At 39.8% G+C, this 227838-nt stretch overlaps 4 protein-coding genes across 11 annotated transcripts; 2 read left to right on the forward strand and 2 right to left on the reverse strand.

The window, feature by feature from the left end:
• Positions 1 to 1105: 1105 nt before the first annotated feature.
• On the reverse strand, positions 1106 to 103915 carry MAP3K5 (mitogen-activated protein kinase kinase kinase 5; the record flags this gene model as incomplete). The annotated part of the gene is made up of 30 exons (XM_080341344.1): positions 1106 to 1225; positions 2044 to 2120; positions 3013 to 3125; positions 4011 to 4123; positions 6635 to 6875; positions 9290 to 9395; positions 13029 to 13214; positions 16199 to 16367; positions 16457 to 16634; positions 17737 to 17757; positions 18533 to 18710; positions 19199 to 19356; positions 20310 to 20415; positions 21053 to 21189; positions 21984 to 22111; positions 26402 to 26535; positions 28337 to 28418; positions 29135 to 29230; positions 33348 to 33397; positions 37679 to 37786; positions 40742 to 40892; positions 43374 to 43533; positions 49647 to 49759; positions 54521 to 54691; positions 58217 to 58323; positions 59299 to 59467; positions 59736 to 59929; positions 69440 to 69463; positions 72249 to 72388; positions 103510 to 103915. 30 exons carry the CDS (start codon positions 103913 to 103915, stop codon positions 1165 to 1167), a joined length of 4077 nt encoding a protein of 1358 aa, XP_080197470.1. The 3' UTR covers positions 1106 to 1164.
• Positions 103916 to 110712: 6797 nt separating this feature from the next.
• PEX7 (peroxisomal biogenesis factor 7) lies at positions 110713 to 156995 on the forward strand. 8 transcript variants are annotated; one of them, XR_013921978.1, is made up of 11 exons: positions 110713 to 110869; positions 112225 to 112282; positions 113771 to 113921; positions 117292 to 117369; positions 117677 to 117785; positions 127512 to 127618; positions 128014 to 128127; positions 130289 to 130344; positions 141100 to 141199; positions 145191 to 146222; positions 154703 to 156995. XR_013921978.1 is itself a non-coding variant. In XM_080341987.1 (10 exons), exons 1-10 carry the CDS (start codon positions 110737 to 110739, stop codon positions 154769 to 154771), a joined length of 975 nt encoding a protein of 324 aa, XP_080198113.1. In that variant the 5' UTR covers positions 110713 to 110736; the 3' UTR covers positions 154772 to 156995. The 8 variants fall into 8 exon arrangements, 4 of the variants coding, with proteins under 4 accessions (XP_080198113.1, XP_080198114.1, XP_080198115.1 ...); XR_013921979.1 differs by having other exon boundaries at positions 145191 to 145427; positions 154703 to 154790; XR_013921980.1 differs by lacking the exon at positions 145191 to 146222 and adding an exon at positions 130042 to 130151 and having other exon boundaries at positions 154703 to 154739.
• A 5076-nt stretch (positions 156996 to 162071) lies between these two features.
• SLC35D3 (solute carrier family 35 member D3) lies at positions 162072 to 164498 on the forward strand (the record flags this gene model as incomplete). Its single annotated transcript, XM_080342771.1, has 2 exons — positions 162072 to 162507; positions 163669 to 164498. The coding sequence occupies 2 exons, from the start codon at positions 162072 to 162074 to the stop codon at positions 164496 to 164498; spliced, it is 1266 nt and encodes a 421-aa protein (XP_080198897.1).
• A 34317-nt stretch (positions 164499 to 198815) lies between these two features.
• IL20RA (interleukin 20 receptor subunit alpha) lies at positions 198816 to 221270 on the reverse strand (the record flags this gene model as incomplete). Its single annotated transcript, XM_080341947.1, has 7 exons — positions 198816 to 199754; positions 201873 to 202012; positions 202536 to 202680; positions 203642 to 203817; positions 204508 to 204686; positions 206557 to 206686; positions 221171 to 221270. The coding sequence occupies 7 exons, from the start codon at positions 221268 to 221270 to the stop codon at positions 198816 to 198818; spliced, it is 1809 nt and encodes a 602-aa protein (XP_080198073.1).
• Between the last annotated feature and the right edge of the window lie 6568 nt (positions 221271 to 227838).

Genomic DNA, 227838 nt, shown 5'->3' on the forward strand with positions numbered 1-227838 from the left:
AAGCTGTTCACGGATTACCACAGTTTATGAAGAAAGAAGCAGCTTCTTGTTCAGGCAAGTCTTACTCACAATGGAATTTTTTACAGCTACCCCATAAGAATCTGATGATACCCAGTGCTAGAATGCTGGAGTGGCAGTGAGAGTAGAATATCCACCATCCTTTTTCATTATATGTGAGAAAAGACATATTGCATAAACAAAAGCAGAAGAAAACAACAGTTCAGTGTGTGGAGGCAGGACACTCATTCCTCAAGTTGAGCACCCAGAGAAGAATTTTGTTTAGCCCTGGATTGTCAGTTCAGGAATTAGACTGAACAGGAACACCCAGAAAATATTCAATGCTATTACCAAACTCAAATCATAGTAACATATATCAGAAAGGTTCCCTTGATACTCAGGATTATTTTTTTTCTTTTTTTTTTATTCCAATATTTTCCAGTTGTACACCTTTATTATTTTACAAGTCCAAAAAATACAGGAAAAAGTAAGTCTCAGGTTCTTTTTATTTTCAACTGTGTATTTCAGAGATAGCTTTAGAACAAGCTAACATTACTGTGGTTCAGGTGTATGCAACTGGTACAGTTCAGTAGTACATAAACAACTCTAAAACAAATGCACCATAGAACTTAAATTACCAAAAAATAAACAATATTAAACTATGTAGGGTAGTAGGTAAAAGCAATTACCTTTAGGTCTTGCACACTAAAAGAAAAATATCTAATTATGATTGAAATTATGAAGGTCTACTACAGATTATTGAGTTACATTACAAAGAAAAAGAAGCTTCAGAAGTTGTTGTCACATTTTGGTTTTGTTCCAGTGATACACAGTCACATGAAATCTTACATCAGTTTTTTATGGAATTAACATCTGGTTATTTTAACTACAATATTTTATGAGTTTAATGGGTTCTGGTGATGTCGGGGTTTTTTTATATTTTTGAAAAACTTGCATATAAAAATATTTAAGAGTAAAATAATGTTGCAGGTTGTTTACAGATTCCTTATGGATTACAGGAGTAAAAGCAGTCAGGAAGCTGCAGTGTTTTTAACATCGGTAAACAAATACTGGATTAAAGTGCAACAGTCCTTTTGACAGCACACCTGCTCTGCACTGAAAGGAAATCTTTTTCCCTCTGCAGAGAAGTGAAGAAAAATTTCAGCGTCAGGTGTGTTTCTCTCTAAAGTCAGTGATGGCCTTCCAGAGCGTGCAGAGCATTCCTCCTCTGTAAAGAAAAAAATCAGAAAGATGCTCAGGTACAAAGATAGTCTCTAGCCTAAAAGCATTGCAATTTAGCTGTCTTCTGATTTTATTGCTCTGGTTTTGACCAATGAAATTCAGTGGGAAGGCTGATCAAAGGTGAAATTCAACATGCAATACTCAAATAGAGAACAGAGTCCTTTTCTGATTACGGTACAGGGCAATCTTTCCACTTCTCGGATGCCTGCTTTCTGGAATTCAGACCTCTGGTCCAAAGGACCTGCATAACCCACAGCAGACTTCCAACATTATGAAAAATGCCAATTACGGAAAAAAAAAAATCTTACCACCTATCATACTTTTTTAGGTATTTAAACTGACTAGACACACAGAGAGTGTTTGATAACTTCTACTGTTTTTACTTAAGCTTAGTTCAGCTGTGACCCACACACATAACATGATTAGGTGAAATCTAGTGTTAGTTGCAGTCTATGAGTAGTATTTCTGAAGTTCGATAATGACAACAGCAAAATTTTCTGTATCCTATCTCTACGTTTTTAAATAAAAGCAAGGCTCTAATGGAATATCCAGTGTCTCCAACTGTAAAGTAAAAGTTCTACTTTAACATTTTCTCTTTGCTTTCCTTGAATAGAAAAGCTTATTTTTAAATTTAAACAGTATGAGCTGTTTATCAGGAATGCATCCATATACAAAAACATACCAGACAGTGTTACTTATTTTAAATTAATACAGCACAACCCAATAAACAGAGACTTAGTTATTTGCTCTTGTAATAAAACACACTCCTGGTTCAGCACTGTTAATTTAGCTGTGAAGCGTTACCTCAGCCTCAAACATTTCAGATCATCTCGTGTAACATAGCAGAGAACATCCATTAACGTATAGTCTTCAGCCAAGAACTACAAAAAGAAGTTTAAATGAACATTTTGTTAGAAATATAATCTTACTTTCCAAGTTTTATGTACCATCTGCTCTTAAAAATAGAAGTTTAAGTTTAGAATAAACCTAAAATTGGGCCAAAATGTGGTAGGTGTAACAAATTAATCCACATTATTTCTTGAAATACATTGAAACTACTTATTTTTTATATTGTATATTCCACGTTGGCATACAAGGCACAACTTGAAAGGCGTAATGCTTTTACAGCTACTCAAAACTTCTGTCAACTGGCATTTCTATTGTTATCGCTGATACCTCACAGTTACAGACTTTAACGAACACAAATTAGAGCATAATTAATGCCACATTTCACCCACAGGGAAATTAAAAACAAGTGATGAGATACCTTTTAAAAAATGGTATCTACATTTGATGTACTTGACCTTTGATCTGATCTGTAGGAGTGATAAGTACATGCAGGTTTTCCCAAGTCAGCTGAAATCCTGAGATGCACAACACCTCTAAGATTATATAATTTGCTGCAGAGCAGACCCATCTACTGCAGGAGATCTCACTTCAACACAGTTAGCCACGGGTGAATATGTACCCTGTATCCAGGCCATGATCAGCAGGAACTGCTGCAATGTGTAATGATACTGAAAAATTATAAACCAAAGCAATGCTGTCTCTTTACCAGGACATCTTGTTCCCTTATTCCTCAGCAGATATAGGAATTATCAGTAAGACTGCATTTTTATTAATGGCTTCATATTCATGGCTTTTTCCTATACTCTGAAAACAAATTAGTCTCTGAAAATGTGCTGAAGTAATTTAAAAGGTTTGGTAACTTCTTGCATTGAGTCACAAAGCAGCACTGCAGCTGCGTCACAGTGTGAACAGAATCTTTGCTACCTTGTTTATTGTGGCCTCATCAGCTCCTTGAACACTCAGCCAGTTTATGAGATCAGGGTCTCCAGTCCCTGTACCAGTGGAATGACGATGACAGACAGACAATCCAGGAATATCTAGAACAAGAATTTTGAGAAAAGGTTTTGTGTTCCCAAAGCAACCTCTTGTCATTTTAGACTGCTGGAGCACTTTCTTCAGTGAGCTTTCCCTTTAAGCTTAGCACACCAGTGTCCCCATAAATAGAGATAAATGAGAATCCCAAAGCGCAGACTTAATTACAGTTTACAGACAGTTAATACGCCAATTACACTAGTAGGTTAGGAATACAGTAGTGTGAACATTGATATAGATACACTTTCTGTCTTCTTTGGAAAATGACTTTAGTACGATGCACATCAATGTGAGATGTAACTGCTTCTACACTGACGTTGTTGCACCAATTTAACTAAACTGTTCAGAGTAACTCATACAACTGGCATGCAGGCAATGCCTTAGACCAAGGATCAGCTGCTTTGGAAAGCAACGCTTCTTTGAAGCACATTACATAGAAACAAACTGCATTAGCATTTCCACCTTCTTCAGGGCAGATGCATATCAAACTCAGTTTCCCTTGGTAAACTTGAAGTTGTATTTACATCTCACTGATTAGATCCTCTTGAACTTTCACTGTAACAATTGGAAGAGTCTGTAATTCAAAGAACACATACCTAAACATACTAGATTATCCTCTTTAGAAATAATATTTATTCTGTAGGATATAAGCCTCATACTCTTCCATATAAACACAAGCCAAAATATTTAAATCATACCATTCCTCGTACTGTGATTAACAAATTCAGAAATTTGTTTCCACAACATACATTCTTACTTCAAGGCAAACCCTAACAGGAACAGCTTAGTAAAGTATCTTCACTGAGACTGGCTGAATAAAAAGAAGTTTAGCTGCCACTGTCTTAATCTGTAGCCAGCGTGAAACTTTTTTGAAAACTCTTCTCGCTTACCTATTGGCTGTGACCTAAGCCGTAGGCTTCTGATTTCTTGATCTTTTTCTTCTATAGCTTGATGTAAGAGGACTTGAAATTCTCTCTCCTTTTGAACCAACTCCTCCAATAACCTGTGAAGTATCAGGAAGGAAGCACACATTTCTTTAAGTCATTTCAAATTTACAGGAAAGCAATGATCTTGCTACACTTAAGCTGGAAACCTTGACAGAGGCAAGGACAGAGCTCTTCAGCTTCAATAGGAAAATCCTCTCACTATTGATTTATTATGACCAATATCAAGACAAACATTCACTGGTTCCTAAAGCTATAGCTCTGAAAAAACAAGCCCCAAACATGCCAGCCTCCATATACACATCCACCCACTAAACAGGTGGTATGGTACAAAATTTCAGTGAAATTTCTACAGCCAGCATTCTGTTTTAAACAAAACTGTAACTAAGAAGAGTAAGTATTGAAGTGTTTCATAAACCAAGGGCTAGACTTTATGACACAATCCTTTTTAAGGAAAAATGCCAGTTCATAGCTCCCCAGTAGACATTTTCAAAGGTATGACAAGGGTGAAGCTGTAATGAAAATGTGGTGAAAACTTACGGTTGCATTTCTTAAATAGGGAAAATATGTTCTCATCCACACAAGGGCTGCCCCTTCCTCACATACTAGGCACACTTTGTGCTTATCCTTCTGTGTTATATAAAGAGTTAGAAAAGAGGAGGCAAAATAACTTGTGTCTTCTCCTAAGCAATTATTTTTGAGAATGTCAAGCAGAAACAAATTGGAACCCATATTTGACCTTCATTCATAACACAAACCCAGACAGAAACCCAGAGAGATTCAGTGTCAGCACCTTTCAAACTGATCAAAGGAAAACAATCAGAATACAATGGGAAATCAGTATGTGAAACCGCTGCAATTTGTTATTTCAAAAAAGAGCTTCAGTAAAGATGAGGACTCATGAACAATATGCATTCAGGAACTTGGTCAGAGAAACTGGACACAGAGAACATACGCCTAAACCTATTACTGACTTAGAAAGATCAGCCTTTAAAGAATTGCAGCACCTTCATCCCTTCCTTGAAGCCTTTGTCAGCCTAAGAACCATCCATGTGCTAACTGTTCCTTTGTAGTATGATTGTTCCCACAGCTTCATCTCTCTGCAGATCCACATTCTGTCCAGACAGGTGTGCTGTCACCTTTCAGTTCATTTATTCCTCCTCTATCCATTCTGGTTGAAAAAGGCCTTCAGGCCAACAACAACAAAATCAACTATTTTCTCTTGATAACTTCTTGCTGCTTAAGCCAATAAAGCTTTAATTAATACTTTAACAACCACCCATATTATTTACCTCAATTTTTTTGCATGAATGACAGGATGTAATTATTTGGCAAAAGGCTTCTCATTTGAGAAATTTACAAAAAGCAAAGTGCTAGAAAAGAGTATTTCTACAAGTTTATAATTTCTGATGCTACTCCCCATCATAAATTCGGGAAATAAAGTGAAACAATCTAAATTATTTAGGTATTTAAGTATATCAATAAGGTCATTAACACATTTCTCAGTGGTCATGACAAGCAAAAAAAAATTGTAATATAAGAACTCAAAAATACTGATACTTTATTAAGAACAGTACAGTCTAACCATGGCAAAATTCTCAGACACATTTAAAAGTAAAGTGCAATATAACAATTTAAATCGGAATAATAACTACAACGAATGTTCTAGCAGCATAAGATCTGCCTTATTGAAGAAATACTGTCTTTCTATCAAGGTCATATTCAAAATATACTGAGGTCAGTAGGAAATCCAGTGTCAAATCAGATGCAGTCAAAGCTAAAGTACCTACTTTAATCAGACTATCTGGTATACTTTAATGAAAACAAAATTTTGCAGAAAATTATTTGGATAAAATAATGGAAACAAATTCATCTTTGACATTTCTTAAACAAAAAAACAAAACAAAAAAAAAAACAAAAAAACAAACAAACCAAAAGAATTGCTTCTCAGGTTTAAAGTAGAATATGTATATTTATGAAAAAATCCAATATCCAAATTTCTGGCTTATTTCTTCTTTTAAAGAAAACATCAATTTTCCCCCATCTTTCTCTGATGAAAAAAAATTTATTTACTAAAAAGCTATTGCTTGCTGGTAAGCACAGAACCTGCTGCAGTGAATTCTGTGCACAAAACAAGTCTGAGGCAGTTTCCCTGTGGAGTTCACGTGCGGCTGTTGACTAGCTTGAGTTCATTCCCCAAGAATAACTATAGAAAAGAACAGCAAGTTCTGCCTCAATGGAAACAAAACATAACACCATTCATCAGCCACACACAGCATATGAAGGAGAGAAAAACCAGAAGCTTGGCAGCAAGCTCATTTTTTTCCAGACCTTCCTTGAAAGGGCACCTGAAATCAAGGCTGACCTTAACTTGCATCACTCTTGTTCTGAAATGAATAAAACTAATGTAAGTGGTCAATCACAGCTGAACAATGACCATAATTTAAATTAATAACTTGCAGTACTATGGCATTTTTATACTGTCTCTAGTATTCTAGCACATATATATTAAAAGCAAACCAATACATACTGTCACAAGTAGGCTAGTGTCTCCTGGTGTCCAGACTTACCTGTTTGTCTCTAATTTTAGCCTGCCCAGCTGGACGCTCAGTGACCTGTGAGCAGCCTGGGAATCATGGGACACTGTAGAGCTGAGTGTGCTTACACCTGAGGTAGCTACTGCATCCTCCATGACAATGCAAGGCTGTTGGATAGTTTGAGTCTGGGGCTGTTCATCTTGATCTTCAACCTCTATGTCATCTTGATCTGCAGTATCACTTTCAGATGCAAGACTAAAATGTGGCCTCAATTCTATTAGTAACATTAAAATATAAGCAAAAGAAAAAAAAACCCCAAATGTTAAAGGTGTTGAACAATAATACAAAAGTGACCTAAGTGACTATTTACAGATCATCCTACAACACTGGTTAAACCAGACCCAAAATTTCTGTTGCAAGAGAACAGACGATATCTCCTAGGGGTTTAAGACCACTCAGACCATAACAGCATCTTAGTTTATTGTTGGTTATTATTCAGCCTAACAAATGTTCAAAAGCTCTGTAAAACAAAAACCTGAATAGGATACTAGATTTGGCTCGCATTTCACCTCAAATTGTGCTGAAGTACTATGTGCAACATATGTAATTTCCTTATGCTTTATTCCATTCTCAGTGGTTTGTAATTTCTAACATGTCTGACCTGAAACGTTTTATTAAACAAAAAAACATTATTTCTCTTATATTCAGCTATTTGTGTTGTTGCTACTCCGGTACATTTGGCATTCTCTCATTATAAGAATATCATGTTTATCTAAAAATTGTATTCAAAGATACAGAGAGGAAACAACAAACAGACCCCTTTCCTGACAATTAAAAGTAGCACATTTCCCTTCTACTTAGCAGAGAGAACACAGTTTATTTTGTAATGAAGTACATTCACAGAACAGCACACACAAAGTTGTATGTGTACTCTGGTTTCTGTTATTCCAGGTTCAAACTACCTACCAGAGCTTAGCAGGTATGCAAGACATGTACACAAGATCTTACACTCCTACACAACCTATTATTGCAGAAACATCTGTTTGTTAATTCTAACTATTTAATATAAATCTTCTTTCCTTCCTTCAGTTGTGGCTTCTTACTGCTGAGCATTCCCCCTCTAGCGTCTTTACCAAAACATGCTCTCTTTATTTTCTGAATCACACTTGGTTTTGTAAACTTTTGTCGTTTCTGCTGAAGAACAAGTACTTTTCTCTTCTTTAGAAAAAGGACATTCATTCCTCAACCCATTTTGTCTCCATTTCAATTCTATGTGCCTTCTTCAAGACTGAACATACTAGGATCAGCAGAGCTGTGTTTCCTCAAAGGGAGATTTATTATAATAGCAGTTACTCAAATATTGCCAAGCAAATGTCTGAATTTGCTTTGAACTTCTGCATCACACTAATAAGAACAGAAGTCCATTTTGTCACTGTTCACCACCAGGCAGTATAACCATACAACATATAACCATACATACATATGCTTCTTACCACACCTAAAACATCCAGTAACTTACAGAAGTGTTAAGGTCAGAGATAAATCTTCACATCATTTTTAAAAAAGAGAGGAAAAAAATAAGAAAAAAGCCAGACACTGGCAAGGGGATGCAATCAGAAGTAGGACAAGACAACTAGAGAAGAGGCAGATGATCAGTGCCCCAAAGCTACCAGGGCACAGAGGCTTCCGTTTAAGTTTAATCATGTACAATTAATGCTGATACTGAGCTGTATGGGGAAGAACAGCCCATTAGGGAAGAATTCTACACCTCTCCTGTTATATAGCAATAAAGTACATGCCTGCTAAAGGTGTCTGGCATTCTAATCAAAAGGCAGATTTTCCTCACAACTCAAAGTAAAACAAACACCCTATTTATGCCTTGCTGGTTGTGCTAGGGATATGGAAAATATCAAGGAAAACAGAAAGAGCTGTAACATCTGTTGGAATTTTCAAATCCCCTTGTTGATAGTTTAAGACTTATCCTGCTGCAGAAAACAGCAACATAAGTATTCTGACTTCAGACTTAATGCATTAAATCATGTATTTCAAAACTCCATCACTAATTCCAATGCAGGGAACAGTCAAATCACAAGGTAATAAGTTAAGAAGCAGCAGAAAAACTAACTCTGGAAATAGAGGAATAACAGAATGGGCTACAGATTCTTCCACACAGACTCCTCCTCTCAGCTAAGCCATGCATTCAACTTACACAACATTGACAATACAATATTTGAACTGCATTTTAAAAAAAAATATTATCTTCTTCCCCTCCTTCAGACAGCTTCTGACCAGGAGCCAAGAGACTTTTCAGTGCCCCAAATGCACATCATTAATCTGCACTTTGTCAAACACCTTCAAAAAAATCAAGCACATGCTGGCAAGCGGTCTGTCCTTTGGATTTCAAGAGGCAGCACTGTACACCTCAAAAAAAATTAGGCCCCAGAGCACTGTAGCCTACTACAGCTTACTGCGCTGCAGAATGGTTTAGAAGACACACCTTGGAAAAGTGCTTTCCAAAATAACTTGGACGATACACTGATCAGTTTTTGAGTTGCAAAACTGACAGTGAACAGGAAAAAGGCCACTACTGGTTTCAAAATCTTAAGTGATGCATCATAATTACAGCTCTAAAGCATGTTTAAAGGGAATAGCTAATAAACATTTGCCAAGTATTAAGAAGTGACTCACCTGGGACCAGAATAGTAATAGCAGTCTGCACAGCTTTTCGGATTATGCTGTCCAATGCAAACATCCAATGTGGCTTGATGTTATGATTTCGGAGAACTTTATTGACCTAGCAACAAGTAATTCAGTTCAGATATTATATCCCCCCAACTTAAAACTATAATATGTCAGCATTATATAAAGTGTTTAAACTTACAGATGCTGTATCAAATCAGGCAATTAAAACTACTTCATGTTGTCATTAAAAGAAGAAAAATAGAAATATCGCAAACTGCCACCATTTTATTACAAGTCATGTGGTATTTTGTATTTTTTATCAAGTACTAGTGCCTATGTTAAGTGATTACTGATAACTGCAATACTGAAGTTTATTTAACCTTCATGGGTGTGGAGAAAAACTTAAAAGGAATGCAGGCAAGACAAATACCAAGGACCATATTATGAAAGGGTTGTAACTTAAGCTAATTATTCTTGTTATTTTTTGGCATCATTTTCAGTGCTTGCTCTGAGCAGTACTTATCTATTTTGAAGTACAATTGTAGGAAATATCAAATAACTAGTGTAATGCTACCCCTTGATTCAGAAAATAATTAATGTTAGTTTAAATAGTCAGGGGACTTCAGTTACATGCTGTGTTGTTCTCTTTTTTTCTGCTTTTTACTTTGTACAATAAGATAGTTTTCTATACTGGGTTGCTCCCCATTCCCTGCAGTCCTGCTTTCAAACCACTTCTATTTTTTACTCCCAGGTGCCTCTATGGATTCTCCATGTCACTTGCAAGAATGTTTCTACTTTGGGAAAAAAGTTTTCCAATTCTCAAATGACAGAGAAGACTAAACACTGAGCTACAGTAAGCGGCAACAGCACAAAACAGACTTGGCGCTGTTTCCCAGGCACAGCAGCAATCCAAAGCAACAGACTCCATAGGAGTAGAACTTCAGAAGTTGCAGGAAGATAAAAATGTAACTATTTAGAAAATTATGAAGTTACTCAAAATCTTACAAAGAAAAAACGTAGCAACTACACTACTGCTTACTAAAAAAAAAATGTGGCAAGAAGATAACTTAGGTCTTCCAAAAAAACAGATTAGCTTAACTCTTTCATATGTTTATAACTTCTCTGTAAAAAAAGACTGAAGTTACACAAATAATGCGTTCAGAAGATGTGCAAGAGTTATGATAATATGATTAATAACATTTCTTAACTGCCCCAAAGCAACAGTATTCAGTAATGCAGTAATTAATGTAGGCACCTGTAGTGGGTTTGGCTGGGATGGAGTTAATTTTCTTCCCAGCAGCTCACACAGTGCCATTTTTCAGACTGGTGACTAAAACAGCCTTGATAACACACCCGTGTTGTTTTAGCTATTGCTGAGCAGAGCTTACACAGCCTCATCGTCTTCTCTGTTTCTTACCCTGCCCCACCAGTGAGTAGGCTGGGGGTGAACTAAAGGCTGGAAGGGGACACGGCGAGGACAGCTGACCTGAACCGACTGAAGTTCTGCAATAAAAGTAGGTGGGTAGTTTTACCAAAGGAGCTGTTGCTCAGGGACTGGCTGGGCGTTAGTCTACTGGTGGTGGCTGACTGCTTTTGCATCACTTGTGCATTTTTTGGTTTTATTTTTTGTTTTTGTTTGTTGTGGGGTTTTGTGTTAGCTTGTTTGGTTGGTTTTCCCTTCACTTATTAAACAGTCTTTATCTGGACCCACAAGTTTCCTCACTATTTTTGCCTTTCCAGTTCTCCCCCCATCCTTTTGGGAGGGAACGAACAAGCGACTGGGTAAGGGCTTTCTCATACCTGCCAGCCAGGGCAAACCCAACACGGTACCCGTGTCTCCTCAGTTCTGTTGCCAATGGCCACGAGATGGCACTTGGACACCAGGCTTGGACTTGGGGAGCTACCAGCAGCCCCAGGAGCCTGCCTTGGGCCTGGCAGCTGGCAACAGCTGCCCAAAGTCCCCCAAGACTTGCCCATAGCCCTCCCGGGCAGCACAGCTCCCCTTTGCAAGCACCTCACACCTTCCCGTACTGACTCCTATTACCAAAACATTGACATGCATTTAGCTAAGTTCAGCCTATTTAAGTCCTAAAGAAGCACGATGTAACTTTGTCAAAACACAACAATCCACTGTGATGAGATTTAGCTATTTGGATTACAGCACAAAGCTACTTTTTCTTGGTTGCTCCGATGAGAATATTGTGATTATTAAACCTTGTTACTTGAGATTACCTTAAGTCCTGAGAACAAGGCAACTACTTTTCCTCATTCTGAGCAATATTCCAGTCTCTGCAGAATCTGAGGTTTTGATACTGATCTGGATTTCAGTTTTCTATTACAGAAATCTAATGTATGTCAACAATAAAAATTAACAGTGGGCACATACAAAGCAAAGTTTTTCTTTGAACTTTCTATGTGTTATCTTAGTTAAATAATAGATAGTAATGGAAGATAAATTTATCAGTTAAAACTCAGAAACTTGTAATGATGAAGTTAACAGAAGAGGATAAAAAAAATTATAGAAAAGAACACAACTTAGGCAATTACCACTGAACAACTGATGCCCAACAACAGCTCTATCAGAAAAATCAACCCAAATGATTATACTTCCCCCACCTCAATTTTTTTCTTGTCCTTGAATTTTTTTTTTCTTTCAGGTGTCAAAACAGTAGTAATATGAGGCTAAACAGAATGGAGAGCTGAAATGTACTCAAAGAGAAGACTCAAAGAAAATTTCATTTGTGGAAGCCTCTCTTTTACAGATTCATTTCAGACAGTTTTTTTTGTAAACAGCATCTCATTCTTGTCAGTGTAGTCGACAAAAACAGTTTACATGCTATGCAATCCTTCTGACAGCTCTTGTACTTGTCAGAGTGCCTCAGGCTTAAATGTTAATAGAATCACCCACCTCAAATGCCTACCTGGATTGCCATTTCATTTTTACTACTTCAGTCTGGACAAGTGATGCCCAACACAGCTTCACCCTCCCGTGCTGGTTATTCGTCTTCAGAAAATGTATTTGGTTCTCTTCTTAATGTATTTTTAATGTATTTAAATGTTACTTCACAAGCAAATAGGCTTAATGCTTTCAGTAAACTAGCTACTTAAAGGGTATAATGTGTGTGTTTGGTTGCTCACTGTAGGAAATAATACATTTTGCATTAATTATTAACAGAAAAGTAACCTGTTTTTCTTCCTTCTTATCCTGCTTATTACAAATTGAAATGAAAATGTCTAGTTTTTGTAGAAATCTGCTGCTAACCACAAATACTAGAATAAGAACTCAATACAATACTGTAAGGTAGACTACTACTGGCTGCATAGAGTGGTTTAATGCATTAGTTTACAAGGGAGGCCAAATTCAAGAGATCCACATTTATGTAGGATAAGCCGGACATTCAGTGTTGGTCTTATTTACCAGAAAACTCTCCAAAACAAGGGTTTAAAAGGGCTTTTAAAAAGGCTTTACTGCTTTAGTATTATGACATAATGTTTACACAACCATGCTGAACCTTCTAGATCTTTAATCAGCAAAATCTCAACAGTTGTGTTCAGGGTCTGTGTCCTGCCAAAGGATCACTTGGCAACCCAACCAAGTCATGGCTGCGGGCTGGGTTTTGTTTTAATAGCCCTCAAATATTATTGTTTCAGTAACTCTGGATGGAAGTTAACAAAGTTGCTTCTGGCTTCAAGCTTTTGTTTTTTGGAAGTTTTGTGCACAAAGTTCTTAGTAAAAATGACTTACAGCATCTTGAAAACCAAACAGCACGAGCTGCACTTGACTGATACCATGGCTGTCAAAGTCGAGCTCCAGTTTCAATTTTGAAAGAGTGTTTGCGATGATTTTGCGATCAGTGGACCGTACAAACTCTCTGAGGCTGGAAACCAGCGTTGTGATATGTTCCCATTTTAGCTTGGGTTCTTCAGCTCCCTGGTGGAAGAGAGAGGAAAATCAAGTTTTGATAGCCACTTTTTGAAATATACACCCAGAGGGACTCTAGTCCATAACATCAGCTGGCAAAATGGATTTTCAGAAACTCTTCTGCTGCTGTTAAGGGAAAGGTGTGCAGCTGCAGGCCAGGTAATGGTGGTAGCATAACCACAGCAGCACAGCTCCCTGCTAACGCAGATGACTTGACCAGAAAGTAGCCGACTTGGGTTTATATCAGTTACTGAAGTATGCATGCACACTATAGTCTGTGTGTCTCATTTTACAGGAGTGAAAGGAAATTAATAAATATAAACATGCACCAAATATTACACCCTACTTCTAGTTGCAAATGTGTACTTTGCAATGCCTCTGATTTCAGAGTGCCTCTGAGAGACAACATGCACAGTCCAACAGTAGCATTTAAAAGAAGAGATTAGTCAAAGTTACACAAAAGGCTCAGCAAGACATCGGTTCTTTCCCACATAATTTTCCTTGATATGGAACTTTTAGACTTAGCTATTCTTAAAGCAGGTCTACTTGTCTCTCATCTTCCTATTACAATACCGAAGTACTTATTTTTAAAATTGTTGGTGTTTTTGAATGAACTACCAAAGTAACAAAATACTCAAAAGCATTCATCAGAATAACCAGTGTAAGTAACTAGGAAGCAGAGGGCTGTATTTACTCTCTAAATTTAAGCCAACTGAATACAAATTTTAACTCCAAATCTTGAAAAATTAATCTAGAGATAGAAAACCATAATATTTCATGTTGAACAACTAGTATGTGCTTATTCTGAAGGAAGTAATTATTTGTATAGACTAAAGATATCTAACATTGATCTCTGTAACAGGAGGACATATGGTGTTTGGTTCTGCTGTATTTGCCCGTTCCATGCCATGATTATTACAGCTGGCCAGACATCAAGAACTTTTTCCAAAATGCTGAGGTTTTAACTACAGTTGATTAATTCTTATCAGGATGAAGCAAAACCAATTCGATTATATAAGAGAGAAAGAAACTAAAAAAAGAAAAGCAGCTCTAGAGCAGTCAAATAGCCCATAGACTAAAGAATCCATTTCTGACATAAAGGATCCCAGCCTCTGATCCTGATCTGCTTTGATTTGGAGAATTCACCTGATCATTTGCTAAACTGAAGTGGATGCCACATTCTGTCCTGCAGTAGCTGATCTCTTTTTTTTTTGTGTAAATTTAAAAGCCATTAGGGCAGATAGGTGGACACACATCACACTGTAGCCATAGACTAGAACATCCAAGTCTAACAAGGTGCGCTGGGGACAAGGAAACCAGTATGGCTCTCTAATATAGAGCAGTGAGCTATTCTGGGAGGGTCATTCTCCTCCCCTAGCTGCCACACTCAATGACCTAGTAGAAATCATTCTTACAAAAAAGCTTTTGTGAAGGGAAAAGTACTATCAAAGTCTAAATCCTGATGAGGCCTAACAAGCAAATCAGGCTTCCATCTATTGGTAACTTCTTGCATTTAAGCAAGACATATGAAACCAACTCAACTTCCCCTTAGCTGCAGTTACCACCACTTTCTTGTGATTTGAGTAGGCTTCCTACTCTTTGACCAGGGTCCCTCTCAAGGGAAAAAGTGGTGTTTGGGAGTCAGAGTTCTGCATCCTCTGGAAGGGCAGATGCTTTGAACTCTTCAGCTCTACAATTCTGTGTCCCTGCTCCCACCTTGGGCTGTTCCAGCCACAGCTGAGGAAGGCAGGAAACACCAAGCATCCTCTCTGGATCTTGTCATTGAGTTTCAGCCTCTTGGAATCACTGATAATTCCTTTCATCCACATGCTAACAACTGCATCTGTTATAGCAACACTCTAGCACCACACAGATCACAGGCATCTCTTTTTGCCTTCTATTTTAACACTTTCTGTAGTTACCAGGACTATAGTCACCAGGACAACTGTGGGTTCACCCCACAATGCCACCAGGAGTTAAAAGCTCTTTTTATTGGTATGGCAGCAATTTCCAATTCCATTAACTGTCGTACATGCAGAAGAATCATATTGGTTTGCTTCATTTTCTAAACAGTACTATCTTTAGAAGATGAGTTGTCACATTTTATACAAATATGTTTTAGAGCAGCAATACTTAACCTTGAGAATGAAGTGAGTCAATTAACTACTAACACATTACAAACAATAACAAAAAAATCATGTCATCCAATTACGGTGTTGCAACATTTAGCAGTGTGGTCATGACCTGTCATTCTGAACCAACACATCACCATGAATCACCCCACGAAGGAGTGGCAAAAGGTCATTCTGCAATCATTTTGTTGTTTGCTGTAGCTCCCGCTCTTACTCCATCTTCCCTCCCCTCCATTTGTGCTCCCAACTGCTCTAAGGAATACCTGCAACTTATTTTCTCACTAGCCTCTCCCTTTTCCCTGTTATGCTGTTGACTAGAAGGCAATGGTTTAACAGTCAGCCCCATTTTTTCTACACAATAACCTAACATAAGGCCAGAGCAGGCCAAAAGACCTAAACCTCCCTCTGTTAAACCAGTTAGACAGAAGATGGAACTCTACTAAAAGGGGGGGGGCAAGGTAATTACCTCCTGGTGATGATCTGTTTTACATGAGTTGAACCAACAGCCTCAGTCCCATTTAAAAAAAACAAAAACAAACAAACAAACACACACAGGCAAAATATAATACCATGAAACCATTTTTTTTTCTGTTGTCTGGCCAACACTAACACGGCAGGCATACATATAATATTTACAAACAACACAAAAGGCATATGTAATGCAGCATAAACAAGTGTAAAGCCTATTTTTCATAGCCCACATAAAACAATAAACTGAAAGCTCACATAATGTATGCTCTCTAGTTTAATTGAACTTTCTTTTTTAATTGCTTTACTACGTGTAATTTCAAAAGTTCCAGGTAATTGCAGATAAGTCTTCAAATTCCATAATATTTTTGCTGCCTTTTGAAATTACTTTACCTGAGCCAAAGCTTCCATCAAGTTCCTCACCACCTGCTCTTGGTCCTCAGTTAGTATCCTGTGAAGGGTGGCTCTCCTTTCGCTATCCTTCTTCAGCATGAAAAACCCAGAATCTTTCTCTTCTGGTGAAGGAGGTGCACTGTGATCCTCAAAATTTTCATCTGGGATGCTGAATGAAAGATACTCAGTGAAAAGAAACTCTATGAAAACCACCCCAATGCACATATTCCTAATCTACCGTGCCAGATAGCTCTTTACCTCAGAAAAAGGGACCGAATTCCCTTCCCATCTTTTTCTCCACAGGATTTGGCTCTTGTTTTGAAAGAAAATGGATCAATTTTTAATTCTGTATCAGGTGAGACTGAACCGTATTCACTGCTGCTACTTGTATCTTCCACCAGAACAGGGACAGGCAACGATATACTCCGAAGATACTCTATTCATATAGGAATATTCAGAAATTAGAACTTAATGGTGCCATCACAGTTCTGAAGTGAAAAGGTTATTCTTTTCAGAGGAAACAGAAAGACTCCAAATCTTCTCCTACGCCATAACAAAATATTAAAAACAAAATTGACAAAAAACTTCCTCAAGCTTATTCTCCTGGAACAGTGTTATCTTTCAGTTATGTTTTTATTCAAAAGCTTCTCAAGACAGGCAAACGTTGGGATCTTTTCAAATTAATTTAGAAAACTTCACCACTGGAGTGAATGTGAATCTCAGACCACCAGTAAACACTTTCAGAAGTAGCAAAATATTTCTACAGGGTAAGTCATCCAAGCACCTTCCAAAATCTTAATTTTATGTCTATAAAATATATATATTTTATACAATACATAGAAATATACATACTATAACACACATAGGATACATTTTTAATCAGATTATTTTGTATAAGTTTAATTAGTTCATAGTCTTTGACCAAATATAAACACATGCACATTAAGTCAGAACTTTCATTTTTAAATCCAGAGCACACACTAATGTTGCAAGAAACTATTCCTACCTATTTCACATGTGCACATTTCAAAATGTACTTTGATAGCAACTTGCCATGAAGTTAACTATGTGTTTGCTTGTTTCCACCCCCCAGTTAATTTCCTGAAAGAGATGACTATCTCATAGCCAGGCCTGAAAAGGGGTCTCAAATGCATTATACTTTTTTCAGGTATAGAATTTAACCTAATAAAATTCTGTGTTATCTGCCTCCACAAACCTTGGATCTCTTTCTACTACAAACCAGCCATTTGGTTTCTTGTTTGGATTTCCACTAAAAGGCCCTGTAGCAACACGGCAGCTTTTCAGGCCTGTATTACCCACCTGCCCAGACAAGTCAGTCATAGCCCAGTAGGATTACAAACAGTATTTTAGATTTGCACAATGAATTAGAAGTTCCTAACAGAGAAAGGTCACTTATTTTTTTCATAATTGTGACCACTCCTCTTTGCACTATTTTAGTGTGACAAATTACACCAGAGTAAGTGATAACCATAGTATCTACACAGTTACATTTTCATAGAGAAAATGTTAAAACTCACCATTTGTGTTAGCTGAAAGAACTGTGGGAGAAAAACAAAGAAAAAAAGAAAGTTGAATGTGCAGAAATAAACTGAGAAAATAAGCACAGACTACAGGATCACTCTCTTCCCATTATTATGGACTACCTGGACTCTCTCGTCTACAACGTCTAAAAGTGTAATTTATTACGATTTAAAGTTAACTTGAATCTGGCGGGTGGAAATCAAGTTAAAAGCGCTCATCCAATGTCATCTTCGTTACCTAGTATTTTTCTTTTAGGTATCATGCTAAAAATATACAAAAGATATTTTCATATGTATATATGCACAGACACAGACAATGTCATTTGTACTCTCTAAACTTTATTAATTTGTGTAATTTACGACACTACAGGAAATGAGTACATGAAACAAAAATAATGCAGTGCATGCACATTTATGATGGGACAAAATTATTTTCCTCTTGTAGAAAATTCCCCTGAGGCTCAATAGCATGTTCTATCCTTTCACACAATGTACTCTCTGCAAACATTCTTCGAATGAAAACATACGCAATTGAAAAACAAACACAAAAGCCACACAAAACCATAAATAGACTTTTAGAAACCTTATTGGAAATATTTATATAAATCACCACTGTGACAACATAACTGAGTTCTGCAGTGCTTCTGCAGCAAGTTGCTAGAACAGAAGGTTACAACTGAATAGTCATCGGGCATGGGGATCTGCTGTGTTCATTTTAAAGGTTAAGTCTCCAGTTTCAGGAAACAGTACTATCAGGAGAAAAAAAATCAAGATTGAATTTAGCAATGCTTACCTGACAGTTTTGATGGAGACTTTCTTTTTTTGCTTGAAACCTTCAAGAATTCATCTATAAGTAGCTCGTGAGCAAAAGCTCGTTTATCAGGATCTGGTTCGAAGCAACGCAGTATGAAAGCCTTGGCTTCTGCAGACATGGATTCAGGAATCTCCGGGTGTATTTTAAACATTCCCACCTGTGGCAAATAAAGAGAGAAATGATGGCATACATTGCTCTTTTCCCAAACATTAAATAGCATCCAAAAAGTGTTTATACAGTAAAAGTGGTATATTGCTCTCTAGTTTTGATATTATCTTTTTGTAACTAATTTATTAATTAAAAGAAAAAACTATTATAAACTGAATAAATAATTACATTTAAAAACAAAAAAATGCAAGTAGAGGCTCCTGCAAAGCAGAAAACTGCTTCTTTTCTCAGTTTTTTTTTTTTGTTTTGTTTTCATCACCCAGGCTGCTGAATAGCTGCTGTTGCTCCATTACTCTCTTCAAAACTCCATAGCACTCCCACTCAGTGAATCAGCTCATTCTTCTTAGCATCTTCACTAACAAAGCATTTCCTTTATTTTCTTTTCCTGCAATCTCTAATTCCAGTTTCTCCAAAACAGTCATATGATTTCCTGTGTTAACAAATACTGGTCTGAGCTGCACAAGGAAGATGCCTGACCTTAAACATAGCTGCTTGTGGTTCGCCCAGTTCGTAAAACGGGGGCTTCCCTGTAGCCATCTCAATGATTGTGCATCCCAAGGACCAGATGTCTGCAGCCTTCCCATAGCCACGTGGCCCTTTGTCTATGATTTCTGGTGCCATATACTGAAGGGTACCTGTTTAAAACATACTCATTTTTACTTAGGTGCAGTAATGAAAGAAACAGACAGCTAAAGGACAAGAGGAACAAAAAATCACTGAGGAGTGAGCAATATCGGGGGAGTTAAAAATAATACTCTATTATTTAAAAATTTCCATATCCATCCTACATAAAACTCAAAATACTATTCAAAATATTACTTGTGCTAAAAGCATCTGATATGATCTATTGATTCAATGATATCACTTTTCAAAGTCAATGACAGTAAGATGCTTCACAAGGAGCTTTGGATCAGACACAATTTTCACTTACTGTATTATAGATTCAGACTAAAATAAGGAAGATCACTCTGAATTGCATCCAGAGAGAAACAGGATGTGAAGCCCAGAACCTGACCAAAATCTGCAGGTAATATGAACATTTTTTCTCAAGTAAGGGAATCAACTTGACACATCATTATACATTCTGTTCCATTCAGAGCAGAAATGGAAGAGCAGAGGATGGATTTAAATAATAGTCATTTTTCATTTTGTATAATTATTTAATGCAGTGCAACTATATGACTTAACATCCAAACCAAATTACCAAGCAGAATGAGGATCAAGTTAATGACAGGCTCAGTAGATCAGCAATTCTGGAGCTGGAAGCTAGGATGTCCAAGCCAGTCAGGAAAGAAAAACATTAGTGTTCTATCAGCAAGATGAAAAAAACATGCACACAGAAGAGACAGAATCAAATACAACACAGGCAAGAAACAGCTCTTCTGTTGTAAAGGACTTTCACATCTCAAGTAGAACTTCTAAAACAGCATTTTCTTCCAACAGTTTATAGCTTAAGATTGGATATACAAAGAGTTATTCTTGCAGAAACATTTTATATCACTTTGAAGTCAATGAAAGTTCAGCAGCTGTGGATTCTGACCCTACAAGCACAGTTTTAATGAGGGAAGAGCCTCCTTTGGGCACATACCAGTGAAAGTTTCAGTACATGGGTTGATTCCTGCAAGTCTCTTTGAAGTTCCAAAGTCTGAAATCTTTAACACTCCACTGTACGTGTTGATAAGCACGTTATCACCCTGAGGAACAGAACATTCAGAGCAATTATTTTTCACTGCTGACTCTTCATCTAAGACTTTTTTGAATAGCCTGTTTCTGCAATGCACTTGTTAGTAACAATTACTTCCTAAGGCTCTTAAGAGGGGAGATGAAAGAGGAATCAATAGTGTTCCTGCCTCACGTAATCCCATAATCAGAAACTTTATCTCAAAGTGAACTTCCCCTACTACAGAAATTCAGTTGACAAATACTAAGAGAGGGAAAACTTTTCTTTTTTTTTTTTTTTTTTTTTTTAAAGGAAGCCTTTTCATCTGCAATCTCTTTGGAAAAGAACCTGTTAATATATCATCCACAATCATCTCCACTTCTAATATGCTTTATGAAAGTTTGACCACGTAATTGAAAACAGAAATAAAAATATCCGTTTTATCACATCTTAAGTAGCTACACATCAGTTCTTCTAAAAAAAAAACAAAGTATTTTGTTGGTGCAAGTTCAAATCCACAACAGTTCACTTACTAATCCACACTTCAGAACAGCAGAGAGGGTATGTGACAATGAAGAATTTTCAGAAAAAAAGCTTTTAAATTACAGGACAAATAAATGGTTATGCAGTTACATAACACTATCAGACTTAAAGTCCCTGTAAATTCTTACCTTTATGTCTCGATGCACTATTTGATTATCATGGAGGTATTTTAATCCTTCAAGAATCTGCTTGGTGTAAAAGCCAATTGTCTGCTCATTGTTTTTTAATGGTCCCCATTTTGATCGTAGAAGAGCAGAAAGGCTGCCTATAATTTTGGAAAGCAAAAATGTGAGAGTAAAAGTCTAATTAAATTCTGCCTTCTCCCCCAAAGGAAAAAAAAAGAAGTAATAAACATCAATCCCAAACCAAGTGTTGGCACCTCTACTCTAACCAAAGGCCCCTCCAGGAGAATGCTTACTTGCATCATAACTGGCCTGAATAATTAAAAAGAGTCTCAGTATCTCCACTGGCCTCAGCTGCAGCAGAGCAGCATGTGTTTCCTCAAGCAGGCACATCAGAACCCACTGAAACAATGTGCTCACGTCTCTCCTCTGTCTGGAGAGTAGTTGCCCCAGAGGAATGTTGTAAAAGAATGAAGAGGGGTGGATGCGCACATGCATGTCTTTGTACATACACCAAATCCACTGTTTCTTGAGAAGTGGGATTTTTGTTGTGTCTGGTTGCTGCAAGTTCTTTGGTCTCAAACAGAAGCAATAATCATCACTCTCCATTCCCTATGTCAGATACCCAGGGAAGGCTCAGCCATCTGAGACTCACTACAGCCTTTCCAGTAGGATATAACCACAGGTCATCTCATCTGTAGCTAAAAGGAGCCCACCTGCCACAGCAATGATCTGTAGCACATCCTATCTAAATACTGAATTAGAGGACTCAAAGCACTTTGAAGACACACTTTTCCCCATTAATTTAGGAAAGAGATATTAAAGAATATTACATTTGCATGAAATATATCTGGTTGCAGTACAAGTTTTTATACTTTTAAAATATTAAAAAACCCAAAACCAACCAACCAGCACACCAGTCTCCCCTACAACTTACCTCCTGGCACCTGTTCCATGAATATCTTAATGAAGCCATTCTCACTAAGAGAGCCTAAATACTGGACAATGTTCTTATGTTTGAGATGCTTATGCAAAGCTATTTCTTCATGCAGAGGCTGGGAGTACCTGGAAAGAAAAGCAGCAGTGTATTCAACATTGACCTTCAGGAAGGAAGTCTTGTGTTTACTGCAGTAGTTGAAGTTCTACTTTAGGTCCCATGAAACACATTTACACTGAAAATGACTGTGTTAGATGCATTTAGCAACAGCGGTTGTGACCACCACATACCAAAAAAAAAAAATCATATATACATAGACATAACATATATAAAATACATATAATATTGTGTATTCATACACATAAAATGTTGTAACTGTACATAGATGGACTGAGTAAAACAAAGGTTGTGAAAGTAACTCCTCTCCAGCCTAACTCAAAGAAAATAAACAGCTGGGCAAGCAGTTGGCTTCAGACTAGTGCCAAAGTGAACTAGTAAATCAGAAAGTTACTCTGGAATTAAAATCAATAATGAAAACAAATCACCGTATAGATTTTAATTAAAGTAGGAGTCTTATTTGAAAGCAAGAGTGGATATCTATCAGAGTAAGAACCCAGGAATCATTTCACAGGGAGATATTCAGAAGAACTGATCAAAACAATTTCAAATGTAATTTAGTCCAATGTAAAGTATTTTTTCAGAGACAAACTTTTCAGCTGCCCTTTTGCCAAGAAGGTTTCTGGAGTCCAGATCCTTCTGTGTCGTGGAACACTACCAGAGCTCAGCAGCTGACAAGCTCTCTGAGCCAGCCTGAACACTGCTCTTCTAACAAGGGGTGAGCTAGGAGCAGGTCAGCTCCCAGGTTTGCATATTGTCTGGCAAAACGTAGACAATGTGCCAAGAATCTGGTGGAGTTTTCACTAAAACACTAACATCTGCAGTCAGACTTTCAGGGTAGCTGACACAGATGAAGGACACAGACCTTCTTCTATCCATCCAGATGTGAGAAGGAGCTGCAGAGTCTTGAGCAAGCAGAAACCATTCAGATGCTTATACTGAGAGAGAACTGAACGTAACTGCAAACTCAACCTTGCAGCTACTTGCCACCAAAAGGAATAGTTTTACTGACACCTTCACCAGGTTACTCTCAGCACAGACTTCACACCAACACTGCTACATCCTCATCCTCTAATGAACTAGCAGAAAACTTATTTTATTTATTGGGGTTTGCGGAGATAGCTTCCTGCTGCCTTGGATCCAGGAGTTTGCTGTCCCTGGACCCAGTGAGGTGCCAGTGCCAGGAATACAATCAAAGCACAAATGCAATGGAAGTTTTTAGGGAAACACTGCCTGCAAGCTCCCCTCTCTTTTGGGGTAGGTAGTTACCAGCTCACCCTATCAACAGCATCAAGTTAGAAGTGGAGGCTGAACTCTAAAGAAAAAAGAGATAAAAGGTGGCCATCTGAAAGTCCCTCTGGAAAACAACTGTTGCAGAAAACAAGGAAAGCAAAGTATTTGGTTAATGAAAATTGTGAATATGCAGCTCCAAGTCTTTACTAAAAACTTATTTGAGTTTTGGCTTGCCTCTCCACACATAACTTCAAAGATTCTGACTACACTGTTAGTCATTCAGAAATGAAAATCAGATATTATATTCCTGAGTTCTACTAATGGGATATTCATTCAGAGCAGCAACAGCAAGGCCATTATAATTCTTCCCTCTGCACAGTTAATTGCATCTTGAGCAACTAAAATAATTTAGCAAATAAAGCCGTAAGAATATTCTCCAGTGGGATGAAGCATTTGTAATTTTAGAACTTAGTCATTAGAAGATTTTAAATGGTATAAAGAAGAAAACCTCTAAATCCTAGAAAGCTAAATCTTATTACCTACCTAATATGATTTTACTTTAACTTGAAAGTTGATATGGCCACTGGTACGATTTTGTAGTACTGGAAATGCATTTGAGGGCAACAGTACTGCAGGCATGTTTCCTTTTCTTTCACAATGTCTCCATAATCTAACATTTCCTGACAATTAAGTAAATCATTCAGTGTTTTATATTTAACTTACAGTGGTATAAAAAAACCTCACTGTTTTTGTACAGAAATCATTGCATTTCTAGCCATGTTCTGACTCAGAACTAAGTTAATTCTTACAAATCCAAAATATGGTAATTTCTACTTTGGAAGTGGTAAGAATTAACTTCAGAGATTAACCCTTTTCTTTCTATAGATTTCTTTCAAAGTACTAAAAGATCAGGTTACAAATAATCAGAAATAAAATAATAAATTTTAATACTTGAAATTTGTCCTGGAAGCCTGTAAATATTTTTGAAAGTCTACATGAAAGACTAAGAGCTTCTTAATGATCTCTTTTCCAGTATGCTTTACACATTGAACCTGAAACCTTTTCTATTGAAAATTCTTTTAAAATGTTTATTGGAGAAGAAAAATCTGTGGTTTGTTCCCCTTCTCCTTTTAAAGTATTTAATGCTCTATTCAGGCTATCTTTCTATTAACCACAGTTGCTACAAACAAACTTCTTAGCGTATACAAAACTTGCAACTCTGCTTTTGAGCCAACAGGTTGTTTTACATAATTTCTCAGAAAGTAAGGACTCATTATAACACATCTTGAAGTTAAATTTACAGTAACAATCTAGAGGATGGCAAGGATTCCCTTTTCCATTATCTATGTTCTAGTATCTTTAAAATATGAGTATGGAAAAATTATTAGACCACACATGTATCCATACTGAACAGCCAATATACATATTAATTCAAAAAGATTTAGTAGGATTCATTTTTAAACATCAATGTAAAGAACACCTAAGTGAGGACAGAATAACCAAAGGAAGGTCCACAAGAGAGACCCATGAAAAAGAAACTGAGCTAAGACACAGGGAAATTACACAAAGAAAACTTTAAAACAGTTATCGCACAGTGTCCTGTCAACATCTAGGCTCCACTACAATTTAAATAACAGTATTTGATGCGGGATAGGTTGTAGAGATCAATGGTCCTTTTCCACAAACAGCAGTTTTACCCCAGAGACATCCATTCTAGATATAAGTGAGCGGAATAAAGGCCATTGTGGTGGGTTAGAACAGCCGCTTGTATCTGGTTTGAATACTACCACTCTCTTTAAGACGCCTGCTTTGCAGGGATGGGTAAAAGCAGATTCCTTCCTGATATTAGCTGTAGATTGAACACTGCACAAACAAGGATACAGCTATTTCCTCCTGTGGAGGAAATGCAGTATGCCAAAATATGAAAAATCCTGCTGAAGGACAAGCTATCCCTTAGATCATAGTAGCAAACAAAAAAAGCCAAATCGGCAAAAGTAGACAAGAAACTTGGAAATACGGATTCCATTCCTGATTGAAATGATGGGCAAAAATTCACCAGTTGGTACACTCAGTATTTTACCTACATGCATTTAGTATGCAATTCCTCCTACTACCCAAGAGGTGTTCTGTCTTCATCAGATCTTCCTTCTTAAAAATTATTTGTTTAACCAAGGGATTTATCTTTCTGTTACCAACCACGGTAATGACTATTTCCTGCTTTTTAAAATTTTCCTGAACATGAGCCTGAGTTACAGTCTTTGATAATATTTCACAGTCTGTCTGAGAGGTACTTTAAAGATCCAGGCCCTCAAGTTACTTGTTAAGAAGCAGCTTGTACAGCACTTGACTACAAAAATCAAAGGCTAATGTAGAATTTAAGAATAACTTGACAGTTTAATACAGTCAGTTTCATTTGAAAAAAACTTTATACTTGCTGTCACTTTTATCACAGTATCTGTGGAAAGCTAGGTATTCAAAATAGGATATACTGCAAGCTTTCAGATATACAAGTACAAAGGACATCAAGTATCTGCTCTTCACAAGGCAGCCTTTATAAGTGAGTGAGAGCAATATATATAAAGAGACTCTGGTTTAAAAAAAATGGTGATAAAAATATAATTCCAGGTGATATATTCTAATGTTAAAGGGCTTCATAATAAATGATGCACAAACAGGAAAGGAAAATGCCTCTATCAGCAGTTCATGGTTTTAAAGGACACCACAGATCATGAATTTTCAACAAGGACTTGCCTAAGCAGACAGGGCTGGTCACTAGGTGTTTGAGTGAGATTTTTGTAATTCAGCAATATTTATTTCACAAAGAAAAAATATTATTAAGTACTAGTACCAAAACCAGTAAACATCTGAAGTCTCAGTTGTGATTACAATTTATACTGCAACTTGGAAACATCTAATCATAACAACAGGAAACATTACTATATATCACAGACAGGTAATGTATGGGCAGCTTTGCAGAAGAGATACTCCCTGATCAGCACACTGGTTGATCACATTACTGATGAAATTATGTAATGCACAAAATCTGGAATCAGCCATAGTTACTATACCTGCTGTCTCTCTCTGGAATTTCTTTAATAGCGATTCTGACTTGATTGCTCAGATCTCGTCCTGCATATACAATACCGTAAGTTCCTTTCCCCAGAACAACTCGCTCGCCGTTTTCATCATATTCATAATCATACTGCAAAGCAAACAACAACATGAAATGAAACAGAGGGATAAGATTTATTCCATCTGATACTGTGCTCAGTATCCATCGCAGGTAAGCACATAAAGCTACGCTGTTCCATGCAGTTATTATACAATCGTCTGTCTTCCTCGAGAGCATCTGCTACTTGCTGGCAGCTGCTGTAGAGACCAAAGAAGATGACAGAGGGCACTCTGCACCCAGTGGAGAACTCCGGCTCCCACACAGACAGCACGCAAGGCAGGATGCACTTAATTTGCTCCAGATGCTCTCCTGACCTGATCACATCTTCCAAAAACAGCACAACCTCAATTTGGTCAGTACCAGGTCAGCCAGCAGAGCGTGACACCAGAGGTTAGTCAGGATTGCAGTGTATTAAGTGTAGTTTCGGGTGAATTTGAATTTCAAAGAGTTTAAAGCCAGTCAGGGAATGGTCATTAGATAGATTATCTGATCTGTCCTCTTGTGTAACACAGACATGTAATTTCACATGCTCACTCCCACACTAAGCCCAGTAGCTTATGCCTAGATAAAGTATTTTTCTTTTCTTCCAAATAAAGACTGCTATCTTTTTAATAGAAGAGAGAATCCACTACTTTTTTTAGTATTTTGTTTCAACAATTAGTTACCCTCATGGTAAAGTCATGCCTCTTAATTCAAATTTCTGTGGTGTCACTGTATTTCATTATGTTTTTCTTCAACAGACTAAAGAGATCATTAGCACATAGTAATTTTCCATGTAAAAATACTTACTCACTGTAACCAAGCTACCCACTGCTTTTCTTTTTGCTAAAATAAACAAATTAGACACCCTGAGGTTCCCATTATGGGCTATTTTTCTATCCCACAAGTTACTCTAGTGGTTTCTCTTTGTCTCATCTCTAATTTCAGATGTATTATAAAATGCTAACATCGAAACTGGGACAGAGGACTGTCTGTATTCATTATCCTGCCTGACTCTCTCAGGTAGTTCTGGGTGTCTCTGGAGCTTTGGGACACCAGATTTTCATGCGAGTACACAGGTTTTGATATTCTATGCTGTTCCCTGCCACCTGAAAGAAAGCCTGAACACCTCAAGTACTGCATCGCTCCCAATGGCCCTGTACTCACTTCTCAACTATGTGTACACTCAGACAGAAACCCAAGTAAGAACAGCAGGTACTGGCATGCACTGGAAAGCTATAAACAGGCTAAGAGGGGTGGCAGCAGCAGGAGGGCATCCTAAGCTTCAGCGTGAGTTAGTGATAGAAGGGTATACACAGACACCCAGCAGCAACAACATCATCCAATGTGAGTTTGCTGTTCATTGCCATGCTCGCCTACAGATGGTAACCACCAAGGACAAGCCTTCCCCTGCCACAGTCACATCCTAACTTCTTATGCAGACGACTTGCCAACAACATCAGCATACATGATTCCAGTGATGCATGAAACAGACAACATATAGTCTTTAAAATCTGAAGAGATGCTAATGCTGCCAGGCTGTGATTACACTCTGAAGTAACTGTTACAAGAGTTGCTCTGTAATGACTTGAGAATTCTAAAGTACCTTCTCAAGTGAGTATGCTAACCGAAATTAGAGATACAGCTATGCTGCTATAAAAACTACATGAGGACCATTAAAAATAATCATTAATTTATAAACAGTAGACAATAAAATTTTGTAAACAATAACTTGTTTAACTTCTTCCAAAGAAGGGATGAGTAATTTACTCCCTTCAGTGAAATCCTATGCTAGAAGCCCCAAATTCTTGGTATGCTGGGGAAGAACAAAAAGATAAAGAAGTAAAAATACCTCTAGAGAGTCTCCATCACATTCCCCTTCCTCTGTAGTCTTCCCTATTTCTTCAGTGATACTGTTCACCATGTCAAAAAACCTGTTAAAAGGGGGCAGGGGGAAAGACAAAAACACACTTGAGATTGTAAGGACAAAGGGAATGCTTCTCACTAAAGTAATGAATGAACAAAGCTGCAGCCTTTTTAGCACAAAAAGACATGAAGTTTCCTCCAGGAGTGCCTTCTGGATCAATTCAAGACCACAGCCCTCAAGCTTATGGAGCAGAGATACAGCTTAGAGAAGCTGAGCCACCCCTAATTTTGTGCAACAAACCCTTGCTAAGTTTCCTCTAGGGCTACTGGTACAACCTTACATATGTAAACATGATGTTAATGTAAAGGAAATGAAGTATGCCTTATCATAATCATAAATAAGATTCTAGTTACAGTGAAAGAAAAATCTTAACCAGGTCTTGTTGTTACCCCAAATGTTCCCATTTAAAATTTAGGATGCTTTGTCAGATTCGGGGCAACAAACATTTGTAGTAAGAGAAAAATAATCCCAGAGTGTGTAAAACCAACAATGTCATAATATTTGTTTCTCATGTTTATCTGAGCCTGCACTTTGACTCTTCAAACCTCATAGATGTCCAGGGTGTGGCAGAACTAAGCCTTCACATGAAAGATGGTGATCACAGAGGGTGCTCCAATCAGCTTCCACCACAGTTCTGAAACAGTCAATCCCTGCTGTGTATGCAGACACCGTCTACCCCATAACAAGTCTTATTTTTTGTCTGAAATAACAACAGTGACACACCTTCTGCAATGAAGTTCTGTGCAGAAATAGATTTGAAAGTCATCCGAGTTGTGCAGCACATAGAGGAAACAGCACCGTTCTTCAAACTTCGAAATGCTGAAAGAACAGCCAAGCGGAACATGTTATTGGAAAGATGCATTTGGACTTTTATCGGCTGTCAGACCATACAGATCAGCCCATTTAATAAGGGAAAGCACCAGATTAAACCTAAGTAAACATAGTTTTTCCTTACTGTAAAATTACTCTCTTGTATCCTCCAAAGTTCACATTCTGCTGTTTCCTATCATCTGGCTTGCCCACTAGTCCACACATTGTCCAAGAAAGAATAAAAGCAAAGAAGTTAATCAGATTATTTTCATCGACTTGAGTATTTTTTGTCTCCAGTGCATTTAGGTAAGGCCCTTAATTTCTACTCCTGCAGCCAATATGAAACATCCTTTCAGGATGACATCAGAAAGCCAGACTTTGAACTCAAATCATGAGTTCTTCCCGTTTTAGAAATCAACTGCAGCTCAACCCTAAACACGAAAATTTCTGATTTGCTCCTCGTGAACTGGTACATTGATAGTATGTTGGAAAAACATTTTCAAGCTAAGACAGCATCAAAATATGGGGCAAATGATTTTACCAGTCCTGGCCAACTGTGCCTTTCTTCAGTTTTGGTTTTATCTGCTATAACAGAACAAAAATAATGAAGAAATACATATGCCATTTTCTTATGGATGCACAGATGTCTCCACAGAAGAGGTGCAAACTCTGGTACAGTTGTCATTACGGCGCTCCTTACAGAAAATATTAAACATTATTTGAAATAGCTCTTTCTGCAACTTGGTCATATGTTGAGTGCCAGGTGTCAAGCTGGCAAATGCTTGTAATTTTCAACCTTTAATAGGTTGTCTGATTCTTTCTTCCTTTTATGATTCCTCTACTGTAGAGTCCTGTAACTTTTGATAAACAAATGGCTCTTTAGACAAGCTAGGGGCTGCCTTTCATAAAGCTACTTATGAGAAGAGCAAGCTTCATTATAAGAGTATTTGTCTTTCGGTGTGGTGACTGATTTATTTTTATGTTAGGAAAAATGTGTAAGTGCTAAGTAATGTACGGATCTGGGAAGACAGTCACTGTCTCCAATTTATAAACTAACTTTTAATTCAAATGTTTTCAAGCATAAAGGTAAACTCTCCAGATACGGAGTAACTGATATTAACAGAATTACTCATGTATTTCAAGTTTAATGTGAGTTTAAACATTTCACTGATTAAACTGTCAGTTTAAACCTGATGTGCACAGAAGTCACTATCGCAGCAGTAAATTAAAGGGTAAGAATGTGGAGCGTACACAGAGGGCAGGCAAATTCATAAACATTTAAGACTCTTAAGTGAGTATTTATATTGCTTATACATTGCTTTCCTGCCTGGGGGAAAAAAATAAAATGTTAAAGTGAAAAAAGATTAAAAAAATACCAGGTCATAAAGAGACACAAGATAATTTGCTCAGGAAATGCCTCGTTCTTACAGTTCCTAAGTGCACATAGTACCCACCAACTTCTACAACAGCAGAATTGGGGCTGAATTTGCAGAAGTCAGAAGACAAATAGGGAAGCACGATGCAGCGTGGCCTTGTGCCCAGCTCCCATGTGTCCAGAACTCCCCTTAGTCCAGGAGAAATACTACAAATGCTGTAACTGCTGCTTTCTAACACTTCCAGATGAAGCAGCAGATAAAACAGTTGAGCACTGGCAGCAACGACAGAAAAGCAGCTTTGTGGAACTTCTGTCTGTTTTCTAGAAGTGCAGCAGTACAGACACCTCTCACTGTCATAATTAAGCAGTCTGACGAGATTCCAAGCTCCAAGAACTTGGAATGGAAGATGAACATCCTTGTTGTCAATTCTTAAGCTACCAAGAAAACTGGATGCAGATCTGAATCCAACTTTTTCGCCGTTCCTAACACCACATTCATCAGCATGACCTCTGAGGCACTCTCCCGCAGAAACAACACAAGGAGCAGTTATTTCACAATGCAGGGCTTGTCCCAAACACTGAGAAAAAGTCAATTGGTAGTTTAGCAACTTCAGTCTGCTACTTTATTTTTAAATTGGAAAAAAATAAGATATTCTCTTCTTGCTCATATGATATCAGCTCTGCAGAGCACTAAGGACTTTTCTGGATAACCTAAGATGCAAAGCACCTTTGGGTAGCAGCCATGTTCCAAAAGCTCTGCTGAAGCCCTTCAAGATTAACCCTACTTTTTGAGCTGATTCAATATTAAACATTTCTGTTTAAGAGGTCAAGAAGGTATATGACAAAACCAGAGTTATTTACATGGGCACACAAACCACTAATCAATGAGTTCATTAAGCTAAACCAAATTACCATGACTCCCTGCACACAGAGTGAGACTTAACACTGCACTGCTCAGAGAACTCCATCTACTTGCCAAGTCCCTTTGCGGTTCTTGAGAGTCAAACTCTTACTCATGAAATAAGACACCGATTACACTGGCTGATATGCAGCATACAGAAGTAGTGACCCCTCAGCCACCTCCTTGAAGTATTTACCAAAAACATTTGCCATTTCCTCAGACCTGCTGCCTCCCTATGTGATGCAGTAAATATTTATGGAGTCCGCTACCGAAAAAGCCTCCAAGAGGTACAAAGACTTGCCTTGTACATTAATAAGTGAGAGGGGAAGGAAGAGAAAAAAGGACAATAAATAAATACTTCTTCCTTTTTTAGAAGCACATAAAAACATACTGTAACCAAAACCCAAACCAGACTGAACTAAGCATATCATTCCAATTTTTGCCTAAAATAAGCTGGATCCCACAGGACTGAACTGCTATGCCTATGGATAGTTTGTTTTTTTAAGTTACTTTTTGGAAAGAAAAAGAATCATCCATCTGTGCAAAAATGTACTGCAGACATAGCAACAGCTTTGTGTATGGAACAGTTATTATTAGAACAGGGCAATGACTACCAAAAAAACGCAAGATTTCTGGCCTTTTTTTTTTTTTCCTCTAAATTACACTAAAAGTAAACACCAAAGTGGAAAGTTGCAGGATGCCAAAGCACAGATAAATCCTAGGGAAAAAGAACAAACCAAGATGAAGAACTGATACGAAGGGGTCATAGCAGTGGTAGAACACTATTTCCTTACTATCAGAAGACACAAATGGCAAGGGTGTACCCTGTCAAAAAGGCTGCATGCTATGCTCAACCTGGGCTAGCAAAGCAGACCCACTAGCTCAAATTCAGTTGTTCTCTACTGACAATATTCACACAACCCTCGCCCCCAGTGAAGAATTCTCCCTAGAAGAAGTCTCCTTTATAGACAAAAAACATTTTGCTGAAATCAAACAAGTAGATGGCAAAGTCCCATCCCAAAGGGGAAAGCATGCTAAAGAAAGATGGCCTTCAACATATAACATCTTCTCTTCTAATTGAGTCAAGCCAGTCTTGCACATGACCTATGATCCTATGATTTATTAATTCATTTGTATCTACTCCACCATGAATAATCTTTGGGAGGTTTGGGATTTTTGTATGGTTTTTGTTTTGGTAGTGTTTTGTTGTTGTTGTGGGTTCTGTGGCTGTTCTCCCCCCCTTGCTTCTTCTTCTATTGACTCTCTTTTCTGTTCCCTCAATCTTCAACCCTTCACTTCGTGGTCTATCCACCACCTTGCATTGACAGACTCCTCTCCTTATAGGCCTTCTCTAAAACAGTTTTGCTGCTGTACACATGAACAGACAGAAGCAAAATTAAAGCCAAACATACACACTCATGTCAAAACCCTACAACAGGTAAGCAATTAGGATACTGCAAGACAGCCCAATCCTTCCATTTCCTCATATCCTGCTGCTCTGCATCCACATATTACTGTCTGGCTGTGACAGAATTCAGGTAAAATGGCACAAAACTTTGGCAGTTATTTTAATTCAATCTCAATGAGCATAAAGTGACTACCAACATTTTGAAAATATTGGTTCTTTAAATTAATGAGCTATGTTTGCAAGCTTTTACATAACGTAAGTGATCTCTTCTGAATCAGGAAGAAGCCTCCTGGGGCTTCACGTAGAGCAGGGCACCCGTGAAAGTACCTGCAATACTATGCTCCAATTCTGTGCCTTTTACTCTACCAAGGTCCGACAGTATCAGCTTAATACCATACTTATTCAATTACTCTTCTCATTTCATAAAATGAAAAAGACCTACCTTACTCCCCTAATAGAAGCAGCACTGAAGTTCCATTCATGGATACCTTTCTGTAACACACAGAAGAAAATAAATAAATAAAACATTGCTTTTTATGAACAAAGCACCAGTAGGCATATCTTCTAGTCTGAAACTGAAGACATGAAAGGAGAAAAACTTGAATTATAAACAGCCTATCACCTTTTAACAGGTTTGGGGTTTTTTAATGGTGCTGTGGGTTGTTCGTTTGTGTTTTGGTGGGTTTTTTTGCTTGTTGGTTTGTTTTTTACCCCAAAGCAACAGAAGCTCTAGATTGAAGTTTTCCTTTGTTTGTTTCTTCACTGCTTACTCTGCAAACATGATACACTATTTAGAAAGCATGCAAAACAGCAGATTAGAAGGGCTGCCAGTAGAGCCTGGTCTGGGTGCTAAACCTGGGGGTCACACATGACCCACTGGAAAGTGGCGGGGGGGAGAAAATTCCACCTCTGAAAATAACACGAGGCTGCTCTGCACACTTAGTGCCCTGGTGTGTGGGAAGACCAGGCAGAGAGAGCTCTGAGCAGGAAGCCTGACTCTGGAGAGCAAAGCAGGAAATTCTTGGAAAGTAAGAGGAATTGCCCAGGGAAGAAGCAAATCTGAAGGTCAAGTGTCCAAAGAGACAGCAAGGAGATTATTACCCTCAGAATCCAGATGACAGCAGTTAAGAAAGTACTGAAACCCCCAAGAGCCGCTGAAAAGAAGGAAAGAAGCTGCTCTATGAAAACACAAAGAGCCAGGCCTCACTTATTTTCAGATCTTTAAAATTTACATCTGTCACATCAGCAGAACTGAGTTCTGTCTGTAGACAGTCATATTACTCTATGTTTATATTCTATCATAAAAAAACTTCACTGTAGGAAACAGAAGTATTTTGTATCTTCTCACGAAAACATTCTTCTTACAGGAGAAGGTGGAACTATGCCACCCCAAAGTCCTGGCAACCTTGAGATCCCACCACAATGAGCAACATATTTGAAGAAACTCTGCTTTCTAGAGCTGAATTTTATTTGGCATTTTAGTGACCTGTGCAAGTAAAAGGCACATTTCTTGCTGAGATGTAATATTATAGCATAAGGGCATAGTGTCAAATACAACCATAATCAAATGTACTCCAAAAGAAGACATGAAAATGTGTAGCTTATAAAACACTTAATGAATAGTGAAATACACATGAGTCGGAACGGATGCACTGCCAAGATAGTTGCACAATATGCAGCAAATAACAGAGGAAATTATTCTCCCAGCTAAAACAGCTTGCTTTAAGGCTTCTTACATCAATTTTCTCCTCCTCTGTAATTCTCTCCTTCCTGTTCAAATCACAGTAAAGACTGTGATGCTAATATAAAATGCCTAACACAACACACCAAAATTACAAGTAAACATCTCTCTTGAAGCACAAGCTTCACACCATTATATTTGCAAAGAACAAAGCAGTAACTCCAGTATCTCTTCAATGCTAAATGGGGGAAAGGGTTTCTTCACTAGGGAACATGGATAGGAGAACAGCCTGACATTAAGACAACGTGGGATTGCATCTTAGAGGTACCAACTAATGGTAGTGTGAAGTGTATGTGAAACTAGAGTTGCCTGGCTCTCTTGCATGAAGAAATATCCCCAACTCAATCCCTCTGCTAATAAGGAAGGTGTATCTGCACTGTCTTTTACTCCTCCGTCCATATACAAATTCTGACACCTCCCAATTTTCCATGCTTGAAAACTTTCTTCAGAGCTTAGCTATTGGTACTTGTCCAATTCCCACTATTGGGAATGATATAAAATCTAAATAAGTTAAAATATATGTCCTGACAGGCAGAAATACTCAAGCAGCATAACAAGAAGCCCAAGTATTCTGGGTTTTACCTGTCACCTATGTGGAACTAATCTCTCACAGATTCATACATCTTTTATGTACCACATGATGTTCTCTGACAACAAAATAATATAACAGTTATGTCCCTCACAATCTTGCCAAATTTTGAATACACTGGAGTAAACATATCAGGCATGCTATCCAAATTCAGCATCTGTTCTTTGGTTAGGCAAAAAAAAAAAAAAACACCAACCACCCAAAAGAAAACTCAAAACGGGTTCAGAAGCCAACATGAAACAGAGACAGGCTGTTCTATTTCAAACTTGCAAACAACACTATTGCATTCCTGTAATCCCATGCAGAAAGGGCTGCAAAAAATAGGGAACTGCAAGCCAAAAGTAACATGCATTCTACAAAACATAATGCTATCTGATTTTTATAGGCATTTGTTTATGTTAAACTTGGTATGAAGGCATAAATATTAAGGTGTACTGCTAAAAAAGCCACAGAAAAGGAAGAGGCCAATTTTTTTGTCCTGGTATTGACTGCCATTTGCCTATTTATTACAAATCCGCTTGTTGCAGGTTCCAACTGAGTTCCACTGAGGACTTCAAATGGAAATTCATATTATTTGTGCATGAAACAAAGTTCATACACCTCATAACTCACAATTCTTATTCTTAGAGCACTGACTGAATTTTGGAAAACAAGTAGAATCATTAATTTATGAGCCAAAATGAACTGTAATCTGAAGTGTGAGCTGGTAAACCTCCGACAGACCTACGGTTGGTAGACCGAAACTAGATAGTTGAAGCAGTTTCCAAACCCAGCTGTTTAACCTGTCCTTGTAGTCAGGATACATCATCTTTGCTTGTTAATCAGCGCCTAAAATGCCTGTTTTTAGACTAGTAAGGATCAAACCAAGACTCTTCATTTCCCTCATAAAATCTCTTACCAAAGGCAAATATAGACAGTATTTAATACTGACTAGTGTTCAGACAGAGCCTGATCACTTTATGTGAATGATTATATTGCAAGAATGTCTGTGACAGAGGTGACCAGGACTCAACAGTCCAGAAAATTCCTTCTAGTCCTATGTTCCTTCTTATATTATACGTAAGCCACTTAACAGACTGGAAAGTATCATTCAGGGGGTAAACTACATACACACACAAAAATGCCTACCAAAAAAAAAAAAGCACAAATAAGTAGTTTCTAAACAGAATAAGTTCTGAATATAGAAATACTTTCAGAACAGATATTTTACAATAGCAAGGTTTACTTTGTAGTACTGACAAATCATTATTTACTTTGTGACAAATTTTGGTTTTGTTCAAGAATTGCATAAATTTATTTTTTATATTATTCTCTGATGCTGAGCCTACTTGGAAAAACATCAGTCAGAATAAACCACAAATAAACAGAAATTCATTGGTCTAGGCAAACATTTCAGCTTGTGCTCTAAATATGCTATTTCAGCCACTGACCATTTACATTTTCTCATGAACGCACAAGAAAAATCCTAACTGGTATGGCCGCACTTATTCTGCATGCAATAATGTTGCTCCAGACTGCAAGTATGAAGGTTGAGGGGTGGATTACCTGAAAATTAGGGTCTTCACTGTCCTATATTGCAGGCAAACAAAATAGTGTCAGGGAGGAACGAATAGTGCTAGTTCTTACAAATCACACCATGTCCAGTGTTGTGCCTCCAGGTGACTCAGCCTCCATTAACTCTTCATATACTTCCCCCACGTTTCCGTGCTCCCATCCTTCTCTGAGGTTCTGCGATGTCCTCCCTGTCCTCTTACTAACAATTTGCTTCCCAAACATCCCAGAATGCAATAGACATTCCAGGTTTTCCACTCCCCTTGCATCTCTAGATTTTCTAAGCTCCTTTCCAAAGAAGTCTGGCTTTCTCACACCTTGACATATGGACCTCCCAGCTTTTCCAATCTCTAGACCTCCTGAGCATCTACCTATTCTTCTCCCAAATGCTGCTTTGACTTTTCATTGATTCTGCTCTTATTTTAAGACACCAACCTCTACTTAATATTAAAGGAGTATTTACCACAGCTGACAAGCAATACTGCAAGTACAGGAAGAAGATAATTCTGTTTGTATAAGTAACTTCATGCCACATTATTTGTATGATGACAGTATGTGGTAAATTACTTTAAAAGTCTTAAGCAACAGACTTCTTGTATGTTGTACACTGTTTTAAAACAACCTGAAAGAAGATGCAAGTTACTTTCAAAAAATGGAGACAAAAGATCCATTGAACAACAGTACAAACTTAACATAGCATTCTTAATTTTTTTCTATTAAAAAAAAGAAAGCATGGCAACATATGTCCACAGCATCTTCCTGTGCATTACTAAAACACTTCTCCTTTGCAGAATCTATCATTAGATGCAAGTGTCTACATGTTACATGCCTTCTGTACCATGCATACTTTTAAATTGTGAAAAAAGTTACTACAGACAACATCATGGCATACCTTGTCATCAGGCAGCACATGCCAGATAGATACAGTCTTCTCCTCAGCTTCGCTATTGATGGAGAGATACGAGGGCTGATAGATTTTTGTTGGTTCTAATATTAAAACCTTGTAGAGAAAAAACAAGAGTTAGCACAAAATATGTAGAACTTTAAAAAGTATTAAATGTGTTAAACTATTTCTGTAGTTATACTATAGCAGAAAAAAAAAGTGTAAACAGAATGCAAGGTAAAATTGTAGGTACTGGGCTAGTTTAGCATAGCTCACAGAAACTTAAGATTAAAAAAAGAAAGCAAATTTTCATTTAGCTTTTTATGTAAGGCTATTATGTCACTCAATTTTCCAAATTATTTCTCTGACAACTATCAGATTTTGAAATATTTCTGTCACAATTCATTCTCTTGCAATGCCAATCAAGAACATCCATCTCCCATGTGGACACGATTCATGGTATAACTTTATCATCTTTTGGTAGAAGTGCATTTGGGTAAATCAGAAAAACACATCAACCTAGAGCTAGACTGAACTGCTTTTGATTTAGACCACTGTGAACTGTAGCCACCAGATCAAATTATTTGCTCAAAAGGAACAAGCACACCACTGCAAGAGGCTGACAGCTAAAGATTCTTGAAAATTTCCTGGAATAAGTGAAACAAAACAAAGCAACACCATGTAAAAGGGATAAGATGCAACGCAGCAAGATTTAGTCTAACATAAGCACTTAGCAAATGAAGCCAGCCACCCAGACACTTTAAAAATGTTCTGCCAGAACAACTTCCAGATTTTAAAGCTTCCAGAAATGCTTTAAAGAAGAAATGTTCTGCAGAAAAAAGTCAAAGTTTGGCTATTTGAAAAAATGTTGTTTGTAATCATACTTATTTATTTTACATTTTCAGTGGTTAAGATCTGATATCTAAAACACCCAATCTATATTGTCTGTGTTGAAGATATTCTCATTCTTCAGAATGTCAAGTATTGTTATTGATTCAAGAAAAAGCTACTCTCTTCCACTGCAGAATGGATAGGAAGATTTCTGACCCTCAGAGATTAGCTGATGTTTATAAAATGGGACTAAGTTATAGATGGTAAACAAGCTGATAATCTTTTTTTCTGTACTTCCTTGTCCTAATAAAAATTCCAATCATACACCATCTCCAAAATATCCATGATACAGAATTTCACATTTGAAAATTTTTGGAGTTCAAAGAATTGCTGTAGGAAATTATGACTGACTGGGGCAACTTGGTGTATATGTATTTTAAAAAATATTACATAAAAACCTAAGCAGACAGTCTTGGAAAGAGTCACAGGCATAGAGTCAAATCTAAGCCACGTCACCTCCTACAGAGTCAATGAACACACAGATAGCCTGGAAAAAGTGCAAAGCCAAGTTCTGAAAAGTAGCTAGCTGTTTAACCCTGTAGATTATGACCAGCGGGATTTCAAATGTGTTAAATGGCATTTCCAGACACTTAGAATGTCTAAAATCTGGTTCAGACCACTTTACAAATTGGGGTCTTCAGCCTATGGCAAGTTACTCATACACTGTGTCATTTCTTCCTCTAATGCCAAAAAGAGGATGATGACACTGATGCTACCACACAAGAGAGCAACTGACAGCCAAGCAAGTGCTGATGGACAGTGAAGTCCTTAAGTTGAAGCTCCAAGAACAATTTAAAACCAGGAAATCTGCAAGAAACTTCTTTTAGGATAAATTATTTGCAAGAATCTGAAAGAAGGGAGGATAAGCAAAGTTACTGTGTTTCATTTTGTAGACTTGTTCCAGGGTGTGATTTTCCTAAGGAATATGCACAAATAGAATTTTTGTAGTATGTGAGATCATGTATGTCTCTATGCAACAACATAGTAGTTTCGTATACAACACAGTCAAACTTTCAGCTCTTGTTATCACAATGATCAGTTCCAATTAGTCTCATAAATAAAAATCCAAACCATTTGACTTGGACAATTTTATAACTTAGAGCCCATTTAAAGTATCTTATTGCACCATTTCATCAAGAAAAACAAAAAAAAAACAAAACAAACAAACAAAACCCAAAACAACAAAACCAACCCACTAAAAAGAATATGGCATTGTCTTTTACAAAAAAAAAAAAAAAAAAAACAGAGTAGAGCATTCAAAAGATTTTTTTGCTTCTCTGCAAAACTTTACATCTATGCTCCTTGGAGAAGGGGAACCAGACACCCTAGAGAGGCTCATGTTGCTTTTACTTTACTGCCTCAAGCTGTTGCTGTTCAACATTAGAATCTTCCTTATGGATTATTAACCCATCTACACATGGAAACCAAAAGAACTGTACCAAAGAACCAGTATGCACTTCATGGATCTGGGAGGCAATGACAACTTCTATTTAAGTAAAAAAAAAAACCCAAAATTTTCTGTACATGTGTGTATATACACATATATATATATGTATATAGCTAATATGTACAGGGAACAAAGATCATTTTACAGTATACTTTTAGGACATTGTACAACACCAGAATATCTCATGAAAAAAACAGCACAGTATTTGTGGAAGAAATCAGAAAAGTATGTACATACTTATAGTGCAATATTGTTGAAATACATTGTCTAGTAGCTGGAACAACAGATTTCTGACTGCTTAGGCTAATTTTTGACCTCTAACAGAGTGCAGGCTTGATTGGCAGTAGAATATGCAAAGCCTGCTGAGCTAGCAAGAGACTAAATTCAACATCTTTTCTTCAAAACACAATGTAGTTAATATACAGTGCCACCTGGAATACACTGCAAATGTTTGCTTTACAAGGATACCTATCAGCAGCAAACACTAAATAGCAAAGTTCTGTCTTGAATTTTTTCATCATTACTTTCACATGGAACACACTGTGCAATCCCATTGTAGCCACATGCAATCATTTAAAACCAATCTAATATGCAGGCCCAATAAACTCCTCTCTGGACAAGCAGTTTATTGTCCAGCAACCTAAAAACAAACAATGTTTCATGTTTGTTTCCTTGATGCCACCATTTATCAAACAAAACAAAACAAAACACCACCATAAAAACCAATCACTTACTGGGAATCGAACTACAGACACATCTGTCTTTGTGGCTTCAACAAGGAAGTCCATCCAGAAGTCCACAAGTTCCTGTTTGGCCGTGTGTTCTGGAGTCAGCTTCTTAAAATGCTGATATATCAAAATAGTCTCTACAATAGACTTCAGGTACCTGTGATCATCCAAGCACACAAAGAGAATAAATTTAATATACTTTGTAAATAATGCCTCTATCTTTAATCACAATGGAAGCATTCACCATTGCAACACCACAGCAGCAGGTAAAATTTTGGTTCTCTAGGATTGCTTTTAATAATAGCAATTCCCCATTTAGAACTGCTATATTAGTAATCTGAAATACAAATGAGTTCTGGGACACTCCTTCCTGCATATACTCCTGCTTCCATATACTGTCTCCTATCCTAAATCATGAAAGCTTCATGAAGTGGCTAAATCCTCTACCTCTGGACCAAGCTGAGCCTACATCAACCTTGTGTCAGTAGTGACCAACCTCAAAAACCTCGGTGAAAAGTCTACTAGTTTAACTTTCTACACTGTTCTGCCTTCTGCATTGTATCTGCATTGGCAATTGTTTAACAAAGATTTCTAAAACACGACAGTTTTGCAATTGATTACCCTACAAATATGATAACAGCTACGCTAAGCAGTCTGTTGGCATTGCCAGGGAAAGGACAGTGATGCTGAATGTCTCCCCTAAATGCAGCTCATCCCTCTCTCCGCTGTTCTTTCTGGTGCTGATTTATGGAGCTCCTCATAACAGTGCTTTCTGTTGGCATTTTAAAAAAAAAAAGTCGTAAAGATAATCTTACACAAACTTCATGAAAACCACAGCAATGAGATCTATAGCACATTCTTACAGAGGATTTATTACAGCTATCACTTTATTGTGCTATTAGGCTATTCATGGAAAGTTTGTTTCCAGGCTTATGACAAGAAGGTATAATGTAAACTCAGAGCCTTTTGGGAACAGTTCCATAGCTGTGCATTTTCCAAACATCCTTCTTAGGCCATGGGGATATCTGGCTTATCTACCCCCTTTGGCATCAAGTGGGCTCTGCTGAACAGCAGGTAACAGACTAGGAAGAACTTGCTCACTGGAGAAATCCTTCCCAAAGCACCAATGAGTGTGCTCTATTTTCAAAGTCCACAGACTTAAACCCCAGTGCACCAGTACATAAAATCCTGAGAACAAGGCATTCATAAACTCCTGAAAACTGTATAAGCAGACTTCCAGAGAGTGCTATCCAGCTTCTCAGTAAAACATGCATATAGTAAAAATGGAAAACCTTGTAGATAAATACCCTGTAAACAGCATTTATAAAATATTTGGTAAGAAAACTGAAGTTCTTAATTTTGACAGTTTCCTATCTTATGTCAATATAGAAATCGAGCATTTCCATATATTAGCACATATACATACATTCTCCTCTGATCAGCTTTTTGAGACGCTTTCTAGCCTTTATAAAAGGACAAAAATGCATAGACTGTGACATATGCACTCTTTCAGTTGGCAGAGTGACAACTTTTTCAGTCAGAAAGAAATCTTGGTTCTCCCCAGCTAACAGCATCCCAGCCCTTGACAAGTAGGTTACTTGCTGGCTACATCCAAAGCAGAACAGGTGCTGGGAGGCCACTGTCAGTCTCCTGGCCTTTGCATAGTAGGTGTTGAGCCTACAGGGCTGCCTTTAACCCTATACTTACAACCTTTCTGGTAACTGGACTTCAATGTACATTCTTCTCAATCATAATGAAATTCAACTTGAACATGAATGGGCCGAGTAGTGCAAGTTCCTAAAACAGCTGGTATGTGCATTAACTACCATAGCATTCCAAATTACATCCATGCCTCTCTAGCCAAGCTGTGTGTATTCCCAAAAAACTTTCAGATCCACATAGAATCACCTTGGTTGGTAAAGACCTTTAAGATCATAGAGTCCAATCATTAACCTAACACTGCCAAGACCACCTTTAAACCATGTCCCTAAGAACTTCATCTATGCATCTTTTAAGCACCACCAGGGATGGTGACTCCACCACTTCCCTGGGCAGCCTGTTCCAATGCCTGACAACCCTTTTCGCGAATATTTTTTTCCTATTAAAATAGCCAATCTAAACCTCCCCTGGTGCAATTGAGGCCATTTCCTCTTGTCCGATCACTTGCTACTTGGGAGAAGAGACCAACACCCCCCATGCTACAACCTCCTTTCAGAGTGATAAGGTCTCCCTCAGCCTCCTTTTCTCCAGGCTAATGCCACTACCACTTCTCTTCAGCAATGTAACCACTAAAGCACAGTGCCCACAAACAACCCCTCCTTTCCACCCTGCCCTCAGAAGAGCCTGGAGCTAATGGTGAATCTGCCCTGCTCAGATATCAAATTGAAGACCCACATCAAATGACTTCCCAAATAAGGGCAAAAGGGGAAAAGAATTCCTTGTCTGGGTAAAAGTTCAGTGAAACAATACAGACAGCAAAATCTGTTAAAAAAAACCACACAAACAACTAAACAACAAACAAACCAACTCACAAAACCAATCAATCTCCTTTCAGCTAAATACAATCCTGAAAGTGAAAGCTGGAGGGGTCCAATGTTTTAATACACAGTAATATATGTGATCTCATTTATCACCTTACCATGCCGGTGCCTTTAGCTTAAACAGCTTTTCTGAAGCCTGGATCACTCTTATGTGGTCATTAGCCAACATACTGGCCCCCAAGAAAGATCCCACTTCCCAATAGCTCTGCAGTTTCTCCAAGCTCCCCTTTTTACCAAGCAGGCTGCTGATCTTTACTCCTGTAGTAAAAAGAATAACAGGTCACAGGAATGTATCAATGCAGTTTTAAAATAACAATTTCCCTGACTTGAAATCTATTTATTGCTTAAATTACTGTAGCCTCTCCATTTCAATGAAGTAAGACCGAAATCATACTTACCAGTTAATGTGATATGCCTTCCAAACACCCTAAACAGTAGCAGATTTATTTTCCCCTCCCCCTCTTCCTAAAGGCTTTCTCAAGAAAGGAACTTTCAGACATCACTGTCAGGACAAGGCCACAGTCATATTACCTATGTTCTTGCATGGACCTCATCTGTAAAGGTAAATTGGGGCCTTAGGCTACACAAAATAGCTGTAAAAACTTAACAGATGCTGAATGAGGCACCTATTATGTTTTTTTCTGCTTTGTTTTTTTGACTTACAAGCCCCAAGCCCCAAACTTACCTTTATAGACAAGGTCCCATGCAGAAGGAACAGATGATCCACTGGGCTTCTTCCAGCAGTGATGTTCTTTTAATTGCCGCAAGTCCTACCCCAATGAAAGACATCTATTAATATTCATAAGTCCCTCAGCAACTCAAGATTATGGAGAGCCTCAGGCTTTATTTTGACTTGCTAAGTTTTTCGAGAACTACAAGTTTCCCTGTGGCCTTCAGGACGATTTTTAGCTATGAATATGTAGCAGCTAACATGAACTAACATGAGATAGGCTACACTATCCCCCTCAAATAAGACAATCTGCAGCTTACAAGACAAGTCTCTCCACCACCAGAGCCTTTTATTCACTTTTCCCTATACTACTCCACTATGACAGTTCCCCTCCCACATCATCTTCTTTTGTCTTTGATGCTAGGGCTGAGTATTCACAAGAATTTCAATGCAACTGTTGAACTTCATTTCTTCCTTAACTTTCCTTATGCATCTAGCAGACTACACATCATGCTGAAAGCAGCAATAAGTCTCATTAAAATGGATGTCTTTACATTAGCTACGTTTCAGTCTATAGAATTCATCTTGTTTTCTCATGTTGTTCACATTATGTTATCAACAGGCAATTGTTTTTAAAATGATAAATTGTATTCAAGTGGTCTATAGCCACATCTATATTGCATACTTCGTGTTCTCTTGCTAACAAGAAATTGTCAGGCTTGAATAACATACAGAACAAAATAACACTTAAATCATATAAAAATATTATTTGTTCAGTTCTTGTGAAAGAAGTTTGTTCAGTTATTCCTGAAGATAAAAAGAATGCAATAGATTTTATAAAATCTCAGATCTACCTGAGACATGATGTAATGTACATCACTTCCATAATTCCACAACATAGTGTAGTGACGATCTCTATGTATTAGGTTGGTGCAAAAGTAATAGCAGGTTTTGCATTTTTGAAATTTGCTGTTTGATACATCATTTTAATGCACTTTTTTTTTTTTGCTACTGACTTATTTCTTGCTGTTTATATTTATTTTAGACTATGGAAATTACGTCAGACAAAAAGCCAATATAAGCAATTTTCTTGTTCAAGTTCAAAATGGGTCGTAAAGCAGCAGAGACAACTCGCAACATCAACTACACATTTGGCCCAGGAACTGCTAATGAATGTAAAATGCAGTGGTGGTTCCAGAAGTTTTGCAAAGGAGACAAGAGCCTTGAAGGTCAGTAATGTAGTGGCCAGCCATCCAAAGTTGACAATGACCAAGGGAGAGCAATCAGCAAAGCCGATCCTCTTAAAACTACACCAGAAGTTGCCAAAGAACTCCATGTTGACCATTCTATGCTCATTTGGCATTTGAAGCAAACTGGAAAGGTGAAAAAGCTCGATAGATGGGGGCCTCATGAGCTGACCGGAAACCAAAACAATTGGCTTTTTGAAGTGCCGTCTTTTCTTCTATGCAACAACAACAAACCATTTCTTGATCAGATTGTGACGTGCAACAAAAGGTGGATTTTATACAACAACCAGTGATGACCAGCTCAGCAGCTGGCCTGAGAACCACCTCCAAAGCAAATCCCAGAGCCAAACTTGCAGGAAACAAAGGTCACGGTCACTATTTGATGATCTGCTGCCAGTCTGATCCACTACAGCTTTCTGAATCCTGGTGAAACCATGACACCTGAGAAGTATGCTCAGCAAATCAATGAGATGCACCAAAAACTGCAACACCTGCAGCCAGCATCCATTAACAGAAAGAGCCTAATTCTTCTCCATGACAATGCCTGAATGCATGTTGCACAACCCCCACTTCAAAAGTGGAACAAATTGGGCTGTGAAGTTTTGACGCATCCGTCATGTTCACCTGACCTCTCACCAACCAACCACCACTTCAAGTATCTTGACAACTTTTTGCAGGGAAAACACTTCCAGAACCAGCAGGATGCAGAAAATGCTTTCCAAGAGTTTGTCGAATCCCAACGCAGGGATTTTTATGCTACAAGAATAACCAAACTTATCTCTCATCGGCAAAACTATGTTGATTGTAATGGTTCCTATTTTGATTAATAAAGATGTGTTTGAGTCTAGTTATAATGATTCAAAATTCACAGTAGGAAACTGCAATTACTTTTGCACCAACCTAAAATTTCAGCTCTGCAGGGCTTTAAGCAAGGGTGCTAGATACAAGTACCTTGCCAAGAGACCACTTGAGGATGTACACCTACACTTGTCCATGTAGGATAGGAAGAGGAAATTTATGTCAAATGTGTTCAACTTCAGTTGGGTTCTAGAAACCAAAACCTACACACTATCCATGTAACACAATAAACAAAAAATTAATCTCCCCTGAGGCCCTACAGTAACAATAACAGCCTCTCACCAATTTTTTTTTTCTAAGAAAGTTGAGGTACCCAGTGCTAAAACTCATCCTAGTTTGACCTTCCTCTACAAAGCTCATCTAGAACTTACTTATCCCTGAAAGGCAAGTTGGAAAAATGCACTTGTAGTGTGGAGACATTAGCCACAGGTTCTAAAGACTGTAACTCTAATTTAGAGAGGTGGATATTTTTGTTTTATTTTGTTTTCCAGTGGGTTTTGGTCTTTTTCAGGGGGTGAGGGAAGAAAAAAACCTTTCTGTGCAAACATGCAAAGTGAATATCTTCATGAATTTCACTCTGAGTATGTGGTGTCCTCAAATAATTTCTCTTGTCTAGTTTATTTTAATTTCACCATCTTTAAAAGTTTTTTGAGAATATAAGAAAATCCAGCTAAACACAAGACATTCTCTCTCTCCATGATAAATTTGGCATTCACAGGGAGAAAAAGAAAGGAGCAGGTGAATTCCAGTATATTTTATCAAAAATATTTTGCCTTAAAAATAAATAAGCCAAAATAGAGGAACCACTAATGCCAGAAAAGCCACCGTTTTTATAATGCAAAGAATATACCCACAGCTTGTGACAAAAATAAGCCAAAATACAGCAAGTAGATATTACCAGTTAAATATTGCCATGAAGGCTTCATAAATGAACTGTTTTCCTTGCTCAAATATTGATAAAACAATTCAATATTATAGGATGGTTTGGATGTCAAAATTGCACAGCCTGCAGAGATCACTACTGTCAATGCAAAGCACTGCATTTTTGGTTTGGTCTCAAAGTTCTCCATTTTTTGTAGAGTTAAGAAAGCAGTACTATTCAGAAAAATAGAAGGATTTTCATCAATGCTTCATATGAGCATTTAGTTGTGAACTATTGTCTGACAAGCCCAGGTAGCAAATTTTGCAAGGCAAATTTTCTGATCTGATGCAGGTTGGTGAAAATTCTCTTGGATACTGAACTTATTATTAGTTTTACTTGAGTTATTACATTTTTGCCAATTTAATGAGATATGCATCTTCTAATTCCAGTCTCACTGACCCTCTGAAGTGCTGTTACGGACCATATCCTTCCTTAGCCTTTCCCAACCTACCAATATTATTTCCATATAACCTGGACTGAACTTGACCAGCTGGCTCTGGTCTCTCTCTTCATCTCCCACCAGAAGCCAGACTTCCTCTAATTTCTATGTGCTACAGATAATGCTGAAAGCACTGCCAGGCAAATCTAACTACTGCTAACAAATGGTCTCATATACACAGATCTAAACAGGAGGTGACATCAAAAGAATGACACATATGTAAGAGATTCTTGGGACAGAAGAAAAATCAAAACATTTTCCCACACAATCTCTGTGGTTTTACTTAGTTTCATTTAAAACATTAACATTAGCACAAGACAATGTTAAGCTGTCCTCAGAATCTAGCACAACCCAAGCCAGCCGAGAAACCTCATCATATCTGCAGTGACCACAGTATTGTCAACAAGAAACCAAGGACCAATGACACACAGAGTCCATATTATTTATCCATTTGAAAACTTCTTTCAAAGTACCTAAGTCAATCTGAGGCAATATTTTGATAACAAAATAAGGAAGATAAACACTAACATATAACAGGAGGGGCTGCTATATCAAAGGTTTTCAGCAGACATCAGGTAAACGTTTACATAAGAGGGAGGCACACCAACAGCTCACAAAAGAAACTTTCCACCAAATAGCTGCTGGATATTTCTCCACTAAATTATTCATCAGCCATGGATGGAACCTTAAATAATAAGGCACCTTAATTTCTTCAACTTTCTCCATACCAGCAATAGGGAAAACCAACACTAGACTGACTCAAGAGAAGATGATACCAGACACCTGATCCCTACAAATAACACCCAGATTTCAGCGGTACAATTAATTTGTCCAAATCTAGTTGGCTGTAGCTGGTGTGCAATTTAGGAGTTTCTTTAAAGCACAAGGATTCAAATTAAACCCCACAATAAACACAGCCCAGGTTTGCTAAACTTAAATTTAAAATTAGGCCAGCTAAGTAGAAAGCAAGACATTTTTACCTCCTACAATGGCACAAGAATTTCAATTTCAATGTAGGAGAGGAAGGTCTTCTATACAACCCAAAAAGCAAAAATCTCACCCACTCACAGAAGGGCAAATACAGTAGTTGGGACAACTCTAAGCAGCCTATCGCATTCAAATGAACACCTTCATTCACACCAGACAACTTCAATCCCATTTTCTTTATCCATGTGAAAGTAACCATCTCACTCTGAGCTTCACACTCAAAAAACTTCTCTATCTAGAAAATTGCTTGCAGACATACAGCGCACACCTGACTTCTAAACTAGAGCAGTGGCTGGTTACAGATACATGCTGTGGAGTGAAGAACACGGTTTCTTTCTCATTTGACAACCTCCTCAGGAGACAGAAGGATAAAAACACTGTACAATGAGTCAAGAAATATATGAATTAATGGAGAAGAATGCCAACTACAAAGGGTATGTTAGTACATATTACAAAATTCAGTCCTTTCTCCCATACATTCCCTGAAAGTATTAGTGACTAATTTTGGCTTAACACTCTCCTCAAATCCAGCAAAATCACAAACAAAATGGACCCCTTAGTTCTTCCTTCTTAAAAAGACAGTTTTTACAGGGAGGGTGGTGAGATATTGGACCAGGTTGCCCAGAGAAGTTGTGAATGCCTCATAATTGGAAGTGTTCAAGTCCAGGCTGAGCAACCTGATATAGTTGAAGATGTCCCTGCTCACAGCAGTGGGGTTGGCCTAGACAATCTTCAAAGGCCCCTTCCAACCCAAACCATTCTGTGATTCAATGATTCTATGAATATAAAATTCAAAAAATGACAAAGACAGCAGCTGAAACATTCTTCTCTCAGCCCATCCCAAGCTCAAGTCAAGCACATTTTCCCCACTGGTAGGATGGAATTTCTGTCCATATTTTCTACAGTTCTACAAGGGGGTTGGTTTATTTGTTTTAAGGAATGCTAGCTGGAACTGGATTCCACCTTCAGGTGTTCCTGTTTTATACAAATGATGCCATTGCAAAGAAGGGCTGTTGGCTTTCACTAAGCTCTGGTAACCAAGTTAAGACATTGAAACTGGAACCAGGTCTTCATGACAGCACTCACCTGCAATCAGGTGGGATCAGTGGTGGGAAGGAAAATCATTAAATATTCACATGCTTGCTATCAAAGCACTCATATGCAACCATCAGATTTTACTGTGATAGTGGGTGGTGTCACACTTTCACTAGAATGTGATTTCCCTGTGAATTTGCAAGCTATAATTACCAACTTTCCGCAGCTCAAAAGAAGTATCGAAGCAATGTCCAGCTGCCAGGAGGAGTACCGCATAATTAATTCCTGACTGTAAAGTTGGCTCCGACTCAAACGCCTTCTTGAACCTAGAAGAAACAAGTGTACGAGTTTACTTTCTAAATAATGCGATCTAATAGGAACATAATTAAACTTTTAGGTACTTCAAGTGCTTATCTTCTGTTTACACAGCAAGAATCCATGGAAGTAAAAATATTTTACTGTTTTCCACACATGCTTTGCCGTTATTTTTAGAGGTCCGTTGCTTATACATCCTCCTCCCATTTCCTTTCCCCCCACACAACAAGCACAGACCCTACTTATCCATTCCAGCAAAGTTATAGTATCTTACTAGATCAAAAAAAAAAAAACAAACAAAACACCACCACCACAAAGCTTGTAAGAGACCTGTTTTACAGTTATAGCTATTAATAAGCTCACTAATGTACTCTTAAATACATTAATTTTCACTGACTTGAAACCTTAGATTCACTTGTGGATCTGCTACAGTGACATACAAGCATTTCAAAATGCATAAGCAGAAAAGCAAGTGATACAAGAACATACTACAATTTCAGTTACTTAACATTTTATTCCCTACTGGCTGTCTCATTGACATCGTCTTATAAGTCTATAGACACAAAAAAGGACTATATAAGATTTTATTCTCCTCAAGATGAACTAAGCAAGCAAGAGGAATAGCCATGGTATTCACCTAGCCTAAATCTTATCTTAGCAGAAGCTGAGGAGCTTCACACAAACAGAGCACACACTATCCTGATGCTTGCAATGCAAGTTGTGGTGACAACAGCAACAGCAGATCTACAGCACTTTAAACTTATTCTACAGAATAAGAACATATTTGGTTGCACACATGTATACACACATACAGACACGTCTCTGGAAGACACAAACAAGACTGTATGAGTTAAGGAGCACAAGAGATTCAGTCAACATAACTCAGGTACAGTAAAAGCAACCGAGTTGTAAAGTACTTTCAAAAGAATGGGAAAAATACAAACAAAGGGATTATCTTAAAGTTCAGCAGGTTGTGAGATTAATACATAAGAAGGGAAAGAAAAATCATCTATGCAAAAACTAAGAATTTGGATTCCAGACCACGCTTTGATGTGTAAGTGAAGCTAAGGCCTTTTAGTTCTAGCAGGCCAAAAATATGGCTGTTTTAAAAATTTTTTAATTTTCTTAATTGTTTTCCCTGCTCTAATTATTCAGGACTTTGTATCCTTTAACATAAGCTCTACTTTCTAAATCTGCAAGACAGGCTCCTCTTCAGTCTGCTACCTACATACTTTTTCTATAGTCCAGTTGCCCACCTCATTAGACTAGAGTCTAGTTCTCTAAACCAACCAAACAAAAAACCCAACCAAACAAAAAACCCAACCAAACAAAAAACCCAACCAAACAAAAAACCCAACCAAACAAAAAACCCAACCAAACAAAAAACCCAACCAAACAAAAAACATGATGAACAAAGTAGTCTCATTTTCTCATTTAGAAGAAAACAAACTACTCACAATAAAAAAAATCAAAACCCCATAAAATCCTACCAATCAAACAGGACAACATCCTCATTGATTCTAAGCATATATAGCTAGAAGAGACCTTAGCTGGTGTAATCTGTCTGGAGACATCATGATGCTGGGAGCTGTATTATCTTTTCTTTTTTCCTCTAGAAAAATTCATGGTGTAACCCTCATGCAGTATCAGGAAAAGGAGAGAGAAAAGATTGATAGAGGAAGAAAAAAACCCCATGAAGATAAGCATGTTTGTTCCAATACAAGAGACTCTGTATTTTCACTTTTTTTATTTTGTCCAAAAATGCCTAGTTTCTGGCATAACTATCAAAATTTCTCTAGTCCTTGGACAGATACATAGAAAACTTCAAATTTAAAGACTAAAATAAGTGTCTCTCATGTGAATCAACAGGCAGGCACATTTGTGCTGTAAACAATGTTAATCATACAGGCAAAGGAGGTGGAGATGGGCATAAGTTTGCAAAACAGTTACTGCTTGCAGAAGTAATTGGGGAAACAGCCTCTAAAAAGCCTTTCTTAAATATGTTATCACAGAGGCACCACCAGCACTGCTGATGTGCCCAGTTTTGGCCAGCAATGAGCCCATTTGACCTGGCTGGAACCAGCCATATCCAACATAGGGCAGCTCCTGGTCTCTCTCCACAGATGCCACCCCTCCAGTCCCTTGCCACCAAGACCTCGCCACTTACTCCCAGCAGACCAGAAGGCACATCCTGGGAATTCCTGTTGCTGGTTTCTGCCTTTTCATTCCAACTTGCTTCCAAATCCCCCACTCCACAGCCAAACTCATCTTTCTGCTGATCTTTATGTGCCACTCACACCAAGAAATACTAGCATCTTGGACCTCCGTGGTCCTATTTACCGCTCCTGAATAATTACAATTAAAAGTGTAATTTTATATCTGGTGTGATCCTGCTCTGACATTCTTAAACCTTATATCTCCATAATTCATATAGCAAAGATTTACAGGCAAAAAATCCCCTGTAATAATTAATTCTGAATAAATTAAATTGCTTGGCTTCCCAAGCAACTCACAAGTCACTTGACTGAACCGATTTGAATTCAACTAGTACAATTGCTGTACATTGTCATGCCTCAAATAGCACTGGAGGAACCTACACAATATTACGGAAAGGCACGAAAGTTTAAAAGTCTGCCTATAAAGCAGAGGCTGGCTTAGCTGACGCAGCTATAAATGCCATCAAGAAATTGAACGCTGACATTTGAGAAAAATGTTGCAGTGCAGACACTGAATTAGTGAGGTAGCAGTGAAAATATTTGAATAAAGGCTTGATGGCTTGAGTAAGTCTGATTTACACTGCCAGTATGCAACAAGAAAGTGACAGTTAATAATTAATCTTTCATTTCTTATCTCATATTTATATGAAATGATGCCTTTTATTCTGCTTTTCAATTGTCAGGAAAGAATACTGACTGCCTATTTCCTTCCCCCAACACCCTTTTTGCGGGAGAAGTAGAGGGAATAGATCGAAGTACCTGCACATACCTTCGCCCATGGTGGTCTGCTCCTTCCCAAGAGCCTTTCCCTGAGTTATGAGTCAACTCTTCAGCCACGTCAACCCTGCTGTATGACTAACACTAGAATTCAAATCAATATCCAGCATCAAGCACAAAAGAAAAGCAACCCTCCCACGCGGTACAGCATCCAGCTGAACTCCAGCTTGAGTTGAGAGAGATGACCCTGTTCTACAGCAGCAGGAGCATGAAGCATCCTGTACAGAGTCTCACTTGCCAGAGACTTCAGGGATGATTTTGGGGTGGCTGGTCAGCATCCCACCCCGCTGCATGAGCTGTCAGCTGCTGTCCCCTCCCAAGCTGGTCTGTCTGACTGCAATCACTTCCCATCATTCAAAGGTATGAATATCCAGATTGCTACAATGAATCTCGTGTGTTAAACATATCCTAGAAGTAACCACCACAGTTACACATATCATTCTTAGTTCAACTCACTTTGAAAATCTCAAAGTTTATCTGTTCATAAGGCACTATGAATAAGTAAAAAGCAACAGCAAAAGTAATTTCTATTTATTCTATTTAACCTGTGATAATGCCTAGTATTTGTACACAAGATAACAGTTTAACGGTTTTCTTTTTATATAAGTTCATGAGTTTTTTTAAAACAGCATCTGGAAAGTTTGTTATGGGTCTTGCCTTAGAGGAAACAAAATTTTTCTTTAATCCAAAATGATGAAGGCAGAACCATGACAATATGCTACATTCCTCTTATTTCAATATATTTTTAAAAAATCCACTAAGCATTGCAAAACTGTAAAGCATGACCAGCAATTATAAACTGCACTTAAATTCTGAGGCCATAAATGGTAAGTGACCAAATCTTTTACGAAAGAGTTCTAATCTTAAGTTTACTGAAAACAAGTGATAAATGAAGAAGAGAGAAGAAAGCTTTCTATTCTAGGCAATTACTTCAACAGGCAGCTGATGAGCACAAGACCAGAACTAGGATCTGATGTGCAGGATACATAAACAGAGATTGTCTGTACCCTCATCTGAATCATAATGGAGAAAAGCAGCTCAGCCTGACAGAAGTCTAGGATGGTGTCCAGTGCCTCCAATTCAAGTACATTGCTTTTGGAAATTAAAAGCCAGAAGGATAAGAGACAAAAACTATTTTTTTTTAACCTATTCCACATAAGAGAGTTTTAGTGCATTTCAAAAGCAATAGAATTATAGAGGCAAGTATCATGTTTTAAGATAAGAATTTGCCTAGACTATTGTGTGCTTCTTCAACTATCAACAGTATTGTAGTCCACTGTAATACGCACATATTTTATGGTGATGGCGTGATAAAACTTTTGCCATCGTAAGTTTGGAACACTTACATTGCTTGTGAGCATGGAAACCAAAAAAAAAAGATAGAATGGTACATCCTAAACATCAGTGCAAAGTTAAATCTCAGCATCTTTAAGTCCAGCTAGCTAATATCTACCAGATTAGAGATATCCCAGTTGATTCACACTGATTATTGTCTGGCCTAGATTCCTAAGAATCATATTGTAAGGTATAATATAGAGGAGGAAAATACACTGCTGAGAGCTACTTAAACTTCCAAATCTGAGGCACTTCAAGAACTTTGCAGATCCAGATTTGTGAACAACATAAATCTCTCACTCTTAACATATACGTGAAAATTAGAGGATTCAGTGGATCCCTTAGGAAAGCCAAATATTTGGAACAAAAACCAGTTGAAATATCTTCTTTGAGTATTTTCCCAAAGCTAACAAAAAAGACAGGGGTCAGGAAAACAGTACTCACCAGAATGTCCCTTTGTCTCTGCTTTCTGTATCTATGAACCCAGATTCCAAAAACATGTCCTTGTAAATTCGACCCACCAGGCAGTACATATCTGAAGCTACTTGGTCTTCCTGTTCTACCAGAGGAATCATAATTTCTAGAGCTTTCTGTCTGTCTCCAGGCAGATTTCGCCTATTAAAAAAATAAAAATTCTGGTTAAAAAAAGTTAACAAGAAATACTTTTTTCATTACCATGTTTGGATATATATGATTGACTTCATCCATGTAAAATGTACACAGTGGACTACATTATACATAGACTTTCCCCCAACTTTCTTCTTTTTTTCCCCCCCCCCTCTCTCTTCTTTTCTTAATATCATGGGACACCTTTATGAAAGCCCCCAAACATGTTTTTTTTTTTCTTCTCTCTCTCTCATGAAGCCTCAGCCAGAGCAAAGCACTGACAACAGCAACAGGAGCCTCAAGAATAATTTTTAGAAAGATCATATATTACTTTCTGACACAATGAAAAGATATGAACCTAGGTTTCATATGTAATATTTCTTTCATAGTAATTCATTCATTAAAGGAAATAAAGACTCCATTTCGTGTTTGTGAGGGGTTTTTTTTATATGTACACACATTTTGAATGTGAAGCAAAAGGAAACAAAAAGCACAAACCAGACTGAATTCCCACGATAGGGAAGATTAAGATGTGAAGCCAATAAGGTAGTATTAACTGAAGTACTTCAGACAAATAAACCACATAACTGCAAGCATTAGACACTTCCTGGTGACTCACACTTTGGATATATACATCATTCAGTATCAAGAGATTAGGATTTTTTACTTATTTGTGTACTGAACAAGCAAATGACTCCTTTTTCAGAAAAAAAATCTACTCTTCAGTGGTTTGGGGAAAGTAATATATCCTTTTGGAGAAATTGCTTGTAATATTTGAGTGGCTACAACTTGAGCTGGGGGGAATGCATAAAAGTGGAGGTTTTATCTGTCTTGCAAGCTTTGCATCGAAGAAGCTTGCAAGAGAAGGCTACCTCAGAAAGAAAAACAACACATCAAAAGCCACAGCCACCTTAAAACAGATACTACTTGATCAGAGGTCTAGTAGTGGAGTTTTTTTCTTCCCTCTACAAGAACATATCAAAGTTTTGCTGCATCTGCACAGGCAGTATCAATGTTAAACCTTTGAGATCAGAGCCTGTGCACTCTAAGAGATACCTGAGCTTGTGAGCTCTGAGATGATGTATGCAGCTCCAGAAGAAAGTGATGTGGAAGAAAAGGTTTCCATCAAGCAGAATTAGTAACAGAGGAAGAACGAGCACTTGCATCAAACCAAAAAATAATTAAGAAAACAGAGCAAAGGTAGTTGTTTGAGCAGACAGTATAAACTGCTTTCCTGAGGAAAAAAAAAAGGCTCTGCAAGTCTGGGCCAACCTCTATTGATGTCTCAGCCTAACGAGAAAGATAAACAAAACCAAGTGCCCTCTCTTGCCAACCTTCAGACTAATCAAATTCTAACAAATTAGGAAAAATCAACTCAGCCTACAGAGCTGCAGTAGGCTCCTCCAGAACTTCTACAGTAGCATAGCAAGGCTGGGGTACTTTTTTAAGATGGACAAGTGCTCCCAGTCACAGGGAGAGAAATCAAGTGCTCCTGGTGGATCAATTAACAGAGTCCTTCAGATCTGTGCTATTTTGGCTCCCCTGCCAACTGATTCCAGTTGTTGAAGGTTTGCTGCCTTTTGTTTTCTCTTCTCATATTGACCACTCAAGTAAAGCAACAATGGGAAGTCTGCATCATCTTTGCTTTTTAGAGTGGACTTTCATTACAGAAGGGTGATTTTCAGAATGGAGTTTCAGGTGGATAACTCTTCCACATCTTGTATTGACTGTCACTAATCCAGATCAAACCAACAGCTAGCTGAACTTAATGACAACAGAACCAGTAAGACACAGCAGTGTTTTGTGATATAAGCCTTTTACACTTTGATCTCCAGAGACAGAGGTCCCTACTTTTCCTTCCCTCCACCAGCAATGTCCTCACACACTCAATCTAGGTCAGACTAATCTTGACTAATTGAGCTGCTCTATCCTTCCGTACTAGTGACCTGGATTAGAAGTAGCAGGACAGCTTCTTCCACAGCAAACATTCAGCTGCACAGAGTTCTCCAGACCTATCTCAACTCAGGAAACATCCTCTATCTTCCTCAAAAGGTGAAAGCTACAGTTAGCCCAAGTAATGCCTTCTTGGCATATGCCAAAGCATGAACATGGCTGTCACAGATTCCAGTTAAATTCACACTCTTGAGAAGAAAGGGAGAGGAAAATCTGATCTGAACTCCTTTGGAGGTATTGCACAGATCTTTCATATGCCAGTACCGTCAAAGGCTACATCTTACAGCCATATCTATAAAAAACAGGTCTTTCAGTCTACAGGAAGTCCCAATAGAACCAACATAGTGTAAGAATCTGCCTGAAAAGTTTATACTGTGGTTTTGCAGGTTTTTTCTAGTGCCCCAGTGAACTAGGCAAGTCCTGTTTTCAAAGGCAACTTTGTTTTAGAAAATGGTGACCTTGGGGTCTAAATAACTTGTTAAAACTCCAAGATACACCTAGTGACTTTAGTGAAGGCTGTGTAGAAGTGGCAGATACATGCTGGATTATTTCATTTGCAAAGGTCCACATATGCAAAAAAGGAACAAAAAGAGCAGTGTATTTTTACCTTCATCTATCTGGTACAAAAGAGCAAGAAAGGACCTGGACATTATTCAAACAAAACAATGGCAGATAGCTCATTTTGATTTTTTGTTTGGTTTATTTGTTTTAGAAAACAGGTGGTTATTTTTCAATTAATTACTTGTGACATAGTTTTGACATCACTTTGACATGAGATGCAGTTTCTTCCTCCTCTGTGAACCTGAATTACAGTATCCAAATCCGTGAGAGAAACAGAAAGTTCTGCAGACATTTTCTATATTTGAGAGTTTTAACACCTGCTGACACATGGTCTACTCCTCTAACATCAACAGAAAAATAGTCATTGTGATAACAGCAAGGGAGCAGAAAACCTCTGCCATTTCCTCTGAGAAAACTCGCCTTTTAATGCCTTGCCCAATTGCCAGTATCCCAGGAAAAAAGAAAATCGGGGCTTGGATCTCATTTAACCCAATAAATTAGTGCATGTTGCTGCATGTGGCACATTTTGTGCATGTTATCAAAGAACATGAAAATGTTTATTAATATAATGAAGTCTATCAACTGACATTTGATGAACATTCTCCTCTTGTCTCCTTACAGTGTCAGAACTCAGGCTTGAATGAGGATGTCTTCAGTTCGCACAAATGCTGCAGCACTGCCACCCAAACAGCAATATTAAAACTGTAATTTACAAAGGTAAAATAGTGCTAGGTCTTTGGACCTCCAAATGAGGTACTGAAATGAAAAAATGATGCAGACCTATGAAAAGACAAACCAAACACTCTTGCTTAAAGGAAGATGAATGGAATTTGATAGTGTGGAAGTTAAAGAAAGCTTAAATTGATCATGAAGCTCGGAGTCCCTAACATTGCATCACTAAAAGCCCTAGACCTGCGTATGAAGACTCCAGTAGGGAACTTCATCCATGACCACCAACTCTGCATGAAGTTTTCAGTTCTGATTTACTGTCCAACAGCACAAGGAAGGGTGGATTCTTACCTGTTCAGCGCAAATGCATAATGAAACCTCACGTGGTGGTGGGAAGCCAAGTCAAAAGTAGGTAGTTTTTCTAAAGTTTTCACCAGTTTCACAATGGAATCATAATCCTTCCAAAAGAAGGGAATAATGAAGTTTTAGGTGACTGTACTGAGGTATGCCTATATAAACTTATCTTTGAACTAAGCACCTAGCATTTCACACCAAGAAGTATTTTAAGTTTAACAGATTTCAGTTCCAACTGTAAATGGCCTGGCACTCATCAGAAACATGAACATGCACGGTATTTAACCTGGAAATACAGTTTGGTCTCCTGTACTGCTTCAGTGTGAACCTGTGGAAATTTTAGTACATATATTTAATGACTAATGTTAGCTTCAGGGGCTAAGCACATATCAGAGTTCATACTGGACAGACATTAAAATCTTCCTGTATTAAGGTCTCCCAAAACTTTGAAGTAGGCATAAGCTACAAAAACAAAGTGAAAGAATCTTTCAATGCCACAGTTTTTAAAGCGGCTTTGGTGCTGACATATTAAAAACAAACAAACAACAACACAAACACAAACAAAAAATACACAGAAAATATTTTCAAAACATTTAAGGAGCAACAGCTGAAACTACATGTAACAAAGTAAGCAAGCACTAGCACCGCTCAGAGAAGCCAAAATGATATAAACATGTTTTGCTCCCATGAGAAATATCACAAGCATGGTGACAAGGCTCACTCATAATAAGGATGTGTATACATATCAATAGCAGAATGCTACCATGGACTTTAAGCAGGACATACTACAGGCTGTTGTTCATCACAAAGTAATGCTGAGATGGAGAAGAGTTATATGTTATTTTATAACAGCACTTGAAAAGTACACAACACTTTTCTGCTACATAAAGGCAAACAATAAACAGTATAACTGCAAAATAAAGTAAAAAGCATCAGTGAAACCACCGTAAAAAAATTTCACTGGCATGTATTATCCATATAGTCTGTTAGTAAATCTGTGCAAGATGCACTAACAATTTCACCAAGAATGAAGTTTAATTTTCTACATTTTAGATTATATTTGAGCAGAGGATTCATACCTGGATGTCTCTGTAGGACAGCAGCAAGTTTATTACAATGTCAGCAGACAAGACTTCAACATTATCCACTCGCTGTCGGATCCTCGCCAGCTCGGCTGCAAGCTCTTTGCCTGTGTAGAGGGTTCGGGCTTTCCTGATGTCGTTCAGAATGGATTCCCGGAAATACTGGCTGGAGAGCAACAACTTCACATCAGCAACTGGGGACAGCTCCCTTGCATTAGTTTTTCTGGCCCTGTAGCTCTCCCACAATGTATAAGTGGAACATTTATTGATAGAGCAGTGTCAATGGAGAGAAGACTCAGTCAAGCTAAATTATTCATTATCCATTTGTCTTAGCAGAAGGCAAAACATCACATCACCCTGACACAACAATCTGATATTTATATCACCAGCAGGAATATATGAATTTTACACAGAGATACAAAAAGACAACTCACCTTGAACTGGCCTGTGCCACCTTCAAGAGCTGAATAAATCGATCCACCAGAGGTAAGCATATAGGTCCAAGCAGTGACTCAAAACTGGGCTGCATCAGCTCTGTTAGTCCCTTCATAAAACTGCTGTCACAACAGTACACCTTGTTATGTGGAGTTATCATGTAAGGAACAAACGTGTAGTTACCAGTGCACATCTGTAGAGAAACAAGGTGCAATATGTAGGGCAGTTATGGTTTGACAAGCCTAAGTATGAAATAACTTCACATACTGCTTGCAGAATTTCACTTGTTGAAGGGAGATCTGCTGCTTACTTCAGCAAGACCACCATTTTACCTATGAAGCCTAGGATTACATAAATTCAATTTTCACCTCAAGTGTGATATACACCTGAAATGTATTCTTTCAGATTTCTGAACTGCTTCCTGTAAGAGGAGTCTTTTTAGAAGCACCACGTTGACCTTAAAATAGTCATCGGCTCAACAGCAAAACAATTCTGAGGGCACACCCTTGTCACCCTGACACTGCAGGTAGACTCAAGTGAAGCTGCTGTACACTGTTTTCAAGGTGACTGATATTCAGAAAAGACCAAGCACTCTGCAGTTTAGCATAGTTAGGCTCACAGATGTTGAAAACAATAACACAAGATAGTTGACACTCAACAGCAAAACTGTAGAGAAAACTAATCCTCATATGAACTGCAAAATGACTCAAATAGTTCAACATAAATAACAAAGACAAATTCCCTGGTATGCAGCAAACCTTTCTGGCCAGTCAGACTTAAAGCTAGATGTATTTCAGAATACTCATTTATGTGTGTATATATATATTCAGCATTACCAAACTGTATTGATTTCTGTATATCAATGTATCACCGATACTTTGCAAAAATAATCATTTAAGTTTATCTTCCAGGAAAGAGGGAGGCAAGATGTCCAGTGTCTGCTAGTACAGATTTACATACACAGAAAGCTTACAGAATGTTTGTGGTTCTCAAGTGTCTTAACTATGAGACAGCATACCATCAGAATCAGGAGGAGTTCTGCCATTTGGCTCTCAAAGCTCAGATTGCACTACAAAGTGGTCAGCAGCCTGGCAAGAAAAATCTTAAGGAAGCAATTATTGAGACCCATCATTTTGGTACCCCTAAATTACTTCCAAGCTTAATCACTCTCTGGTCAGTTGCTTCTGCTGTATTGACTTCTGGAGAGCAATGAGGACATCACTTCAGAGTCCTCTGTTGAGCTGAGCTCCATGCACTGAGAGAGCAGTGACCAAATAGTTTTCAAATGCACAATACCAGCTGTGTGCTTAAAACATGCATTTTAACATGCATTATTAGATGTTAAAAACATGGAAGCATTGAGGTACTCTAGTCTGTATAAATCTATGTGTACAGATGTATCAGTAAACACATTTATGTACAGATCAGAGGTTGACTACAAAGAGTACAGGAAATACATTTTTTTATTATACCTCTTGTTTTATGAAACTACACAACCATGCTATAAAGGCAATCCCACCCCTAGTTCTGAGGCTTATAGACAAACGCTACAAAATTTAAAAGTAATTGATGCCAGCATTTACATGAGGTCCACTGAGCTCAGCTAACCCAGAACCTGGTTGGAGACTATTACATACACAGACTTGAATGAGGATGAATTTAGTTTTTCTTCCTCAACAACTGTGAATTAGCTGAATAGCTAGGACAACATTTTTCTGTGCATCAGTGTAGCAATTCCAAAGGAAACGTGAGAACTGGGAAGCGTATGACAATATTTTTAACAAGAAGTTAAGAAGTGTGATGCTAGATCCCAAACTGCTCACCTTTACAATGGAGAACTGAGTGAACACTTCTGATCAAGAATATGCTAACATGTAGGGTGATCACTCAAGTGTGAATGGATGAAACTTTGACCCTGCTAAAACCTAATAAGCCCCATAGTCCAAAGCAGAAAGGAAATTATTAATTTGCAGGAACTGGTTTCAGCCCACAGGGTGGGCAGTGACTGGCACAGGAGCCACTATTAAGCACAGGCAGACTATTCCCTGATTTTCCTTTTTTTAAATAAAGGAAAAGTTTGGGAAGTCAGAGCCAAGAGAAAGGGTGAAGTAGCTACAGATATCCTGGGGCAGGCATTTTACTTCCCAGGGTTTATTCAGTGCCTTAAAAATAGAACTGAAGACTGCTTGCAGGAAGGCCTCCTCAGACTTCTGGCACACTGTTTCCAAAGCTCAGGTCTCAATTAAAAATCAACTCTAAAAAAGGATGTTTCCAGCTTTTGAAATCCACAGAACCCAAAGTTTATCCTGGCATAATAGTCAGGCCACCTACAGAGGCAGTACTGGAGTCTTCAGAAATAATCCTACTAGCAGGAAAACTACTCTTCCTGCAGAGGCCAAGTGCCTGACTCCATTGCTGAGCAAGAGCTCCTTTAAACTAATCCCCAGTGCACCTTCTGTAGGAAGCAGCTATCTATTTCAGTGGAACAAGAGAGCCAACAAAAATTAGTTTGCCTTCATTCTTCCTGCTACTTGAGGAGAGAAAAAAGCTGGTTATATTATAGCTATAGCCTGCTATAGAAGACACAGAGACCCAGTAGCCTTTGGAAGCAGTGGAAAAGGAAGAAGTTGACAGTGAAAGACAGGAGGAATCACTACAGAATCACAGAATGGTTGGGGTTGGAAGGGACCTCCAGAGAACAGCTAGTCCAACCCATCTGCTAAAGCAGGTTCACCAGAGCAGATCACACAGGAATGTGTCCAGGTGGGTTTTGAACGTCCCCAAAGGAGACTCAACAACCTCTCTGGGCAACCTGTTCCAGTGCTCTGGAAGAGGCCCATGGGAATAAAACAGAAGAAAAGAAAAATCAATTTATTGTTGTTCAGAAGGCCCCCAGGATTCTCAGAGTTGTCTCAAGGTACCATCTCACCTAGATCCTCAGCAGCAAACAGTGTGGGAACACAGTGGCCTTTCACTCAGCCAGGTCATTAGTTTGGTTGTTAGCTTAACCTAGACAGTTATGTTTTATGGGGAGCTCTGTATCTCCAAACCTCTCAAGTTTGGCTGAAATTCATCACAGACAAAACAGGCAGATACACAAAGAGGGTGGAGGATGAAAAAGCAGTACAACCTCTTAAGTTTCATTTCCTTAGGAAACAGGCTTAAAAAAAAAAATATCCCCCACACAGTAAAGTTAAGAAATATAAGAAACATTGACCTCAATTTCTCTTTCCTAGCTAAAGAGTACATTAGATATTTTACAGCTGAACCAGACAAAGGCAGACAAGCAAGAGCTCTATTGACAAAAGGAAAAAAGGACTCAAAAGTTATATATTATTTACTGAAGGCGGTGGTTGAAGATAGAGAACAGTGACGGCAAGCCTGCTCTTGTATAATAAAATCTAGAGTCTTTAACTATGGAGAAACATATTTTGTCACCATCACAAATTCTAACTACAAAGAGCCCAACCCTGAGTGCATTTGGGCAATGACTGGGATGGGAGCCAAAGGGGACCAGGCTTGGGGGCAGCAGCTGAGGAGCTGCTCCAGTGTCAGCTCTACACCTTCTGCCCTGACACAGAACACATGGACTTGCTTCTTTCCTCATTCCCAGGCAATGCAACCTGTCTCAGCCACTTTTACTTCCTTTCTCACCTTTCTTCATCAAAATATAAAGTTACATTAACCGAAGTCAGAAGGGATCAGATGGTCTTACAGGCACACACTTCCTATCTGCTCATACATAACATTTCGACTTACTGCACATTATTCCACTTAGATGTTTAAATACATTCCACTTATCCTATTAAAACCTGCTCTGTAACACTCCATCCCAACTGTGATCTCTCAAACTCTGATATTCTTTCCTAACCCTAATTAACTTCACTCTATATTCTAAGTTTGCTGAGCAGCCAAGACAAAAATCATTGTTTTCCTCTCCTCTGACTCATCACACCATGTACAGTCTAACAGAATCAAGCCATTCAAGAAAAATGGGCAATTTTTGAAGGAGTAACACCTTAAACCCAATTGCAATATTCCCAGTTACATCTATACCCTTTAAAAAACAAACAAAAAAACCCCACCAAAAACGTCAGTAGCATAAAGGAGGTTCAAAAGTGGGTGGGAATAGATCTTCCCAATCTACAACATGTGCTATTAGTTTCATCCTCCAGCCCTCTTTCTTTATAAAGCTCTCGTTATTTAAGGTTCAAAGTTCAAATTACACTAATGAAAGTTCCAATGTGATTGCAGGTCACCTGAGTTGAAAGCTGAAAGGCATTACTGAGCACACCAGGGGCCAGGACAGGCCATGAGTGTGCACGCAGATTGTTACTACGGTTCAGCCGAATGCACAAGAACTCAGGACATTAGATACGGTAAACTTGGCCTGAGCTCTCAGATCAGTTGAACTGGTTATATCAAGGAGATATGAATGTCTGTATCTTTGAAGGTTTTGGGCCAGCACACTCAGTACCTGGTGACATCAGGCCATGTTCTGAAAGATTATCTGTGTCACAGCCCATTTCATCAAATCAGTCAGACAAATCAGAAGGCAGAAGTACTGGCTGGAGACAGCTAAACAGGCATTAAGTGCTTACCACAAAGTGATAAAAATCTGTAGTTCAGTTTTGCAAATGTTTTAATTGGTTTATATTTTACTAACCTCCCTTCCTAACTTACTGTGCAAAATTTAAAAATTCCAGAGTGTGTGTAATTTCCATTTAAATACAACCACAAGATTGTCCTAATGCCTCTACAGTCACAGAATTTAAGACTATGCTGCTACTAGCTAGACCTATTGGTCACTGGAACATTAAATACTTCCTTCTTGTTCGATATCCTTTCTCAGCATGTGAAAATAAAATATAGCACCTACTTGTATTTGAAATAATAAAAATACATAGCACATAGTTATATTTTAACGATCACAAAAAGAATATAAAACAACTCTTTCAATAACCCTCTGTAATACACAGCTGTCACTTCCAAAAGTGGTTGCCTCCTGGAAATTCAGTTTGGAGATGTCGTCTTATTAGAAAGAACATTATGCAATAAGGTAAACACTGTTCTCTCCCCCGCAAATACATCTGACATAGTACAGAAGATTTTTCTCAGGAAGTTGTACAATAAAGAAGACATGGTGCTACACAAATGAGCATTTGAGTTCTGCCCAATTAATTCTAAGATCTTGAATTTTGCTTCAAAAGCAGGGAGAAAATCTGCAAAATCCTAAGCAAAGGTGTGCAATCCTCTCAGTTCCCTGAAGCTCTTTACTAACACTGCTCAGTTGGAATTATTTAACTGTCAATATCCACAAACAGAAGAAAGCTGCATTCAAAGACATGAAGTGACAAGCAAAACAGAAATCCCCCAAAACAAAAACATGATGCTTTACTCACGGATGGGAGAACCTGACAGAATGCCACCTACTTGCCTGAGCTTCAAGTCAGCATCCACCAATGTAACTTCTGAGGTTTTTTAAATAAATAAAATCAGCTGAGGTAATAAAAATAACCAGTATCTCTCACAGTAGGAACTGTTCTTCCTGCTGACTCTCCTCTAATTAAGATCAGCTTTTTTACATTTCTCCCAATAGTTCTTTTGAGAAGTATTTGCTTTTATTTAAGTTCTTTTGATGAGATTTTTCTTAAACGTAATTCTTTGACTGCACAAGGTGTTGCATGTAGCAGATGACAAAGTCCTAAACCAAGTTATTAAATCTGTTTCCTCCATCCTCCAAATACACAGTAAATCAACATGTGCTGATGTTTTGATGAATACAAGTGTTAGTTTGGGTTTACTTCGAATCCCACTCACATGAATGACAGCCTTGCTATTGATTTGAAAAGGAACACAGGTAAGCCTCACACCTCAAATGAACTGAAGCACAGAAACTGAGTCTACTCTTTAAAATACTTCACATTTTCTTTGGTAATACATTCTTTCTTTATATGCTCAGCAATAACATTCTATTGCAGCCATGCCACATCCTAAATGCTTGTTACAGATTAGTATATACTCTATATGGACCTTTTATCATATTCACACAGGAAAAAAAAAATGTTCGAACTTTTTCCAGTGAAATATGTGCCAAATATTTAAGTCAATTCAAAAAATGAAAGAATAAGCAAGAGATAGTGATGTATCATAAATAACAAGAAATACCACAGCTGTCATCATCAACAAAATATTTACTGAAGGTTACTATGTAGCATTTTTACATACAGAATCACAGAGTGTTAGGGATTGGAAGGGACCGTGAAAGATCATCTCATCCAATGCCCCTGCCAGAGCAGGAACACCCAGATGAGGTTACACAGGAAGGCGTCCAGGTGGGTTTTGAATGTCTCCAAGAAGTAGACTCCACAAGTCCCCTGGGCAGCCTGTTCCGGTGAGTCGGTCAGCTGGGTGAGGAGTATTAAAAATATTTCCCCCTGTTTTCACAGTGAAAGAGACCAATAGCTGAACACATCCTGTAGAATCTACAGTTGTCCAGTAGTAGCTATACAGAGGCTCCAAGCTTGCAGATACCTGAAAGAGTGCTGCACCAAGCACCAGGCTACACCCTAAACAGGAGGTAGTCAGGAAGGGCTGGGGAAAACCAGTAAAAGTTACAATCTCTGGTGCCCCACAAGTGTCAGGAAAGGAAAACACTAGTAAGAGTCCTCAGCCATATAAAGTTAACCCTGTTGCTTTATCTCTGTTGTCTATGAGTCAGCTGCCCAGCAGAACAGTCCCTGTTGCCCCTGGATGGTCCTTCCAACCAGACCAGCAGCCATACCAGGATCTGACCCCCTGGGTAGCTCCAACCTGGGGCAAGCAAGCAGCCTGAACTGAATGGTGAGCACTGTTTCAAGGTGTTCATTACTGCAGCTGTTTACAAACCATACATATAATGCCTGCACATTAAAGTTCCTCAGATTCAGCAAGAAGTGAAATTAAAACAAAAACAAACCATGACACCAAAAACACAAGACAAAAAAACCCCGCACAACTGGCTATTTTACACCTGACCTTCAGCTTTTCTCCAAAGTTGATAAGATTCAAACTGGGGAGAAGTAGGATGAAATAAAAACTGGTGAGCTAAAACAAGCAAAGTACAGCCATGCACTGTAACCTTTATACCAACATCTCCTTGTGACTGAAACTCTTTACTAGTAATTTCTAGAATGCCTCTGCTGCTTGGTTGACCTCGAAAATCAGATAACAGCAAAAACTAAACTTGAGCTTTCAAATATCAAACTGCCTCTTGTTGAAGTATCACTCTCCGTAAAAATGTATTACATGTTTTTGGTGTTATTGCAACATTTGGAAAAGGTCCAACTAAACAGCTATAAAACTGCATACAACAGGAAATGAGCCCATGTTATCTTGTACTGCTGTGCCCTGATAGGGTCCAGGCAGTTTATCCTAGCTATGCAACATCATATCGACTATTGATAGGAAGCACAAAAATCCAGTCAGAACAAAGAACATAACAGTTGGTAATGTTTTTTTTTCTTTTTCTCCCCACCAGTTTTAGGAATACAAGGTTCAGGCTAAGAAAACACAAGGTGCTCCAGTTAGACAGATATATATAGATACACACACACGCATTTGTTTTACAGCCTTTTTAATCCCCTGGTGCCAAGGATACCATTGTCCTGTTACAGCCGATTTCTGCATGCTATTAAAAAACATGTTAGAGAACAGCAGGACTAAACTCTTGGTTTATTTATATATGAACTCCATTTTTTCATATTTGCAACCTCACATAATCATTTGTATGGCTATTTTTGGTAAGGGTGGGCATCACAGTCTCAGTCTCTCAAGAACAGTACCTCTGTCCCACCAGTTTATCCAAAAGTCATATGATTAACAAAGCAACATGATTTTCTTGAAGTAGGAATAGTTAGGTATGCACTAACACTACAAAAAGTCTCCTTCCTGGCAGCTGGGCTCACAAAATGCCAAAAAAAATAAGAAAAAAAAAAAAATCCGCGGCAGTTTCTAGGCCAGTTTTAGTGACTTCTCTATTCCAGTCCCTGGGAAAATACTTCCTCCCAGAAAAGATGTTATGTGGGTGTGCTTGGAAACATCCGAGACTCTCAAGGAACACATTTGTTTTGTGGCACACGTTGAAACATTTCTAAAAGTGATAAATGACAGTTTCACAGCCACCTATCCAAATTTAAATGGAAAACAGAACAATCCTTTCTCAAACAGATGACAGCAAAGTTACCCTACCTCTCCTTGAGCTTCAGAGACTGTCATTTAAAAATAGGACAAGATGATATCTCCCCTGTATTCTACTGTACAAGTTGTCATCTCCTGGTTTTCTGCTAATGGAGCTCTTGCCCCTGTCTTCCCAGGGACACTAAATCAGTCACTCACCATTTTCCCTAGATCTGGGACCACCAGAACAAAAATACAGAATGCATTTACAAGAAAGGCCTTACTGTTCTCTCTTATTGTTCGTAAAACCGTAACTGATCATTTACCCCACTTTCATTAAAGAAAGGCGATAGATTTTTAGTCTAACATCATTCACAGCATTCTGAGGGTCTCTGAAAAGGACTTTATGGTTAAGAGTTATATAGAAACTCTTTATGGAAGCCTCTTTGCCTCTTTTTTTAATTTAAAAATACATAACTTAAAATGTAGCTTTAGGAACAATGCCTGCACTGGTGTTTAAGCCACCTTTAGAAACTCTATCAGCTATAGTAGATAACTGCATCCTTTTCAAATGGTGTTTCATACTGGCAGAAGTCAGCAGTTAATCCAGAAATAATCCAGTTTTTATGGCAGTTTCAATACTGTGGGAAATAAAACCTGACCAATTTCTAAAATTAAATGCTTCATATGCCCCTTAGAAAAGTTTATTCAAATATATGGAATTGTACAGCTTACAAATGGCACCTCAAGGTACCTGCATACCACTGACTAACTGCTATAAAATTATATTTTAGCATATATGGCTACCAGTAAGTCTCAAAAGTGAAGCCAAGAACAACTCAATGTGCCAAATAATATATTCTGACAGGTCTGGCCCCGCTGCTCCAGAACTAACCACAGTGAGACAGCAGTGTTCTCACGGTCACAGGTCTGCCCCCCTTGAATGCAGCAGGGAAAAAGCGGATTCACAAGGCCAACCTCAGAAACCAAAGGGAACCCGAGGTGCAGAAACCTGCAGTTAAATGACTGACAGTCACTGACAGACTGCTGGGATCTGCACTCCACTTGGACTAACAGGCTCCAGGACTCAACTTCCAGAAATCAACACACACGCGCTCTCTTTATAAATATATATGTTTTCATAGGTGTATCCATGGGTTTCTAAAACAAGCACCAGTTTCCAAATATCTCTCCTTTTCAATAGAGTATTTCTTAAAAACACTGAAGAACACTGTACAGAAAAAGGCAACAGAAAAAAAGATGACAGATGTAAATGGCATGTGAAAAAAATATGGCAGATATGTAAAGGCAGCACGAAAATACCACTGATAGATGGAGGTAAGGTAAGAAGCAAGCCTGGTATCTAGCAACAAAGTGATATACACAGATTTGCTGCTAAGATTTCCAGAATTCTCCATGTAAACTCTATAAAATACAGCATGACAGTGTGAAATGATTCAAGTGGAAAACATAAGATAAACAACATTAAACAGAACAGAAATTTGCAATGCCTAAAATTCAACTGGCACAGAGATATCATACTTACATTATTCTTCTGACAAATAATTTCCTGGAATAAAAAAAAAAAAAAAGAAAAAATGCATCATTAAACAACTACTAAGAAAGATATCTGATCAGTATGACTTTCTAATATTCATGTCTACAGACACAGGACAGGAAAGGCTGGTTGTTAGATGTTTCCTACGCCTGTCAAATCAATATAAATCAAGTACTGTCCCAGGAGAGACAAAACAACTATGGAACCAAGTAAATATGTACATCCTATATATGCAGAGGAACATTTGTAGTGTGTGCATCTCTATACACATGCATGTATATACACGTACATACTCTTCCATATGTAAATATTCTAAGAGTTATGCTGTCCAAAAATTGACTATTAATACACATCTACTCTTATTTGAAAAGTTAAATATAGTAACATTTCACTGCCAGCAGAAAAAACTGTAGAGAATAATAAATGCAGTATCTCTATGAGGTTTTAAAATATTCCAAACCTGACTGAAATTCACATTGCTCTAGTATCTAATGCAAAGAATTTATCTTCTTATTTTAAACGTAAATTTTCAGAGAACAAGAAGCCAAAGCACACACAGACAGAGAGAGCTGGTTCTTGCACACTAATCTGGGTGGTACAGGCTGAGTGTGAACCACTTTTGGACAGCAAACTCGCTTTCAGGGAGATTTGTCAGCAAATTCTGATCCCAGCAACCGATAACCCTGCCAGATTTATCAAACAGCTACGCTACACCTCTGCTACTGGGACTGCTGAGCAGCTTCACCTATAACACAGCATGAAAAACGGAGTGTCAAACCAAGTCACCTCATATTTTCCACATTGCCCAAGTCAGGCTTCCATAAAACTGCTCTTACCCCTGTTGAGGGGGCATGTTTCAAATAAGACTCTTGCTACCTTTCTAAGTGTGGGATATAAATATACTTGTATACACAAATAGACAAACCTATACATGTACATATATAGAACCATAGGATGGTTTGGAGTGGAAGGGACCTTTAAAGGTTACCTACTCAAACTCCCCAGCATGGGCAGTGACATCTCTTGCTAGATCAGTTTGCTGCGAGCCCTGTCCAATCTGGCCTGAACGTTCACACAGAAGAATATTCCACCAGCAAAAGTTCACCTATATTGCTTGGCACCCCAGTTAAATCATGTTCTACAGCTTTGTGTTTCGTGCATTTCCATGATCATTTCCAGATTTTGAATTCACCACCTTCTACACAAGACTAAAACTGCACATACACTCCTGCATTGCTTCTACTCTATCTGCTGACTGTAACAAATAGGAACAAACACGGCCTCAAAAGATGCTCAGGCATGCCCACAACTATTTTTTTTCAGGCAGTCACTAAATAATACAGAAAAGGTCTTGCTCTCTGATAACTTGTCTGCAAACAACCTAAAGCAGAAACATGGGCCCAGCTCAAAGCTAAAGGAAACCAAAGAGAGGTTTTTGGTGAGTACTGTACTGGCAGCAACTGGGACATCCAAGTCTCCTTGTGCAGAACTGGGCTTTCACTGACATCAGTGGGAATCCTGCAAAGTCCAGCTCCTAAACTAGTAAAAAGTTCTCCCAAGTGCCCAAGGAAGCTTGGTGCCTCCCTCCAAACTATAGCCAGTGGGAGCTGGGTATCTGGCTCCTTAACCAGCACAATGAAATTCTGCTCTGCTTATACTATAGGTCATTGTACTTGCATAATTGAATTCAATCCACACAGAGGTATTTTGTCATTTGCAGTTTTATTTTTAGGACTTTTTTTCTATATACTCCGTGTTGCAAAAAGAAAGGAAATAACTGGACTGCAACCACTCCAGTTCGCTGAGAAAATCTGAAGAGAAGAAACTGAGTTCATCAAGGTATGCCCCTTCCAAAAGATGGCCAAGCTGCAAATAATGGGACAGACTCAAAACCAAATATCCTACACTCACTAGCCAGCAGCACTGGAAGCAAACACTTCATGAGAGGCGGCAGTTCCCAGACTGCAGTCCTACTCACCAAGCTGCTTACTAAAATGCTTCTTTACAGCAACGCCTAGAATGGAAGTACAATAGCATAAAACATGTCCTGATCAGAGCCCACGAATCTGAGGTAGGGCAAGTAACTGAAAAGACTGCCATCCACATTGTCTGCCCTCCCCCATCCGCAGGGAAGTTAAACCTTTAGCAGAGTTAGCAAGAGGAAGGAAGTATCAACTCCTTGGCCGACACAACTCACAGCCCCATAGGTTATCTTAAACCATCATCTTGCCTTAAACCAAACTCCCATACTGTGAACTGTGACCCTGAGGAGGAGGCACACGTTTTGTTTTTACCAACTCTGCTACAGCTGTAACTCAGCAAGGCATAACAGAGACCATCTGGGGCCCCATCAGGTTTAGCCAGAGAACTGCTGCTTTACACAGGGGCTAAAACCTACTCTGCTGCCCCCTACACAACACCATTCTCATCCACTTGTTACTACTATAACAATTTACCCCAAACACCAGTAACTCTCTAGAAAAACAAAACCACGTATTTCATTTCTTATCCGAAATTTGTCAAACTTCTGTTTCCAGAAAGAGCTATTTAACACCTAGGTATTTACAGACTGTGATAAAATCATCTACATCTTTCTCTTGGGAGAAAAGAAACAGAGTTTTTCAGCATCTCACTGTGGCTATGTTTCCCAGGCCTCAGAACACTTTTGCTTCTCTTTTGTGAAACACCAGTGGCGTCTGTATTTCCTACGCAAACAGGCAACCCATTTCAAGAGCTGGACCAACTGTGACTTCCTCCCCCCCACAACCAAACACCCCATTTTTCCAATCAAAGCTACCTTCAGTGACTGCAGAGACTCTGAATTGGTATCACAGTAGAGGATGATGTTGTTGGCCATGCTGAAGCTCTCCCTGACTCCCAGGTGGTAGAACAGGGAAGGCTGACGGAAGGCATCACTCATCTCTACAACAGCAATATCTGCAGAAAGAAATGAGAAATTGTCAATGCCACACATTTCTGGCAGCCAAATACTTCTACACCATGCCTCTTCACACAATTTGCTTTGCTAAGACGACCTAACTTTAAGTAGGAAATAAGTGATCTAGAGGGATTTCCCTATTTTAGCTGCTATGTCTGAATTTTGAAGATAGTCAGCAGGATGTGGTGGTGGTTGTTTTGTTTTGTTTTGTTTTTTCCCCCCTCTTTCTTTCTTCCTTCCTCCCGCTACCTTTTTCTGGGTTTGTTTTTTGTTTGTTTTTTTGTTTTTTTCTTTTTAAGTGAGACCTTGATTTCCTCAGGTAAAAACATCACTAATCAAGAAAAAGCAAAAAGTTCATTTGGTGCCTTGGAGAATAAAATCTCTTTGCTTAATTTACACATGATAATTGATGACCCTACAGGAAAAAAAAAAGAAAAACAAAAAAAAATTACATTGAATGTGTATTTTCACCCTCTGTGCAAGTTGCAATAAAATTTCGTGCAATATATTTACATCACTGCAGAACATACTGTACACATTCTGTATTAGAATCTTGGAAGAAAACAGCTGTAAACTGAAAGAAAGGCAAAAGCAAACTTTCAATATAAATTACCACCCAGATCTATTTTGATTCATATAAGAAGACTAGAGAGGGAGAGAGAAAAGGAAAAGGTAAAGCAGAATAGAAGGAAAGAGGGAATTAATATGTAAAGCCACAGAAACCCTCATATCAGTAAGAATTTCATTGTGCAGAGAATTGTGTTCATCACAACTTTTACTTGCATGACTAAAACTAAACACACGCACCAATGCTTACAGTACAAGGAATGTAGCCCATAATTTATCTTAAAACATTTGTTTCATTTGCCTAGATTCACACCAAAGTAAAACAAGAGGCAACTGCAAAGTGTCAGCAGAAGTATTTAAGGTTATTATAACAGGCAGCACATTTCTACTGCAAAAGGCTTGTGGGATCAAGAGAACAAAACAAGAAAATTGACTCAACTCCACCTCTCCTGCAAACACTCTTCTGTCTCTACAATCAATTAAATTTTTTGTTCTTTTTCTTTCAGGAAAAAATAAAACGGAATTCAGAGAAATGCAGTTCTGTGAAGAGCAGAACAAAAAAGCAGCCCGGTTTCCAGTGTCTCTCCCTGCTTTCCCCTCCCTGCAGACACTTTTATGACAGAAAAGACAGGTAGCAAGACGAGCTCAGCAGGCAAAAAGCTTTATGTACCATCAAGTTTCTCTACTCTAATGGATTTAATAAGGGCTTCTACCTCTAACCACAACTTTCGCCTTGCCTATTTCCTTAGATCATCAAAACTGCTACGAAGCTATTCAATAAAAGATAAGCCTTGTGGCCATGCTCTCAACTGAGAAGGCAGCAATGGTGTCTCTCCAACTTGTTGAAAAGTAACATCTTTGAGACATCTACTCTTCAGCTGTACTTTACTGCAACTGGCCTACAGGCTTAGAAATTATTAAAAAGCTGAAGAAAGGATAGATACACACAGGGCATGAATAGACAGCACATGCATATGCGAGCTTAGGTTCTTCAAGAAACAATATTCAAGGAGAGGGGAGTAACACAGTAATAAAAAAGGACCTTTTCCCTCAAAAAGCAAATACTGAATTATGTTTTCTAAAAGTTTCATAACTTCTATTTTAAGAATCTTCCTCAGCCAGATTTCATATCAAATATTTGAAGTATGCATTGCACCAGATACATTTTATTGAAGTGAAAAAGGCAGTGCATTGCTATGACCATACAGACACTGACTTTCTTTAATTTTAGGAAACAGACATCACAAAAGCCAAACAAAAATAACAATATTGCTACTATATTTTGCTCAGATGAGATTAGAGTTTGTTTGGGTTTTTTTAGGAAGTTGCCAAAATACAAGCTCTATTTTTAACTACTCTTATTCATATAAAAGTCCGATCTTGAGCAACTGTAAGTCTACAATTGTTACATGGAGCAGGAAGAAGATTTGCACAACTTGCCATGACTAATTCTCAAACCTTGCAAGATAACATGCTTTCACGAGGGATGTAAAACTAAGATTAAAAGAGAAATACTACTTAAAAAAGGAAAAAAAAAAAAAAGTGATAGAGCCTGATCAAACTCAGAACACAGAAAATACTTGAGATATCTTACATTAAAATGGCAAGTTCTCAGAACCAGGAAGAACAACTACTCTTAAAGTATGTACATGTGTATATGTGTGCATATATATACACACACCACTGTCAAAATCAGCTGGCCAAAACTGTTTAACACAATTGTTAGAACAAATCTGACTGCAGGCTGCACTGTAAGAAATGTTCTTGGGTCTTGTTCTATCCCTATCACAGCAATTAAAAAATTAAAAAACCCATATGCATAAAAGAAAACACCACCAAAAGCCTCAAGTTACTTCAGAGGAGGGACGTACCACAAGAATAAGGAAACATTTGTAAAAAAACTTACACTAAGATACTGGTATAAACTCCATTGTGATACTTATATTTCTTATGTAACTAAGAGGATCTCTTGCCTTTATATATAAAGACCTCTGTGAAATCCAGGTCTTCTGGATAATCTCATTTGATAACACAGTATCTTCCTTAGAATAGGTTAAACTTCAAAGAAGTTTTCCGTCTCGCTCTAGCAGTTACATATTTTAAGATGAAGTTGTCATTCATGACAAAGAGACCAGATCTCTGAAGTCCAGGTTAGCCCTCAGGGCTGGTATCACAGTTTGAGGGGAACAGCCCAATTCTTACCTACAATTCCAACAAGCCACAAAAAACATGCACACTTTTGGAATCGAGTGTCTATCCAATAAATAAAAAAAAAAAATGAAACAACGTACACCCCTAAACCAACTCTTCTGACAGACCCATTTCTGACTGTCTTCTTTCACAACATTGGGAGAGAAACTCCTCCGACCTAAGGAAGGATCAGTGTATGGAGCACTGGTCAGAAGTCAAATACAAACCACCAAGTGGAAGCTCATTAAAAAAAACAATTTAAAAAAAACAGTGCTAATGATTCCTATAAAGCACCTGAACTGTACTGTCAAGCACACTATAAAGCAGCTAAATACTATATTCAGTTACATAAATACGATTACAAGTTTAGCAAAGCTCAGTAAGACTGATGGCTTCTAAGACAAATCTAACTCAAACGTTCATAAAAATTCACTAGCTCAGAAAAATCAGGATTTAGCTAAGCCCAAAAGAACTGCTCAGTCTTCAGTACATAAACCATCAGAATCCCATTTATCAGGCTCTCATTCACATTTCCCCCAGATTAAATTAATCTTAACAGGCTGCTGTAATGAAAGATGCACTTTCCATTCACTGGAAAATACAAATTCACAAGTGGCAAAATGGCATTTCAATAAAGGTGGAAGAATTATCTCTGCAGTTACACTGAATAAAACCCACTTAAAATATTGGCAATTTCGCTCTCAAGGTAAGTAAAACAATAACTGACCAAGAATATGAATCAGAGTAGAGCCCTATCAACACCTAAGCCCTCAAGATGAAGCACTCTGAAGACCACAGATTGACAATTCACTTCAAGTGCTCTTTTACATCATCTGTATTGCAGCAAAGAAAGTCTGTTCAGGCTCCAGCAGCCCAATGAGCAGGGTGAGGATGGAGGTTCACTGCATAGAACACCAGCAAGAGACAGGTAAGGGAAGAACTGCAAGTCTTGCAACCCCACAGGCTGCACAAAAGAATAAATTTTATCCCTTATTCTGGTCTTAGGCACAAGATTAAATTTCCCTTCTCTACCTCCTGACAGCAGACCTAGCTACAGGTCACTAATCTTATTTAAAGAAACCAGGGTAAGTATGGTCTTTGCTAGCCATCTTTCACATTATGGGTAAAAGTCTCAGAGTAAATTGTGTCTTGCTGCTTTACAAACAATAGAGTATGCCTAGCCACAACCTTCTCTCCCACCTCCTTAAACAACTGGCATGCCCACAAGGATGTGACAGAAGCATAACCTAAGCGTGAGACTAGAGCTTAGCTCTGGCCTTGGTAAGAGAAAAAGCACAAATGCAGCAGCAGGCAGTTGAGCAAAGCACTCCAAGCTCTACCTGTCTGCCGACAGCAGCCAATCCACCTGTCATGAAGCTGCTTATACCTACAGACTAGCATGGACAACCCCACACTGGGCTGCTGACATAGCGACACACACAGAGCAGTCACCCTCTGTTATTAGGTTAACTAACATCTATATCAGCAAGAGCTTGAAACACACCATTACACACTCAAGAGAACAAAATACCACTACACTGGGAATCGGCTTCTTATTATCCCGGGAAACCAGATTCACGTGATGGGAGTGGAGACAGTTGACTTGACCCTTCTTTCCTGAGAAGCAATAGAAAAGGACACATCTGTGAAGCCTGACATATATTACAATTGTGTTAGCAATAATTCTTACCTGCAGTGTAAATCCGGTTAGCTCTTTCTAAGCTATCCGTACAAAGAGCGAGAATTTCACGTATAAAAATCTCTACTTTTTTTTAGGAAAGGGTAATTAGTAAAAACTTAAGATTATACACAATAATATGGTCAAGAGGGGCAAGTGTCCGTTAGTGGATTTAATGCCCTTTGTTCTTGGTTATTGCCAATGCCTTTAGTCACCAAGAACGCAATAAATTAAATGCAATGGTCAAAGTTCATCACGTATTCATTGTTTAAAATATGACAGGGCAAAGAATGTTTGAACAAATACTCAGATACCACACACATACACCCTATTTTTTGACACTACCTGCTTACTACAGTGCTGCCAGGAAAAATAATTAATGCAAACAGAGCAACTATAAAACTAATGAATGTTTATGTTTACTATTATCATCTAATTAATTGGTATGAAACACATGGCCATTGCCTTACATTCACTGTCCCACAATTAATCAGGGCAAAAGGAAAGCTGATAACAGCAACGTCCAAGACAGTCCAATATTTAGGATTCTTTTCCACTTGGGGATTAAAAGACACAGTAAGATATTTCTCTGACAAAGATACAGAAAGAAAAGCGCTTGTGACAAAATTTATTCAACGTAAGTCTGAACACTAAACATTTTTCATACTGCAGTAGCAGCTCTCCATTCAGCATCGTAACAGTGGTTTCGACAAGCCATGATGACATGTACTATTGGGTAAGCTTTCAGAACCAAGCAAACAACATCCTTATCTACTTCAACTTCTTCATGGCTCTCTATGTTTGGCATAGATATCTTCCTCTTTATCCAGAGACTGCCTGCATGAGGTAGGAAATGTGCTTTGGAAATCCCAACAACACGTCAGTACAGGTTGATATTTCTGGTTCAGCTGTGCAAACCACAGCATCGCTGACTTGTCAGCATCACTGGAACTGGATATTTCCTGATGGGAGCACCTGTGTTTAGATGTGCTCATCCCAGTGGAACGGCTGGACCTCCCAGGAAAGCCATCCAGCCAAGCTGGTCTGGTGGGAGAGGCTAGCTAGAAAAAGAACCTTACAAAGGTGCCTGAGGCTTGGATTTGGGTAAGGAAAAATGTGTAATGACTGTACAGGCCAGTTAAATATGCCATATATCAGAGGAAAAGCACAATATTTGCAGATGCTCCAATTGATGTACAAAGCATGCTCAAGTGCACTAAGACAGAGACGTAACAGACATATGCTAGTTCTTATCTAGCATAAAGCATTGTGGATCAGGATCCTTATAGTAATCTTGGCTCAAGCAGCCTCATTTTTATGAAATGGAAGCAGGGCTGCTGGATCACTGAAGTACAAAACAGAGCCAGTCCTGCAATCTACTCAAAGGGAAGTTTCTGAGCACACCTTCCCAGCAGATGCTACACAAGCCCAGCAGTCTGGTGGGTACCCCTTTCTGGATGCTGTGTGGCACAAAGTAGAGATATAAATAATTAGAATACCTTATACCCCAAAATCAACAAGTTACCTTTAAATACAACAGTGCCATACTGCACCCACATCAGTATTGAGCTCACTGTTCCCTGAATAGCTAAAACTGTGCCAAACTTCTCTTGAATTTCCAAGTGAGCTTCTACACCTAAACTCATAAGCAAACAGTACGATTTCAGATTAACAACTAGCCATTCAAAGGGTTTGTGTTAGAGGTGCTCTTGGCCCTCCCCCGCATGTTTGTATCAGACCTAGCATGGTTAATATCCATTGAGACAACTGAGTAAGTCTATCTGCTGGCTTGGGCAGGGTTAAGTGCACAGGATCAGTTAGATGATCTCACTTTCCACCCACATGGTCACTAGGTCCTACACAAAGAAGGCACCAGACCCCACAATATCTGCAGGGATGAAGCTGAATACCTCCCTGCTTCTGCTTAAGACAGAATCACATATTGTTCCAGTGGGTAAAGAAATGTTATCCTCTGTCGAGACATAGATGCAACATCCACTTGTTCAGGAACCCCAAATATAACATCACAGGAAGAAGAGGTCCTTGAGACACAACACAGAAAATAAATAAATGAACAAACAAGCAAACACACACACCCCAGTCCACCTCACTACAGATACAAATTAAGCATCTATACACATATGAACAGGTTCTATGTGTAACTTAATTTAGATCTCCTCAATAACTGCTCAATAACTTAGCTATTCACTTAAAAAGCAACCTTTCATCTTTTTAAAACATTGATAGCTGCTGATTTCTTGATAGATAAGCTAAGAAATATGAACTGCTTAAGCTAAAGGGACAATAACGTGTCACAAGAGCAAATAAAAGCTGTGCCTGTATGAATTTAAACCAGAAATCACAAGGAAGTTTATAACCCATAAATCATGACATTTTGGAGCACCTCCCAAAATGTTTAACTGATCTGCAGAGTTCACTCTGCTGTCACACTGGAGCATTGCAAAACTTGCCCTCTCCCACAATACAGCGAGGTACTTCTTTGAAAAACCCATGTGAATAGATTCTTGCCAACTTTTGTAGCTAATTGGCTCAGATCATTCTCATAAACACAAGTGCAAGACTTCACCAAGCAGAACCACTCAGACAAGGAGAAAAAACAAAATGACTGGTTTGTTTACAACCACTGCATTCTAGACCAAGAGCCTCTGAGTGAAACCCTGGGCTTGTTGACTGCACGACACTTCAAGGATATGAAGGAAAAGAACCTCTCACTTCTGTAATGCAAGGCTGATGGGAGCAAAGCAGAGGGTACTGACTGAAATAAAACAGCAGAAGCTGGCAAGTAAGTGGTAGCACAAAGAAAGCTCATACAGATGGTAAGAAAGGAATGAGAGGGGGGAGGAAAATATGTAGATGATAAGCATGAAAGAGGAGTGTGTAGGAATTAACACAGCAAACTACATGGCAAAATCTAAACTACTGTATCAATGTTCTGAAGACATCTGGGTCAATATAGAAAGGCTTTCTGCTGATGGGGAGGAAAAAAGAGAGAAGAAAGCTTGAGATTCAAAAAATCCACTCTCTGTTGGCCCAAGACAAAGCACTGTGATGTTATCACATGATTCCAACCCCCAACAATTGAAAAAACCCCACTGTCAGCTTGATGCATGTGGGAGGAACTCTGGATTAGGAAAGAATAAAAGATGACAAGCAAACAAAGAGCCATTTATTTAAAAATAACCTCAGTGCGTTCAGGCTCACTGCATCTGTATCAGTCCCAGTGAAACAGACTCCCTTGTGCCAGGAACACCAAATACTAAATACTCTCTCAACTCCAAACTTTGCAATCAGAAAAAATATTCTGAGCTCAAAGAGGTAATTAACGAGGCTCAGCTGAAGACCTGAGCACATTACAGGTCATAACACTTACTAGCCCTGCACCAAATGTTCAACCAACCTGCAAACACAACAGCAGAAGAAGTCAATGAAAACAAGGCAAACTGTAGTAACTCAGTTCTACATTTAGAAGTTTTGTCCAGAGGATCTACATCACTGCAGATTTTTTTTTCCAATGAAGACCAAGAACTCCTTTGGCCTAGACAAGATCTTAAGCAGATAAAATCCCCAAACAAATAAATTATCAATGTGGTGGTATCTGTGTGATTGTTTGGGTTTATATTAACTACCCAAGAAGAAACTACTTGTGGGACCACAGGTGTGCCAAAAGAAGAGCTCAGAGAAGACAGTCCTACAAAAAGCAAACAGCCAGGCCTCGGAGGCGATGGGAAGACATCCTGAAATCTAAAGGAACTGTAGAGAGTTTGCCACAGCTCCAAAGCTGCAGAGTTCACTAAAACCAAGGCAGGAAACAACAATCCACCTCAAAGACAGGATGGCCAGGAGGAAAGCTGATCAAAAGTTTATTTCTGTTTATTTCTTCCCTACTGACCTGAAGATTTCTCCATTTAGGAAGTATTCTAATTTTGATTCAAATACGATCTGCCCCTTTTTGTTTGTAACATGGTTATATATTTGGCTTTTTTGAGCAGCTCTCTATGACAAGAACGTCTAGGCAGATCCACCTCCAAGCTTCAAAAACCAGCTCTGGGTTTAATCACAGCAGCTACTGGGATTAGATCAAACATCTGTTCAGCTCCACTCCACCAGAAGCCAGCAATTAGTGTTGCAGACACTATAAGAATGGGGCAAATAAAGACTCAATCAACAATCCAGAGATATTTCCAGAAAACTCTTGAGCTAACTAGAAAACTGAATAGCAACAACTAAATTAGCAGTTAATATTGTGTGATTAACTACAGCTGCTTTTCTTCATATATGTTACTTCACATTCAGTATCACTGAACTTCAGCTATCCTTTATCTGCCCATTTACCTGGTACCATATGACTTGCTGCAATTCTTTAAAGCCAATTTTTCATTTTGATTAGCCTGCACATCAGCAAACATTGCCATCACACTGTTCACCAGCAGGAATTTCCCAGATCCATGAATCCTCTGAAAAGCCCAATTCAAAAAAAGAGTACAGACCAATCCTTTCACCAGCACATTTTTCCATTGGCGACCTTGCTTCATTACAAAACCAATCTTCTGTTCCATTCTTGTAAGAACTCATTGATCTGAGGGAGTAAAGATGTAATCTCTACTAATTTTGTCTCTACAGAGTCTTCAGTAAGGCATCTCACCAAAAGCTTTTTGACATCCCAATACACAGTCTTAAATGGATCACCCTTAGGTACAGACTCACATAACAAAGGGTGATTTCCCTCTACAAAAAAATCATGTCAGCTCATCCCTACTGTCGGATTTTATCCATGTGTCTATGCAATGCATTCTTTATTTATATTTTCAGGCTGTTTGTCCTATTAGTATTACATTGCCATCTCGCTATGCCACCAACATCAATTAAAGTCAGCAGTCACACACCACGATTAACAGCTCATTTCAGTCCGAGCTCCTTGACAACTTTTAAGTCATCATCACATAGTTCCTGTGAGGAGTTACGGTTCATTTTAAAACCTCTTCTCCTGGCAATTTCAATCTGAGACAGGTCCTCAGCCATATCCCTTTAAAGAAAATATTTCTTAAGATCATGGCAGGAAAGCTGCATCTTCAAGTCCTCCTTTTCCATCTTGACTGCACAGGATCCCTATCTTGTTCCCTGTTGGTGAAGCATTCATGAATGTTTTCTTTGTAGTCAGTCTTCAGTAAGTATTGCTCAAACTCTTTTGGAAGCTGCCTTACTAAGGCGTACATTTATTTTGACATAGTTCATGGAGTTTTTAAAACTTGTTTCTTCATCTGGACAAAAGTTCTCCTTTCAAAGGGCTTCATTCCATTCCTTCATTCTCTTGGCAATGCCACCTTCTGTATGTTACTTTAAAGCTTCTTTTAATAAGTAGGATGCATTTTCTGGAAGCTTGAAGACATCTTATGGAACATTGCTATCTGAAAGCTCTTCCTCTTTTTAGTTACTCCATTCAATTTCTTGTTAAGAAATTTGCTCATTTTTACATAGGTTCGAGTAGAAATGTGATCTGCACCAAGCCAAACAAAAGGCTAAGGCAGAGTGTGTAGAACCTTCTGAAGAAAATCAGAGCCATGCCCATTAAACTGCTAAAAAAACCCTGAAGTGTTTCTAATCTGAAGATGTTGAATTATTTCTTATGACATTATTTTTAAGTCATGGGAGTTAACATCTCCTAATCCCGTGATACCAAAAATGGTTTAAACATAGGAGATTCATGAACAGCAAGCACCGACTGAAAAATAAATATGCAGTATTTCAAGAATATGATGAACGGCAGCTGGAATGCCTAGAGAAAATAGGAATCTTTCCAGGCTTTTGAAAATTTTGAAGGATTCTAAAAGGTGTAAACAAACCCATTTGTTAGATAACTTCACCTAGCCAAGAAAATATTTCTATCCTAAGAAAATACCGCTCAAAAGTAACACAATATCCAAGAATTTTAGTCCCCAAGTCTCACCGTAACCAAAGGTACAAAATACATCTACCATCCCTGGTTCTTCTCCACAAAAGTCTCCGCATTGCAGTATTTTCACTGCTGTGTCCGATGTTTTCCCAAGAACATAAAGACACTGAGAAAACTAAATGCCCAAGAGCTTAGGAGTCTCACATGCCATGTTTCTGATAGAAAACACGATTATATTTTAAGAAGTGCACAAATCTTTATTCATTAGGCTTGATCCAGAAACAAGTATATTCCTAGTTGCTCTGCTGCAAAGTAATCCTAAGATTTCATATTCTGTTAGACAACTGATTTGAGAAGCCTCATCTAAAGTACCTGATCATAACTATTAAGCTGGCAATATGCTGTCTTGCTTAAACTTAAGGCTGTATCCAGGACTGAGGAATTTAAATGGCTCACTCCTACTTTTGCAGTTTGCTCTTGAATATTAATATAAGCTCCAAGTTCTATGAAAACCAAACAATTTTTTGTTACAGCATGAGAGTATTCACCCATGATTCACTGTCAAACTGCAGCACAATATCACAAGAAACTGTGCAAAGTCATACTGGCGTTTCTGACTTGTATGTCAATAGAGCTAGAATTTGCCCATGGCACCCCTTTGGGAAGCACCCACAAGGACAGGAGGGGATCTTGTTCTGAAGTGAGACTGACAACATTCCGTAAAAGTATTTATTATCCCCTATGCTTTATTTATTATGCCCTATGCTTAGGGATGCTGAAATAAAATGTAAAACTGTCTAGGCAGCATTCAAGAAAAAAAGAACAAAAACAAACCCTCCACACATTTTTTGCACTCACTAGCAGCTACAGAACAAATGAGCCAGCATTGTAGGCTACTCCAAAAAAACCCACTTTCTGTACTGTGGGAAGGAGAGTTTCATACAAAAAACCCACAAGACATCATTACCCTCCTCTACCTGGCACTTGTGAGACAGCAAATGAAATACCATGAAAAATCTGCAGCATAACTGAAGGAAGAAAGTCAAGCTGGCAAAGTATCTAGAAAAAAAAAAAAAGGAAAAACACATGAGTAAGAAGAGATTTAAAGACACATGATTAAGGAGGAATTATTGAAGACAGCTAGAGTCAAAAAATATTGCTGGACATGTCATACACTAACTCTTCATCGCATAAAAAGTTGCTGCCAAGCAGAAGCATAATAAATCTTCCCTGTGTTTATGGACATTAAAAGAACAATAAGACTAAATAAAAAAATAAATTAAAACATAGAATAACATAACAGAGTTTTTTAAACTTCTGTTCAAATACATCCTGTTCCAAAGTAAAGGAGATTTAGAACAAATTGAGGAAAAGCAGTCTACCTTTAAAAGCAACTGTGTCCATGCAGGGTTTAGGGGAGGCTGAAGATGCCTTGCTACTAGAGATTTCCAATACCAGATTGGATTCCTCATAGTGGGTTGTAGGCATCAATACCTGATCCATCCCTGGAGTTCGAGGTCAATTAGCTACTCCACAGACTCCCCACCAACCCAACATTCTTCTATGATTTGCATTGCCCTTTTTGTGTTTACGAGCCACATAATTCTCATTTAACAAAACCATACTACACTGCTGCTTCTGACTGCACAGAATTAGCATACTAACTTTTGTCAGTTTTCTTCATGTTTAAAATGCATTCATAACAATTTAATGATGCTTAAATAAAACAGGAATGCTTTTATGCCAATATATACATTGCAGGTATTCCAAACAGTCTGTCTACACAGGTCTGAGCTAGTACATTTTTACTATATATAAGGAGCTTTCATGAAATATAGAAATGAATATTTACAATAAAGAAGCAGACAACAAACACTTCCAGCAGTCTGAAACCTCCTTTCATTTATTCTTTATGAAAAAAATGCTCTTTTCCAGATTGGATGGATTAAAACAGGTAGAGAACCCCCCTTTAAAATTTCTGTGGAACGAAAAGACAAAATTTGCTCAGACCATGCCCAGCCACACTAATTTGTTTCAGCACAGAAAGCAAATTGCACCACAGTAAAACAAGATGCCCCATAGAAAGTGCTCCTTATACTCCAGCATGTTCTACATATCTCTGATGTACTGTCAGTGTTTTTGCACAAATTAAGGGTTGCATAATACCTCCCTCACACATCCCAACCAAAAGAATTTCCTAGAAGCACCTTCCACAAAACATTCCTTATGTATCTGAGTTACCAGACAGCTACACTCTAGGAGGCGTAATGAAGGATGTTGCCTTCAGAAACACTCCATATTAACCAAACTTTCTCCCACTTAAGTCAAAGGCAGTTACTGAAGGAGAAAGGCATTAAGTTACTGCTAAGAACTTTTAAAAACAAACAACTCCCTTCCAAATGGCAGGAAATTTTCTTGTGACAAAACATCCAGAGATTTATTGCCATTTAAAGAACCATGATTAGTTTGTATCCTTTACCAACAACAGCTACATCAGAAACTCTTTTTCAATGCTTTTATCCAACTCCAACATATCTAGAGGCACCACTAACCACAAAAACAGTTGTGAGAAACTGGACTGTGAAAAGTGTTTGTGCTAAAGCATCCCTAGGGATATTCACACCACTACAGAGCCTAATCACCAAGAGGAAATCCAGTTAAAATGTGCTTCATTTCACCAGAACCCAGGTTGCCTCAAGCACCTACAAGGTCTCAGCACATCCTGAGGAGGTCCTCTCAGATACACTCCTCAGTGTATTTCCTGATTCTGGTCTACAGATCTCAATTGTAGGTTGATGGAATTCATGCTTCAAAAAACATGAGCTTAAACACTGAATTCCCTGGCTTCATTCTGAAAGTGACCCACAAATCAAAGACACAGAGCTATTGCCAGAGAAAAGCATCCTGACAGGAGAGCTCCTGGAGCTCTGCTGTGATGAAGCTAAGGAGGTCAGCCAGGCGGCAGCACAACCATGCACAGAAAACATATCCCAAAGCCAAACTGGCACTACACTAGCACCAGTTTTCCTGCTACTTCAAGATGCCAGATCCTCACCCAGCATAAAACAATGTGCTTCTGTGAATCAGGTTGTATTAGCTGGTTATTTGCCCTCACCTGGCATTAAATAGGTCAGCCTTCATCATCATTTGCATCTACTTCTGGAAAACATTTACAATTTCATTTGTCTAGCAAATTAGTCAGAAAATTTACATCTGTCAGTGAACTGTGTCAGTTTGGTCTCAAGGGTAGCAGCATTAAGTCAGATCACAAAGACCATCTAGTGCAGCATCTTATCTCTGCTACTGCCAACAGCAGTTATTAGGGTAAACAAACAGCAACTGCAAAGCCACCTGGTACATCCTTAAAGCTTAGGGAAATTCAACACCCTGAAAAGCTCCCAAGTAATTTCATGTGTCCACTACACATAACAGGTCTCAGTAAACCCACCCCTCCTGAATTTTCATCCTTTAGAAGACTATTTAACTATGTCCTTGCATGGAAAAATGCTTCCCTTGAAGTTGTTTGCAGATAAGAGTTAGGCAGTCAAAATTTAAAAATAAGTAATTGTTCCTTAATCATTCTTTCCTTCCCATTCCTGATTTTAAATTATATCACCTGTCTCTTTGTTTTCCTTCCAAAGAGACCATATTGATTCAGTCTCCATCTGCATGGAAACAATTCCATGAATGTGTCTGATAATCCTGTTTTCCATTGTCTTCCACCAAGCTACAAATTCATTTTTTTAAAGGAGATGAGCAGAGATGCATGCATTAATAAAGATGACAAAACACAGACTTATACAGCAAGTGACTTTTCTAGTTTTTCCTCTTTTTCTTTACTAGTAACCCCTGATATTTTTATTTATTGCTCCTGTGAGGTTTTCAGAAATTTACTAACAGTTCTAACCTCTGTTAGGCATCCTAAGAGATTAGAAAATAAGCATGGCCAACAGCATTTAGCCCTTTCCTGTCTCTGTCTATTCATTTTCTTTTAAAAATCTGACTAGTGACCACAACAAACCCATATAAACATAATCTATCAGTTGCTTCATTCCTCACAGGTTCCCAGGGAATAAAGCACATTCTTCCGCTATAGGCACAACATTAAATTCACCATGTCTAACACATATGATTTATTGTCTACATGCAATGTCCTCAATAGTCACTGTTTAAATTCAAAAGTTTATTTCTATTTTTCCTACTCATCCGCACCTTACAGAGCCTACTTATGTCCCCTTTCAAATAAGTCCTTGAAAAAGCAGACATACCTGCTCCCATAACTCACTTTATCAATTTTCAGGTTGCTCTTTTAAAAAGAAAAAAAAAAGTTAAAGAGAAACCACCAACACTTTGTTTCAAAGGCAAGGTACAGATCTACAGTTAAGTGACCACTTAACACCAGTACTAAGGCCTCACAAGTCAAACACGACTTGAAAACAGGTAGAACAATCCTCCCAGGGTTGAGTCAGACCTTATCAACCTGTAAATCACGAGCAAGAGTTTTGCGTGCAGCCCTCCCTGCAATTTAGCAGGGAAAAAATTCTGAATCCTTTGTACCACCAGCTGCACTCAGCCGCACAAATCAATTTACTTCAGTCAACACAGAGAAAGTGCAGAGTAAACACTGCGGAACTGATTAAACGTAATTTGAAAAAAATCCTCTGGGCTCCACCAAAACTGCTGCACGAAAGTATCTGCTTCACACAGAAAATAAAAGCTCATATTTAGAGACCAAACTATAGTTTGGACTATTCAGAAATTATAAAACCAACCCTCCATCAGAACCTTACAAATGTCACTAATGCGGCACACGGCTCTATTACTTGTATCACAACTACTCTCAAAAGAACTAGCTGGAATCAGCGGTTTGCTTTGCATAGGCTTGAGTAATCTTGCCCCGTACCACAAAAGCCTCGAATCCTTTTAAAAATTGAAAGGGCCTTGTTAGAAGCTAACAAGGACGAGTTTATCTCCAGCAAAAAGAAGCAAAGTTGCAGTCTTGTACACAGTTGCAGATGTACAAGTTTGATTACAGTGCAAGTATTCTTGCTAGCTACAATAAAGTTTTGAATGGCTGCCCTTTTATAAACATCATCTCTTGCTGGTTCCTGAGGAGAATAACCGCAAAAGTTTTGGATAAAATGTAGCCCTCACCTAAGAAAACTGGACAACGTGAAATTTTAAGAATGTTAGGCTTACAAAATTCAAATTAATTTAGAAGACCTACTCAAAGCTGAAGCATCCTAGTTTTTCCTGCAAGTTGTGATTCTGATCCAGCTTCTTTAGGCACACCATGCACAATCACTGGGTGTTTGGAACTGATGGCACAGCGGCTTAATTAGAAGCAGAATATCTTTAAGTTCAAACAGACACAGATTCATGCAGGCTGCTTTGTTCAGCCTAAGTTCATCCCCCTTTTACATAGATCAAGTTTGAAATTAATTTCAGAATTTGAGATATGGCTTTGGTTTAGCCAAGCAGAGCACAGATCACATGGCCACCCCTCATGTTTCAAGCCTGTCAGGGTCAAGAGTGAGAGTATCAGTAAGGGGAAAGAGGGGGAGATAAATGCCTTATTCATACTGAGGAGGACAAAACTTCACACTATTTGCTCTACCAAAATAACTGTGTGTGAACATAAGAAATTACTATACATAAAATACTATACTATACACCTAAAATTACTAGTGCTGACCCCACCACACCACCTGCCCAGTCTCACAAGGAACTGCACTGTTGCCTCCACCACAGAAAACGGATATGACTCATCCCAGTTAAATTCTTAACGCTTGACATGATGGCTGCTAATTGCTGCAAAATGAGATTAAACGGGTCAGATAAGCAGATCCGCATTTGTCTTTGTCAATGGTAACTCCAGGTGCTCTACAATAGCTATGATTTCATTCTCATTCAATTCAGTTTTACAGCAAAAAGAACAGCTTTGACTTAGTGTTGCTTTTTTCACTCTCTATATGAATAGATAAATGCTCGAACTTTACTTCCAGAGGCAAACCATCTTTGCACATGATTCCAGTACCAAAAGCCCCTTTTATTTTCCACAACATTGACGCAGAATTACTGCAGTACAATCTAATATCCAACCATTCTGTCAGAGTTTTAAAAACTTTCCTTCTGATTTTAAGGATCATAGGTGTTCCTGTCTTCTTAACGGAAATGAGCCATACCTAAATCACCAATAATCACGAGCAGCACATCTGATACAGCCAGCAGTTCACAAACTCTGGAAACACAAGTTCTCTCCTGAGCTCTTGCTACAGTCCACTGCCAAACCTCAGGCAAGTCACCTTATACTCTACTGCTCTGGTTTCACTATCCTTAAAATGATGAGCTTGCTATGCATTTCCTCCATAAAGGACCTATAGAAGAAATCCATAACTTGACATATGACCCACAAACAGGAATGGCCAGCGTTGTAGCTGCTAGAAGCAACTTTGAGACAGAGCACCTGAAGCACTGCAAGTGCTGAATTTTATTCTGAAGTGTTTATGCATAGACATTCAGTAACCCAGCTGTGTTCAATTCCATGTTTAGAAAAAAATATTGTTCTAGTAGCAGTTTTTGAAATAGAACTAGCACCGTAACTACAAATGACATTATGCATTTTAAGTGTCTTGCATAGCATCATATTTGAGTGAGAATAAGGACCAAAAGAATAGGAGCACAGTCAGACATTTTGAGAAAATAGACTACAAACTAATCTATCACCTAGATCTTTTGAGTCACAGCAGACAGCAAAAACCCATGCTAGCTAGACCACAACTGAACCAAGGAAATGATACTATTATGAATTCACATTAATTCCAACTGGCTAAATCAGTGGTCCAAGAGAAAGTTTGATGACTGGCATAGATAAGTAGAGCCAAAATGGCAGAAATAACCTGTTAAATATGCGAATGGTCATTTATTTAATCTTATATTTCTTTTCCTTCTGTATTCTGTGTACGGGTTGAAATGTTTTCATTCCAAATAATTTCTGGAATTCAATTAGTATTCTGAGTGGCCTGGTACCAATTAACTAAAATATCTCAGCATGCAAGATCTAAATGCAAGATGCAATGTAGGCTTCAAGCTCCATTCAAGCTGAACTGATGAACTGGTGATATAATAGTCATTTATACTAAAAATAGAATTATTTTTTCCTACAACAATTACTGATGTGAATAGGAAAGCTACACAGATGTGAGTCTCCAAATAATTGCCAGCAAAATAGATATTCAGCTTTACACAAACTAAATAATTGGCACAGCTGGTACAAAATGCATCTCAGTTTGCATTTGTACAGTATTAACACTTGAATTCTCATACTGCAGCCTCTTCTTCAGCTTCTGAAGAGTAGAAAAGATAATCATTTAGGATTTAGAAATATTACAGACACTGTAAAAAAGAAGTGACAGCAACCAGCACCTACTCCCACATTCACTTTGAGCAGAGTAATTACTCTTTCACTTTACGGAATACTGAGATTTGTCCAGAAATAGTCAGATAGAGAGGCCAGCACTTTAAACCATGAAACTTAGAAACCAATTTTGCCAGCATTGAACAAATAATTTACAACAGCTTGAGTCCAAATTAAGGACCTGAAACTTCATTCGTTTTTTTCATATTCAATCTTCTTCATTTCTCACACTAAAGGCTTTTCAGTGTAACTGCACTAACACAAAGCACTTTTATTATACTGAAATTAATGACTGGAAAACACATTTATCAAAACAGGAACTAAGAGGTGCTCTCATTTATGTCTTACAGTAGGACTGAAAGCCCAAATGCATTAAAACAGAAAATAAAATTTTTGCACCATATTCAGTCATGACTTTTTGCATGTTACATGCAGATACAAAGGAACTGATGATCCACACTGGAAGAGACACACAAATGCTGTACTTGCAACCTAGTTCTATAACGTGCTTTTTGGAAAGATTCCTTTTCAACAGACAGCACATTCAGCAGATTATTTGCTTGATGACTACTGAGGCCTAAGACTTGCAACAGCTATCCACTGCCCTTCCTTCAGTTTAAGTGCTCCAGGAAAGACTGTGCATTTGGAAGCCAAGAAAGCTGCTGGACTGGCGCATTCACAAGCACAGTATCTTTAGCCCACCTCCCTGAACAGACACGGCACTGCAACTCTACATATCCTCTTTTGTTAAGTCTCTTCAAAGGAGCACACTTGTTACACAAGCTCAGAAACCAGCAGAGCAATGCTGATTGATTAAACACACTCCAAAACTCCCTTCTGCATGAGGAGCAAGTAATATGGAATGGCTTACATCATAAATTGACCTAGCCTCAGATTGCTGCCTTCAGACTGGCCACTGGAAATGCTACCGAGGCTGTATTAGTTAGCCCAGGCCAAAAGCATAGAATAATAGTTTGCGTTGGAAGAGACCTTTTAAGGTCCCCTGTCCCCCACCCCCCTGCCATGAGCAGGGACATCTTCAACTAGATCAGGTTCCTCAGAGCCCCATCCAGCCTGGCCTTGAATGTCTCCAGGAATGGGGCATCTACCACCTCTCTGGGCAACCTGTGCCAGTGTTTTATTGGCCTCACTGTAAAAAATTTCTTTGTTACACCTAGTCTAAATTTCCCCTCTCTTAGTTTAAAACCAATATCTCTTGTTCTATCACAACAGGCCCTGCTAAAATGTTCATCCCAATCTTTTTTATGAGCCCTCTAAGTTCTGCCAGAAGTAGTAACAAAAACACAGGCAGCCAAGCTTTGGTAACCATGCATACTCTCATTTGATAGCAGAGATGCGGTCCCAAATTTCAGTTTGAGTGGCAGAATCTTCCAACTTCCCAGTTGATGAGATGTCCTGAAGTTGTTTGGTTTCTTTCTTGTTTTTTTTCTCTCCAGTCCAGAGCAAAACTCAAACAATGTTTTCAAACCTTCCTGTAAACTGAAAGTTTCTAAAAAACATCAGTCTAAGAGCACAAACATCTGGCACAGCTAACATAAAATCTACTCCTTAGCCACCCTTCCCGGAAGAGGAAAGGATATGAGGCAACTCGCAATGAGACAGGATCAGGAATAACATGAAACCACACCTTTGGGCAATTTCAACCCAGGTTGCTGCAGTCCTGCTTTGGGTCTGATCTCAGGAACCCATGCTCAGCTCAGAGAACTTATTCAACAGAAAGCTAACCTGAAAGCAATGAAGGGATGAGTTAGCAATCAGGTCAGCTCCCTGACCTACCTCATGATGTAACTCTCTAAACACTGAAAGCAGCACCAGGGAGAAGTGTGTTAGTCCAGTTTTTCATCCACTTAAGCTGCCATGGGACAGCACCTCAAAGGGATACAATACACTCAATTCTTCCAGCAGTCCTACTTACTGAGAGTAAGTGCATACAAAAATGGGATTTTATTATCATCTTTACCCACTTAGCAATGCAGATAGAGGGAGGAAGCAGTATACTCTTAGCAGAAGGATAATTATCTTTTCTGATATTGATATGCATATTGCAGCGACTGTCACCTTACTTTTATTTATTTATCAGCATTCAAGATTATTTGAAAATATGCCATGTCAGCTAGGCCTTTTAGTCTGAGACAGTTCTATTGCAAAGTACAGCTAGAAATTACTATGGCAGTAGCCCTAAATCAATAGCTTCAATTCATAATAGAAAAAGAATAAATAATTTCTTATGAACTGAATTAAAGCCTGCAGACAAGCACCTGCCAGCTCGCCACCAGACACAGCATAAACTGAAATCCACCAAGGCCTGGGAAGTCTGACTACCAGGAAATTTTTCCATTGGATCTACTATTAAAGTACTCAAACAGAGAAGAAATATGCACAAAATACCAGGTTGTCAACACACAGATCATTCAAAACAGCTTCTGGGACACTGCAGAAAACAGACCAAAACACAAGCAGTTAAGCAACAAAAAGGACTGGAAGTTTTCCAGTTACACACCCATCTGGCAAGGTTTGTGCTAGAAACTCTTGCTTTAGATTAGTCCATTTTCCTAGCGCTTTTATTGCATTTTGGCCTTCTTGCATCAGCTGGAAAAGAGAGATCATGGGTTCTGGTAACAGAATTACTGGCAAGAATTCTTATTTTCTTGCTTCTTTTGTGGAACACTTTTAGAATGCAAATTGTGAAGTATATTTTAGAATCAAAATTGTGAAGTATACCCAAGTGCGTTGAGGTATTCAAACCATGTTAAAATTGCTTCACACTCAATGACCTCCACAAACTTCTGTTGTTATTAAGCCCTAAAGAAATAAGTGCATCCAAGTAAAGCTTCAATACAAGCTCTTTGAGTGGCAGCTAAATCCAGCCCCTGAGAAACTTGAAAACCCTGGTGCAAATAGAGAGTTCCGCCATACATCCCAAGACCAATCCAGAAAAAGGTTGCTAAAGCTGCTGCGCTGGACTGCCTAACCTTACAGAGTCTCAACCCTGGACAGTGCTGCCCATATCAGGTCCAGCCTTGGAGAAGGCTTGTCCAGAACCCACTGTACACCACCTACCCCTAGCCCAGAGCAGCGGGCTTCCTCCCTCATGCCGAGAGGCTGAGGAAGGACATTTTCTCCAGCTACAGACCTGGACTCCACAATGCCATGTGAAGTTCAGACTTCACCACCAGAGATGGCCTTCTATGGCTGTAGTTAGACAGCTCACCCATGTGCTGCCATTCATCTGTGCAAATAAGCAGCAGAAGAAAAAAAGCCAGTCTTCTCTTACCCCTTGATCACAGTGAGCACTCTCTCAAAAAAATCTTGCTTCGTACAGCAGCGCTATAACCGTACAGGATATTTTGGAAGTGCCACTTTTTTTTTCTGGTGTGCCCTGCAGTCTGTCCTAAGCTTCCTATGCACAACATTGACTACACCTAGAGTTGTTACTCCTGGTTAATAAAAATCAGGAAAATTCCAAAGTCCAGTGACAACCCTGAAAGACATAGAAGGAATAAAAAACTCCAGCAGAAATAAATTAAATGAGAACCACCAAGGTTTTGAGTTACACAGTCTCAAAATAAAAAAGAAAAATAAACAAATCTTTAAGAAGTTCTGTTCTTCTCCTAAGTAACATACACTCAAACAGCTGTGGAAAGGGCTTCCCAGTCTTGTAAATAATATACAAAATATTGAATGAATTGAACAGGGACCTTCATGTCCTGAAATAAGTTCCATCATCATAGACAAATAAAATAGTTTCTGCACAGCACTTTGTGTGATTTGCAAGGTCACTAAAAACCCTTGGAAGAGACTACAAGTTAAAGGACTCCAAGTATCATAGAATTATATTTGTTATTGTAAGTACCACCAATGGAGTAGAGCTCTGCAGAAAAAAATTGAAACTGACCTAAAGGAAACAGAGAACATAAACGAACAGGACTTCAGTTTATTTACACAGGTAACAACCACTTCTTTTCTAGTCAAAGTGATTGGTACAGTGTCACTGAACCTTTGGCAATTGCACTTGACCCAGAAATGCTGATTATGTTCTGATCTGACCAAATTCCACTCCCAAGGAGACTTGGAAGGATTCCCCTTCACACCAACTGCCTGGCCAAAATTTATCATTTCCAACCATGCTCTGGAAGACAAGGTTACACTTGGGAGACAAATAGCTTCTGCCCTTCTCCACAGATGCCACATGTCACTTCCCCTGATGGCACAAGCTGCAAGGAGCAAGCACAGACAGGATGCAGCACGCAACCAAAAACCTGGCTTTCACCAGCATGCCACATTATCACCAGCATGTGGAAGCAGAACCAGTGGTCCGCACATGATCAAAGGCAATCCACTTGCATATGAATCACTCGTAAGGTTCCTGGAGGACAGCTGAGAAACCTTATCTTAGATACTGCATTGAAAGGCAGTAATAAACCAATAAAACACAAAATTATGATGTACATCTAGCATGCTTCCTCTCAGACATATTTCACTAGAGGGGTGAAAACAGTACTGTCATGCTTTTAAAAGTGTGTGTATCTATAAAAGTCATATCAAAGGTGGAGCAATGGAAGTAGAAGCTTTTAATTTTATGGGTGTGCCTCTATGGTGGAGTTAAATGAAGCACTTTGCTACTGTGTCAACATAACTGGATAAATTTATCCCAAGCATAAGGGGCCCCAGGTCAGAACCATAAGTGAATACCTACAGCAGTACAAGTGTTCCTTTCCTTTTGGTACATGGGAGTCTTCCTTCTTTACTTTGTGTTGCTGTCAGACAACAAACTTGGGTGCTCTCACACATTGCAGAACACACTTCTGTTGGAAGCCTATAAATCCACAGAAAAGTGCTGGAGGACTTTCAACTCTTGAGAATTATTTAACCTGCATCTTCACACTTCACAGACTGCAAGTTTCAGTTTACAGTCCCTAGTAAGCCAGAAAAATTGTACTGAAAGCAGTGCTATACCTCTATCAGACAGGTATTGGGGCAAGAGTAGATATAGGTCTCCACAAGATCTGCGGACAACTCTTGTGTTAAGGTGTCACTGAAAATGTGTCTTCATCACTGAAAGCACCAGCTGCTTACTCACCCCAAGTACACTCTCTGCAAGAGACATCCACTGATGCTATCAGCCAGCAGGTCTCAGAGCAACTCATTTATTTCATTACAGTAAGGGAGAACTGCAGAGCCAAGTTTTTACAAGGGTATCTAGTTCCTAAATCAAAATGTGCATTTCTTGTGGGATTTGAAAGACTGTCAATTCCCACCGACTTCAAATGAGTCAGTCTGTGGGAAATCTTTAAGCCCCATGCCACATCTAAATGCATCCCAAAGGTTATTCATAAAGGCAGACACGATTTAGAAGAGAATTCAGCTCTCACACGCTGTCCTTAGTAGATGATCAGCAGCTCTTCAAAACTGAAAGAAGTGTATCTGCTCCAGTTAAGGAATAAATTTGGTCTCAGAGGGAAAAAAGTAATATACACTAAAAAGCAGCAGCCTATACTTGCGTGTCAAGCTCAGCCTGAGGTTCATTTTCTCTTGGAATACAAATAATTACAAATTTCTTACAGAGATCTACCCATCAGTGATTACCAGAAAATTCCCCAATTGTCAAAACAGATTTTGCTATCATCTGTCACACACACGTTCCACTGTACAAGACGACTTCACTGATGGCTTCATATGTCTGTCTCATTCTAACAAATGCTGTACTTCTGTGTCTGTATCACTGAATATAAAGCTCCCAAGAAGCCATACAAAATAAGGAGTAGGAGACTACAGGGGACATTCAGGGACAATCTAAAGCAGGGAGTCTATGATGAAAGATGAGAATCCCAGCAATAACTTCCATTTTATTAACTACAAATGTGCAAAATCCCTATCGTTGTTAAGCCACTAGTTTTTTTCATTTTTGCGTGTATAACTTACAAGAACAATCTGCAGGTTCCCTATGCATGCAAATACAGCAGTGCTAAATAGCAACTGTTGTTCCAAAGGGCTGGGGAAAATAAGGAAGATTTAAATGACCAGCACTACTGAATACACTTAAAACTCAGCTCTATTCAGAGACAAGAGAAAATGAACTGCCCTAAAACTGAAACTTTCACTTGCTTAATTTTATTTAAGATCAAAACAGGAACATTTACTGATGGGGCCTTTTCTGTTCTTCACTTGATCCTTTCAGCTTTGCTACGTATACAGTTTCTTGTATTGTGCTGCTTTACTGCATAAAGTGAGTAAAAAGAGAAGTAAAATTCTTAACATGGCTGAGGTAAATTCAGTAGTCATTTCTGTATGACACATCCTGTTCAGAGCTACAGAAATGCAAACTGCAGAAAATCCAGTCACAGACTTTCTTCTCCATTATTCTCAAAAAGTATTTATCTAGGTCCAGTCAGTCTTCTCTCCACTGGGGAATATACTTTCATAATGTCTGCTCATAAAGATGCCTCACAGTGAGTTTTATATCTTTAACTGTATTTTAAGGGACTCTAATAATTTCACAACCCGCATTTCTCCCCCACCACTTGAAATATTATGCAGCACATAGTATTTGAAAACTAGCTCTAACACTCTGACGCACTTAACATACAAGGTAGCATTTCAAAAGCCTGTAACTTCCAATAATCCAACAAAAGCCTGGATGTGGACCATCTATCCAGGTGTCTCACTGATAATCACTGTGAGATTTAGTAAATGAGCACTGCAAGAGCATACTCTTAATATTATTTACATTATAGAAATGGCTGGAAATTCATGCTGCCATCAGGGCTTCTGTGCCCAGGGCACCACCCATGCTACACGCACTACAAGTGTTGTGGTTAGGGAAGAGGCCCAAGGAAGCTCTTGCCGCACAGCAGGGCTACAATTGCTACGACAGGTCAGCGATGAAGTTTGAAACAGAACCCAGGTGTCACAGCCACATACATCCACTCTATACATGCCCTCCATGCATCTGCTGTGCTCCTCCTACTTCATACAGAAACTGATGGAATACTGGTCTTTCAGACACCTATTGACAAGGGAGTCTGATGGAAGTTATGCATACAGTACCAATATTTGAATCTGGTTATAAAATTTACAGTTAGTCCAGCAATTCAAGTATTTATAAATATATTATTTCAAATCCATAATTTTCTCATAAACTCAAAAGTTCTCCACCAGCACTAACTATGAACAGACAAAAGAAGCTTTCTATCAGGACAGGTTGTGGGGTTTTTTTGTTTGGTTGATTTTTTTGGTTTGTTTGTGGTTTTGTTTTTTTGTTTGCTTGTTTGTTTTCAAACTCATTATAATAATTTATGTTGTAGATTACATTCAGGTGCTTCAGAATGAAATAGTCTTTTATGTTGAAGATGTGTCATGCATTTGTTTAGGTTTCTAACACTGCCTTCTAATAGAGTCGAGAATCAATATCCAGAGTCAAAAGAAGCTGTATAACCCACTCCACCTAAATGTTACAATATAGGCATTCAGATACAAGACACAAAGATTCTGTAGTCATGTTATAATACCTCACATCCCTGACATGTCTATCTTGAGAGTATGGCTATAATCATCAGCTCTATTCTGCACACCATCTGCATTATTAAATAACTCAGCATTTCTTGCTCCAACTCATCACTTGCAACACAGTGCTGCTGAAATGCAAGATTCTTTCAACATGAGTTCCACTGCCAGTGGTAGTTGCCCTTGACCCTGAAATTGGGCAAGAATAATGCATCAGGATAATGTCTTCTGCTATGTTAATGAGAACTATCATGTAGAATGAGGATTCTCCAGTCATGATGCTATAGAAACAGTAGTAGTGATTCAGCAGCACCCTGGGGAATGGGAGGGTGTGGTTGTCAAAAAAGTAAAGTAAGTGATGGATGCAGGTGCTGCATAATCACATTAAGTATGTGCAGTAATTTAAGAGTCTGACAAAAAGCTTAGTGAAATGAAAAAATAATAATCAGGAAGTACAGAAAAAAAAAAAGATGGGTGAAAAAACCCCTAATCATTCTGAGACAATGTGGAATAGAACAAAGCCTCCAGTTACTATCTTCCTGGTAGTGGGTTTTTGCTCCTACAAACAGCTAATATGATAAGAAGCATGTTGCTTTTTACCATGGTAAACATTTACGCCAACTGCTAGAATCAAGAACATCAGTTCTGGGTTTAAGAGCAGAGTCTGCATTAGTGTGTCACATTCACAGAACTTACAGGAAACTTATATAAAGGCATAAATCACTTTGAAAAAATATCATCATAGAATTTAGAATATTTAGAGAAAAATTGGAAGAAACTTCAAGAATGCAGTTAAGCCCTAGTACTGCTTTATTGCATTTGTGTGCCTGTAAATGACTAGAAATGCACAATCCAGAAACGTTCTGTAAAGTCTATAGAAAAATTCAGGTGTAGAACATCTTCCAAGCAAAGTTCACTTTCACAGAAGTGGCTGTACTGGCTCTCTGAAGACTTTGTCACTTTGTGTGCCAAGATTCTCCCCAAGCACATTGCACAATATGTTTCTTAAGCCCAGTAAGCTGACTATAACAATTTCTACCCCAAGCCTACATGAATTCTAAAAATAATTATGCTGAATTGCAGAAACAAAGGTAAGAGACTAAATCTATTTTATAATCTGTTATTTGATTAACTCTATTTTACTCAACCATTGCTGTTTCAGGGAATTACCTCAATAGCCCCCCCAACAGTGTTAGTACAAAATATTATTATAAGGGCCATTGATTCATGAAGCTTGGGCAGAAGAAGCTGAAGAAAAGGAAACTCCCCAATGTAAGACAACCTTAAAGTTACAAGGAGATATTTGTATGACAAGCACATCAGTCAAGCTGTTTAGCCTGAGAATCATCCTAAAACAAGTGACTGTATAGATTAGAAAACCCAGATCCTCCTCAGTCACTGACTGTGTGATCTTATTTTCCATCAGTTGCTCTGAGACCACACAAAAGTCAAAATGTTTGATACTGTGTTTCTGATGAGTTCTAACTACAAAAAAAAAATAAAATTACATATTCACAAGGTAAAGATGCTCTGTAGCTTAATCTTGCAAGGCAGACAATCATAAGGAACACACATCTGAAAATATTAAACAAATGATCCCTCTGTCCATGCACTGTAAGTCAACACAAGTTTCTCCAAAAGAGGATGCAAGATACTCCACAATAACACAAATTTCTGATAAAGTTTCCCTCTATCTCCTTATGGTGTATTTCCCTCAAAATACAAGATTACTAACCTCTTCAAGAAGAAAGAGCACAGCTTTTCTCTTCACAGTAGTGTACTCTAAAAGCCATTCCAAACCCCTCCCTTTATTATCCTTGTTTTGACACTTGTACACCACTTGTCTTGCTAATCAACTGCTCATCCCTAACTTAGCCTGTCCTTTAATGTCAAAACAATTTAAAAGTAATTTACAGATTACAATCAGGTGAGACATTTATTTCATCAGCAAAACCCTGCCTAATCCTTCAAAGCCTGTGTGAAGAACTTAGAGCACCTCTCTCCCATGAAGAGCTGACCCAGGTTACTGATTCATGCTACTTTTTTCCTTTTATGGTGCTTTTCCCATTTTGTTTTCTAAACCACTCTGCTCAGCTAGTTCTCAATGTGTATGTGCAATATAAAATGACTGTGTAAAGATCTGCACAGAAAGCAAATAATCTTAATTTCAACTGCTGAAGAAATAAAAAAAAAAATAATGCTTATCCAAGCCAAACAAACTCTTAAGTACTCTATACTCATTTATGGCTCAGTTTCAAAAGGAACTGAGCAATCAAAAAAAAAAAAAAATCAAGAGCGTTTGCAGATCAGGTCATTACAATGCACAGAAAATGTCATTTAATTACAAATATCAATTGTTATAACAATTTTGGAAATACCATGACTATCTACTGCATCGTAGAAAGGCTTCCCTGCTATATTTTGGGATGTCTAATTGCCTGACACTTTAAATATTCCTGAACTGTGTAAAAATTTAGCTGAATTTAAGCTGCTGCAGGTGAATTGCAGGTCACCTAATACAACTGCAAAAGCAAACAACAACAACCAAAAAAAGCCCACAAACACCACCAAACTCCAAATACCCTTTTCATGAGATCTTGAGACAACTGATCAAACCCAGATACATCAAGTTTTGCAAGAAATCAGATTAGACCTCCTCTCCTCACCTATCTATTATTTAAGTGGAAGAAATGTGATCAATTTTGAAATCTATTTTTGCCAGACTCTTTTTCGCCAATTTCTAGGGCTAATTTGTCACCTGTTTCCTCAATAAGCAGGTTCTTTTGCTGAAATCAAGCAGAATTTAAACCATGCAAGGAGAAATGCTAAAATAGGCTCATTCTTGATATTTGGTGCATGAATGGTTCAATTACATATAGCTGAGACCTACTCACTAATCATATGCATTTCTAATTATGTCTCAGCATTTAAGGACCATCAATTGACTGAAGCTGGGAGAAGATTATTAGTAGGCTAATCTACATTTAGAGCGGATGATGAGTATTTACATCTGAGATTAGATTCTATTTAATGCTCCTTGATGGTTCTCTTTGAAGCAGTGAAAGGCACAAAGTGAACCTACATCAGAGATCACCAAGAGTCCAGACTATGTCATACAAAGCAGAAACAAGATATTAAAAAGGGAAAGCTTGATGATAGACAGATATGTTATACTGCAGCTCTTCTCCCCCTCCCCAGTCGCAGTTGATTTACAGGCATAAGTTGAGATGTTTGTTTTATCTCATTGAAACACAGTTACAAGCTTGATTTTCCAAACCTTCATGAGATTACATCAGTCCTTGTAACTTAGTTGCCCTTTACACTTAGTCCAGTAAGACTTCATACCTTGAATAAAACAAATTAACCATTTCTTAATTTGAAAGTACTTTTACTGCTAAATTCTTATTTGACATTGGGTCATGCTGTACTACATTAATATACTATATTATTTAAATAATGTAGTGTGCAGACATTCTTTATGAATATTACTATCTCTGATCACTGAAAGCACACAGCAAAAGAGAGGGCAAGGGGAAGTGGGAAAGAGTTCAGGTGACCTACAAATGCTCCTTCACACCATTGTGTTAAAGCAGTTTAAAAAAAAAAAAGAAAGAAAATCTGTGCTATAGTTACACCCTCCATGACTGTTTTCATTCTGTTCCCTACACTGCTCCCCATCCCCATTTCCACCTTTCAGTTTCTACTTTTTAATGCTGTTCTGTTCCTAACCTGGGAAACATTTTTTCACCAGCTTAAAATTCCTGTACAACTAGTTCTTAAAAATATACACAGAGTGCATATAAAATGCAACAGGAAGAAAGAAACAAGTATGAAAACTCAGATATTTCTAGACCTAAGTCCAGCCTTTGAGTCAGCAGCACGAAATAGCTTTGGGATCACAGCTGGTTTATGACTCGTCAGCTCAGACAGCACAGAGTATATGTGGAGCAGTCACAAACTTCTGCGTCCTGCTCTCCTCAGTCCAGGAGCTGGATATTTCTCTCCTGGTTCTTTACATGTTTATGGGCTTTGCTGCTAAGCTGAATGGCAAAGTGTTTTGCCTGTTTTGCAACACTTTGAATGAATTCCCACAGCCAAACACTACTGGAAAAAAAAAGTAATGCTTTCACATTTATGCAGTTTGTTCAAAAGCTACTTAAAAAAAAGTAAATTATATTACATAAGTGTGCAGTTATGTAGCACTATATGCCAGATGCCTACTGCCAAAATTAAATGGGGCCCACTTCAAGTCAAGTCTCCCATTACAAGAAAAACCTCTGTGAACTACCGAGACCCACCTATTGCACAGCTCAGAAGCTAAAAAATTAACCAACGTAAGAGGCAAAAACATCATGGATAATTCAGCTCCATGAGCCTCAATACACAACAGCTTCTACAACCAAACCAAAACAGACTGTTGGGTTTCACCTGTCCTGGAAAGATGTCGAGGTGTTAGAAATCTGAAGTCTCTCTTATCTGTATATGGAAAGTACAGAATCTATAATGAAGCTCTATGGCCGGCCTTCCTATTTCCACCTGTGAGGACAGCTCCTCTGACTGTTCTACCACCACAGCTCTGCAAGAGGCACAAGGAACAAGCTGTGACTGCACATTTCAAAATAACCCACCTCACTGAACTGAAAGCAGTAGTCCGTGAGAAAAAAAACTTGCAGTTTCAAAGACATGACATGCATATGCATGTCCATGCTGAAGGATCTTTTCTGTCAACTGGCTACAGTTCCAGCAGGTTGGGGTTTTTTCCTTCTTCCCCTCTCCCCAGGAGAAAAGAAAACTACAATATCAGCCAACTTTTTAAATTCCCCTTTTTTCACATGTATTTCAGATAGACAAAAACCATGCCACACTACAAGCTGAAAATTGTAGGTCAATTTCCTGCTTCTGACTTTTTTAAAGCAAAAAGATAGTAATTCAGTACGATAACTTTAGCTGTATGAAGTCTTTACAAATCTAGTAAATAGGCATTTTCATTCTACATTCACATCGTACATATGTCAATAAAATAAAAAAAGACAGGAGGAAGTTTTGTGTTACTACTTTTAAAAATGGGGCCAGGTCAATCATACATTACAACCTCGGGTCACTACACCTTCAAACAAGGGTGTTACAACCTCATCGCTGGGAAAGCTGGCAAACTGGGGTGAGAGGATGCAGCTCAAGGCATTCATGCCAACTAACCGGATCAGCGTGCGTCACTCTTTGTTCAAGCCCATCCATCATAAATGTTTTAGGCAACCAATATCAGAAGCACTAACTTCCAAGCACAAACACACGTAGCGTTCCAGATACTGTGTCAGCACAAAGAAATTGTCAAGCTACATAGCTGGTGCCAAATCTGCTTTCAAAGCTCCCGGGGCCTCGCAGCTCTTGCTCGTTCCAGCCAGAGCGCAGCACCTCAGTAAAAACTTGCATCCCTGCACTTTGTTGGGATGCTGGGAGAAAACAGCCAGATCACGTTTAACACACAGGTACAAATCACAAGCGCCTATTCACAGCACACTTGATGACAGGGAGTTTCTTCCAAAAACACTTTAGCGGGGGACACAAAAACAGGCTTTGACGCACTTTTGCCTCTCTAGGTAACTGCCGCGGCTGCACGAAGGGTGTCACTGAAGCCCGGGGCAGCAAGGGCACCCAGGGCCTCGGCCCCCGGAGGGCTCTGCGGCCAGAGCTGACCCGGCAGCGGGGCGGGAGGGCCGCTCCTGCTCCCGCCGCCCCGCGGTGAACCCAGGGCTGGCCGGGACAGGGAGGTGAGGGCGAGCCCGAGCCGAACCGCTCCCGCGGCGGCGATCTAGCCCCGGCAGATCGCTCTCACCTGCGTTGTAGAAGCGGTCCAGCACCGCCGTCTCGCCGAAGTCCAGCTTGCCGAAGTGCAGGGTCTCCAGCGCAGCCCCCACCACCTCGCATGCCTCCCGCAGGCTCTGCAGGGCGCCGCTCTCTGCCGCCAGCAGCGGCCCCTGGCTCGCCTCGTTGATCACGTAGGTGACCGCTGTCCGCCTGCCGCCAGCCTTGGCCCGCGCCGCGATGCCCGGGCCAGTGGCGGCAGCGCCGTCCTCAGCCCAGAGGGTACCGGGCGGCGGCGCGGCCAAGTCGGGCAGGAGGCTGCGGGCGCCACCGTCGGCCCCTTGCGCCCGCCTGCCGAGCACCTCCTCGCAAGGGGGGCCGCCGCCGGGAGAGCTGGGCACCGGCAGGCTGATCATCCCCTCGCTGCTGTCACTCATCCCGGCGGAGGAGCAGCCGCCGCGGCGCGCCCCTGGCTCTGCTGCGCTGGCCAGGGTTAGGCGGATGCCATGCCGAGCCGCCTGCCACGGAACGGTCCCGCTGAGCTGCTGCAAGGGAGAAGCGGCCGGGCTGAAGCGAGAGGTTCCCCCTCGGGCGCTAGCGAAGGCTGCCGGAGGCGGGGAGACGAGCACAACAGCCTCCTTCAGTGTCTGCCGCCGGCACCATGGCGCGCCGCTCCCTTTTCCCCCGCACCTGCAGGGACTGCCCGCTAAGCCGACCCCCAGCAGTTCGGCTTCCTTCTCCTGCTGGTCCCTGGCACCCCGCTCTTCCTGCGGCCGCTCCGCTCCCCGGGCGAAATCACTCGGCCGCGAGGAGAAACCACTTGTCGGATCGCTCTCCGGCGCCCCCGCTTTAGCCGAGCGACAGCTGCGGGGCCACTGGCGGCGAGGGCTGGGGCGGCCCCAGCGCCGGGCACCTCCCTCCGGCCCCGCCTCAGAAACAACCACCCGCCCCCCGCTCCGGGTGCTGCGTGTCCCGAGTGTGGGCTCTCGGGGTGGGTGAGCCACGCCGCGTCCCCACGGGGACCGCATGAGTAAGTGCTTTGGGCGTCTGCACTGAGTTGAGAGCAGTGGCAGGATTTAATATCCATTAGTCCTTGTCTTCTATTATAATTCCTCTTTAAACCTCCCTCTGTGTTCCCAAACGGCTTCAACTTCACTGAAAGGTTTGTGGCTGAGTTCAGCAGCATTGACCTCATGCTTTTCAAGTGTTCTGTCTGGAAACTGGAAAACTGCCCCTGTATGTTGATTAAATATGTAATTTCTTACATTCATCTGTAATTTACCTGTCGAGAACACTCAAATGCTTGATAATTAAGAAAATATTTATTCGTGGCAAAGGAAACTAGTTGGAATAACTAGCATATGCCCCTAAATTGTGCTAACTCTGTATGACAGGCTGCCCAGTTGAGGGAAAGGTCCTTTAACGTGAAATAATACATAACGTAATGTGAAATCATACATAACCTAACGTGAAATCATACATAACGTGAAGGGTGAAAATCCCAAACTTTCAGATTATTTGTAGGAGAAGCAGGAATCTCTAGGGAATTCAAAATGGATTTGAAAAGGAAATGAGGTTGAGATTTGTGCAGTTTGTTTTTGAACAGAAATACTGTGAAACTGCATTTTTTTATTTTTAATACTATGTTTCTATTAAATAGAGGAGAAAAGGAGGGGGGAAAAGTACTCGACATATTTACAGTTATGTTTATATGCCATATCAATAGGACCATACTGCTAAAATTGATCTTGTTAAGACGAATCAATTTGTTGGGCACAAAGGCTGCTCTTGTATCATTGTTTTCCATGGCTTCTGTAGACAGGGGATCAATTCTGGAATCATTAGAAAAATTAGTCACTGCAGTGCCTTCAGTAGCTCTGTTTGCTTTTGTGTTGAGCAGTCCCCTTTTTCGACGAGATATGCCTGGCATTTGCTTCTGCTGATAAGAAATGGGTAAAAGGGGTGGGAAGATGACAAGCAAACTAAAGACTGATTTACAGAGAAAAGTTAATATTTGCTTATCTGCCCAATACAGTAAGTTATTGTTTCTTGTCTGAATGGTAATCTGTGTTTTTCTAAATAATGTCGTTTTCTACAAAATGCAGAATCGGTGTTAATCCATTCAGCATTGCAGTTACATCACCTTACAGGAAGCAAGAACAATATGTCTGTGTTGTTCTCGAGAACAGCCCGTGTTTGTCAAGTGCAAAAGGAAGTCTCCAACTGAAAGGAGACGGAAGCAGCATGCTATTCCACTTAGCATTACTGTCTTGTAGGGCTTGTTCACTATTAACACTGCATCTATTCCAAATTCAAGTTAGTTTTTCTATTGATTTGGCTGGGAATGAGGTTGGGCCCTAAACCAGAAAAAAAAAAAAAATCGAAATGCTGTTGAATCTGGAATAACAAACAAAAATTACCCACATTTTTAAAACTGAAAATGTGTATTTTAATCTGTTAACTCTTTGAAGTGAGTGATCAGACATTCAGGAGCTCTTGTGTCCTAATATTTGATTAGGCCATAATAATTCCACAGATTTTTTTTAAACCACAGTAACGCCCCATTTTTTATCAGAAATATGCTTACCTTGTTCACTTGTTTCTCAAGTGCTGTACAATAACATCTTTAGCACCAGATGGTTTGCATATAATCACGATTCAGTATCACCCTGTTCTGGCTGGGTTTTTTTAACAACAAAAACTTCTAACACGTAGTTAGCTGTAAATTTGTTTAAATAATGACCCTCTCTTCATTATACGTTTTTACAGCTATACATCATTGCCCTCTACGTTTAACCGTAATTGTAGTGTTAACATCCAAGAATTTGCCAACTTTATTAATTGCAAATATAAATGCAATTTTTGATAAGTGACAAACAGCATATGACAGATGCCACGGGCTTGATTTAGCCACTCAAACTAGTGTAAACAAGATGCAAGACCAAAAAAGGCAGTTCCAATGTATCCTGTTTATAGAGATTAAATTTAAAACATATGCATTACATGTAACTCTGTCCAAATCATAATTTTCATGTATTATGGCCATCATTGTTCAGTAGAGGCAGGAAAATGATTCTAGACTAATCTGCATTTTGAATTTTGTTTACCGTAGTGCTGGTGAAATTGATAGAATGGACTAAAATACATCATTACAAATATTTGGTTTAAAATGGATGCTAAATTTCATCCATACTTTAAGGGCCTCTTATTACTACGGGATAACATACACGAATGAGAGATTGGTGATGTACCATAACCACTTTATTGATAAGCAGGACAAAGAAGTTTGCAGGACTGAAGTCCAGTATGCTTCAATTATGGGTAAAAAAAAAAAAAAAAAAAAAAAAAAGGTAAATTTGCAGATACAAAAATATGAATAAGATATTGAAAGCACATAAACTAATGCAATTTCTGTAAGCTTTAGACCAGAACTCTCACGAGCAGCAGAAATTATTGAACTGAAATAAAAAACTTGTTTCTAAAAACCATCCTAAAAAGTTAAAGTAAATACATCACTGTAGACAATCAGAAGTAGCCTTGTGTTCAATCAAGAGAGGGCAATATTTTCTTATGAGGTAGACGGCTGCCAGTCTTTAAGATGAGGTAAATCTATGATTACATGGAACATTGAAAGCAATATTTAAGAACAAAGGGGTAGGTAAATAGAGACCAGTGGCCATTGTGTAGGGATGCAGTTGATCATGTAATGAGGAATCCACTTACCAAATGACAGCATGGTGCACATAAATGGCAGTCAGCAAAAAACAGTGGAGCGATGTGGATACATCATTGGGGATGGATATTTCATCAGTCAGGACTGTCCCTGGAGGATGGTGAAGAATTGTGCAGTGTTCTTCCTTCATGCCCTTTTCCCCCACAACTCTCACTCTGCTCTGCTCCAGCCCTTCCTCTTGCCTCTTTTTTTCTTTTAAACTTCCAGGAAAGTCTCCGTGCTAACTTTCTCTTCCTTCCATCTTCCACAACCTTCATTCTTCCCTATGAGGAGCCTTTTCCTTTTGCATTCATGCCTGCAACCCCCTGGGTTACTTTCATTTGTTTATCTTCAGTGTAGCCAGTTTTGCTATCTTATCAGGAACCTTGGGACACTAAATGCTTTTCTTAAAGCTCAACTCATACAGCTGTATAACTGTGCAGGAATTTCAGCTGGGAACATGTCTATGTTTCTGTAAGTCAATAGACATTCACTGTTGCAGAAGAAAACCTTGATAGCATGAAGCTTAATGAATGCCTCAATAAGTAAAAGACAGAAAAAAGGTTTACTGTGGTCCCTGAGTATTTTCAGTGGTTTAAGCTGCCTGTCCTTGCACGTGAGGGGTTCACAATCTGATTTCTCTGGTAGAAAAGCTTTTTTTCATATCTTCTTTAAATACTTGGACTGAAGCCATCCTGATAACTGTTTCTGCTGATCAGAAAGATTTTTTTTTTCCAGGATTAGTATATACAGCAGTGATGTTTACCAGCCCAGTTCACACCTAAGCTAGCTGTCAGCCAGCACGCTGAGGAAATGAGAAACATGTTTGTAACAGAACAGAGCTCAGTGGGCTGAAAAAAAGGTGAACCAGATGCAGAGATACTGCTGTAAGCATCTCAGCTACCTGTTCTAATGCTAACAAGGGGTAAGATCATGAGCTGAGCTCAGAAAAATGACTGCAACGGCAATATAGCCAAAAGTTACATACTAAACAACATTCTGGTGTTGTGGGTTTTGTTGTTGTTTTTGTTTTGGTGGTGTTTGTTTGTGTTTTTATGGGGTTGGTTTGTTGGTTGTTCGTTTGGTTTTGTTTTGGTTTTTTATTCATTGAAATGATGTTGGAAAAAACCACTCTCGGTGCAGTTGGGGATTTTTTTCCCCGAAGGGCTTTCCGTGGAAGATGGGTGCCACCTACCGCCGCCCGCGGGACACGGCTGGCCGGTGTCCGCCCGTCGAAAGAGTTGCTCGGTGCACCATTCGTTTTCAAGAGCTGCCTATAAAATGCTACTGTGATTGCTGGTCCTTCACGTTTCTTGAATTTACTCAGCTGCGCAGGAGCTGAGGAGGAAATACAGTCATGTCTGGTATCTTTTTTTATTTTGCCCTTGTCTGTTTGCTTGTAAAATAGCTTTCGTTTCTTTAGTTGTTATTCTGCCTTGAATTCTTCAGTGCAAATACCTTCACTTGCTGTATTATTTTGCTTCCAACTTCTAAGTATCTTCAAAACCTGAACTTAAAAGCTTTTACGGGGATCAAAAAACAAAACAAGTTTTTTGAACTAGTCCTTCTCTCAGTACTTCCTTGTAACCTTTTATCCACTTCTTGATCTTTATGTCTACAAAATTCTTTTGATCTATCTTTAAAAAATAAGCTGGGCCACCGATAAGAACTGCTTCCTCTTTGTATAACCTGTTTGCAGAATTTCACTCATTACAATAGATCAACTAGATTTGAAAATGCACTTGACGAAACCTTTCCAGTACTTGGATATATCCAGAATTGTTTATAGTGTAACTGAACTTTACACCATGAAGCTCAAGAACTTTATGCCAAACACCACCTCACAAAGGGCTGTGTCCAAATTCACTCACTGCACCACTGCAGCCACCGTGTATCTTTTCAAATGTTGCTATTGACATTCCAGCCACAAAGGGCAACTATTGAAAAAAACATTTGCTCAGAAAATTGCCATGTAGCTTGCACTTTGAGAAGACACAATGATTTAAACAGATTCCACAGAGGCTAAAATTGGTGGAATATGGCCTGGAACAGCCAATTCAGTACGGTATTCCTTTGCTCCAGGGTTAAAAAAATCTTATATGATGTCTGTCAATAGATTAAGTCTATAAATTGCCAGATATGAGGCTTTGGGAGCTGCTGTGATAATCCAAAGGATAAATCAAACTGAGCTTCACTTGCACTGATTTGGGATTGATTTTATTCTAAAATCCTGGAGGCTGTTTGATAAACATATTTCTTTTTACTTTTACCATGAGATCAAGGAGTTAGTAGAACTATGTGGTTCAGTGATCTGCATCTGAGTGACAGTTTAAGCAATTAGGCATTTGTATGGCTTTACAACAGATTTTTGTAGTCAAGGTTTAATTTTAAATAAAATGCTGAGTGACAAGGCTACGTAACTATACTCCAAGCTCCATGATGTAACCTTGATTGAATAATCTAATTTGCCTTTGCTCTACTTTCCTAACATGTAAAAGAATACTTTTGCGCTTTTATCTCTTCATACATAGAGTATAGCTAATTAAGGTAGGCTGTGTCCAACTGGAATAATCTCTGAATCTGGAGGTTATAGTCCTGTATAACACACACAGGCTAGAATATAACAAAAGCTGCAGTTGCTGCTCTGCTGAAATATTTTCTAAGCCTCAACCCCCATCTCCTTTCAAAGGCAAAATTCCCACTGACTTACACAGAAGTTGTCACAGGTGTAAGAAAACTTGAGTTTGCTCATGAAAAGGCTTCCATAAAGCATAATTGCATCACCAAAAAAACCACAAATACATGCAGCTCTATTGAAGAAATTAGAGAATGAAATCGCTTAGAAGGGCTTTTTAGAAGGAAAAATGACAGGTAACATACATATGCAATGGAAACACCTCGTGTATTCAAGCTGGTGCACAAAGGATGAGCTGATATACAGGTTAAATGGCATATAAAAGAACAGACTGACTTTCAAGTTTGGAGTCATCTCCTTTTCACCCGAAGGTTATTTTGCAGAATTGTTTATCATGAAAAACAGGCAGCAAGTGGTCAGAGGCCTGGTCTGGCCCAGATGACCTTTAATTACAAATCACACTGGGCTACGTATAAAAGCCTGACAGTAGCAAGTAATACAGTTCTCAGCAGGCCCCCCCTAAGCTTATGGCTTTGCTATGAAGAGGTTAGAGGACACGGCGGCGCCGGAGGGGTAAGCCACAGAGGCCTCAAGCACAGCCGGTCAGAGCAGGACCCGGCAGCCACTGGGGGCGCCTGGCACAGCGAGGCCGAGCGGGATAACCCCTCAGCGCTAGCAGCACTTCCCCTGGAGCCCAGGGACCCTTGGCGGCAGCAGCGACACCTTCTCCAGCCGGGCCCGCCGGCGCAGCCCGCCAGGCTGACAGCGCACCGTGCCGCCCTCTACCATCACCAAAAATGGCGGCAGCGCCGCAGCTTCAGCACCGCCCACGGGGCGGGGCGCTTCCGGCGGGGCCGTGCGCGCGGCGGCTTCTCCGCGCCGGGGCCTGGGCCGGGGCCCGGGCTGCGGCCATGGGCACGGCGGGCGGCGGTACCGGTACCGGTGCCCTGCGGCTGCCCGGGCTGCACGGCTACGCGGTGGAGTTCTCACCCTACTGGCCGGGGCGCGTGGCCTGCGCCGCCTCACAGCACTACGGCATCGCAGGTGCGGGCGGGGCCTCCGCGGCGCGGGGCGGAGGGTGCGGGTAGAGATGCGGTGTCTGCAGCGGCAGTCAGTGCCTGTAAAAGCGTCCGGGGATTCCCCTTTTCGCTGCGCCGGTTTGCCTTGCGCAGCGCCTGTTCCCCGTGTCCGGGTGGGCTGGGTGCCGGAGCAGCTGCCCAGCCCGGGGCCTCCTCTCGACCGCCTCAGACCCTGTCAGAGGAGTGTTAATGTTATATGGCCGAGGGTAAACATAGTGGTGGAGGCATGCACAACGTGAATGAAACGTGTACAGATCTTTACACCTTAAGACATTAATCGCAGTAGAGGCAGAGGTGTCTCAGCGTTGGGGCCTTCTTCATTAACAGAGGGAGCGTTGCTACTGAAAGCATTCAGTTTAAATAAAGTTTCCTACTGTGGAATTACTTTGACGAAATCCCAGTTATGTGGGAAACTGGTGAGGGGCCTGGAGCACAAGTCTGATAGGAACCAGGGCTGTTCAGCCTGGAGAAAAGGAGGCTGAGGGGAGACCTTACTGCTATCTACAACTACCTGAAAGGAGGTTGTGGCATGGAGGGTGTTCGTCTCTTCTCCCAGGTAGCAAGTCACAGGACAAGAGGAAATGGCCTCAAGTTGTGTCAGGGCAGGTTCAGATTGGATATTAGGAAATAATTATTCATGGAAAGGGTTGTCAGGCATTGGAACAGGCTGCCCAGGAAGTGGTGGAGTCACCATCCCTGGAGGTGTTTAAAAGGCATTTAGATGAATTTCTTAGGGACATGGTTTAGTGCTAGAGTTGGTTAGGTTTGATTGGACTCAATGATCCTGAGGGTCTCTTCCAACTGAAATGATTGTATGGGAGAGCAGTTATCCATGTGTGTTTTCTCAGAACTTAATTATTTGTTCCACATCTGGTGAGCTGTGTTTGTATTGCTAGTTTCAAAGGGAAAAAAAGGTGTTATGTCTGCTGTGTTAGCAAAAGATAAAAAGGAGCCCCATGCTGGTCTGTAACATAAGGCCTGGGGGAAACCACATTTTTAGGCTTTATAAACAAGTTGTTTCTTTTCCAATCTCACCTGTGGGTATACTGGAGTAAAAAACCAAAACAAAACCCAAAAAACAAACAAACAAAACCAAACCAACCAAACAAAAACAAACAAGAGAGAAAGAAAAAAAAGCAATCTTATGTAAATTAATTACAGTTTTAGAGAACATGAGACAATAAGGTATTTATTTATGCAGCTAATTGGCCTCTCAAAGTTCAGATTGTATTTGCACACTGAAGCTACCTCAGAACCATAGTAGTTTCTTTTGGCTCAAGGGAACTAGTTGTGATGTTTTGGTTTTATTTATTGTTTTAGGTTGTGGAACTCTGGCAGTGCTGGAACAAAATGAAGCTGGGATTGTTCTGCTCAGAAGGTTTGTGTTTTATATTTGCAAGAGAAAAACTAATTACGTATCAGTGAGAACAAGACACAACCCAAATATTTTGGCTTATTGTTAGTGATAAAAAGTATTGTTTCCATGCTATGCTATCTACTGAATGCTTGTCTTTGAATTTACTTACAAATGATAGGTTTACATTGCATAGGTTGTGTTATAGGAAGTAATCTGGATTGCACCCTTTCTGTAATGTAAACCATTTTATAGCAAACTGACAATGTAAATGAAAAAAAAAAAACACCCCTCTCTGCCCTAGCATGAAATAAGAAGTTCTACCTTTTTAGGAGCAGTGCATTGCCACATAAATTTATGCACTTATGGTTGACTTATACTGAAAATGGAGCAGGAAGCTCCATAAAGTCATGGAGGTCCTTCTTCAGAGATCCAGTATTCTAAAGGTTTGAGAGGATTTTGATTTATGTTCTGAGTGGGAGGAAAAATGGTTAGGAAGGAGGGGGTTTAATACTTGATCATCATTGACCTAAATTTTTTTTTAAAGAAAGCTTTAAAACAGGAGTTGTTTAGATTAAGAAGCCAGAAATAGAAATGTTTAACAAATAGTCATATTCAAGGAAGCTGTTTTTATTTCATAATTATAAAGCTAGACTCTTTGAAGCTGTTCAGCACTGCTAGTTCTGCTGAATGCTCTGGTTTAGTACTGTTCATTTCTATATTTCTAGTAACGCCACTTAATTTGTGGTACAAAGTCCTGTAACTTCCTGAGTCATAAGCTGTGTCAATTTCTCAATCAAAACGTTCTGTGTGCCTGCCTTTCCCTGGTCATTACTGCAGAGTGCCATGAAGTTTAGTTTAGCTTTAGCTTAGCTGAGCCTTTGGTGAAAAGGTGGTAAATAAATTCATATTTACCATCAGATAACAGCACAATCATTGATAGTTGTTGCAGAGCAACTAATATATGGTATCAGATCCCATATAATGAATTGTTGGTGTGTTGAAAGCCCTTTTAAGGGAGTGTAGTGATTTTTAGTATGTTCATGACTATCTTTCTGTTGGTTTTTCATTGTGACTCAGCTTCTTAATGGTGTTGCAAATTGGATAGAGCTCTCCCAACACACAGTTTTATTTCTTTGTTTACCATAGTTGTCACAGTTGTACCTCTGTAGCAACATCTTGGAGAACTGGTAGATCAGACTGGTACATGTGGTACCTCTGTTTGCTTGCCAAGGTTAAGACTGAAATCAGATTTCATTCTCTGTATGTGGAAGGTGCTTGGCTCATTTATCCTTTAGCTTAATCAACCTGTTCTGACATACAGTTGTAAAAGCTGATATTATAACAAGTAAGTAACTTGTAAGGAGATTTACTGGAAACTCAAACGCATAAAAAATGCTGTTTAGAATGATAAAGAGGGTGATTTAATGAAATACTGTCTTTGCGTGTAGCTAGTTCAGACTTTTATGTCGTGTTTTCACACAGACAAATATCTTTATTGTTCTGATTTAGTTTTGACTGGAATGATGGCCTGTTTGATGTGACCTGGAGTGAGAATAATGAACATGTGTTGATCACTTCCAGTGGAGATGGATCTCTGCAAATCTGGGATACAGCTAAAACCAAAGGTCCACTGCAAGTCTATAAAGAGCACACTCAGGAGGTAAATCAGGCAAACTTGGAAAATTTAATGGACGTTTTAATGTTTGGATTATTAAAAGATTTATTTGTGGGCTTATAATCAAAAGTGGCTTTTGCTGTCTATTTTTTTATCTCTGTTTGTGTGCATGGTTTAAATTTATAATTTAACATTATTTTGAATATAAAGTGAATTACCTGTTGTACATATTTGTATGTACATTCACACACTGTATTAGGTATCACTTAATTACGTAAATCTAATATATTTGGAAATAGTGTCTGTGATTTCTTATAGGCTAAGTAATCACTGTTCTGCGAAAGTACTGTAGTCATTCTGTGATTTTTTTTTTTTTCAGAGAGCATTATTAGGTAGATCTAAGTCAGACAGCTGATATATATAACAGTGTTATCCTTGAGGGTATAGAGTGATACACATATGTGGATCCTTAGGACCTCTGTTGTACCTGGGAACTGCTTATCTTTTTCTGGTTTAGAATCTGAGAGATCCTGCTCAAATAAAAGTAGTAAAATATTGGGACAACATGTATTTTTTACCCTTGGTTTGATACTGTTGCATTTGATTTTCTTAAAATCTCAGTTTCTTTATGTAGTGCAATATGGATAATGAAAAATATTATATTCATGTTCATAAATGTATTTGCATATTTTAAGGACATTTATGTTTAGGATATTTATCTTCACAAAGGCCTCAAGATTTTTTCAGATATATAGCATAAAGATAAAAGCTGAGTGACTGCAGTTACATGACTGTATTCTGTACCTTATTTCTTTGTAATTTTGCTACTTTAGTTTAATGCAGATACTGGATCAATAAAGAATTTTGAGACGTGAGTCATCAGGATTTTATTACAGTATTCAAAGGCCAGTGGTACTAATAGAAAAATGTAGGCAAAGAATACCATTTTTTTGTTGTTGTTTCTCACTTTCTCATGGAAATTCTGTCCATAAGTTTGTTTTGGTTCTGCTACACAGTTTCTTGCTAGTGAAGTAAACATTACTGTGTCCAAGTCCTAGTTTAGCAGGTGGATGCATTCAACCATGAGTTAGAAAAACAGTGTAGGAAATATGGATTGAGTACTTATTGTGAGATACGAAAGGTTTCTATTGATTCTTTATAAATGTGCATTAAGAGAATAGATCTCAGAGGGAATATACCTAATGATTTGTGGTAGACACTGACAGACAGTGCTCTTTAAAATGATTGACTGACTTCCTAATCCTTAATCCCTGTCTGACATTCCTAATGACAATTTTAACACTGCATTTTTTAATATTTCTAATGCAAGATTGACAGGGATCTGTTTCTTGTTTTCTAAATGAGATCATTGTTCCTCCTCCTCAAAAAAAAGTGCATTTTTAATTTTAAAGGCCATCTTTATTGTCAAAGGACAATGAGTTTTATTCCAACACTAGCCAACTGCTGAATCTCATTAATAAATTAGTCTAATTTACTTTGGTTTTGATGAAGTCTCACAGAAATGTGACACAATAGAATGCTTGAATTAAATTTGTCTTGTAAAGTGAGCCTGAACATTTATTTTGAACTATTTTAATGTTTTTACATCTTTTTTCATCATCTGTTCATCTTGCCTGAGGCATTTCTTGCTGCTGTTTAGGCATAAACTAATATTAATGTGTTTTGTGGTTGAAGATAAAACACTAAAAGATTAACAACTAAGGTTCATGTGATGTTATTAGTCTTTCCCAGTTGCTTGACACAGCTTCTGTTGAGGTGTCTGTAGATGTATGTTGGATGATAGTCTGAGAAGGAAGAAAGAATAAAAGTGAACCTTCCTTCGTTCTTGGTACCTTCTCATCATTCTCTTCCCATTACCTGGATCTGTCACGTGCCAAGTGGAAAATAGCACTTGCTGTTTATAATCCTGTTTCTGAGCCTGTTGTCTGTTCTGTTTGTAATTCTTGCCTGAAGGAGAATTTTCCCAGGTCCTGTTGCCTCTGATGCAGCTGCAGAGTGCTGGGCAGTCCCCATCTCACGTCTGCCATATGTACACAGATCCACGTCACAACACGGCTTCAACGGGCCGATGTGCTGATAGCTTGCGAGTGAGCTGTGAGCCATGAGTGCGCTTTGCCTTATCAGTCCGAGAGATGTGATATAGCCCAAAGATGTGGGGCTGGGTGAATTGTGTGATACAGGTGCTTGTTTCTCAGAAATGTATTTATTTCAGGAAAATTTCGGACATGAATTTGAGAGCCAAACACTTCAACTAAGCTGACTTCATAGGGCTGTTGTGTGGAAGAGGCACACTATGTAGTGATATGTTTAAGGGCGATTTCCAAACAGCAGCAACTTAGGGGTTGAACACAGGCCATTACACAGAGGCAAAAGTTTCTCAGAAGCTTGGGAGCCACTTTGGAGACCTGGGATGTTTTCAGCTAATATTTATCCACCTTAGCACTGAAATTGTTCATGTCCTGCTGCAGCTTATTGAGCCATTTTGATGTTACATAAAACTAGATGGAATAGAATGCACCATCCATGTAGGTAGAGATATGCTGCATTTGAAGATTGAAGCATAGAATCATTTCAGTTGGAAGAGACCCCCAGGATCATCAACTCCAACCATAACCTAACTCTAGTGAAGGGGTGGAGTTAAGGTATCCTCTGTCACGGTGGGGACCAACATTACAATTAGACTATCAGAGAAGAGGGAGCTTTCTTCAACTACACAGTGAAATGCAATTTCTTGATAGCTGAAATGATTAGTCATGAGGGAAATTGAGTTTGTAATTTTATTTTACTTGTTTGAGGATATTAATGGTAAGAAAAGAATGTCATAGAACGTGGAAAATATGAAAATCAAGAGTATTTTATGGCATATATTTCTTACGAGAATTAGATATCACTAAAAAGTTGAGATATCATTAAAAAGGATTTATTGTTAGCTAAAACCTCAAAGTCAACTCCATAGTCAGTTCTGAAGAGAGGTGGCATTTACATTTCTAGCAATTAGAAACTGTAGATATTTGAATGAAATTGGATCAGAGATAAGAAATCAGTCTGAATTATGGCTTTTTACAGTGGCAGAAACTTCTAGTGATGGTGGGTCTGTGTGGATTTTGTTACAACTTCTTTTTTTTTTCTCCTCTATTTGGGCTCATCTTTGGTTTTTTTTGGATACTTTTCTAAGCCTCTGTATGACTTCAATGCCAGACTGAGATGTTAAATTTAATTCTTCTTCAGGTAAATGGCATTGTTGGCAGCTTTTTGGTGCTTGACCGGCATGTTTTTTCAGGTGATTATTATACGATCTGCAAATCCAACTCTATTTTGTGAAGCTTTGCTTAACTAGAGTCTCAAACTTGTATTCTAATTCTGTTTCTAAACTAGGCTGTTATATCATTTGTAGGCATATAGTGTTGACTGGAGCCAAACTAGAGGCGAGCAACTAGTGGTGTCTGGTTCATGGGATCAAACAGCCAAGCTGGTATGTTGGTTTTCTGTTGAAGGTGATAAATGTGCTTTGTTTTGGATCTGATAGTTCTTTGTGTTAAGAAGCAGCATTGATTCACTTTTCCTCTTTATTTTTATACTGAGGCTGAAATTCTGTTTTAACTGAGATGTTGCTTCATCCCTTGGTTGGTATCAGTTTATGTATACAAATGCCTTTCATGATATATAGCAAAAAGAAGTTCATTTAGTCCTTTCTGTATGTATAAAGCTCTTTTATGTGTGAAACCCTTTCCTTTCTTACTGAATGTGTACCTGAACAGTTTTCTTTTTACTTTATTCAGTGGGATCCAGCTGTGGGGAAGTCGTTATGCACTTTTAAAGGCCACGAAGGGGTCATTTACAGCACTATATGGTCTCCACACATCCCAGGTTGTTTTGCATCTGCCTCAGGTAAATATGCTGGTAAAGGGGTAGTCAAAACAAAAAAAATCCTTGTAAGTTATTGGATCAGTTCAGCACTTTGTCCAGCAGAGGGTACTGTGTGTCATATATAAAAATGGAAGAAGGACAGATGAATGTATTGCTGCAGCTGGATTCATAGCTTGTTACGATCTGTAAATCATCCTTTTGGACATTTAAACAGGGATCAGCAGTTTTCTAGCAGTCACTTCAGCGAACTTGTGGCAATTTTTTTTGTTATTTTATGTAGCTCTCTTCCATTCATCTCACTCATGTTATTGACCACTAAATCATGTTACATGCTTTATTTTGTGTTCTGGCTTACATTTTTGTGCAAATTATCTCCAGTGTCAGTAGACTGTTAGTTCTGTGAGAAACATAGCCAGTTCCCATTGAACTGTTTTAAGTACTGCTGGAGATCTCTGTGCCTTCTTCTGTGGGAAAGGTAATAATCAATTTTACTTTTCTGCTTTGGCCAGTGCTAAGAATCTTGCTGGTCAATACAATAATGATTGAGTGGGTGTACCTAGAGGCAAAGAGATGGTATGGTGAGGTGGCAGTGCTTTCCCAACACTGCTCCTGCCCCACAGGCACAAGGAGAGCTCTGGGATGAGACCCGGAGCCTGACTGCTGAACAACTGGGCAAGGGGTGCTGTGAGCCAGAGTTTGCTTGGGAAGCAGAGAGGCAGTAAGACACTGCCTATAGACAAATATTGGTAGATTGGCTACAAGGGCTTAAATTTTTCTGATTTCAAGTCAGTTTGACTTTGTACTGATTTAAATAGAATTTGTTTAGCTCTTGTATCAAGAAGGTAAGCAAGTATAAATATGTTTTCCTGTTAGTGAAGTTAAAGAGAGACAGCGAGTGCACACCAATGCTGGTCTTCCCTGTTCCCTGAGAAGTTTGAAAAAGCATACATGGCTTTCATAAAGTTTCAGTCTGGCTGTTTCCATCTGACTCTGCTTGCAGAGCTGGACTAGAATGACTAACAAGTTACATGTATTTGTTCTGACATAGTAGTGCTTGGAAGCCAGATGCTGGTGCACAGGTATTTTCAACTTATTTGAAGAGTCATTGAGGTAATGCTTAGTGAGGTACCTGTCTAATAGGATGTGCAGAAACTTGTAGGGTTGAGCCTTGTATGCTGTATGAACATTTCTACTGAAATGCAGCTATGCTGTATAAACAGTTCTACTGAAATGCAGCTGTATACTACAAAATACCATTTGGCCAAAGGTAAGTGGGGAAAACAGTGCTTAGTGGTTTTTTGCAAGTTCTAGGCAATGTTACGGTCTCTTTGAAGTCCTCCTCAGAAGCCTCCCTTCCACAGTAGTCTTACTCATACAAAATTGCTAACATTCTAGATTAACAACAAGGCTTTACTGATCCAGCTAGTTATTTCAAATTTGATTCTCTAGGCTATGAAGCCAAACTCTCTTCTTACATATTGCCACTTGAACAATTTTGGGAAACGCTGATTGTTAGATGCTGTGTCTGGTAGTACTTAAATTGGGTTCAGCTACATACAGTCGATCTGTTCTTTGAGTGACTCAGTGAGTGCAGCTGTTGCGAGTTTTGACTGAAACACTGAAGAGTTCCTATTATTTTGTGAATTTTGCTTTGACTCTTGAAAGGCACTAACATAAACTGCTGGAGCCAGAAGCTATTTGCAGTCAGTTTTCATTGATCAATGACTCCATAGTATTTCATCAGAAAAACAAAACACAAAAGACACAATATCTTTCTTCTGTAAGTACTATTCAGGTGTGAAATTAAAATCTTATAGAGTAATGGTAAGTGTAAAATCATTAGGTAAGAGAAAATGAAGTCCTCAAAATGATGGTGAACTTTCTTACAGTTTCCAAAATAAAACATCTGGTGTGCTTCTAAATGAAATAACTTCAAACCAAAGATCTTGCATACAAATTGTGACGTGTCAATGTAGAAAACATTTATTTGTTTGATTTTTATTTTAATTTGCTTTTGGTTTTAGTTTATGTTGGAATTTTCCAGTGGTTTGATAAGATTACTTCACTACAGAAAATGCATATTGGGAGTTTTTTCTTTGGTCAGCAGGACTGTAGGTAGGAGAAGTACTCATGACCCTCTAGCTGTGGGTAAAAATGCTATTATTGTAAGAAAGGCATATCAGTTTATCTTTAGAGAGTTTACTTCACTGTTTAATGGCATTCTGCTCTGTCAGTCAAGATATGTGATGAAAGTCGAATGGAACTGTTCAGGAGGCTAGACTTCCTCATTTGAAACATGCTACAATCAATACATTTTATAAGGATGACAGAAAATTATGAGTCAGCTTAATTTCACTAGTGACTGATCTTCTATTGAACTAAAGTTGGAGCTGGTGAAAAATTGCAATCTCAATGTGATGGTACTGTGTCAAATTTACAGCTGTTCCCTTCTTTGATACACTTGCTGCAAGGTTTGACCTGAAGCTTTGTGGTCTTCTTTTGCAGCTTTGTGTTGTCTGAAAAGTAGTATCTGAAAATGTGTCTGGAGAGAAACTTTTTGTACCTCCTTTCAACTCCCTTGTTTTTTTTTTTAACTTTATAAAAGAATGGCTTGTTGAAGGGTATTGAAACTTTCCCCTTTTGATGGAGACTGTGCTGCTTTAGGATTGTAGCGTGTGTGTATTCTTTCTTTTTCCTGGCCCTCTTTGTCTCCTTTCTCTCATCCTCCCTCACACTTACCTACTTACAAACACGGACTTACATCTTAATAGTATAAAGTCTTAACACTGCAGACCAGAAATGAACTGTTTCATGTTGCAGCATCTTCAGTTTTGCAGGTATTAGTAAAGTAAGTTAGGTGTGTTGTTAACCATCAATTGGAAAAAATGTTGGTCTTGAAATGCTTCCGATTTGACTAAATTTAAGTAAGGCAATGCACTTAAAAAAAAAAAAAAAATTAAAGAAAACAAGTAAGAGGGAAGGAGGTTTCGGAATCTTTTGCATGCCTCACCCTTGCCCTTTTTCTGCCTTTATTTGAATCTACATCGATGCCAGCAGAAGTTTAATTTCCACGTAACTAATTAGCTTGTGAGCACTGAAAACAGAAAACCAAACGCAGCTGCCAGCCACAGTAAAATAGCTGCTCAGAAGGACCATTATGTGCCTAGACAACTTTTGCTTGAAGCTAATAAGGTTAAATCTTTGGGTTTGGAATATTACTTTTTCACAATTATGAGTAAAAAAATAAGAAACCTAAGACTAAAGCAATTGAAAAAGAATTTGATACTAAGGGTGGTTATTTTGCTTCATTAAGTCTCTGATCTGAATACATACAAGAAAACTAAGTTTACAGTGTACAATAAAATGTAATTGAATTATAGAAGACAAATATGTCTGATGCTTCAGTTAAAGTAGCTTTTATTCAGCATGTGATACACTTGCATTTAGCATTTACAGGGATGTATGAGTTACTTTACAATGCTGTTGTCTTCATTTGTACTCTCAAAAAGCAAGTAAATTACTTTTTTTTTTTTTTTTTTTGAAATCGGGAGTTAATAGCAACAGAACAAACTGTTAATTCTGTATATGTAAATAACTGCTGTTGTGATGTCAGTAGCAATTTCTGAGCTGATAAGATAAGCAGGATGTTCAGGTGTACGTGCGGCACAAAACCAGAGCCCTGGTCTGCCTCACACTGAAAAAACAGTGATGTGGAAAATGTTGTTAAAGAAGTGCCACAAATGTTTAACAGCATCTTCATGGCTAAAAGGGTTTAATGAGTCATTGTGTCATTTGCCCAGAAGGTCTGTCTTTTTTTTTTTTTTTTTTTTTTTAAAAAAAAAAAACAAACCCAGAAAGCAAATTGGTGAGAAGCACATAAAGTACCAGATGCAGACAGCATTAGTGTATAGTCAAACATAAATCAGTTCTGCTAAATGATTCTCTGTAACTGCAGAGCAATAGGCCTTGTTTGGTCCTGTGGTTTATAAAGAAAGCATAGTTTATAGTATCAACTGGTTTTATTACCCTTTAAATTTAACAGTGGGAAGTAATTAATGAGTACCATTTTACCCTCATCTGCATAACTGTTGTATCCCTTGATACAGATATGACACTGGCAAATGAAAATATAATTGTTTTTGATTAAAGAAAGCCCAGATTTAGAATAAGTGCTAGCTTTTATTTTAACTAATGGGACCTCAGTTTTAATGCTGCATTCATTTAAAAATCATTGCTAAATTCCTCAAGTTTACTGATCACAGCAGATACATAGTTTTCATAACATCTTAAGCAAATAATAAATAATGGAAAAAGGTGTTTCTTAAATCTGCAAGATGATGGCTGTATTCATTGTTATTTAGATAGATTAATTGTATTCTTTGCTCTAAGATTAATTTTTCAGACTGAGAGCCCAGGGTAAAAAGTCTTCTCATACCACAAGACGGTATGATCATTTCTGGTAAACTTGTGTTGACAAAAGCATTGTGGAACTGTAGCTTTGCTGGTTTACAAATGAACTTGTAAATCCAGCCTCTGCATTTCATAAGCCTTTGCATTCATAGCTAGACATTAAGGTTAAAATTAAAAACACATTGTTTATCTCTATTCTGTTTTATTGCCAGCCCTGACATAGTGAGTTGCCGTTTTAAAAGTTTGTCTTCTTGCCTACTGGTCTCTTAGTGACAAATGTGTGTAGTTAATGGGTTGTCAAGCTGTGGTTTCATAAATAAGGCTGGCATGTAGTCTTGGCATGCCTTTCTGTGTTTGGGATCCAAATTGTGAAAGAAAATTAGAAATGAGCAAATTCTTTTGCATGAAATAATGAGCTGGGAAAGGTATACATTTACTAAGAGGTTGGTTACTGAATTAACTGGAAACTGATAGATATCTTGAGTAGCTGCACTCAAGGCTGTGTTTGTTCAGGTTCCTAAAAAACTGAAGGAAATTATCGTCTGTTCTGCTATGACAGTGGTTTGTCTTGAGTTCGAAACCACTTTACTGGAGGCTTATATTGCATTAGTTTGGTGTGGGTCCACTCTTTGCTTATTATGAGTTCTTTCCTAGTTATTTGCTTGTTGAATGTACTAGAAAAAATGCCATCATGAACAAGGTTCAAGGCTTTGCAAAACTTGTCATTTTTGGAATCTAAATCCTTGATAGATACAAGAATAAGAGGCTTCTATCTACTGCATGGTACCTTGTTATACAAATTGAGCATCTAGAGAGCAAACTGATTATGGAGTTACTGTCTTTTGTTGCAGTTTAGCTAAACTGCTGTTTATGGTATTAAAATAAAATTTATTGCTTGCTTTCTTGTGTCTAATCTGTGTGGTGAAGTGAGGTGGCTGTTTTCATTTGCAATCCATTGCTTCAAGACATACCAGCACAGTATTGAATTCATCTGAGTCTTGTGCTCAGTAAGCTTTACTAAATCAGCCTCTAATGTGCAAGCTGAAATATTTCTCAGGAAATTAGTTTGGCCCTCAATTTATAGTACATGCTAACCATAGTAAAGTGTTGTATGCAGGACATGCTAGAATATAAAGCACTTTCAGGTTATAATATTTTATATTAGAATCTTGTAAAATAGTGTTTCAATGTTGAAAAAAAAGGGTAACACTTTTTTGCAGTGAATTAATATGTTTTGGGTCATTTAGGTTAGAGATAGGTACCTAGCCAATACTGCCATTTGCGGACGAATGGTTTAATAGTAAGTCACAAGTTAGATCAATTTTGAAATGTAAAATTTGTCCCAAGATTTATGTTAAATCATATTGGAAAACACTGAAATAAAAGTTTTCACTGATTTTTTTTTTTTTTAAATTACTCTTTTCAGAAAAAGACTGTTGAGGTTTTCTCTGAAATGATGAAAAGCTCGTTTGATTTTTAGCTTTACAGCATTTTGTATCAGACCGAGAAATTACTGGTTGGAAAGTATAATACATTTCCACTGGTAGTTATATTTACTTGATATCTAGGTTGTGCTACATGGAAGTATATTTTGTACATTCAGTAGAGTCCTGTTCGATGATTTAAATAAAGCTGCTATTTGTGTCACTCTGTTTCTGACCCTCTGTGTGGGATCTCATGAGCTTTATTAATCCTGTTCTAGGTTTGCTTATACTATCTATGATAGAAGTGGACAGCCTGATCATTTTAACATACCTAAAAAGATTGGTTTTGAGAAACATGAGATTTGGGTTCTGTTCTTTAATCTCCCACAGATTTTCTGTTTGATTCTGGCTAATTTAGTCTGGTTTCGTATTTAAAAAATACATACAAGTAAGCAATTAATGTTAACTTGTAATCATTCAGTGGCACTTCAGAAGTACTTACTTTGAATGAAATTTCTTTGACGTTACACCATATATGCCAGTGCTTGTGTGTTTTATGCTGAATTATTTTCCTACAATAAATTAAAGATTGGGTTTTGGTTTTCCTCTTGATGAGAGAACATTGTCAGAAGATCAGATCTCATGCTTTAGAATTTAAAAAAAAGAATCAGGTTCATTTTTTTAAGTAGAACTTTAAACTTTGGTTCTTGAGAAACATACTATCTATCCTGATTAGAATCCTTTTTGCCTTCAGATAGTGTTTAAGGTTTCTTGGGTTCTTATTGATCTCCCAAATATCTAACTGCTTTTTATAATTAATGTTGCAGCTCTGCACTGTCTGGCAATGATTGCTTAGCTGGTTGTTGTTACAGAACTTAGGAGGTTATGATTTATGAATTTGATTAAAATACATCTGTGAGTAAAAAGTCAGTATAAAACCTACATTAAATTTAAATCTTAAACAAACTCTATCTTTCCACTATTGTGCATTGTCATTCACATTAGCAGTCTTTATCCCATGTGTGGGGGTGATGTACTTGTAGATCAGCATCTCTTTCAAAAATTTTGAATAGATGAGTATGTATTGTGTAGTTCTATTGATTCGTCCAAGATTTCACAAATATTCATTAAAATGAAAGAAAGCAAAATACAATATACAAACAAATCTGAAATCATAATTATCGTAACAGACCAGCAAAAATCTGTTGCCATAGAGAAATTGCTTCTTACAAAAATAGAAATATTTTGTGGGGAAATGTTGGCAACTTTTGTGGTTACTTACTTTGGGATACCAACTGGAAGTGGCTGGTGATGAATATGATTGTGCTAGGTGTGCTTTATTTGTTCTTTCTATTATTATTATCCTACTTCTGCTTTACCTTATGGAAGAAATACATCCTTTGTAATGCAGAGTTGAAGGAATAATGGAATTGTGGAAATTCCAAAATTTTTAACAGCAATTTTTTTTAAAATGAAATGTTAAAAAATATATACATGTATGCATTGTGAGGTCATGCAAAGGTGTTTAAGGTAAAAAAAAAAGTTTCTTAAAATGTGTAAGGGGTCAGGATGACACTGTCAGGTGTTTTTTTTTGGTTTTTTTTCTATTTTTAGTTAATTAATCTGATTCTTCCACTTAGAGCCTAAATGGCAAAAAAAGGATTTGCATTTGGCTTTAATTCAATCTGTGTATTCACAGAAAGGTTCACTTGCATGTTGTGTTACTCCATTAAAAACATTTCACAAATGGTGCCAGCCACAATTAACAACAGCTAAGTGTAGCATTTTCAAAGAAATAAAAAGGAAAATAATTATCTTTCTTGTGCATCAGCATTTTCTAATAAAAAATAAATAATTGAGGCTATTGTATATTTAGTGTCAAAATTGTTATTGGCTGAGTAACTTTACCAAATGTTTTTGGCCCTCATAATGCTACTGTGCCCCATCTCTCTAGCAGTTCATTCTAGTTCACCTGGATTTCTATATTTATTTGCTTGGGAAAAAATGATCCTGTCTGCAGTGAATTATGTGTTTCCCTTTCAATTCTTTGTTATCTGATGAAATTAAAAGAAAAGCTTTTTAAGAAGCCCATTATAGTATCTCTGAAAGACTTAAAGACTCAAACTGAAATCTGTCTTCTGCAGGCAAGCAGATTAGCAAGACTAATGACGGGTGGATGGGCATTACTACCTTTCTTTTTTGCCAAAACCCTGCTGGTCATGTTTCCTCCTCTCCATATGTTTCCCTGTTTTTAGAAGCTCTGGAGAGATGTCTGGGGCTTCAGCTGCCTGCGAGGTGTCATTGGCAGGAGTGCTGTGCATACACTGAGCAGCAGTCTTGTTCTTGACAGTGTTAAAATAGGTGAGGGGAGAGAAAACCATGAGAAATCATGTGTTGTTCCCACCTCACAGAGCGGGATTTTAGCCACCGAGAGTACAGGGTCTCTCACAATCATGGAGTCCCAGGGAAAAGCAACCAACCATGAGGGCAAAGCTTCCCGCCATCTGTGTGGTACCACAGCCACAAGGCCAGTCTTGTGGCACGTAGTGGAACCGAGCTCTGTCTAGCTTCACTTTTGTACTCAAAATTCCCAAATGTTTCCTGTCTTTTTGCGAAGTCTGCATGGCCCGGTAGTTTCAGGAATGTTGGTTTTATGTCTCTAGGGATGGTTTTGTTTGAACTATAGCCATTTTTTTGAAAAGAGCTATGATTTTGTGTGCACAGCTGTATGTTTTAAGGCCAGTGACCAACTGGGCACTAAAACCATCAAAATGCTTGTATCTAAACAGCATAAAAATCATAATTATTGGTGACAGCCAATTTGAGGATTTCCAGAAGTGTTTCTGGTAAAGAAACGTTAGTAATTTCTTCAGTAGCAAGGTAGTATTGATACATGCTTTCTGTAGAAATCATGGGTGTTTGGATGCGGTTCCTAGTGATTTCATTTGTCTGTTGAATGAACACAGGCATAATCATGGATTCTAAATAATTTTCTCTTCCTATAAACAGTTGAGCTGGAGAATCCATTTTTGCTGATACAAAACTAAATATTCAGGGTTAATGAGAGAATCACGATTAAAAAAATTAAAAAGCGTGGTGGTCTTGTCAGTTGATGCAGTTTTCCACGTCTTTGTAAGTTATTCAGAACTGAATTTGTAAGAAGGGTATAAACAAATGCCAAAGGTCTTTAACGGTAGAAGACAATTTGTGGCTGGAGGTGAAGAGAGAGGCTCAGGTGATTCACAGCACTTAAATAAAGGGGGATCCCCTTCATGGCTTTCTGAAGAGCTCTGGGTGTGTGCTTGTGCTCCAAGGTTAAAGCAGACATTGCTTTTAATATGTGGAACAGTTACAGCAGAATTACTTTCTTCTAATATCCCAATAAATGAGAGTACCTCTGCAGGTTTTGCACAAAATGGCTACAGGTAATGCATCTTATATTTTCCTTTCATTGAAAGAATTGGGAGATAAGTTGCATTTTAAATACTGTTCACTTTTCTGCATGCCAGAAGCATATATCTAGGTACTTTTTCTCACCTGGCTTGCAGAAAATGTTTTTTTCTGATTCTGGTCTTCTAAATCCGTTTCCAAATGGACCCTAAGCTCCTACTTTAATTAAATGTTATTTAAGTATTTTACCCCATTTCCTTTTAATCAAATCAGAGTTAAAAAATAATGAAAGTGTTAGTAATAAAATGAAGGGTTTTTTCTAATGAAAGAGCAATTCTAAGTTGATTCCTTTTGTGCATCAGTCTGATCTGTGTCTGTAATGTCCCTGCTTTATTTGGCATGAGTGCCCTCATATAATAGTTTGTTTCATGCAGCTAAGACACCACTGTCTACTAAGTACTAGTGGATTAACTGTATCGCATAACTGATTCAACAATTTTGAATTAATGTATTTTTATTTCAGGTGACCAAACTTTACGAGTTTGGGATGTGAAAGCCCCTGGAGTTAAACTTGTGATACCAGCCCACCAGGCTGAGATCTTGAGCTGTGACTGGTGCAAATATGATGAGGTATAAACCTATTCATCCAACAGTTTTCCTAATTGAACCACTCATTAAATAGTGTTTTGTTTTATTTTTTTTTTTGCTGCAACCTTAATGCATCTTCTCTTTATAAAAAAATGTCTAGTTGCTTTGCTCTCATTCACTACTACATCTTCCGAAGGGCATTGTTCTAACAGATGGAAGGCCCAAGTAGATCAGAGGTTTTGCTTATTCTTATGTATAGCGAATAGAATAGTCCATAGTGGAGAAACAGTTTGTATTTCTCTATTCTCTTTAATTTACACACTGGAGACCTCATTTATGGTTATTCATCTGTATTGTTTGATTTATCTAACTTTTGTAGCCAACATACACATCTTTGCAATTTAATTGTCTTGATATTTGTTTTATCAAATTATCAGAACTTGCTGGTAACTGGTGCAGTTGACTGTAGCTTGAAAGGCTGGGACTTGCGGAATGTCCGGCAACCAGTATTTGTCTTGCTTGGTCATACCTATGCTATCAGAAGAGTAAAAGTAAGTTCTATTTTATTTGCCTTTGACCACCACTGAATTGTTATGCATTTCTTTTTTGAATGTAGTAATATTTTATATTGTCTAATAACTAGGAAGAAAACAACAGGTGTTGAATATTTTAGATGCTATGGTGACTGTTGTTGGATTTTTCAGTTTAGCACTGTGAAACATTTTGGTATTTAGCAGATTGCTGGAATTTCACAGTAAATGACATCTTTGGAGTCAATATATTTCCATGAGTGTTCAAGATCTTGAGAGAGGGTTAGAAGGTTTACTTCAGCTAGGTTATATGGGAAGTTTTAGATAGAGAAAATACCTTCCCTTATCCGTTTTTTAAATGCTGCTGTGCCTTTTTCTTTCTGTACAAAGGATTGGTATTCACATAAGGCAAGTTATAGAACTCATTGTGATTATGTATTTTTGCATATACAAAGAAAATATTAATACATTCAAAGAGATTTAGAAACTTTATGTGTAGAAGGCTACAGATGCCTGTACTGGATCTGTGTACTACTAGATCACCCACCGGCAGGATGCACCATGTTCTAGATGCATGATGACATTTTTTTCATATTAGCACTTATTATTTTTATATATTAGTGAAAGAATACCTGATCTTTTTAAAGCTTTTCGGGAACAGGTATGTTTATTAATATTTTCTAGGAAGTCTCAGCTGTCAGAAAAAAATTAATACTGGTCAGTATTTTACTTTGCATGCACTTGGAATTTTTGATCTGTTTCTAACAACTTTAAAAGTTACTACACTTAGGTTTTAATTTGTCAGAAAAGGGTGTGACTCGGGGGGTGGTTCCATATCACAAATCCTGTTTGTGGCCAGACAGCCTCAGAATCTCCTGCTCTTCCTTATCTCAGCTGCTCTTGCCTGCTGTCCCTACTGGTAGTCGCTGTCTGGTCTTATTTTTTCTAGTTTAATTCCTGCATGACCATGCTGTTATCTGGCTCCATGAAATGTTCTTCATATCAGAAGAACATATAGCAGTGGTGCTTGAGATTGTGGTTTTTCGATACAAACTGTCATATTCTTACTCTCTGACAGTTAGTGAGATCTTTTAAAAGCAACTTTGCCACTAAGGGATTCATAGCACATTGTCTTCATGATAAAATGAAGAAAGGGAATGCAGAATTGTTATTCACCTTAACCTGTGATAACAGAACTTAAGGACACTTGATGAAAGTAATAGAAGATGGATTTACAAACAAATAGAAGTACTGATTTTACACATTTGGATAGCAGACTTCTTGAATTAGCACCATGCACAAAAGGTGGCATAGGCAGTCAGTGTCATCAGGTTCACGCATAGCAGCTGGTCAATAAACAGGTACTAGAAGAGCTAGACATGGATAACATCTCTAATTTCTCTACTCTCTATCATCCTGGGCTACATTAGGAAGAGTATTGCTACCAGATTGAGGGGAATGATCCTTCCCTGCTCCTCCCTGTACCAGTGAGACCACATGTGGAGTACTGGATCTAGTTCTGGGCTTGCCAGTAGAAGGGAGACATGGACATACTGGAGTAAATACAGCAAAGGGGCACAAAGAAAGTTAAGAGACTGGTGTTTCTGTCCTACCGGGAGAGGCTGAGATAGTTGGGATTTGGTTAGTGTGGAGAAGACAAGGCTTAGGAAAGGTCTTATCACTGTGTATGAATGATTGGGGGGAAATAGAGAATGCAAAGCCTGATTCTTCTCAGGGATATCTAGTGAGAGCACAAGGGAGATTGGTACAAACTGAAATACAGAAGATGCCATGTAAACATAGAGCACTGGGTTCAAAGACTGTTGGCCTGAACAGGTGGGTTATTTTTTGTGTTCTTATACCATCTCATTGAAATTTCCAATTTTGGCCTATCATGCTCTCTGTTTTCTTACAATGCCTTGAAATTATTATTAGCAGTTGACCAGAAGCAGAACTGTCTTTGCACCAGCCTCTGAGATCAGTTCACTAAGTGACTTTAAGCAGACAGTGGGGAAGCTGTATATCCATACATATGCAAAGGAGAGGTATGTGAGAGTACATGATGTGGTATTTGCCAAGACGATTTAAATATTTGAACTTTGGTAACTTTCTACTTATAGTAAGTCTATATATGTTCATAGGATTTTTACTTTGAAAGTTGTTCTGTTTTGTTTTCTTGCAGTTTTCACCATTCCATGCAACCATATTGGCCTCTTGCTCCTATGATTTTACTGTGAGGTACAGTATTTTTTTAATTGAATAAAAATGGAAAGATAATCTATTTTCATGTGACTTGCAATAGAAAATAGTTCTAGAGTGGACCTACTGACATGCAGTTGATGTTGCTATCAGGTATTTTCTCTCTTCTTAAGCTATATTAAAAAAGCACGTGTTCTTCACTGAAAGGCTAGGTCAGTCACTCTTCTGAATTATTTCTGCTCTGACGGATGTTTTCTGTAATCCTTTTCACATCATTCTACTTAACATAGATGGGTCCAGCTGTGATAGAGTCTGATAAGTAAGTAGTAACCTCTTGAATGTAGGTGGGTGACTTCATAGGTTTCTGTGACTTATTTTTATCGAAGTTTTTCATGAACAAAGCTTTTGTCCTGTCAGTATCTGAGGAAGCTTTAGTATTGTCCCACAGTCTGTATGCTGAAGTTATTTAGATATTACTTCTGCAGGTTCCCGTCACTGCCCAATATGTCTGATATCACTGAGGATTTTATAATACAGCTGATTTAAGGCTGATTAAAAATGCTGTGAAAGTTTGACTTGTGTTAGCACTTCTCTAAGATACACAGTGTCATAAGTTAATCCACACAAAGTACATTCCTGGTTATGTCAATCACATTCTTTGATCTGCATTTTAATTTTATAACATGAATATAGTAGCCACCACAAGTGACTGCAAAGTTGTCCCACTCACCTGAATCGTCCCAATTTATGTCACTTCTGGCTGCGTCCTAAGTGGTCTGACACCGGACACAGAAAGTTTCTGTTTCCTAAGGGAAACATTGCTAACTCCCAGTGCCTGTACATGTTTCTCAACCATAAATCTATATAGGTTTGTGCCATAACATCATATAAAGTTGCATCATGAAGTTAGTGTGTTACACATTTTAGGAATTTTTTATATTTTCAGAAATATTACTGGAAGAGTGTTACAGCTGAAATACTCTGTTTTCATCCAGCCTCTTAGTTGCAGCTCTCAGAGTGCAGCAAACAGAAACATGCAGGGATGCAAAGGGGCTCTGAAGCTCTGCTATGGATACTGTGGGACTGCTTGAGACTGTACAGTGACAGTGGTAACATTCCACGGGGAGACAGTTGCTGGAGCAGTTGTCCTTGGCACATGTGAGTCCTCAACCTCAATAGCACTAGAGAGGATGTTACCTTCCGGGTCCTAGGCTGCAGGGAGTGCCTGGTGCCTCTTCCTGGGGCTGGAGGTGATGGTGGCCTCACCTGCAGGAGATGCATTCTCTTTGAGATACCGTATCATCAAGGATAGTGAATGCAAGGTTGACAGAGTCTTCCTAGGTATCCTTCAGAGGTGAGAGCTCAAATCCCACAATGCAAGGAAGGAGGGATAGCTAGAGACTGCCTCAAGAAGTAGAGGATAAGGATGAAGATTCCCATGATGGGGAAGACTGGAAACTTCTGACTTCCAGCAACATAAGCTGGAGCTAGGGAACAGATTTAGAGCTCTGGAAGTGGGAAATGGGTGAGCAAGAACAAGCTCAGCCTGGGGAGGTGTCAAAGCCAGCTGAGCCTGAATCAAGTGTCTGCACCAAAACAGAAATGTGCATCATCGCTGGAGACTACCTCCTGTTGCATTCCCTCTTGAAGCATCTGCCTGCCAGCCCAACTTCTTGTCATAGAAGGTCCATTGGTTGAGGTTTAGGAGGCTGTGGAGAGACTGCTAGGATTTGTCCGGATTCAAAACACTGCCTTTTCCCACTTACCTATATGGATTCTCATGTCACTGTAAGAGGTGACCACAAATATATCAATAGTGGCTACATGGAATTGGGGGCCCGGATGATGTTTTCCTTGATCTTGTCAGTGAAGGAGAAAGGTTCAGGGAGGAAAAGACATCTCCAACAAGTCAACACTTTCCTTCACAGCCTATGTCACAGGCAGGGCTTTGTCTCTTAAAACTTCTTCTAAGCATTTGCGTACTGCGAGGCAGGCATAGGATCCATCTGACAAAGTATCTTTGCCAACAGGCTCGCTAGCTCAGTGAAGAGGTTTTTAAACTGCAGATATCAAGACAGAGTGACCATAACCTGAAGAGTGGTGAAAATGTGAGGATCAGGAGAAGAGTGTGGGGAACAGCATAATCCCAGACGCTTTTGCACTTTCTCTGCAAAAGCAGCTTGACACCTGTGGACAGCAGAGAAGACAAATGGGGAATTTAGAAGTCCATGTGTAGCGGCAGAGCTGTGGCCTCTTGGGGATTAGAGAGAAGTGGTGGGACCTGTCACAAGACTGTCGTGCTGCAATGGATAAAGGCTCATCAGAAAAGAGAGGCTAGGGGGCTGAGGTGGTGATAATGGTAAAACTGGAAGTTCAGCAGTCCAGTCACCCCTTAAATTTTCAATCCCTGCATGGGCTTGATCCTTTCAGAACTCGTGCCTTTCTCTTGTAGATTAGAACTGGATGGTAAACTTGCATAATAGTCCTGTCTCCCATAGGCATGCCATTATTTCAGTAAAGGATATAAGTGCTTGAGAACCTTTCCTAAGTTTATGTTAATTGTTATTCTTTTACTTACTGTATGAAGGAGTGGTGCCTTGCCAGTGATATCCACTGTTCTGGTGCCAGGAGTCTGACAGTGTAAGTGCTGAGATGTCCATATGTATATAACTTTCTAGACTGCTGTACCAGCATTCTGTCTACATGAAGCACTTAGTTTTATTTATATTTAAAATGCACTTCTCACAGAATACAGCACAGTGGTCTGAGGAAGCTTATTTATGGGATCTTACTTAACATCCTTTACTGATGCAGTGCCAGCTGGTTGGCAGCATATCGTTTCTCAAAAAACTTTTTAGTCAAAAAGTGGTAATTGGTTTATTCCAGTGGCCTTGTCTAAGCAATAAGACTAATAATCATCATGCTGATGCATTGAAGTGACTTGATTTTGTTGTCATGCTCACAGCTTTTGACACCAACTATATATCCTTCAGGTTTGGCACTAATGTGCTTCACACAGTACCAAAATCTAGAGCAGTTTCAGCTCTGACATTTTTGTGTGTGGAAACTGTCAACAAAGATGAGGAGAGCTCCTAGCTCATATACCAGGGTGTCTGTAAATGCAACGCTTGGGGACCTTTTCACAAAGTGCCACTCTAGACATAATTTTTTTGTGTCTGAACAATTAGTTGTTGTGACCAGGGACAAAGGGTGGGGTTGAAGAGATGAAATACAGATTTCTAGCAGTTTTCTAAAACTATTAGTTACTGTGTTTGGTATGAGTCAACAGACAACAGAGAAGGCTGAATGAAAGTATTTGGAAAAGGTGGCACAGGCAAAATATTCTGCATAACTGGGGAAGCTTGTTACCACAACACTTTGGGAATATCTCTTTTAAAGAATGTAATACTGTGACTGTGTTGTACTTCTACTACATATCCTGTACCATCATTTACAGGAAGGAATGTAGCTCACAGTCAGAAGTAGAATTCACTTAGGAATGTTCAGAATTTGAGTGGATGCACCATACACTCTACATGCACACATGCTGACATGTCTGCACACACATATACACACACATGTGTATGTGTAGACATGACTATATACACATATTTTAACTTAAGTACAAAATGCATGATAAATATATAAAAGTGGAAGAGAAGTAGGGATTCCAGTACATGGTATTAATTTCAGATCTTGCTGAATCTAGACAAGACCTGTGATTTTTTTTTTTTAACCACATTTGATAGTAATTCATAGAACATTTTGTTCTTTTATTTAACATTTCTCTTTGAAGCTCAGAATTGTCTGTAAGTATTAACATATAGTAGACAAATTGGATACAGCATAGCTTACTGTTTATGCTTTGTAATCTTAAATGTTACTGAAGCTTTGTAGTTTAACAAAACAAATGCAAATAGTGGATAAGATGCCCAAACTGCAGCGTTTTTGTTTTTTTCAGGTAACACAGCTAATTTGGCATCTAATCACAACTGACTGTCAAAAAGCAAAAACTAGTAGCTCAAAAGCAAAGTTAACAATGTTTAACTTCATCTTTTGAAAATATTATGGTGGCTCCATGTGTGTGCTATATAGTTAAGCAACTGAAAAGAAAGCTGATTCACATGCCAACTTGATACTGGGGGCTAAGAAAAAGAGGTGGTAGATTTGAACTTGAGCTTTTTCATACTTGAGTATAATGATTTGGATTTAACCTATCTTATAAATACTTCATTGAGACAAATCTTTCCTATGTGATTTCCTTAGTTTTCAGAATAGTTCTGGAAAAATGTAGGTCAATTAAAGAGGAGTTTTAACACAAACAAATCATTAAAATGCCAGGAAATGCACAAAGTACTGTCATGTTTCCAGGACTTTTTTGGTCAGCATGAATGTTCTTAAACCTTATCTCTATCAAAATTCAGTTTGAAAGAGGACAGTGTCATCTCTTACTGGAATCACTGTTTTATATTTTTGGACTCTCTTCAGTATATATATAAAAAAATCTTGGTGCATTAAGCATGACAGTGCTCACCAAAATCTAAACAGAAGATCTGATAAATTATAGAACTTCATTAAGCTGGTATCAGGCCAGATCTGGAAATAATGCACAGAGGCTTGCCTCTGAGGCAAAAAGCTGGTTTTTGTTGAAAGGTTTACTGTATTGGACATCATCTCTGCAAGATGTTTTAGGGTAAACGTGTATCTCCAGCTCTCCATCACTATGTACAAGTTCAGTAACTTGGGTCACAAAGAAGTCTTGAGAACTTCTGGAATAATGCTGCTCATAAAAGAAACAAGCTTTCATTTCATTTAATCATACTTGTTGTCTTTTTTTGTTTCTTTTTCTTCAAGGTGAAAAGATGGGTGTTTGCTCATTTGCTGTTTGTTTGGTTGGTTTTTTTCCCCTTCACCCCCAAATGGAAAATGTCTTCCTGCTGATCAAAATGCTTGTCACTGGTGGTTTCCAGTGTGAGACTGAAAACTCTGCAGTAGAAGAACCTGTTAGTTTGAATGTGTGGGTTGATGATAGCTCCTGTGTCATTATAAAAAGTCCTTGATAGCAGAGTTTCCAATGGTAGTCAGAGCTTTGGGCATTACATCTGATGAAACTTAACAAAATTAAAAACTGACTGTACTTTTCAATTACTATTTAACTTCATTGCAACTATAGAGTTAGTCAGATTCACTCATACACCAGTGTGAAGCATATCTGTTCTCTTACATGCTTACTTTTTGGATTAAAACAAGAATTACAATTTCAGTAAATATTTTGACATATAAATGAATGCTCAGGTTCTTGTATTTTTTAAATTCACTGGCATTTTCCTGCCTGCACATGCTAGTTGTTTTTTTTAAATAAGTATTATGAGATGGATTTTCTCTTAAAACTAGGAAAGTGTTGGTCACAGGAGCTACTCATCAAATGATCCAACCTCATAAACAGATTTATATTTTTTATCTATGAAAGGAAATTTTATGGTGCAATGAATAGCACTATAATGTTGTTTAACAATAGAGCAAAGGGATATTTGTGTTTTTTTCCTTTTTCATTTCTCTTAAGAAACAGGTCTGTGTAAGTGTTAAATATTTGTAATTAAAATGTTCAAGTATTTATACTTGAATTGTGGCAGCATCTGAATAGTTTTTCTTATGGAAAGTACATATTTTTTCTTCTACATAACGCTTTTTACTTTTTGTTTGTGAAGCTGTCTATTATTTCTCAGTTTGTCCTACAAATACATTTAAATCTCTCTTTAAAAAATGTATTTTGTCTGTCTGAAAGGCAAAATTAGGGGTTTTTTGTGGGCAGATGAGAAAACAACTATTGAAAGAGACCATATATACCTACAGTATTATCTGTATATTCTTGTCAACCAGCTCTATATTTCTCAGCCATCTGACTTACCATTTTTAGCCAACTGACCTTTCCCAGTGCTTGATGAAGAGTGGGGCATGTGTCAAAGTGAACTGAAGCTCCAGTCTAGAATTCTGGTGCTAAAAGATAGGGAACATTCAGAAGCTCTTATGAGACCATATATGTCTCCAAGTTAGGGGTTTGCATCCTCTTTTTAGTTAATTCATGTTTGGGGAGAAATGAGGAAACAAAGAGTAAACTGGATAAATTCAGTCTCATAATTACGCTTAAATTTCAGTGTATCAGCAGCAATGAAATTGTTACTCCTGTACACCAACCATGTACAGGCTCATGTCTTTATCTTTCAGGAAGGGAGTAGCACATGATGCTGCCTATTTGGCTGCACCCTGTTTTAAGCTAAAAGTACTAGAGAAGTCTTGTGCTTGCCCAAATGGAGCTTCTTATGTTCATTTTTTAGATCAGATTGAACTTTCTGGTGGCAAGAAGTATCTTCATTTTGTGAGCATGCCCTATTTTTCAGGGCACTCTGTTTCTGGGCTGGGATCTTTGGCTCATACCTCAATGGAATAATGGTAGAAATATGTTCTGAGATTTGCTTTAAGCCCATTATGATCCTCAAATCATTGTTTGGAGGAAAGTATTAAAGTTACTAATAAATTTTGCAAATGTAAACATCTTCAAAAGCAGAAGGGATATTATGAAGGCTAATCACTACTTGTTCTTAAACATTACTCTGTTACATTCTAGCAGAAGAACTGAAATAAACCTAACTCACAATCTGCCATTTTGCCTTATAGGTGATATGTTTGTATGGTATTTTATTGTCATCAACTCACATTTTTAATACGGAAAAACAGTGGTGTGTATGCAGTTCTACTAGAGTAGGGTTATAAAAGTGTAAGTGGTGTGCTTTGTTTTCCCATACAGTTCGTGAGAAGTAGACTAAAGTTAGCATTTCAGCTAGAATTACTTTGAAATAAAGCTTGTAAGTTAAGTCCTTAAAGAAGAACAATGCTACTGGAGCAAACTCAAAAGCAAAACCTATTTCAGGATTACTTTTTTGGATCCTCTTCCATTTGATTTGGCTCTAAGCAATTCTTCCTCTTTGATGCTTATGGAAGATAATACTTCAAATAAAGGCTTTCTTCTATACCTGAGCTGATTCATGATGTTGATAATTTACTGGAACTGTAATTAAATAATCTCTTAAGGATATTATTGAAGAAATAGTTAGATGTCCCCAGTTAATGCCTGAAGTAACAACATTGCCCTTATTGGCCTGTATCCAAAAGTAGCTTGACACTAAGTTCTGCTCAGACAGAAGTTTTTCCAGTTTGCAGGAAGAACTTTTGCAGGTAGCTATCTTTGCCCAGGGCTTAGAGAATGGGAGCAGAACGATGAATTTCATGATACATGTGTAGTAAACTGAGTTCTGAGTTGCTCTTAAAAACTTCTTGGTTATATACATCCGTATGCTACTGTGACCTTTGCCTGATGTGGTTGCATGTGCATGGTGGAATTAGTCGTTGAGTGGGCTTTTATGGAAAGCAGCCTCTAAATAGCTGATTCACACCCACCTAAAAATACAATATATGAAGACATCTTCTATTTGAAACCTAAGAGTAGTAGTAAAGCTTTCATGCACACATATTTATCTTTCTGTTGTTTTTGTTCCCTAGAAGGAAATGGGCTTGAGGAGTTGTGTCCTTTGTGCTTCCAACTGTGCATTTTCCCTGAATAATTTCCTGAAGCAACTTTAGAACCTATTGAAAACTTAATTAGATTTAACACAGAAGTTGTAGCCTAAATTTACTAGGCTTGTACAAATTTAATGGAAACTCGCAAGCATACAAGAGAGGGAAATCCAAAGTATTGCCTTAAGGAAGCCAAAATACGTAGCATGAATTCACCACCTGTCTAATCTGGCTGGTAATCGGTAAGCTCCTCAGCATGCATGAGCAGGCTGTCACAACATGTGCGTTGTGCTGACTTGTACAGACAGTGAAACCTGAACTGATACTGGCTGCTTTTTGTTGCCCAACCAGTGGTGAAGGTGCAGAGGCAGGCAGTAAAGGTGGAGTGGGAAGGAGGACAAGGTAGGAGAAACTATATTTGGGCTGGTAAAAGTGTTTTGGTAGAGGAACACAGGAGATATGTGTGGTAAGACAGATCTATGTGATATTGCCATGGGTGGGACAAAATCCGTAGGTTGACAGGCTTTTTCTTTTAACATCACGGCTTGTTTAGAGTAAGCAGTCCATTTGCAATGTATGTGCAGCTTATGAATTGCATGTGAAGAATCTGTAAAACAAATAAGAAACTATCAAGAAATGAGGGAAAAGGTATACTTTCAACAGTTTCAGTGGAAAAAAGGTTTAAGAAAATGCACGCATATAGGTTGCAGGGTCAGTGCAGATGTGACTGCATTTGTGTGTGCTAGTTTTAATTTACATAATATGGGTAAAAATGTCAGTTCTGATGAAGCGGCACATTTCTGACTGTATTGGACCCTAAAAACATGCGATTGTTTGGCCCACTGTTGAAGTTAATGCTGCCAACTGCATAGATATACCTATAGCTAAAATAGTGCAAGCACACCTATTTGCGCTTTGAATGTGATTTTTATTTTGCTATATAGCCATCCTGCTGGGGTAGAGATTGGCTTGGAAAACCTGCACTATGCTTTTAGTCTTCAGAATGCTAGTCTTGGAAGCTGGACTGTAGATAGTATGGACTGCAAAACTGTTATGAGTGCCATCATTAACTCTTCATCAATGGTTCCCAGTCCTGAGACTGTACATTTTGTTGACTTTCACTAGTAATTATTTATATATAAAAAAATGAAGGTCCCAGACAGTTTGTGGAACTTGAACTATGTTGCAGTATTCTTGAACTGTATACTGCTGCTGAATTTTTGCAAATGTGAGTCCATACAACAAACAGCAAAATGCCTTATTTTTAAAATTGATTGGAACATCTTTTCTAAGTTTCCATTCATGTAGATCTGAAGTTGTCTTTAGTCTTAGTTTTCGGTTATGAGCTTCTGTCTTTCAGGATTTAGTAGAGAGCTAATGTGGTAAGGAAGGCTATCGCTATAACTTTGAAACAACAAGATTTGTTTCCTTACCTTCTTATGAACAAATGTGGGAGGATAAAAATGCTGAGATGGCCTTTTGCCTCTCTCTCCTGCAAAATAAGTTATCTTAGATCTTGGATACTAGGAAAAAGTGAAGAGGGTTGTTGCTGTGGCATAGCCATTATGCGGATACTACTCTGCTCATTTATGAAGGACATAACATCTACACATTAAGCAAACTGATCCTGCTGGCTCCAGTGTTTGCTATTTTACCTGAACTAGTTTGAATATACAGTGCTTTCAGTGTAGTTATTCTGATAATGAACTGTTTTTATTAAGTATTGTCACTTTTCCCAATAGGAGCAAGGCAGGGAGACCTCTGGGGTTGTTACAGAAGTAATAAAGCATACGAGTGACCACTGTGAGAAAATCCGAGCTGTAGAAAATTGGATTACAGCTGGCAGCCCACAAAATGTGCTGTGCTTTGCAGCCTATGGACTTCTCTAAGCAGTATACAGAACCCAAAAAAGAAAAACAAATCTTTCTGTTGTGCCATCTTATCAGTATGTTATTATTAGTGTCCAGAAGAGGGCTACGAAGTTGGTGAAGGGTTTGGAGGGGACGCTATATGAGGAACATCTAAAGTCACTTGGTTTGTTCAGCCTGGAGGAGACTGAGAGGAGATCTCATCGCATTACTCACCAGGGGAGGAGGAAGGGCAGGCACCGAACTTTGCTCTTTAGTGACCAGTGACAGAACCCAAGAGAATGGCAGGAAGATGTGCCAGGGGAGGTTCAGGTTGGACATTAGGAAAAGGTTTTTCGTGCAGAGGGTGGTGGAGCACTGGAACAGGCTCCCCAGGGAGGTGTCACAGCCCCAAGGCTGACAGTGTTCAAGAAGAGACTGGACGACACCCTCAGACACATGGTGTGAACTGTGGAGCTGTTATATGCAGGGACAGGAGTTGGACTCGATGTTCCTTGTGGGTCTCTTCCAACTCAGGACATGCTATGATTCTGTCTGAAAGTCCTATTCCTGAATCTTTTCTCTCATGACTGAGATTTCTTGTACCTATATTTCATCCCATCTTTTATAGTTCTCCTATCCATGCTGTTAACTGCCTTGATGGACATTGCACCTAACAGGGGAGTAGCTGGGAGAAGTAGAAGCTTCAGAAATCTGTTTTCTAAGTGTTTATAGCAACCAAGCCTGGAAAGAAAAAAAATTTTTTGAAATATGAATTAGTGGAATTAACTGTATAATGCAACTGTTTTTTGTAGTACAAATTTATTATTAAATTATAATATTAAATTCTGTTTTACAGGAACATAGTCTCAAACTTGAGACTAAGAATGACAATGAATGTGTAATTTTCAATAAAGAAAGACCCCATAGTGAACAATACCAAGAACTGATAAAACTCTTAAATTGTGCTAATCTCTTTCAGGGATAATATTCCCCAGTCATCAAAAAATATAACAAGAGTATTCTATCCTCTATTTCATTCTGTTTTAATAATGTCCCAACGGCTGCTCTTCGGTGCCAACTTTGATCTCAGTTTCTGCAACAGGAGACAAAGCTGGTTTTGCCCAGTGGGGTTTAATTTATGCAAATCAGCAGATGGCTTTGCAGGAATATGATTTGTTATGTTTCCTAAGTGGATGAGTTTGCTTTTTTAAATACCCTGGCAGCAACAGATTTGTCAATATCTTGCATTATGTTTTTGAAATGGCCTTTCAATTACTTTAATTGTGGTTTGTTTGATTTTTCTTTTTTTTTTCTTTTTTTTTTTTCTCCCCTCTCTCTCCCCCTTCTTCCCTCCCTCCCTCTCTCTCTATAGATTCTGGGACTTTTCCAAGCCTAACCCTTTGCTGGAAACAGTCGAGCATCATACTGAATTTACATGTGGACTGGATTTAAGTCTTCACAACCGTGGCCAGGTGAGAGCTGGGATGAATTTACTTTTCACTTGCCTATTATAGCCAGTGTGGTCATGACTGGACTGCAGGACTCAGATGCTGAATAAGAGCCACCAGACTGCAGAAAGCTTCTGGAAGTGGGTCTAGCTGAATGCTTATTAAATAAACCTCACTTCAGATCCGTTTTTATTTATAAAGCAGTTACTTGCATTGGGCAGGGAAGGAGGGCAGGACAGACAGAACTGCAAAATCAGATAGCTGAAAGCCACAGTGAGCTCAGGGAAAATGATATAGTTTTGTTTCAGAAGGAAGAGAAAGGCCTAGAATGCCAAGCTGAGATACAGAGCATTCTTCCTTCTACTTAGAGTGTCAAGTTAAGCATTGGTAGTGTCACATGTGATACCTAGACCTGGTTTGTCATAATATTTGAAGTACTAAGAGAGTGCAAGTGGACTTCTGCAAAGCATTTGACACTGTCCTGCACAACGTCCTTGTCTCTAAACTGGAGAGACATGGATTCAACAAATGGACCACTTGGTGGATAAGGAATTGGCTGGATGGTCGCACTCAAAGAGTTGCGGTCAACAGGTTGATGTCCAAGTGGAGAACAGTGACAAGTGGCATTTCTCAGGGTTCAGTATTGGAACTGATGCTACTTAACAGTCAGTGACATGGACAGTGTCACTGAGTGCACCCTCAGCATGTTTGCTGACAACACCAAGCTGTGTGGTGCTGTCAACATGCTGGATGGAAGAGATGCCATCCAGAGGGACCTTGACAGGCTGGAGAGGTAGGACTGTGAACCTCATGAAGTTCAGGAAGGCCAAGTGCAAGGTCCTGCACATGGGTCGGGACAATCCCAAGCATAAATACAGGCTGGGCAGAGAATGGATTGAGAGCAGCCCTGAGGAGAAGGACTTGGGGATGTTGGTTGATGAGAAGCTTAACATGGTCTGCCAATTTGTACTTGCTGCTCCAAAAGCCAGTTTTGTCCTGGGCTGCATAAAAACACATGGGACCAGCAGGTCAAGGGAGGTGATTCTCCCCTTCTGCTCTGCTCTCATGAGACCTTACCTGGAGTACTGTGTCCAGCTATAGGGCCCTTGACATAAGAAGGACATGGTTGGGGTGAGTCCAGAGAAGGGTCACAAAGATGATCAGAGGGCTGGAGCACCTCTCCTCTGAAGACAGGCTGAGAGAATTGAGGTTATTCAGCCTGGAGAAGAAAAGGCTCCAGTGAGACCTTATAGCAGCCTTCCAGGACCTAAAGGGGGCTACAAGAAAGCTGGAGATGGACTTTTTACAAGGGCCTGTTGTGATAGGACAAGGGGTGATGGCTTTAAACTGAAAGAGGGTAGATTTAGTTTAGATACAAGGAAGAAATTCTTTGCCATAAGGGTGGTGAGGCACAGGAACAGGCTGCCCAGAGAAGCTGTGGATGCCCCATCCCTGGGAGTGTTCAAGGCCAGGCTGGATGGGGCTTTGAGCAACCTGCTCTAGTGGAAGGTCTCCCTGCCCATGGCAGGAGGCTTGGAACTAGATTATCTCTAAGGTCCCTCCCAACCAAAAGCCTTCTATGATCATTCTAAGAGGCTTAATATGTAGTTAGAATTCTAAAACCCTCAGCTATTGATGTGAAAGGGTGGAACCCATTTTATCAGGGGCACTTGTTTATTTACTGGTTGTGGTAGGGATCCTCCTCTGCTTCTGTTGCTACAGTTGTTTCTGTTTTGTAAACAGACGATTGTTGTTTGGACAAGACAAGAAAGGCAGGAAAAACTAAAGCTAGTTATTTGCTTTAAAACAAGAAAACCTATGATTTTCACACAGAAATTACTGTCACTGAGTTAACTGTAACTAATATATTATTTAATGTACCACAGATATTATTTGCATCTAGATTCCTTTGTACTTCACAGTGAAATTAAATTTTTACCCCAGATAAAAATTACTTGTAATTACTTGAAATTTTGATTGGACAAGTCAGGTAAAACCATCATAATTTCTTGCACTGATAAAAGGACACAGGAGAAAGTTGTAAGTTTGGCAAAATGCTTAGCTTAATGCATGTGGAACTATTCTTGCCAAATGCTAACTTGAAGAGTTTCTTGCCCGATCACTTGTTCCTTTAATTCTGTTGCCTCAGAGGTTCTGCGGTAACTGTTCACGAAGCCATGCTGTGAACCACATGGAATTTGTAAAGCTGAAAAGAATGCTCAAGTTTCAGGTTAGTTTTCATCATGGCAGGGCAAGAACAGTTTAAAGGCCAGTCACTGGGAATTAAACTTCATCCCAAGTGGGTGCACAAGTATGATTCTGGCTAAATTTCGTCCAGAGGGAGCAGCATGCATGGTGTAGTACAGCAGAGCCTTACAGTACTACATCAGTGCGTGCTCTCAGCCTACTTCAGCTTTCTATGAAGGTGGTGAGGGTTTTGCCATGGATCTGAATGATGTGAGAAGATTTTTCTTCGTTTTGTATTGAGGATGTGATTACATCTTGATTATAAGCCGGTTGCAAAGAGCTCTGTGTGCTACAGAATGGGCCTCAGTGGATGATGTTTCTGACTATATGGCTAGATATGACTTCTTTTTGTGTGCTTTATCTGTCAAACTTGGAGTTGCTGCTACCTGAATATTCCATCCTTTGTAACTGCAATGTATGGAGTAGCCTTCTTGGAACAATGTCAAGTAAATGCTCAATGATGATAGATAATGAATTGAAAGCAAACAACTGTACATGCACTTGTGTGTTGGAAACAGGAGAATGATCGTGTGCATACCCATCTACATAAGGACATTCGTGCATCCAGGTATTTTTTTTTTCCACACAAAAATTCTACAAGTCCAGTTGGACTTAATGCACAAAATGTGTAAATATGAATACTTATCCATATACACTGCCTTCCAGACAGAAGTTTGGCATCTACAGCAGCTTTAATATACCTATGTTTTTTTCCTATTGAGTTGATTTAATGTATTGTGAAGGCTGGATGTCACAGCAATGCAAACTGTAAACATTCTGGTTTTTGAAAGAAGTTTAAAAACCTGTGATTGAATTAAAGTATAACTAGAAGATAAAGAATTAACACAGAATTGTTGCTTCCAGTATGAGCACTTGCAGCCTTTCCCTGGCTTCTACATCTATCCAACGAAGATTATGTGCTTCAGTTTTATGCTTTTGTTCCAAATATGTAGGTTGCCTTTGTGTCTGCTCTTTATCAAGACCTGATAATGAGCCTCATTCATTGTTGTTTTTCATGCATTTGTATTATGTTGATACAAAAGTAACTGCAGTTTTGGATCATGAATTTTAAATCATTATAACTAGGTTCAAACACATCTTTATTAATCAAAATAGGAACCATTACAATCATTTGGCATTTTTTTTTTTTACGAGAAATAAGTTTGTTTATTCCTGTAGCATAAAAATCCAGGCTTCAAGATTCAATGAACTCTTGGAAAGCATTTTCTGTATCCTGCTGGTTGTGGAAGCATTTTCCCTGCAAAAAGTTTTTGAGATACTTGAAGAAGTGGCGGTTGGTTGGCAAGAGGTCAGGTGAATGTGGCCGAGGAGGCAAAACTTCGTAGCCCAAATGGTTCAACTTTTGAAGTGTTGGTTGTATGACGTGTGGTTGGGTGTTGTCATGGAGAAGAAGTGTGCCCTTTTTTTTGACCAATGCTGGCTGCAGGTGTTGCAGTTTTCAGTGCATGTCATCGATTTGCTGAGCATCCTTCTCAGATGTCATGGTCTTGCCGGGATTCAGAAAGCTATAGTGGATCAGACTGGCAGCAGACCACCAAACAGTGACCATGACCTTTTCTTGGTGCAGGTTTGGCTCTAGGAAGTGCTTTGCACGTTCTTCTCGGTCCAACCGTTGCGCTGGTCATCACCAGTTGTATAAAATCTGCTTCTTGTTGCATGTCACAGTCCAATCAAGAAATGGTTCATTGTTCTTGCATAGAAGTAGAGAAGATGACACTTCAAAAGGATGATATTTTTTTATTTTCAGTCAGCTCATGAGGCGCCCACATATCGAGCTTTTTCACCTTTCCAATTTGCTTCAAATGCTGAATGATTGTACACTGGTCGACATTGAGTTCTTCGGCAACTTCTGATGTAGTTTTAAGAGGATCAGCTTTGATGGTTTCTCTCTATTGGTCGTTGTCAACTTTGGATGGGTGGCCACTACGCTTCTTATCTTCAAGGCTTGTCTCCTCTGCGGAACTTCTGGAACCACCACTGCTCTGTATGTTCATTAGCAGTTCCTGGGCCAAATATGTGGTTGATGTTGCGAGTTGTCTCTGCTACTTTACGAACCATTTTGAACTCGAATAAGAAAATTGCTCAAATTTGCTTTTTATCTAACATAATTTCCATAGTCTAAAATAAATATGAAATAAACAGCAAGTAATAAGTCAGTAGCAAAAAAAAAAAAAGACGAGAAAAATGCATTAAAATTATGTATAACATAACCACATTTATTTATTATAAGAATGCATTCCAGTATCAAACAGCAAATTTCAAAAATGCAAAAACTGCAATTCCTTTTGCACCAACTTAATATGATTTGTGATTTTCACTCTGTGCTTTATAAGGAGTTATGACTTGAGATTTGAACTGCATCTCTCCTCCATGGATACAGGGTATTTTATTCATAATGGACAAGCTATTCATTTCTAGTCAAATTAAGTACCATTCTGGTCAGTAACCTTTGCTTTCGTTCTTAATGATATTTTTGTTGTCTAGCCAGAAGGTGTTTTCCTTGGCTGTGCCAAATGAACTTCAGCATTTTTGAAGGATATTTTACATGTCATGATAAAACAGTCTCTACTTTGAGAAAGTGTTCAAAACAGATACTGTGATTAAGTGTCTGATGGAGGAATTACAAGACATTCCTGTGGAACCGATCGAGCTTTGAACAGAACGCACAGGCAGAGAGTAGGTACGTGCAGGCAGGCTGGTTCTTGTACAGTGTCCTCCTAAGGAGAGGCAACATGTGGGAGAGAGATCTGATCATAAGGAACGGGTCTCAGTTGTCAAGGTAAGTATTAGCTAGATGAAACAGAAAACTCCTTTGTCCTTAATTAAGATTCTGATATCTGTTGGGGGGGTATCTGACTCTATATAAACTGTTTGTTGAAAGCTTTGCATTTTAATAAAATCACTGCTGTTTGGCTTGTTTTTCTTCCCACCATAATATTGGTGGTCAGGTTCATAGCCATTTCAGGCAACTAACAAACTTTCAGGTGCATAGAAAAATGTGCCTTTTACAGTGCAAAGCATTAGCAGAAATGGTTCTCATGTTATTCAGGATATTTCTCTGTTAAACTGCAAGTGCTGATGTGAGAACTTGCAAGGTAGGTTGTCTAGGAGAAAATACTTCCAACTTTCAGCCATAGCAGCTTTGCCAGGCACAAGAACAGTGACAAGACCCTAAGCACCAAAAATCTGTTAAATCAGAAAGGGTGTACAGTATTAAGAACTGAACAAATCCATTTACCTTGTCAGCAGTATTAAGAGTATGCAGTTTTTTAAGCCAGACATGGTAGTTCTTTCCAAAGTTTGGGATAAGGAAAACAATTAAACCTTGCTCCTTTCTATATGTACTAGATAGTTGTAGGGTATATATAGAGAATATGAAAATTATAATCAGCTATATACTACTCCTTGCTAGGGGCTGATAATGCTAGGCCATGTATTGGAATTGTACTCTGTAGATCACCATATTTCTTATTTCTCTCCTTTCCCTGTATGTGATCTGTGAATGTTCTGCCAAATTAAAATATAATACTCCTTTAAGCCTAGCTCCTACTGGGATTTTGCTGTGCTTACCTATAGCACGTAAGCATGAGCCTAACTTCTTTTGGCGTTATTTGTGCAGCTTTTAAAAGCAGCCTTTTTCTTCTGATGTGGGTTGAATGTGATACAGCAGTCATGAATTAATTTTAAATGTCTTTTAGGCAATCCATCAATGACACAGATAAAAAGTACAGATACTGTGAACAGTCAGTACTTCTTGTCTTGATTTTGAAATTATTTCAATAGGTATATAAAAAACAGAAAATACACGTGTACCATAGATTTCTTTAAATCGTGGACAAAAAATACTTTAGCCCTTTCTGTTGTAGTTATAATATTGCTTAACACAAATGTAAGAAAAACAAGCTCTGAATTCTGTCTGAAAACCTTTCTCAACCTGCACTTTATGTCTATTCTGAATTCTGCAAAGCAGCCAGTGGAAAGTATAAATTAATGCTTTCCGTTGAGCCAGGTTTTCTGTCTTGCTGCTGGCAACGGGATTAAGTATTTAGAAAGATTCCTCTTATTCCCACTATTTCTCTGTACTTTTACACTATGAACAATGACATTCCTAAATTGCAAGGATATGTGATTTTCAGTTGAAATGTTGTCAAGTCGTGTAGTGGCTTAGAATGCTTTATACTTGAAGGGCACATTCAACATCAGAGATGTGCCAAATCAGAACAGAACTTCAACAATATACAATACTGAGGTGTAGTCCCTTTAGAAATTAAAATTGTTCTACACCAAATGAGGATTAGCCAAATGTTTGTTCTCTAGTCCAAACTCATCTGTTATCAGAATGTGTGCTAAGCCTGGGTTTTAGAATAACTTATGTACAACACAAATAGTGATCACTCATTATTTTCTTTTCCTCTGGTTGTATGTGTTTGGGTGGTAATTATACCACAAATGGGCAGCCAGCCATCTGCATAACGGTTTGTGTCAACATGGTTTGAGAGGCAAACATGTTTCCTCTTAGCCCCCTGTGTGGCTGTACCTCTTTGTGTAAATATTCCCTCAGAGTAGATTAGCTAACATAAATCTGATTTCCCTTCATTCTTCCAAGCACCTGGAGATCTAGGATGTATTGATGCAAGAAAGGGCCTGGACACAATTCTTCTGTTTTGCATTTGGAGATGGTGATGGGCGTTATGGCAACACACACACATGATACTAAATAATATCAAGACAGTGATAATACCAGTGCAGTACCCAAGAAACTGGGCTTGTGCTCCATGTTACAGTGTCCTTGTGATCCAGCTTCTCCCTAAAGCTGCAGGGCATCACCAGCATGTTGTGCTGTACCACAACCTGCTCCTTCCTTTCACCCGGTCAGAGGCAGTTAGAACTCAGCAGAGATGCCTACTTTGTAGCATTGGCTTGTCGGTCGCATGAAACAGTGCTCTACTGATGATATAATGACTATTTTTATGGCATCAGTATCACTAAAATTTTAAAAGCTGTAATTTCTTATTAGTTGGAGGAAGGCCATAGCCAAACTATATACACTTGAGCTGTATCCTCTGAAGGTAACTGAAATCTAATCCTCCATTCTTACGGTTTTATGGGGAAATGTTTGATCATCTGTCAGGTTTTGGTGTACAGGTTTGTTCTGCTGCCTGTTTTCTCTGTGCAGCTTGTGCGATGTGCTGCATTAGCTGTGTCACCACAGCAAGCAGAACGGGCAGGAGAGGGCTGCTGGAGTTGGCTTCACCAGCACAGCCAAGTATAAATGCAGAAGATGTCTTTAGTGAGGCTGTTTTGCTCTGTATTTTACTGTTCATTTAAATTAATTGTGCTCAGACAGGCCCAGAAATGTTGACTGTTTCATTTAAAAGTAGAGTTACATCTTGTGGAAATGTGCAGAAAAACAGAGACTTTCTCTGCTTTTTTCTTGTGATCGCTTGCTCTTATCTTTTACACTTAATTGCCAATGAACTGTTATCTTCCACCCAGCTGTTGTGGCTATCACACTGCTATAATTATATCACTATCTTTACTTCATTTTAATCTTCTCCTTATGGTCCTTCTCCAGGATGCTACTAAAGTTATGCAGTTATTGATCCTTTGAGATGAAAAGATCCTATAGCATCTGTTCTTTTACTTAATTTCAGAGTGGATTTTTGCATGAAAATATCAGATTTAACCAGCTGTAAATGTTAAATAAATTTGAACTACCTTACAGAGTTGGAGCAGGGAGAGGGAGGTGACATTTCTTACTGATGCTTATTGTATGTTTTTTCCAAATTGTTAAAATTAAATTTTCACTGCATAAGTCAAAGCTAGCCATTCATGAGTAATGGTCACTCTTTGCCACTATCAGCAAAAGTCTCATCTTAAGATGCTTGGAAAGGTTGCTGTCAGGCATCACAGTTCTGTAATAGCTGCAGTGTCAGTGTATGGAAAGGAAAATGCACTTTGATTTTTGATTCTGAAGTACTAGGAAGAGATAGAAGGCAGCAGTTTCTTAATAATTGTGTTGCTTGTGCATTGTATTTGATTCAGTGCCTTACAAATGCTTTCTACTTCTGTGAGCCTCGTCTTTCATTCAGCACAATCAGATTTTGTTTCTTTTCTGCGTGATCAATAAATCTGTTTGAGAAGTCCTAGGGAATTGCACTAGTGAAACTCAATGGAAGACGATAGGATTTTGCAGCTGTTACTGAAAACATGGTTTGTCTTACAATTATCTGTGATTATATCCCAAAAGGGAGAAACTTAGCTTAACTCTGAGTTTGAGGATTGGATGGGTCATTAGGTAACACAGTTTCATTGTATGTAAATTGGCTGCATTTGGGGTCGCCAAGGTCAGTATCACCACAGAAGGGCGTTCTGCAGTTGCAGTGTATATTCTACAGAACTTATGATTGACTTCACTGATTAAAAACAGTTCTTGAAAGAATGGGGAAATGTCTTTCCCCTTGTCTGTAGAGTACAGAGGAATTGCTACAAATTCTGTGGAGATTCCAAGGATTTCTCTCTAACATGCAACTCATTTCAGTTTCCTTTACATTTTACTGAGGAAATGCACTCTCAGGAGACTTGCATCTAGAAATACATAGTGTGACTGTATTTTGAACCTAGATCATTAAAAGAACTTCTGGTCCAGGGTTTTTTTAGTTCTGTCTTTACTGGAAATAATAATTCAATATGTGTTTTCTCAAAAGTAAATTTAAAAATGCTCAGGGTTAGTGAACATTGAAAATAAAAAGTTTTAATTTACAAACTTCCGTCACTTTCACTCGAGGGTAAAGGTAAACATCATGTGCAGTTCACCCCAGCAACTGTTGACCAAACAAAAGGCCGCACTAGTGGTTTGGATTTTCTAGGACAAAATAGGCATTGAATGCATTTAAATTCATATGTGATCCATTATGCACTTAATCAACCTGTTTCAATGATCACCTGCAAAAGTAATTTGATGAGCAGCAAACCTAGAAGCTTGCTTTATCTCTGCTTAATCTCCATCCTACCTGTTTACAGAGGATGCTCAGGACCCTTCAAAAATCTGTAATAACGATATAGACAATTAAATTCTGTATGAAAAGACACAGAAGATAAGAAACTAAAAGGGGAAAGGAAACACAGCATTAGTGAAAGCAGAGAACTGAACACTTTTTCTGCTGTCTCTTCTACAGAAAAAAAAAATACAGATCTTACAAGTTTTATTTGAAAACAGGGTGGGATGGAGAAAAGCTGAGAAGAGATATAGGTCAGTCTCAGACACTTTTGTTTATTATCCTATAATTGATTATAAGCACTCTGGAAGCCGAATGGCACCAAGATACTTCCAAAAAGACTAATCTAAAATTGCTGTACGTTCTTTGATTAAACCCCTTCATAAAGGTGTTACTGAACTCAAAGTTTTTAGTTGTTCTTTTGAATGTATTTAATCTTAGTTACATCTTGGGGATTTATTATGCCTTCAAATATTGAAAAAAAGTTAGCTACTAACTTGGGAGATTTCTCTTGTTTTCTTACTTCTTCTGAACAGTAGAGAGGCAGAATGTCATTCAGGTAATTGCAGTCGCCTGAATGGATTTGCCTGGGGTGCTGGAAAAGGTCTAAGTCTATTGCAGAGGAGGATGATTGTGATGAATAAGGAACAGTGGGCCTGTCAGAGGGGCAAATCGGTTAGTGAGGAAATGGAAATGGCTTTGATAAATGAATGGTTGTCAATATTAAATCAGCTGGTGGGAGACATTGTTATACTATGGGAAAAGGATAAGCACTTTGATAAAATACAGGATAGCTGTTTCATTTGGGTTAAACTATGATTTTCTAATCAAGCAATCAGCTTCCTCTGATGACTGCAGTTTTCTGTTTGCTTGCTTTTTGGCTTTACTTGGAGGGAAATACAGTGATCCCCATTTTATGTGCTTCAGATAGACTTGCTTAAATCTCTACTGGCAGATGACTTGGCATGGTGATTATTCTGCAGTAATAACAGTGCAGTACCCCTCGCATATATACTGGTACTGCAACTTTGCTACTGAAATAAAAGCATTAGAGACAAGCAGTAAATGTCATTTTGTTAGACTGCCTTTGTCCCATATAGCTTTAGTTAAAATTACCAGGTTTAGAATGCTTTTTCTATTTGCATTATTTCTTGATGTAATTTACTAGTCAGTGTAAGGTAGAATATTATTGTTTTACAATTAAGCTCTAGTTATTCTGCTTTTCCCTGCAATTTCTGATAGTTAAAATTTACTATAGTAGATTTTTATTCCATAGTTACAAGAGCAATTTAGTATTCATAAATGATAATGCAAATTGCATGGCATATGAGTGTACAAAATATTCACTAGTATGAGGATATTGTAATTTAGACAGTTCTTTGCAATTGAAGTAAACTGTCTTCTACTCTGTTTGCATGTCAGCTTAAAAACAAACAAACAAAAATGTAGATCATCCACCCTCTAAATAGTGAAATCAGTGAGATTTGTTTCAATCTGGGAGTAAAATTTGTCCCCAGGACAGGTGACATTTTCACAGAAAGACAAACCTTCATATCTTCGTGTTCCTAATGGCAAGGACTTTTATCATGTATTTAAATAATGTGTGAGTCTGTTTTAAATTTTCCTTTGTCTTTCATGCTATCGCAGAAGGATTTTCTCTGCCTGTTAGTTACATCATCTCATTGACGAAAATATAAACTCTAGGAACTTTTTAAATGCCATATTTATTTGCTGTGGTGTGCTGGATCAGCACTCATCCCAATGAAATTTCTGCTGCTATTTTAATATTTAAAATAAGTAGCATTTATTTTATTAAAAAGTTGGCTGAAGTGCTTTAAAGCATGTATTTAAAATCTTCATGTGTCACATGAGAACTGACATTTTTAAATACTTTTAAAGCACTTACATTCAATATCCTATGTTCCACTCCTCTGGGATAAGGCAGACAATGGTCATCAGAGCATTGTATAAGATGGGTCATAAGAAGAAGGCAAAATAAAAGGAGAAGACATTTTGGAAACTGAAGCAGTAGCTGCATGAACAGGCACTTCTCTTTATCCTGGGGTTCATTTTAGTCATTTGTGTTTGAGGCAGCAATAATCTATGAGATACTGCAAAGGGGCATGGAGCAGCTGTCCATCAGTCAATGCCGGCTGTCATACTGTTAGCTTACAGTTGTCCCCTTTCTCTTACAGTCTTGGCTGTATTTTGGAGAAAGAATTATGGAGAAAGGGAAATGCTGTTGCATTTTGTAATGCTGTTCCATGCTGCAGTGTCCCAGTTTCCCATATGTATCTGTTTGCTGTTCTTTGCATGTGTATTTTCATCAAGGTTTCTGCTATCAGTATTCCATTATAGACTTCCTGCTGCACAAGAGAACTTGATACGCTGTTATTTGCAGTAGCTTTTGTTTTCCTTTTGTTTGCTGGTTATGTTTTCATCTTTCATGTGCTATCATTAAGTCAATGAGTTGGGCAAATTACCACTAGTGATCCTTTTCAAACTTCCTTTTAATATCTCCTGTTTATTTTTACTGTTGCTAGATTAAATGGTTGTGTAACTGTATTTGTTCAGAGGCTACCTCAAGGATGCTAATTACATTGATAACAGGTGGGAATTCCCATGGGATATTTTCCAAATGTTATCTCTGTTTCTTTATGAAAGTAGGAATTGTTGCCTATAGAAATACAGATATTGATCCAGAGCTGTGTAGAATATAAAAAATACCCAAACCTGTGTTTTATGTGATTGCCAGTTTCTACATGGCATTTAATGGAGAACTCAAATTTTCTTTTTGGTATGATCTGGGGGACTGCAATGCAGTAGAACATTATAATATACAAAGCTCTATTATGTTGTATGAATAGACAGACACGTTGTCAAGAGATTTTTTTTGATCCATTTAGATGTATATGGCAAGCACTCCAAATAACTAAGTAGAACCAGCTAAGGAAGCAATAAAGATGAATAATAGTGCAGTATAGTAAACAGAAAATGGGCTAATTATAGTCTGAAATCAAATATTGAAGTTGGATTTCCAAATTTTTAGTGTGCAGCTGTTCATTCTGGCTCTAGAAGAGAACAGGAATTGCAGTCTGCAGCAGAAGGAAGCTGCTTGTGCAGAGGATCCAATACTGTATCCTTTGTGATCCCAACTGGAAAGGACATTGTAGAGATAATGCAAGATAGATTCAGCCAGATTATCTGGCATGTATTTGTGGGGCTCATCAGCTTTTTCTCTTTAGCTCTACTCTTCTTCCCTTGACTTAGTTCTTGTCTCCTACTATATTTTGTGAATATATATTACAGTTCATCTACTTGAGTAATGGACAGTGTGGTTAACCCTTTCACTTTGTTACAGACTGTAAAGTGCATTATCGAGTAATTTTCAAACCTAAAGCATTCTCTAGTCTTCTTCTAGTCTTCTTCTGGAATCTTTTTATTAAAACCGTTTAATGGTATAGAATTAGGTTAACCTTTTGGTTTTGTGATTTTTTTAGGTTCAAGATCTTGGGACTTGTAATTTGGAAAAGTTTCAATCCTATTAGAATCACTTGCTGTGGTTTATAAGATGACAGGGGCACAAGGGCATCACTTCTCATCAGGCTAGTGGTATGTAGGTAGTGCTTGAAGCAACAGCACCACCTCCAATTCTCAGTGCTCGGCAAACAGACACTTATTTTCACAACAAAAGACTGATATCACTGCTTATTAGTGTGAGACTGAAGTTCTGGATTAATTCTTCAAGAAACTTCCTGCGTCATATTGGTCAATTTCTTTGTTTTCCCATTCTTCAGCTGTCCATTAGGAAAACGTCTCTCACAACTTGCTATACCTGCAAGTATAAGAAAGTTGTTCTGATTTGGTCATGAAGTGTTTAGATATCATGGTAAAAGGGTCCCGAGACTCTGTAAAGAGAAGAAACACCACAAGATCTGGACTTTTGTGTGTCCTTCGGTTCATTCTCAGTTACATTCTTTAGCCTATTTGGAACAATCAGTTGAAACACAGAGTTTTCCCTGCTTTCCTCACGAGGAGTTTGAAAAATAGGAGATGGTTAATTTTCATGCATCTCAGCAAAATTATGAGGAAGTTTTGAAAAACAAAACCAACTGCATTATTACATAATTTTGAGGCATTGTAAATCAGAGTACCAATGAGCATTAACTCTACAACATGCATTAATTTATTTTAAGTTCCTTCTGTTTTTTGTAAAAATGACACTTACGAAGGATCTAAATAGATTTTGTTTGTTTTGTAGGTGGTGGATTGTGCTTGGGATGAACTAGTCAAGATCTATACTCCGTCATGTCTGGCAGTTCCTGTCTAGAGAAAAAGTGAAGAAGATCTGACACACCAGGAACCTTTCTCTCTTCCCCCACACCCAGACTTGCTCTGAAGTGTCAAGTGTGTCACTAATCTTAGTGTCTCTTTTTAAGTAAAACTCTCTTGAATGGAGTGTTGTGCACTTTAACAATGTGGAGATATTAGGGCTGGGTTTACTGGACAGGTAGTACTTGAGCCAGCAAAACATTCAACAGCTACTGAATGGCCAAAGAGTGGCTGTAGCAGATATAAGCTGGTGTCTTTAGAGTAAAATCGCCAATGCAATTTTGTGATCTGTCTGGTAAATATGAGAGCAGAGGCCTGAATCTTCTTGGTCCTTATAAAGAATAAAAGTAACTGGTTGTGTATTTGGAGATAATGTCACTGTAGAAAAGAAACGAGTGGCTTTTCACTGTAAAGTACTATAATGTCAACTGAGGTTTGTATCACTTGGATGCATTAATATTTATATGTTTTGCTGTGACTCATGTTGCATTAATTTCTTGTGCAATATGATGAATACTCTTGATAGACAGTAAATGTCATAGTTTATTGCCAGCTGATTCATTTGACCTTTTTAATTGCCACTTCACAAATATGATAAAGATTATTTTCATGAATTTTTTCTGTTGTATCTCCTTGAGTAAAACAGTCGATGAAGTCATGCAGAAAGATACTCTGATGATAGAGAAGACCCTTAGGAAAAAAATGAAACATATACAACACTAATTGGATCACAATCTTCAAGATTTAGAGATAGAACAACCATCTCTTCTATTAGACTTGTCTTCTGTTTTCACTTAGAAAATTTTTTGAAGAGATAGAAGAGGAGTGTTGCTGTATATTCAGTGTTTCTGGACCTCTGACAGCCTGGCCAAAGTGTGAGCTGATGTCCGGACCAGGTGAACATGCAAGTTAGCTGTGTGACATAAACATAGCAGATCCAGTATGGCCAAGCTATTATACTTAAAAGAATATGCTCAACATGCCTGTGACTCTTTGCAGGCCAGGTCTTTGCAGATCCTTGGACAAGTTTTCATTGTCTCTTGTTAATGAATGCTGTACACTTCTGGGTTGCACCACTCATATATCAAGCAATAGCAGACATTGCCAGATCTGCTGGATGCTTTGAAGAAATGAAAGAGAGAATTCAGCAGAGCTAAGATCTGCAGATTGCAAGGGAAGAATGATTGTGCTGTCTTTGAGAAAGAGCCAGGGAACTAGTGGGTAGCCACAGGGAGATACACATATATCAATTTGGTGGTAGGGCAAGATAGAAAGAAACCCGCTTCTACAACGTGAGAATTTGGATCCTGATAGGATCGTATAGTTTTCTGGGTCAGTGCAAAGTGACCCCAGAATGCCATCTTCTTGAGCTGAATTGATAACCAAAAGTTGATTTTCTGCATACAGCTTTCAGCAATACTATAAGCCATAACATCTAATTTTAGGCGTTAAAATTGATTTTTTCAACTTGAATAGTTACTCCACTCTTCTGCTTTATCTCCCTTTTCTGCTTAGACTACAAGTTACTTGTCTGAGGGAGTGGAACATTTTGGTGGTGGGTATGTACTTTATGTATGTATTTCTGGGAGGAAGGAAATGGTATGTTCCAAAATGCTGCCATAGCCTATCAGTTGGAAGGGCACATTTAGAAAACCTCACATGGGAAAAAAAAGGAATTCTGAACACATACACTCAACACATGAATTAAACCTTTTCTTAACTGCCTGTTCTCCCCGTATGTCCTGGTTAGCTTCAGTGCTGAGGGTTGCTGTGTCTGGCTTTAATTCTCTCGAAAAATGAGCACATCTAGAAGATGTACATAGTAAATAAAAACTCTGGCCTTTAATCTTCCTTTGTGATCTTTGAATGGAGAGAATGTGCTGTAACATTTCTGCATTGTAACAGAAAAAACAATCTGGCAATAGTTGTTGCTGATTCTTAATTCTCAGGGAATGTTTGCTGTAATTGTTTTAAAGAACTACTTTTTATTTTATGACCACAATACTAACTTGTGATCTTTTTCTTTTTGTTTATTGAGACAGACTTTTAACAACAACAGTCTTAAAAATGTAATGTGTTCTACTTTTAAACTTGCTCCTGTGGAAGATTTAGCTTTATGGGAGCCCATAGGTTTCTCCTTGGTTCGAGAAACATATTGATTAATCATGTTCTAAAGGAGTGGATTTGCTGTTCTACAATGCTATTAAATTAATTGCACACAGTGTCTTGGCTACACTCTTTTATTCACTTCCCCAATTAAGAAACGTTGATCAAAAAGTAAAGGCAGTGAAAGATACTGAGAGTATTTTGTAAGTGGAGCATATTGTACTCATGGTCTGTGTCTTGTGTGGATGCTGGATGACAGTTGCATTTTTCCTCTCTGCTTTTAGAGACCATGCTTACATGCAGCTTCACCTAGCTGTATGTCACATCAGGTCTGCATATTGATAAAGGAAAGCTATTTGAAATTATTCTTTTTGTGTGGTTGTGCAGACTACATGCCAGTGATGAAGTGTACTCTTTCTTCTAGCCAAGTACAATGCTGGTCTCAAATTTTGCTGTGTAGGCATGGGTGTACTAAGCCTTTCAGTACTGCTCAGTTGTGAATGTGCTCAGGGTCATTTGCTAGGGAATGGATACAATTCTGCAGAACACTTCCCCTGTATACCTCATGGTTGCATTAGACCCTAATTAAAGCAAACTGTCCATTAAACATTATATATAGATATAATCTTTACCATTTTCATCCAATAAACCGTTTTTAAAAAATGATGCCCTAAGGAAATTGGCACCAATTTGCTCTACATTTTTTTTTTTCTCTCACCCATGTCATTGTACCTAGATGAAAGGCAGAACTCAGCACAATTTGCATCAAAGAATTAGAGTTGAGGCATCATCATAATCTCGTTGCTCTACAGAACCACAAAGTTTTGGATTACTATGATCTGTGCCCCACTACTAGGTCATAGTTTTGTAACAGAGTCAACTTACAGACTGAGGACCCACTGCTGCCTCTGGACACAAGAACAGCTGGTGTAAGGGAAGTACCATCACTGCAGCGTTCCCTCAAATGATGTCTCTCTCTCTCGGTTGCTTTATCCAATTCCTTCCCAGTGAAGTGCAGGAGAACTCATCCCTTCTGAGTATGAAGAGGCAGTGGGAGACTAGTGCTGGCTGTGGCCTGAATCCATGTTGAGAAACAGGTGGTTTGGGAAGGGACAGCACTTTCACCCCCCCCTTGCTGTGTATAGGCTGGACTAAAATCAGGAACGCCATGAGAGATGTTGCAAGAGAAGCTGGCCTTGCAACACGGGTGAGTTCTGAGAGATGGCATATGGTACATGGACGCTGGAGTTCCCCCAATTCAGCATTGGTGTGGCCTCATCTTGAGTACTGTGTGCAGTTCTGAGCACCAGAGTTCAAGAAGGACGTGAAGGTCCTTCCAGAGGAGGGTAACAAAGCTGGTGACATGGCTGGAAGTCATGTCTGTGGGGAGTGGCTAAGGACTTTGGGCTTGTCTAGTCTGGAGAAAAGGAGACTGAGAGGGGAGCGATCTCCCCAGAATCCAGTGACAGGATGGGTGGGAATGGCTCAAAGCTGCACTGGACATTAGGAAGCATTTATTTACCGAGAGGGTGGTCAAATACTGGAACAGGCTTCCTAAAGATGTGGTCAATGCCCCAAGCCTGACAGTGTTTAAGAGGCATTTGAACAATGCTCTTAATAACATGCTGTACCCTCTGGTCATCCCTGAATTGGTCAGGAAGTGGGACTGGATGATCATTGTAGGTCCCTTCCAACTGAAATAGTCTGTTTAAATGTTTATCCTTCTGTTTATCCTTTTCTGTTTCAATCAGAGAACTATTTTGCCTCCAGTGCAGAGTTGCAGCCTGGTCCTCTGCAATGTCAGAGACTCACTTTTTCAGTGATAATTTCACTGGTGGGGGGACAAAATTGTCTCTTCCAAAGTTTATGCTTAGGTGGAGTCACAATTACTACAGTATTTCCAGAAAGCACGATTAGCTTTTTTTTCCATCTGCACCTATTTGGCAGAAGTGGATTTTTTTTCTCCCACGTGCAAACACTGTCCCAGTGATGCACACGTTCCTTTAAATGGTGTTCTGTGTGAGCTTGAGATGAGTCCAAATGGAGGCTGGTGTAAATGCATTGGCACTGTTCTTCAGTGGGTTTTGAAGCCAGATTTCATCTCCAGTAAGTTTAAATGAGAGTTTCAACCTTCATATGCCTATTATTTCAGGCCACTTAACTGTAAGTTTACATTTTATGCTGCAGTGCAGCTGCTGAAGTGGGTGAAAGCCCCCGAGGTGGAGCGTCCCATGACACAAGGGAGGTGACCACAACTGATGTGTCATTTTCCCTGAAAACTTCTGTGCATGTTTCAGTGCATGCTTTCTTATCACCCTGAGTTAGCAAAGCATAAACATCCAAGTATCTTGATTGCATCCATGGCTTTTATGACTGAGGTAACCTGAGAAATTCAGATAGGTATTACTTTCACCTTTTAAAAGGAGGCATAGACACAGTCCTGGTGGTTGTGGGTTTCTTTGTTTTCTTTTGTTTGGTTGGTTGTTTGTTTTTTTTCCCCAGTGTTTGGATATTTCAATCAGTGCAGTTTTTAATCAATAGAAATGTAAGTACTCAAATATAAAAAATAAAGATTTGCATGTAAAAATAAGATGAAAATATGACTACTTTGGTAAGAACCAGAGAGAGAACAAAATGGAAAGTAAACTGTTTCATAAACTCTTTTATAATCAGGGAACACCTAAAGTCAAAAGGGAAAAAGCCAATTTTAAATGACAGGTATCAGGAGAATCATCCCATAGGTTCTGTAAAGATGGAGGAGAAGGATGAAAAGAGAGGCTGCAGGTTTGGGTTGGGTGAGTATTACAGTGGTCCTTACAATGTTAGTCTTGTCCTTGCATTGATGTCAGGCTTTGTGATAGGAATGGGGAAAGGAAGGTGAGAAAATGCCAGGCAAGAGTGAGTGAGTGAGAACAGTAGCTTGACGAAATATGAGTAAATGGAAGACTGAAAAATAAAAGGCACGCAAGCTGGAGACAGCCTCTGGTGAGAAAGAATATTTATCCAGGAACACGTCAAAAAGCAGAAGACAGCACTGCTGTGTCTGCACCAAGCACGGGCAGAGCCAGCAGTGGCCGCTGGGCCCCGCACAAGCAGGCTTATGGCACTGAAGTGCAAGGTGGACTCGCACTCAGACCCAGCTTCTGGAAGCAGACTGCAGGTTAGATTTCCAAACCGCTTCTGTCTCCATCCAGCTGTTTATGCCAAAGGCTGAAAAAAATAAGTTCCTTTAGTTTTTGCTTAGAGAATATTGTTTCTCTTGTGGTTTACCTCCGTTGTTTAGTTTCAACAGTACCTTTGGTTGCCTTTCCCTCATTACCAATTTCCATCTTCAAACACTCATGCCTTCATCTGTACATCCCATTTCATTTTATAAACCTTGTCCTGCCTCCTTTCTCTGCCTGTACCAGCTCTACTGCTAGTTGTAACCCGTGAAATTTATAACACATCCTCTTTGGTGTAACTGGTCCCTGTGACCACCAAGAGCCCCTTAGTGCACCCAGCAATAAGCCTGGGCACACACAGCTTCTCTTGGTTTGGATAAAGAGCCCAACACTGCAGGTCCAGAGTGTTTTTCCTGCCACTCCTCCATTCTAGCATGGTCATTCCATGCACGCTTGCTTTCCTGGCAGTCCTAACGCCTGCCCTACTGTTGTGGAGAGCTGTTGGCATCAACAGCCCTTTTCTGTGATTGCTGCAGGTCTCACCCAAAAGCCAAGCTATTGCAAGAGTTTCCAGCTGGGTGTGTCTAGTGAGGTCTTTGAACTGAACTAAGACTGAAATGTAACATTTTTTCCACATAAATCTCACAGAAAACAGTTGTGCCTTTTTGCTACTGCTGAAATGCAATGCTGCACTTGTGCTAAATTCCGTGGAAGCCCAACAGAACTGGCAAACCTTGTCAGGATGTGGTCCACTCTTTTTATTAATACGGTAAGTCTTTGAAAAACAAGCTTTGGGTGTCAAGTGTGCCATCTTCCCCCAAGCTGGTTCTTTCTAATACCATTCTTGTGGAGGGGGAGGCTTTAAAATAAAGACTAACTTTGCTAATCTCATATTGATGGGTGAAAGGCAGTCTTACTGCTAATGACAGAGACCTAACGCATATGATGTTAAAAGAAGGCTCAAGATTATAAGGCAGTTTGTAAAACAAGTATAGTTTTAATTCCCTGATGTTGCCTGTCACTGCAGGAGACGGGTAGAGGACTGGATGTCCGAGAAAACTGCTTTTGCTTTTCTGTAGAGTCGAGGTGATCTATTGCAGTCTCCTGTTAAAATCTTAATCTGGCAAATCAAGACAAGGGATTAGTTTAAATAAACTTTACCAGGCTTTAAAACATCACCTTCGAAGGCTCTGTGTGGTTAGCAATTTTCAGTGACTTTTCAAGGAAAAGTCTCCCTGACAGAAGCAGTTTCTCCCTGCTTCCTTAGCAGCGGCTCGCGTCTCTTTGCCGTTCACCGCCCGAGAAGCGGCTCCCTTTGGCCAGCCGGAGGGCCGGGACCCCAAAGCGAGGAAGCTGCAGCGCGGGGCTGCAGGCGGGATGTGCCGGTAGGCTCGATGGGTGCTCCTTCCTGGGGGGACATGCGCTTTTGGGGAGAGAAAAGCGATGCTGCCCTGCTCAAGCACGCGTGGGGGCGCGGCTCGCACTGACCTCCCAGTTCTGGCAAACGTGGGGTCTCCTGCCGGTCTCCCACGCTATTTTCGGGTCAGTCGCGCTCCGCCGCGATGTTGCGGGCGCCCCACGCTCATATCCCTGGCTGGGAGCGCAGCCGTGCGCGCTGCCACCACCCGCCCCTCCTGCGCCCGGACTGGCTTGGGAGGGCTTGCGGCCGGCGCGGGGGGGCTTTCCCACCCCCGCTGAGCCAGGGCGTGCCCCGGGGGAGACCGCGGGGCGAAGCTCGGGGGACACCGAAGGCGGCTGCGGAGACACATTGGAGATGGCGGGGGGACACACCGGGGGCGGCGGCGGGGAGGGGACAGGAGGGGCGGGGGTGCGGGGAGGAGGGGGCACACGTCGGGGGCGGCGCGGGGAGAACACGTTGGGGACAGCGGCCGCCCTGCTGGGAGCGCGTCCTCCCTCCGCCCGCCCCCTGCCTCCGCCCGTCCTCGTCTCCCCCCGCCGCCGCCGCGGCGGGTGGCCGGGCGGGCGGCAGTGCCGCGGGCCCCGGCGGCGGGGCCGTGCGCGGGGAGGATGGGCCGGTGGCGGGGCCGGGCGCGGGGCGTCGCGGTGGCGGTGGCGCACGGGCTGTGCTCGGGCTCGCTGAACATCCTCCTGAAGTTCCTGCTGGCCCGCTACCACTTCGCCTTCCTGACACTACTGCAGTGCCTGAGCAGCGCGGCCGCGGCGCTGGGGCTGGAGGCGCTGCGGCGGCGGGGGTTGGCAGCGCTGCCGCCCTTCGGGCTCCGCCTGGCGCGCCCCTTCGCCGCCGTGGCCGCCCTGGCCACGCTGCAGTCCACCCTCACCCTCTGGTCGCTGCGCGGCCTCAGCCTCCCCATGTATGTCGTCTTCAAGCGCTGCTTGCCCCTCGTCACCCTCCTCACCGGTGCCCTGGTGCTCCGCGACGGCATGCCCTCGCCCGGCGTCCTTGTCGCCGTCCTCATCACCACCTGCGGCGCGGCGCTGGCCGGTGAGTGCGAAAGCCACCGCGCCGGCGGGACGAGACGCGGCGGGACGGGGCGGGCGGGCGGCTGCGGGGCCCCCCGACGGCGGCGCCGCCTCGGCACCGGCCGCCGCTGCCGCGCTGGCTGCGCTTCGGGACGGGACGGAGTTGCGACGGTATGGGGGGCGTGCAACCCCGGGGGAGCAGCGTCTGCCCCACTGCGGTAGACGCAGCCTTACGGGGGCAGGTGCAAACTTGCGCTGTGACAGAAACAATCTTGCAGGGCTCAGTGCAATCTTACGGAGATAGGTGCATCCTTTTGGGCGTCCGTGCAGCCGTTTAGGGGTTCGGTGTAAACCTATGGGAGTAGGTGCAACCTTACTGCGACCCTGTTAGTGAAGGTGCAACCCTATAGAGGGAGATACGGTCTTACAGGGGGTGGGTGCAATCTTACAGAGGCAGATGTAATCTTCTGGGGGCAACTGCAGCGCTGTGGGCTTAAGTGCAGTCTTACAGGAGTAGGTGCAACCCTTGTGGTCACTTGCAACCTTGTGGGACCAGGGGCCGCCTTGTGTTGATTTCCCGCTGATGTGTAGGTGGGGTGGGAGACAAAGCTGACTCTGCATGCCCTGGCAACACTCTTGGGTTAGGGGCTGCCCCAAGGAACAGAGCACACACATATGACAAGTAGCTTAATCTGCAAAGAAGCCTGACTGGGGGCACACTGTTAGAGCCCCACACAGCTTGGCCTTGCTGGGGTGAGCAGGAAGGCAGAAGGAGGGTCAAGGAAGCTGGAGGGCAGGCAGTGTGACCAGCCAGAGCTGATCTGTGCACACACTGACAAGAGGATGCCCAGCATTGCTGTGTGTATGTGAGATTCCACCTGCAAATCTCCCATAGTGTCTTCACAAAAGGGAGAATGCAATCTGATTTTGGCTGCAGGATTCAGGGGGAGGGTGGGTGACGTTCATTAGGTTTGCAGTGCACATGCACCAAAAATATATATATATATATATATCTGTTGGGAGGTTAAGTTTGTCTAGCCTTGGGAAAAACATGACAAGTCTTAGAAGTTATGGAAGGGGCACTGGTGCCTGTTTCTTATATATCCCCCTGTCCCAAAACACTGCTCTCTTTCTGCCTCATGTGCAAAAACCATGCTTGTTTCTTTCTGTGACTTTCTGACAGGAGCTGGTGACCTGACTGGGGATGCTATGGGCTATGTGACAGGTGTGCTGGCTGTGCTGATACACGCTGCCTACCTGGTGCTCATACAGAAGACCAGTATAGATAGTGAATACGGACCACTGACAGCTCAGTACGCCATCGCTGTTTCAGCCACCCCTTTTCTCATCATCTGCTCCTTTGCCAGCATGGATTCCATCAATGTCTGGTCATTCCCGGGCTGGAAGGACCCTGCTATGGTATGCATCTTTATTGCATGTGTCCTGATTAGCTGTGCCATGAACTTTACCACCCTTCACTGCACTTACATTAACTCAGCTGTGACCACCAGCTTCGTAGGGGTGGTGAAGAGCATAGCAACCATCACAGTGGGCATGGTGGCATTCAATGATGTGGAGCCCACAAAGTTATTTATAGCCGGTGTTGTGGTCAACACGTTGGGGTCTATCATTTACTGTGTGGCCAAGTACATTGAGACGAGGCAGCAGAGCAATTATGAGGACCTGGAGAAAGACACTAGAGAAGAGGAGGGGAAGAGGCAGGCTGGGGACCAAGCACTGTTTGCAATGGAGACAGTTTCCCATGAGAAAGGGGCTGAGGAACCAGCAGTGGAAGGACCGACCACACAGGACAGCCGGAGCAGAGAGGAAGAGAAGGACAGCACTGAGAAACCTGCCAAGGGATCAGCGACCTGTGGAAAAGGCACCAGCACACAAGAAGTGAACAGGAGCTCACTGAAGGATGCCTATCTTGGAGTATGGAGGTTGGTGAGGGGTGCTAATTATATAAAGAAGGATTATTTGATAGAAAATGAAGAGGTACCAAACCCTTAAAAAGCAGGTTTGAAAACCTGTTACTTGAGGACAGACACCTGGTTCTCTGTACAGGGGGAAGGGCAGAGCATACATTTCCACGTCAATGCCGACAAATCCAAATCATGTAGAATAACTTTACCTCATTGTCAAAAAGCGGAAAGTCAGAGTTCACTCATGCTTTGGGCTTGCTCTCAGCTGCTTTCAGTACATCAGCTTAGACCCGCCATGGGTAGAGATGCTGAGTCCTCTGCTGTGGATATAGAGAGAGATGGGTAACGGCAAGTGACAGGGCGCTTGCCCAGCAGCCTGGGCCATGGGGAACACCAGTACCATTAAGTTAGTCGGCAGTGCCAATGACACAGCAGTGGACTGTAGCTTAGCTTGCATCTGGAGCCTTGTGATTTTAAGATCGTTCGGAGGCTCTGTCAGTGTGCTTCCGTATCTGTATCCATCCAATTATAAGTACTCAATATAAATACATTTCTGCAATATATAAGCTCCTATTAACTGTACTTTTGTGTGCTCCTCTGTGTCAATGCAATTGCAACAGAGCTAGAGGTTGTGCCACTTCAATTATATTGGTGTAAAATCACCCTCTTAACTAAAGAATTGAAACTCTCCCTGATTCTGTTGCCAGGCTGGGCCTTGGACCTGGTTTACATTGAGTGGTTTGTGTCTTCAACAGAAATATTTTTGTCTTGAGGTGGTGTACATGAGAGCAGAACCTGATCTGAACTTTTGAGAAGCTGTGGTCAGCAAAGGAATGGTGTTCTTTTATGACCTTTAACTACATGTAATATTGGAAATATTATTTTGACCCAAATAAAATTAATTGGAGATGTTGATATATCAATTTGATCTGGGAGGGCTATAAAAAAAATAGGGAGACAGTGCAGTGTGCCTTGTGCTATCCCCTCGTACCCTAAACTCGGGTGAATCAGAGCCTGGCCTGGAACTTACGTGTCCTCTCCATCTTCCTCTCTCAGAAATACAGGTTGATAGGAGTACTGGGGGCACCACCTCTGCTGGGGTTGCCAGGATTGCTTTTGCAGGACAGTTTGGTGTATCCTGACTGCATGTTGGGATGCGGCTTTGTGTGTATCAGCCTGCACTGTCCCTGTGCTGTGGTGTCCAGTGGAAGAAAGTGCAGGCGGGCGGGCAGGAGCTGCGGTGTGCTCTGGCACGGCCTCTGCTCAGCATGCCAGTATTTTGTACCACACGCACTGGAGAAATAAGCATTTGAGTATGTCTTAAACTGGGGTTACCCTTTTGGGAGGCAGAGTCCTTGGGTGGAACCTTTGCTCAGAACCAAGCAGAGAGGAGATTTGACTCTGAGTCTTCTTCATCCCAAAAGGGTGCCCTGTCGTTCTGTCCATCTTCACCACAGACTGAAACAAGTTGTTATTATCTCCTGAAAAAATGAACCAAGTTTGTTGTAGCTATTATTGTTATTGTTATTGTTATTGTTATTGTTGTTGTTATTATTTATTAAGCCACTGAACTGAAAATCATTTATTCCCACAGCCCTGATTAAGCAGTGCCTAGCCCAATGCCTTCTCCAGCCAAGCAGGCAGCATTAAGCCTCACAGCGTGTTCAGCGCTGAAATTCGAAATGAGCCATTTACCCAGCAGGGAATATTTGCAAAACTGATCTCTGGGGGAGCTTTAGATTCTTGTCAATAAATGCAGGCAGAAACATGGGGTGCAACAGTCTGGCTTTCGAGTGAGTGCAGAAGTCGGGTGACCTGGCATCACCCACGAATTTTGAAAGAGACGACTATAAAGACATTCAGGCTAAAAGCCTGTAACTGCTGAGCTGAGAGATGGGGCATGGAGACCTGTACATCACACCTTATGTATAGCTTGTGTTTAAGAGTCGAGAGATACTGGCTGTATGCCAAATTATGTTTACTTTCTCTTCAGGCTCCATATGGTATCTTTTTCAGTAAAAACACTATTTATTGTTTATAGGCTAATATAATAGGGGTTTTATTAATTTTTCAAGTGCATCCCAGAGTGAAGAAGTTTGTGCCTATGACTTACAATTGCTATATTACTGAACTCATTATGATATTGAACTGTATTGTAATTGTGCAGATGGCTGAAGAGAAGCCCACACTTCTGATCTGTCATCACTGTGCTCAGTGTTTTCTGTCCACAAGAAATGTGGATCTTTCTACCACCTGGATGTGAGCCTTAGATTCCATAGTGCACGCTCCATGTTTGGCACCTGCTTTAGGAAGCTCTCCCCTGCAATCCTGTTGCAGGACTTTTCCCTGGGAGAGTTCAGTGTTTTGCTGCTTACTGTTGTTGAAGTGTTAACAGAAACTTGCAGAAATTTGAAGAGTTTTGACTGTTGTACGTTTGCATGTATAGGTGAAATGTGATTATATTGTATTCTGTTTATACCTGTAAATTCCCTGAACTAAAATGGGAATTGGCAAATGCAAACCACTTTTTCAGTAACAGGGACTGTCACACAATAAAATAAAAATACTGCCTCGTGCTGAGGTATTTTTATAACATCAGCGGAAGACTGCAGAATGAGATGTGGGAATAAAACGCGCTGCTTTCCAAAAGCCTTCTGGTTTTCTTATTGTTGCCACTCCAGGGTGCTCATTTTTCGTTCATTTATAGTTATTCTTGTGCCTTTTTACCATCCAAGTTTCCTCAACATGTGACCGCACACTATAAATACTATCGTGGACAGAGGGACTGAGGGCAGATAAAAGGAACACAGGAATCTGAAGTGGCTGAGTCCTCTGTATGGTCTGAAGTTTATGTGGTTCTTAGCAGTGATTTCTTCGGTTACATATTTAAGGCGATATAGTGTCACTAGTATAACTGCTGTAACTTTAGCATAAATAAAAATAAGATGATGCTTGTTATTAATAGTTATATTATAAAATCATTGCATTATTAAAGGACTTAATTTTGATTTTATTTTACAATGTTAAGTGTTTGTATTACCAGCTATTTCACATGGCAACCCTAGGAGTTGACTTAAGCATTAATTTTTACCTGTGTGCCTTGGATAAAAGGTATGTAGTGTGCCTGTGGCTGAATCTGGGCTGTGCCAGACACAGGCTGGTGATTATTGCAGAATTCATCTTAGAGCTCCACACAAACGTGCCTGAAGGACCGTTTACAAAAAGAAACTGTACTTGTTCCAGGATAATGAATGAACCTGATGCACAATGACTGCTTTGAGAATAAACATTAATTTTAGTGTCAACACATCATCGAGTAACACCTGCTCTAGCACTACTGTATACACATACGCATTCACACACACGCACACAAATACACCTGCAACAGGAAAATGAAAGCCAGACTGGCTGTCTTTTCTATAGTATATTGTTTTCTCAAAGAAATTTAAGAGAGGCCAGGTTATTTGGAGGCAGGGGCAGTTAAAATTTCTAAAGATAAGTCAAAAATGTGCATATATCACTGTCGAACTGCTCCTGCATTTACCATCGCTTCCAGAAGGAAAATGAACAGCAACCTACAAAAAAGAACAGGTGAGATTGAGAGAAATTTTACAGTTTATTAAGCAACACTCCACAGCCCTGTGTATGTCCAGGGATAGTTTATTGCCAGTGCTTAACAGCCTTCTGTAATTCGATTATGTCTGTTTGCTGCAGGCAAACGCTTCAGTAGGCAGAAAGGTGCAAGCTCTTCAGCTCCAGGCTCTAAATTAACAGCTGAATATTTTGCTGCTTGTTGTGGTTAGGGTCTAACACCACCGATTCCTGTCTCCTTGTCCACTCTGTCTGTGTCTTGTATAATTCACGTACTGCTTTGAGGTTTCTTCTGTTTTGTTGTTTGTTTGGTTGTTTTACTTTTTAACATGAAGCCTTTAAGAGCAGGGCAGGCAATCAACTCTGCCTCTCTATTAGCTGCTATATTCATGCTTCAGTAGCTTGTTGGAGGTCAGCCGGAAGCTTTTCACTTCAACCTCGTGCCTGTCGGGAACTGATGAGTGTGCACATGCCCTCCTTTCTCTGCCCTTATTCCTGCTGTATATCCCAGATCTCGTTTCCTGTGTTCAGCCTGAAAACGGCTGCCAATGGCAGAGGACTTGCCATAGAAGCTTCTGCCTTATTGTTATAATTTTTCTTTTTTCTAGGAGGGGGTGGACCAGCGGGATCTTGTATGTCCAGATTGCTTCTTGCTACCTTTGTGCATGTTTCGGCACCAGCTCCCTGCTTCCCAGCTCCCTTACATAGCTCAGCTGTGGCTGCGTACCAGCTTCTTGTGGAGCTGGGCCAGGGCTGGGTACCAGCATCCTGCAGAGCCGGGCTGTGCTCAGCGTGGACGCAGGAGTGAGAGCCCTCACGCTGCCAGGCAGCCAGTGCCGAAATCTCCTGCTCATGCACTCTGGTGTGGATATTTGTTATACATGTAAAACCAGAAGGAGATTTCTTTGCAGTAAGGGAATTTTGACTAATAAAGCCATAAATCTGAAAAGGAGTTGCTATCATTACTGCTGTCGAGCCAGGTTCGTTTTTATTATATGTGGAGACTAGGAAAGCCAGTCACACTTTAACGCTGAGCATTGTATTTGAATAGGAGAGAGACTGTATAAGAGCTGACTGTATAAGAGCTGAGAGCATGAAAACACTGCTTTAAGAGGTACATGCCATTGGGATTGGATGGATGGGGAAAATATGAGAGTTACAGATCAGGACAGATGGAGAAAATGTGAGAGTTTGCAGAAGAACAAAACATTTCAGTTCATATCCCTCTCCTATACCTACATCCCTGAGGAGATGGAAGCCAGACCCTCCACCAAATTTTAGTTTGTCACTGTTCTTACAGGGAAAGAAGCAGTGACAGCATCAGAAACGCAGGGCTAAACAGTGCAATGAATCTGCAGTGAATGCACTTGAATTTGGGGCCCTGGAAGAGTGACACACATGAAGGAGAGGGCAGAACAAATGACCTGGTGGGGGGAAGATGGGTGGATCTGCTCTTTGTGGCCCTGTGATTTTTTTTCTTACTGGACAGATGTAAGGAATTCTGCTCTGGGCACGTTAATTTTATTGATAAGTTTGTCCTTTATCAAATAAAAACAATGCCAGTTTTGTTCTCTAAATTACACCATTTATTTTTTATTAGGTGCTATTGATTTTGTTCCTGACAAAACAAGACAGATTTCAACAATTCTTTAACACAATTCAGGATTTCTCTGAAAAAGAGTGATAACTCCTAAGGTCATAGACCGATTCTTACCTGACACTGGAGCGGGTCAAATGAGAGAGAATAATGAACTGAAACTGGTCATGATAGTAAGCCAGTCAGGTTTACCAGCTGCTGTAAATATTGAGTATCATCAATAAATAAAAATGGCTACAGGGTGCTGTGTATATCACCATTAACTCCTTGCATCTTAAATTGGCTTAAGTGAATTTTTGATCTTCAGAGTATCTCTGCAAATCTGTCATTATGGTCTGTTCAATTCCAAACTATGTACGCTTGGTTAAAATGTAAAATATGTTTTTTTCCTTCTCATTATCACACCACTAGTCAACCCGGGCTCTGAAGGGGAGAGAGGTTCCTCTGTCAATCCAGCATCTTGAGTGAGTGAACATTTAGTGGCACAGAAAAGATCCAACAACACACATTACCACAAACATACAAAAAGGAGCTAAATATGTCCTTATCACACTTCTGCAGAAGAAGATTGCATTTCCTCAAACATAGTGGCTGACAGGCCCCTGGCTCTGAATATTCATTTAACACCAGAAGGCTGATGCACACAAAACACACCAAAACTGACAGGGCACAGTCACACAATTTTGGCCCTGGGATTTACAAAGTTTTCTAAACCAAAAGAGACTGGGATGCATTTGCCTGGCATCATGGAAGAAATTGCTTTATTTAGGAAAGTTGAGGTGCAGGTCTTTGTGAAGAGCTCTTCTCCAAAGAATCATCACTGCCAAGCCAGCAACACATTTCAAGGCCTGAGACAGGATTGGACTTTCAAAGTCACTCAACTGAGTTGGTCTTATTTTTGTTTTTGTTTGGGGATGTGTGTAATTATTATTATTATTATTATTATTATTATTATTATTAGTAGTAGTAGTAGTAGTAGTAGTAGTAGTAATAATAATAATAATAAATAACAGTTAAGCATCAGCAGAATGGTCTGTAATATCTGGTTGTATTCTGCAGTGCCTTCTGGCTAGTGGACTCTCCTGAACCATGTGAACGTTGCAGTGGTTTGATCAAACCAAGGCTAATCACGCTTCATCCAGCTCTGTCACCCAACACAACCAGCACAGTTTTGGTTTTTTTTTTTTTCCCATTTGGAGCATCTACTTAACAGTGATTAAGTATACTGGTACACTCATAAAGATCTTTTATAGAATCAGCTGCTCCAAGTATTCAATGCTACAGTTCAGGAGAGATACTAAGTGATAGCTAGCTACCAAAGAGCAGTCTTGGTTTCATGTGTATTTATCACAAGAAATTTGTTCCCTCTGGTTTATCGCATTTTCCTTTAAGATGTTTTCCTTTAAGATGAAAATGACAGCTGGAAAAGGCTTTTTGACAGAAGATTTTGCAGGACTATGGGTTATTTATATCCAAGCTTTAGACTTTCCCCAGCTTTATCTACTTCAGTGCCTTTCCTCAAAACTTGGAAATTTTGGTCTTGACTGAGGTTTGGTGTTGATTTGGCACCATTCTTTTTTTATTCTCTTTCTGCAAACTTCACCTCTGCCTGTCCTGGCTGGCCAGGTATGACACAATGTGGTCCTGGACCTGACATGCACCCTGTGAGTCCTATTCAGGGAAATCAAAGCAGCAGTCAGCAGACAAAAAGCATCAGAACCTACTCTCCTGGACAAAGACAAGGAAATGCTGTTCTGTGATTGAGCTTCTTTACTGATTTGTACTGATTTGTACTCATCACGAACAAGCACAGTGAGTAAGACTTTCAGAGCCATGGAGGCTTCACTGCATCCCTGCATTTAAGCATGGGTTGAAACTGGAGATTATTTCTTGGTGGGTCTCCTCTTGGTGCATTGTGTAGATCCGACGTGCTGACATGTAAATGGGTGAACTTTGAGGACTTGGGCTTCTGCGTGAATGCAGGTTCCTAGGTGGCAATATAGAGCAGTCACTGCAACGCCTTTCTGGTTGCTGTCATGGATGCTCTCATTTAGTAGTTCCAGCCTTTGTACCTAAAAACATCGACGCATATGTTTAATTTGTGCCTTGAGGTAGCCCTCAGTCAGTAGGATGTGAACCTAAATGAAAGCATTTTACTACATTAGGGGCTCAGTAGTGTCTGATGTTTCACCTCCCCAACCAGAGGAGAGAAGTGAGTTTTGGGATTACTTCTCTACCCCACCAAGCAGAGATCTGTGCTTGAGCAGCTAATACTTACAGTTCCAGCAGTGCAAAGTTAAAGAAACATCCTCTCCCCCCAGAATCTATCTACTGACATATCTGTGGTAGGAGAACCAACAGTAAAAGCACTTCCCACAGGAGAAAGGGGGATTTTGCCAACTCAGTGTGTGCCACTGAGGGAGGTGACACAGCTGTGCCACCCAGACAGGGTCACCAGCCACTGGGGCTGTGCTGGCACCCTCAAACGAGCACAGCTGTAACTGCAGAGACTTTGGGGCGCAGCTCTTGCCACTAATGCTGCATGGGTGAGTGTTCTCTTGTGGGGTCGGGGCTTTGCCCCTTTCCTGAAACACCTCAGAGGGAGGTGGCAGGTGGCAGCTCTCCCAGCCCCTTCCCCACGCAGGGTAACAGGTCAGCCCGGCTGTTCAGTGGCATCACGGCGAGGGAAGGGAATGGTACAAATTTTACCTTTGCAATCCAGGCAAGCTGTTACCAGAGCAGAAATGGTTCCTTTATTACTATTTTTTTTCCCAGTCACAGCTCCCTCTATATTTCTGAAAGGAAAAATGCAAATCTGCTAATAGTTTTTCCAGAAGAAAAGATTTCTTTAAGAAGGACCTTCCTGCAGGCAATACAGTACTGTCTGAGCTTGCAAAATAATTCAGTATATGGAATGGATTAGGTTGGTGGCTGCCGTATTTTCATTGCCTTCAAAGTGGCTAGGAAAACGAAGATGTACAGGTAAGGACTGTAATAAAGAATTAGCTCTGTAAAGCGGCTTTGCTACAGCAAACCTTCAAACCCACTTGAGAACGTCAGGGATTTAGCATTATTCTTTAGCTGACTTGACAAACAAATCTGGCATCTTTGCAACTGAGCCTTAGAATAAAAAATGCCATAAACTCAATCTCCTGCAAGATAAGGAGTAGCCAGCTGATTCCCAGGGTGCAGGTGGCACTGATAAGCCCCTGCTTTTGGTGCACTCTGCTGCAATGGGATACCTAATTTAAGTAAGTGCAGTTCCAGCACTAGGGCACATGAAGTCTGACTCATGGATCAGTGCCAGTAGAGATACACAAGATCAATTTTGCACATTCACGGGGAAAGCTGCTCTCATTTTAACTAAAATGCTAAGCTTGAGTAACAATATAAGAGCTATCAAGAAAGAAGGAAAGCCAAGAGAAGGAAAAAACCTAGCGTCCCAGAGACACATTTCCAAAGACTTATATTGCTGTTACTCTGCGTTATCAGTCAGAATAACAAGTAAACATTTGAGTACTAATGAGACAGACATAGATAATTTGGATTGTTTTAAATCCAGTGTCACTGTCTGATCCAAATGCAGGTGCAGGGAGCTCATGAGGTGCTTCAGCAGGAGCTACCTGGCTCTGAGCTATCAGCATCCCAGCACAACATAGCACTTTTAGGAGCCTATGGCTGGCTGGAGCAGCCCCCATCCATGGCATGCAGGGGCCTGGGAGAGTGGAAATAAATGCACCTGCTGCCTCCTTCTGTTCAAGGATGCTTTTGTGTATCCAGCCAAAATGTTAAACTTCACAACCATCTCAGGTCAGTGTTCCTGTTTGATACCCTTTTGCTTTCAGGGACAAATCTCTCCCTACCTGCACATTTTTGTGACAATGCCTAAAGTGACATTCATGTTGCAGTATTGCCAGGAAAAACAAACAAACAAAAAGAAGCCAGAAGTGTTGATTTGGGGGGGCAAGGTGGGGGGAGGGAGGGAACACCACAGCCTTCAGGCTAATTTAGTCATCTTTGGTTCTGCTAAATTGCATTCTTAGAGATTAGCGAGGGTTTGGGTGTACTGTTCTATTCGCTTTTAGTCTGTCTGATATGTGAGATAAAGGTTGGATGATCCACCAAAGCTGGCATTTTTGTTACACCAGTTGTGACATGAGTTGCTGTGTTCCAGGGCTGGCATGTACGTTTACATAAAGTCCATTAAACTAGGACTATAGCCAGGTCTTTCGTTGCTGAGCTCTTTTCAACTCTAAACAGAATTGCACTCCCTCTGAAATTGTTCTGTCACTTGCTTTTGCAAGAGGAGGCATGAGTATGCGGGGATTTCATCCATTGATTTGTACTGTGGGTTAATTCTGTAGATTTGGCGAGATCAATGTGCTTCAAAAAAAAGTAAAGAGCCTGTTCTCTTCTGCTAAATTGACACAGCCCCATAATGACAGTGAAATTGATTGGGAAGAAGTTGGTTCAGGACAAATAGGTCCCCCATGAGCTGTAACTCTCCTGGTCAAGAAACGATGCACATAAAGTTGCAGAGTTCTTTGCTGTGGTAGCAGAGAGAAGTGTAAAAAAACTCCTGAGGGGAGTGTGATGTGGTGTACCTGTCACAAAGGCTGCTGGGGTGTTGCTCAGGATTTTTGCCTTGTTGCAATTTCCTATGTTGTGGAGCAGTGTCTTGTGGGAATCATTGTCTCCCTGCATTTAGTGATCTTAAATAGAGACCTTTTTACTATGCTTTCTCTTGGTGCAACACAGTTTGCTGTCATTTTGGCATTAACTCCCTGTGCCCGACCACAAACTCTGTGCTGGGAGATGCCTGCCTCTTGAGTTCAAATGCAGTCTACAAGTTGCGAATCTGTTATATTTGGCAAAATTCAGGGGCAGGGATGTCTGATGCAGGAAATGGGGAGCGTATGAACTCAATGGGGGCTAAAAACTTCCTCCATCAATGGCAGAGGTAACTGCCCTTCTCCTCCTTCCAATTGCACACTGACAGGCTCCCCATCTCAGTCACAGGCTTCATTGTAGCAGGTCCTGAATAAACAGTGTATGGGGTTGGGGGAACAAAACCTTCACTGCTTGGTGGGGAGATAAAAACTGTAACTTAAAAAAAGCCACAATTTCTTAATTTATTTTTATTAAATATTTACTAAAATAAGGAATTGCTGATGCACTAAAATTAGCTTCCCTATTTGTACTGCAGCTATGCCTAGACATTCTGATGTATCCCTATGGTGCTAGATATACCCTGTGAATTCCTGGGTAGTGTTAGTGGTAGAAGCAATGTGAGCATTAGGTCCTGAGCTGCAACCAAGCCTGAACTGCTCAGCTTTCCACATTACCTAACACGCAGTCTAGCTACACATTTATTAATAACTGTTCTCTCTGTTACCACTCCTATATAGTGATCAACACCAAATAAAACTCACATGGGTAAAAGGATTCAGAGCTGTCCTGCATTGGCAGGTGGAAGATGTTGGTTATGTTTCTGTAATTCTAGAAATGTTTGTGTTGACAGGGATTACTGAAATCCATGATTCCTATTGGACCTTGTATCAGTAAGGCAGTTCTGTATTAGCAACCAGCAAGCTCAGCAGACCATGGGTAGCGTGATTTTGTACAATAGCATTTGCTTCAGTTATAAATGGTCTTTTGGGTTACTGCACATAGCTGTTAACTCTGTCTGAAACAAAAAGGGGCTAAAACCACTAAATCATGTAATTCATGGACTGACTTCAAGGGCTGTTTTTTTAACTTGTCTGATCCCTGCTAAGAAAGTCCAGTGGTACAGAACTGGTTGAATTGATTTTGGTTTGGTGGTTTGGTACCTTCAAAGTAAAGAACGGGACATAGGAAAGCTAACAGAATAAAGGCAAAGCATTTATACTGGAATTAACTGGAATTCATTTGCTTTAAGTAGGAGCATCTCAAATTGAAATGACTGTCAGTTGAAGATCTGCAATGGCTGATCTTTAGTTTAGCTAAAAGATACATTCTTCTATTTTTTACTGTTCTGCTGCATTTCACACTGCCAAATCTTGGGACTGTCTTGCACTGTTGGCCATTCTGCACATATCTGCACTGCAAATGGTGCAGAGTGATTGTGTCCATGTTATATGACTATTTGGTGCAATTGAGGGCAGACTGGCCTTGTCCACATTTGGCTCCGAGTTTTCTTTGGGTCTCATTGCCCTCAGGTATAACTATCATTTTCATTGTGGCTTTTTTTTTTTTTTTTCAAGTAAATTTAGCTGATATAATGTGAGGACTGTGCTGTAGCTCTGGGTTTAAAACAGATAGAAATGTCCTTCACATAGGAGGCAGTAGACAGGTGGCACTTGGTGCTAAAGGATGTGGTGGAAGCTAAAACTTTATGACATAGGTACATGGAAGAGAACTCCACAGTAGGTTCACAAATATAGAAAACCACACATAGATCAGGAAATCCTTTAAGAATATATATTGAGTCTGGGAGAGTACTCAGAAGATGTAACATGCACAGCCTCCTGTTTTCATCCCAAACATCTACTTATGGTGCTGCTGAGGGTGGGACACCAGGGATGGTGGACCTTTGGTTTGACCCAGTATGGGCCTCAAACACCTTCTCTAGGAAGAAATCCTGCAAAGGTTTCTTCAAGATATTCTCCATCTTCATAGGTCTTAGAAAACCTCCACTTCAGCAAATTACTTACTCCCTTCTGCCCCCGATCCTTACTTTAACAACTGTGCTTACCTGCTGCTAGTTTCTTTGTAGCACTCTCTGGCTTTGTTTTTATCCTCTGCTGTGCCAAAATAGCGAGTCAGCATCATTAGAAGTAAAGAAAGACTCTCTCAGAGGCCATTGGATCCTGGTGAAAAAGTTCACCAGCACTGACTGCATTTGAGTGAATGCCTGGCTGGAATAGTCCTCTGCTATTAAACACCACAGTAATAATAAATAGAGATATAACTTTTATAATTATGATGGGCAGTGCCCATTTACCCTGTACATGAATGATGTACCTGCTCCATGCCCCTCAAGGAACTGCTAGACAGTCCCCAGTTCACAAGCACAACATAGAGCTGTGTCAATGGTGATCAAAACTTCCATTTTACTACTCCCATCCATCATGTCTACAAAACACTTAACTGGAATTGGGCCGATGGCTTGTTGTGCAACACTGAGCAGTGGCTTGCAGCTGTAGGAGGTAATGGTCTTATATGCTTCCCTTTGTTGTATCCACCATTTGTTTTCTGCTCCCACATCCATTGCAGGCACCAGCTCTTTGCATTGCAGAATGGAGGAGATGTGCTAGGGCTTCAGGGTACTTTGTAGCACAAAGAATACTCAAAAGTTGCTCATGCTCATGATCTGCATGATGGATGTGGCCAGATCTTATGTGTGACAGAAGACGACAGTTTCAAAACAGCAAAATCCTATAGTAAATTTTACACACATGAGCTTTTAATTACAGTACAGCCCAGAGCCAGACACCTCCAATATTCTGATGCTCAGACTTATGAAGGCCTGAAGTCAACAGAGAAAAACCTTGATCTAGCCAGGCTTAAGGCTGTAGGAAACAAAAACTTCCTTAATTGTCCTTCTGCTCTGGTTTTACCCTAGTGATGAGCCTACACTTGATGATTCAAGGATGGTTTGGTCTCCAGTAAGACACACCCATCCTGGTACCAATCTATAAGAACTTTGTTTTCAGAAATTTCCCAGGTGGTGAGGCCTGTTTGCTGAGCCAGAAGCAGAAAATGTGTATGTGCCACGGGCTGCAGATGAATGGTCAGGCATCAAATTTATGCTCTGTGTGTGTGTGCCCAACCCAGAAGTATGTCACCCAGATGAGCAACAGCCATGTGTGTGTGCAGAAGGTAAGCAGAGGCATGACTCTAGATGGAAAGATGCTCCTGGGCTCTGCAGTCAACCATGGCTGACTGAAATCTGTAACTGCATCTCTCAAACAATCCCAAGAGTGCAATAGTAAGATGCTTCAATTGATTTTTATATTTAACATTTTAATTTGAAGACTAACACTTGATCTAATTTGAAATGACTGGATTCAATGACAATTTGATTCACATGGCTGGAAGACCCATTAAAGCACTAAAAGTTGAACGTATGCAGGGCTGTACTTTCCAAAGGCACAAAACAAACACTAGTACAAAGATATATGGTCACAGATGGCAAAACCTGATTTTAATTGCTCTTCCTTCTGTGGAGCTCTCCAGCCCAACATTAAGATGACCATCCCCTCCTGGGGGAAAAGGTGTGTATATATGCTGAGTAGATGAGATGATGGATGTGAGTAGTAAAATGGAAGTTTTGATCACTATTGACACAGTTCTATGTTGTGCTTGTGAACTGGGGACCCATAGGTTTCCTGAGCTAGGTGCAAGAGAGCTGCAAAAATCAGGGTGGGGAGCACTCAACCTAAGGCTTGACCTTAGGAGCTGAACTCTGTACCCTCTGGCTGTACCAGCCAATTCAGAGCTCAGCAGTTGTGTCCTGTCCCTCAGAGAGAGCTGAAACAGTCACCGTGGTCATTTTCTAACTGCTGCAGCAAGGAGACGAGAGCCTATCCAAGAACATGTCAACACATGCTCCTTTGGTGCAGGACTGTAGGTTGTTTCAGCAGCTGAGTGGGTACCTGTTCCCACTGTGACTCTTCGTTCTGGTCCTTTCCTGAAGCCAAGGATCTCAGCTGGTTCAGTTACTCATCTCTCCGTGTCTGCCCAAATTAGATACTCAACTACAGTGCTCACCAAAGAATGAAGTGATGGGAGGACTTGGTCTGGGTCTTATTGGCAATGGTTGGATATAGAGGTGGAAACCGGTAGTAGGACCAAAGTGTTGTAGGTGGCTGGTGGTTTTGGAAGTGGTTTTGCTCTGGCCAGTGACAGAAAATTCAATGAATATGGACTTAGGAGACAGGCAGCAGGTGAGGAGTATTTCTGTAAACACCTGGACATATATGTGTGTGTGTGTGTGTGTGTGTGTGTGTGTGTGTGTGTGTTTCTCCTTGGGCACGTAGCTTTTATTTTTCCCTTGTGCTTTCGCAGTAAATGCACAAAGGCTTAATTTTGTAAAGCAATTGACACAACACCGAGTGGATTATACCAACTTTAAGCAGTGGAAGGACTCAGGAATAGTTTGGTCTTGTGGACTGATATGCTTAGAATTTTAATCCCAGAAGTACCTGGATGTCACAGACAAAATCAGGTCCCTATTGTGTCAGACTCTGCTTATACAAGAAATAGTCTCTGTCCAAAGACTCTGCAATCAAAATAAAATGTTGAGTGATCCACTGCAATTGTATGTGCTACTAGAAGATAAAACTGCATCAAGTGCATAATAAAATTGCTCACGGTTCACAAACCTGTCAAGGCAGATAGAGAGCATTGCCTCATCTAATATGGGTTTCCATCTGTGGGTAACCTCTTATTAGTAAAACACATTATGCAATAATGCTTAACAATTCACAATAGCTTGTGTCTGAGGCAAGGAAGATGAACTAATGAAGACAGCTCACAGGTGCAGAAGTGAGATAAAGAAGGTGCAGCGAGTCCTTCTGTAGAGCAGCTGCCCATATGCTCTTTTCCTCTACACAGAGAAGTCCTCTGAGCCCACAGGGTATTGTTTGCAGTGAAAAGCTCAGCTGAGCTGTCACTTGAGATCCTACTGTCTGGTGTTCTGTAGCAGTGAGCTGAGTACATATATTGCAGGTAGAAATTATTGCTGCTACCTCTGACAACACTTTTCACTCTTCGTTAGAAGAAAAAAATGCTACCTCTGACTGTAAACCCATGTAAGACAGGGTATAAGACAGGGTAAATTGTGTTTTGTTTTGTTTTGTTTTGTTTTTTTTAACACTGCTGCTTCAGAGAAATACTCCTGCCTGTTGAGTTACTGACCACATAGACTTGGGCATGTATAAGCATCACTTATTTTAGAAGATAAATGGAGTGTGAGTGATAAACAGCTTTTAGTACATGCTTCTTGTTTGGTTAATAGAGCTTCACAGATGACTCCAATAGGACCAAGTAGACCAGTAATGAATGGTCATTTGAAAAATTCCTGCTGAATTTCCTACTGTGACAAAAGATGGTTAATGTGTTTCACTAGTATCAGTCTATGCTATACTTCTATACTATGAATCCCTTGTGGTTTGGAGGGTCTCTGCTCACTATGTTTTAGAGATGATATTTTTGTGGTAACATAATGAAGAGCAAGAAGCTCTAGGACACAGGTTAGTCCTCATTAGCTATACAAAAATTACCAAATGGCAAACTTCAAGCTAGGGACAAATTACCATGGGCACCAAGCAAATGGAAAAACTGAAATACCTTGTCAACTGTGATCTTCAAATGCACTGCCCTGTTTAGCATTACCTATGTTGGCAGTTGCAGGCTGGCAGCAGGAGTCTCTAACTCCCACATTTTTGGCACCCATCCCTGCCCTGAGCCACCCACAGGCCGGCTGGGGCAGAAGACTCCACCAGGCAACATGGAGCACTCGAAACTGGGCACTGCGGTTCCCAAAACCTTCTGCTCAGCTTTGAAGTTCTTGTTCTTCCTCTGTAAAATGGGTTGTGACACTCCTGGGTTGCCCCACTCTGGGGATTAGTGTTAGTGAGTTAATCTCAATTATTCCTATTGTGCCTGGGAAGATTATCTAAAGTAGTGATTGCCTCAGGTGCAGAGACATCTGAGGTAGCTCTCTGTGACAGCGTGGGATTACTTAGACTGATTTACATGGGTGTAGCACCATGTGAATAGAGCCGCACTGCTTCTGAGCTGCCCGACTCAGGCTATATCTATTATACTATGCCTAATAACAGAGAGCATGCTATAGCAATAGCTACCCAGACGTTTGTGACAGTGTACCTGCCGTCCGTATCACAGACAACTGCTTCTACTGAAGGGAACAATATAACCTCCGGAAGCAAGTGAAAATGGATGTTAGCACCATATGCTGTGGATGGAGAGTGATAGGGTACCAACTGTCATAAAGTTGCAAAAGAATGGGGAAAAACATTTGTTTTCCCCAGAGACTTCCTATGCAGCCGTCAGTCTGGGGCTGTCCATGAGAGAAGGAAAAGCCCTCAGTGGGCTCAGGCTTTACCCTACTATTTCCCTGTCTTTAGAGCTGGAGGGTTTGGGAGTTTGAAATCTGGAGCTGGAGACCTCATGGAAGGGGGTACATTTTGTGAGAGGCAGGAGGTGGTTGCCCTGTGCCCAGGAAAGCAGTAGCAGCAGCATTGCTCTGTCACAGCTGAGCAAAGCAAATTATTTTCTTCAAATCATGCTGTCACTGCCATGTTGTGCAGCAAATGCAGCTCCTGGCTCCCCTCATCACTTCACAAAGTAACAGGTGTGGCAAAGGCTTGAAATATGTTGAACAGCAAGTAGCTCTTCCACCTACTCTGATATTTGCTCTAATACGTTGCATCGCATTAGTGCCATGTTCCAGCCTCAGATTTTCCTGCAGCTTCTGCAGCTTTTCCAGTCTCTGATCCTTCCTCAGTGTTTATGTGAAGTCACTTGCGATTTCTCAAACAATGTGTCTCTGCAAAAGAATTGGCTCCAACAAATGAAAAAAAGTTCTTCACTCTAAAAATAAAATGAAATTTTAGAAGGGCTGTAAAAAACTGAGTCTTTGACTGGATCCGGATGATCTACATGAAAGAGAACAATATTCAATTTGTCTAAAACCCCAAGTTCTTCTCAAAAGGCACTGTAGAAAACCATTCAGAGGCATAATGTAAAATAGAAGGACACCAACACAGCTCATACTTGAATGAAACTAATTTACACAGGATGCAGCAAATACGATATAACTACAGCACCACTATTAATTTTTTATGCCATCAAGCCTTTCCTTCCTTTGAAGATGGGTAATTGTAAGGAATACAGTACTTTTGACTTCCTATGTAGAATTATTCTCCCCAGTCTTTCTATATTGCACAGTGTATTAGCTACAAATGATTAAAGCTGGTCTCCTACCCCTTTGGTTGTTTTTCAGAGACTGTCAGTGTCTCCAATGGGCCGAAGTTACACAGCAGAAGATTCTGTGTATGAACATAAAAGCACACTATTTATCTTCAAAGAGAAAACCAATTGAGAAGTCTTGACAGATCTCTTGATTATTTTGGTATCTCTGAAAAAAGGATTGCTTTTATTTGACTAGATTTTAAAAAGAAAGTAAACTCAAAGCAAAATATGAATTACTGATATTATTATCTCTACAGGATTGTTACTAGGTCCACATCCTCGTTCTACCTATGGTGTTCATACCTTCTGAAAATTTGTGAATAATGAGCCATTGATTCAAAGCAAGATCAGGTTGTTTACAGTGATCTAAAAGTGTTCCAGGGAGCCTGGGCAGTATCAGCTTTATCTTCCAGAACACTTGTCCTTCCAGAAACAGAGCCCCCATTTTCTAGCAACTCCATAGGGAAAATTATGCAAGGACCATTATTTGCTTTTTTTTCCCTCATGCACTAGCCGGGAAACCAAGAGTTGTGTACTGTGGCTACATGCCCAAGCGCTAGTGCAAGGTGAACACTGTTTCCAGGCCTCAAAGGCACTTTTGTGCTCCAGCAAAAGGGGGAAGCACTCCTCATAGAAGAGGCATCCTTCCCATCACTGCATGTGAGGTGTTACTGCTTCCCTGGATCCACAGCCTCATGCTCTGGTACCACTGGTACCTCATGGTGGCAGGACATGGAGGGTTGCTGGCAGCATCCATTTTTGAGTACAATGGTAACAAAATGTTCCCGCTCATTTCAGGGACTCGTGCCTGCATGCGGTCATGAGGGACACAAGGAGATGGTGCAGAATTTGAATGGAACATATTAATTATAGACCACAGCCAAGAATGGGAACTTCACTCATATGTAATGTAAAATTCAAAGAACTGGAACCAAAATTTGGCTTTGTCTGCGCTATTATTTGATCTGGCTGAAATTTGATTCTACTCTAACACTTCTTTTTGATCACACAGAAGGGTGATGGTGATTAGCCTCTCAGAGACTTTGTTGAGTCTCTGTTCCCTGGTCCATAAACATGAACCTATAACTGCTAAGGATATCTAGGGACATTTTGGTCCAATCTTTAATATAATCACTTTCACTAATCTATGAAGCTCTTAAAAAAGCCAGGTTTGAGCACTTTCTGCTATTGAAAGGCCTTTCCAGAGCTTTAACTCTCCAATAATGAGAAACGTTGTTCTCATTTCTAGTCTATTTTTTCTCTCTGTGATTACATTCTCTCTTTCCAAATCATGGATAGCAATTTACAGTTTAGCATATCCATTCCCCTGAACCCTTTTGGCTATGTCCTCCTACTCATCATGTTCTACATCATCTTCAGTGGTAACAGCTGAAATAAAGGTTTGCTACCATCTTTGGATTATCCCCGGATTTATATTGCTGGTTCAAGCCCTTCTGCTTTCTCAAACTGTAATAGTATGGGGGTTTTTCTTACATGGTTGCTATGAATACTTCTCTTCCCTGAGACAACTTTTTCTGTGGAATGTCTTTGTCTTCTATGGTTCCTATTATTTTGTTGAAAGAAATAAAAAATGTTGAAAATATTTTTCAATGGCTGGAGGTATGGTGTGTGTGGAATCGAGGTACTGAAATAGTGAAAAAGATAGGTTAAGGTTTGTCAACGCCTGAGTCTTGGCAGGACATATACTTCAATTATGTTTCAGCCTGGCTGGGATCCAGAAATAATTTTTTTTGTTCCTAAATTTCCCTAAGGGTTTTCTCAGTTTGCCTGTTCTGAGAATGCCTCACACATAGTGACAAGTCTGGTCTCCCCACAAATCATGCATTGGCTGCTCTGTTCTACAGGGCATTCACAGGAGACACCATTCTTTCCATTGTAGCTGGCATTTACATTTATGAATAAAACAGATAACAAGTACTGAGAGCAGAGACAAGAAAAGACTACTTCCCACTGCTAAGAAGAAATTACACAGTTGTTTCCTCTTGTGTTCTTCAAGAAAGATGGAAATTCTTCCTCCTTGAATTGCTATGTATTGCTGGGAACTCAAATGTTCCCAGCATGTGGAACATTCAAATTGGCATGGATTTGGATTCTTCTTTGGGCAGAGGAAGACATTAAATTCTGTGACCCAATTCCTGGGTGAATGACCCAACCTTTCAAATATACTGGTGAGACCATTACCACCTGGTGATCTTGCTTAAGATGAGACTGAGCCCTTCTTGCTTTGAATACCTGTTTTCAGGAGGCATAATATTATTTCACAGCTCAGGATAGTGAGTGTAGGAGCTTCCTTTCTTGATATTTAGCACAAGCTGTCGACATCCCAGAAAGGCATGAGGTTTCCTCTTGCACATTCCTGTTTGATGACGTGGCTTGGTGACTTAAGATGGGATCTCTGCCTTGAACACTGATTGCTCTGGCACACTGAGACACCTAACTGTCATTGTTCCTAAACCAGCAAATCTGGGCAGCAAATCAAGGTTTGGAGAACACTCTAGGGCATGTTCCTGCATTTAAGATCTTTACTGGATCTTGCTTTGCTCTGTTTGTCAGGAAAGTGAGAAATACAAATCCAAAAAAACAGACACAGAAATAGTGAGAAAATAATGAGAAAATAGTGAGCACTCACTGCATATGGAATTACTAAAAATCTCAGACTACGTCTCTGCTATCCAGAAATAGGAAGCCAGCGACAACCTCAAAACAGAGAAGAACCTGGTGGGCAGCTTCTAGACAGATAAATAAAAAGAGCTTCAATATGTGTTCTCTTCTGTGAGCCGGCTTTCTATGTGTTCTTCAGCCAGCATGTTGATGATTGTCGTGTGTGATATAGGGCAGAGATGGTGGCTGGTAAAAGCTACATTCAATCTACTTCCCTTCCCAAAATCCTGCTGATGTGAGGACATTTGTCACAAATTCCTCTCTGAGAAGAATAAAGTGAAAAAATAACCCCTGTGAGGCTATTTCAAACCTAGGCACACTTATGCAATTAGAATATCTGCCAAGTGCAGACTATACTTTATTTCACTTGGAGGATACACAGCAGAGCTGGCTTCAGCTGTGTACTTTCTGAGCAGATATTTGAGCTGCTTTCACCAGCTTAGGGGGAAATCTAAGCAATGTGTGTTTCTCTAAGGTGAATCACAGAATCACAGTATGTTTGGGATTGGAAGGGACCTCAAAAGATCATCTAGTCCAAAACCCCTGCTGGAGCAGGAACACCTAGATGAGGTTACACAGGAAGGTGTCCAGGCAGGTTTTGAATGTTTCCAGAGTAGGAGACTCCACGGCCCCCCTGGGCAGCCTGTTCCAGTGTTCTGTCACCCTCACTGAGAACAAGTTTCTTCTCATATTTTAGCGGAACGTCCTGTGTTCCAGTTTGTACCCATTGCCCCCTGTCCTATCACTGGTTGTCACTGAGAAGAGCCTGGCTCCATGCTTGTGACACTCACCCTTTACATATTTATAAGCATTAATGAGGTCACCTCTCAGTCTCCTCCAACCTAAAGAGAAGAGATAGTCTTTAGAGATAGTTCCAGAATTTAAGGAAACTTAACCCCAGAGGATTCACTTCAAACCAGGCCAGGTAATTGCTAGAACCTGTCTGGTAAGAGGGGTGCATTCCATCCTGCCCTAGTAGTCACCTTTCTTTACTGAACCAGGTGTAGTTCGCTATGTGTGGTAATGGCTGTATTTCACCTCAAAGACAGTTGTGTTTGTGTCGTGGGAAATCATTCCTCCGACGTCCTCACTGGATACAGATGGGGACACTAAGACTAGTAGAACTTCAGGAGAATAAAGCAACAGCAGGATGTGGCAAGTCCTGCAATCCACCCAGTGCACACGCTGCAGGTGCGTTTCCTTTCTGCATGTCTTTAAGTACTTTTAAAGTGCTGAAGTTAAAAAAAAAAAAATACACAAGAAACACACATCTGAGGAGCTGGGGGAAGAAAATGTGTTTTGGTTTTGTTTTGTTTTGTTTCCGCCCCCCCCCCCCCCATTCCCCCCCCGCCCCCCGCCCTTAATGGGTATGGAAGGGCAGGTACCGGCCTCACCGCCGCCGCCAGGTGGCGTCAGGGGCCGCCGGGCCCCGCCGAGCGGCCTCGGGGGCGGGGCCAGGCGGGTCGGGGCGGGGCCGGGGGTATCGCACGCCGGTAACCGGCCTCTGAGGAGTGATGGAGGGATGTGCTCCGGGGAAGGCGAGGAAACCCGTGTTTCTGGGTGGAACGGTCTTTTTCAAAAGCCTTGTGTCTTAAAAATGTAATGGAATAAGGGAAGTTACCGGCTTAGGTTCAAAGTAAAAGACTGTCTTGCGGCAAAAACGTTCATGGCAAAAATTTCAGACAGGCACTGGAGGCTGGGGTTGTCTCTGCTTGGGCATCCTAAGCAAGCTAAATATAAATAAATTTGGGGTAAATGCTAAAATATCACCATAACTTTCCAAAATTTGATCAAGGATAATGTTGTCCAAATACACAAGAAGTACTTAAGCAAAAAAATACATTGAATCAAATAATAGAATCATAGAATCATTTAGGTTGGAAGAGACACTAAAGATTATCAACTCCAACTGTTAACCTAACACTGTCACTAAACCATGTCCCTAAGAACCTCATCTACACAAAGCTTTGTAGGTGTCTTTTAAAAAAGGTAATACAAAGGAAAGCTCTGATTGTTTCCCCACAACCTGCAGGAGCTCCGCAATTGCAGCACTGCAGGAGCCACCTGAGAGGTATTTCTAATGCCACAGCTGAGGTGCAGAGGGGACAAACGGGCTCCAGTAGCTCCATGGGTTTCAGTGTGCTAACCCACTTCAAAATAACTGGCTCACACAAAGTACAGCAACGGAAAAAGCTGTTGTCCCACCTAAAAGCTTGTCAACAGTCTGGCTTGCAGGGTTGTGCATCACAAGGACCGTTTATTTACTTGAGTGTTTAGACAGGTAAGTCCAGCTACCAATTGTGCTGGTTTAAATCTTCCCTTGAATGTCTGTGTGTGGGGAAGGTGCTGACAAACCTGGAGGCAGTTTCTCACTTAAGGACCAAAAAGGAGAGGGAAACAGGTTTGCAAGTAATCTGTGTGGTCGTGTATGTCAGGTCTTGAAGGTGTTTGAGTCCAGGCGTACATCAGATTTGTTCTTCAGAGGTTTTCAGACTTTCCTATAAAACTGCTAATATGGCAGTAACCAAGGTCTGAAACTTTCCCGACCCTTGATCTGTAACTCTTTGTGTGCTGCGTCACACTTACCAGACTTCCTCATAAAAAGGCCTCTTTCAGAAGTCCCAGGTGATGTGATTTACCTTTACACAATGATCAAGGTTTGTGGCTGAGTCCTTGTAGACTGACTAGCAGAAGAAAGAAAAGTATAAAAACCTGTGTGCAGAGAAGCTCTTCTTTTAGTCTCTTGGTGTTACCTGGTCTGGAAGTGCACATGTAGTCCTGCTAGTTTTGAATTTATACACCTTATACAAAGAAAAATGCATTTCTGAGATACTGATGCACAACTGTTTGGTGATTAGGACCATTAAATGTACTGTTATAGCAAGATGCTGGGTTAGCTAGTCCTGAAGAGAGGGTGTAGGTCAGGAAGGTGAGCTGTCTGTCCTGGGTCTGCAACCATGCTTTGAGTTGTGTTGTTCGGTGTTTTTCCCTGGAAGAATTTCTAGCAGGTCTGTACTGGATTTGGCTGGGATGGAGTTAATTTTCTTCATAGCAGCTGGTATGGTGCTGTGTTTTGCATTTGTGACCAAATCGATGTTGATAACACAGGGATGTTTTAGTTCTTGTTAAACAGTGTCAAGGCCTTCTCTCTTTCACATTGACCCCTAGCAATTAGGCTGGGGGTGCACAAGATGAGATGGGTCTGAACTGTGCTCCAAAGCTCTTACAATCTAGACAACACAGGAATGAAGTAGCTGAGAAAAAAAAGGGGTGAACAGTGGGGTTCAGCATGTCAGTGGCACCAAATTCCCAGTCATGTGTTCTCCTTGAAACTCTGTGACTGATGGGTGTCTAGCTCTCTACGTCCTTCTGCACTGCTGGCAATAGCTTAAAAATGTCAAAAAACCTGCAGTTGATTTAGTCTATCCATTTAATCTATCCATGTAGTGATTTTAACTTCCTGTTCCATTGTGCAGAGGTTTTCATTTGATGGGCAACTTCTCTGGGAGAGCTTCCCACTGCCTGGGAAGAATGAAGCAGCTTTGGTTTCTTTAGCATACAAAGGACATGGACACCATCCCTCCCTCTGGGAAAATTAGGGCAAGGCTTTGGGAAGGTAGGACATCTCATCTTGGGGCATTCACAGGCCTTCAGCCAGGCTCCCAGGTGCTGCCCTGGCCTCCCCACTCAGTAACATGATACGTTTCTGTCAAGCAGTTTTCATTGTTTGGAGAATGAATCAAAGGATTTCCCCTGCATTTCCTGGTGTTACAAGAAGTTGCAATGTATTTTGGAAGCCAAAATGCTTCTGTTTCCTTCAGTTCTGCTTCAGCTGAATGAAAACTGCCCAAGGCAGAAGCTGAGTCCCTGCATGTACTGCACAAGGCAGACCAAAACTGAGAGAGGTTTGGGGAGCTTTCTAAATAGTAAACACAGAATTATAGAGACAGAAATGTAAAACAGGAAGAAACAATTTGGTTTGCCTGAAGTCCTAGTGAAGTCTGTTGCAAGCCTGAGGATTAAATGCTAAATCCCTGTCTTGGCTCTGAACTGCTAACAGTTTTCCATCCCCGACTGAAGCTGCATGTTCATGTTGGTATTTCTACCATGCTTGCTGCCATGAGATTTCTGTTTCTTAGAGATAAAGTTCAGACTACCTAGTTTAGATGCTTAGTTTAGCTGAATTTCAACCGTCTACACTGTCTTTTTATGTTTCTTCGCTATTAGGAGCACTGGAGAGGGGACTGGATTGTGGAGTAACAAGATTACCATGGTGAGACTGTTAGGATGAGGTCCTTTGCAGCTAACTCAGTGTGGAGTCTTACGTAGTCCCTTGCAGAAGAGACAAAAACAAGTAGTAATCAAATCAGACTGAAAGAAATCTAGCCATCTGCCCCATGTCACAGTTAGCAGAAGTTAGAAGATAAGAAAATTTACAAACCTAGTCTCAATGAGGTTCCTTGTTTTGGTCTTTATATATATTTCCCAGGAACGCTGATGGCCTCACTATGGCAGATAGCTTTCTGATACATGCTAATGAAGTTATGAGGAACAGATCTGCCTTCTTACTAATGAAAAACATAACAGTAAAAAGCTAGGGAAAACAAGTCACAACTGGTCCATCCACATTATGTTTTTTTATTATTGCCATTTACTGGAATATTTGGCTTTGGATCAGTCAGGAGCCTCTAAGACACATGTTTAATCTCTGTTGGGCACTTAAACCACTCATTTTTAAGGGACCCAGTAGTAACATGACCTGATCATGCACAAACTACAGATGATAGGTGGGATGGTGTTGTTTTTACAGGGTGGACTTCAAAACAATCACAGGTATTAAGAAGACACCTAGCAATGGGAGATTCTGCATTCTTGAATGCCACAGAATTGTCAGGAAATTAGCCCATGTTAGAGAGTGTTCCAGGCCTCCAGAACAAAATCTTTGGTTCCCATTTTCTAATTGCATCTGTCATCACACGTAGGACTGAGTGTCCTTTCATGGGAGAAGGTGGAGATTCTCTTGCAAATGCTCCAGTGTCATTGGGCAGGAGTGTCCAGTGCCCAATGTAATCACTGAGGATCTCAGGTGCTGACCATGCTGCTTTTCAGACTCTTCAGCCCTGGCAGAAGCAAAGGATCTCTCTCTTTCCTTTTTCATGTGGTGTTGAGAAGGAAGCTGGCAATTTGGCAATAGCTTCTTAATGTTCTGATTGCTTGCTTGGCCAGGACGCACACTGGATCTGAGAGAAGCACTAAAATGTCACAGTTTTGCTGAGATTTCCTTTGGGGTTAAGTAGGAAAAGAAAACTGGTGTTAACCTTGACGGACTTGAGGGAACTTAGCATGGCACAAGCAACAGGGTGAAACATAGGCTGCTGTAATGATGAAGAATAGGAAAAATTGAACATATAATATTCAGACCTAAGGCCAACTGTGATGTCACACAGCCATTCTGCTCTAGAGGGAGGTTGTGGGTTGGCTGCTCTGTGTCACTTAACCTTGGGTCAGCTTATTTTTGTTAATAGTGTTGATAGAATCTTGGAAAACAGGAGTATTTTTTAACTCCACAATCCTACCCTGCATTTTCAAAAATAAAAGCTTTTGATTTCTCTTTAGAAGCAGGCTTAGATCAAACTTCTGTTGATTATGGAAAGGTTTCTATTAAAGATATTGGTATAAATGAGGTAGAACTGGTCCCTCCTGAAGGACCTGTTTATGAGAAATTATTAGTTGGCATAATGGAAGCAAGAGTCTTTTCTCTTTGCCACACAAATCGTGTTTACTGATTGGGCAAAAGATGATTGCCTCACTGCACCTGGTGTGTTGGACTGGAGTGTGTTTACAGAGACCCGGGACTGTTTTGACAAGGGCCACGAGGCTGGGTAGTTCTGACACCTGCGTTTTTGATAGACTAGAAGTACAGTGGTCTCAAAAGATTGTGATGAAATATTTGTGATGGCAAAGAGAAGTTAAGGATATTGCAAACACAGGAAGGACACAAATGCAAGTAACCAACGTTTAACCTAGTGACTTAAGGTATGCCAAAGGTATAGTGGACTACCCATCAAATGATGAACACAGCAGATCATTTGGAGGGCATGTTCAAAAATGTTTGGGATTTTTAGGTTCATGCTCACATTCATATTCTGAAAACCAAGGGGTCAGTTTGCTGACAAACCTCTGCTTCCCTGGTAGGAGAACAGGATACAGACCAGCTCATTGCTGGTTCCAGAGGCTCAGCGGAGTGGATGGCGCTGCTGGAGGTGACATTGTTGCAGGTGACATTGCTGCAGGCCCTTCCTCAGCAACTGCAATAAAGTCTCTTCGCAAGCAGGAGATGAGAGAAAGAAGCAGAAGTCAGATTTCCCATCACTACCCCTATTGTTCCCTAGAAGTGCCTGTGCTTGTAATCCTTACAGAAACTTGAGGCAGAGGCTAAACTTGTAACTATAATTAATTGGGAGCCTTTTGTCAAATGCTTTCATTACTGCCTATTGAGAATCCCAGTAGGTCAGCACTGGGATGTAGGCACTCCTGTTTCCAGATGGCAACAAGTTCCTGCCAAAAAGAGGGTAGAATTCTCCTGTCATTGCTGTGGGGCAGGCACAGGGCTTCTCTGCTCCCCTCCATCGTGATTAAATTCCTGATTCTGCAGAACAGAAAACAACAGCTTTTACTATTTCCCTCTGCTCTTTGGCAACACGCACCATCTTTACCGCAACCAACTGCACTGCCTGAAATTAATTTTGCTCATTATCCCTGAACAATTGCTGACTATCCCTTTCTGACTGAAAACTGCTGCCCTACTCTCAGGCTGCTTCTTGGCTACAGCTTAAAAATGTGAGGCCCAGGAAAACAGGATGTGGGAGGATGAGAGAATAGCATTGAGCAGCAGAACAGACTGTTACCCGTGTTCTCCAACAGCTAAATATAGAGGGAGTGGTGGTGAAAAAGATTTATAATTTACCATGAAAACTCTGTAAAGTTTACTAAAATTCGTATCATGTCTTTATGGAGCTAGGTAAATAGCAAACATCTGATTCCATCAGTCTGTGAGTTATGCAATCTTGCACAACAGGGAAAAGGTCACCCCAAGAGTTTTTAAGATCTATCCTTAGGACCTATTTAATTGTAAAAACAAAGTTTTGCTTTCTGTTAGGATGCTTATAAAGTGTGGTAACTGATTAAAGAGTAAAATGTCTCTGTGACCACACGGGAAAACACAGTCTAGAAGGACAATTATTTTGGGGTGTTTGTGTAAGTCATTTTAGCAGGAGACAAATAGAGCACGATGTATTTTTAAATCCAGTGGGAGAACAGTATACAGTCTCTACATTTCATTGCATAAGCTGAGTCCTGAGGATCTTTTTGTAGATGTAATGAATCACAGAATCAAAGAATGTTAGGGATTGGAAGGGACCTTGAAAGATCATCTAGTCCAATACCCCTGCCAGACATTCAAAACCCCCCTGGACACATTCCTGTGTAACCTCATCTAGGCGTTTCTGCTCCGGCAGTCTAAGAAACATAATTTTCCTGGAGCCGGGAGGAGAAATAGATGTACAGGAATATTCTAACTGTTCATTTTGTACCGAGAATAACTAAGCCAACTTATAAATACATAAATCCCCCCAACATTTTCCAGCAATTAGAGTACTGGTGAAAAAGGTTTTATCTCTTGAGAGCTTGCACAGCAGAGCTCATTCAGGAGGAGCACTGGGCTAAGTATGAAATGGTTATTCAGGGTTCAAAAGAGCAGAAGCCTGGAAGCTGTTGCAGGTAGTGACGGGCACGACAGAAACCTGAACACTGGTGGAAAGGACTACAACTCAGCACAGACAATGGGTTTGCAAGAGTACTACCACTTCCCTCAACCCAAGTCTCATCTAAGGCCAAGAGCAAAGGAGAGGTGTAGAAGCAGTCCCACTGATAGCTTGACTGATTAGTGCAATTTTGCTTTGCTGTTCAGGTTGATGCAGCTTGCTATAGAGTAGCATTGGCTGGCAATGCTCACTGATAGGAAAAAGGAGCAGTTAATTTGATTCTTACCCTGCTGCCTGGCAAGGTCAACTGTATTTAAACCACCCCTGACTGACATTTCTGTCCTTCATTTTTTAAAATTGTAAAGGCCTGTCCCCTCGTCCAAGGCTATCTACTTCACTGGTCTACGGTCCTTCTTGGAAGAAAGCGGTGTTACAGAATAGACAAGCATACAAACCACATCCAGCAAAATGCCATCAATGTCAGCATTAATGAGGCGGTGGGGCAGAATGGGGCCAGTGGGGAGCTCACCCCTCTCAGCACAGCAGAGATCAATGCCACACTAAGGTGGATGCATGGCATGGATTCTGACTGTGTCTTGCCTAGAGAGCAGCATTCCTGGATCAGTTTGGCTGACTTTGCTTTGGAGGTCGGGTTTGCCAGACCTCAGATCGTTTTGTTGATAATTTCTGGACTCCACAGTGAGTTCACATAGTAAATTTTCATTTAATTAAAACCAAACTGTGTATGTGTTTAGCTTTATACATCCAGCAAATCCGAGGAACCTGCACTATGGTGACATATTGGTGAGAGGAACTGTGACCTTGGTGGTTAATGCTTGGCACTGGGAGAGGGAGATGTGTGATTGTTCTCTTCCACCCTATACCCCACACTTACTTTATGATCGTTTTCAAGCCATTTTAGCCTTTCCATGTATCAGTTTCCCTGACTGTAAAACTGGGATAGTAACTGGTCTTTCTTTGTATTTAATAACTGTAAAATATTTGGAGGGCCTGAAATATCAACAGAAATAAAAACAAGGCCAAAATTAAAATACACAAAAGATGTATTGAAGTACTAACTTTCCTACTATGTAATGATCATAAATACTTAAACCTTTGGATCTCTTTCTGTAACACTGAAAGAGTCCAGGTATTTTTTAGAGTTCCCTGCTAAACATTTTCCTCTTCTCCCAGCTTCCAATGACATGATCATTGAGAATTTTTAAACCCAAAGCAATTTTCTGCCCTGATGCTGGGCAACGCTGCTGGCAACATGCTGACTTACTTTGGACAGCTGGAAGATGTTGTTTGTTAGTGCCAGGTTTTGGAAGGCAGAGCTGATGATGCACATTTACAGCACAGGCTGCTGCTGCTAAAGCCAGTACCTGGGCAAGTTACTGTGGGATGAGAATGGGGTTGGCATGATGGGAGTCACTGCAGCAACTTTGGGTGCTTGTAGGCAGCATTTGCTGAAACTGCTGTCAGAGATGAGGAGCAGTGCGAGCTTTCTACTTGGATGAATAACTCCTTGTAACTATGACAAAGTAACTAGTAAGGCAGAGTGAGATCTAGGAGGCTATCTTGCAAGTGGTACAGAATTAGGGCTGTTCCCTTCCTGCATGTTTCTCAGCCTGCAGAAAGCTTACAGTGTTGTAAAGAGCAGTGGCCAGCAACGTGCTTCCAGAGTAGGAACAGTGTGATTGAAAACGATTGCTGTAATTCAGGATATTGCCCACCCAGCAGAATGGATGCAAAAGCTGAGAGCTGAAGCAGTGCTACAGGAATGTGCCTTCTCTCAGCCAGCAAGGGTTTTCACAGCTATGTGGTGCTAAGGCGCAAGTCCTCTTCTTAAAATCTATCTTAGTCCAGGAAAATCTGTCTCAGCTAAACCGATTCTGGAGGTTTTAGAAAACAGAAATCTGTACTTTTTGTTCTCCTTTTTTTTTTTTTTTTGTACCAGAAGGGGAAAAGACAGTGAGAAATTAAGGAGACCAGCTTAGTGTTACTGCTGGTACAAATTACCAAAAATTTTTGTGGTTTCTAGGTGACACTAAATATGAAAATGACTTCTTACACTTACTGTTATGTGATCCTGGGCTGATGAAGCCTGAAACCTATATGCAAAAACAAAGCAAAAATCTTGACTTACTACGTCTTCTTTTTATGGAGAACATTGATATTTTGAATGGACAATGGGAGATAGCTTTTAACTCTTTGACTTTGCAAGAATGAATCATGTCAGCCATAGAAGCTGTAATTGTTCAAAAATATGGTTCTTGGAATAACAGTTTTTTAACTCCACTGTAGAGATGAGCCAACATTTCTTATTTAAGAGGGGAAAAAATAATGAATCAGTTTTACGACTTGACAGCATCTGAGCATCATTATACCATTCAGCATATTCTGGGCAAGAAATGTCACCCATCTGTTAGCATTACTATTTGAAAGACCTACAGACACCAGAACATTTTCACAGCCCTTTGTAAACAGTCAGTTGTCCTTGTTTTAAAATGTTTGAACCATGCTGCCACTCTGTTTTAAGTTTTGCTTGCTTTACATTCCAGTCATTTCATCTGGTTAAGCCTGTATTTGCAGGTTAGACCTTATGGAAGTAATGACTTTTCTCTTTTGATAAACTTTGATAGATTTTGTCCATCTCAAATTCAGAAATGCATTTCTCTTTAGAGAAGTGCTAAACCATAAGGTTAATTTAAAATTTAATTTGAAATCAGTAGAAACTGAGCATGTTTCTGTGCAGTCATTTATTAATAATGTAATCTGAAGTATTTCCTTGCTCAGGATGTTTTCATATTGTGCATTTTCCAGCCCCTGAGAATGTTCTTCAGAGCTTTTGCTGGACATACCTTGATATTTGTAGGAAAATCTGTGCTATCTGATTAGCAGTGTTAGCTATTCTTTCCAGAGCCCATCTCTCCTTCTAACGACTGTACTACCAGTGTGTTGCAAGTTACTGGACCATCACAGGTGCTAATGTACTACTGACACCTCCAAAATGTACCGGCTTACCCTCTAAACACAGTGAGCCCCTGCAAGAACTCTTTCTGATCCCACTTTTGCAGAGAACATCCTCATCCCAGCCTTCTCCAGCCACCCATGCTCCTTCAGTGATGCTCTGGTGAGGTGATCAGAGAGCCCTATGAAGTCCAGGGAATCCAGCTGCTTGCATATAACGGCTGTGTAATCTAGTTTTCCTTTAAATGATTCGATCATTTCCCTGGGTGTTGTGTTACAGGTTATCCTGCATCATGTATTAGGCAGTCATCACGTATTCCTTACCTGGTTAACCTCAGGCACTGAGCAGGCACTCTGGCTGCAGTCCGTACTGTGCCAGGCACACAGCTTGTGTTGCATCTTCGCCTGCTGTATTTGGACTTTTCCATCTGCTTGTTCTCATTGTACAGTAGTTTTTCCAGGGCCACTGTAAGTTAGACCACAGGTATCCTGCACTCAGCTGCCTCTTTCCCTCTCTCCTTCAAGAACTCTGTCACTCTCTCTAAGTTGTAGGCAGCAAAACCACACTTAGAAATTATAGTTCCTTTTCAAAAACTGTGTGTGCCCACACCTACCTATCAGTTTCATCACCATTAGATCTCATTTTGATAGCTAAGCTTCCTGTTTTTCAAGCTCAAAAGAGCACTACCTTAGCCTTTTATAGTAGTATTTGCCTTCTCTCTTCATGGCTTGGCTTATTTTGTAATCTGGATGCTATTTTTCCAGTAATGGTGACGACAGCCCTGCAGACACAGAGGAAATTATATTTTCATTGCCATTTTAGTCAAGAAATATCCAGCCATTTGTCCTCAATATACCACTACTTGGTTCTATTAATCTCCCCCACAATTTTAAAAATAATGGATTTCAAAGCTACGGGTAGCTTTGTGTTTGAATATGGTTTGTAGTCTTTGCCACTAGATATATTCCCTTGGTTTTGGCTGCATTAAGTCTATTAAATGTGGCTAACCAAAGTTTAATGAAGTGTAATAAAGACCAGGAACATGCCAGTTCTCTTATTGTTTGAATTTTCTTTATAATTAATAGTGCCTCTAGTCTGAAATCTTGAAGGTAGAACAACAATTTTATATGGAAGTATTTTGCTCCTTGCTGATTGTTTGGCTTGCTGAAGGTAACGTTTCACTTGTTTAATATAATTAGAAGATTTTAAGGCAAAATCTGAGTAACTCTGAGGATATTAAAAACACCATCAACAATTTAGTGGTTTTATACTGATTAAAATTGGCACAATTTTTTTCTACCTCACCAATTCCAGAACTTGACTAGCTAACCTGGAAAATTATTTTGCATATAAAACAAAGTTCTTAGCTTCATTTACTTACTTTTTTTCCCTTGCCTTTTTTTTTTTCCCCCTGTGATTATCCTGAGAACATTTTGAAAGTATATCTTATAAATTTGAAGAAGGACTGTTTGCATAATCTAATACCAGTTCTGAATTTAATGTAAATTCAGACCAAAAGGATAAGAAAGACACTGAAAGTACTTCAAACTTCTATTACAAATATTTTGGTAAAAGAAAAATTAACCAATATTCCAATGCACAGATTTATCATGAAAGTGCATCTGAGATTGCAAGAATCTCAGTATCTTGTGCCCCGATCACAGTAATTTTAACTAGAAAGGTGATGCCTTTTCAAGTACAAGAGAGGAAATAAATGCTATACAACTTAACTGTAACTGAAAAGTTTTAAAAAAAGGGGATAAGGAGATTACAACAATTAACAAACTGAATGAAATGACATTCTGTGGTTTAGTTACCAAGTTTTCCAATTTCAATCAGCAGTGACTTGATTTTGGTAAGTGTCCTTACATGTAGTAACTGCTGAGGCAAGGCTTCTTTATCTAATAAAAAAAGCAGCAGCAGACACCAGCAATTAAGGCCAGGGGAAATAGAAACAAAAAATAAGGGATACCTTCCTCTTTGAGGAAGGTTGATTAGCAGCTCCACCAGACTATTGAAGGAACTGGAGCATCCTCATCCTTCCGTATAGAAGATATACACTAAACACAAGCGATTAGTCTTAGGGCGGCACTAACTGGATAAAACTAAACAGACTACAGAAAAAAAGTAAATAATTGTTCCCTACCTATGAGTCAGAGCCCTCACATCACAATAATTAGGAGATTATGCACAAGGAGTTTAGTTAAGAAATCTTGAGGAAATATTGGGAGAGGTATTAGATGGCTTAAATGAGGCTGGTAGTAGAAGAAATTTTGACCCTTTCACATCTCCAACTATTTTCTTCTTTGACACTGAGCTATAACCCTCCCCTGTGAATTTCCCAAGGCACAAATGCATTGATATAAGTATTTAGGTATAACATTGCTGCATTATCTATATCTTCATTATAAAAGCAGTTGAGGACATTTTCTTACATCAGGTAAGGAGTCATCAGCTTGAAATATTTTACTGTCATTCCTAGTTTTAAATTCTATGATTACAACTGAAATATTCCAGAGAATGAATAGTTGCAGAAAATGCCAATGTCATGCAACGTCATGCAACAAAAACATTACCTGAGAGAAAAGATATTGGTAAAGGCCTTGCTTCAAAAAGATACCTAACCATGTACCTAGTTTGGAGGCTACAAGTTTTAAGCACCATAGAAAATGTTTTTCTCCTTTTTTTTTTCTCTTCTTCAAAACAAAACAAATAATTACTCTTACTTTTGTGTGTGTGTTGGAAAAAAGTTCCATTATGAACAAAAGCGGCAGATACACTCTGAAAAGAAAAATATCATTTGCCCTAGTAAATAATTTCTAGAATATCCTGTAATTTTACTATCCTAAATAAATATCACATGACATGGAGAAAAAGCAAACTTGAATTCGAAGTCCCAGTCAGAACATCAGATAACTGGAAAAAGCCCACAGGTACACTTTCTGGGTACCTGCCATGGCAAGTGAGACGTGTCTGAAGAAGCAGTGGTGTGTCTGGGGCAGACGTCTCCATGTGAGCGAGTCATGCCAGCCTGCCACTGAAGTCACCTGCAGGACGTGAGTCACACAGAGGCTGTACTGTGAGTGTCTAAGGCTGAGTGAGACACAGTCTGTCCAGGAAGATTATAGGCGTTTCACCAAATCCTTGTGTCACCTTTTCCCCCAATTCAAAATGCAACTAATGCTTGTTTGCTTCTCCCTTACGTCTGTCGAGCCTGTAGGCACATCTGCTAAAAGAACTGCTGCTCGCTGAGTATCTGTGCGGCATAGTATGGCCAGGACCCTGCACCTCACACGAGACTTTCAAGAGAAATAGATAAGAACTTCATTAAGTAGAAGAATGTTTATAAAACAGAAACAAAATATATACTGGCATGCCCTTAACTTCCACAAAAGTCAGCTCAAACCATTACATGTAGCAGGAGTAAGACCTATACAGGACTGCATTGTGACAAAATAGCTCATCGAAATGTCATATTTTTGCTTTTTATTTACTAAACATAGCTGCTTTCAAATGCTGATCATTTGTTTTGGTAGAAATTACAGTGTGAAAATCCTAACAGCATCCTTTGTAAAAATAGATATATATTTTTTAAAAGTAGATAATCTCATAACCTGAGGGGTTTCTGATAGGAGATGAAATCACTTATATTATGCCTAGAAACTGTTATAAATAACACATCATGAATAAGTTGTTCAACTGAGATGATTCTGAAAGCTTTAATATATTAAGAAGTGTTTGTTCCACTGAGTCCATCACTCTCTTTGGCAAAGGAAACAAGATTTTGCGTTTTAGAACATTCTAGAAAACTACCGTTCAGTCTTCCATTTCTACATGCAGTTCCCATTGTTCCTTGAATTGTAGGAGATACATTTCTCGGTCCTCTGATGATTCATCAGATACTTCTTTCTCATACAGTCTGGACAAAATTCCCTCTTTGTCACGATCATCACACTTGAATACTCCTTCACACACCTGATTTTCAACACTGGACAAGGTAGGAATATACAGTCTTCCAGTGTGAGGATCCCAGTCTACTAATATGGTCTGTCCACCCTCTTTGTCCATGAGGCCCTGCTCTGCTTTTTCCAGCTGAGGATAGGATGTCTGCCCCAATTTTTCAGTATCCAAGTCCACCAAGTTGATTTGGGTCTCACCCAGCAATTCATCTGCTGCATCAACCACCTTCCAACTAGGTTCCTCTGTTTCCTGTCCCAAACAAGAGTTTGTTGCCCGCAGCTCTAGTTGGGGACAATATGGCTGTCCTGTTTTCATATTAATCAAGTCCCCCAAAGCAATCCATCGTTCATCTAGTAGTCCCCTGGGGGGAGAGGAATTCTCTTTCAAACCGAGGTCTTCTAGTTTCTGACCAGGACTGAAGTCTTCAGCCCTTACATCATGTTCATATTCTACAGCCTCCGCATTTTTCTGTCTCAAAGTATTCTTTGTTCCAGGCTGGGTATAAGATCGCTGCTTCCCATTTTGGTCTCCTTCTGCTAAAATATCCTTTTCATGTGAATTCTCTTCAGGTAAAATGTCAAGCAAGTGTTTTGTTTCTAGTACTTCTTTTGAAGGCAAATCCTTTCCTTCGGTGCCATTGTAAACAGTGTAATAGTGGGGACTTTTCCTTTCTGATAGAGGATTGGATTCCTGAGATGGTTTGTACTCATCCATGTTAACACTGATAAGGTTGATCACTATTTTTTCACATGGTATGAAAACCTTTTCCTTGCATTTGTCAGTGTAGTGCCACACCTGGAAAGGAAAAAAAAAATATTTTGAATGAAGTATAGTAAAAACACCATCTTGGCGCTTCTTATACTGTCATATATTTTTAAATAGAAGGCTGGACTAGACCTTAATAGGAAGTTATTTCAATTTAGAGAAGTAGTAAGTTCATCATATAAACCTACAGGAGTGTTAATATGTTTGACTTTTTTTATTCTATCCAAAGTAAAATGATATTATGACCAGCTCCAATAACCATTTTCTCATCTTCCCCTTGTCAAAGTAATGGTTAGAAAAATTTTGTCAAATTCAGGTTTTGTTTCCAGCAGTACAAACTCAAGTGACTTTGGAGAAAATATTCAAGTTGTCATTGGGTCACAGATTTCAGAGTCTATTCCACTCTTTTTAGCCAGTGATGAGGAAGTACACTCAAAACCACATCCCACAAGCACAGAGTCAGGTACCATGTTAAGGCATAGCTTACAGAGAATTTAATAATATCACGGTTCCTTTCAGAGAGGAAGCTATACAGAAGGTTGAAGTGGAGTGTATGGAGCCTGCATTGTGCAGTCTGTCACAGGCTGCTTTTGTGACTCTGTGATAAATCATCTAGTTAAACAATAGGAATCTTCCTGAAATGAATAATATTTCTAACAGGAATAAATACTGTATGAGCAGTCACTAAAGGAAAGTGCAATGGAAAAACAACCACCAGAATCTGCACTTCAGTGCTTTCAAGCTTGAATGGGAGACTAAGAGCACTAATCCATGCACCAGGTAGTCTGAAAGGTCCCCCAGGTCAAAACAAACTGCTTATTCCACCTCCCCCTGACCCACAGGGAACAGTCTGTAGGCTGAGAAAGCCAGAAAGCATCATTAAAATACCAGGTCTATAGTAATTTGTTACCTTAACACCAACTGAATCCAGAGGTGGAGAAAGAAAATTGAAGCTTCAGGGTGGTCATTAAAAAATTCAACAAACCCAACACACAAACTATGCATTTATTGGAGAGAAAAAACCTCCTGGAGTTGGAGTTTAGTCTGGTATCGAGTGGCAATTTTTCACTTTACATTCTTGGATGCTGTGATAAAGCTGGTGCCTCGTCAGGTGCAGGTGTCTCCTTGCACATCTGAACACACTACAGCAGTAGCTGCTCTGCTCCTTCTGAACCCACAGTCCCTTTGTGAACATTTCTCCTGTCACCTCTGTGCTGCTCTAGATTCCTTCAGAAAGAGCAGCATGTTGAAACCATCTCACTTGTATCTCCCATCCCACAGTGTCACGCAGATTGCATTAACCTCAAAGTGTTCATTCATTTTTGTAATTGCATGTTTGTGCTTGAGCAACTTGTTTAGAGGTAACTGTGAGAAAGCTCTGCTGGGCTCATGAGCTGGAAACCCAGAGTGTTTCTTAGACTTTGGTGGTGTTTTTTTGTTGTTTGTTTGTTTTTTTTCCTAAAAATTAGCAAAATTTGCAGCTCTAAGAAACTGGCGAACACTTTTACACAGAAAGTTTATTTGGATCGTGTAAATAACAAAATGTGCTTTTTGGTACATTTTGGGGTGTTACAAAATGGTGCAGTATTGTAAAGTATTCTTGAAATCCAGATTAAATTATCCGTATGATGCATGTGTGCTTCACAATAACAATTAAATGGTAAGATGTGGTAATACCCAGTAATAGTCCCAGAAAACATAACGGAGTTTCTGCACTGCTTAATTATCTTCTCTTCTTGTTTCTGATTTCAGCCAATTAATTCACTGAATCTCTATTTTGTTTCTTCTTAGGTCAACTTAGGGAGTGCTGACTTCCTAACAGAATTTGCCTCAGTGCACCTCAAACCTTGCTTCTGGCAATGACTCTTCCCAAACCAACAGCTCTGTTCTGATCCTCATTAGTGCTGGTCATCTTTTCACACCTGGGCATCTTTTTAGACACAGTTTCTAACTTGAGTTATTACTTTATTTTTCTTGCATTTAATAACCCTCAACGTGATTTTTTTTTCTTGATCTGAATGGCAACTAGAGCTTTTATTTGTAACCAGCTATGGTTTTCCTCCCAGTCAACTCGGAGCCCTGGCAAATGCACAGCTGTCCTGTGAGTGCCAAGGTTGGCAGTGACCTGCTGCAACAGCGAACACTTACCAGATTTGTTGGATGTTTCTGTTTGCTGATGTGAATATACCTGTGCACACAATAGCATGTCACTGAAATAAAAAGGACGGCAAGCATGATAGGCAGAACATATCCAAATACGATTGTTACAGTCTCATCTGCTGTTTTATCTGTTAACAAAACAAAAGTTTTCATTGTACTGAGCAACTTTTTAATGTATTCAGGTAGTCATGTGCATTCACTACACTGATTTTTGAATATACAGAATTTTTTTTTAAATTACATTTGAGCTATAGGACAATTCTGTATTACTACCTAAATTATAAATTAAATTCTAAACAATAAGTAACAATCCCTCCCTCAGGTTCTCCTGTTACTGACGTCTGACCCATGAGACTGACGCAGCTCTGCTGCTCTCAGAGCTCATTCAAGGAGAAAAAATATTCTTCATTCACTAAGACTCAAAGAATGTAGATCCTTTTATTCTGAAGTACTGTTGTACATTCCAGTCAGCAGACCCCAGCTACGTTATTAAAGGCAAAGATTCTTCTCATCAGTACAGATGCACAGAGAGAGGAGAAACAGTGCTAGTTTTTCACTCTCAGAATGGATACATTAAGAAATTACAAACTCAATCACAATGATTTTTTGTAACTTGGATCTTCCTTTTGTAATTTGCCAGCTTACACATACCTTTCAAAGTAGCAATGCAATATTCTTCAGAGAACCCACTGTGCAGAAGTGGTGTTGTAACATATATCTGTGCACTGACACAATAAGCTGTTCCAGGCTCTAACCAAGGCACAACCAAGGTGTTGTTGCTGATGGAGAAGAACCACTGGAAGACATAAAAAAGAGGATTTTTTTTTCCCCTTTAACTCCTCACTTATGGGAAGGTAAAGATCTTATATACAAAACATGTCACAAGCACACAAATTTTCTGGAAAGAATAATGATACTTTAAGAACTGCCAGCTGCACCCTTTTTTTCCAGATACAATTATGTTATGTCCTCTCTGAATATTTTATCATTCTTCTACCACTACTGAACAATTTCATGTTTTATATGAAGTAGGACTGTGTACTAGCACTAGTCAACATTCTCATGCTGATGTTGCAATGGAGCAAAAGTGTCACTCCCACCCTGTCCGGACGCTTATGCCAATAAAAGGCACAAGGTACAGTTCCACAAAATCTTTCAAATTGGGATGTTCTGTTAAAGAACAGAAAATACTGACAAACTGGAGTGAGTTTAGTAGAGGATCACCATATGGCTGAGGCTGGAGCACTTGCCCTGAGAGGGAAGGATGAGGACCTGGAGTTTGTTCCACTTGGGGAAGAAGGCCTGGCTTCAGGGGGACCTAATAACAGCCTCCAGGATCACCCAGGGAGATCATCAAGAAGATGAAACCAGACTCTTCACAGTGCTGGGTGATGGGAGGATGAGAGACAGTTGACCTAAGTTCAAAAAGAGAGGTTGAGATTGGATATAAAGAAACACTTTTCTTCCTAAGAGGAAAAGCAGGCAATGGAACAGGTTGTGCAGTCTCCATCCTTGAAGGTTTTCAGGATACAACTGGACAAACTCTGAGTGACCTGGTCTGAGCTCAGAGCTGATCCTGCTTTGAACAGGACTTTGAAGTAGAGACTTTCTGAGCTTCCTTCCAACCTGAATGATTACACAGTTCCTATTAGTCTATGAATTCTGTTTCGATCCATGCTGCTACGGCCAAAGCACATTTCAGTGAGCAGAGAGGACAGATATAACTGGTGCAGTTCTTCAGACTTGTCAAAGCTTACCCGCTTCTTTGTTTTTTTGTTGAGGACAGACACGTTGTATTGCAGGCCAGGATACACTTGAAGCAGAGATATGGATTCTCCCTCAGGACTTCCCTTCCACTTCTCAGGAGCAGTCAGAATGATAGAAATAGATTTCTCAGTGGAAGATACACTTAGCGTGGGTGGACCAATTTTAGCTGGAAAAATGAACATGTACAAAAAGCAGTCAAATGCAGCAGAGGCACAATGATTTGGCCATACAGTTTATTAAAATAGATGATATTAAATTTTTGTAATGTTTTGGGGGGGTCTAAGTAGGACTTAAAATAATTTTCTACCAATATAAATCAATTGTTCGATCAGATAACTAACTAACGTTTTATAAGATAACTAACTTTACAGTGTAAGAAGGTGGACACAGACTTGGAATTTTGCCTAGAAATTCCTTTGACTTCACAGGATAAACAACCTTGAAACTCAATTTGCTAAAACAAGCTAAATTACCAGTATATTCTCAGGTTATCTGGCACAGATAAGAGATATTTTTGCTCTGGAGTATGATTACTGCTTGCTTTAATAGAGCCTTTTCAATATCAGAGTTCTTTATACTGTGGATGTGCCACAACTTTTATTTGCCTTGAGTAAAGCTTTACCATAGCATAAAAGAATATCCAGTATATATAAGACCACATATATGACACACATCCAAATTCTATTATGATTATTTCAACTACTTCTGCCAAAAGCATAAATGTGAAACAACTGCAAAAAATCTAATTGCTCTACATAACCTCATGTTAAAAATAAAATATTATATGCATGAAGTCTGAGCAGACAGTATTAATCAAGGCCACTGAACATCTGGCTGTGTGATTTGCTTTCCTTACTGTCTGTAAGAGGGTTGAATCGTGTGGTCTCCATCCAGTCGGAGCACATCCCATTTAGAAAGGCTTTCACGCTTGCGTAGTATTGTTCTTCATAGTCAGATGTTTCACTGGAGAGGTCACACCATGTTCTACTGATATTCCTGCATTCTGGCTTTCTAATCCATTTGCCAACACCATATCTATATTGAAAAAGAAAGAGAAAGGAGCTGTTGAAATGCTATTGCCATGATATTAGTAACCTGATAATATGGCACAGTAACTGGTATTATGGCTGATAAAACAGTTTACTTGTTTTGCAGGAATCTGCAATTTCAAGGGATTCCCAACTTCAGCTGAGATAAAATAATGTATTTCCACAAGTTTTTAATGAAAAATAAATCAGAGTAGGCCATATCCAGAAGAGGTCATATGGAACTAACTGGGATGTTACTGATATCAATCTGAGTTTTGCTTACGTAGACCCAAGATCTCTCAACTCCAGCCTCCACAGCTTTAGTTTAAACTCTAAACACAGAATAACAGAGACAGGATAACTATTTAGTTAGAGACAAAGAGTTCTGTCAGAATGGTCAGTGGCTCATCTTGGTGTAGGGAGACAGACAATGTTCAGGGTCTCCAAGGTGAGTGGGCAGGAGACTACTCATTGCTGGCTGTTACTTCTTTTCCTTGTTTAAAAGAAAGACTCCATTGGAACACAATGAACTTCAAAGCCCCCCAGCTGAAAAAGGGGCATATACATGTCACCAACAATGTCTCAGTACTGACCAACTCTTACACACTAGTAGAAGAAATCAAAGTTTCCTTGGAAAATTCCTGCCTGGATTTGCTGAGAAGCTCCTACTCCTCAAATGCATGTTATGCTGAAAATAATTCCCCTTTGGCTGCTGATTAGTGAGGGCATGTGGCAGCTTCTGTGTGACAGCAAGAGAGTATTGCTCACCAACATTTTCCACTGAGCTGAAGACCTTGCTCTCCTAGGCAGATAGGAGCACATATGAGTATTTTCATCTTCAGCGTGAGAGGTGGCCGTACCTGTGACTACAGACTCTTCTGTGGGCCAACTGACCCTGCAGAGTCAGCATAGCTTGTGCTTCCTAAGCATTTTACCTTCTATACAATTACTGTTCATTCCATAATTACTGAGCACACTTCCCTTTTCTAGGAGGTGGATGGTGTCATTCCTCTGTTAGCACAGCAAGCAAGATTTGGACAAAAGAGGTTGCAGTCTCTGACTGTAGAAACAGTTCCTTCCTTTTTTTAGTAGCCAGTATGTGTTACAGGAAACTTCAGGAGGTCTAAAGTGGTTTCAGTGCAACGAAAAAATTACTAGACTGAGGGAACTGTCCATATTAGAGGTAAAAACTGGGAGCATTATGTCATCCATGACTCCAGTGCTACTAAGCTAAACTTCTATCACTGTCCTGCACAATGACCCAGTGCTCTCTCAGTGAGAATAAGGGAAATGGATTCTGGTCCTTGCTCAAATTCCTTGATATCCTGCAAGGGTGCAAACCTTGAAAACAGAAAGGCCTGATTGTAATCACATTACTTGGTTTTCTACGATACTTCTTAAATTCAGTGGATTTTCTCCTAGACTAGAGAGACTTGAGGGATCAGAAGAAAACTGTGGGACTTGCGTCTGTTAGAAAAGGCCAACAAAACACTGGGTGGTGTTAATATTCTATTAAATACTACATCTCCAGATCCATTTAAATGTGTACAGAAGACTAATTTGTACAGATGCCAATCCACAGCACAGTCCTTCTTTGTTCTTCTGTCTCATTTCTCAGGAATGCCCCTGAAAGCTTCCATGTTGCATTCTACACTTCTTTAATAGGAAGAAATTATCCTTATATTTTTTTTAAACCAAATCTGAAGTAAGCAGTACCAGAAGTAAAAGTTGAAAACTATAGTGCTTAAATCTGATGCACATTTTAATTCTCCTTTCTTTACTTTTCAGCAGCCCTACCTTGACTGAGATTTTTTAAATTATTATTTTAAATGCCAAAATAAAAGTCAGTGGGGGTTAAAATAGACAAACCAACTTACACTGTGTACTTCACCCTGTAGAGTACTCCATCTCCTGTGCCTTCTGGTGCTGACCAGTGAAGGACATTCTTCATGTTTATAGATTCAAAATGGACATTCCTAGGGTTAGGCAAAGAACAATACAACTCTCCTGAGAAAGAAAATGAGAAAGGAACAATATACACTAAGAATCTGCTAATAAATATGCTTCCAATTGAAACAAAATAGGTACATATTTTAAAGTAAGGCATACAATTCTATATACTACCTTTCTTATAATTAAAAGCACAAAGTTGTTAGCCATGGAAATTCAGTCTCTTTTGAAAGTGTCCCTAGCTAGTGCAGTCCATCTCTATGGGTTTTTTCTCTAGCAAAAATAGCTTTGCCATTTATGACAGTCATTGACATGGACATATTCAGGGACTGGAAGCTAAAGCTGGAAAAGTTTGGCCTAGAAAAGGCATGCATTTCATAAAAGCATTTGAGTATCAGAACAATTTAACACTGGAGATTGTAAAAATACCCTTGATGCTTCAGTAGAATTCTTGTTGTAGTTGAGTGGACTTTTAAAAATCAAACCAGGTATTTTTGAAAAGACATGCAGAGTCTACTGCAAACACAGCTTTACCAACAGACGTGTGACTTCACATTGGAGGATCAGACTGGTTAATCACAATAGCCCCAGTGTCATCTGACCATCCATGGTGATTCTCCAGAAAGTCAAAAGTGAACACCTACTGTTAGGACCCTCATCTAAATTGCTGTTCATTGCACCAGCTTTCGAAATGAACAAACGAGCAAGCCTGGGGCTCTTCAGAATCCAGTTTCATTTCTTCCTAACACAGACTCCTCATCTCATAAATCAAATGGAGATGCTCACTTTGCTAAATTACTTGTGAAGTGGAGGCCTGTGGGCCCAGGGGTAGCATCCCAAGCTCCAAGTTGTGACTCAGTCCCAGCACCTCCTGCCATGAGACCTGCGCCCATGGGAGCAACCTGAAGCTGCAGCTCCTGGGAAGGAGCTTCTCCTTGAGAGTGGCCACAGGAGCATAATGGGGAAGAGAAAAAGTGAATCTGTGGTTTTTCAGGACTTTTCAAAACCCTTTAAGCTCTTCCTCCAGGGATGAAATTCTAGTTCTTAAGATAAGAAAAAGAGACAAAGGGGGAAATAACACATATTAACACAAACAGAGGGAACCTCCTTGACCTTTGTGACTTCTAAAGCAGACCTTAAAGGGTTTTTGTAGCATATTTCATTATTACTAGAGTAATAGTATGTGTCCGCCTGTATATGTACCATACAGTTGCTTTTCTAAGCAAAAGTCACAACCATTTTCCACCATTAACTTGCTGACTCCTAGCTGTCTTTGAGCCAGACAGTAAAAGCTTTTCTCTTCGATACATTTATTAAAACAACCTCCTTGCAATTTCATAGAGACCAATTACTTTAAATTGTCTACATGGAAACTCTGGGTTTTCTAAGTCTCTAGCTGTATGTTAATGTTCAAAAAGAAACTCTGATATATGCCTGCGCTCGTATCTTCAGATCGTAAAGCTGTTCATGGAGGGTATTTCTAATTTTGCTCTATCTTTAGCAGTTAGCAGCTAGTTCAGTGGCTTTCAATTTTTGTCTAGTCAGAGAACAAGTTTCATCAGGTATAGTCCTTAGGGCAAGCTTATTCATTTACAAAACGTATGTAGAAAGTCCCACTTCCTTGAACACTTGGACACAGAAATGTCCAGTGACAGTCATTTTGCAAGAGCTCAAACTATAGACTCAGCTATAGAGATATTTTAAAAAGCTTTGGGATGTCAGGGAATGTGAAAGCACTAGAAAGAGATCTCCAGGAACTTGCCTTACTCTAACATTTGCTTCCAAGCAGGAGATACAGAACCTAGAAAACAAAAGGTTTTGATTTCCCCCCAAATAAATGTCCTCTGCAACTGCTTTAGGTGAAACTAATCTAAATGTAAATATGAAGCTGCCCAAAGGAGCAAAGAAAATGGCCAAAAATTTGAAACATCTGTTCAATAAAACAGAGAACTCTTAAACCACTAATGTGCATGCTACTAAGAAGAACAACACAAAACCAGCATTACATGAACTACAAGAAATCATCTCTTCATCAAGTTTCATTCTTTGTACCACATCCCAGCACTAAAGTGTATGAGACTTCAGGAAGCCCATGAACTGCATAATCAACAACCTGGAATAAGAGATTCGAAAAAAAAAAAATCAAAAATGAAACCCACCAAACCAAAAGCCAAAGTCACCCAGTCCTACCCAAACCCTGAGAAAGGCAACCAGGTAATCCATGTAGCAAGGGAGGGAAGGACTGAGGCACAAACAAATTTGCTGCTGCAATTCTCAAGTAGGAGGAAATACAACGTAGGTATTTTCTTAGATTTCCAGGAATCAAAGCCCTAAAAGGCTTCTCATTAAAATCAGTGAAGAAAAGAACAAGAAAAAGCCCAGCCAGGAGAGATTTAAAAATGAAACAGAGTCTGGAGGAGAATGTATGTTCCAAAAACCTCTGGTGGAAAGCCTAAAAAAATTCTAGCACTTAAACAGCAGCAGATGAAGAGGAGATTTGTCTCTGGTAACTTGGGCTCTGAGCAAAGCATCTACTCTGCAGTGGTCATAAAGAGCACAGGAAGATAAACTTTTCCGTAAGTTTGTTCATCTCTCTAGTTAGGATGGACCAGGCCAGGTGCATCTCTCTCCCTCCAGTGGAGATGGTGGTCAAGCCCACCAGCTTCCATCTCTGCTTCCTCAGCAATTAAACTTATCAGAGATGCACCTTGTCTGGGGAGAAGTGGCAGGAAACACTGTAAATATTCACATGAGAAGGATAATCTGTCCTACACATCCACCCTGAACTAAGAGGAAAAAGAAAGGAGTTCAGTTTCTGCAAAAAGAGGGGCACTGAGAGTAACCCCTTAATGGGAAGAGGAGCAACATGTGAGAATGGGTCAGCTGGGAGGTCTGCCAAATGTTTTGAAGGGCAGATTAGAGAAACATCTGCCAGAAATGACACTAATTTAGTTGATTCTGCCTAGGGGCAGGGGGACAAGCTGGGTGATCTCTTAAGGTCACTGCCAGCCCCATTTTGATATGTTTTCTTACACTATCTGACAAATCTGGCTTCACACTTTGTAGTAATAAATTTGGCAGGAGTACTGCTGAATCAGGTACAGGACAGCTAAAAACTTCCCTAACAGCTCACTTTCCACACCTTTTTTCTTTAACATTTTTGAAATGTGTATTGTTTATATAGCTAATCCATAGTCACCAAATTGAACTGTCTGGAGGCAGCCAGCTCATCACAGGCAAGGAAAATTACTTCCACTGTTTTTGTAGATAGTTTTTGTAGATAGTTTTTGTAGATAGTTTTTGTTTGCCTGTACCTTTTGACATTTGTCCATCCTTACATAAAAACATTTATATTCCTCGAGCACATTTTAAAGTAGCAAGAGTCATGCATTTGTCTATCACATTAAAATATTTTAAAATTAGTAGCATGTAAGGGTGTTTTTTGTTGATTTTTTTTTTTTCTTATTTCCCTCCTCGCAGTGTGGTTTCTGCTGTGGTAAGTGAAGTTTCAAAACAGAAACACTGACTGCAGCAGTTGAGCCAATCTCAGCATGTAGAACCCACAGTGTGTATCTTTACAAGATCTAAAGCAGTGTAACACTGCCGGTGCGTTCCCACCTGTCCCCAGCTCTGTGTGATTTGGGAGGCAGAGGGACTGAGACTGTTAACTTTCCATTTGCTGCAAAAGCAGAGATTTGGTTTCTATTTCTGGTCTTGCTAGTAAAGGCTCTGTTTGCCCTTACAGCAAATCAAGCAAGTGTTTTATTCCTCAGTTCTGCATGTGTAAAGCATGAATAAAACTACCATACTCCTCTATTTCTCCAGGAAGAGTTAAGAATAAACTACTTCATGTTTATTTGATGCTCAATAGTATCAGGAGGCACGCGTAGAAAATAGATCATACATAGAGCTTGGATGTTCCATGGTTACCAGTCAGGAGAGGACTCAAATATGTGCATCAGCTGCTTATTTCAGTATCTTGTCTTAAAACACAACACATTCAGTTATATTCTGATTTTATTTCTTTTAACAGGGATTAATGGCATGGGTGTCACATGGAGTATTTTCAGTTTGTTCTGGCCTACGTGAGAACAAAAATCAGTCATACATGTTTTGCTAGGTTTAGTCTGTCTCATCGATAGTCTGCAATGGCTGTCATCACTTCCCAGTATAACTAAGTCACTTTATTTGTTTATTGCATGGAAAAACCTAAAGCTGTTATTACCGTCTTTGGAAATGCTGTAAATCAAACCTTGAGTAATATCATTCTTTAAATCTTCATGACTGCACACCTGGACTGGAAAGAAAGCAATAATACAGGCTTGCAAACTTCACCGTCACAAGGAAGAGCCCAGTTCTGAGCTTAGACTAAGCTGTTGCCAGACTCTTCAAAATAGATGTGACTTAGCCCGAAAACACCTTCACGTGTGAACCAAAAACCCCACTGACGTCAGTGAGATTATTCACATGAGTAAAAGATGGCACGGCAGGTGCCTCATCTTCTCTTTGTGAAAGTGTCTGCTGGGTTTAAAAACCTGGCCAGTTTTAATCACGTAGGGCTCCCTGCCAGGTATGTGCCTTGCTCAAGTCAGTACTGTTCAAAGCTTTGTTTTAGTTATAGCCCTATCTATCTATCTATCTATCTATCTATCTATCTATCTCTAAACGCATAAATACACATCCACAAATACAAATATAAACACACGTAATTTCCACGTTACAACTATTATCCATGCAGTGTATCTATTTTTTATCTGCTAGGAGGCACCACTGCCTATGTCGATGACAGAGAGCTGTGTTTAATGTCAATACTGCAGAACAAACACAGCTGCAACTCCCTGTGCCCTCTTGCTATAAACAGATTTGTTAACTTTTCATTTGAGCTGTGTGACCTAGCAGCTGTAAAGCATGAAAACACATAAATATATACAAACATAGATTTTTTTTTTTTTCCTGTATATTGGCTAAAGTTCTGGGGTAGACAGAAGGCAGAGAACCCACTGAAAGCTGACCTTTTGGTACAGAAATGACTCCTTTTGTACTGCTCTCAAAAAGAGCAATCATCTGCTGGATTTTACTGTGGCGTGGCTACAAGGTTGCAAACATCAAATTATCCAATAAAATAAAACAACAGGGAAGGTCACAGGGTTTCTCTTATAATTTAAGACACTGAGTGGTGTGGAAAGCATTAAGACAGAAAGGTGCTCCTTACTGCAACACAACTTTTCCCCATAGCCACAGCAGTAAAAGCCAAGGACTCCTCCCCTACAATCATCTCAGAATTTAAGCAAGGAACTCCTTTTCTGACAGAGACTTTGGCTTCAATTACTGTTGTATTTTCTTACTTGAAAGCAGCCCTTGGCAGCACCTCTGATGGAAGCAGCTCCTTTGTGCTGTGCACCGAATTTACAGGCAATGCTGCAGGCACTCCCTGTGCCTCAACATTTGCAGGTGCCACTCCAAGGCCATGGATCTAATCCACACTCACACACCTTGGTGAGAAGGCAGACTCTCAAACAGGCTGACTCCCCACTTCACCTTTTCCCAATGCGAGCTTAGACCCACTAGTGAAGCATCAAGCAATTTGGGAGCAATCTAGGACACCAAACGTTTTATTCTGGCAGTGCTGTAAGCCACTGCCTTTTCTTTAGCCTTTCTGTTCAGCTTTGAGTGACTTCCACCAAAGTCCGGCAAAATCTTGCTTCCTCGTTCCGTGTTGCTGCTCTTAATTTTTAAATAAATTTTAGCTCTCTTTTCTTCCTCCAGCTCATCTGTTTCAACGGTTATGTTGTTCGCAGTGAAAAACTACTCCCTCAAATGCATGTTTAAGCTTAACGTAAAAATGGTCATAGAACAAATGTCTACTGAGCATCGTGTTCAGTGGTGCTCGCTAGCAGAGGGTTGGGCCTGCCTTTTGTGGCACATCTGCAGCCAGAAGCAAGCTGACACTGCTATACAGGAATGTGAGGGAGTACACCAAGCGGTAAACAGGGGAACCGAGCCAAAATTGGAGATCAGAAATTACAGAGAGGAAGGGAAACCCAGCAAAGCCAGGAATATGCATTGGTAAATGTCATTACCTGCTATTAGTCATCTTAGCAACCATTTCAATAAATGAGTTAACTTTTAAAAAATTGAGTGGGCTTGATAGTTTTTCTCTGTGCTGATTCTTTTAGACTAGAACTCAATGGGCTGGATAACGAGGAGGAGGAGTCATTACAGCTGAGCTGCCTTTCTCCTGGTGGGTTGCTGGAGTTCTGAGACCGCTGGGTACGAAGCCGGGTTAGTGAAACCCTGTGACTCAAGCAGCGCTGGTGGGAATGTGGGGAGGAGCACAGAGGTTGTTTCCTGTTCGAGTCATAGCAGTGCTTGAGAGCAAACCACAAAGCGCACTCTTGCCCTCCCAGAACCGGAGCCCATCACTTCACAAGGGGCACAGGGGAGAGAAAGTAATGGACAGGCACAGAGTCGTATGACTCAATTTAAACCAGGCAGTGGAGGAGACAGAAAAGCATGAGAGAAGTGGTGGGGAAATGTGAGAGAAGGATGAGACTGGGGCCATGTGGGGTTTGTTTGTGAAGAAATAAACAGGCTGCTATTGAAAAGAGGGGAACCCCTGGAGGTCATTTGGGGAAAAAGCACGGGTAGAAATACGGCTTGAAGAATGGGAGGGATGCAGAAAAGGAACTGAAGCTGTGGCTTGCCCTGACATGCTCTCCCCCTCCGTGTGAAGTCTTGCATTAATCCATCCAAACCATGTCCTAACTTATAGAAACACCCCTATAGAGAACATTTCAGACTCAGTCCAGAAAGATCCAACTTCAGAAAGGATGAGAAAATCTTCCCAGTTCATTGAAGACTTGCTAGGAGATGGCTGTGGCAGCTAACATCCATTCCTTTTTGCTAACTTGAATGACAGAAACAAACCGAATTTTCTTCCAATGTGTTGAAGGTTTGCAAGTGCAAGAGTAGAGCTTGTACTACATAACCACACTCTGCTACAAAAACGTCTCCTTGATACACTCCAACAGGAGAAAGTTATTGTAGGTATGTTTTTTATTGATGCTGAGTGATCAATACTGGCCTGAAACAAGGTGAGTGAAACTCAAGGTGTGCTTCTCTAAAATTACTTGCAACCCCTTCAAGGCTTTTGGAGTCGTAACCCATCAGAAGAGTTTTGTGTTTGTGTTGTGTTTTTTTTTTAATTATTAAATTTAATGTGGTTTTGTTAAGTTTAGAATGCAAAAACATTTTCTGTCAAAAAGAACTAAATTACTTTTCAAAGCCCACTGTTGACAGAATTTTGTGAGACAATAACTGCTTTTTAAAATAGAAGTTTTGAAGTTATATAAAGTATTAAAAATAGCCCAACTGTCCAGCATTTAATTTTGAGGATTTTCTTTTCTCCTTAGAACATGTTTAGCATTACCAATGTATTGCTGCTTAGATCAATCGTAACCCAACAGTCAAGAAAAATGAAAACTTAATTAGAATACCTCTGACATTTTAAACTTGTTTTTCAAAATACCTAAAGGTTAAGTAAGTTTTCTACTTGAAATATTGTAAAAAATACGCTGTGTGACAGTTATCAGACAAATTCTGATACACCACATTTTGGAACACTCTTAATCCATCCTTACATGAAATATCTATTTTTTTCCCACACATAAACTGAGAAAAAAATTACTTTTGGCTTTCATCATTTAGTGCTGGTTAATATCTGTTAGGCAAAACCAGTCCAGTTAGAACTGACAGCACTATATTTATTGCCTAAAAGGTGTTGCTGTTTGCTCTCTGACCTACTGATGGCTTGCCTAGAGAAGGGATTTTGCTTTTCTTGGAGTCCGAATTAATTTAATTAGTGAAAACCCCCCTTCTGAATCTGAATCTCCCCTTGGGCAGAAGATTGAGTGTGGTGTCAACGGAGGATGAGTACTTGCCTTCATTTCTGGGGGAAAGGCAATCCTGAAAAGATGTAAATCAAACACCACCTTCTGCATCCAAGATCTGAGAGAAAGGACCAGCACCCCCAGCAAACTTGCAATGCCTCATCTCTTACAGGCAATCAGTCTGATGGGGTCACACAGTCACCCCTGTCTGAACAACCATTAACAGCCCATCTCCAGTCCCCAGCCAGTACTTGCGAACAGCGAGAGGCAATTTCAGGTTCACCCTGTGGAAGAGCCAGCACGGCTCTAGGTTTGATCTCTTGCATGGTGCTGGAGACCGGCCAGTGATACCCCCGCAGATGTGAAGGAGCCCATTGGGCATCTGTGCTACTCAAAGTACTCACAGAATTATTTTTTCCCTCTTGTCTCCCACATTTACACTTCTCCCCACAGATGATGAAGGACATAAGTGCCTTTGGGAATCAACTACTTGTAGAGAACTCACAAGAGATGAAGGTTTCCTGGGGTACATTTCTGTTGGTCTCCTGTCAGGTGCGGGCTGGTGTATTTTGAGGCACTATATGACTGTTCAGAGTGTCCCACAGTAATTTCAGATATGAACAAGTCAGTATCTAATTATAGGTGTAGTACTATTTTTACTGTCTTTCCTGTACTCAACAAGAATTTTTTGTTAAAACCACCAGTCATGATTTTCAGGCTCATTTACCCATCTATAGAGTCAAAGTGATTTTGCTGTACAGAGGAAGTTATTCAGCATAATCACCTACATCTTTTACACATAAGTTCTGAAAGATTGCCTCAGAAATGGTGTTAAATGTAAATGGTGTTATGTGTAACATACACAGCTGGATCCAAAGGACAGTGGTGGTGTCACAGACCTTCCAGGGAACAGCCAGCACACTGTGATGAGCTCAGGAACCTGACCTGGGCTGATGAAGGCGGCAGCTCATGGTCATGTTTGAGCTGTTGCAAGTTGATTTATACTCAAAGAGCTGAACAGGTCTATTCCTGCATCTGTCTGCTACCTTCTTAAAGTGGGGGAAAGCCCTGTCAGCAATTACATGTGTCTCTGGCAGTTTTAAGTGCTTCCAAGCTTCCTGTACTTCACTATTTTGACTACACAGCCCCACAAGAGCAGGATATTGATGCATTTTTGGAAAAGACAAAGAAAGCCAAGAGAATTGAAGTCTTATGCAAAGCAAATGCAATAATAAACACTGGCTCAAGTGCTTCCTCTAGCCTTTAAGAAACCAGTACGAAATAAATTAAGCCCTTTCATCTAAGAGCTGTAATACACACTTGTGTGTGTTTTTGTGCACAGAGTGTGACCAAGCTCAAACACATAAACCTTGGTGTCAGCATAGAGGATCCCTGCACTTCCTGAAGTAACATTCTTCTTCTCTTACTTCCCTTTGGACACATTCCTGTTCTCATCGCAGAAATAGGAGTGGAAAATAGAACGTTGAAAAATAGCTGAGCTATCAGGTGAAATTTAACTCAAAGTGCTAGGGTATAAAGAAGAGAAGGAACTACAGTATTCCTCCTGTTCCTTTATTGACCTTAAAATACTCTTGCAGTAGCCAGACAGACAGCAAAAATAATCTGTTTTCCATAAGAAAGAGATATAGTTTATTTAATCTCTTCATATATAAACTATCCCATACCTCCTGTCCTAAAACTTGTTTCCATTTCCTACTGTACTTTTTTCAAGATAGGATGAACAGTGGATAAAAACCTGCAAGTTGCTGGTATGCCAAGTATAAAGCACAAACAGATCTGTATATCTTTTAAACTCAGCTCTCTAATGAAACCTCATTTTTGCCTAGAGATGAGCCTGGCTTCCAAAATTTAGGCTCTTACAAAGCTAAGCTTAAAATATGGGAGCTCTTGTTTGGCTCATAAAGAGTGATTTTTATCTCTCTTAGGTATTAATCCTGTAGTTGTAGATAACCAACACTTGGAGAGAAATCAACCAGCAGAAATCAATCTGTACAAGCCACAGCTATAAAAACAAACATAAACTGGAACCACACATGCACAAATGACTTGAGTAATCCTAACCACTTGCTTCTCTTGGAATTAAGACTATAGAGGCCACTAGAGAACAACAGTCACAGAAGGGTAAAGTCAATAGCTAGAATGATGAATCTGGATGTTCACATGGGGAACTGCAAAGCACATCTGAGTTTTAGAGTTTAATCACAAATCCCAATAGTGTTTGAAGTTCCTCTATAGAATGAACTACCTCCTTCAACCATTTCCATTCCTAATTAACAGGCAATAAGAATCTGCTACGTCGTGGAAATCACAAGCAATGCCAAACACCAGGACACAGATCACAGCATTGTCCAAAACAGCCTGACATGAAATTGAAAGGTGGAGATGAAAAGGGTAAGCCTTTTGATTATATGAACATGACACTACTTCTTCATATACCATATTTCTCCTTATGACAACATCCCTTCTTATTTACTACTGTTTAATTTATTCTTATCTCCTTCATGCTGGCAGAGAGCCAGGAAATAACACATAAAAACACAAGATCAGCCGTCCCCCCGCCCCCATACTTCCACTCTTATTACTGAAGCTTAATGCCCCCTCCAGTAAACACACAAATTATCACCACCACAAACGCAGTTCAATCCTGCTGAGTATATAGACATATACTCGGTAACACAAAATACTACATGCACAAAATAGTCAAGGTTTCTGAGGGTTCAAAAATTATTGTATTTTACCATATCTTTCCCCACTTCTCTACCTTTGCATGAACTTTTTTTTTCTTTGAATCCTTAAGCTAATCAAAGAAGACAATTTTCTGTGAGTTCTTACTGTGTTTGGGTAACATACAGCCACAACTTCAAGTGCAATTTGTAAACTTCCCAGGACATGGACATTACAGAGTATATCCACAGGGCAATTAGCCTATTTATTATGTGTGCAGGCCTTATTTATGAAATAACCTGATGTTTCTGTATGTTATTTAATACTTCACCTAATATTTACTGTCTGTGTCAACACAACAGATCAGCCTCTTTTAAGTTACAAAATGTACCTTAAATCATGTTGTGTCAATATCTAAAAATCTCAGCACTGTTAAACTTGGAGCTAAGCATTTCACTTCTGTCCTTCACGAATTATGACTGGTGCTCAAAGGCTATTCATGGAGGAACAGAAGTGGTTGTTCAGGCTTTGTTTCTGTCACAATAAGCTGAACCAAGTTGCTTCTGCTGTTCTGTTTTTCTGGGGGAGTGAATTGCAAATGCCAGTCTCTCAAACTCTTCTCTCAAATCCAAGAGCAGCATCCACACAGGACTTAAAATTTTTAAAGCACTGCATGTGTGCTGACATCAGGAAGCCTTCTCAAGGATTAGCTGTGGGTATGCAAGAAGGAAAGGATGTGGATTATTAGCACTGGAATCCTGCCTGCCTTCTGGATGGCTTTAACATGACAAAATATGTCTGGGCATCAATGTGGTCCCTGAACTCCATCTCAATAGCATAACTGCAAATCCATGACCCCTTTTATCCATTTATTCTGTATTTCCCAGGGCAACATCTTGAGCAAAAAGGGATGTTTTGCACCTTTCAGCACTCTAGTAACTGTGAAAGAAAACATGTTGACATTTGCTTAAAGGCATGCCTGAAGCTGCTTCTCAGAGTGTAGATCTATTTATTAGTAAAAAAATATGATAAAGTAGAAGATGAAAGACAAGTAAAATAAATCAGATGTGTCAATGCAGACCAAGAAACTCATGCAACTGCTAGAAAACATTAAAACGGGGAAGATTTCAAGGTCCCATCATAAAAAACCATAGTTGGTACAGCCACGTACCAACTCCAGTGGGACCTAAGGCTATGTCTACATTACTGAGTAATAAAACCTAACAGGAACAGATCTGTTACATGAAAACGTTGGTATTGAGAAAACCTTGTCTACACTACACACATTACTGTTTTTTTCTTTTTAACATTGGACTAGCTCTACTTATACTAGATATGCTGATGGAGCACATACTCGAGAAGAAATCCAGTTCCAAGACTGCATCACAATACAGACAAAAGCAGTTAGTGAAATAATTGAGAGATTTGCTTCAAAATCATATGCCTTATCTGAACAAAAATATTAAGTACACCTTCAATATATCAAAAGGCTTCTATTTTTGCAGTACAGCATTCAGGCTCATTTTCCCCTCCTCATAATAAGCATATATTGTAGTATCTGGGTTTTTTTGTTGTTGTTGTTGGTGGTGGTGGTTGGTTGGTTTGCTTTTTAATTTTTCTGTGTAGATCTACAGGACAGAGACTGGAATCTATGAGCTAGAAAATTAAAGGTTGCTCTAATTTCAGAATAATGAGGTCAGCGAAATCTCCTCTAGGAGTATGGAGAATGATTTAAGATGGGGCTTGGTAAACTAATAGATAAAGATCCTACTGCTTCCAAAATTCAGGGTGTTCCTTCCTATTCTTATGAGTTGCATACAAAAAATTACTAAGCTCATGTGGTGAAGAAGAACATGCTACATTCCTTGATCCTGTCAATTAAACAATGAATTTTCCATTTTCCCCATTTTATTTTCCATCTCGCATTTTCCATGATTTTTCATTTGTTTTAGAGTACAGTGAATGGAACACCGGTTTACAAAAATCCCCCTCAAGTGCTATGTCAAGTAAAAATTTGTCCTGTGCAAAACCAGATAATGCTTAGATAGCCTGTAAGAATAAGATTGTACTACTAACACACCACAGTGAAAACAATAAGTGTTTTGCAAAGGTTCTACTGTAAATTCAGAGTTCAGAAAGGAACTCGATAAGAGAACCGAATGGGACAGATCCCGTAAGATGCAAGAATTTGAGAACGAAGTCCTGCTGTAGAACTGCTTTCCATGGCACTTGGGCTCCTGTGCAGTCTGTTCCTACTTCAGCACCAGATCAAGCCCTCAGGACAACTGCAGTATTTTCAGGACCGCATCTGCTTGCAGCTGGCACCCATGCTGCTTCTCTTGAAAGAAAGTACCCAAAAGAGACTCCTTTACCTATCATTTCACTTTGGAGAAAGAGCAGGACACTTCTGCATCTCTTTTTTTTTTTTTTCCATTATTAGCAAAATACTGATAGGCTGAATTAAAACAACCTTTACTGTTTCACACTGAAGAGGTGAAAATGGAAGCTCTGAGCCTTTAGTGAAAGGGTCAGCTGTCCCTTCCATGCGGGTATTTCTGTCAAAAAAACCCTGAAATCACATCCAGCTAAAACCACTAGTCAAAACCAACATAACTCCCTTGATATTTTTCCAAACCTTCTTTGGAAGCAAAACCAGTATTAATCAAATTTTAAATTTTTGTTTTAAGGGTAACTCAATGCCAGTTATACAGATTTTCCAAAACACTTGCATTGATGACTTGAATAAAATGAAAACAATGTGATCAGTTACCTAAAAAGAAGCTGGCCTTGGTATCTCTGAAAGCCACTAAAAATCACAGATGCGTAATGGAGCAGTTTGCCAAAGGAGTTAATGGAGGCACAGTACTTAGCACTACTCAAGAGCATTCAGGTTATGAAGAACAATCCTTACTGCCATCCAGCTCTCACAGGATCTGGAAGTTTTGGTGTGGATTTGAATGGGAGCAGAGTCTATCCTTATGTATTTAGTTTTGGAGGCAACATGTGCAGCAGAGAAAAATAGCACAGAATCGATTTTTCAGAAGACCTGATAATCTCCGCAATGCCTTGCCCAGTTTTATACTCGAGGAATATACAAAAAGAAATAGTGTCTGATGCTTTTAACAGTAGCAGGGGAACCACCATGCACACACATTCAACAGCTACAGTTTACAAGCTCATTCCTACTCAATAGCATCATTACTCATGCCAAAGACTCTTGTTAGAGCTGTCCGCACAGCCCATGCCAGCTGTCACCTTTGCTGCTCCCTGTCTCCTTGTGTTTGGATGGGTGGCTGTCACCGAAGGAGTGCTCTAGTCTCCAGATGGGAGAAGGGAAGCAGAGTCACTCAGGACACTGGCACATGAGCTGAATTTCTCTACCAAAAAGCCATCCTGCCTTTTGTTTTAATCTGCCTCTTCATTGCTCAGGTAGGACTGCTGGGTTTGGTCACTGTCAAACACAAAGGAAGTTACAAAAACCAAAGATATATGGGGAGTTAACCCGATGCATATTACAAGGACTATCTCAACAGCATGCTATCAATTTACAGCCGAAAGTAAATTAGCATACAGCTTGTAAAACCTAATCCCAGCATAACTACGGAGAAAAGAAAAAGGTGAAGCAACATTGTGGAAATACCAGTCCTCTTCTTCCAGTGAAGTATCAGAGGCCTGAAACACCGATATTAAATAAAGGCACCGCTGTCTCACACGAACGGCACGCAGCGCCCCAGCCGTGGCAGAAGCCGCCTCCCGGGCTGCCTGCAAGCAAGAGGGAGCGGGGCGGCACGGAGCGGCTCAGCGGGGCCGGCGTGCCACGATAACCGAGCGCGGAGACGACCCCGGGGACCCGCGGCGCGGGGGGTCCCGACTCCCACCCCCAGCCCGGGGAGTGATGCGCATCCCCCGCGGGCCTAGGGCGGCCCCGCAAGAGCGGGCGGTGGGACGGAGCAGCGCCGCCACCTACCTGCGTGCGCCGCGGGGGACGGCAGCAGGATCGGCAGCAGGATCAGCGGCAGGACCAGCAGCCAGGACGCCGCCCCCCGCCGCGGCCGGCTGGCGCTCATGGGGCTCACATCTCCCGGCCCGGGGGCGCCCCGGCTGTCCAGCGCCGCCGCCGCGCAGGTGGAAGGAGCCGAGCGCCGGCGGGCGGGGCGGGCAGGGCAGGGCAGGGCAGGAGAGGAGGAGCCGGGCGGGCAGCGCTGCGTTGCGCGGGGGCGGGAGTGAGGGTGCTCCCGCGGAGGCAGGCGGGGGGCTGCGCGTCCCGCCGGGGCGAGTGGCGCCTTCTCCAAGGCGAGGGATATCTTCCACTGCACTCCTCAGTGCTTTCACTGATAAGTAACCCCCCCCCCCCCCCCCCTTTTTTTTTTCCAGAGGAAGCTGATGGTCAATATGCTACATCTTTGGGTGTTCACAGAATCATAGAATCACAGAATGTTAGGGACTGGAAGGGACCTCAAAAGGTCATCTAGTCCAATTCCCCTGCCAGAGCAGGAACACCTAGATGAGGCTACACAGGAAGGTGTCCAGGTGGGTTTTGAATGTTTCCAGAGTAGGAGACTCCACAACTCCCCCGGGCAGCCTGTTCCAGTGTTCTGTCACCCTCACTGAGAAGTTTCTTCTCAAATTTAAGTGGAACCTCTTGTGTTCCAGTTTGAACTCATGATGCCTGATTTTTTCCCATTACTTTGCATTGGTGTGTTTGAACATGGGAAGAGGCTATGGAGTCTTCATCCTTGGAGATACTCAAAATCCAACTGATCACAGAGCTGACCACCCTGCTCCATCTGACCCTGGTGGGACCAGAAGGTCTGCAGAGGTGCATTCCCACCTCAGCATCTCTGGACAGTGTGTCCCAATGAATTTGGCCAAATTTTTCACAAAGACCAAAAAGCTGCTTTGATGAAAGGTCACACAGCTTTTTCTAACCAGAATTTTTTCCACATTCTGTTGAAGCTTCTTGATCGTTTGTAGATAAACATAACTGGCATTTTAAGCAGAAGTGGAGGGCAGAGGCCTTCTGGTGTTTTTTTGTTCCCTTACCCTTGTTGTTGGAAATGTCCCAGCTGATTTCGCTTAAAGCCTGAGAAAGACCAGCCTGGCTTCTAGAGTGGAATCGTTGTCACACATAGTTGAGTCTGTCAGTGTTACAAGGAGTGAAATTAGCCCCTCAGTTCCAGTGTGTCTCTCTCTCTTTTTTCTTTTAAAGGGAAAAAGACAAAAATACAAAATCAATCAACCAACCAAATTGTGTATCTTTGCTCCCTGCCAGAGTTTGGCACTGCCTATACTCTGCTGTCACCTCTGGCTGCCTCTATCACCCATCGCAGTGGAGCTTTGTTTTCACGTAATTTGCTCTTTTTTTTCTGCAACTCCACTTTTTTCCTAAGATAAAGGATATATGTAACAACTTATTGATAGAAGAATGTAACTAATTTTAGCAGGACAGTGTCTCTCACATTTACATCACAGCAAATTTGGATTAGACCTTAACTTCTGTGGATTTACTCCATATAAATTGTAGAAGAGGGTGGTTAAGAGCAAAATTAGCTTCTACCCAAAGTGACTGAGTTGGTTGAATAATTTGTTCATTGTTATAAAAGAATAGTTCAAGATGTGAAGTTATTTATACAATAGAAAAAGTCAGAAGTCCATTTAGGGCTATGTACCAATTAATTTTGCCAAAAAATCCAGTCCTTGATATGTTGATTTATACTCCTTTTTAGTTGTTGGGGCTATGAGATAGTGCTTGGATTAGCTCCTGCCTTTGTCAGACAAGCCTGGGAAAGAGATTATAATCTTTGCTGATTAGATACTGTGTGATGAGTGTTAAGGAGCAGCTTACTTCTCCAAGGAACTTTCTAGTAGGCTTGGGGTGTTTCTTTGCTTCTTAAACCTGAGCTTTCTTAGCCCCAGAAGCCCAGCAGGAGGGAGGAGATGCTGAACATGACAGGGTTGAGGGTGTCAATCAGCCTCAATACCATCAGTCCGGGACTACAAGTGTCCTTTTCTTTCTCCCTCTTTCCTTGATCATGAGAGATGCAACCAAAATCAAGTCATAGTTGTGCTTTTCAGCAATCTCCCTCTCATTCTGAGTATGACTCATGTTTCTACAAAATATGTGGTGCATGGTGCATATTTATGCCTGTATATATGAATGCACACAACTTCTGGCTTCAACACTATCTGTAATCCTATGTTCCTTTCTCAGCCTAAGTTGCTGTTGGCTTCCATAGGAGGTTTGCCTGAGTGCTTGCAGAGTCTGGTTTTGCATTTATGTCAGATGATGGTGACATATTGACTACACTTGGGTGATGACTATTATTGTGTGTGTTGATGGACAAAAAGTGAGGTAGATGGGCTGCACATATATTACTACAGATCATGTTTATTGTCCGTAAGCAATATAAAACCCCATTTGGACAAAATAGAATTTGATTTTAGTTTAGAAAATGAAGCTGCTGATGCATTCCTCCTGAGTCTGTGCCTGCTGAACAGTGAAGACAAAACCTTCTCAGATAATTTTACTCCCACCAACAAAAAGAGCAATTGCCTCAGCAAATGGCAGCCTACACTTTACTCTGTAAACAGTTTAACTCAGGAGTGTAAATAAAAAAGTAATTTTGATGCAGATAACATCAGACATTGTGGAACGCAAACACAAAGGAAAATGTGAGTGTTAGGAGGGTACTGGAAAGTTCAGACAAGTGGCTGCAATTCAATACAGCTTTGCAAAACTGATCTTTCTATGGAAATATTTAAATGGCTGTAATTAAACAGACAGTAAGGTTGTCCTGGCCAGTTTTTAAATTGTACATGGAAAAGACAAACCTACACTGTTACTCAGAAAACATTTCAGGAAATTTTTGCCTTTGCATTAATTCAATAGGACAGTAGTAGCTTAGTTTTCTTAAGTGTGACTTCGAGTGTGTGAAAAGTTGCTATCAGATTGATGTTTTGAAACCTCTACATAGAACTGAGAAACACATTGTTTGTGTTTTGTACTCATTATAGCAACAGACCTGTGTGTCTTGTATGTCCTGAATGCCAGTAATTGATTAAGGGTTAGATTGAGATGCTTTTGCTTTATGTTTGCAACCTCCTTTGCATACTCATCAGTACTATGCTGTAAATTTCTGTTCTGCCAGCCAGGCTTTTCTGGTGTAATCAAGAGGAAATGGTCTTCCCCTTCAGCTCAACAGAAGACAAATGGCCAAGTGTATCTTTTGCCAGGCCCTGTTTTTTGTTGCTTTGCTGATAAGTGCCTCTGATACTGTCCCTGTCAATGAGAAGACTGCCTGACTGCTAGCTTTCCTGCCCTCCATCATGTTCTTTAAAAAAATCATAAGAAGAAAGTATCTGAAGGAAAATAGAAACAGAACTCATGCATTTATGATTCATCCTTTCTGATTACGAAATTCAGTCAGATTTTGACAATAAAAGAAACATGTACTTAGGCAACAATAAGTTCAATAGCATTTTTTTCCTTTCTTGATTTGTGAATTTGTCAGAGCTTTCAAAGTGAAATTTTTCTGAGTGTTTCTGGAGAGAGTTGTGAGTGATGAATCCAAACAGAGTTTATAGGTTATTCCTCATGCTACTAGTTTCCGTGTAACAATGGTTATTCATCTTCCCCCATAAAGTACCTCTTGTGAAAGAAATACTTCATCATCTTGTTTCCTAACATATTTTTGTCATTTACTATAAGAGGTTTATATAAAAGTTCATTACTTCCAAGGTATACAAGACAGCACAGTTATTTTTGGTCAGAGGATCAAGTGCATGAAATGTTTATATTTCACTAAGAACTTGGGTAAGAGATCAATAGATCCCATTTAAGTAGTGTTCTTCTCCAGAACTTTGGAAAAGGAAACATCTCAGAAAGTGCTGCTGTTGCTCAGTGAATTGAAACACCTTAAAAATTACTTGTTACATCCTCCCTTGCTCTTAGTAGATTGAGTGACTGATCAAGTATTTTTAAGCTCATGAGTAAACCAAATCAGCATCAATCAAAAATTCATTCATATACAGAGCTGTAATTAGAAATACACCTGTACAGAGCACTCTCTAAATCACAGGCTCAGGTGAATGAGATTAGTAAGTATTTTAAACCCTGAGGATCATTAAACTGTTGATGTTTTGCCTCTTGCCTCTTTTAGCTGTTGCTAAAAAATTGCAAACTTGACCAAGGAAAAAGGTCTAACGTCCAAGATCCAGAGTGTGTGTGAATGTTTTGTGAATGCTTTGCATATAGCCTCCCTTAAGTGACAAAGGTGGAAATGGAGATATACCTCCTTGTCCACCCCTCTCCCCTTCCACAGCAGCCAGAATGACAGTGCTACCTGTGCCAGATGGGGTGGTCCCACCTGCAGCTGACCATCATCTCCTCCACATCATGGCTGAATTGAAGCAAGTCCTCCCCAGGAAACTCTCTTGACTGTTGCAGGTCAGTGCAGAGGTAGCTATACACACACTCTGCTCTAGATTTTTTAACGAGGCAATTCCAAAGTAAGTGGTCTCCCAGCAAAATGCCTTGGACAACTGAATCTACCTTTCTGTCAATAATCCCTATAAAAGCAAACTGCTTTTCAATAAGGACTAACAGAGCAGGAAAGCATGGTAAGCCTTCCAGTAACTATACTTGTTAATACCCTTACAGAGTTGTTCCCTGTCTCTAATTCAACTAAGAATACTAATTATGATTCACCATCATATTACATCAAGTGTTACATGTAGGAGGATATGGCATGTGGTCTTGATTTGACTCCTTCTACTGGTATTACCAAAACCCGTAAAGTTAAAAAATTTTAATAAGGGAAGTGAAAATTATTCTTCCACCCTCCAAAGTTACAGCTGCAGGGCTATTTTGAACAATGTATTTACAAATTCTGATTTGCATAGTCCAGACAGCAGGCCCAAACACTGACCACAGCCAAAAGCACTCCTCCTGTTTTGTAAAACCAAATCCAAGGTGAGTTCACTGAAGTGGAAAAATCTGACCTAGACAGAGAAGTAATAATAATATCAGGACTACCTCTGGTGGACCTTGACCCAGGACAGTCACTGAAGCACAAAGAGCTCTGAGAAATGTTTGTGCCCAGTGGTGTGCAATATGAAGTGTGCCTCTCAGTTCCTCTCCTGGTGGAAATCAATTAATACCTCCTTCAAGAAGAAAGCAACTGAGATCCTTCCTGAAGAGACTTAGTTTCTCCTGGCCTCAGAAAACAACGCCCGGAATGTCAGAAGGTTGCACCCAAGTGTGATCATGCACTGCCTGAATGGATTGACCATGAATTGTATATCACTCTGCTGTCTCTTGGGGAGGAGTTAGTAGAGGAAAATAATGATTCAATGAGTCATTTGTATGTGTAGGTCTCACTCAGCTCATTAAGCTATTTCATTTCTTTCATCTCCTTCTCTTTATGAATTTGTCAGATAATTAAGTGGTGCAGTGAGACATAGCAAGAGAAATCCTGCGTGCCTCCCAAGTGATCCCTCATGAACCTCCAGAAGGCCAGGCTCATGGTATGCAAAGAAGTGTACCTATCCTGCAAACCAGACTTCTTGTTTATCAGAAACATTTATAACCTTAACATACAGTCTGGTAGAATAGAAATGAGCCTAGGAAACACCTGAAATAGGAGGGTAATGTATTCTAGCCTCAAACCTTGTCCTTCATATTGTGGCACCTGGCCTAGAAACTGTAGACAGGTGTCTCAGCTATGTCCCCTGCTGCTATATGCATCATTCCTGACCTGAGATCAGAAGAATGATGCAATCTCAGCTGAGCTTAGGTCAGACAAATGTGTTTGTGGGCTTAGCCTATGTTCACAAATTATTTTTAAGCAGCTGTGGGTTTTTTAAGGCTGTTGGGGGCCTTACCATATTTGGATGGCTAACATGCCTGAGGTTTGAAAAGCCCGATTTTCAGTCACCTGTTAAAGTGTTCATGTTTCGACACCAATTCGAGGTGTCTTCCTGAAAAAGAGGCCTCCAATTCACTTTGGAAGACTTTGTTGTGATTAGTGTCCTTGCTCATGCAGCTAGAAAGCCACATGTAACTATTAATGTAGGTGCCCAGAGTCAGACATGTCTTAAGAATCAGAGGAGCCTGAATCTGAATAACTTGCATTGCCAGGGCTCTTAATCAAGTGTGCAATAAGATTGGAGCCACCACATGCAGAGCAGGGTTTATTGTGTATGTGTAGGTTGAATGGCCATCACACAAGTAGGCAAGGCACATCTAGAATTGTACTGCAAGTGTGCTTGCTGTGAGGATCATCTTCCAGAGCAAGGCTCAGTTACTTGGCCTGGTTAGCCCAGGCAGCACTGCCATCTAAGAATGACATCTGTGAAAATATGGGCATACTCAAGAAACCATGAATAAAAACCCATGTGTTTAAAGGTTTCACCATAACATAATCAACATAGACGTTATGTTGCTCTGTTACCTCCCCCTGGGAACAGAGTGGAAACCATCCCATTCAAAGTGATACTGATGTGTTATGATAATATAACAAAGAAAAACATTGCAAATGCTTAATAAATTATAAGAGACGGTTGAAATAGTCATTCAAATGAATGAAGAAGGCTTAGTTCCATATAAATAATGAATGGCTTCCCTTGTATTGAAGG

Source organism: Nesoenas mayeri (assembly GCF_963082525.1).
Source record: "Nesoenas mayeri genome assembly, chromosome: 3".
In the NCBI taxonomy this organism is placed as follows: domain Eukaryota; kingdom Metazoa; phylum Chordata; class Aves; order Columbiformes; family Columbidae; genus Nesoenas; species Nesoenas mayeri.

Bases quoted from the DNA above. Each gene is read 5' to 3' on its own strand.
- PEX7 (XM_080341987.1), top strand. From the start codon at position 110,737: ATGGGCACGGCGGGCGGCGGTACCGGTACCGGTGCCCTGCGGCTGCCC. The intron at 110,870-112,224 runs GTGCGGGCGGGG...TTATTGTTTTAG, and splicing joins ACAGCACTACGGCATCGCAG to GTTGTGGAACTCTGGCAGTG. The intron at 127,619-128,013 runs GTATAAACCTAT...TCAAATTATCAG, and splicing joins ACTGGTGCAAATATGATGAG to AACTTGCTGGTAACTGGTGC.